Genomic DNA, 262,326 nt, shown 5'->3' on the forward strand with positions numbered 1-262,326 from the left:
GCTGGCCCCGCGCGCGCGCCTCGTGCACCCCCGCGCCTGCGCGCTGCCCAGGCCCTGCCCGTGTTTGGGGGCGCTGCCGACCCCGGGGGGGGTGGGGGAGATTGGGGGGGAAAAAACAGCGCGCGGAACCGGGCCAGGTGAGAGGCGCGTGCACTCAGGGTCGTGGGGCTGGGGGGGCGTGCCACGGAGCTCTGAACGTGGGGGGGGCGTGCACGAAGCGTGCAGGCGGCGGGGGGAGGACGTGAAAGGCGCGTGCAAACGTGCAAAGGGGGGGCGGAGGAATGAAGCAGCGGGAAAGGGGGCGGGGTGAGAAGAGGCTGCAGCCCGGGCCACCCCGGAGCCCAGAACCCCAGGCCTCTGCTCCCGGTTTCTCCTACCTTCCCCGTGGGCGCGCGGGCTCGCCCGGTCCTCGCGGGCGGTCGGGCTGGGGGGTGTGGACGCCGCTGCCCCGCCCCCGGGAACCACGCCTCCGTCCTCTCGGAGGGACAGCGCTTCCCCAGGGACTGGGGAAACTGAGGAAGAGGCCTGAAGACTGGGAGATCCGAAGCTGGGAGGCTGGGCAGAAATGGGGGCGAGGGGCCTGGAGCGATGGCTTAGCAGAGCCAGAGACCTTTGTCTCTGACCAGGTTTCCTTCCCGACCAGGGTTGCCCACCCCCGCCACAATGGCCTCTGGGGTGGAAGTCCTGCGCTTCCAGCTGCCCGGCCACGAGGCCGCTACCCTGCGGAATATGAACCAGCTCCGCGCAGAGGAGCGGTTTTGCGACGTGACCATTGTGGCCGACAGCCTCAAGTTCCGTGGCCACAAGGTCATCCTGGCCGCCTGCTCGCCTTTCCTGAGGGACCAGTTCCTGCTGAACCCCAGTTCTGAGCTGCAGGTTTCCCTGATGCACAGTGCACGCATCGTGGCCGACCTGCTCCTCTCCTGTTACACGGGCGCTCTGGAATTCGCTGTCAGGGACATCGTCAACTACCTGACGGCTGCCTCCTACCTGCAGATGGAGCACGTGGTGGAGAAATGCAGGAACGCCCTCAGCCAGTTCATTGAGCCCAAAATAGGCCTCAAAGAGGATGGGGTCAGCGATGCCAGCCTTGTGAGCAGTGTCAGTGCCACCAAATCCCTCCTCCCTCCCGCCAGGACCCCAAAGCCAGCCCCCAAGCCCCCACCCCCACCCCCTCTACCCCCTCCACTCCTACGGCCGGTGAAACTGGAGTTTCCTCTGGATGAGGACCTGGAGCTGAAGGCCGAGGAAGAAGATGAAGACGAGGACGAGGACGTGTCTGACATCTGCATCGTCAAGGTGGAGTCGGCCCTGGAGGTGGCACACCGGCTCAAACCTCCCGGAAGTTTGGGAGGAGGTCTGAGCATCGGAGGCTCCGTGGGCGGCCACCTGGGAGAGCTGGCCCAGAGCAGCGTGCCCCCCAGCACTGTGGCCCCACCGCAGGGGGTCGTGAAAGCCTGCTATAGCCTGTCTGAGGACGCAGAAGGGGAGGGCTTGCTGTTGATCCCCGGAGGCCGGGCCAGCGTGGGGGCCACCTCGGGCCTGGTGGAGGCAGCAGCGGTGGCCATGGCTGCCCGGGGGGCGGGGGGCAGCCTGGGGGCAGGGGGCAGCCGGGGACCCCTGCCGGGGGGCTTTTCCAGTGGAAACCCCCTAAAGAACATCAAGTGCACCAAGTGCCCGGAAGTGTTCCAGGGCGTGGAGAAGCTGGTCTTCCACATGCGGGCGCAGCACTTCATCTTCATGTGCCCACGCTGCGGCAAGCAGTTCAACCACAGCAGCAACCTCAACCGCCACATGAACGTGCACCGCGGCGTCAAGTCGCACTCATGCGGCATCTGCGGCAAGTGCTTCACGCAGAAGTCCACGCTGCATGACCACCTCAATCTCCACTCCGGAGCGAGGCCCTATCGCTGCTCCTACTGCGACGTGCGCTTCGCTCACAAGCCCGCCATTAGGCGGCACCTCAAGGAGCAACATGGCAAGACCACGGCGGAGAACGTGCTGGAGGCCAGCGTGGCCGAGATCAACGTCCTCATCCGCTAGCGGGGCAGTCTCGGAGGCCAGGAGGCGGGCGTCCCTGGGCTGAGTGGGAAGGGAGCTAGTAGCCCAGGAGAATAGGGCGGGTGGGAGGGTCGGGAACACGCAGGTACCGTGGGAACATGAGCAGATACATCCTGAGGGAGGGGCTGAAGATTCCTTGGAGAGAAGACCCCTGCCTTTTCAGGGAAAAAAAAAAGTAATGGAGAGGGAGAGGATTCTTGAGAAGGCCAAGAGAATATGGGCTCCCAGAGAAAAATTTTCTTCTCTTAGAGGTGCATGGAAATGTGGAGGGAGGGAACGGGTCTTATAGAATGAGAAGAAAAAAAGGAAAATGATTTATTCCTGGTTAAGGCTGCCCAGGGTGAAGTTCTGATATTTCTTAAGGTGGGGGGTGGGTGGGTGGGAGTTGGGAGGGAATTTGGCAGGAGGCAGCTTACTTGCTCCTGCATAGAATAGATCCTTGGGAGAGGGAGTGGTGGGGGAAAGGATTATTGAATCCCAGAAAAGGAAGTGGGGAGACAGTTCTTGCATGCTGGGGGAATGGGACTGTGGGTAAAGGCTCACCGGAACTCTAGGGAGAACCATGTCAGGTGCCAGGTAAGAGAACTTGGGGGTGAGCATCCTGGGTAGATATGGAAAAGTGGGGGACGATAGCAAGAAGGATGAATAGTGGTGGGGGTGGGGGGTAGGGCACTTAGATGAGAGGATACAAGGAGGGCTGTTGGGTGGGAGGGAGAGGAGTAGAGACTTATACAGTATTTTTTAAGAAAAAACGTATTTTTTAGGATTTTTTCTGGAGTTTGGGGTTTTAGTTTTTCTGCTTTTGTTTTCCACAAAATAAATAATTAAAAAAAGAAACCCACACACTTTCTTTCCTTTATACTCTGTCTGGCAACTGCATGTGTATGACTATCCCACTCTAGACAACCTCTCTTTATGCCATTTGTTCAATACTCAGCACAGCTCATGCAGGACCCATGCCTGAAGGAGACTTGACAAGAGCAGGAGATTGTGACAAGTGGGCTTCTCTGGCTGGGAACCCTCCCAGTTCTGCAACCTCAGCATCTGGCAGGTATCTCATACTTATGTTCCATGATTGGCGGTGGTGGTAACACACAACTTCCCCCTCTTATTACAAGAGTTTGGTATCAGCCCTGGGGACGAGCTATAAAGGTGATCACTATGCCAAAATTGTAAGCAGGAGGCTATTTTGGGGCATTTATATTATGAGGAAAGGTTTCATGTCCTCCGGAAAGTTTAAAAAAAAAAAAAAAAGGCAAAAACACTATGTTTGGGTTAGGGTATGGAGAAGACTACAAGTCCCACAAAGCTCTGGAATACTGCTTAACCAAAGAGAACTACAGTTCCCAGAAGGCCTTGAAGTGGCCTCAGGTGCCCCATACCCCAACTAAGGGCTTCTATCAAATACTGCGTATGAAATCATACAGGGTTTCTCCAAACTTTGACCAGAATGTAATCCGTAAAGGGATGGTATCCTAAGTAATGCTATCAAGGTTGTATATCTTTGTGTAATATTATTCATACTTACACTGTTAACTGGGCTTATACCCCACTTAGTTCCTGACTATGCTTGTGAGGTGTTTGGCACAAAAAAAGAAAAAAGAAAGAAAGAAAAAAAGGTTAGTAGTGTCACTAGGCAGTAATAACTCTAGGGCCTCTGGGGGCTTACTTGGATCCCTAGTGCCTGTGGTTACGTAACAGGTTCTGCATAAACAGAAAATACTTTAGCCCCAGGTTTTCAAAAGAGGACGCCGATCCAGAAGACATGAAGCACCAAGGTAGAAACAGTCGGGAGTAAAGGTGTTCTCCGCGCGTTCCCACTGGCCCCTTCCTACTCGTTAGTGAAGCCAGGCCAAAACTGAGCCTGAAACATCTGGCGACCCAGAAACCAGAAAGCTCCCAGAGGCGGGAGAAACATAACGTGGGCCAGATTGGAAAGACAGCCGCTGCCGAGAGCAGTGAGGGTCAGACGACACTCCCTTCGTTACCTACAAACTGGCGGGGGACGGAGAAGCCACACCTGAACCCAGGCGTGCCTCACCTTCGACTCCCCGCTGAGCTGACGCCGGGATTAGCAGGAATTCTCCCCTGCAGCCCCCAGTTTAGAACAGCCACTGCCATTCCCGAAGCGGCTCTCGAGGGGAAAATGGCCAGAAAGCGCGTAGTGGCTCCTTTAAGGCTCCTCCTAGCCCTCCCTCCCCCGCCCACGTGACCCGGGGCGGCCGCGCGCCGGCTCGGCCCCCCGCGCAAGCGGCGATGGCGGCGGCGGCGGGAGCTGCAGCGGCGGCGGCCGCCGAGGTGCGGAAGGGGAGGGGGAGAGGCGGGTGCATGCCCGCGCGCGCGCCCGGGGGAAGCGCGCGCCCGTGCAATGCTCCGGGGGTGCAACGGGGCCGGGGGGCCCGGACGGGACCTGCAGCAATCCGGAGGGCCAGCACCGGGGGCGGATGAGGGGACCAGGGGGTGGGAGGTGGGGGGAGTGGGCACGGAGGCACGCGTGCAGCCGCCGGCTGCCCCCGAGTGGGCGGCTGGCGCCGGGGCCCCAGGAGCACGCGCCAGGGGCACGAGGGGCCGTCCACCGGGCTGGGGGGCAGCGGGCGCTGGAGGGGTTGGTGCCCGGGGTCCCCGCGGCCTGGGGGACAAAGGGGGAGCGGCGCGTGCAGCCGGGAGGAGGGGGCGGGGCCGGGGCGCGGAGGCCCCGCCCCCTCCCCCTCCTCTTTTCTCGGCCCCTGAGATGCGGGGTCTACCGAGAGGGAGGGGGCTAATGCGGGCCCGGGGGAGGGGTCGTGCGGCCCCCCCGGGCAGCCGAGGCCGCGGAAGGGGGGGCCCTCATAGAGGAAGAGGTAGGCCCCGGAGCCTACTCTCTCTTCCCAGAGCCCAGGCGTCCTGGGCTCCCCAACTTCCTGCTGGACTGACCAGCCCCCCTATACCTTGTGTCCCCTGCCAGGGGGAGGCCCCTGCTGAGATGGGGGCGCTGGTGCTGGAGAAGGAGCCTAGAGGAGCCACTGAGAGAGGTGAGTGCAGCAGAAATGGGCCCAGTTGGACCTTCACCTCCCCCATCACCGGATTCCCTGAGATCTTAACCCTGAACTTTTTATTTTCCCTTACAGTCCATGGCTCTTTGGGGGACACCCCTCGTAGTGAGGAGACCCTGCCCAAGGCCAGCCCCGACTCCCTGGAGCCTGCTGGGCCCTCATCCCCAGCCTCTGTCACTGTCACCGTTGGCGATGAGGGGGCTGACACCCCTGTAGGAGCCGCACCACTCATTGGGGATGAACCTGAGAATCTGGAGGGAGATGGGGACCTCCATGGGGGTCGCATCCTGCTGGGTGAGAGGCTGGGGAGCCTGGAGGGCTGAGGTGGGGTATTCTCTGAACACTTTCACTCTTATCTTGCCTCTGCCTGCCTGCCTCTCTGTCTTCCAGGCCATGCCACAAAGTCATTCCCCTCTTCCCCCAGCAAGGGGGGTGCCTGTCCCAGCCGGGCCAAGATGTCAATGACAGGGACTGGAAAATCACCCCCATCAGTCCAGAGTTTGGCTATGCGGCTGCTGAGTATGCCGGGGGCCCAGGGGGCAGCCACAGCAGGGACCGAGCCCCCTGTGGCCACACCCAGCCCAGAGGGACAGCCCAAGGTCCACCGAGCCAGAAAAACCATGTCCAAACCAGGAAATGGGCAGGTGAGATTTGTCCGGGAGAGGCGCGGGGGTGGGGAGACTAAAATAATCCGCTATGAACCCCTGTGGTCTTTTTTTTTTTTTTTTTTTTTTTTTTTAGAACGGTTTAGCTAGAGACCTTTCTTCATCCATTCTTGGTTCCACATACTTACTTGGGGGCCACTGTGTGTCAAATTCTGGGCTGGGCTTAATCTGAACAGACAAGTTCCTGTCTTCCTGGAGTTTACAGTTCTTGGGGAGAGGAGAATAGAAAAAAACAAAGGTTAGAGAGTTAATGATATAGTTAACCTCGTAATTATTCTTATGATAATGACTGTCTAAGGAACTTCAAACTCTCTTTTTACCTCAAAGTGGGCCCCAAGGGAGCTTTCTCCTCCCTTTGAAACTGCCCCTGCTTCCTTTTTCAGAGGGTTTCTAAGGGTTTTGATTTTTTTTTTTTTTTTTTTTTTTTACTGTGAATCCCTAAAGGGAAGGAGGTGAGGGAAAGGACAAAAGCCCCAGAATTTCAGAAGCTTTATGACAATGTTTCTGGGGCTCCGGTATCATTTTGTTCTGGGTATGGTTTAGGCAGTTTTGGGCAAAGGTGAACCTTTGTTTTCTCTTCTGTAAAATGGGCAAATAGGGCCTTTTTCTGCGTGCTTGAAGAGGTAAGTGTTAGGTGAGGATATGCTTGACACACTGCCTCTGGGGAGACCAGAGTTGTGATTGCCACATTCTGGTTTATTGGAGCTTCAGACGGCAATTTTGAGGATGTGTCTCGCCCACCCCAGCCTCATCCAGGGCTCCAAGCTAATCCAGAACTACTAAGTGTGTAGAATTACTAAGGTAGTTAATACCTTAGTAGTTAAGTAGAACTACTAAGTATGTTTTCTCTTGGTCCCCAGCCCCCGGTCCCTGAGAAGCGGCCCCCTGAAGTGCAGCATTTCCGCATGAGTGATGATGTACACTCACTGGGGAAGATGACCTCAGGTCAGTCCCACCCCACCCCCACCCACTGGCCCCTGGATAAGACCTGTCCGGAGGGTTTAAGGCCAGGTCTTAACTCCTTTCTCCCCCTCTCTCTTTTCTTCCAGAAGTGGCGAAAAGAAGGAAGCTGAACGCAGGAGGTGGCCTGGTGAGCCTGGAAAGGCAGAAAACAAGGCCTCTCCACCGGGGCAGGGGCTGTATCTTGTACCCAGGGGAAATGGGGGTCGGGTACCAGGTACCAGCAGCTTCCGTTTTTCTGATCTTTCCTAGTCAGAGGAGTTGGGTTCTACGCGGGGTTCGGGAGAAGTGACCATGGAGAAAGGGGGCCCAGGGTCCCTGGAGGAGTGGGAGACAGTGGTGGGGGACGACTTCAGCCTCTACTATGACTCCTACTCTGTGGATGAGCGTGTGGACTCCGACAGCAAGGTGAGAAGGAGCTGGCCTTCCTCTAACTTGCTCCCGGTGTGTGCTCCATCCCAGCCCATCCCCTGCCGCTCCCCAGGGTGGTAACCTCCATCCTGGACTTCGGGTTTACCATCCCATTTTGTTGTTTGTTTGCTTATTCGTTATTTTGCTCTTGGTTTTGTCTCACACGTGTTTGCTTATGCAGTATAATGCTGTTCTGCCTGATGTGCTTTCTATTTAATGTGACATCAGGAAATTTCAGATATGCATAAAAGAATAAGGGCTGAGCTCTCACAAAGCCTCAGCCCACCCCAGAAGTTGTCAGCACACAGCGGCTCTTGACTCAGCTCTTCCTCCCACAGCCCGCCCACCTCCCAGACTGTTGTAAAGTAGCCATCACATCATTTTATCTGGAAATGTTTCCATGTGTATCTCTAAACGTGAGGCCTCTTTCTGAGTTTTAAGATCACAGCTTCACTGTATTCACAACCTCGAAAATGTCCCAGTGACTCCTTAAAACCATCATCCTGCTACCAGGGTTCACATCGCTTCCGTAGTTTCATAAACAGGGTTTTGTCTGTCCAGATTCAAATGCGCTTCATCCACTAGTTTGATCGACATTTGCCTTAGGTCTGTCTTGATGCGTGGGTGCCCCTGGCTTTGAAAAAGAAGCTTTTCTTGTCGTTTACTTGTTGATAGGACCAGGTCACTTGTAATACAGAATTTCTCGCATTTAGGCATTCACTGATTGGGCAGGGACTGACATGTTCCTCTCTGCCCAGTATTTCTTTCTTTTTTTTTTTTTTTTTTTAAGATTTTATTTATTTTATTTATATGCCAGAGAGAGAGAGAGAGCGCACAGGCAGGCAGAGTGGCAGCAGAGGCAGAGGAAGAAGCAGGCTCCCAGCTGAGCAAGGAACCTGATATGGGACTCAATCCCAGGACGCTGGGATCATGACCTGGACCGAAGGCAGCTGCCTAACCAGCTGAGCCACCCAGGTGTCCCATCTGCCCAGTATTTCTTATAAAGCAGATCTAGAAGCACGATCGGCTTTGGGTGGTTTGTTTGTTTTGTTTTTTTTTGTTTTAAGTGGCAAGAAGATCTGATATCTGGTGTGCATGTTTTCCTGTTGCATCACATCAGGAGTTACAGGACATCTCGTCTTTTATTAGTCATATTTAAGATTGGCTGGTGGATTTATGGAATATCATCCTCATCCTCATTGTAAAGTTCCTCCTGAGCCTCTCATCTAGTGTTTTGAGCAGCCACGGGTAGTAGTCTTGCCTACGTGTGAAGACTTCATAGAGTCTTAAACTATGTGCTTGTTTTCTGGTAATTTTTTCCCTTAATTTGTTGCCAAGATTCACACACATTGTGAGTTTTTCTCAGCTGACATTCAGCACTCTTGCCTTCCCTGTCCATGCTCACCTCCGCCAGGGAGCCATCTGGGCTAATAGTAGTAGCCTCTTTGTTTTCTGCTTCATTGTCTGAGTCTTGGGGTTTGGCTCTCTCCTGCCCTGCCTCTCTCCCAAGTTTCCCCCAAAAGGGGTCTGTGGCCTAGAGGTTGCTGTTTCCTCAGACCTGCCTTGCCTTCCTCCCAGTCTGAGGTTGAAGCTCTGGCTGAACAACTGAGTGAGGAAGAAGAAGAAGAGGAGGAGGAGGAGGAAGAGGAAGAAGAAGAGGAGGAGGAGGAAGAGGAAGAAGAAGAGGAAGACGAGGAGTCAGGCAATCAGTCCGACAGGGTAAGGGTGGGAGGCTAGCATCCCAAGGAGTGGGGGGCTGTGGGGCCCGAGATCTGAGTCCTCATGGGGGAGAGGTCATGGGCTGGGGGCCAGGCTCTCTAATTCTTATGCCATCCCAGAGTGGCTCCAGCGGCCGCCGCAAAGCCAAGAAGAAGTGGCGAAAGGACAGCCCATGGGTGAAGCCGTCCAGGAAACGGCGAAAGCGCGAGCCTCCCCGGGCCAAGGAGCCACGAGGTGAGGAGGCTCCTCTGCTTTTGGGTCCCCTCCTCCAGCCCCCTCCCGGCCCCCAGAGAGTGTGCACGAACACACGCTCACGCATGTGCTCACGCACGCATGCCCGCATGTACCCACGCGTCCAGGCACCTGTGAGCTCGCACTCTCACTCTCTCTGTCTCTATGTCAGGAGTGAATGGTGTGGGCTCCTCAGGCCCCAGTGAGTACATGGAGGTCCCTCTGGGGTCCCTGGAGCTGCCCAGCGAGGGGACCCTCTCCCCCAACCACGCGGGTAATTGCCAATTGCCGGGATGGCGAGCCACTAGGGGGCAGGCACCCTCTGGGCTGGAGGGAATGGGGAGGAGGGAGACCCACTGGAGCCCAGGTGTCTGTCCATGGCCAGGCTTTGGGAGTTCTAGAGCATGGAGGGAAAAGCAGGGCGGGGGTGAGAGGCCCCAGCAGGGGTCCCTGTGGGTGATGGGATTGGCCTCCCTCAGCTCCCTTTTCCCTCTGTCCAAGGGGTATCCAATGACACGTCCTCACTGGAGACCGAGCGGGGCTTTGAGGAATTACCGCTGTGCAGCTGCCGCATGGAGGCTCCCAAGATTGACCGTATCAGTGAGCGAGCTGGGCACAAGTGCATGGCCACAGAGAGTGTGGATGGAGAGGTGGGCCTGGGAGCTGCCAGGGGATGTGGCGGTGGTGGTGACCCAGCCCCAGGCCCCAGCCTCATCCTCTCCCTGCCTGTTCACACCGCCACAGCTGTCAGGCTGCAATGCCGCCATCCTCAAGCGGGAGACCATGAGGCCATCCAGCCGCGTGGCACTGATGGTGCTCTGTGAGACCCACCGTGCCCGCATGGTCAAGCACCACTGCTGCCCAGGCTGTGGCTACTTCTGTACAGCGGTGAGTGGCCACTGGCTGTGTGCGGCGGTGTGTGCGGCGGTGTACAGCGGTAAGGGGCAGGCTGGCTCTGTGCCCCACAGGGGAGGGCTGTCCCAGAGTCTGAGCACCTTGTTTCCTCAGGGCACCTTCCTAGAGTGCCACCCCGACTTCCGTGTGGCCCACCGCTTCCACAAGGCCTGTGTGTCCCAGCTGAATGGCATGGTCTTCTGTCCCCACTGTGGGGAGGATGCCTCTGAGGCCCAGGAGGTGACCATCCCCCGGGGGGATGGGGTGACCCCACCAGCTGGCACTGCAGCCCCTGCCCCCCCACCCCTCGCTCAGGATGCCCCTGGGAGAGCAGACACTTCCCAGCCCAGGTACTGGCCTCCCCTTTCCCAACTGTCTGTTCCCTGCCCAGTGCCATGGCCTGTAGACATCAGCTCCTTCTCCTGCAGTGCCCGGATGCGAGGGCATGGGGAGCCCCGGCGCCCACCCTGCGACCCTCTGGCTGACACCATCGACAGCTCGGGGCCCTCCCTGACCCTTCCCAATGGGGGCTGCCTGTCAGCTGTGGGGCTGCCCCCAGGGCCCGGCCGCGAGGCCCTGGAGAAGGCCCTGGTCATCCAGGAGTCTGAGAGGTGAATACAGGGCTGTTCTCGGGCCGGGCGGCTAGGGCTGGGGCTGGAAGGTGGGTCACAGGTACTGAGGGTGATGCTCCTTCTGAGGACCCTACCCCTGTCCCTCACCGTGGCAGGCGGAAGAAACTCCGCTTCCACCCCCGCCAGTTGTACCTGTCCGTGAAGCAGGGGGAGCTACAGAAGGTGATCCTGATGCTGCGTGAGTATTCGGCTCTCGTGTTTGTTCTGCGCACCTCGCCGGAGCAACAGTTACGTACCAGATGCTGAGGGTCCCTGTCCGTCCCTGAATCACTTAGCGTGCAGTGGAGACAGACACACACATAACCTGTGATGGTGGGGACAGTGGTGACAGCGAGCACATGGGTGCTGGGGACAGTGCTGAGTGCGTACATGCGTTCACTCACACCAGCCTTCCCAGTGGAAGCCAGAAGAGGTTGACTAGAGACAAGGCCCCACCCGCTGGCTCTCTCCTTACCGCTTGTCCCTCCCTCCTCCGGTGTGGCGGGCTCTCCCCGCAGTGGACAACCTGGACCCCAACTTCCAGAGCGATCAGCAGAGCAAGCGCACGCCCCTGCACGCGGCTGCCCAGAAGGGCTCCGTGGAGATCTGCCACGTGCTGCTGCAGGTCAGCTCCCATCTGGCCCTCTGCCTCCGGGACCCAGTCCTTGCACCCCTTCCCTTGCGCAGCCCTCCGGGAGCACCAGCCCACGTGCCCCCTCCTTGCAGGCCGGAGCCAACATCAATGCAGTGGACAAGCAGCAGCGGACGCCGCTGATGGAGGCTGTGGTGAACAACCACCTGGAGGCGGCCCGCTACATGGTGCAGCGTGGCGGCTGTGTCTACAGCAAGGTGTGCAGAGCTAGTCCCACCCCTCCAGCCCCCCCCCACCCCCCACCTCCTGGGGCCTTGGGTCAGAGGGTGGGCCGCGGAGCCGGCAAGGCACTCACTGGCCGGCCTCTCCCTCAGGAGGAGGACGGCTCCACCTGCCTGCACCATGCAGCCAAAATTGGGAACTTGGAGATGGTCAGCCTGCTCCTCAGCACGGGACAGGTGGATGTCAACGCCCAGGTCAGTGGCCTGGCTGCCCCACCAGCCAGCCCCCTTCCTCGGGGTCCTGGGCTCAGCTTCAGGCTTCAGGCCCCCAGCCTCCTTTCAGCCTCCACTGACTCCGGCCCTTTCCCTGAATCTCAGCCATGTTCCAGTCTGTCTCTATCTCTTTCTCCCTCCTTGTTTGTATTTTTTCTTTACTTTTCTCTTTCTTGCTTCTTTTTATCAGTTTTCAGAACGAAGAGTTGATGCCTTAATCTCTAGAAACATGCAGATATTCTTTATTACCTCTTAGTTTGTCATATCTTGGGTGTGTTTTGGCCTCATTCTTCAGTCTTTGATTTGTTCGTCGTTTGTCCAGGAGGAGCCCCTTGAATGAGGCTCCTGTGGCTTTTGCTACGATCCAGCAACTTCTGAGAGCATCTTTACCTTTTAGCACGTTTCCTGCCCCAGGCTGAATCTGCCATTTCTCCTATTTTTTTTTTTAATTTTATTTATTTATTTGACAGAGATCACAAGTAGTCAGAGAGGCAGGCGTGGTGGGGGGGGACAGGCTCCCCCCTGAGCAGAGAGCCCAATGTGGGGCTCGATTCCAGGACCCTAGGATCATGACCTGAGCTGAAGCAGAGTTTTTAACCCACTGAGCCATCCAGGCGCCCCTTAGAGACTCTTCTTCCTTTAAATGGAAAATATTTTTTAGAGACTGCAGCCTGTGTGCTGTTGGGTCATCACATTCTAGGACTTTGAGTGGAAAGACCTAGGAAATGTCTGTGTTTAAGAAAGAAAAATTACAACTTTGGACAATAGACACTATCAGTCCCATTTTATAGACCGGGAAACTGAGACCCAGAGAGATGAAGAGACTTACTCAGGGTCCCGCAGCATGTGAGTGGTGGGGCTGAGAGTCCTGCTCTCAGCCTAGCCTTGGAGCCTGTTCTCTAGACCTCACGCTGCTTTGGTAAGCAGGGCTGAGTGCTGGGTGGACCCTGGGCAGGGGACAGTGGCCTCTCAACTTCCTTCCTCTCTCCCCGCCCACAGGACAGTGGGGGGTGGACACCCATCATCTGGGCCGCGGAGCACAAGCACATTGAAGTGATCCGCATGCTGCTGACCCGGGGCGCTGATGTCACGCTCACGGACAACGTGAGAGTTTGGCAGGGGTTAAGGGAGGTGGGGGCTGCCCTGGCCCCCCGGAGGCTGGGTTGTGGGGCTCACGGCTTGGGCCCACCCCCCACCCCTCCCACCTGCATAGGAAGAAAACATCTGCCTGCACTGGGCTTCCTTCACGGGCAGTGCGGCCATCGCCGAGGTCCTCCTCAATGCCCGCTGCGACCTCCACGCAGTCAACTACCACGGGGACACGCCCCTGCACATCGCGGCACGGGAGAGCTACCACGACTGTGTGCTGTGAGCCCCCACCCGCCCCGCACCCTAGCACCCCAGCACAGGCTCCCAGCCCCGGACCCCACAGGCTCCCCATCCCCTCCCAGGTTGTTCCTGTCACGCGGGGCGAACCCGGAGCTGCGGAACAAGGAGGGGGACACGGCGTGGGACCTGACTCCGGAGCGCTCCGATGTGTGGTTTGCCCTGCAGCTCAACCGCAAGCTTCGGCTGGGAGTGGGGAATCGGGCCATCCGCACTGAGAAGATTATATGCCGGTGAGCCTCTGCCCCCTCACCACGCTCTGCCGAACCCTCAGAACATCCCTTGGGCACCACCCCCCCGAACAGGCTCCACTGAATCCTCAGAGCCAGCCCCCAACAGGATGCCAGAGACCGTAAATGAGAATAGAGCTAAATGAGGGTTTCAGAAGAGCTGTGCGCATTTAGTGTTAAGAGGGTGCAGTGCATTAGTGGGGACATACCTGTAGTAGAAAACTATTCCTCAGTTATCTGAAGTCCGGTTTTCATTGGTTGTCCCACAGTTATTTGGCAGTCTTCCTCCCCCTGCCCCGACGAACTCCCAGAACCACCCCCTTCCCTCCCATGGCCCCAGGAACCTCTCAGGCCTGTCCTTGCACCTGGTGGACCCCGCACCCACTCCTCTAGCGCCCCCAGCCCCATCTCCCTTCTGTCAGGGATGTGGCTCGGGGCTATGAGAACGTGCCTATCCCCTGTGTCAATGGCGTGGACGGGGAGCCCTGCCCTGAAGATTACAAGTACATCTCAGAGAACTGCGAGACATCCACCATGAACATCGACCGGAACATCACCCATTTGCAAGTGAGTGGGGGGCCCTGCACCCCCCCCCCCCCCAGAGGGACATCCAGAGCAGCCAGGGCCAGTCGGGAAAGTCGTGGATGAACAAAGGAGCCAGGCTAAAAGGGAACTCGGTATGGGCCTGCATCCATCTGGGAAAAGGGTGCTTTCTTTAGGACATGTGAAGGTATATGGGTTTACAGTAGCCCTGGGACACCCCTGTCAGCAACACCTTGATTCCCCCTCACCCTGGGACCATCAGCACCCACTGTCTGAAGTAACAACCTCAGAGGAAGCATAGTGGTGGGGGGTCAGGGAGCACTGGCTGCTGAGGGGACAAGGCTGCTTCTGAGGGTCGAGCTCATCCCCTGCCTCCTGCCCCAGCACTGCACCTGTGTGGATGACTGCTCCAGCTCCAACTGCCTGTGCGGGCAGCTCAGCATCCGCTGCTGGTATGATAAGGTGCGTGCGCTCCACCTGCTCCCTGCCACCAGTCCCTCCCTCGTGAATAAAGGGGCAGGGCAGGGGTTTGGGGGGGCGCTGCCAGGATGGAGCTGGGGCTATGCCCAGCTATGTGCCAACCAAGGGTGTGGTGCAGGTCCTAGTCTCTGAGCTTGGCACGTGTGGCCTCCCCGAGCCCGTCCTCCCTGTCTGTGGGGTCGGGAGCCGTAGTGGGCACCACATGGAAACTACTTGTCCTTCCCTCCCTCGACCCCAGGACGGGCGGCTGCTCCAGGAATTTAATAAGATCGAGCCCCCACTGATTTTCGAGTGTAACCAAGCGTGCTCCTGCTGGAGAAACTGCAAGAACCGGGTGGTACAGAGTGGCATCAAGTGAGGCCCGCCCTTGCAGCCCACCCTCAGCCCCCCACACCCCACATCCCACCACCTGATGCCATCCTCTCTCCCACCCCCCAGAGTGCGACTGCAGCTCTACCGGACAGCCAAGATGGGCTGGGGGGTCCGCGCCCTGCAGACCATCCCCCAGGGGACCTTCATCTGCGAGTGAGTAGGGGTCAGGGTGGAGCTGCAGCTGCCTGCCAGGTCTCCCTCCGTTCTCCTCCTTGACAGGTCCTGCTCCTTTTCATTGCCCCTCCCTGGCCAGACTGCACCTGCCCCTAGCCTGCCCAGACTGCAGAGCCTCCTGCCACCACCATCATATCACCCCTCCCCTGCCTTTCCAAGTTGGGAGACGGACCTGATTTGAGCTGCACTCTGCCGCTGGGTGTCCATGGCCGAGTTCTTTTTTTTTTTTTTTTTTTTTTTTTTTTTAATTTAACAGACAGAGACCCCAAGTAGGCAGAGAGGCAGGCAGAGAGAGAGATGCAGGGCTCGATCTCAGGACCCTGGGATCATGACCTGAGCCAAAGGCAGAGGCTTTAACCCACTGATCCACCCAGGCACCCCCATGGCCGAGTTCTTAACCTCTTTGAGCCTCATTTCTCTTGTCTGCAAAATTGAGGGGGTAATGCGACCTTTTCGTCCATCTCCACTTTCTTTTCCAACCTCTGTCACCCCCTGTCCGGCTCCTCCCCCATGGCTGGCAGACTTCTAGACCTCCTTTGACCCCATTTCCCATTTAAGGGACCATCCATTTTCTCTTACTTTTTTTTTTTAAGATTTTATTTATTTGAGAAAGAGAACAAGTGGGGTGGGGACAGGGGGAGAAGCAGTCTCCCCGCTGAGCAGGGAGCCCGATGTAGGACTCAATCCCAGGACCCTGGGATCATGACCTGAGCCGAAGGCAGACACCTAACAAGCCACCCTGGCACCCCCATTTCCTCTTTATTGGGTCATCTCTCAACTTTGTGGAGATGGCTGCTTCCTCCTGGACCTCGAGTTCTCCACCATTGGCTTACTGCTCATCCCTGCCAGAATCGGCCTCGGCCCTCACTCTCCTGCTGATGCTGCCTCTCAACAGACCTCCCCTCACCCCGTGTCTTGGTCCTCTCTGGCGTCTGCCACCCCGCCTTGCTCTGGCTCCCGTGATGCTCTCCTCACCTCGGACCCGTCCATCCTTCCTCTTCACCAGCTTCTCTTCCTCTGCTTTCTAAATGTGACTGTCCTTGTCACTAGCTCCTTCCAAGAGTCCATCATGGCCCCTGTAGCTCCACCCCTTCCTGCAGCCCTGCCGTCAGTCCTGTCCTACAGCCTGGCTTCGCCCCCACGTGCTGGGCGCTTCACACCCCTGTGCTAGGTTACCCCTAGTGCACACACCTCCCAGATGCTAAACCCACATGGATTCCCCCCCCCCCAAAAAAAACCAGCTGCCTACATATTCTGGTCCCCTTAACCATAGGGGCTCTCCGTCTCCCTGCTCACTGTCTCTTCCTCCTGCACAGCTCAGGCCTTTCCCTTCACCCCCATGGCTGCTTCTCTAGCTCATCTCCAGCCCACTAGCCCCCAGCTTTCCCCACATGTCCTGGTCCTGCCTGTTGTTCTAGGTATTCAGCAGAGGGGGAGGGCCTGTGTGTCCTCTCCCACACTGGTATCCCCTGTTCTTCCTCCTGCTCTTCGCTTCAGGGGGGAGCTACCCACCTCCCCCATCCCATGATGTCTGATGTCTGATGTCCACTGTCCTCCATGCCCACTCTGCCCTGGCTGCCCACCCGCCCCAGCCATGTCGGTCTGTGGGAGCCATGGACACAGACCAGGGCAGTTGAGAGATCATGGAAGAGGATTCCGTGGGGTTGTGAGGAGGGACAGGGCCTGGAGCTGGCTCCCAGTAACCCCCACTCACCTTCAGAACCACCACCTCCTGCCCCGCAGGTATGTCGGGGAGCTGATCTCTGATGCCGAGGCTGATGTGAGAGAGGATGATTCTTATCTCTTCGACTTAGACAATAAGGTGGGCAGGAGACCCCTTTGTGCCTTAGAGTCAGTCAGCAAATGGGAATGTGGGGAGGAGAGACGGGGGGGGTTTGTTGGGGTGGGGGTTGGCCAGGCAAGCATCATAGTAGACAACTTGAAGGATGCCACCCTCCCCTCAGGATGGAGAGGTGTACTGCATCGATGCCCGTTACTATGGCAACATCAGCCGCTTCATCAACCACCTGTGTGACCCCAACATCATCCCTGTCCGGGTCTTCATGCTGCACCAAGACCTGCGCTTTCCACGCATTGCCTTCTTCAGTTCCCGAGACATCCGGACTGGGGAGGAGCTGGGGTGAGGTGTCTCCAGTGTGTGGCTGGGGTGTGGGACATGCAGTGAGCCCGGGATCAGACACCAAAGGCTGGAGAGTGCCTAGTGTCCAGGCAAGGATTAGAGCCAAGGCTCTCAAGATATCAGTGTAAATGGAGTCCTGAGCCTCCCAGATTTTGATTCAGTAGATTTGGGATGGAGCCCAAGATTCTGCACGTCTGACAAGTCCACAGGCAGGGCCAGTGTGGCGGCTCTGTGCACACAGAAGGGCTAGGAGCCTGTCAGGAGAAGATGGGGGTGGGTGCTTTAGGGCAGGCCAGGGCCACTGGCTCAGGATCCCGTAGCCTCTTGTGCTCCTCTGACAGGTTTGATTATGGTGACCGCTTCTGGGACATCAAAAGCAAATACTTCACTTGTCAGTGTGGCTCTGAGAAATGCAAGCACTCAGCCGAGGCCATCGCCCTGGAACAGAGCCGCCTGGCGCGCCTAGACCCCCACCCCGAGCTGCTGCCTGAGCTTGGCTCCCTGCCCTCCGTCAATCCCTGACAGTGGACCACACATGCACCCCACCCCTGGATGGCCACCAGCCCAGCAGCCCCCTCTGCCACTTGCTGCTCACAGCCCACATCTTGGGGTGCTGCCGTCTTCTCTCCCTGCCCCTTTCACACATTCCTTGGCCAGATTCCCCAGCCAGGCCCTGGAGGTCTGACAGCCCCTCTCTCCCAGAGCTGGTTCCTCCCTGGGAGGGTAACTTCAGGGCTGGCCACTCCCTGTTCCCCATCCTCAGCTGAAGTTTGATGAATTGAAATTGGGCCTCTATGCCAGCTGGTTTCCTTTGTTCTCAATAAATACTGGGTTTGGTAATAAACTGTCTTGATGGTTTTGGGGGGGCTGGGGGGTTTGGTCAAGGAGAAAGCCCACGTGGCTAGAGGGAATGTGGGTCCAAGGGAACGAGCAGGATGGGAAGCCAGCTGGGCAGGTGTGGCTGGTGTGGACACCTCCCTGAGGGGAGGGGAGGGGGGGTTGTGGGGATACCACTGTGGACAGAGTCTAGCAAAGGGCTAAAAGACAAATCTCAACACTTAATCCGGCAGGAGAGTATAGGTGTGAGTCAACTGCAACCGAAGTAATTTGCAAAAAACATGAAGGATTTTCTTAAAGCGTGTCCTGGTTCACGGCGCCCGTGGCAAGCAGCCCTGATCCGGTCCCAGGATCAGCCTTCAGGCCTCCAGCAGGGCACTGCCCAGGCGGAGTTGAGAAAGGAACAGAGAGTGTCAGGACTACAGGCGGAGGTGGGGCTGTGACGTGTGGGAGGGCGGGCCGGGAGGCAGGTGAGTCGCTAGGTCTCCCTGGCTCCAATCACTCTGGAGACTGAACCATGGGGGGAAAACAGGACGGGGATGAGGCCTGTGGTGAGTCTCAGGGCAAGGCTGGGGCAGAGGCCTAGGACCCTGGGAGGGAGGGGAGGCCAGCCTGGCTGCTCTGGGGGAGCGAGGGCTGGGGCTGGCCCCACAGAGAGGAGCTAAGGGGAGCCCTCAGTCCCTGAAGGGAGGGCGTGGAAAGAGCTGATGAAAGGAAGTAGACTCTGGGTCCTGGGAGGAGGATTGGGTTCAGGGCTGAGCCCTTTGCCAGAGAGACTTTGGGGAGTAAAGCTGGGGTCTCCTTGAGGAGTTGAGGCTGGAATCTGGGTCCCTCGGGGCAGGGCCCTGGGCAGCAAACCTGAATGGAAGAAGGCAGGGTCAGGGTCCCAAGCACGAGGATGGGGTTCAGGGGCCAGGAGGGTCTATGTGCTGCAGAGCCTGTAAGGGGAGAGGCTGTGGTCTGGCCTCTGTCAGGAGGAAAAGCTGGGGTTTCCGTGAGGAAGAGGAGTTTCAGTCTGGACCCTGGGTCTCTGAGGGAAAATGGTGCTAGAGGTCTGCTTCTCAGAGTCTCTGTGAGCAGTGACAGCAGGAGTGCCATTTGTTTGGGGGTCTCAATGAGGCGTTTGGACTGTGGGCCTCTGTGGAGAGGGGGCTGGGGCCTGCCTCTGGGGTCTCTGTTAGGAGGGGAGACTTCTCAGGAGACCATGAGAGATAAGGGTAGTGGCTTCACAAGGGCTTCCTATGAAAGGTAAGGCAAGAGGGAGCAGGGATCCTATCTGCAGAATCTCCATGAGGACCCAGGGCTGGGAGCCCATCCCAGAGACCCCCTAGGGTTAGGGGTGGGGTGGTCTGAGATGGGAGGAAATTGGGACACCCGCTTCTGGGATCCCTGTGAGCGGTAAGGCCCGGGCCTGCCTGCAGGGGTCCCTTGAGGCTTGGAAGTCTGAGCTCCTGGTCTGAAGGGGAGGGAGGGCCCTCCCAGAGGCAAAGCTTGGGTTCCTAAGCAGACTAGGGGAAGGAGCAGAAGGCCTCTCAGTAGACTTCCTGGAACTGCTTTGGGTCAATCATTGATCTCATGTCTGAGAGCCATGGAGGGACAGAGTCCAGAACACCTAAGGAGAATGAATCGCACCCCTTCCCACACTTGCCCAACCCTCTGCCCTGCCTCCTCTGTGCCAACACAGGACCCTAGTGGCCTGGCCCCACCTCCTCCCTGTGTGTACTCAGGGAGGACCAGGAACAGGACATGGCCACAATCTAAACCAACCACAGTCTCAACCACCAGGCTCAGGTGTCACCCTGACTGCTCATCCAGAGACTGGCAGTGGCCTGGGGTCCCTTTGGGTGGGGGGCTTTACAGGGGCCCCTCCTTGGCCCAGTCCTGTCCTGCAGGAGTTCAAGCCTTTGGCTCCAGTTTCTTTCCCTGTGGTCTTGGGCAAGAGTGTGGAGGTAGGGCCTGGGGCAGCTGTGGGGAGGGCTGTGACTTCCCTGAGATGCTTAGATTGGTACCCACCCTAGCCTGGGTACAAGGAAAGGAGAGGGAAAAGGACTGGGGCGGGAGAGCCACTGAGGTGACTTCACTCAGAGTCCCACATCCTAGCTGGAGGGAGACACAGGACAAATGGGCCAGAAAGGGGGCAGGAGGCAAAAGCTATTTCCATGGCTGCCAGCCTTGAGGTGTGGACTGGAAACAACCTGTTAAGGCTCCCTTTTCCCCTTTCTCCAAAGAGAGTGAGTGGGCAGCAGTGAGGCTGCTGCCCAGGTCTTGATCCTACCTCTCCTGCTCTCCAGCTTCTCCCACGAGCCCTGCCCTTTCCATCTCCCCTGCATTCCTGAGGGCCAGGGTAGAGCCTGGGATAGGGTAGGATCACCCTGCAGGGAAGGAAGTGGGAGGGACAGGAGATGCGGAGAGACATCCCCTCAGGCCCTCACTCTCTCTACTCCTCCCTGTGCCCCTCAGGAAAACCAGCCAAATATGACCCCTCCTTTCGAGGTCCCATCAAGAACAGGTGAGTTCTGGGCACTTCCCGAGCTAGGGGGTGGGGGTCTGGATTTTGCATTGTATTTGCTGAAATATTGGTAAGAAGTTTATAAAAAAGAAAACTCCTGCCCCAGGAGAATGGTGCCCTTGGATGAACTCTTGTGTCTGGAGCGGGCACAAGGGGCCTTCGGGGTGCTGCTGCTGTTCTTTTCTTGACCTGGGAGCTGGCTACACGGGTATGTGCTCTTTGGGAAAATTCAGCCAGCTGGGCACTTAGGAGTTGTTTACTTTTCTGTGTCATGCTTCAGAAGTTCCCTCACCCAGAAAATGATAATTTTGTGTTTTTTGTCATGCCCCCCACACACCTTCCTGAGGACAAATGGAAGCAACTCCTTCTTATTTATTCCCTGTGAGAATTTGTTTTTGTGAGAAAAGGTTTTCTTAGAAAAATAAAATAAAACCTACCAAACCCATTCCCCAGCATCCCCCAACTCCAACCCAGGACTCCCCCAGACCAGCACCCCCACCCCATCCAACAGCTTCCCCCCCTTCTCCCCCAGGAGCTGCACAGACATCATCTGCTGTATCCTCTTCCTTGCCTTCATTCTGGGTTACATCGTGGTGGGGATCGTGGGTGAGTTTCCAGCAGGCGCGGTGCTGGGGCCCTGGCAGGTGGGGAAGGGCAGGGACCATCCCAGAAGCTGCTCTCCCCCCACCCCCAAATCCCACCCTCTGGTGATTCATCTCTCTGTCTGCTTTCAGCTTGGGTGTACGGAGACCCCCGGCAAGTCCTCTACCCCAGGAACTCTACCGGGGCCTACTGCGGGGTAGGGGCTAACAAGTGAGTACAATGGCAGGAAAAGGGCCAGACGGGGGACCCCTGAGTGGCTTAGTCGGTTAAGCGTCTGCTTTTTGCTCGGGTCGTGATCCTGGGGGTCCTGGGATTGAGTCCTTGCTCAGCAGGGAGCCTGAGCCTTCTTCCTCCTCTGCCTCCCATGTCCCCTGCTGTGCCCCCTCTCTCTCTCACAAATAAATAAATAAAATCTTTTACAAACCTGGGGCCCCTGGGTGGCTCAGTCGGTTAAGGGTCTGCCTTTGGCTCAGGTCGTGATTCCAGGGTCCTAGAATCAAGCCCTTGCATTGGGCTCCCTGCTCAGTGGAGAGCCTGTTTCTCTCCCACTGCCTGCCGCTCTGCTTACTTGTGCTCTCTCTATCTCTCTGTTAAATAAATAAATAAAATCTTTAAATAGATAGATAAATAAAAGAAGGGGATGCCCAGGTGGCTCAGTCGGTTAAGTGTCTGCCTTTGGCTCAGGTCATTATCTCAGGGTCCTGAGATGGACTCCTGCATCAGGCTCCTTGCTCAGCAGGGATCCTGCTCCTCCTTCTGCCTGGTGCTCCCCCTGCTTATTCTCTCTCCAACAAATAAATAAATGAAATCTTAATAAATAAATAAATAAATAAATAAACAAACAAACAAAAATTAGAGGGGAGGCCCACAGGAGGTAAAGTGGGCAGCAGGCAGAGAACAAGATCCCAACACTCCGGCTCCAGATCCTTTCTTCATTGCCCACAAGCCACAGCCTCCCAACTCGAGGCCACGTTGAGCAGGCTCCATCTCTGGGCAGTTGGCTTCTGATTCCCTCCAAAAATAGGAGGCAGGGCCATGGTTAAGTGAATGGGTTTTAAAGTTCAGAGTTTGGCAATTGATTCTCCAACTGAGCTAAGTTCTGGTCGTATGGCCTTGGGCAAGGTAGTCAACTTCTCTGAGCTTTGATCTTTTCTTCTGAAGTTCACGGGGGTGTCCCCGAACTGCCATCAGTTCCACCGGCAGGAAACTTTCAGTAAATAATAAAACCTTAACAATGACACGGGCGTTTACTAAGTTCCAGGCAGATGGTGTACTTTGCACACACAAACTCATTTAAACCCAATGAAGGTTCTATTACCTTACACCTGATGGAATTGAGGCAGTGGGCGGTTAAGTGACTTGCTCGAGGTCATAAAACTCAGCCATTTGGTAACAGTTTCGAGGCTCAATTACTCTGGGAAATCTTCCAAGTGCCTCCTGTATCTCCCCAGGAGAACTGAGCTTCCTAAGGCCAGGAGCTGAGAGTTATGGGTCAGGGTGTGGGCTTCACACACACTTTCACTGGGCCCACTGTATCCTCGAGGTACGGCCCTGGCATTCCTCTCCCCACACCTGACCGACCAAACCCTGATGCCCACGTTTCCTTCCCCTCCACAGAGATAAACCGTATCTTCTCTACTTCAACATCTTCAGCTGCATTCTGCCCACCAACATCATCACGGTCGCTGAGAACGGCCTGCAGTGTCCCACATCCCAGGTCAGAGCCCGGGACACCCCTCTACCCGGATTGCCCCCCGGGTGCGGGTACCAGCACCTCTGCATGCTCTCTGGCCTCAGGTGTGTGTGTCCTCCTGCCCCGAGGTCACATGGACGGTGGAAATCAGCCAGTTCTCACAGAATGTTGGGGAGGTCTTCTACACAGCAAACAGGAACTTCTGTCTGCCAGGGGTGCCTTGGGATATGGTGAGAGTTGCTGCAGTGTCATCGCTGTGGTCAAGGAGGAGTCATGTGGGTGGAGAGAGGGGCAGTTGGGTAGGTGACTATGGTCGTGATGGGGGTGGTGCGAGGGCTCCCTCTTTCATCCTGCTCTGTGTCTGCACCTTTGTATGTCCTCCCCCAACCCCCAGCCAGTGATCCAAAGCCTGCAGCAGGAGCTCTGCCCCAGTTTCCTCCTCCCTTCCGCTCCAGGTGAGAAGCTGTACTCCTTCCTCGGGCAGCATCTAGTCCTGTATTCTGCCTGCTCAAATGGGGAAGCCAGGCCCAGAGAGAGGAGTCAGGGAGCTTGTCGGGCCAAACTGGAATTAGCACTGGGTCTTCATTTTGCTCTCTGCCCCTTGACCCTACCATCTTGTGCACCGGCTGAGTGCCAGGCACCCAGGCGAGACCCAGGGCAGATGAAACTGCTCTGGGTTCAAGCTACATTTTAGATGCAGGGATCTGAGATGTTGGCAAAGACGCTGCATGAGCATCCCGTGGAAATGCAGCTGGGCAAATGCACCCACACACGTTAATATCAGTGCACTGGGCACAGACTGGGTGTCCAGCCAGACTCACAAGCAAACATGGCTGGGTGCTGAGATTGCCGCTGGCTTTTTAATTTTTTCTATATGTTCTTCTTTCCAATAGTCATAGTATTTTTAATAAGAAAAAATTTTAATTATAACGTGAGAAAGGATAACCAATTCTCAAAATAACTACAATAAAAAGATCTCAGGTGAATGCTCCAAACTCAGATCCAGATTCCAACACTTTCCAGCTGTGTGGTCTTGGGCCAATTACTCAACCTCTCTGAGCCTCGTTTCCCCATCTTTAGAATAGAAATACCAAAGCCAGCCTGCCTGGCAAAGTCATTGGGAAGGTGGAGATAAAGGGTTCTGTAGGCACATAATAGGCACTGCAGGAAATGGGGAAGGGGTGAGAAGGCTTCCCGGAGGAAGTGACCTGGAGATGCAGTTGAGCAGGGAGTAATGGAGGGGATTTCTGAAGGGAGAACCCTCAGAGAGAGGCTCAGGGAGAGCAGAGGTACAGAGGTGAGGCCAAAGTGGGCTGAGCTCAGATGGTGGAGCCTTGAAGCCTGGCCAGGGAGCATGGGCTCTCCAGGGCAGAGTTGCTGGAAGTATCTGAGCAGCCGAATGCTCTAATGCCCTGGAATGATGAGGCCTGGTCTCCCTGGCTCTCATGCAGAGGGTGGGTTGAAGGGTGGGTGGAGGCTGGAGTGTAAGAGGCCAGAGGAAATGCGGTCTCCACCTGGCAGCGGCAAGGATGGGAGGAAGGGGTCCTGAGAGATGGTGAAGGAAGCTGGACAGGGCTGTGCTGGCAGAAATTCCCTCTTGGCTGTGGAGTCAAGAGCAGCTGTCTGGGTGGGGGAGGGCAAAGCCCATCTGTCCTGCCTTCCCTAAGACCACTGGCGTGCTGGGTGGAGCCAGAAGTTTTCAAGGCAAAGCTCTGGGCACTCCCACCCAGTAGCCCTCTTCTCTCCCTCCAGCTCTGGGGCGTTGTCTTCCACTGTTGAACAGTACTCTACCTGAACTCCCAGGGATCTCCAGCAACACCTCCATCTCCCAGGGGATCAGGTGGGCCTCCTCTGCCCCCACACCCCTGTCCCATACCCCTTCCCCCCACAACAGCCCCATGTGACTCTCTGCACCTCCTCCAGCAGCGGTGTACTTGACAGCCTCAATGCCCGTGACATCACTGTGAAGATCTTCGAAGACGTTGCCCAGTCCTGGTATTGGATTCTTGTGTGAGTCACAGATTCCCCTACTCTCTCCTTCCCTGCTGCCCTCCCCCCTCCTCTGGCCCCTAGCCCAATGTCTGAAACAGAAATTTTGGACAGAGGGGGAGGAGCCAGAGCTCAGAACTGACCCCAAACCCAACAAGATCCATAAGAGAAAGGGGGTCTAACCTGGGGACACTGGGAGCTTGAGGCACTTAGGAGCCTCGGGAAGGGAGAAGACTTAGGGGACCAGGGAACACCCTCACCGACCCCACCCTGCCTACAGCGCCCTAGCTGTGGCTCTGGTCCTAAGCCTGCTGTTCATCCTGCTTCTGCGCCTGGTGGCCGGGCCCCTGGTGCTGGTGCTGATCCTCGGGATGCTGGGCGTGCTGGCCTACGGCATCTACCACTGCTGGGAGGAGTACCGTGTGCTGCGGGACAAGGGTGCCTCCATCACCCAGCTGGGCGTCACCACCAACCTCAGTGCCTACCGCAACGTTCAAGAGACCTGGCTGGCGGCCGGTGAGTGCCCTGCCCACTGCCGGACCGGCAGGCCAGCCTGGGGCTGCCCAGGGCCTCACCAAGCCCTGCCCCTAACCCCCGGCCGGTCTGCTCCCTGTCCACCCCCAGTGATCGTCCTGGCTGTGCTTGAAGGCACCCTGCTGCTGCTGCTGATCTTCCTGAGGCAGCGGATTCGCATCGCCATCGCCCTCCTGAAGGAGGCCAGCAAGTCAGCATCTACCTTGTGGGGGAGATGAGACAGAGGATGGGGGTGCAGGCGTGGAATGGCAGTGCTGGGAAGGTGGCAGGGAGCCCCGGAGGAGAAGGGCAGAGTTACACAGTGGTTAACACCTCTATGTGACTCAGTGACTCCAGTTTTCTGAGACTCAGTTTACCCATTTGTGAAATGGGGACAATTTATTTTAAGATTTTATTTATTTATTTATTTGAGAGAGCATGAGCAGGAGGAGTGGTAGGTAGACAGAGAAGCAGACTCCCCACTGAGCAAGGAGCCCAATGCAGGACTCGATCTCAGGACTCCAGGATCATGACCTGAGCCGAAGGCAGACGCTTAACTGACCGAGCCATCCAGGGGCCCGTGGTGGGGGGTAGGGGTGGCAATAATAGTTCCTACTTTGTAGGGCTCTCATGAGGATTAAATGAGTTAGTGTCTTGTCAGCTTCCAGAACAGGAAGCAGGCTCTCCGTGAGGATCAGTCAGAATGGTAACTGCCGTTGTGGCAGTCGTGGTTGACATGAGAAATGGCAGAAGCCCAGGTTTTTCCCACCCAGGACCTACCTGCCAAATCCATCAGGAGACCATACTTTGAAGACTCTTTTCCTTATGCTCCCTAAAGCTGCCCCAGGTGGCTTTTCTGTGATTCCAATTTCTTCTAAGGGTCCCTTGAGCTTGATTTATTCAATTCAGTTCATTCAGTGAGCACCTACTGTGTGCCCAGCCTGGGGGACAGAGGAGGTCCTGGCAATGACGGCAGTGGGAACCTTGCCAAGGTCAGCCCCAGGATGATGGGTGGGCTCTGGGGCCTGGGGCCATACTGAAGGACGCTCTTACCTTCCTACAGGGCTGTGGGGCAGATGATGTCTACCCTGTTCTACCCTCTGGTCACCTTTGTCCTCCTGCTCATCTGCATTGTCTACTGGGCCATGACTGCCCTGTATCCTTTGCCCACATGGCCTGGCCCTCCTAGGGCGTGGAAGGGGAAGGGGTTGTATTTACCTGTACAGTGCAATTGGAAGAATGTGCCCCTTCATCTGGGCAGACACAGGCCTGCCCCTGGACAGAGTTGAAAGACTGAACCCAGGCTGATTTCCCACCCTTTGTGCAGTGAACAACCTGTGCAAGAACCTGGGAAGGTGTCCCTGATGAGGGCCTGTGGAGACCCCCATGTGACTATGCCTTCTTCCTTGACTCCCCTCTGGGTACCTGGCCACATCGGGGCAACCCCAATATGTCCTCTGGGCACCCAATGCCAGCTTGCCCGGCTGTGAGAAAGTGCAGATGAATACATCATGCAACCCCATGGTGAGGGGATTTGGGGTAGAGATGGAGGGGGCGACAGCAGGGCTGAGGTGACCTCAGGGGCCAGCTAGTCCAAATCCCTCATTGCACAGCAGAGACTGAGGACCGGAGAGCAAAAGGAGGTCCCTCAAGATCCCACAACAGGCCCCCAGTAGAGCCAGGAAGGGAGCCAGCAGTGGACTCTGGATCCAGTGCTCCCCCTCAGCCACCCCTTACTCAGAGAAGGAAACTGAGGCTGGAGGCGACATGAAGCCCTGGGAAAGCTGGGTACTGGCACTTCCCACCCAGCCCTGCCTGGACTGGACATGCCTTTGCCAGGAGAACTGTTAGCCACTTCCGCCTCCAGTCTCAGTCCATTCATCTGTAAAATGGAGACAGTCGTAATACCTGTTCCTCAGGGTGGCTGAGAAGATTGAATGACATCAGGCACATAAAGTGCTTTGTACATGTCTGGCACCTGATAAGAGCTGATAACTGTAGATGGGTTTTGTTTAATTTTTTAAAAGCCTTTTTCCTAGCAGCATGGTGCCTTGGGCAAGAGGCGGGTGGGGGCGGTGGACGGAGAGAAGCCGCTTCCCTGCATTCTGCCCTGTGAGGTTTCCAGAAAGTGCAAGGGACTGTAGGGGGTTTGTTGTCCTCAGAGCTTTGCGGGGGGAAGCACCCCTTGGAAGCTGGGACCAGGGGCTTGCTCACAGGCATTAGGGCACTCTAAAGCAGGAAAAGGAGGGAGGGAGGGAGGTTTACATTTAGGGAGGACCCACCCTGTGCCAGGCACTAGGTATGCAAATCTCCAAACGACTTGGTTCTGGCTTCCAGCTCACTCAGGATCTAGCAGCAGAGACTAACACAAACACACAATTACAAAGTGGTAAGTGGTTTATTTTCAAATATCAAAAACACTTTCAGCGATTTCAGCAATTCTGAAGATTTTTGTCACATTTCCTGTAAAGGGTTTTTGTTTTTGTTTTTGTTTTTACTTTTGTGGGTTTTTTACTTTTTATTATGCAAATTTTCAAACTCACAGAAACCCTCAACTTCCCACTGTCCTTGTTTCATCCATCTCTACACCCCCAACCCCACAATTCTTTTTTTCTGGAGTTTTGTTTTTTTAATTAATTTATTTATTTTCTTTTTTGGAGTTTTTTAAGGTAAATTCTGGAAATAAGTGCCAGTTTACCCATAAACACATCAGGATGGATCTTAACATAAGGACTTTTTACTTTATTTATTTTATTTTATTTTTTTTAAGGAATCTCAACCCCCAACATGAGGCTCAGACTCACAACTCTGACATCAAGAGTCGCACGCTCTACCGATCGAGCCAGCCCGGTGCCCAGACACAAAAGGACTTTTAAAAGCATAACCAAATGGGCGCCTGGGTGGCTCAGCTGGTCAAGCGTCTGACTCTTTTTTTTTCTTTTTTTTAAGATTTTATTTATTTATTTGACAGAGAGAAATCACAAGTAGTTGGAGAGGCAGGCAGAGAGAGAGAGGAGGAAGCAGGCTCCCTGCCAAGCAGAGAGCCCCATGCGGCACTCGATCCCAGGACCCTGAGATCATGACCTGAGCCGAAGGCAGGGGCTTAACCCACTGAGCCACCCAGGCGCCCCAAGTGTCTGACTCTTGATTTCAGCTCAGATCATGTTCTCAGTGTGGTGACCTTAGGGTGGTGGGATTGAGGCCTGGGGCAGGCTCGCTGCTCAGGGAAGGGTCTGCTGCAGATTCTCTCTCCCTCTCCATCTGCCCCTCTCCCTGCTCACACTCTCTCTCTTTCTAAAAGTAAATCTTTTTAAAAAAATTTTTATGTTAGTCACCATACGTTACATCATTAGGTTTTTTTTTTTTTTTAAGATTTTATTTATTTATTTGACAGAGAGAGATCACAAATTTTTTTTTTAAAGATTTTATTTATTTATTTGACAGACAGAGATCGCAAGTAGGTAGAGAGGCAGGCAGAGAGAGAGAGAGAGGAGGAAGCAGGCTCCCTGCAGAGCAGAGAGCCCGATGTGGGGCTCGATCCCAGGACCCTGAGATCATGACCTGAGCCGAAGGCAGCGGCTTTAACCCACTGAGCCACCCAGGCGCCCAAGAGATCACAAATTTTTAAAAAATTTTTTATGTTAGTCACCATATAGTACATCATTAGGTTTTTTGGTTTTTTTTTTTTTAAGATTTTATTTATTCATTCGACAGAGAGAGGGTAGGCAGAGGGAGGGGGAAGCAAGGTCCCTGCTGAGCAGAGAGCTAGATGCGGGGCTTGATCCCATGACCCTGAGATCATGACCTGAGCTGAAAGCGGAGGCTTAACCCACTGAACCACCCAGGCGCCCCTATATCATTAGTTTTTGACATAATGTTCCAAGATTCATTGTTTGCTTGTAACACCCAGTGCCCCATGCAATCTGTATCCTCCCTAATACCCATCCCCAGGCTCACCCATCCTCCCGCCCTCCAAAAATAAATCTTAAAAAAATAAAAAATACACACAACCAAAAATAAATAAAGTAAATATAAAAATAAATAAAAAGCATAACCACTATACCATTATCACACCGAAGATTAACAAAAATTCCTTAATACCATCTAATACCCAGTCTGTTCATTTTTGCTAAAAAGCATTTTGGCTGACATTGCAGAGACTGTCTTAGAGGCTGTCTTAGAGTGCCAGGGAGAGAGCTAGGGGCTGATCACGCTGCCTTCACACCGTTAAGGCTTGGCCCTCGCAGCCTGGGAACTCTCCTGCCCATATAGAGATGGAAGGAAAACGAATTACTCTCACACACTAGGCAGTCTGAACCCAACTAGAACCTGACGAAGGATTTCCTGGAAGGCAATGGCTTCCCCAGCTCAGGGAGGTGACTACTTCCCTCCCTCTCCTTCGGGAGTGGCAGGAGTTGGCTGGGAATGACCCTCCTCTGTCACCACCAGTCCCAGCCCATGAACTCCTCGTGCCCGGGGCTGAGGTGCGTCTTCCAGAGCTACTCGTCCACCGGCCTGGTTCAGCGTTCTCTCTTCAACTTGCAAATCTACGGGATCCTGGGGCTATTCTGGACCCTCAACTGGGTGCTGGCCCTGGGCCAGTGTGTCCTGGCTGGCGCCTTTGCCTCCTTCTACTGGGCCTTCCAAAAGCCCCAGGACATCCCCACCTTTCCCCTGAGCTCTGCCTTCATCCGCACACTCCGGTAAGCCCGGGGCAGGGGACTGGAAAGTGTGAACCTGGGAGTCTCGGGGTCCTGGGGCTGCCTCTGACTCCCTCCTCTGCAGGTACCACACTGGGTCGCTGGCCTTCGGAGCCCTCATCCTGAGCCTTGTGCAGATAGCCCGAGTCATTCTGGAGTACATTGACAACAAACTGAGAGGTGAACAGCTGGCTCACCTCCCCTTGGGGAGGGGCTGCCAGGGAATAATGACCAAACATGAGCTCCCCCTTTCTTCTAGGAGCACAGAACCCCGTGGCCCGCTGCATCATGTGTTGCTTTAAGTGCTGCCTCTGGTGTCTGGAGAAGTTTATCAAGTTCCTAAACCGCAACGCCTACATCATGGTGAGCCCCAGGGAATGAGCAGCCCCTTGTTCTGGGGTCCCTTGGCTCAGGCCCCGGCCCTGGCCCAGGTGAGCTCCACACAGGTGACTCTGACCTTTCCACCCCACTCAGATCGCCATCTATGGGAAGAATTTCTGTGTCTCCGCCAAAAATGCCTTCATGCTGCTCATGCGGAACATTGTCAGGTCAGGCTCTCCGCTCTCCCTGGCCCCCTGCCACGATCTCCCAGCCCAGGCTGGCTTCGTGAGCATGCTGGGTGGGCTCAGAAGGGTCTCGAGCTTGGTTAAATGTTCTGCTGCCTTCGTCCTGAAGCACAAATGATTTTCATTTGACATCTGTCACAGCAACTTATATAGCCAATCCGGTTCCTAGCGCTACCAGGGCACTCAAGCCTGACCCACCCCAACTTCCCATACAGGGTGGTCATTCTGGATAAAGTCACAGACTTGCTGCTGCTCTTTGGGAAGCTGCTGGTGGTTGGGGGTGTCGGTAAGAGCTGGGGCTGGGAGTTAACGGGGACAGAGGGCCAGGGCACAGGGCAGCCAAAGAGGTGACCCCAAAGGAGTGACGACACTGACCTCCAGACCTCTCCCACAGGGGTCCTGTCCTTCTTTTTCTTCACCGGTCGCATCCGGGGCCTGGGTAGAGACTTTGAGAACCCCTCCCTCAACTATTACTGGCTGCCCATCATGGTGAGTGACTCCCCGGCTCTGCCTTACAGTCCAACCCCCCAAACGAAATCTAACGCTCCCTGGATCTTCCAGATCTCCATCCTGGGGGCCTATGTCATTGCCAGTGGCTTCTTCAGCGTTTTTGGCATGTGTGTGGACACGCTCTTCCTCTGTTTCTGTGAGTAACACTCCCTCCCACCTCCCCCAGATGTCAAGGTACCAGATTGTTTAGGATTTTTTTGGAGACTTGGGACTTCTAGAAACAGCAACTTTGGGAGTTAAAGGAGCCAAAGTCAGAGGAAGCCTCTTCGGCCATCCTTAAGCCAGGGGCTTGCAGAAAAGCGAAAGTGAGCTGTGGGGCTGGCAGAGTCTCCCAAGAAAGAGCATTCCAGGGCAGAGGCCTCTGGTGTCTTTCCCCAGAAAATCAAAGGTAGACCTTCACCACAGGAAGACTTCCCAGCAGGTGGCTGTAGTGAGTGCGGATTTTCTCACCCTCCTAGGACCATTGAACAACCCCATTTCTTCAGATAAATAGAGTATTGTAAACCTATTCTCTCTTCCTTAGGATTTTCTTAACATTTTCTTTTCCTTGGCTTATTTTATTTAAGAACAGTATACTGTACATATACAAAATGTGCTGATCGACCTTTTATGTTATCAGTAAGGCTTTCGGTCAACAGTAGGCTATTAAATTGGGGGGAATCAAAAGTAATAGGCGGATTGTTGATTGCGTGGGGGTCAGCGCCGCTAATCCCTGTGTCGTTCAGGAGTCAATTCTACATCCATTCAGGGTTTAGTACGCACTACAGTCTGCAGTACGCGGCTGACCTGCATTTTTTCTGTTAAGCCCAAGCACGCTATGAAATAATAGTATTACTGACCTCACGTCACCCCGGGGAAACTGAGATTACATAACCTACCCAATAGGTTACCAAAACTGCCCCAAAAGAACAGCGCATGTTGGTGCAGCATGAACCCATGCGGCTAGTTTCCTCGTCCCCCATCTTCCCGGGGACTGGGGGGCCCTTGGGGTCCACTCTAACGGTCTATGTTGCGGCTCAGTGGAAGACCTGGAGAGGAACGACGGCTCCCCGGACCGGCCCTACTACATGCCCACATCCCTTCTGAAGATACTAGGCAAGAAGAACGAGGCATTCCCCGGGGACAAGAAGAAGAAAAATAAGTGAGAGACGCGGCCCCGATCAGGGCTGCTCCCCTCCTGTACAGCCTCCCAGCATCACCCCGCCTTCCAGATCTTGATTTTGTAGTTCAAAACAAATTATTAAATGTTGATGTTTTGTTTTCTCAAGAAGTCCGGGACTTTTAATTAATTCCCTCCACGACAACGTGCAGCTTTTTTTCCGCCGCCTGGCTCTTTAAAGTAGACCCCGCCCCTAAACCCGCCCCTGGGGCCATGGCCAATCAAAAGATTCCTGCCGAGTGATGCTGACCCTTCTTCATCCCAGCCAATAAGCTTCTAGTCCGGGTCACAAGCTCCGAGGCTTCAAAAGGAGCCAATTGGAAGGTCCAGCTCCAAGGCGCCGAAGGGTCATGTGAGGAGTCTGGAGTGTGTGAGGGCCAATTAGAGTCGCGGAAGTGCGGCAGGTGGCTGGACTCGGGGCGGGTTAGGGGAGTTGCGGGTGAGGGGGGCGGTAGTAGCTGGCGTTTAAAGGGCCGGGTCAGCTGACAGACTCCGGCCCGCGTCTAACCCTGAGGGCGGGGGTCCCGGCGGCCCGGGAAGAGATAGGATGGCGGGCGGACCCGGCGCAGTGCTCCCGGGCCGACCCGGGGGACCGCAGATGCCGGGGTTCTGGGGAGGCTGTAGAGTTTGGGTATTTGCCGCGATCTTTCTGCTGCTGTTATCTCTGGCAGAATTTGGGGCTGGGATAAGGAAAGACTTCAGTCTGGTGAGTCTCCCCTCGTATATCCCCATCCCTGACCCACGCAGGTCGTCTGTGCCCAGCGTCCCCCGGGCCGCGGGCTGCTGAGATCCCATCCTGCGAGGGACTTTCTCGCCGTTCTCAGACCCCGTTCCCTCCATGCGCTCCCAACCCCTCTCCCTCCCGGGGCCCTTGTCCTCCTGCCCTCCTGTACTCCGAGTCTCCTCTTCATTCACGCTCGTTCCCCTTTGGAGGTCCCCCACCCCCGCGTTGCCAGAAGGCGCCTTCTCCCCTCTTAGCCCTTCCCCGGCTCCGAGGCCCCAGCTTTGCTCCAAACTCTCCTCCGGTTCCCCTTCCTCATTCTGCCCCCCATCCACACTCTGATCCCCAACATCGCTTTCCCAGGGAAACTCAACTCGGAGCCTCTGTTCATCCGTCCTAAAACCCGAAGTCGAGTTTGTCCGTTGAAACTCCCTTCCTTCTCCGTTCACAGGTTCAGCCGCTGGTGACCATGGAGCAGCTGCTGTGGGTGAGCGGGAAGCAGATCGGTTCTGTGCACACCTTCCGAATCCCGCTCATCACAACCACTCCTCAAGGGACTCTCCTTGCCTTCGCCGAGGCCAGGAAAATGTCCACATCGGATGAGGGGGCCAAGTTCATTGCTCTTCGGAGATCCACTGACCAGGGTATAAAGATGCCTAGATGACAACGGCTGGTGTTAGGTTGCATGGGTGTGGAGCCTGACCTTCCCAAGGCCCCTGAGAATAGTATAGGACCATTGGGAGAGCTGGAGGCCTGGGTTCCCTGAAGGGTAGAGGGAACTTTATGAGGGAAGCTGTCCAGAGCAGTGTTCTAGAAATTGTGATCATCTAGGAGTTGAACATTCAAACATTTATTGGGCACTTGCTATATACTGGGCCCTGTTCTAGATTCTGTGATTATGGTTGTGAAACATAATAAATAAGTAAATTTATTTTTTTGTGTTGGAAAGTGATAAATATAATGGAGAAAAATAAAACGGGCTGCAATTTTTTTTTAAGATTTTATGTATTTATTTGAGAGATATCTAGAGTGAGAGAGCACAAAGCAGGGGGAGTGGCAGAGATAGCAGCAGAGGGAGAGACAGAGGGAGAGATCAGATCCTGCTGAGCGATCCTGATGCAGATCCCCAGAATCCTGGGATCATGACCTGAGTCAAAGGCAGACACTTAACTGACTAAGCTACCCAGGCACCCCTGGTTGCAGTTTTAAACAGGTGACTTTTGAGTAAAGGAGGTGAGAGTTACCTGAAGAAGAATGTACCAGGCAGATATCACAAGCCTGTTCAGAGGCCTCCAGGAGAGAAGTATTCGAGGAATGGGAAGGAGCTTGGGGGACATGATGGAGCGAGCAAGGGTAGAATAGATAAGGTCAGAGAGGGGAGGTGGGGCAGTCTTGTAGGGCCCTGGGACCACTCTGGGGCCTTGGGTCCTTATCAAGAGCTGGAAATTGACAGGGAGTGGTAGAAAGGGCACCTTCAGAGTGCTCACCCTGGATTACCTCTCCTTTCTCTTCAGGCAGCACCTGGTCTCCAACAGCCTTCATTGTAGATGATGGGGAAACCCCAGATGGGCTGAACCTGGGGGCAGTGGTGAGCGATATAGAGACAGGAGTGGTGTTCCTTTTCTATTCCCTCTGCGCTCACAAGGCTGGCTGCCAGGTGGCCTCTACCATGCTGGTGTGGAGCAAAGATGACGGTGTTTCCTGGAGCCCTCCCCGAAATCTTTCACTGGACATTGGCACCGAGATGTTTGCCCCTGGGCCAGGCTCCGGCATCCAGGTCTCTGTTCCGAGATGGGTGGAGGGGGCTGCCTTTTGAGGAGTCTGCCCGCAGTTGGGCTTCTTCCCTGGGGAGAAGGTCTTGTGAAGTCAGGTTTCCCCTTAGTTTGGGATTCCTTGGAAGAAAGGGACATCCTGGGAGAAACTCCCTCCCAAGGGAAGATGGGACTTTGCCATTGCTTTCCCATTTGGGGGTTGTCAACAGGGCTGTGCAGAATGGAAAAAGGCACCGCTTCCTTTGAGCAGATGTAAGCCTGTGCTATGGTGTACAGCTTGTGAATGAGCACCAAGCATAGCTTCAAGCTTCCATGCACCCCTGTGGCTAGAACCCCTTGTCTTGTGCACAACCTGTCCTCCAGTGTATACCCTAGATGTCTCAAAGGAGCTTATTCTTTGAAGGAGCTCAATTCAGGCCATGGGTGTTTATGGAATCTTCCCGGGACCCTCAGTAGCCAGGATGGAACTGAAGGGGACCAGATGTGTTCCCACACTTGGGGGGTGATGGGTTCCCCTTCCCTGCCTGTGAGCCCCTTCAGTGTCTCCCTCGGTGATACCCAGCTTCCTTTCCCACAGAAACAGCGGGAGCCGCGGAAGGGCCGCCTCATCGTGTGTGGCCATGGAACGCTGGAGCGGGATGGGGTCTTCTGCCTCCTCAGTGATGATCATGGTGCCTCCTGGCGCTATGGCAGTGGGGTCAGTGGCATCCCCTATGGCCAGCCCAAGCGGGAGAACGATTTCAACCCTGATGAGTGCCAGGTCAGAAGTCCATGGGCTGCTCCCCACCCACCCCCTGTTTTGCCCCCTCCAAAGCACCATTTCCCTCAGGATCTGGCGGCTCAGCTCTGTGCCACCCGGCCTGCTTCCTCAGGGACAAGGGTCCTTTGCCCTGCCCCCTCCCTGGGTCTTGCTGAAGCCCTATTCTCTCTTGTTAGCCCTATGAGCTCCCAGATGGCTCAGTCGTCATCAACGCCCGAAACCAGAACAACTACCACTGCCACTGTCGAATTGTCCTCCGCAGCTATGATGCCTGTGACACAATACGGCCCCGTGATGTAACCTTCGACCCTGAGCTCGTGGACCCTGTGGTGGCTGCAGGCGCTGTAGCCACCAGCTCTGGCATCATCTTCTTCTCCAATCCAGCCCATCCCGAGTTTCGTGAGTATCTCTTGGATGGGGCCAGTGGTGGGGGGGAGCCCCTGTTACCTAGAGAAGGGGCACCCAGAGCCCCTCCCTTCCCTGACCCTCGTGCCCTCCACAGGGGTGAACCTGACGCTGCGCTGGAGCTTCAGCAATGGTACCTCGTGGCGGAAAGAGACGGTCCAGCTGTGGCCAGGCCCCAGTGGCTACTCCTCACTGGCAGCCCTAGAAGGCAGCATGGGCGGGAAGGACGAGGCCCCCCAGCTCTATGTCCTGTATGAGAAAGGCCGGAACCAGTACACAGAGAGCATCTCCCTGGCCAAAGTCAGCGTCTATGGGACACTCTGACCTGTACGCCTGCCACAGGAGAAGAGGGCCTTGGACTTAGCCTTCGGGACTGTGGGTCCATAGGGGGTTTGCTAGAGTTGCCTAAAAAACAGTTCCACCTTCCTTTAGACTCTAGCCTTTTGCAAAACCAAGTTCTCTTTGACAAGGAGATTATTCTGTTAGGACTGCAAGCCTGGCTTCTTCCACACAGGAAGTCCTGCCCTCACTTGAGAGCACTTGTTTCCACATCATTGCTGGGTTTGGCCCACTACGGCTTCTGCCTTCCTGGGGCGATGATTGGTCCTTTTCTTAGGCAGGGCTAGGCAGGCCTGTAGAATTGAATAAATGCGAACTCAGGGAATTGGGGAAGGCTGAGCTTCCTCTTTGAGGTAAGATGCTGGCTATGGAGCAGGTTGGTAAAAGTTCGAGAAGGGCAAAATTTGGATTCAGGGTAAAGAACTATGTGTACCACGCACCTTGAATATTTATAAGTCAATATTTGTAACTTAACGTTTTTAATGAAGGAGAATGAGCATTTGTAGAGTCTTTGTGGTTCTGTCCGTGCGTATCTTCGTGTCCACTTGAAAGAGGCTGGGGATGAGCTTTGGGGAGGAAGCTGGTGTGCTTATTGCCCGTGGAAATCAGATTTTGGCAGATTAAATCCTTTCCCTTTCACATTCTTCTTTCTCACAGGAAAACAGATTCACCTCCACAGGTGTAATGAGGAGTAGCAGGGAGATATTTAAAAATCTGCCCTGTTTTATATTGCTAAGGTGGAATCCTCTGTGAGGCAGGTGTGTGACATGCAGATGGGAAGGCTCTCGCAGGCCAGCGTGGCAGAGGAATAAGCACGGTGAGGAATGATGTGAGAAAATAGCACCATCCTCAGGCAGATGCTGTGAAGAGAATGGGCAGCTACAGATGAGTGGGAGAGCCATAGCTTTCCTCCATATGGAAAGAAAATAATGATGCCTAGAGGAGGTGGTAAGAATGTTAATGACTAAGGAGTAAGGGTCACATTCAATTAGAGTTAAAGGTTCATTTTACTTTGAACTTGCTTCTCTAATTACCCTAACATCTAAGAAACATTAGAATAATTCATTCCTTCAGAAAAAAATGAAATTACTGTATGTGAGGATATGGTACAATTTTACTGTTTTTGATCCAGAATTTGTCATCTGATCCAGAATTTGTAATGTAATACTTTAATTTTTCTCACTTACAGACATTTTTAAAAGCACAAAGTTAGAGAAAATATCTTAACGAACCCCATGTACACTCCACATGTCCAACAGTTGCTTCCTGTAATTCTTTTTTCTTTTCCTTTTCTTGGTTGAAATACTTTGAGGCAAATCCCAGACTTTGTGACATTCAACCCTACATTCTTAAGTATGCATCTCATTTTTTAAAAATGGAACATTTTATTATATGACCATAACACTGTTGCACACCCAAAACATTAACAATAACTCTATATCATCTAATATCCATCTAGTCAATGTGTAAATTTCATCAAATGTGTCAGCAATGTCTTATTTATGGTTTTGTTCAAATGAGGATCCAAAGAAAACCTACACATTTCATTTTGATGTCTCTTTTTTTTTTTTAAGATTTTATTTATTTATTTGACAGAGAGAGAGAGAGATCACAAGTAGGCAGAGAGGCAGGCAGAGAGAGGAGGAAGCAGGCTCACCGCTGAGCAGAGAGCCCGATGTGGGGCTCGATCCCAGGACCTTGAGATCATGACCCAAGCCAAAGGCAGAGGCTTAACCCACTGAGCCACCCAGGTGCCCCTCATTTTGATGTCTCTTAAATCTAGATTAATCTGCCTGCCCCCACCCTTTCTTTTTCTTGATACCACCTATGCAGAAATAGAGGCATTTGTCCTATAGAACCTTCTACTCTGATTTGTCAGTTTGTTCCTCAGACTGTCATTTAACTTCTTCCTCTATCCTTCACATTTCCGGTTATCAAACCTGAAGGTTCTGCTGCCAATTCCATTTGGGGGCGGGGGAGGGCTGTGCGATAGGACTCTCCCAGATGGTGTGGGCTTCCTACTGCACCACCTGGGGCAAGTACTGAGTAAAGCCGAGCTTGAGCTTGGCTTGTGGCCATGGCCCGACCCCTCCTTTGTAAGTTCCCCCATCAACCTTCCAACTGATAATTTCATCCACAGATGGGTTTTGCCTGAATCATTTTTGAGGGGTTGTTGAGATGCTAATTTTTTCTTTTAAAGATTTTATTTATTTGACAGACAGTGAGAGAGAGAACACACAAGCAGGGGGAGGGGCAGAGGGAGAAGCAGGCTCCTCACAGATCAGGAAACCTAATGCTGGGCTTGATCCCGGGACCCTGGGACCATGACCTGAGCCGAAGGCAGACACCTAATGACTGAGCCACCCAGGCACCCTGAAATGTCGATTTTTTAAAATTCTATTATTTCTACGCCGTTTATTACCTGAAATTCTTCAGTAAAAAAAAAAAGAGCTTTCCCTCATCAAAGCTGTTGGGTTACCCTGAAGCATGGATTATAGGGAAAGTCAGGGTAAATGCTTAACTTTCCCCCTTTTACTTGCTAGTTCTCGGAGTAAACTGATTAATGTAATACTTTGTCTTGGCCGGTAAACCACACTGTTACCAACCACACAGGGGACATATAGAGGAAGAATCTGGCTGGCAGAGGAGGCAGGGGGACATCTGAGGGAAGAAAGGAGAGAGAAACCCAGGCCCTAAGCAGTGGGGTGGGGGGGTTCTGCTTTTCTAATGCAGATCATAAGATAAGTATGATGCTGGAAGAATGGAGAGAGTGGTGTCTGCAGGGACATCTGCTGTCTAATACCACTAAAAATTGCACATCTGACAAGGTCTTGCTAACAGTGTTATTAGAAATACTGGGGGAGGGGTGCCTGGGTGGCTCAGTTGGATAAGAGTCCAACTTCTTGATCTTAGCTCAGGTCTTGATCTCAGGGTCATCTGTTTAAGCCCAGTGTGGAGCCTACTTTAAAAAAAATAAAAATTAGGGACGCCTGGGTGGCTCAGTTGGTTGGAGTCCCGGGATCGAGTCCCGCATCAGGCTCCCAGCTCCATGGGGAGTCTGCTTCGCTCTCTGACCTTCTCCTCACTCATGCTCTCTCTCACTCTCTCTCTCTCAAATAAATAAATAAAATCTTTAAAAAATAAAAATTAAAATTAAATTTTAAAAAGTACTGAGGAAAAAAGGAAATGATACCATGAATGTCTGACCCAAGAGCTACTTTCTCTGAAGTAGATGTGGCAGAAGTCTTGTGAAGAGTGACCTTGTTTCTTCTTAGCCAAGAATGGTCAGCTGAGAGAGGATCCTCCCCCAGGAGGGCGTGAGGCAGAGCCCTAGGCCCCATCCCTGGGTGAGGAGCAGAGGGGGAAAGAGAGGGAGAGAGAATCTGGAGCAGACTCCCCTCTAAGTCATGATCTTGGAGTCCTGGGATTGAGCCCCATGTTAGGCTCCCTGCTCAGCGGGTGGCCTGCTTCTCTCTCCCCCTCTGTTGCTCCCCCTGCTTGTGCTCTCTTGCTGTGTGTCAAATAAATAAATAAAATCTTTTTTTTTTAAGATTTTTTTATTTATTTGATAGAGATCACAAGTAGGCAGAGAAGAAGACAGAGAGAGAGGAAGGGAAGCAGGCTCCCTGCCAAGCAGAAAGCCCAATGTGGGGCTCAATCTCAGGACCATGGGATCATGACCTGAGCCAAAGGCAGAGGCTTTAACCCACTGAGCCACCCAGGTGCCCCATAAATAAAATCTTTTAAATAAAAGTTTAAAAACGATTAGGAGAGAAGATCTAAGACAAAAGTTTGCACTTGTTTTTGACCAAACAATCCTCACTCAAATTATCACAATGAAAGAGTAGTTTTTCCTTTCCTTATATTCTGGATGGAATATTTTTAAGAACACACTTTTAGTGTAACGTTTAGCTGGCAGAAAGGTAAGGGAAATCTTCAAAACCCATAAATAATAGAAAGTAAGAATGCAGAAAATGAAGTGGGCCTGGAGGCTCTGTTTGCCATGGGGACATCAGCCAATGCTCAGTGCTGAAATCAGGATTTCGGTGGATCTCAGATTAGCAGTCGGGAGATAAAGCCAAGGGCCTGAGGACTGAAAATTAAACAAGAAATTTCTTCCTGTCCCAACCCATCCCCAACAAAGCAGGACTGCACTTTGGGTGCATATTTTATTGTTTGTTTTTTTTTAATAATTTATTTGAGGGAGAGACAGAAAGCATGAGCAGGGAGAGGGGCAGAGGGAGACGGCGGGGCTTAGGTCTCCATCCCAGGATCCTGGAATCATCACTTGAGCCAAAAGGAGACACGCCCCTGAACCACTCAGGCACTCCTGGATGCATAATTTAAGAGAACACCAAAAAACTCAACAAGATAAATAATGTTTGAATGCAATATTTCTAAAAAAATCAAATTGGCCAACTATAACTCACAAGCTGGCTGCCTCTTTTTGTAAACAAAGTATCAAAGACCACATCTTCAGGGGATGAAGCCTCTGGCTTTGTTCTGGATCCAGGTCAGAGAAGTCTCTCTGGAAGACTTCCAACAGAAGTTCACACTCCTGTGGGATTGGGACCAGAAATCACATCCATGCCAACCCCGTGGGTATTTCGTCGGCCACAATTTTAAAAACAGAGATCAGAGGAAGACCAGTGTCTCAGCGTGTCTGGGTGTTAGCAAGGCATTTGATAAGGTCAAAGGGACCACAGGGAAGTTTCCCGGACCATTGTCTACAAAGAAGAGAGGGATCTCATTTGCCACTGTTGGAGACTTTTATACCAGCTCCGTACACACACAATACTGTAAATAAAGAGGGAAAAAGTGCATCATATATCCTGCCTTTGCGGTGGAAACAAGTCATTCAGGTTAGACAAAATACCAGTTGATGAAATGACTTATTTATTACTTCTTTTACAGCAGGATATCATCTAATATGTGGAGGAAGAATAATCAACTAGAAAATCATCATTTTGCAAACCTGAATGAACTAACTCAGGTGAAGGAGTCCCAAACATGGGGTGTTGGCATACTGATTATTTTGAGTTAAAGGCACTGGACAAACAGCAGGTGCAGAGGGTGGTCTGTCCTTCCTTTTTCTTCCTGAAAGCAGGAAATAAAGCTCCCCCGTGAAAGTGCCCTCGCTGTAGCCAGAGGAAGGAAGACATTCTCATTACCAAGGATGAGAGGCTGACAGACCGTGTTAAAACAATTCTGATTTCCTGTCACCTCCCTGCGGTTGAGTTGCTTTGTCACACAACTGCCTCTCTTTGTTCAACCCACCAGAAAAGCAAATAGGTTTCACCGTGTCCTTGGTTCTTTGTTTCCATATAAAGGCTCCAGTGTCATGGGAAACTTATATTATTAAATTTGTATGCTGCTTTTCTGTGTTATTGCCTTAATGTTTAAACGCAGCCAGGGACCCTACGAAGGTCAGGGAACACTTTCCTCCTCTACACAGGACAAAGATCAGAAATGGATGCTGAAACCATCAGGTGAAAGGTTGATGGGGAACAGAATATGCATTCAAGGTGCCAAAACTTGTCAACCACAAGCAGGGAAAGTACCTTGACAATGAAGAGATCTAGGGGCCACCACTTTCAACTGGGTGATCAAGCTAAGATCAAGATCTCTCTCTCTCTCTCAGTCTCTGACAAATAAGTAAATAAAATCTAAAAAAAAAAAAAAAAAAAAAAAGACACCCCCCGTGGCTCAGTTGGTTAAGCATCTGCCTTCAGCTCCAGTCATGATCCTAGGGTCCCGGGATCAAGTCCCGCATTAAGGTCCTTGCTTGGCGGGGAACTTCCTTCTCCCTCTGTCTGCTGCTCCCCCTGCATGTGCTCGCTCTCGCTTGCTCTCTCCCTGACAAAATAAATAAAATCTTAAAAAAAAAAAGAATGGGACAAGTAGTGGGTGCCTGGCTGATTCGGTCCGTGGAGCATGCGACTCTTGATCTCAGGGTTGTGAGTTCAATCCCCACATTGGTTATGGAGCCTACTTTAACAAAAAAAGAAGAAGGAGGAGGAGGAGAAGGAGAAAAGAAGGAGGAGGAGGAGGAGGGGGAGGGGAGGGGGGGGAGGACAAGGAGATATGATGATCCCTCTGATGGAAGGCCCTGTGAAGCACACAGCATGTGGTAAACTGAAATGATCTCCTAAAAGATACCTACATCCTAGTCCCTGGAACCTGTGATTGCTACCTTTCACAAGGGAAAAGAGAATCTGTGGTGTGATTCAGTCAAGGATTTTTTTTTTAAGATTTTATTTATTTATTTGACAGATGGAGCTCACAAGTAGGCAGAGAAGCAGGCAGAGAGAGAGGAGGAAGCAGGCTCCCCGCTGAGCAGAGAGCCCAATATGGGGCTCGACCCCAGGACTCTGGGATCATGACCTGAGCAGAAGGCAGAGGCTTTAACCCACTGAGCCACCCCTTAGTCAAGGATTTTGAGATGGGAGATTATCCTGGCTTATCCTGCGGACCCCAAATGCAATCATTTATACAGTTGTTTTGGGAAGCAGAGGAGTCAGCACACACATAGTGAAGGGAAGGCCATGTGCCTCAAGGGCAGACTGGACTGATGTGACCACTAGTCACAACAACTGCCAACAACTACAAGAAGCTGGAGGAGACAAGGAATGGATTCTCCCCTAGGGTCTCTGGAGGGGACAAGGCCCTGTGGACCCCTTGATTTTGGCCTAGGGAAACTTTTAGACAGTTTCTGGGCTCCAGAACTGTGACAGAATAAATATCTCTTGCTGGGGCTCCTGGGTGGCTCAGTCAGTTAAATATCTGCCTTCGGGGCGCCTGGGTGGCTCATTGGGTTGGGCCGCTGCCTTCGGCTCGGGTCATGATCTCAGGGTCCTGGGATCGAGTCCCGCATCGGGCTCTCTGCTCGGCAGGGAGTCTGCTTCCTCCTCTCTCTCTGCCTGCCTCTCTGCCTACTTGTGATCTCTCTCTGTCAAATAAATAAATAAAATCTTTAAAAAAAAAGAAAATGCAGAGAAGATTGAGGAACAACTTCAAAACACCAAAATGGCACAAGTAGACAAAGCCAATACACGGAACATTCTACAAGATGACTAGCCTGGTCTCTTCAAAAGATCAATGTCCTAGAAAGGAGAAAAGAAGGGGGTCATTCTGAAATCAAAAGAGTAATAAGATGTAACATAAAATAAAGTGCTTGATCCTTGATTGCATACTGACTCTTTTAAGAAATGATACCGCCAGGGTGCTTGGGGGGGCTTAGTTGGTTAAGTGTCTGACGCCTGTTCTCCGCTTCCGTCTTGATCTCCAGAGTTCAAGCCCTGTGTTAGACTCCATACTTAGTGTGGAACCTACTTAAATTTAAAAAACAGCAAACTGGTGCAACCACTCTGGAAAACAGCATGGAGGTTCCTCAAAAAGTTGAAAATAGAGCTAACCTACGACCCAGCAATTGCACTATTGGGTATTTACCCTAAAGATACAAACATAGTGATCCAAAGGGGCACCTGCACCCAAATGTTTATAGCAGCAATGTCCACAATAGCCAAACTATGGAAAGAACCTAGATGTCCATCAATAGATGAATGGATAAAGAAGATGTGGTGTATGTGTATAATGGAATACTATGCAGCCATCAAAAGAATTGCAGCCATTTGCAATGACATGGATGGAACTAGAGGGTATTATGCTTAGCAAAATAAGTCAAGCGGAGAAAGACAACTATCATATGATCTCCCTGGTATGAGAAAGTGGAGATGCAATGTAGGGGGTTTGGGGGGTAGGAAAAGAATAAATGAAACAAGATGGGATCGGGAGAGAGACAAACCATAAGAGACTCTTAATCTCACAAAACAAACTGAGGGTTGCCCGGCGGAAGGGGGTAGGGAAAGAGTGGTGGGGTTATGGACATTGGGGAGTGCTGTGAACTGTGTAAACCTGGCGATTCACAGACCTGTACCCCTGGAGCTAATAATACATTATATGTTTATTAAAAATTTTTTAAATTATTTAAAAAATTAAAACAAAAAACAACAAAACCTTCCATAAGAAACATTTTGAGAATGCTGGGAAAAACAGAGTATCAATTAAGTATGAGTAAAATTGGGAATTATGGTCAGTTTTCTTGGGTATGATAATAGTATAGTGGATATGTAGGTAAATGCCCTTACACTGGACATACTTATGCACGCTGAAGTATTCAGATATAAAATGTCATGATGACTCACTTTGAAATGAGCCTGCCAAATGTGTGCACATGCATATACGTACATGTATAGAATTTTACATATTTTTAAAATTTTTTTATTATTTTTTTAAAGCAAGCTTTAGGCCCAATATGGGGCTTGAACTCAGTGACCCTGAGATCAAGAGACCCATGCTCTGCTGACAGAGGCAGCCAGGTGCCCCTAATTGAATATATATTTGATATATTTTTATTTTTAGACTTTTTTAAAAAAGATTTTATTTATTTGAGAGAGAGAGCGAGAGCAGGGGGAGTGGGGGAAGCAGGCTCCCTGCTGAGCCAGGAGCTCCACGTGGGTCTTGCCTCCCAGGAGCCTGGGACCAAGACCTGAGACCCCAAGGCCAAAAGCAGACACTTGACCAACTGAGCAACCCAGGTGCTCCACTGACATACTTTTAAACATGGAAAAATGCTGACAATTGTTGGATTCAGATGTGGGTATACAGGTGCTCTTTATACTATTCTTTCTACCGGTTTTTTTGGGGAGAGGGGCTAGAGAGAGGGAGAGAGAGAATCATAAGCAGGCTCCACACTGGGTGTGGAGGGCACAGTGTCACGACCCTGAGATCATGACCTGAGCCAAAACCTTGAGTCAGGCACTTAACGGACTGAGGCACTCAGGTGTCCCTTCCTACTGTTTTAAAAGCCTCATGGTTATCTGGCTAGCTCAGTCAGTAGAGCAGGCAACTCTTGATCTTGATCATGAGTTTGAGGCCCATGTCGGGTATAGACCTTATTTTTTAAAAAGTTTCAGAGGCACCTGGGTGACTCAGTCGGTTGAGCGGCTGCCTTCAGTTCAGGTCATGAACGCCCTGGGATCAAGCCTCGCATCTAGCTCCCTACGCAGCGGAGAGCCTGCTCCTCCTTCTTGCTCTGTCTGCCGCTCTGCCTACTTGTGCTCTCTGACAAATAAGTAAAATCTTTGGGGCACCTGGTGGCTCAGTGGGTTAAAGCCTCTACCTTCAGCTCAGGTCATGATCCCCGGGTGCTGGGATGGAGCCCCGCATCAGGGTCTCTGCTCAGCGGGGAGCCTGCTTTCACCTCTGTCTCTATCTGCCTACCTCTCTGCCTACTTGTGATCTCTGCCTGTCAAATAAATAAATAAAATCTTGAAAAAATAAATAAAATCTTTAATAAAATTAAATTTAATTTAAGGGGCGCCTGGGTGGCTCAGTGGGTTAAGCCACTGCCTTCGGCTCAGGTCATGATCTCAGGGTCCTGGGATCGAGCCCCGCATCGGGCTCTCTGCTCAGCAGGGAGCCTGCTTCCTCCTCTCTGCCTGCCTCTCTGCCTGCTTGTGATCTCTCTCTGTCAAATAAATAAATAAAATCTTTAAAAAAATTTTAATTTAAAACATTTCATAACAAAAAGTTCAAAAACTAGTTTTTTATAACAGTTGCTTGGCTTCCTTTAGAAGAAAACAACCCATGTGGAGGACAGCAACTCTCCGTATGCCACCAGGAAATGGGAAGTGTCCTGATCCGGGTGACACCTGCTCTTGCAAGGCTCTTTAGAGACAGCTCGCACCCCTCCCCATCCCCCACGTCCACCCTAGTTTATTACCTGATGTCAGCAAATAACTGGGGATTATTAGTGACATCTCTATCTTTGCTACATTCTTTAGAATTCAGTGGTTTACTGTCAGGCAATAGTCAGCCTAGAACTGACCCACTGCCACCTGAGTTTCACCTGACTGCCAGCAATAACAGTTAACATTTTAAGAGTCAGCAGATACTTGGGGAGCCTGGATAGCTTAGTCCTTATGCGTCTGCTTTCTGCTTGGGTCATGATCCCAGGATCCTGAGATCAAGCCCCAAGTCAAGCCCCAAGTCAAGCCCCACATCAAGCCCCCCATCGGGCTCCCCGCTCCGTGGGAAGCCTGCTTCTCCGTCTCCCACTCCCCCTGCTCATGTTCCCTTTCTGGATATGTCTCTCTCTGACAAATAAATAAATAAAATCTTTTTTTTTTTTAAGTCAGCAAATACTTTAATCCTTAGGGATAACCTGTTTCCTTACTCGTTGAGAAATAACACAACCGGGACATCTGAGTGGCTCAGTTGGTTAAGCCACTGCCTTCAGTTCAGGTCATGATCTCAGGGTCCTGGAATCCAGTCCTGCACAGGCTCCTTGCTCAGCAGGGAGCCTGCTTCTCCCTCTGCATACTGCTCCCCCTTATTGTGTGTGCACTCGCTCTCTCTCATTCTTCCACAAATAAATAAAATCTTAAAGGAGAGAGAGAAAGAAAGAACAACATCAAAAGAGAATGATGGAAAAGTAGGATGGGAATGGATGGGAAAGTATACAATAGCTCACAGATGGTCCTGAGCTGCTCCAAGCCCGCCCCCCCACCCACCCCCACTCCCCCCAACCCCCTGCAGAGCTGTTCTGGCAGCAGCACTGTAACAGAGGAGCCAGGTGAGGCAGCTCTAACCACACAAGCCCAAGGCTGCAGCATCTCATACTATTCTTCATTTTACTTCCTTTCCAAATTATTCACTTGTTAAAAAAAAAAAAGTTATTCACTTGTTTTCTCTGCTCCACATTACGGATTTCATCTTCCACTCACTGCTTTTCTATTCATTTTCTATTCATTTGTTCTATTCATTCATAAGTTATTGCTTATGTACTCACTTATTTCAATTTGAGATGTTCTGCTTGCTCCTTTTTTAATTAAAAAAAATGTTTTTTGGGGCGCCTGGGTGGCTCAGTGGGTTAAGCCGCTGCCTTCGGCTCAGGTCATGATCTCAGGGTCCTGGGATCGAGTCCCGCATCGGGCTCTCTGCTCGGCGGGGAGCCTGCTTCCTTCTCTCTCTCTCTGCCTGCCTCTCAGTGTACTTGTAATTTCTCTCTGTCAAATAAATAAATAAAATCTTTAATAAATAAATAAATAAATAAAATTAAAAAATAAAAAAAATGTTTTTTGAAGATTTAATTTGGGAGGGGGTGCCTGAGTGTCTCAGTTGGTTAAGCATTTGATTCTTGGTTTCTGTTCGGGTCATGATCTCATGGGTCATCAGTGGAAGAGTGGGGAGTCTGCTTGAGGATTCCCTCCCTCTGCCCCTCCCCCAAGCTGGCTCTTTCTCTCTCTAAAATAAATAAATAAATAAATAATCTTTTAAAAACTATATTTAACTAAAAAGAGTTTTTAGATAGAGCAAGAAAGCAAATGAGCAGGGTCAGGGAGGGGAGCAGAAGGCAAGGAAAATAGAAAACCTCAAGCAGCCTCCACAGCGCCCGAGGTAGGTCTCGATCTCAAGACCCTGAGAACGTGAATCAAGCCAAAGTAAAGATTTTGTTTTTAAGTAATCTTTACAGCCAACTTGGGGCTTGAACTTACAACTCCATACCAAGAGTTGCATGCTCTACCAACTGAGCTGCCAGGCACCCCCTCATTTGTTTCCTTTTCAAATCCACCTGCTTTTTCTTAGTAATACTTTCTTTCTTTGTAATCTATTGTTTGTGCACAATAGATTAAATTCCTTCCTTTATCTCTTTGAACATCTTCAGCCTTCATATATGCTGTTATCTGAGTTTCTTAGCTACAGAGTCACCTGCTGTTGGATCTGCTGACTTGCTCCTGCTGGGGCAGGTGCGCAGGGTTTTGGAATCTGGCTCATTTTGGATGTCTTCCAAGGGAGCTCGATGTGTGAGCTTCAGAGTCTGTAGATGTCCCTGTGGGAGTGACTTAGCTTTGCCTGTGTTCAGCCCTTCAGAATTCACAGGTCCCAAACCGTGCTTTTAAGTTATTAAGAAATAGTTTAGACATACAAAAATATGAAAAATCATACAGTGAGCACCCATGGAGCCCCTACATACACCCCCTTGACTGCATCACTCTCTACTCATCCTCTGGTCACAGCCCAGGTATCTTGTGGCTTGAATTTAGCATTTTTAGCAATCTCATGCATTTCTTTTACTATATTATATTTAACTTTAAATAATAGTTAAGCTGTGGGCCACCTGGGTGGCTCAGTCCTTAAGCATCTGCCTTCAACTCAGGTCATGATACTGGGGTCCTGGAGTCGAGCGGGCTCCCTGATCAGCAGGGAGCCTGTTTCTCCCTCTCCCACTCCCCCTGCTTGTATTCTCTCTTGGTGTCTCTCTGTCAAATAAATAAATAAAATCTTTTTAAAAAACAATTAAGCTGTAAATTTCATTAAACATTTCATACTACATTTGGGCACTTGGGTGGCTCAGTTGGTTGAGCAACTACCTTCAGCTCAGGTAACGATCCCGGAGTCCCAGGATCAAGTCCTGTGTTGGGCTCCCTACTCAGTGGGGAGTCTGCTTCTCCCTCTGATCTTCCCTCTCTCATTCTCTTCTCTCTCAAATAAATATCTTTTTGCTTCTTAAGATTTTATTTATTTATTTATTTGTTTGTTTGTTTGTTTATTTATTTATTTATTTGACGGTGGGGGGCAGAAGGAACACAAGTAGGGGGAGTGGGAGAGGGAGAAGCAGGCTTCCCACTGATCAGGGATCCTGACATGAGGCTCGATCCCAGGACCCTGGGATCATGACCCGAGCTGAAGGCAGACACTTAACAAATGAGCCACCCAGGTGCCCTCAAATAAATATCTTTTAAAAAAATACATTATACACTACATGGGTATTCTTTCGTGACTTGCTTTTTCCCCGCTTCACATTATGCTTGTGAGATTAATCCACGCTGCCATGTTAGTCCCACCACTGCATGTAACACATCACTGCTCTGTGGTATCATATTTTATGAAAATGCCACAATTTGCCCATTTTCCTGTTGCAGAATATTTGTTTCCTCCCCCTCTCCCACTTACAAACAATTACCCATTACCAAAAACTCATTAGCACCGTGGACTTTTGTCTACATAATCTTACATATGCATGCAAGTTTGTTTAGGGTGTATTTAGGGTGTATTCCAGAAGTGGAAACAGTGTTGAAGAGAATGTGCATCATACTTCATAGGTAATTGCCAAATTGTTTTCCAAATGGATTGTATAAAGTTATAGTTCCACAAATGATGTCCAGAACAGTTTCTCTTTCTCCACTCTAGCGTTTCCTCACCACCCAAATTATATCCACAAGCTCTGTTGACACAACTGTTGGGCTACCCTATAGACCAAGGCACATATTTGTGACCCCAGCAGGCAAGCAAAACCTTTATTCCCTGAGCATTGACAAGAGAGTGCCCACCAGCTCCTGGCTTCATGCTGTGTGGCTGAGGCAGAGTGGAGAGTAGGAGAGGGGTTCAGAGGCAACAGAGCTAGACTCAGGAGGACCCTGTTGGGTGGTCCTTGTGAAGACTTTGGCTTTCACTGTCCATGAAATGGGAGCCATTGCAGAATACTGAGCAGGGGAGAGACAAGTCCCAAGTCATGGTGTGAAGGGAAATTTCTGACTGCTGTGTGGATATAGGACTGTAACAGGGTAAGGGTGGAAGCCAGAAGACCAGTTAGAAGGCTCTGTTGCAGTCACGTAGGTCAGCCGTGAAAGTGCCTACCAGAGTGGAATGGTAGTGGAGGTGTAGGATGCAGTCAGATCCTGGTGTTATTTCTGAAGTAACACCAGCATGATTTGCTGACAAATAGGATATGTGAGGACAGCAGACTATTCAAGCTCACATGCATGTAGAAGGATTAAAGTACACAAAAGTCGTTGGTGGTGGGGCGCTTGGCTGGCTCAATCAGTACAGTGTGTGACTTTTTTTTTTTTAAGATTTATTTATTTATTTGACAGAGAGAGACACACACACAGTGAGAGAGGGAGCACAAGCAGGGGGAGTGGGAGAGGGAGAAGCAGGCTTCCCACTGAGCAGGAAGCCCAAAGCGTGACTCAATCCCAGGACACCAGGATCTTGACCTGAGCTGAAGGTAGACGCTTAATGACTGAGCCACGCAGGTGCCCCAAGCATGTGACTCTTGATCTCAGGGTCATGAGTTGAAGACCCATGCTGGGCATAGAGTTTAGTTATAAAAATTTTTTAAAAGTCCTTGGTGGTATTGTTTGTAATGGGGAGAAAAAGAAGTAACACACATATTCTCCAACAGGAAAATGGATAAATTGTGGTGTATTCATAAAATATAATACCGTAGAGCAGTGGTGTGTTCCATGCAGTGGTGGTATGACTAATGTGCCAGGATGGATTACTCTCACAAAGACAACGTGAAGAAAAAAGGCAAGTCACAGACTACATATCCAGTATGTAATGTTTAAGAACATTTACAGCTAAAATAATACATTTAGCATTACAGAGAACATAAAGAAGTCAAGCAAACTCCAAGGGTTCTGTGCAGCCAGCAAGGTAGAGGTGCCCCTGGAGGAGCTACCAGACTGGCCAGTGGCTGAGGATCCCACGGGTGAGAGGCGTGGACAGACAGGCAGAGGCCAGGCCCTGGGAGGCTCACTGTCTGTGGCAGCTCCAAGAGGCCAGCCTCTGCCCAGAGTCACTACAGAGAGCTGTGAGATCTGGCCGGTGAGTTAGGAGGGAGGGCTGTTTACTTCTGAAGTCACTTGTAGAGCATGGGGAGTGAGGAGGAATGTTTTAGGATAGAGGTTGTAACAAACCACCCTCACTTCTGAGGGGACACTGTGGGGCTCAAGGATGCAGAAGGCTGGAATGTGATTTCCATGCCTGAAATAAAGTTCCTGCGACCCTCACCATGGCTGTAGCTCAATCTCACCCCCCAACCCCGGGGCTGGTTCAGAAAGGAGGGTCCCAGCCCCCAGGGGAGGACTTGGACCATACAAATAAGGGCAAGAGAATGCAGAAGAGACCTCAGGGACAAGAAAGGAAGTTGACCCTCTATTAGTGACATCAGGGACGGAGGATGAGTGAGTGAGGTACTAAGTAGGCTATGTGAGTTAATGATTAAGCTCTTTGAAATAATATAACTGTAGCTAATATCTAAATAGGGTTTAATATGTGTGAGGCACTGTTTAAGCTCATGTGCACATATTTAAACCTAACAACAGGGGTGCCCGGGTGGCTCAGTGGCTCAGCGTCTGCCTTCAGCTCAGGTCATGATCCCAGGGTCCTGGGATGGAGCCCTACATCACTCTCCCTGCTCATCAGGAGACCTGCTTCCCCCTCTCCCATTCCCCCTGCTTGTGTTCCCTCTCTCACTGTGTCTCTGTCAAATTTAAAAAAAAAATTTTTTTAAACCTAACAACTCTTTGTAAGGATAGGTACTCTCACCCACTGACAAATAAGGAAACTGTGGTAGAGTGGATATGTAACCCAGCCAAAGGGAATCAGTCTTGCTCCAGGATCTCGACCAGTCCCGTATACTTCCTGTGTGATACTGTTAACCTAGAAAAATGCACTCACAAATGGAAGTCCTCATATATAGCACCTAGAGACACCCATCAACACAAAAGAAGTTTTTTAAGGTTTTTCCAAAATAAAAATGGACAGAAATGTATGTGGAAGGGTGCAATCTAAATTACAGGGAAAAACATGAACAAAAAAAATTAAGTTGCAGGGGCACCTGGGTGGCTCAGTTGATTAAGCAGAGACTTAAGTCAGGTCATGATCTTAGGATCCCGGGATCAAGCTCCGCAACAGGCTCCCCGCTCAGCAAGGAGACTGCTTCTCCCTCTTCCTCCGCTCCTGCCCCCTGCTGGTGCTTTTTCTCTCTCTCAAATAAATAGAATCTTAAAAATAACAAAATCTTTAGGGGCACCTAAGTGGCTGTCATTAAGCATCTGCCTTGGGCTCAGGTCGTGATCCCAGGATCTTGGGATCGAGCCCCGCATCAGGCTCTCTGCTCATCAGGAAACTGCTTTCCCTCTCCCACTTACCCTGCTTGTATTCCCTCTCTTGCTGTGTCTCTCTCTCTGTCAAATAAATAAATAAAATCTTTAAAATATAATAATAATGAAATCTTTTAAAAAATCAAGTTGCGGGGTGCCTGGGTGACTCAGTGGGCTAATGCATCTGCTTTCAGCTCAGGTCATGTTCTTGGGGTCCTGGGATCAAGCCCTGCATCGGGCTCTCTCTGCTCAGCAGGGAGCCTGCTTCCCTTCCTCTCTCTTTTTGCCTGCCTCTCTGCCTACTTGTGATCTCTGTCTGTCAAATAAATAAATAAAATCTTTAAAAAAAAATCAAGTTGCAATAGAACTACATGAACAATTATTCCATATTAAGTTCAAAAAGATATCAAACATGCTATGTTGTTTAGGGATATATTCAGAGTAAAATTGTAAGAAAAGTCAGGGAATGGTAACAGCCACAGTTCAGCTGGGTAGTTTCCTCTGAGTGGGAGGGATTAAAATGGAAAATGAATCAAGTGCAGGTTTGCGGGATGCCTGGGTGGCTCAGGGTTAAGCCTCTGTTTAAGGTCAGGTCTGCTCAGGTCATGATCTCAAGGTCTTGGGATCCAGCCGTGTCAGGCTCTCTGCTCCACAGGGAGCCTGCTTCCCCCCTCTCTCTGCCTGCTTGTGATCTCTCTGTCAAATAAAAAATAAGATCTTAAAAAAAAAAAAAGGCAGGTTTGCTTCAGTTACTGGTAATGTTCTAAAGCTGGACGACTGTAAAGCAAACAAAAAGGAATTTGAATCCAGACTGATACTTTCTGACCTTAAGCTAATTCTCTCACATCCTGAGCCTTCCTTTCCTTGCCTATGAAGTGAGGGAGATACTATCAAAAGTTGCAAGATTGAGCTTTAAGGATCCGATGAAGTGAAGCACATGAGAAGCTTCGCACAGATCTAAGCACCACTGGCTGTGAAGGTGAAACAGGAAGATAAAATAGGATGATGCCTAAGAGCCAAACACAATTAAGTGCTTGGGACCTTGCATCATAAACTGGTACATTCTTCATGGTACTGATTCAGAAATCCCTGGAGGAAAAAGTCCAATTCTCCTCCTACCCTCACCCCATCCCAGTCTCAATCCCCTCCACAAAGTAACCTTGACTGGTAACAGACTAATTCGGTTCTTGTCTTCAGAGCAAGAACCCAGGTGAGGGATTTTAAGAATCCTAATTAAGTATTACCTACTTTAATACACGAAGTTTTAGAGAACAAGTCCCTTTTAAGCAGGGCTAATCCTAAGGTTTTGGGCCAAGGACTAAAGCCCAGGGCATCCTTTATTAGGGAACAGCAATGCAAGCAGCAAACTAGCCACTGTCTTTCAGAAAGTACCAACCAGAGTAATGTATGGAAGAAAAAAACAAAACTAGCAAAGGTGATTAAGAAAAATAAAGGCTGGGGGAAAATAATTTCTAATTTATTATTTTAAGATTTATTTTAGAGAGCAAGAGAGCTAGCATGTACACAAGGGGCGGGGCAGAGGAAGAGAACCTGATTCCTTGCTCCATCCCACAACCCTAACCTGAACTGAAAGCAAATGAGACCTTCCAGGGACACCACCTAGGCATCCCTATCTATGCTAATTTAAAGTGGTGGTGGGTGGGGTAGAGCCTGCACGATCCAGTCAGGTAGGTGTCTGACTTTGGCTCAGATCATGATCATGGGGTCCTAGGATGGAGCCCAGCGTAGGACTCCCAGCTGAGCTCCAAGTCTGCTTATCTCTCACTCTGCCGTCCCCCAGCTTGTGCTTTCTCTCAATAAAATCTTAATTTTTTTTTCTTTTAAATAAAATGGTGACTAGGGTGCCTGGGTGGTTCAGTGGGTTAAGCCTCTGCCTTCGGCTCAGGTTGTGATCTTAGGGTCCTGGGATCAAGACCTGCATCGGCCTCTCTGCTCAGCAGGAAGTCTGCTTCCCCGTCTCTGCCTGCTGCTCTGCCTACTTGTGCTCTGTCAAGTAAATAAAATCTTTTAATAAAATAAAATAAATGGTGGGGACCAAGCTGGAAACAGTAGGCAGGGGCACCTGGTTGTTCAGTTGGTTGGAAATCTGCCTTTGGCTTAGGTCACAATCTCAGGGTCCTGAGATCAAGTCAGCAGGGAGTCCGCTTCTCCCTTTCCCTCCTCCCTCTGCTCATGTAGTCACTCTCACAAAATCTCAAAAAAAAAAAATTTTTTTTTTTCAGTAGGCAAATACAGAAGAAATGTAGTTTTAAAGAGATTTACTCATCTGACTCAGCTGATAGAGCACAGGACTCCTGATCTTGAAGTTTAAGTTCAAGCCCCACATTGCGGGATAGAGATTATACTTAATAAAGTGGCAAAGGTTAAAAATGACTAAAAAGTGGGTGCCTGGGTGGCTCAGTTGGTTAAGTAACTGCCTTCAGCTCAGGTCTCAAGGTCCCGAAGTCCCGGAATCAAGTCCTGCATCAGGCTCCCAGCTCCATGGGGAGTCTGCTTCTCCCTCTGACCTTCTCCCCTCTCATGCTCTCACTCACTCTCTCTAATAAATAATCTTAAAAAAAGAGACTAGAATGTACTATGAGTTAACAGCACTAAACTGGTGTCAAGTGTTCCCACTGGGAGTAGCAATGACAGGTATAGGGAAAACAGTCAATCTCATGAGGACCCTGATGTCACCGAGCATAAACTGTACAACCTTATGAATATACTATGCATTGTTTTATGAGTAAATCCTTTGAAATTCTATTTTTGGAAGTATATTATACAACTTCAGATGGGTGCAAATAGGGAATCAGCACTGGTTTACAGCGACTATAAACCTAAATGCCCCCCATCCCAAGAACTGGATAATTAAGTCCTAACAGCAATGGCAATTTGTACATGCTGGTGAAAAACCATCCTTGAAATAGTGGAAATATGAATATGCTTCCCCCCATTCTTACTATTATGAAATACACATAAAACCTACCAACTTCTTTTTTTAAGACTTTACTTGACAGAACTAGATAGAGTGAGCACAAGCAGGGGCAACCACAAGAGGAGAGGGAGAAGCAGGCTCACCACTGAGCAGGGAGCCTGACCACAGGACCATAACCTGAGCCAAAGCTTAACTGAGCCACCCAGGTGTCCCTATCTGAACCTTTTTTTTTTTTTAAAGATCTATTTGACAGAGATCACAAGTAGGGAGAGATGGAAGCAGGCTCCCTCTGAACAGATGCGGAGCTAGACCCTGAGATCACAACTCAAGCAGGAGGCAGTGGCTTAACCCACTGAGCCACCCAGGTGGCCCTATCTGAACCAATTTTAAGCACACACTTCAATAGTACTAAATACACTCTGTAATACTGAACAACCATCACCATGATTTATCTTCTTTTTTTCTAAGATTTTATTTATTCATTTGGCAGGCAGAGAGGAGGAAGCAGGCTCCCTGATGCACAGAAAGCCTGTGGGGCTCGATCCCAGGACCTTGGGATCATGACCCCGAGCTGAAGGCAGACTTTAACCCAGAGCCACCTAGGTGCCCCCCATCTCCTTTATTCTTAAGTTTCTTTTTGAAGATTTGACAGAGAGAGGGGGAAGCAGGCTCCCCAATTGAGCGGAGAGCCCAACGAGGGGCTTGATCCCAGGACCCTGAGATCATGACCAGAGCCAAAGGCAGAGGCTCAACCCACTGAACCACCCAGGCACCCCTTCTTTACATCTTCTAAAACTGAAATTCTCTATCCACATTTCCCATTTACCCCTTTCCCCAACCCCTGGTAACCACCATGGGTATATGCTTTTAAATAAAAACCATTTGTTTCCACTGACTCTTCAAAAGGCAAATTACCTGTGTATTTCAACACCCTAAAAACCTTGTTAAAACCTAGTCCATTAAAATCCCGTGGCACCCCACCTAAATAAAACTCTTAATTTTAGTGTCAACCTAGTTTTAGCTTTCTGTATACAGCGGTACAGATGTATAGCTGTTAGCTGTGATACTCATTCACAGATGGTTACCTTTCACCTCCCTACATCTTTTCATACCTTGTTTTTACAGAAACCAAACTTTTATTCTGCTTTAAAATGTTTTTATTTAAAAAAGAAAAAAAAATTTAAAAAGGGGCGCCTGGGTGGCTCAGTGGGTTGAGCCTCTGCCTTCCCTTCAGGTCATGATCTCAGGGTCCTGGGATCGAGCACCACATTGGGCTCTCTGCTCAACGGGGGACTTGCTTCCCCCTCCCCTCTGCCTGCCTCTCTGCCTACTTGGGGTCTCTCTCTGTCAAATAAATAAATACAATATTAAAAAAAAAATAAATGTTCTATTAGAATCTTTTTAATAAAAACAAATGTTTTTATTAAAGAAATCTTATTGATCTAAAATATTTAAGCATCTCAAAATTCCTGGGCAGTTTCATTTTTCCAGTAAGTTGACAGCTGCTGCTCATACAGGTCAATGCAAGGAGGTTAGATGGAAGTTCCTAGGATCTGCCCAACACCAGATAGGAGATAATCCTCTGCGTTAACACCTGAAATTTCATAGAAGAACATGTATTAGAACCATGCAGGAAACTGGAATTAAGAAATGAACCTGAGTGGATAGGGGAAACATGAGTAAATCAAGGGTTTCAAAGATCCTCAGAGAAATGCTAATGGTTCACTCTGGGGCTGCAAGAGAAAAGGGCACTCACCATAGTAGCCAGAAAGAAACAATGTGGCTCTTCTCATCACAGCCTGCAGGTTCAAGTGGCAGGAGCCATTACCTAGGCATTACAGACCTCTCTCCACAGCATCTCTCCAAGAGGGCGAATTCGAAAGACTTCAGCCCTTCAGCCGCCACCAGACCGGTGCCTAATCTGAAAGGGAGCGACCCCGGCTAGGCTTCCAGAATAATCACGCTAGAAAGATGAAAACAGGGCAGACAACCCAATGAGAAGGACAAGCAAAGTTAAGGTCCCCCTGTAGGCCCATTCTCTGAGACTCAAGTATCCAGTTCTCCAAATGAGTCAGAATTTAGTTTTTGACATCAAGACCAGCATCAGAGACTCTAGTCTGAGAAATCATCATTCCCAATTTAAGGAGACTTGGATCCCTGGAGGCCATTCTGGGAAGGGATGTAATACGCTGAACGACAACTGCCAGTGTAGGGATGTGACAAATGAAGAGTAGAGATTTAAGTGGGAAAGAGTAAAGTTGGGGAGAGGGGGGCAGCCTCAGAACTGCAAAAAATACTGCCACCAGGGAAGCCCAGTATGTACAGCAGTAAAGTAGACTGAACCATGCTTGAACAAAACATGGGGAATTACAGAGTTTTTAAATAGTCACAAAAGAAAAGTAAACCGAAAAGCAGTCCTTGGAAAATCACTAGGTAAAATACTTGCACTGCTTCGCGTGTTCGTTAGAAAATAGATTCCACACTGACCCCATGAAAGAGGCAGGTTTGGGGATAAAGCGGTGAAAAGCACGGGAGGAGGATCTCACACCTAACACTCACCTTTATTCAACGATTAACACTCCGGCGGACATCTTAAGAAACCTTGTGGAGAAAACAGGCATTTGTTACTAGCACATGTTCTCGGCCCTGAGTTTCTCCCCAGCCCAACCCTTGGGAAAACCCTGCCCGGGGATGGTCAGCGCGCTGCGGTGATGGCGTCAGCGAGACACTCAGCGTCACCTGGGTTCATCATTACCCCCGTCTTCCCCCAGGACCACCACCAGCCACTCCATCGTGCGCAATCCACTCACCCTCGCGGCGCTGCGGACACGCCTGCGGGGACCAGGGACCTGGGAAGAAACAGGGAGTCAGCAGAGGCCGGGGCGACGCTAGCCGCGTCCCCCCGGCCCTGGGCTGGGTCAGTTCCGAAGAGCGGCGTCACGGGCGCGTCAGAAACTCTAGTCTGTAACGGTAGGTCATCCTGCTCAGCCCGAGACTGCGGCCCCCTCACCCGCAGGGCCCCGAGACACCTACTCGCAGGAAGCCGGGGCCATCGCCTCCCTGGGTGTCAGGGAGGGAGCCCGGCAGCCCCGAGGGGGGCGAAGCAGCACTCCAGAACCCGGCGCAACCAGACAATCGCACAAAGAGAACGACAACTCTACGTCCCCGGCTATTTATAGCGGCGTGAGGCTGGGGGCCTGACAGGCATGGCTGTCTTCGTCCATGCCAGGCTCGACCCACGGCGTCGTCCCAGTCGTTCGGCCAAATAAGAATAAATCAAAGGAAAGAGAAGCAGGGGAGAATGTGTCACACGCTTCCGGGCAAATATGGGCATATCTTGTTAATTTCGAAAAACAAAAGACGGAGGACTTTTTCTCTCGACCGGCCGGGCCAGACGCATGCGCAGAGGTGCTCTCTTCCGAAGCCGTTTCTCCAGGGACAGCCAGTGCCCCCTGCAGTAATGACCGAGGGACCTCTCCCTCTTCCTCACCCGGGCCCGCTTGGGATCCGGGTCGTTCCGGGACGCTGTCACCTGCTTCGTCAAGCTAGCAAAATCTGAATTCGCAACCCACTGCAGCCCGCAGACCTTAATGTCTTTTTTTTTTTTTTAACAGCTTTAAGATATAAATGACATACAATAAACAATTAAAAAAAAAAGCAAACACCATTTGAGGGGCGCCTGGGCGGCTCAGATGGTTAATCTTCTGCCTTCCGCTCTGGTCATGATCTCCAGGTCCCGGAAGGGAGCCACACGTCAGGCTCCCTACTCAGCGGGGAGTCAGCGACTCCCTCTCCCTCTCTCTGCCTGCTGCTCCCCTTGCTTGCGTTCTCTCTCTCTCTCTCTCTCTCAAATAAATAAAATCTTAAAAAAACAAAAACAAAAACAAAAAACAGCACACCATTTGAGGGTTTCTGGGTAGCTCAGTCGGTTAGGGGTCTGCTTTCAGCTCAGGTTGTGGTCCCACAATTGAGGGATCCGCATTGGGCTCCTTGCTCAGCGGGGGGCTCCTTGCTCAGCGGGGGGCTCCTTGCTCAGCGGGCAGCCTGCTTCTCCCCCTGCCTTCCTCTCTCTTGCTCTCAGTCCGTGTCTCATGCATAAATAAATAAAATCTTTAAAAAAAATACACCATTTGAAAAAATACACCATTTGATAACTTATTTTTTCCAAGTATTTTTTTTAAAGATTTTATTTATTTATCAGAGAAGGGGGGAGGAGAGAGCGAGCACAGGCAGACAGAATGGCGGGCAGAGGCAGAGGGAGAAGCGGCTCCCCGCTGAGCAAGGAGCCCGATGTAGGACTCCATCCCAGGACGCTGGGATCATGACCCGAGCCGAAGGCAGCTGCTTAACCAACTGAGCCACCGAGAGAGAGAGAGAGAGAGAGAGAGAGAGAGAGAGAGAGAGAAAACGAGCAGGGGGTAGGGGCAAAGAGAGAAGCAGTCTCCCCAATGAGCGGGGAGACCGATGTCATGCGGGGACTCTATCCCAGGACCCTGGGATCATGACCTGAGCCAAAAGCGAACGCTTAAGGGTCTGAGCCACCCAGGCGCTCCCCATTTGATAAATTAAAAAAGCATTCTAACCTCTTTTAAGTGTAAAGTCAGTAGTGTTGAACATATTCACATTGCTGTGCAATGAATCTACAGAACTTTTCTTCTCTTACACTACTAAAACACAAAACCATTAAAGTACTCCCTTAAGCTGAACTACTCCCATTAAACGACACCCCATCTCCTATTTCATGTCCTCTGAGTCATGCATGGCCTGAGAGTTGGCCAGAAACAGTGGACCCACTCTGTTCAGTATACTCTAAATAGCACTATATATTTCAGGGAGGTTGGAAGCAAAACAAATGATGGTGGTGTAGCAACATCCAGGCCCTGTTCTCCCTTTGCTAGTTTTGCTCTCCCAGAAATCTGGTCATTTGCTCTTGGACACTTAATCCATCAACTCATAAATTATCCCAAATCCCACCTTCCTGGACCCTTCTATTGCTCCTCATTGCAGTTAATGTTTGGTGATGTGGTTGGCATCCTCATCTTTTGTGAGAAAGACACTTGGATGAGGGGATGAGTTAGAGGTTCCAGTTCATAGGATATCAGTCCTTTTTTTTTCCCTTAGTAATCTCTACATGCAACATAGGGCTCAAACACACCACCTGAGATCAAGAGTTGCAGGCTCTACTAATTGAACCAGTCAGGTGCCCCCCAAATCAGCCTTAAGGCACATAATTTAGGCACAGTGAATACAGATTAAAATTTGGAAGAAGGCCAGTGTGGGTGTAGGAAATATATCATTTTACCTCTGCAATCACTTTTCATCTGACCTCCCTTCCCCCACGATTTCAAACTTCTATCAAAAAATATCTCTCCCAGAGGGGCACCTGGATGGCTTAGTCATTAAGCGTCTGCCTTTGGCTCAGGTCATAATCCCGGGGTACTGGGATCAAGCCCTTCATTGGGCTCCCTGCTCAGTGGGGAGCCTGCTTCTCCCTCTCCCACTCCTCCTGCTTGCATTCCTCTCTTGCTGTGTCTCTCTCTGTCAAATAAATAAATAAAATCTTTAAAAAAAAAAAATCTCTCCCAGGGGTGCTTGGCTGGCTCAGTGGAGCAACTCTTGATCTTGGGGTAGTGAGTCTGAGCCCCAAGTTGGATGTAGAGTTTAGGAATAAAAATAAATAATAAAGGGGCGCCTGGGTGGCTCAGTGGGTTAAAGCCTCTGCCTTCGGCTCAGGTAATGATCCCAGCATCCTGGGATCGAGCCCCGCATCAGGCTCTCTGCTCTTCGGAGAGCCTGCTTTCTCCTCTCTCTGTCTGCCTCCTTGCCTGCTTGTGATCTCTCTCTCTGTCAAGTAAATAAATAAAATCTTTAAAATAAATAAATAAATAAATAAATAAATAGGGACACCTGGGTGGCTCAGTTGGTTAATCCACTGCCTTCAGCTCAGGTCATGATCCCAGCATCCTGGGATCTAGTCCCACATCAAGGGCTCCTTGCTCAGCAGGGAGCCTGCGTCTCTCACTGTCTCTTCCTGCCACTCTGTATGTGCTGGCTCGCTCTCTCTCTGACAAATAAATAAATAAAATGTTTAAAAAATAATAATAAAATAAATAAATAAATAATAAAAATAAAAAAATCTCTTCCAAGCATCCTATAGTATTCACTCATTCATTTAGTACATTTCTCGGCTCTCAAGGACTGAATTCCACCCAGAGTTGATGTTGCAAAGTAAGTTTGCCTTAAGTTCCAAGATATGTGTATGTGCAGGGAGCCAATGAATTCTCATAAATTTAAAAAAAAAATTTTTTTTTTGGACATTTGGAAGATTTTGATTTTTTCAAGAAAAAAAAATTTTTTTAAGGTTTGGTTTTGTTCTTAACTCTCTATACCCAATATGGGGCTCAAACTCAGGACCCTGAGATCAAGAGTTGCATGCTCTTCAGGTGCCCCTGAATTCTCATATTCTGATGTTGCTTTCTAAAGAACCATGTCCATCCGGCCTTAGGGATTCTCTTTTTTGATCTGTTTGTCCTGGGAGATTTCCCTCACCTATATCACTGCTGCTGAGTTAATCGACACTCTTTTCAACAACTCCTTTCAAGCCTTTGTGCTCCCATTCACAGCAGAAACCCCCTTCCCACTACCTGCTGCTCCTCGGAGCACTGACAGCTCCCTCCCTCTCCCATACCCCAGCCCTCTAAAAACGTAATCAGGAGCAGCTTCTGATGCACAGCAGAAACACTTGGGCACCTTTGCCCGCCCCCCAAAGACTAGACTCCTAGTGGAGACCAGGCAATGGGTATTTTTTTTAGCCTCCCCTGATGATTTGAATACACCACCACGTTGGAGAAACAGGTCTCCAGAGCTTGCATATATCTATTCCCTCTACTACCTGGCAGGCAGGGGGGGTGGGAGGGGTAGGGGGGTGAGGTGGTGGGGAGGTGGGGAAGATAAGAAAGCCCGCAATTCCTGCTGCTGCAGCAATGTAACTGTACTAAGGCCTATGGTAGGAGGCTATAGTAGTATATAGTTCACTTATTTTGTGAGTCAAGCAGGCCTTTGAGACTTGGTCCAGGAACCAAAAGAGCTTACTATATTCCCTTTACAAGCTTTCAAGGAGTGCTTTCTCTACTTCGTCATTCCTAAGAACATTGGATTTTTTCCCCCACAGGGTGAAGTTTCAACAAAACACAGAAATTGAACTTTGTTTTTATTTTGGAGTTGTTCTTTCCAGCCCCAGTTTTGGGAAGGCAGGAGGTTGGGATTCTACCAGGCTAAGGATTATGCTAAGGACCTTTAATCTAACTGCTAGAGCCGGAAGAAAGCCCATTTCCTTGATCTTCCCAGCTCTACACTCTACTCCTTTCAGCTCCTCCTTCATAATTAAATTAGATGTTACTTTAAGTTCTTATGGTTTTGAGAGTCTCCCTAAAAGGAAAAGGAGGTGACTGATCATTAGAACTGGGGTAAAACCGTCACTTAGAACCGATAGGACCCAATATCAACAGTGTTGAGGCAGTGTGAAAAAAACATTTGTTGCTAATTTTACCCTGGATGTAGTTGAAGTGACCACTTCCACATGCTAATCTATGAAAAAAACTTTAAAATATCTAATTAGGAGGGGAGATGAGAATTACTTAAGATTATTGGGGTGAAGCAAAGAACCTGCTTCATTGTCATGCTCCCAAAACCCTCAGACTCTCCCCCTCTGTGCCCTTGCTGGGATAACTGCAGCAGAGTGACCATGGCTGAAAATACTGCTTTGTCTATTCTACATTTCTGCTCAAAATGTTGTAGAACTTTAGAACTGAGGTCATTCAGAAAAATTTCTTTATTTTAAAGTGAGACAACCAAAACTAAGGCTAATAATGTGCACTCAGTCACCGAACTGGAATTTACAAAGTAAATCACTGTATCTGCATCTCCTTTTTGCTGCTTTACACACCCCCCATTATCACTCATAACCTAAGTTAACAGACCAGAAGACTCATAGCTCAGAAGGGACAAATTAAGGGTTCTGCAAACATTAAGAGCAAGCAAATAAGGAGCCATGAACCCCTCTCAATACTGCCTGTAAACCCACAATAACTTATCCCTCAAACCATTTTTTTGCAGCCCCCATCCCTACTTTTCCCCTAAAAAAGGTGCATCCAGGGAAATGGGCACCTAGAATTTTCTAGCACAGACGTCATTTGCAACCTAAAATTAAGTCCCAACATAAGTAGCCAAATCATGGCTCCTCACACTGCACATCTCTCCAGAAGTACTGTCCCTTTCACCGATCTATGCAATTCGGATATTCCAAGAGCCCGTTATCCCCTCTCAAATAAAAATAGACTCACATTTTTTAACATTTTATTTTCCATCATGAAGTATACAAATTATAAAAAACAACCATACGAACCTAAAATGACATTCCAAGACTTCTGGTGTTTACATAGCAAAATTGGACAGACGGTGGCAGTATTTACTCATTTTACAGACAAAAAAAGAAAGAAAGAAAGAAAAAAAAAAGACTTACAGTACCAGTTACTTTAAATGCAAAAAATTCTACCAAACACACTATTACACTAGAAAGAAATAATAAAGACAAATACTATCAGGTAACAACCTAACTTTAGATTGAACTAAAATAGTAGAAAATGGAAGGTAGAAAAAAACCCAGTGCAACAGCAAGGTCCGCAGGTCACTACCAACTTGTAAAGAAACAGGGAGCAATGAAGGTTAAGGACCCTAATCCACCTCCTCAATGGTAGGGCCAGACCCAGAGCCCCCTTTGGGGACCTGAGCCCCAAAACCGCCAGCCCCAGGGCCACCCGCCCCCTGGTACAGTCCAGTGATGATGGGGTTACACACCTGCTCCAGCTCCTTCCTCTTGTGCTCAAACTCATCCTTCTCGGCCAGGGTGTTGGCGTCCAGCCAGGAAATCACCTCCTGGCACTTGTCCAGCACCTTCTTCTTGTCCGCCTCGCTGATCTTCCCCTTGAGACCCTCATCCTCCACGGCACTCTTCATGTTGAAGGCGTAGGACTCCAGGGCGTTCTTGGCAGACACCCTCTCGCGCTGCACCTCATCCTCGGCCTTGTACTTCTCCGCCTCCTGCACCATGCGCTCGATCTCCTCCTTGCTCAGGCGGCCCTTGTCGTTGGTGATGGTGATCTTGTTGGCCTTGCCGGTGCTCTTGTCCGTGGCCGTGACGTTCAGGATGCCGTTGGCGTCGATGTCGAAGGTCACCTCGATCTGGGGCACCCCCCGGGGCGCCGGAGGAATGCCACTCAGCTCGAAGCGCCCCAGCAGGTTGTTGTCCCGCGTCATGGCTCTCTCGCCCTCGTACACCTGGATCAGCACGCCGGGCTGGTTGTCCGAGTAGGTGGTGAAGATCTGCGTCTGCTTGGTGGGGATGGTGGAGTTGCGCTTGATCAGGGCGGTCATCACGCCCCCGGCCGTCTCCAGCCCCAACGACAGCGGGGCCACGTCCAGCAGCAGCAGGTCCTGCACGTTCTCAGACTTGTCCCCCATCAGGATGGCCGCCTGCACCGCCGCCCCGTAGGCCACGGCTTCGTCGGGGTTGATGCTCTTGTTGAGGTCGCGCCCGTTGAAGAAGTCTTGCAGCAGCTTCTGCACCTTAGGGATGCGGGTGGAGCCCCCCACCAGGACCAGGTCGTGGATCTGGGCCTTGTCCAGCTTGGCGTCGCGCAGCGCCTTCTCCACGGGCTCCAGCGTGCTGCGGAACAGGTCCGAGCACAGCTCCTCGAACCGCGCCCTGGTGATGGACGTGTAGAAGTCGATGCCCTCGAACAGGGAGTCGATCTCCAGGCTGGCCTGGGTGCTGGACGACAGGGTCCTCTTGGCCCTCTCGCAGGCCGTGCGCAACCGCCTCACGGCTCGCTTGTTCTGGCTGATGTCCTTCTTGTGCTTCCTCTTGAACTCCTCCACGAAGTGGTTCACCAGCCGGTTGTCAAAGTCCTCCCCTCCCAGGTGGGTGTCCCCCGCCGTGGCCTTCACCTCGAAGATGCCGTCGTCGATCGTCAGGATGGATACATCGAAGGTGCCGCCGCCCAGGTCAAAGATGAGCACGTTGCGCTCCCCCTTGCCCGTCCTGTCCAGGCCGTAGGCGATGGCGGCGGCCGTGGGCTCGTTGATGATCCTCAGCACGTTCAGCCCCGCGATCACCCCCGCGTCCTTGGTGGCCTGGCGCTGCGAGTCATTGAAGTAGGCCGGCACGGTGATCACCGCGTTGGTCACCGGGTAGCCCAGGTACGCCTCGGCGATCTCTTTCATCTTGGTCAGCACCATGGACGAGATCTCCTCGGGATAGAACGCCTTGGTCTCGCCCTTGTAGCTCACCTGCACCTTGGGCTTATCGCCGTCGCTGATCACCTGGAAGGGCCAGTGCTTCATGTCCGACTGCACCACCGGGTCGCCGAACTTGCGGCCGATCAGCCGCTTTGCGTCGAACACGGTGTTCTGCGGGTTCAGCGCCACCTGGTTCTTGGCCGCATCCCCGATGAGCCGCTCCGTGTCGGTGAAGGCCACGTAGCTGGGAGTGGTGCGGTTGCCCTGGTCGTTGGCGATGATCTCCACCTTGCCGTGCTGGAACACCCCCACGCAGGAGTAGGTGGTGCCCAGGTCGATGCCGATGGCCGCGGTTTTCGCCATGCCGCTGCCCTGCTCTCTTCTTTGCCCCGCGCTCAGGTTCAGGCTTTGGAAAGGCGGTCGGAATCCGCAACGAGGAACTCGGTCTTCTCGAAAGCTGCAAACTCGCGAAGGCGCGGGAGCGGGCCTCAATAACGCCGCGAAAGTTGCGCGAGCGGATGCCTCAGGACAACCTGGAGTCTCTTTGCCGCTTTGCTGTTTGCCGGCGGCGCCGCGGCTCTGCGCTTATAACGCTTCATCCAGCCCCGCCTTTTCCGTCCTCGACCAATCGCGGAGCTCTGCGGGGCTGCCCGGTCGGGAATATTCCAGGGGTTTCGCCTCGCGTCCCGCCTCCAGGCTTCCTGGGACCAATCGGTGTCCCGGGCGCCGCCCCTCCTAGAACTCTCCAGACTCTTCTGGGATTCTTGGGAAGGGACCCGAGTCGTGAGTCATAAGGGGAGGGAGGAGAGGCGCTGGGGTTGGGTTGTTGTTGATTCCGCCCACTCAGTCTCCGTTACCCGCTGGCGATGGTGTCCCCTGGTATTATAATTGACCGAAAGGACTAGCACTGGGGTGATAATTGTAGGGCGGTGAGAGGCTCGTGGCGTTTAAACTAGTTTGATGGTTTGATGGTTTAAGATAGGATCATGGGATACAGGGGTCAAGGTATACCCCGAATACAGAAAGTTCCCGAGTTTCTCGAAGTGGGTGGGGTATCTGGGGGTCAAAGAGACTCCGATTGGACTGTAGTGATGACGGACGGGTTCGCGTTTAGGACCGCTAATGGATGGGTACAAAGGCTTGTGGGCTGTCTGAGGATTGCCTTGGTTCTCCGCGGAGTTTTTCCCACCTTCGATTTAAAGCGGAAGAGAAGGAAAAATAATACAATATAGTTTTGACATCTTTAACCTACATGGATGGAATATCTGGGGATGGGGAATTTGAATTTTTTGAAAGAAAATCAATGAAACGGGTGGTTCTTAAACGGAAGAACGTCCCCATCGCCCTAGAAGGGACAGGCTGGGTCAAGGGCGGGGCGAGGGAAAGGCAGGGCTGGATCGGTGAACCCATTTGCCTAGGTCGGGCTCAAGCCGGAGGAAGAAAAAAACTTTCCATAGGACTATAGCTGTCTTTAAGGCCTTTGGGGCTTTCCCGTTTCCCTGTTCTTCCAAGCCTGTGGATTTGGGCTACCCCTTTCCCACTTTTCCCCCTGTTAATCCCTGGTTCGGAACCCTGAATTCAGTCTTACGCACTCTCCCTGTCGCCCTTAGGCTGTCCGTCCTTTTAAAATGTAGTACAGAGGCTGGGGAGCCGGCGGGGGAAGGATGGGGATGTTCTGTCCTTCTTAGCAGCGTCATAAGCCACAGCTGGGTGCAGGTGGTCCCTTTTAAACAGAATGTTCCGGAATCCTTATGCTGGAAGGTGGGAGGGGTTGGTCCGACCCAGGTTCTACTTCCAACTCCTTTAAAATTTATTTGTCATGCATTTAATGCAACCACTTAGTTTTTTATCCTAGATTCCAACTTCCTGCACATTATCCTCCCTCCTGCTTTGAATACAAACACATTTTATCATTCGCCCCCCAACACACACACTTTTTAAATCCTTTGCAGGCATGGAAAACCACTTGTTGGGTACCTGATATAAAAATCTAAGAGACATTAAAGTAATAGCGCCGGGTTCACAACCCATCAAAAATAGGCTCATTGCTGTATACACATGGTTGAACACAGTAAATACAGTGGGAGAAGGCAGTTTTTTGTATGTTCGCTTTTATATGAGAAGGCAGTTTTTGATAAAGGGAAGGAATCTTGCTTCTGAACATTTTGCTCGGCTAGAATTGCTTTCACAATCCCGTGTATGTTTGGGCAGGCAAGTGATAACTTTTTTTTTTTTTTTTAACCATTCAGATGTAGCTCCCTAATGAGTCACCTCCTAATCTAGTCAAACTGGTCAAACTTAAGGAATTTTCCATTTCTTTATGCAATCTCTGGCGACTCCCCAAGCTTTCGTTTTAGCTGCCCAATGTGTCAACACTTCTAGGGACCCTTAACCTCACCTCCTTCTCCCTCTGGAAGCTTCCTTGGCATTAGCTGCTACTAGAGGCAGTTCTGGAATTACTCCTTCCTTCTCTTCAGATCTGCAGTTTAGAATACTTTTTTGGCTGGAAGCAAAGGGCATCACTGTACCCACTGCCTGGCAGGTAGACATGGTAGACAAGACCTCAAATCTTGTTACTGTGTGTGTAGCAGTAAAAGATCCACTAGAAATACTGTTTCCCGTGAATCATCAGCTACCCCTTATAGCTGACTTACGTTTTGAGTCAAATCTCTCTGTGTGGACCCAAACATCTATATTCTTTTCCCATTTCCTGACAAGGAGAGGGTCTCCTGAATTTTGTCTTTTATGCTGGATGCCTCCCAAGGCAAAAAGAAACCCTGTCGCAGGTTTAACTGCTGTGTAAGATGACTGTAAGAACCCCAAGAGCTTTCCAGAATTTTATTTTGGCTAATTTTGCAATTAGCCAATTCCCCAAACTGGTGGGGCTGTCAGGTACTTATTTAAGAGTGGGGAACAAAAGAGAGAGCCAAGAACTTTGCAGAGCAGTTAGAGTGGAGGAAGTGAGCCTTCATGACCCTGAAGCTGCCACATTCTTTTTCTTCTCTCCTTTTTCCTGCAGTTTCTCCAACAGTACTATTCTCCTCGGTTCTTTTAGTTTTAAAGATAGTACAATTCTAACGTTAGTTAGGAAAAAGCAAAAGAGATAACTGATATGAAACCCAGAGCCAGGCATTTTTAACAAGTCAATGGCAAAGGCCTCTGTGACTGGGGAGTACTACGGATTTCCAGAAGCTTTTGGGAAAACCTGGGAAAGGGAAAATCTGCGTTTGCATCTGACTCTACCTCCTGTCCTCCTCCTTCTTCACCATGCAGTACTTGTAAGTTAACTAACACAAGTCTCTGTATCTCTAACATAGAATTAACAGTATCCATCTAGTAGGATGGTAGCATCAGGAATTAATAGGATAATGCTTCTCAGGCCTTAGTTTTGTGCCTGGGACAGAGCAGTGCTCAAAAGTTTGCTCCCTTTCTCCTGTCTTTGTTGGGATCCCACACTCTAGGGTCTGACCTCTCAATATTCTCGAGGTGCTTACAAGATTGGGGACTACTGCCTGGACAATGGTATTACTTTCAGTTTACTGGAGAAACTATCTTAAGATTTTTAGGCAGAGGCTATTTAGTCAAATCTTTTCCTTTTTAAAGATGAACACAAAAGATCAGAGTTCAATGGCTTAGTCTGGTCACCCTGAAAGCTAATTTTAGAACTGATGATTGAGCCTACATGTCCTCATACTCCCTATTTTGGACTCCTCTCAATGCTGGCATATGCATCCTATCCTTCATTCTCTACAGAGAGGAAAACAAATGGCCACAGAAGGGAGTGAAGTGAATGTCACGCCTCTGTGCGCATTAGGGGCACCACGGGATATATGACCAGCTGGGACTCCCTTCCAGGCTGCCACTTCTGATTCATAATCACCCCCTCCCCCACCTTTCCCACACTCCCGGATCTCCCAGCCCCGCCTCCCCCTCCTTTCATAAGAGAATGTTCGGTCCGAAAGGGGAAAGCGGGGTGCGGGGAAGGGGGGGAGCCCTGTTACTATGGCTAAGCTGGAACATAGTTCACAGAATCTTCTGGAAATTAAATATAGAGCCATGACTAAGCTTGATGTTTTAGGGCGGGGTTGGGGTGTTGGGGGAGGTGTTGGGGACCTTGGACGGGGCAGTTTGTTGAAGCACGTTCTTACAAGTCAGTCCCCACCCCCGAACCCAGAAAACTCCAAAATGCTCCTGACGGCGCCGGGCCGCGGGATACGGACAGGATAAAGGCGGGTGCAGAGCGCGGAGGCCGCCGCTGGAACCTAGCGGCGGGGTGGCCGCGGGATTGCCTGGCCGCTACCAGGCATTTGTGACTTTTTCAAGACGGGATGAAAACAAAAAAAGGCGAGGTCTTCACAGTTTCTCTCACACTAGGTAATTTATGCGACGAAAGCACTGGAAAGTCTTGTAACTCCTACAACTATGCGGGGGATGGGAGGGGTTGGGGGTGGGAATCGGATGGCCAGACGCCAGAGGAGGAGGTCCCCAGAGCCCGAAGCGAGCGCGCACCGAGCCAGGCGGGAACGCGCGGCGCCCCGGTCCCTGCTGGCCTCGCTCTGCCGCAGTCTTGCCGCCGCCTGTCGCTCCTCGCCCCGTGGGGACGTTGGGAGCGGTAAAAAAAAGGTCAAAGGCCCTGGGAACTGATTCTCGTCTTCTGGACTCCGTTGCACGCCCCCCATACCCCATCCTTCGATCCTTAGTTGGGCGCTACAGGGACCGTCGGGACGCGGCGGGCGGGGCGGGTTCACCCCGGCCTCCGGAATTTGCTCCGCGGCCGGAGCCCTTAGGCTTTGTGGGAGCGGTGCTAGGGAAGGGGGGCGGGGCTCGTGGCGTTGCCCTGTTCCAATGCAGCGGATTCTCAAGAGGTGACCCACGGGGACGGATTTAGGGTGTTCAGTTAGGGTGAAGGTTGAGGACAGTTGCCATTCCTTATCCCTACCGTGAGGATCGCCCCCTCACCTGAAATAATCCCATCTCCTCTTTTAACCGAAAGTCCATGTCCCTGCCCACTTTTATATTTATAAAATTGTTTTGATTACCTTTTTAGTTTTTGATGACAGTCCTCTTAAACAGCAGAAATAACAGTAAGTATATATGTTGCTAACAAAGCAATACCTTGGGTTCAAACAGTTGCATTACCATAGCCGCTTGCCTTCTGAGGGCTGGCATAGGGAAACAGGTGGGATTGGAAAGGAATTAAGGAAAATATTTGACTTAGAAAATCCTTTCCTCGGGGCGCCTGGGTGGCTCAGTGGATTAAAGCCTCTGCCTTTGTCCTAGGATCTAGCCCCGCATCATCCGGCTCTCTGCTCAGTGGGGAGTCTGCTTACTCCTGTCGCTCTCTCTGCCTGCTTGTGATCTCTGTCTGTCAAATAAATCTTTAAAAAAAAAAAAATCCTTTCCTTACCCGCGGTCATTTTTCTTCCATGTACCTCCCCCACCCCCAAAATTTCTTCTGTTACCCAAGACATCACTTTCTCCAGGGATGGCACTGCATTCTCTTTTAAATCTACAATTTTGGAAAAATTAAAAAAAAATAATAAATAAATCTACAATTTTGGGATGCCTGGCTGGCTCAGTCTCTTAAGTGCCTGCCTTCAGATTAGGTCATGATCCCAGGACCCTAGAATCGAGTCCCCTGTCAGGCTCCTTCCTCAGGAGGGAGCCTGCTTCTCCCTCTGCCTACTGACAAATGAATAAAATCTTAAAAAAAAAAAAAAAAGTCTACAGTTTCATCAGCCTGCTCTCCTTTGACCTTACAAAGTGATTATTTCAGTCGCCGGTGCAGGTTTATACAGGCTATAACTTCTTATATTGATTTCTTAATAAAGCAACCATTCAATAACTTGACTAATTGGGCCACAGGAACTTATTTTCGCCAGGGTTATTTCTAGAGATTTTTCTAAACACTCTGCTCAAAGGTGTTTCGTAGGACCTTCCCAATCTCCACCCTTTACCCTTTTCGATCCACCTTCCTCTGCCACCTCTCCCCTAAGTAGTCGTGGCTGCTGGCTTGAAGAGTCACTGGTATCTGCAAATGAGTCACAAATGTTCCTGCAGCTCTAAGGGGGAGAGGAGGTACCATAGCAAATGCAGGTCCTCACGAAGACTGGTTTACATTGTGGCTAGAGTCCACAGTCCTACAGTTCAACTGTCTTGAAGGTTATAAGCTGGCCTGGAAGCCTAAGCATCTCTTAGATTTCCATTTCCATACTTCCAGAACAAAGTCCACATATATGGGCCATTCCCAGATTGCTGATTTTCTTCAGAAGTGACTATTTATTGGGGCACCTGGATGGCTCAGAGGGTTAAGCCTCTGCCTTCAGCTCAGGTCATGATCTCAGGGTCCTGGGATCAAGCCCCATATCGGGCTCTTTGCTCAGCGAAGAGCCCGCTTCCCCCTTCTCTCTCTGCCTGCCTCTCTCCTTACTTGTAATCTCTCTGTGTCAAATAAAAAAAAAATTAAAAAAAAAAAAAAGAAGTGACTATTTATTTACTAAAAGGTTTGGTGGGCTCTGAAGAAAACAAACTCAGAAAATGCTTCTATGGAATATTGAGACTTTTTTTTTTAAAGATTTTATTTATTTATTTGACAGAGAGAAATTACAAGTAGATGGAGAGGCAGGCAGAGAGAGAGAGAGGGAAGCAGGCTCCCTGCTGAGCAGAGAGCCCAATGCGGGACCCGATCCCAGGACCCTGAGATCATGACCTGAGCCGAAGGCAGCGGCTTAAACCACTGAGCCACCCAGGTGCCCCGAGACTATTTTTTTTTTAAGATTTTATTTATTTGACAGAGATCAGAAGTAGGCAGAGAGGCAAGCGGGGGGTGGGGGGTGGGGGAAAGCAAGCTCCCTGCCCAACAGACAGCCCGATTCCGGGCTCGAGATCCTAGGACCCTGGGATCATGACCTGAGCCAAAGGCAGAGGCTTTAACCTACACTGAGCCAGCCAGGTGCCCCGAGTGAGACTGTTTTTTTTTTTTTTTTTTTAAAGATTTTATTTATTTGAGACTATTTTTTAAAAATTGTTTTTGTTGTGGGGCACCTGGGTGGTTCAGTGGGTTAAAGCTTCTGCCTTCGGCTCAGGTCATGATCCCAGGGTGCTGGGATCAAGCACGGCTAGGCCGTCTGCTCAGCAGGGAGCCTGCTTCCTCTTCTCTGCCTGCCTCTGTCTCCTTATGATCGCTGTCTGTCAAATAAATAAATAAAATCTTTAAAAAAGTTTTTGTTGATGAAGTGAAATTCACATAACATAAAAACCACCTTAAAGTGCACAACTCAGGGGCACCTGGCTGACTCAGCCTAAAGAGCATGCAACTTGATCTCAGAGACTAAAATTCGAGCCCCACATTGGGTGTAGAGTTTACAAAAATTAAAAAATAACAAAGTGGGTTTAACAGGGATACCAAGTATATCCACAATGATCTGCAACCACCATCGCTATCTTGTTCCCAAACAACTTTGTAACCTCCACATGCAACGGATTCTTAAAGGGGTTTCCTTCCCAACCCTTGAGGATTGCGGCAGCGTTTTTCAACAAGGAGGTTGTGAAGGGGATTATTTCTAGAATACTAGCAGCTAGGATATGCAGTATCTCAAAGGGAAGTTAATGCATGGGAAGAAAACTTGTAGTAGACCTCCCCCCTTCTCAGTTAACAAATACTAAGCCTTTGTTATCAGTCCCAGTGTTTATCTGATATAATTGTTTGGGATTCCATAAAGCAAAGGCAAAGGGGTAATGATTATGAAACCCAAGTTAGAACCAACCCAGAACCAGGCATGGTAAAAAAACAAACCAACCAACCAACAAACCAAAATTACTGTGAACTTGCGACAGTCTGGCAAAAACGGAGGAAACCAGAGTTGGAATCTAGGTTTAACACCTTTGCTGAACTGAAATTTTTTTAAACCACTACGGTAATTTTAATTAAGTCTTCCCATGTGTTCACCTGTGCAAGTTATGCACCACCCCCTCTCAGTAGAATGAGGATTCGTAACACATAAAAGGCCCCCAAACAGTGCCTGGTACATAAGAGCACTGACCTATTAGGTCCTTCTGCTGGGGCACCAACTCAGTGACAGTTCCTTCTGGATACTCACTGGGTACTTAAAACGTAAATAACCAGTCAGAAATGTGATACTTCTATCTCAGTAACCTCTCAGAAATGAGAACTATAGACAGAGGCATCAAACCAGACTCTTTCATTTTAACGTATGAAAACAAGAGGTCAGAGTGGCTAATCCTAACTGGGCAACCCAGTGCTTTATCTCACATTTCCTCACTACCAATTTAGGACTCACCTGTTCCTTCATTCTGAAACCAGATTATACACCATGGCTCTGACAGACCAGGGGCACTTACAGGAATGGGCAGTCAGGACCTTCCCACGTAGCTGCCTCTCCCTTCTGTCTCTTGCCAGCCTCTCTGGGAACACCCTACCCAATAACCCTTTCCCAGGCCACCCTTACATAGGGTCAACCCCTTCGCCAAACTCAAGGCACTATGTCAGTAACCCTTAACCTTTTCTACAACCAGACCCAACCTACCCAATACAAGTTGTTTTAAAACAAAAAAAAAAAACAAAAAAACTCCCCAACATACCATTTGCCTGAAAGCAAGAGCTCACAATGCAATATATAGACTTACTTCTCCAGATACCGGACTTACCTAAAATACAAATTACCAGTTTTAAAGCAAAACACCAACCTATACAGACTCTAACCTCAGAATAAAACACAGAAGCAGGGAACACAAATTATTGAGTTTATTTACTCAGCAGAAAATAAAACAACAAAACAAAAAAAAAGGCCTGTTTGGTGTGAATATTACAAAAAAGAAAGGCACAAAAGATGGCAGTATTAATTCTTGCTACATTTAGACTCTAGAAAAAAGGAACTATGTGAATTCACCGAAAGAGAACGTTGAAATTAGGCAAACTGGGAAAGTTGAGAGCTGATGATACGCAGACATGTAAGGCAATGCAAGAGTCCTGAATTCCAACGGTCTCCAACACAAACACGAACAATTTGAGAAAGAACTCCTAATCCACCTCCTCAATAGTGGGGCCAGACCCAGAGCCTTCTTTGGGGGCCTGAGCCCCAAAACCGCCGGCCCCAGGGCCACCCGCCCCCTGGTACAGTCCAGTGATGATGGGGTTACACACCTGCTCCAGCTCCTTCCTCTTGTGCTCAAACTCATCCTTCTCGGCCAGGGTGTTGGCGTCCAGCCAGGAAATCACCTCCTGGCACTTGTCCAGCACCTTCTTCTTGTCCGCCTCGCTGATCTTCCCCTTGAGACCCTCATCCTCCACGGCACTCTTCATGTTGAAGGCGTAGGACTCCAGGGCGTTCTTGGCAGACACCCTCTCGCGCTGCACCTCATCCTCGGCCTTGTACTTCTCCGCCTCCTGCACCATGCGCTCGATCTCCTCCTTGCTCAGGCGGCCCTTGTCGTTGGTGATGGTGATCTTGTTGGCCTTGCCGGTGCTCTTGTCCGTGGCCGTGACGTTCAGGATGCCGTTGGCGTCGATGTCGAAGGTCACCTCGATCTGGGGCACCCCCCGGGGCGCCGGAGGAATGCCACTCAGCTCGAAGCGCCCCAGCAGGTTGTTGTCCCGCGTCATGGCTCTCTCGCCCTCGTACACCTGGATCAGCACGCCGGGCTGGTTGTCCGAGTAGGTGGTGAAGATCTGCGTCTGCTTGGTGGGGATGGTGGAGTTGCGCTTGATCAGGGCGGTCATCACGCCCCCGGCCGTCTCCAGCCCCAACGACAGCGGGGCCACGTCCAGCAGCAGCAGGTCCTGCACGTTCTCAGACTTGTCCCCCATCAGGATGGCCGCCTGCACCGCCGCCCCGTAGGCCACGGCTTCGTCGGGGTTGATGCTCTTGTTGAGGTCGCGCCCGTTGAAGAAGTCTTGCAGCAGCTTCTGCACCTTAGGGATGCGGGTGGAGCCCCCCACCAGGACCAGGTCGTGGATCTGGGCCTTGTCCAGCTTGGCGTCGCGCAGCGCCTTCTCCACGGGCTCCAGCGTGCTGCGGAACAGGTCCGAGCACAGCTCCTCGAACCGCGCCCTGGTGATGGACGTGTAGAAGTCGATGCCCTCGAACAGGGAGTCGATCTCCAGGCTGGCCTGGGTGCTGGACGACAGGGTCCTCTTGGCCCTCTCGCAGGCCGTGCGCAACCGCCTCACGGCTCGCTTGTTCTGGCTGATGTCCTTCTTGTGCTTCCTCTTGAACTCCTCCACGAAGTGGTTCACCAGCCGGTTGTCAAAGTCCTCCCCTCCCAGGTGGGTGTCCCCCGCCGTGGCCTTCACCTCGAAGATGCCGTCGTCGATCGTCAGGATGGATACATCGAAGGTGCCGCCGCCCAGGTCAAAGATGAGCACGTTGCGCTCCCCCTTGCCCGTCCTGTCCAGGCCGTAGGCGATGGCGGCGGCCGTGGGCTCGTTGATGATCCTCAGCACGTTCAGCCCCGCGATCACCCCCGCGTCCTTGGTGGCCTGGCGCTGCGAGTCATTGAAGTAGGCCGGCACGGTGATCACCGCGTTGGTCACCGGGTAGCCCAGGTACGCCTCGGCGATCTCTTTCATCTTGGTCAGCACCATGGACGAGATCTCCTCGGGATAGAACGCCTTGGTCTCGCCCTTGTAGCTCACCTGCACCTTGGGCTTATCGCCGTCGCTGATCACCTGGAAGGGCCAGTGCTTCATGTCCGACTGCACCACCGGGTCGCCGAACTTGCGGCCGATCAGCCGCTTTGCGTCGAACACGGTGTTCTGCGGGTTCAGCGCCACCTGGTTCTTGGCCGCATCCCCGATGAGCCGCTCCGTGTCGGTGAAGGCCACGTAGCTGGGAGTGGTGCGGTTGCCCTGGTCGTTGGCGATGATCTCCACCTTGCCGTGCTGGAACACCCCCACGCAGGAGTAGGTGGTGCCCAGGTCGATGCCGATGGCCGCGGTTTTCGCCATGCCGCTGCCCTGCTCTCTTCTTTGCCCCGCGCTCAGGTTCAGGCTTTGGAAAGGCGGTCGGAATCCGCAACGAGGAACTCGGTCTTCTCGAAAGCTGCAAACTCGCGAAGGCGCGGGAGCGGGCCTCAATAACGCCGCGAAAGTTGCGCGAGCGGATGCCTCAGGACAACCTGGAGTCTCTTTGCCGCTTTGCTGTTTGCCGGCGGCGCCGCGGCTCTGCGCTTATAACGCTTCATCCAGCCCCGCCTTTTCCGTCCTCGACCAATCGCGGAGCTCTGCGGGGCTGCCCGGTCGGGAATATTCCAGGGGTTTCGCCTCGCGTCCCGCCTCCAGGCTTCCTGGGACCAATCGGTGTCCCGGGCGCCGCCCCTCCTAGAACTCTCCAGACTCTTCTGGGATTCTTGGGAAGGGACCCGAGTCGTGAGTCATAAGGGGAGGGAGGAGAGGCGCTGGGGTTGGGTTGTTGTTGATTCCGCCCACTCAGTCTCCGTTACCCGCTGGCGATGGTGTCCCCTGGTATTATAATTGACCGAAAGGACTAGCACTGGGGTGATAATTGTAGGGCGGTGAGAGGCTCGTGGCGTTTAAACTAGTTTGATGGTTTGATGGTTTAAGATAGGATCATGGGATACAGGGGTCAAGGTATACCCCGAATACAGAAAGTTCCCGAGTTTCTCGAAGTGGGTGGGGTATCTGGGGGTCAAAGAGACTCCGATTGGACTGTAGTGATGACGGACGGGTTCGCGTTTAGGACCGCTAATGGATGGGTACAAAGGCTTGTGGGCTGTCTGAGGATTGCCTTGGTTCTCCGCGGAGTTTTTCCCACCTTCGATTTAAAGCGGAAGAGAAGGAAAAATAATACAATATAGTTTTGACATCTTTAACCTACATGGATGGAATATCTGGGGATGGGGAATTTGAATTTTTTGAAAGAAAATCAATGAAACGGGTGGTTCTTAAACGGAAGAACGTCCCCATCGCCCTAGAAGGGACAGGCTGGGTCAAGGGCGGGGCGAGGGAAAGGCAGGGCTGGATCGGTGAACCCATTTGCCTAGGTCGGGCTCAAGCCGGAGGAAGAAAAAAACTTTCCATAGGACTATAGCTGTCTTTAAGGCCTTTGGGGCTTTCCCGTTTCCCTGTTCTTCCAAGCCTGTGGATTTGGGCTACCCCTTTCCCACTTTTCCCCCTGTTAATCCCTGGTTCGGAACCCTGAATTCAGTCTTACGCACTCTCCCTGTCGCCCTTAGGCTGTCCGTCCTTTTAAAATGTAGTACAGAGGCTGGGGAGCCGGCGGGGGAAGGATGGGGATGTTCTGTCCTTCTTAGCAGCGTCATAAGCCACAGCTGGGTGCAGGTGGTCCCTTTTAAACAGAATGTTCCGGAATCCTTATGCTGGAAGGTGGGAGGGGTTGGTCCGACCCAGGTTCTACTTCCAACTCCTTTAAAATTTATTTGTCATGCATTTAATGCAACCACTTAGTTTTTTATCCTAGATTCCAACTTCCTGCACATTATCCTCCCTCCTGCTTTGAATACAAACACATTTTATCATTCGCCCCCCAACACACACACTTTTTAAATCCTTTGCAGGCATGGAAAACCACTTGTTGGGTACCTGATATAAAAATCTAAGAGACATTAAAGTAATAGCGCCGGGTTCACAACCCATCAAAAATAGGCTCATTGCTGTATACACATGGTTGAACACAGTAAATACAGTGGGAGAAGGCAGTTTTTTGTATGTTCGCTTTTATATGAGAAGGCAGTTTTTGATAAAGGGAAGGAATCTTGCTTCTGAACATTTTGCTCGGCTAGAATTGCTTTCACAATCCCGTGTATGTTTGGGCAGGCAAGTGATAACTTTTTTTTTTTTTTTTAACCATTCAGATGTAGCTCCCTAATGAGTCACCTCCTAATCTAGTCAAACTGGTCAAACTTAAGGAATTTTCCATTTCTTTATGCAATCTCTGGCGACTCCCCAAGCTTTCGTTTTAGCTGCCCAATGTGTCAACACTTCTAGGGACCCTTAACCTCACCTCCTTCTCCCTCTGGAAGCTTCCTTGGCATTAGCTGCTACTAGAGGCAGTTCTGGAATTACTCCTTCCTTCTCTTCAGATCTGCAGTTTAGAATACTTTTTTGGCTGGAAGCAAAGGGCATCACTGTACCCACTGCCTGGCAGGTAGACATGGTAGACAAGACCTCAAATCTTGTTACTGTGTGTGTAGCAGTAAAAGATCCACTAGAAATACTGTTTCCCGTGAATCATCAGCTACCCCTTATAGCTGACTTACGTTTTGAGTCAAATCTCTCTGTGTGGACCCAAACATCTATATTCTTTTCCCATTTCCTGACAAGGAGAGGGTCTCCTGAATTTTGTCTTTTATGCTGGATGCCTCCCAAGGCAAAAAGAAACCCTGTCGCAGGTTTAACTGCTGTGTAAGATGACTGTAAGAACCCCAAGAGCTTTCCAGAATTTTATTTTGGCTAATTTTGCAATTAGCCAATTCCCCAAACTGGTGGGGCTGTCAGGTACTTATTTAAGAGTGGGGAACAAAAGAGAGAGCCAAGAACTTTGCAGAGCAGTTAGAGTGGAGGAAGTGAGCCTTCATGACCCTGAAGCTGCCACATTCTTTTTCTTCTCTCCTTTTTCCTGCAGTTTCTCCAACAGTACTATTCTCCTCGGTTCTTTTAGTTTTAAAGATAGTACAATTCTAACGTTAGTTAGGAAAAAGCAAAAGAGATAACTGATATGAAACCCAGAGCCAGGCATTTTTAACAAGTCAATGGCAAAGGCCTCTGTGACTGGGGAGTACTACGGATTTCCAGAAGCTTTTGGGAAAACCTGGGAAAGGGAAAATCTGCGTTTGCATCTGACTCTACCTCCTGTCCTCCTCCTTCTTCACCATGCAGTACTTGTAAGTTAACTAACACAAGTCTCTGTATCTCTAACATAGAATTAACAGTATCCATCTAGTAGGATGGTAGCATCAGGAATTAATAGGATAATGCTTCTCAGGCCTTAGTTTTGTGCCTGGGACAGAGCAGTGCTCAAAAGTTTGCTCCCTTTCTCCTGTCTTTGTTGGGATCCCACACTCTAGGGTCTGACCTCTCAATATTCTCGAGGTGCTTACAAGATTGGGGACTACTGCCTGGACAATGGTATTACTTTCAGTTTACTGGAGAAACTATCTTAAGATTTTTAGGCAGAGGCTATTTAGTCAAATCTTTTCCTTTTTAAAGATGAACACAAAAGATCAGAGTTCAATGGCTTAGTCTGGTCACCCTGAAAGCTAATTTTAGAACTGATGATTGAGCCTACATGTCCTCATACTCCCTATTTTGGACTCCTCTCAATGCTGGCATATGCATCCTATCCTTCATTCTCTACAGAGAGGAAAACAAATGGCCACAGAAGGGAGTGAAGTGAATGTCACGCCTCTGTGCGCATTAGGGGCACCACGGGATATATGACCAGCTGGGACTCCCTTCCAGGCTGCCACTTCTGATTCATAATCACCCCCTCCCCCACCTTTCCCACACTCCCGGATCTCCCAGCCCCGCCTCCCCCTCCTTTCATAAGAGAATGTTCGGTCCGAAAGGGGAAAGCGGGGTGCGGGGAAGGGGGGGAGCCCTGTTACTATGGCTAAGCTGGAACATAGTTCACAGAATCTTCTGGAAATTAAATATAGAGCCATGACTAAGCTTGATGTTTTAGGGCGGGGTTGGGGTGTTGGGGGAGGTGTTGGGGACCTTGGACGGGGCAGTTTGTTGAAGCACGTTCTTACAAGTCAGTCCCCACCCCCGAACCCAGAAAACTCCAAAATGCTCCTGACGGCGCCGGGCCGCGGGATACGGACAGGATAAAGGCGGGTGCAGAGCGCGGAGGCCGCCGCTGGAACCTAGCGGCGGGGTGGCCGCGGGATTGCCTGGCCGCTACCAGGCATTTGTGACTTTTTCAAGACGGGATGAAAACAAAAAAAGGCGAGGTCTTCACAGTTTCTCTCACACTAGGTAATTTATGCGACGAAAGCACTGGAAAGTCTTGTAACTCCTACAACTATGCGGGGGATGGGAGGGGTTGGGGGTGGGAATCGGATGGCCAGACGCCAGAGGAGGAGGTCCCCAGAGCCCGAAGCGAGCGCGCACCGAGCCAGGCGGGAACGCGCGGCGCCCCGGTCCCTGCTGGCCTCGCTCTGCCGCAGTCTTGCCGCCGCCTGTCGCTCCTCGCCCCGTGGGGACGTTGGGAGCGGTAAAAAAAAGGTCAAAGGCCCTGGGAACTGATTCTCGTCTTCTGGACTCCGTTGCACGCCCCCCATACCCCATCCTTCGATCCTTAGTTGGGCGCTACAGGGACCGTCGGGACGCGGCGGGCGGGGCGGGTTCACCCCGGCCTCCGGAATTTGCTCCGCGGCCGGAGCCCTTAGGCTTTGTGGGAGCGGTGCTAGGGAAGGGGGGCGGGGCTCGTGGCGTTGCCCTGTTCCAATGCAGCGGATTCTCAAGAGGTGACCCACGGGGACGGATTTAGGGTGTTCAGTTAGGGTGAAGGTTGAGGACAGTTGCCATTCCTTATCCCTACCGTGAGGATCGCCCCCTCACCTGAAATAATCCCATCTCCTCTTTTAACCGAAAGTCCATGTCCCTGCCCACTTTTATATTTATAAAATTGTTTTGATTACCTTTTTAGTTTTTGATGACAGTCCTCTTAAACAGCAGAAATAACAGTAAGTATATATGTTGCTAACAAAGCAATACCTTGGGTTCAAACAGTTGCATTACCATAGCCGCTTGCCTTCTGAGGGCTGGCATAGGGAAACAGGTGGGATTGGAAAGGAATTAAGGAAAATATTTGACTTAGAAAATCCTTTCCTCGGGGCGCCTGGGTGGCTCAGTGGATTAAAGCCTCTGCCTTTGTCCTAGGATCTAGCCCCGCATCATCCGGCTCTCTGCTCAGTGGGGAGTCTGCTTACTCCTGTCGCTCTCTCTGCCTGCTTGTGATCTCTGTCTGTCAAATAAATCTTTAAAAAAAAAAAAATCCTTTCCTTACCCGCGGTCATTTTTCTTCCATGTACCTCCCCCACCCCCAAAATTTCTTCTGTTACCCAAGACATCACTTTCTCCAGGGATGGCACTGCATTCTCTTTTAAATCTACAATTTTGGAAAAATTAAAAAAAAATAATAAATAAATCTACAATTTTGGGATGCCTGGCTGGCTCAGTCTCTTAAGTGCCTGCCTTCAGATTAGGTCATGATCCCAGGACCCTAGAATCGAGTCCCCTGTCAGGCTCCTTCCTCAGGAGGGAGCCTGCTTCTCCCTCTGCCTACTGACAAATGAATAAAATCTTAAAAAAAAAAAAAAAAAGTCTACAGTTTCATCAGCCTGCTCTCCTTTGACCTTACAAAGTGATTATTTCAGTCGCCGGTGCAGGTTTATACAGGCTATAACTTCTTATATTGATTTCTTAATAAAGCAACCATTCAATAACTTGACTAATTGGGCCACAGGAACTTATTTTCGCCAGGGTTATTTCTAGAGATTTTTCTAAACACTCTGCTCAAAGGTGTTTCGTAGGACCTTCCCAATCTCCACCCTTTACCCTTTTCGATCCACCTTCCTCTGCCACCTCTCCCCTAAGTAGTCGTGGCTGCTGGCTTGAAGAGTCACTGGTATCTGCAAATGAGTCACAAATGTTCCTGCAGCTCTAAGGGGGAGAGGAGGTACCATAGCAAATGCAGGTCCTCACGAAGACTGGTTTACATTGTGGCTAGAGTCCACAGTCCTACAGTTCAACTGTCTTGAAGGTTATAAGCTGGCCTGGAAGCCTAAGCATCTCTTAGATTTCCATTTCCATACTTCCAGAACAAAGTCCACATATATGGGCCATTCCCAGATTGCTGATTTTCTTCAGAAGTGACTATTTATTGGGGCACCTGGATGGCTCAGAGGGTTAAGCCTCTGCCTTCAGCTCAGGTCATGATCTCAGGGTCCTGGGATCAAGCCCCATATCGGGCTCTTTGCTCAGCGAAGAGCCCGCTTCCCCCTTCTCTCTCTGCCTGCCTCTCTCCTTACTTGTAATCTCTCTGTGTCAAATAAAAAAAAAATTAAAAAAAAAAAAAAGAAGTGACTATTTATTTACTAAAAGGTTTGGTGGGCTCTGAAGAAAACAAACTCAGAAAATGCTTCTATGGAATATTGAGACTTTTTTTTTTAAAGATTTTATTTATTTATTTGACAGAGAGAAATTACAAGTAGATGGAGAGGCAGGCAGAGAGAGAGAGAGGGAAGCAGGCTCCCTGCTGAGCAGAGAGCCCAATGCGGGACCCGATCCCAGGACCCTGAGATCATGACCTGAGCCGAAGGCAGCGGCTTAAACCACTGAGCCACCCAGGTGCCCCGAGACTATTTTTTTTTTAAGATTTTATTTATTTGACAGAGATCAGAAGTAGGCAGAGAGGCAAGCGGGGGGTGGGGGGTGGGGGAAAGCAAGCTCCCTGCCCAACAGACAGCCCGATTCCGGGCTCGAGATCCTAGGACCCTGGGATCATGACCTGAGCCAAAGGCAGAGGCTTTAACCTACACTGAGCCAGCCAGGTGCCCCGAGTGAGACTGTTTTTTTTTTTTTTTTTTTAAAGATTTTATTTATTTGAGACTATTTTTTAAAAATTGTTTTTGTTGTGGGGCACCTGGGTGGTTCAGTGGGTTAAAGCTTCTGCCTTCGGCTCAGGTCATGATCCCAGGGTGCTGGGATCAAGCACGGCTAGGCCGTCTGCTCAGCAGGGAGCCTGCTTCCTCTTCTCTGCCTGCCTCTGTCTCCTTATGATCGCTGTCTGTCAAATAAATAAATAAAATCTTTAAAAAAGTTTTTGTTGATGAAGTGAAATTCACATAACATAAAAACCACCTTAAAGTGCACAACTCAGGGGCACCTGGCTGACTCAGCCTAAAGAGCATGCAACTTGATCTCAGAGACTAAAATTCGAGCCCCACATTGGGTGTAGAGTTTACAAAAATTAAAAAATAACAAAGTGGGTTTAACAGGGATACCAAGTATATCCACAATGATCTGCAACCACCATCGCTATCTTGTTCCCAAACAACTTTGTAACCTCCACATGCAACGGATTCTTAAAGGGGTTTCCTTCCCAACCCTTGAGGATTGCGGCAGCGTTTTTCAACAAGGAGGTTGTGAAGGGGATTATTTCTAGAATACTAGCAGCTAGGATATGCAGTATCTCAAAGGGAAGTTAATGCATGGGAAGAAAACTTGTAGTAGACCTCCCCCCTTCTCAGTTAACAAATACTAAGCCTTTGTTATCAGTCCCAGTGTTTATCTGATATAATTGTTTGGGATTCCATAAAGCAAAGGCAAAGGGGTAATGATTATGAAACCCAAGTTAGAACCAACCCAGAACCAGGCATGGTAAAAAAACAAACCAACCAACCAACAAACCAAAATTACTGTGAACTTGCGACAGTCTGGCAAAAACGGAGGAAACCAGAGTTGGAATCTAGGTTTAACACCTTTGCTGAACTGAAATTTTTTTAAACCACTACGGTAATTTTAATTAAGTCTTCCCATGTGTTCACCTGTGCAAGTTATGCACCACCCCCTCTCAGTAGAATGAGGATTCGTAACACATAAAAGGCCCCCAAACAGTGCCTGGTACATAAGAGCACTGACCTATTAGGTCCTTCTGCTGGGGCACCAACTCAGTGACAGTTCCTTCTGGATACTCACTGGGTACTTAAAACGTAAATAACCAGTCAGAAATGTGATACTTCTATCTCAGTAACCTCTCAGAAATGAGAACTATAGACAGAGGCATCAAACCAGACTCTTTCATTTTAACGTATGAAAACAAGAGGTCAGAGTGGCTAATCCTAACTGGGCAACCCAGTGCTTTATCTCACATTTCCTCACTACCAATTTAGGACTCACCTGTTCCTTCATTCTGAAACCAGATTATACACCATGGCTCTGACAGACCAGGGGCACTTACAGGAATGGGCAGTCAGGACCTTCCCACGTAGCTGCCTCTCCCTTCTGTCTCTTGCCAGCCTCTCTGGGAACACCCTACCCAATAACCCTTTCCCAGGCCACCCTTACATAGGGTCAACCCCTTCGCCAAACTCAAGGCACTATGTCAGTAACCCTTAACCTTTTCTACAACCAGACCCAACCTACCCAATACAAGTTGTTTTAAAACAAAAAAAAAAAACAAAAAAACTCCCCAACATACCATTTGCCTGAAAGCAAGAGCTCACAATGCAATATATAGACTTACTTCTCCAGATACCGGACTTACCTAAAATACAAATTACCAGTTTTAAAGCAAAACACCAACCTATACAGACTCTAACCTCAGAATAAAACACAGAAGCAGGGAACACAAATTATTGAGTTTATTTACTCAGCAGAAAATAAAACAACAAAACAAAAAAAAAGGCCTGTTTGGTGTGAATATTACAAAAAAGAAAGGCACAAAAGATGGCAGTATTAATTCTTGCTACATTTAGACTCTAGAAAAAAGGAACTATGTGAATTCACCGAAAGAGAACGTTGAAATTAGGCAAACTGGGAAAGTTGAGAGCTGATGATACGCAGACATGTAAGGCAATGCAAGAGTCCTGAATTCCAACGGTCTCCAACACAAACACGAACAATTTGAGAAAGAACTCCTAATCCACCTCCTCAATAGTGGGGCCAGACCCAGAGCCTTCTTTGGGGGCCTGAGCCCCAAAACCGCCGGCCCCAGGGCCACCCGCCCCCTGGTACAGTCCAGTGATGATGGGGTTACACACCTGCTCCAGCTCCTTCCTCTTGTGCTCAAACTCATCCTTCTCGGCCAGGGTGTTGGCGTCCAGCCAGGAAATCACCTCCTGGCACTTGTCCAGCACCTTCTTCTTGTCCGCCTCGCTGATCTTCCCCTTGAGACCCTCATCCTCCACGGCACTCTTCATGTTGAAGGCGTAGGACTCCAGGGCGTTCTTGGCAGACACCCTCTCGCGCTGCACCTCATCCTCGGCCTTGTACTTCTCCGCCTCCTGCACCATGCGCTCGATCTCCTCCTTGCTCAGGCGGCCCTTGTCGTTGGTGATGGTGATCTTGTTGGCCTTGCCGGTGCTCTTGTCCGTGGCCGTGACGTTCAGGATGCCGTTGGCGTCGATGTCGAAGGTCACCTCGATCTGGGGCACCCCCCGGGGCGCCGGAGGAATGCCACTCAGCTCGAAGCGCCCCAGCAGGTTGTTGTCCCGCGTCATGGCTCTCTCGCCCTCGTACACCTGGATCAGCACGCCGGGCTGGTTGTCCGAGTAGGTGGTGAAGATCTGCGTCTGCTTGGTGGGGATGGTGGAGTTGCGCTTGATCAGGGCGGTCATCACGCCCCCGGCCGTCTCCAGCCCCAACGACAGCGGGGCCACGTCCAGCAGCAGCAGGTCCTGCACGTTCTCAGACTTGTCCCCCATCAGGATGGCCGCCTGCACCGCCGCCCCGTAGGCCACGGCTTCGTCGGGGTTGATGCTCTTGTTGAGGTCGCGCCCGTTGAAGAAGTCTTGCAGCAGCTTCTGCACCTTAGGGATGCGGGTGGAGCCCCCCACCAGGACCAGGTCGTGGATCTGGGCCTTGTCCAGCTTGGCGTCGCGCAGCGCCTTCTCCACGGGCTCCAGCGTGCTGCGGAACAGGTCCGAGCACAGCTCCTCGAACCGCGCCCTGGTGATGGACGTGTAGAAGTCGATGCCCTCGAACAGGGAGTCGATCTCCAGGCTGGCCTGGGTGCTGGACGACAGGGTCCTCTTGGCCCTCTCGCAGGCCGTGCGCAACCGCCTCACGGCTCGCTTGTTCTGGCTGATGTCCTTCTTGTGCTTCCTCTTGAACTCCTCCACGAAGTGGTTCACCAGCCGGTTGTCAAAGTCCTCCCCTCCCAGGTGGGTGTCCCCCGCCGTGGCCTTCACCTCGAAGATGCCGTCGTCGATCGTCAGGATGGATACATCGAAGGTGCCGCCGCCCAGGTCAAAGATGAGCACGTTGCGCTCCCCCTTGCCCGTCCTGTCCAGGCCGTAGGCGATGGCGGCGGCCGTGGGCTCGTTGATGATCCTCAGCACGTTCAGCCCCGCGATCACCCCCGCGTCCTTGGTGGCCTGGCGCTGCGAGTCATTGAAGTAGGCCGGCACGGTGATCACCGCGTTGGTCACCGGGTAGCCCAGGTACGCCTCGGCGATCTCTTTCATCTTGGTCAGCACCATGGACGAGATCTCCTCGGGATAGAACGCCTTGGTCTCGCCCTTGTAGCTCACCTGCACCTTGGGCTTATCGCCGTCGCTGATCACCTGGAAGGGCCAGTGCTTCATGTCCGACTGCACCACCGGGTCGCCGAACTTGCGGCCGATCAGCCGCTTTGCGTCGAACACGGTGTTCTGCGGGTTCAGCGCCACCTGGTTCTTGGCCGCATCCCCGATGAGCCGCTCCGTGTCGGTGAAGGCCACGTAGCTGGGGGTGGTGCGGTTGCCCTGGTCGTTGGCGATGATCTCCACCTTGCCGTGCTGGAACACCCCCACGCAGGAGTAGGTGGTGCCCAGGTCGATGCCGATGGCCGCGGTTTTCGCCATGCCGCTGCCCTGCTCTCTTCTTTGCCCCGCGCTCAGGTTCAGGCTTTGGAAAGGCGGTCGGAATCCGCAACGAGGAACTCGGTCTTCTCGAAAGCTGCAAACTCGCGAAGGCGCGGGAGCGGGCCTCAATAACGCCGCGAAAGTTGCGCTAGCGGACACCTCAGGACAACCTGGAGTCTCTTTGCCGCTTTGCTGTTTGCCGGCGGCGCCGCGGCTCTGCGCTTATAACGCTTCATCCAGCCCCGCCTTTTCCGTCCTCGACCAATCGCGGAGCTCTGCGGGGCTGCCCGGTCGGGAATATTCCAGGGGTTTCGCCTCGCGTCCCGCCTCCAGGCTTCCTGGGACCAATCGGTGTCCCGGGCGCCGCCCCTCCTAGAACTCTCCAGACTCTTCTCGGGCTTGCTAGGGCTGGCAAGTGTTTGTGGAGGGCGGGGTCAGTGCGAGGAGGTGGGAGGAGGTGGGAGGAGGTGGGAGGGGCTTGGAGGGCGGGGGCGGCAGTGTTGACGCTGCCCGCCCCCCCAGACGCGTTACAATGGGGTTGCTGCCTCTGACCTCATGGGTTAGTAAGCAATCGGGATGGTAGCACCGGAGTCCGCTCAAAGCTGTAGGGCGGGGCGGGTGGGGGGTGGGGGAACACCGGCTGCGCATTTTGGATGTTGAAGGAGCCCCCACCCTCAGGGGCTCCGCAATCAGAACATTATCAAACTGGATCGCAGGCGACGGGACAATAGGTGAGCCTGGTGGGCTCTCACTGAAATGGAACGGCAGTAGGCAAGATTAATAGATCCGTGTTTGAGAAAATGCTTGAACGTCCTATAGTTTTAGTCTAAGGTATGGGGCATTGACCAATCAGGGAAGGGGAATTCTTTGGCAGGAGCCAAGGTGGGTGGGATTTGTCAAAGCTGCTGGAAAGAGGTGGAGGAGCTGATTGATTAGTCTTCAGATAAGAGCCTTACTCCAGCAGAGGTTGGAGAAAGAGTGCTTGTTGGTGCTGTCTTGTCTGAGATAGTTTTTGAGGGTTTGATTGGGTTCCTAGCAGCCATTTTCACCCCACTGGCCCAATGTTACTCCCAAGAAATCCCTAATTGAGCGTAAAGGAGCTGTGGAAGGTAACTAAACCAAAGGATGGAGATTCATGTCCCCTGAGGAGACCAAAACATAAAATAATCTTAGTTCAGCAGGAAGACAGGTACGATTGCAGAATAAAACATCACAGATAAAGGAGCAAGGCAGTTGAGTAGGCCCTGTGAAAGTTGAACATAATATATGCTAAGTGCCTTCCACTTGCTTCCAGTTCGTTAAGAATACTCTAGTCCAAAAAGCACTCTCTGTAAAAGAAGGGACTAGGAAAAGATACTTGTACACCAAATTTATGGCAGCATTATTCACAATAGCCATGAGGTAGAAGCAACCTGGGTGTCCAAGGAGGGAATGACTAAATAAGATGTGTTATATACATATAATAAATATTATTCAGCTTTAAGAAGTAAGGAAACTCTGATACATGCTGTAACATGGATGAACTTTGAGGACATCTTTCTTTCTTTCTTTCTTTCTTTTTAAGATTTTATTTATTTATTTGACAGATCACAAGTAGGCAGAGAGGCAGGCAGAGAGAGAGGGTGAAGCAAGCTCCCCGCTGGGCAGAGAGCCCGATGTAGGGCTCGATCCCAGGACCCTGAGATCATGACCTGAGCTGGAGGCAGAGGCTCAACACACTGAGCCACCCAGGCGCCCTTGAGGACATCTTTCTAAGTGAAATAAGCCAGTCACATAAAAAAAATTATTGTGTAATTCTATTAATACGAAGACCTAGAGTAGTTGAATTGATAGAGATAGAAAGTAGAATAGTAGTTGCCAGGGGCTGGAGGGAGGAGGGGAATGGGGAGTGGCTTAATTGGTATAGAATTTCAGTTTTGCAAGTTAGAAAGATTTCTGGAGGGTGGTCAACAATATGAATGAACTTACTGCTGAACAGTATACTTAAAAAAAACAGTTAAGTTGGTAAATTTCAGATTGTGTATTTTTCTACAATTGTAAGTAATGAAATAAAAAAGCCCCGTGCCAAAACTTTATTTCATTTTTTCTTCTCAGGCCTCGGAAGACCATGGCTACTGCTAAGGGAATGGCCATCGGCATCGACCTGGGCACCACCTACTCCTGCGTGGGGGTGTTCCAGCACGGCAAGGTGGAGATCATCGCCAACGACCAGGGCAACCGCACCACCCCCAGCTACGTGGCCTTCACCGACACGGAGCGGCTCATTGGGGATGCAGCCAAGAACCAGGTAGCCATGAATCCCCAGAACACTGTCTTTGATGCCAAACGTCTGATTGGCAGGAAGTTTAATGATCCTGTCGTGCAATCAGATATGAAACTTTGGCCTTTTCAAGTAATCAATGAAGGAGGGAAGCCCAAGGTATTGGTGTCATACAAAGGAGAGAAGAAAGCTTTTTATCCTGAGGAAATCTCTTCTATGGTGCTGACAAAGATGAAGGAGACTGCTGAGGCTTTTTTGGGCCACCCCGTTACCAATGCTGTGATCACTGTACCGGCGTATTTCAATGATTCTCAACGCCAGGCTACCAAGGATGCAGGCGTGATTGCGGGTCTCAATGTGCTAAGAATTATCAATGAACCCACAGCTGCTGCCATTGCATATGGCTTAGATAAAGCAGGTCAGGGAGAGCGACATGTCTTGATCTTTGATCTAGGTGGAGGCACTTTTGATGTGTCCATCCTGACCATAGACGATGGAATTTTTGAGGTGAAGGCCACTGCCGGGGACACCCACCTGGGAGGGGAGGACTTTGACAACCGTCTGGTGAGCCACTTCGTGGAGGAGTTCAAAAGGAAGCACAAGAAGGACATCAGCCAGAACAAGCGAGCCGTGAGGCGGCTGCGCACAGCCTGCGAGAGGGCCAAGAGGACCCTGTCGTCCAGCACCCAGGCCAACTTGGAAATTGATTCACTTTATGAAGGCATTGACTTCTACACATCCATCACCAGAGCCCGGTTTGAAGAGCTGTGTGCAGACTTGTTTAGAGGCACTCTGGAACCTGTGGAGAAGGCCCTTCGGGATGCCAAGATGGATAAGGTGAAGATCCATGACATTGTGTTAGTGGGGGGCTCCACTCGTATCCCTAAGGTTCAGAGGCTGCTGCAGGACTACTTTAATGGTCGTGATCTCAACAAGAGCATCAACCCCGACGAGGCTGTGGCCTATGGGGCGGCAGTGCAGGCGGCCATCCTGATGGGGGACAAGTCTGAAAAGGTACAGGATCTGCTTTTGTTGGATGTCGCTCCCTTGTCTCTAGGGCTGGAAACGGCCGGGGGCGTCATGACGGTCCTGATCAAGCGCAACTCCACCATCCCCACCAAGCAGACGCAGATCTTCACCACCTACTCGGACAACCAGCCCGGCGTGCTGATCCAGGTGTACGAGGGCGAGAGGGCCATGACGCGGGACAACAACCTGCTGGGGCGCTTTGACTTGACTGGAATCCCTCCTGCACCCAGGGGAGTGCCTCAGATTGAGGTGACCTTTGACATCGATGCCAATGGTATTCTCAATGTAACAGCCATGGATAAGAGCACAGGCAAGGCCAACAAGATCACCATCACCAACGACAAGGGCCGTCTGAGCAAGGAGGAGATCGAGCGCATGGTTCTGGATGCTGAGAAGTATAAAGCTGAGGATGAGGTCCAGAGAGAGAAAATCTCTGCAAAAAATGCTTTAGAATCTTATGCTTTTAATATGAAGAGTGCTGTGAGTGATGAAGGCTTGAAGGGCAAGATTAGTGAGTCTGATAAAAAGAAAATACTGGAAAAATGCACTGAGGTGCTTTCATGGCTGGAGGCCAATCAACTGGCTGAGAAAGAGGAGTTTGATCATAAGAGAAAGGAATTAGAGCAGGTGTGTAACCCAATCATCACAAAACTCTACCAGGGAGGATGTACTGGGCCTTCCTGTGGGACGGGGTATACTCCTGGAAGGGCCGCCACAGGCCCCACCATTGAAGAAGTAGATTAATCTTATCTGGAGCTGGAGGGTTCTAGGGTGCCTCTAAGGTGAATTTTCTTCCCCTCATCTTCAAACGTTGTTATGATTATTGAATTGACTGTCCTGAACCTAAGTTACCATCCTTTCGGATTCTGACAAATCTTTTGTATACCATCTTTTCACAGTCCATGTTTCTGACCTTTAGGAAAACTAGGCCCCTCTGAACCATTTGATGAATTCGAATATCTGCTATTTATTTCTGACCTCCCAACTTTCTTCTTCCTATGTGGATGGTTAAATGTCAGTCAGTAAACTTGTTCCTAAAACAAATTTTTTCTGGTATCTTTATTGATTTATTATTTTTAAGTTTATTTTTATTTATTTTTAAAGATTTATTTTAGAGAGAGAGCACATACACGCATGTGAGCACACATGAGAACACTGAGGGGAGGAATAGAGAGAGAGGGAGAGAGAAACCCTAACGGACTCCACACTGAGCTCAGACCCCGATGTGGAACTCGAGCCCACCACGCTGAGATCATGACCTGAGCCAAAACCAAGAGTCAGACCCCAGTTGACTGAGCCACCCAGGATCCCCTGTTTTTTAAAAATTTATATAAGGCATATCTACACCCAATGTGGGGCTCAAACTTATGACCCTGAGATGAAGAGTCATATGCTCTTCTGACTGAGCAAGCCAGGAACCCCTTTTCTGGTATCTTTAGACTGTGAGTGTACCTTAAAAAGTAAGGTAACGATTTCATGAAGAGTGTGAGTGTGGTCTGATTGTGAACCCATTGTGAATGATTAATTAAACTGGCTAGGGGAAAGTGTTTGAATTTTCATGAGCTAATTGTTTCCAGCAGGAAAATGACTCTTAATCATCAGGCACCTTTAGCTCTAGCTGGAGCAGTTGCTCACTGTAGTTTCTGCTTATACTCAGTGAAAGACCGGTTTAGGTACTTAGGGTTCAGCTGGGGGAACAAACTTCTGATTGATGTTCTCCTTATGACATTTAAAGGTGAGGTCTAGGGCATCCAGCATCTGTGTACTCATAGAGTCTATTATTACATCCTTTACATACAGAAAACATTTTTAAAACAAACTGCTGACAAATGGGTACTTTTCTGGGAGATGAGAAATGGAGATTTTGTAGCCTTATTCCTTGAAGAAAATATTTTCACCTATTGTGTCATAATATCATATATTTATAAAACCCTTAGGGGCATGAGTGTATAAGTCTGTGTAACTGTACTCTTGTGTCCTTTAGTGTTTGAGGGAACATATTTGGAAGTCAAATATTAGAATAGGAATTTCTACCCCTGAACAAGTTTTTGTTTGGTTTTACTCAGTCCTTTACAGGGTGTAAGGAGGGTGTGAGAAACATGGACTTTTTTTTTTTTAAAGATTTTATTTATTTATTTGACAGAGAGAAATTACAAGTACACTGAGAGGCAGGCAGAGAGAGAGAGAGAGGGAAGCAGGCTCCCTGCTGAGCAGAGAGCCCGATGTGGGACTTGATCCCAGGACCCTGAGATCATGACCTGAGCCGAAGGCAGCGGCTTAACCCACTGAGCCACCCAGGCGCCCCTGGACTTTTAAAGGGTGTAAGAAACATGGACTGAGATTGGGTCCTTGGGAGAAATATGTTTATTGGGAACCTTTTTAAATTTTATATTATGCTAGTCACCATACAGTACATCATTAGTTTTTGATGTAGTGTTCCATGCTTGTTTGCGTAAAACACCCAGTGCTTGGTGCAATCCGTACCCACCTTAATACTCATTACCAGGCTCACCCATAACCCCAATCCCCTCCCTCCTAAAACCCTGTTTCTATTGGGAACCCTTGATAAAATCAATATCAGTGCTCAGGCTCCTGATCTCAGGGACTTTGCAACATTTCATTTTTTTAAAGATTTTTATTTATTTATTTGACAGAGATCACAAGTAGGCAGAGGCAGGCAGAGAAAGAGGGGGAAGCAGGCTCCCTGCAGACAGGGAGCCCGATGCAGGGCTTGATCCCAGGACCCTGAGATGGATCGTGACTTGAGCTGAAGGCAGAGGGTTAACCCACAGCCACCCAGGCGCCCCAACATTTTATTTTTTAAACTTTTTATCGAAGTGTAACGGATATAGAAAAGTGCATAAATCAGGAGTTTTCCCAAGTTCCTCGACAGTTTTCAATAGAGTGTCTGGAGGGTGTTAGAACCGTGGGCAGCACCATCAAGAAAACAACCCCAGAGAGGCCATGAACCTCTTGAAAATTTGGCTAACAGCTGGGGCTCGCGCCTGCGTGGTAGAAGCCCGCCACTCCGGGGGGAAGTGGGAAGGCAGGAAGGCCCGCCCCTTTCCCCGGCTTCAGCGCCCCTGCGGCTCTCCACAGCCCGCTCTCCCAGGTCCGCGAGTCGGCAGTGCGCTCCTGTCATTACTCAGAGCTCCCCCGGCTCTTCTCGCTGCGTCTGCGCGATTCTGTGCCGGCCCACGCGCGGGCTTGCATCCCGGTTGCCGCCCGGCCCCAGCCCCGCGGTTCCCGGCCCTCGCTTTCCCCGTCCGGCCGGCAGCCCGCGGCTTGAGCACCATGGTAGGTACCGTGACGTCACAAGGGGGCGCCCTGGGGGAGCGCAGGCGGGCCGAAGGTTGGGGAGCGGGGAGGGGGTCGAGGCTTTGACCCTTGGAGCCAGAGTTGGGCCCTTGGGTTTGCTCTTTATTCTTAGTTCCTGCGCCTTGCATTCTGTGTGGGGGGGGGGGGGACACACCTGGGAGCTCATGGGATTTTTTTTTTACCCTTATGCGGGAACAAAACAAAAGAAACGCGTGGAAGAGTTGGGGACAGGAGGGGAGGGGAAAGCTTGACCTCGAGGAGTATTTCTATGACGGAGGCCAGGCTTTGGGAGGGTGAGAATGGGACGCTTTCTACAGTTGTGCCCACTGGGGGTTGGGGGGTAGAGAGGAACCCAGGAGAGGTGGTTGAAAGCCCGACCCGGAGAGCGAGAGGGGTGCAGGGCAGAGCATCTCTCTGGAGCTTTAAGTCAGGGGCTCCGTGAAGTGTGTTTGGGCTCCAGCCGGAGTATTGTGTTCCGGGGGCCCACAGAGTATTTTTTCCTGTGAAGTTTTGAGAACTGCCAGAGATGTGGCCGGGTTCCCAATATCAGTACTGGAAATACTACCAGAGGGAGGGGCACTCCTTCCTACCCTGTGTATTAACTTCCCAGGTGATAGTTTTCCCTCTCTCGCCCAATAGCTCTTCTATTCCTTTTTCAAGTCCCTGGTGGGCAAGGATGTGGTCGTGGAACTCAAGAATGACCTGAGGTAGGCACCTGTTCCTGCAAGTCGTAGCGGGTGGGTATATGCGGGGCTCTGGAACCCCTTTGACAAGTATGATTTGAGGGCTGGACAAAATGGGAGAGATACAAAAGAAATAAATGACCTGTGCCATTTGGTTAAAGTACTAGAGAGCCATGAGAGGGCAGAGGCATCGCTAAATTTGTTTTTACAAAACGAACATAGTTTTGTTTTTTTCTGATTAAACTGTTTACTCAATTATGGAAATGTAGGAATCAGTTCCACAAGTAAAGGTGTATTACAGGGGCGTTTGTAATTTTATTTGCAGTAGCCCAAAATTGGAAACAAATAACCATCTACAGGGAAGGCGTTAAGTTGTGACACTTCATAATATACAGCTGTCACAGAGGAATAGATGTATTGATATGAAGAGCTGTTGCAGAATGGTAGATGTGGCACAACTTCCATTTTGTTAAAGAGAACGTAAAGGATAAACTGAAGACCAGTGCAGTCCCTTATGTCTGCTTTTACAGCCTCTACCCCCTTGTGTCATTAGCCTCTAATTAGCAACCAGGACATGAAGTAAATGCTGTATCATTGGAGAGACTTTTTTCCTGGTCCTTCTAGCCAAAGTAGTATCTGTTATATAGTCTATTTTCTTCCTAGTAGGTGCTTCTGAAATTGTGATTTCATAAAAGTATGTTTAGTATTTACAGCCTGTCCTTCCTACAGGACCAGGACCATGTTTAAGCTCACCTTTGTGTACCTGAGTTCTGCAATAGGCCTAGTATATCATAGGTGCTTAATAAGTGTGTGCTGAAAGAAGGAAAAATGGCTAACATTTGAGAACATCTTATCAACTAAGCACTATTCTGAATACTTTACATTTATTAACATTAATTCTTTTAACAACTCTGTAGCACGCATACTATTGTTGTTGTCTTATACACATGAGGAAACTGAAGCATAGACAGGTTAATTGCTTAAGTCTACACAACTAGTAAATGACAGCCAGAACTGAAGTCCAGTTCTGTCTGGCTTGCACACGTTTGCACTCTTATTTATTTATTTTAAAATATTTTCTTTATCTATTTGACAGATCACAAGTAGGCAGAGAGAGGGGGAGGCAGGCTCCTTGCTGAGCAGAGAGCTGGATGTGGGGCTCCATCCAAGGACCCTGGGATCAGGCCCCTGGAACCGTGACCCGAGCCGAAGGCAGAGGGTTTAACCCCCTGAGCCATGTAGGCGCCCCACATTTGCACTCTCTTAAATTAAAGACGATTGGTTAGGGATGCCTGGGTGGCTCAGTTGGTTAAGCAGCTGCCTTCGGCTCAGGTCATGGTCCCAGCGTCCTGGGATCGAGTCCCACATCGGGCTCCTTGCTCCACGGGGAGTCTGCTTCTCCCTCTGACTCTGCCTTCCACTCTGTCTGCCTGTGCTCGCTCTCGCTCGCCCTCTGAAAAATAAATAAATAAAATCTTTAAAAAAAAAAAAAAAGCTAGTTAAAAAAAAAAAAAGATTGGTTAGCGAAGGACAAATACCATATGATTTCACTAATATGTGGAATTTAAGAAAACAGATGAACATGGAAAAGAGAGAGGCAAACCAGAAAACTTTTTTTTCCTTAAGATTTTATTTATTTAATTGACACACAGAGAGAGGGAGAGAGCACAAGCAGGGGGATTGGCAGACAGAGGGAGAAGCAGGCTTCCCTGATGAGTGGGGCTCGATCCCAGGACTCAGGGATTATGACCTCAGCCAAAGGCAGACACTTAACCAACTGAGCCACCCAAGTGCCCCCAGAAAACAGACTCTTAACTATAGAGAACAAACAGGATTGTTGGAGGGGAGGTGAGTGGGGGCACGGATTTGGTGGGTATTGAGGCCAGCATTGCTGTGATGAACCTTGGGTGCTCTATGTAAGTGATGAGTCACTAAATTCTACACCTGAAGCTAACATTACACTGTATGTTAACTAATGAATTTAAATAGAAATTTGAAAAAAACAAATAAATAAAAATGGGGTCATATTCTTTATGCAACTGTGAAACTTGCTTTTTGTTCAGCAATATGTTGTGGATATCTTCCATGTCAATAAAGTTGATCTTTAACATTCTTAATGTCTGGGCATTTTTTTAAAAAGATTTTTTATTTTATTATTTATTTGACAGACAGAGATCACAAGTGGGCAGAGAGGCAGGCAGAGAGAGAGGAAGGGAAGCAGGCTTGCTACCGAGCAGAGCGCCTGATGCAGGGCTCAATCCCAGAACCCTGGGATCATGACCTGAGCCAAAGGCAGAGGCTTTAACCCACTGAGCCCCCCAGGCGCCCCTATATGGCATTTTTATTAGCTGGCGGGAACTAATTTAATCGAGACTTTGCTTTTGGACATTTAGGCTGTTTCTTGCTTTTACAAATGATGCTGCCCCGAACATCATTATGTGTGCAACTTTGTACACATCTTTTTCTTTAGAAAAAAATCCTTTAAAAAACTTTCCTTTAGGGACGCCTGGGTGGCTCAGTTGGTTAAGCAGCTGCCTTCGGCTCAGGTCATGATCCCAGCGTCCTGGGATCGAGTCCCACATTGGGCTCCTTGCTTGGCAGGGAGCCTGCTTCTCCCTCTGCCTCTGCCTTCCACTCTGTCTGCCTGTGCTTGCTCTCACTTCTCTCTCTATGACAAATAAATAAAATAAAAAATCTTAAAAAAAAAAAACAAAAAAAACAAAAAAAAAACTTTCCTTTAGGGGCGCCTGGGTGGCTCAGTGGGTTAAGCCGCTGCCTTCGGCTCGGGTCATGATCTCAGGGTCCTGGGATCGAGTCCCACATCGGGCTCTCTGCTCAGCAGGGAGCCTGCTTCCTCCTCTCTCTCTCTGCCTGCCTCTCTGCCTACTTGTGATCTCTCTCTGTCGAATAAATAAATAAAATCTTTAAAAAAAAAAAAAAACTTTCCTTTAAATTAAATAATATTTAAAGTATTATTACCTGATGCTCTTTTAGAAAATTCTGTTTATTTAATTTTCTCAATTTTTAATTTAAATTCCAGTTAACATAAAGGGTAATATTTTCAGGTGTAGAATTTAGTGTTATCACTTATATTCAACACCCAGTGCTCATCACAAGTGCCCTCGTTAATACCTAACTTTTTTTTAAAGATTTTATTGTATTTTTTTTTAAGATTTTATTTATTTATTTGACAGGCAGATCACAAGTAGGCAGAGAGGCAGGCGGGGGGGGGGGCGGGAAGCAGGCTCCCGCTGAGCAGAGAGCCCGATGTGGGGCTCGATCCCAGGACCCTGGGATCATGACCTGAGCCAAAGGCAGAGGCTTTAACCCACTGAACCACCAAGGCACCCCTAAAGATTTTATTTTTAAATAATCTCTGCACTCAAGGTGGGGCTTAAACTCACAACCCCAAGGTCAAGAGTCACATGCTTAAACAGACTGAGCCAGCCAGGGTTCCCACCTTTAGAAACTTTGAATCAGTGTATTCCCACCTGCCCCCAACAATATCTTCCATGATTCTTTTTGAGATAATTTCTCAGTGTGGGAAACATTGACACACTGATGTCAATGTCATTGTCAAACATTGATGGCGTATAGATTGGGGCCATATAGAGAGACAAGTATGGAAATCAACCAGCTAGGCAATTCTATGAGAGGATTTGTTTTTGGTTTCCTCTTTTCTTCTTTCTGGGTCTTCCATATGGCAAGAATGACTTACATTATAGCCCCATGTCCTAAAACAAGGACTTAGAAGATTTGAAGATAGTCCATTGGTATGGGAGAAGGGTTCTTTGCTCTCATGCTTGTTTTCAGACCATTGTGCCAGATATTAAGAGACTGAATGAAATGACACCACCTATGCAGTTTTTCGGAAGTGACTTCACCACTGCAGAAGGTAATACGGTGTTGTCAAAGTCTTTCCAGCAGTCAGGGATGTGGGGAAACCATCATGAAGAAGTATGTTTCTCAGGCAGCGGATTTTAAAGACTTAAAATTTATCAAAAATTGGGGCCCAACAGAGAACTGCCAGCTTTATTTTTAGCAAGATAAAGACTTTTTTAAAAAAGATTTATTTATTTTAGAGAGGGAGAGAGTCAGTCTTTTTTAAGAGGGGAGAGAGGCAGAAGGAGGAGGAGGGAGAAAAGCAGGTTCCATGCTCTGTGTGAGCCCCATGTGGGGCTCCATCTCAACCCTGAGATCATGACCTGAGCCAATATCAAGAAATTAAGAGTCCTGGGGTGCCTGGGTGGCTGTGGGGTAGGCCTCTGCCTTTGGCGCGGGTCATGATCTTAAGGTTCTGGGATTGAGCCCCACATCAGGCTCTCTGCTCAGTGGGGAGCCTGCTGCCCCCCCCCCCCCCGTCTGCCTCTCTACCTACTTACGATGTCTCTCTCTCTGTGTCAAATAAATAAATAAAAACTTAAAAAAAAAAAAAAAGGAAAGAAATTAAGAGTCCAGTACTTAATCAGCTGAGCAACCCAGGCAAGAGAGAGCCTTAAGCAGACTGAGCATGGAGTCTGATGCGGGATTCAATCTTATGACCCTAAGATCATGACCTGAAGACCTGAAGGTGGCCAAAATCAAGAGTCCTAATGCTTTTTTTCCCCCTTTTCTTTACAATTCTTTTTTTAAGATTTTATTTATTTATGTGAGAGAGAGAGACAGAGCGTGAACAGGGCAGGGAGGGAGAGGAGGCAGAGGGAGAGGAAGAAGCCGACTCCCCACTGAACAGGGAGCCTGATGCAGGGCTCGATCCCAGGACCCCCAGATCACAAGCCAAGCTGAAGACAGACTCTTAACCAACTGAAACACCCAGATGCCCCCAAGAGTCCGACACTTAAGCAACTGCACATTACAGTCATTTCGTTAAAGTTTTTAAAATTTTTTTTAAAGATTTTATTTATTTGACAGAGATCACAGGCAGGCAGAGAGAGAGAGAGATAGGAGTAAGCAGACTCCCCACTGAGCAGAGAACCCGATTCGGGGCTTGATCCCAGAACACCGGGATCATGACCTGAGTCAAAGGCAGAGGCTTTAACCCACTGAGCCACCCAGGCACCCCAGGTTTTTTAATTTTTTATGATTTCATTTGTGAGAGAGAGCACAAGAAGGGGGAGCAGCAGGCAGAGGGAGAATTAGGCTCCCCGCCGAGCAAGGAGACCAATATAGGGACTTGACCCCAGGACTTTGGGATCATGACCTGAGCCGAAGATAGACACTTAACCTACTGAGCCACCCAGGCAGCCTGAAAGATTTTTAATAACAAAAAAATAGCAAGGGCAATTAAAGAATTATTCTTAGGGAGGAAAATATTGACAACCTTTAGCATACTACATATACACCCAACAAACGCTATCCTAACCTGTGTTTCTTTGTCTCAGACTTAAGAAACCTTTGAGCACACATCAGTGTTTGAGAACCACTGTTCTAAGGAACATAGAATCTGGTGATGACATGCAGGGTAGTTAGGATGAAGGTGGCCAGGATGGAGGCTGGCCTAGACTGAGGTGTAATAAGACCTTGGCTTGTAGAAGTCAAACTAGAAAGAGAATTTTAGAGATGTTAGGAAAATGTCACCAAATGATGGGGACATGGGTCATGGAGGATGGTGAAGTACAACTCAGAATTTGAGGTTGTGAGACTGTTGAGGCCACTCACAGAAAGTAAAGAAGTTGAGAGAGAGGTAGCATGACTTGGAGCCTTGGTGACCTGATAGCATTCCTCATTCACATTTCAGAGGGCCCAGGGATTGAGAAAAGGAGGGGACATCTTGTGCCTGCATCACCAAGAACAATGTTAAGCTACTTTGTCTACTTTACATATGGGGTTCCAACAGATGTTTGAGAATAGCTGCTGGTTTGGGGTATCAGACAAATGTGGCCTGAAGTCCCTGTTTCTTTTACACTTGTGCACATTACACAATCTCTGAGTACCTGTTTGGTAAGAGCTACCTTGTGAGGTATCCGTAAAGATTGCAAGTACTATATGGAACACGGGCCTAGTTTGTAACAATTGTTTAATACTAGCTTCTAAGAGGGTGTCTGGGTGGCTCAGTGGGTTAAGCCGCTGCCTTCGTCTCAGGTAATGATCTCAGGGTCCTGGGATCGAGCCCCACATCGGGCTCTCTGCTCAGCAAGGAGCCTGCTTCTCTCTCTCTCTCTCCTGCCTCTGTCTACTTGTGATCTCTCTCTGTAAAATAAATAAATAAAATCTTTAAAAACAAAAAAAAAAAGAGTGCCTTGGCTTTAGGAGATGTGAGGTCTAAAATAAACACTGCAATAAAAGCATTGTCTTTCTTGATCCTGGGCTTAGGAATGCCCCCTTTTGGTTCTCTCTTCTGCCTTCCTCAACCCCCAGCTATGTTCTTATCCATGGTCTGAAGTTGTCTCTTGGTTGATTTTGGTGTAAACTGATTGGGTTCTTTCGTCTTCTCCCCCAACAGCATCTGTGGAACCCTCCATTCTGTGGACCAGGTGAGATATGTAGGAGCCTAGAATGAGGTCTTGGGGAAGGAGAAGGGAGAGTTTCAGGGCTGGGTGTTTGCATCTTGTCTCTAGAGCTAATGATGGTGTTTGTCTTCTTTTCTTAGTATCTCAACATCAAACTAACTGACATCAGTGTTACAGACCCTGAGAAGTACCCTCACATGGTGAGTTGGTGATGGTGAAGAGGAAACAAAAGCAGGAAGTTCCTGGGTAGATAGCTGACATTCTTTTTTTTTTTTGAAGATTTTATCTTATTTGTGTTTATTTGAGAGAGAGAGTACATGAGCTAGGGTGGGGGGCATGGGGGACAGGCAGATGGGACACCACCCAGTGCAGCACCCTGAGATCACTACATGAGCCAAAATCAAGAGTCAGATGCCGAACCGACTAAGCCACCCAGGTGCCCCAGATAACAGACACTTTTAAGGGTGTTTTCTTGTTTATCTGTCTGGGTCTAGTTATCAGTGAAGAACTGCTTCATCCGGGGCTCAGTGGTCCGCTATGTGCAGTTGCCAGCAGATGAGGTGGACACACAGTTGCTACAGGACGCAGCAAGGAAGGAGGCCCTGCAGCAGAAACAGTGACGGTTCCTCCCTGTCCCTCTTCTGTTGGTGACCTTGCACCTCAAGTTGCAGCCCAGGACCCCTCTTCCCATATTTGAAGGCTTTTCGTCTTTTTTTTTTTTTGTCTTTTTTGAATATTGGAGACTTTTTTTTTTGTCTCCTTCAAGGGATGAGTGGATGAGAATAATAGTGGGGAGCATCTCTCCTCTGTTGAGGAGGGGAGGATAAGTAGGCTGGGGAACTGCAGACCTGCCTTGTCCTCAGCACCTGCCTTTCTCACTCCTTCCCTGGATATAGTGGGAGAATCTCCTAGATCTCTCCAGGACAGCATGTGATTCATTTTGGGGATGGAAGGAATCTGTCCCGCATCGGGAATAAACTTATGATGCACATTCTAGTTCTGGTTCTTTGTGTGTTTTGGGAACGAGCCTGGAGGGTGGGAAAGGGATGTTGAAGTCATCCAAGCCCTGCTGCTCTATTATCCCAGCCAAGAATCCAGCCCAAATTCCCAGCATTATCTAACACTCTTCTCCCTGGTGTAAACTATGTAATACCTCACCTGGGCTACAGCATGTTTCTTGAACATGCCCCGACCTGTATGGCTTGCCCTCCAGTGGTCTTCTGCTTGTACTGTACCCACAAGGAGTACCTGTTGCCTTTCCATGTCTGTCCTGTGAACCTGACAGTTAATGTTATGAGACACCAAGATGCACCCGATGCTGCCAGACTGTCTCCTCAACCCAGCCAAACCACTTCACGCTTTCGGAATATAACGGATTAATACAAGTGACATAATTTTTCATCGTGAAGAGTTAGGGCTGGGAATGAGTCAAACCGGTTCATTCAGCAAATAGGAGTTTCCTCCACACCGGAGTTCTCAGTTCTAAGGGATCTTCCGGGCCACCCGGCCTGACGCCTGCTTCTGCGGGAGGAACAAGGCTCTTGGAGCAGGCGGGGCGCCCCCTGGGTCCTGGGGCGGCAGCGCCCGGCCCGCGGGTTCCCGGGCTGCCCGCTGGGCGCCGCCCTCCCGCCGGCCCGGCCGAGGACCCGCGCGGGGTGCCCGCGGTGGCGCCTGACGGGAGCGCGTTCCCGGGAGCATCCTCAGCTCCTGCGCCCGCGCCCCTTGCCGTCCATCGTGAGCGCGGCGGGCGGCGGGCGGCGAGCGGCGCGGCCCCGGCGGAGTGTTGGGCAGGGCAGCCCCCGCCCGCGCAGGCGGAGCACGGCCGCCCGCGCCAGGACCCGCGGGCCCGGAAACGCTCGTTGTCACAAAGGGGGGAACACGTGGGCGCCCGCGGCCCGGCTGCGGTCGCAGGGAGCTGGGGTCGCCCGGAGAACCGCCCACCGTCCCCGCCCGCCCGACTCCTCGACCCCGGCCGCCAGGCCAGTCCACCTTCGGCCGGCGCCCGGCCGCGAGGTGGCCGTCCGGCTTGGTGTGACCACCTCCCGCCAGTACGTACCTGCAGCCCGAGCCCGCGTCCTGCCGGGCACCGAGGGGCTGGCTACCCCGAGCCTCCCGCAGTCCCCGAGCTCGCGCGGTCATGGGGAGTCTCCCGCTGGCACTGCCACTCCGATAGCCGGGCCCTTGGCTCTTAAGGCCGGGTCAGACCTCCAGCCCTGGGGGTCCCGGACGCCTGCGGTACAGGAGCCCCCAAGGGGTCCCCTCTGTTCTTCCAATAGGACACCTCTGGGTCCCTCAGTCAACCCCTGTCTCTCTTGCTTCTTAGGTTTTCTTCCACCTCGTTCGGACCCCCAGCATAACCATGTCCATCCTGTATGTCTCCCCTCATCCTGACGCCTTCCCCAGCCTCCGTGCCCTTATAGCTGCGCGCTATGGGGAGGCTGGGGAAGGGCCGGGCTGGGGAGGAGCCCACCCCCGAATCTGCCTCCAGCCACCCCCCACTAGCAGGACTCCCTTTCCCCCACCCCGCCTGCCCGCCCTGGAGCAGGGGCCTGGTGGACTCTGGGTGTGGGGGGCCACCGCTGTGGCACAGCTGCTGTGGCCGGCAGGCTTGGGGGGCCCTGGCGGTAGCCGGGCTGCTGTCCTGGTCCAACAGTGGGTCAGTTACGCCGACACCGAGCTAATACCAGCTGCCTGTGGAGCAACGCTGCCTGCCTTGGGGCTCCGAACCTCTACTCAGGACCCTCAGGTGAGTGGGAAGAAGGGAAGAAGGAGACGGAGATAGAAGAAAGATTGGAATGGGTAATGAGACAGGAAGACAGTGTGTCAGACGTGGAGAAACACTGATCAAGTCCCAGGTTGATGCCTGGTATGATAACCTTGGGCAGGTTTCTTAAACTCTAAGCCTTGGCCTTCCCATGTTTGAGAATGGACGTTTTCATTTTGAACACATTGAGACGGTAAGAGGTGTGCAGAGCGGTCTAGTGCCAGGCGTTTTAAAGTCTGGGAGTAGAAGTTTGAGGAGTCTTAAGCTGATGAGAAACAGGAAAAGACTGGAGAGTGGCAAGTGGGGTTGGAGAGGTGGCTGTGCTTGGGGAGATGGAGGAGAAGGCAAATGAGGGGAAGGAAAGGAGAGGAGAGAGAACTAGACCAGATTGAGGCTGTGAATCCTTCCAAAGCAGACTACCTCCTTGCAGAGTTGTTTTTTTTTTTTTTTCCTAAGATTTTATTTATTTGTCAGAGAGAGAGAGAGAGAGCACACAAGCAGGCAGAGACTTAAGAGAGAAGCAGGCGGGCGCCTGGGTGGCTCAGTGGGTTAAGCCGGTGCCTTAGGCTCAGGTCATGATCTCAGGGTCCTGGGATCGAGTCCCGCATGGGGCTCTCTGCTCAGCAGGGAGCCTGCTTCCCTCTCTCTCTCTCTGCCTGCCTCTCCGTCTACTTGTGGTTTCTCTCTGTCAAATAAATAAATAAAATCTTAAAAAAAAAAAAATTGTTAAAAAAAAAAAGAGAGAGAGAAGCAGGCTCCCTACCAAGCAAGGAGCCTGATGTAGGACTCGATCCCAGGATTCTGGGATCATGACCTGATCCGAAGGCAGTGGCTTAACCAAATGAGCCACACAAGCATCCCCTCCTTGCATGAGTTTTGAGCACATGTTGGATCCTTAGTATTTCTTGAATGAATGAATGGGATGAATATGTGATTCAGAACCTGGCTTGCTCCCTCATATCCTGCTTACTCTGTATACCATAGAGGTCCCCTCTCTGGAATGCCTTGTCCCCCTCAGCCTGATTTATTTTTTTCATAACACTTATGGAGAAAAATAGGGTAATGCATTCTGTATTCACACCTTTACTGTCTCCCCCATTGGAGTGTAAATTGCACCAGTCAGGGTCTGTGCTTGTGTCTACATTCTTTAGAGAAGTGCCCGGCCTGTAGTAGGTGCTTGATAAATACTTCTTGAAGCGATTACTGTGTTGCCTCCTGCAGTCTTTAACGTCTGATGTTTAATATATTTCACCTGGCACATAGTAAGTGTCCAGAGGAATTTGTTGAACTAATGGGAATGTTTCTGTTATGACCATTTGACCTCGGAGGTGGGAGCAGAAGGGGGCCACATGGATTGGGTGGGGGTGGGAATTGAGGTGGGCCAAACCTTGTCTCATACCCCTTCCCTTTCCTGCTAGGCTGCCCTTGGGGCCCTGGGCAGGGCCCTGAGTCCCCTGGAAGAGTGGCTCCGGCTGCACACCTATCTGGCCGGGGAGGCCCCCACGCTGGCTGACCTGGCAGCTGTCACAGCCTTGTTGCTGCCTTTCCGTTACGTAAGTCACTGGATCTTGGAGAAGAACCACGGCAGCCCCCGTTTGACCTTGCTATAGGGTGACTAAGGGTATTTCGTTTCTGTTCACCCTCCCAGGTCCTGGACCCCTCTGCCCGCCGGATCTGGGGTAATGTGACTCGCTGGTTCATCACATGTGTCCAGCAGCCAGAATTCCGGGCAGTGCTGGGAGAGGTGGTTCTGTACTCGGGGGCCAGACCCCTTTCTCAACAGCCAGGTGAGGAAGGCTTCCTCTGGGCCTTCTCTGTAGCTTGCTTTCTTTTTTTTTCTTTTAGGAATGGCAGAGTCACTCAGGAAGGGGCCTGAGGGAGGACAGGGTGGGAGAGCGTGGGGAGCCCTGGGGCAGCTGTCATGGCGCATCTGAAGTATCGTGATGTGGTTGACAGAGAGGATTCCCAATGGGCTAAGTTGGCATTTCTGTGCCTCTCTCTAGGCCCTGAGGTCCTTGCACCCCCAAAGACAGCTACTCAGCTCAAGAAAGAGGCAAAGAAACGGGAGAAGCTGGAAAAATTCCAACAGAAGCAGAAAACCCAACAACAGCAGCCACCCCCGGCAGAGGTGAGAAGCTAAGGGTAGAACTGGAGGGTTGGCGCCGTGGTGGGTGGATGATCTCCGTGCCTATATCATTTCCCTCCTAAGCAGAAGAAGCCAAAACCAGAGAAGAGGGGGAAACGGGATCCTGGGGTCATTACCTATGACCTCCCAACCCCAGCTGGGGAAAAGAAAGGTACGAGAAGGGGGAAGGGACCCCCATCCTTCCTTTCCAGTCTCCTCAGCTGCTGCCTTTCTTTGGTGTTACCCTTTCCTGTTCTGCCCTCGCTGCCACCATTTGGCTTTGGAGGACCCCCAAATCTCCCCGTGTCTGTGCTATGATGTGAGCAGCAGAGGCCCGGTGCCTCTGCTGGCCCACTGTCCCAGCTGCTCCTGGCCTCAGGGAACAACCTGAGGGAACCGACCCTCCCCATCTCTCCCCCAGATGTCAGTGGCACCATGCCCGACTCCTACAGCCCTCAGTACGTGGAAGCTGCCTGGTACCCGTGGTGGGAGCAGCAGGGCTTCTTCAAGCCCGAGTATGGAGTGAGTGAGCTCTGCTGCCCAGGCCTGGAGGACATGTGGGAGGGCGACAGCAGGGCCCGGGACCCACTGCCTGGGAGGGGGCTGGGAAAGGTGGTGGGAGGCCTTAGCGTGTGCCCATCCTTCCTCCCCTATCAGCGTTCCAGCGTGTCTGCACCAAATCCCCGCGGAATCTTCATGATGTGCATCCCACCCCCCAATGTGACAGGCTCCCTGCATCTGGGCCACGCACTCACCAATGCCATCCAGGACTCCCTGACCCGATGGTAAGTTCCAGTGCTGTCCTTGGACCCTATCCTTCTGTCTTCTCTGCCTCGTCACTTTCCTCCTCCCTTCTCACCTGACAGGCCCTCTGTCCTCTCTTCTTCCATATGGGCCCTCAGCTATGCCCCCTGGTGGTGCTCTGCTTCTCTCCTCATCAGTCCCCTTATTTGATCATCAGCATAAACCCCTAGTTAGGCAACCAGTTCCCCTCTCTTGCAGACTCTGTCTCCCTTCTCTTGCTACTAATACTACTGTTATTTTGAGTTAAACAAGAAATACATAAATGTATTTTTGTAAGAAATGTAAAGCTTCAAGTCTCTTTGACTACATCCCTGTAGACCTACTCCCGTGCTATATTTAGCCATTATTAACACTTTGATGTGTATCATTCCAGGTCTTTCTTACCTATTTACTTACAAATACGTGTATCCATAGTAATTTGTAATTTTGTTTTTGGGTGGGTTTTTCTTATTTCTGTTCTTTAACATAGAGAGTCAACACTAACTTTTGCCTTGTACTTAGCCATTTATTTTGGAGCTCTTTCCTTGTTCTTATGCACAGACCTACTTCATTCTCATTCATTGTTCCATAGCATTCGATACTGTAGCTATCCCATAATGGAGTCTCTTTCTTTCTTTTTTTTTTTTTCTTAAGATTTTATTTATTTATTTGACAGACAGAGATCACAACTAGGCAGAGGGGCAGGCAGGGAGAGGAAGGGAAGCAGACCCCCATCTGAGCAGAGAGCCCAATGCGGGGCTCGATCCCAGGACCCTGGGATCATGACCTGAGCTGAAGGCAGAGGTGATGTGAGCCACCCACGCACCACCTTGGAGTCACTTTCTTATTTATGGTTGTTTCCTAATTTTTCTCTGTTGAACACCTGGTTGGAATGCACATTCCTGTATATGCTTTCTCCAGTGCGAATGGAAGGATTTCTCTGGTTCTATCAGGAACTGAAACTGCTCAGTTGGAGGGGCATGCTTCTATTCAGTTGCCTCCGAAATGGTCTTGGTGACTTACACCTCTGTGAATTGCCTGGGAGGGTGTTCATTTCCCCATGCCCTTTCCGATCCCGGACATTATCGGTGTTTGTTTGCCAGTCTGATGGGCAAAAACATGCTACCTCTGTCATTCCCGATTCCTGAGGCCGAGTGGAGTCTGTCTGTGTTGCTCGGCCAGTCAGGTTTCCTTGTATACGAATCATCTGTACCTATCTTTCATCTGTTTTTCTATTGATTGTGCTGTTTTTCTTTAATTGGTTTGTTGGAAGATTCTTTAATATTCTAGATATTGAGGATTTGGTTTGTTACGTTTATTATAAATGTTTTCTCCTATTCTAGCACTTGCTCCTCTCCCTGACACATTAACAGCGTTAGCAAGTATGTAATCTAATATCCCACATGACAGGTTCCTTTAAAAAGCACTTTTTATTTACTTTAGAGAGAGAGCATGAGCAGGGAAAAGGGCAGAGAGAGAGAGACAAGCAGGCTCTCCACTGAGGGCAGAGCCTGATGCGGGGCTCAGTGTCAGAACCCTGATGTCATGAGCTGAGCTGAAATCAAGAGTTGGATGCTTAACCACCTGAGCCACCCAGGCACCCCTAAAAATGTATTTTAAGACAACTTTTTATCTTTGGAAGCCAGAGTTTGTTTATTTTAAGTTTTGAGAAGTTTTTCTACAGTCCTACTTACTAAATTAACATGGTTGAAAATATTTACTGGACATCACTGTGCCAGCTCCATTCTGGGCACTGGGGATACAACCTCGGATTTAGAATTTTGCAAGGAATTGAAAGCTGGAAAAACAGAATTATGTTAAATATGTACATAACACACAAAGAGTTATGTTAAATACATACGTAACAAACAATGATCAAGTTTTCTGATCAAGATCAGAAAAGAACGAACACTTAGAAACCTCTTAAGGTAGCAGCCTTTTATTTATTTATTTACTTATGGACAAGGGGGAGGGAGGGGTAGAGAGAGGGGGAAAAGTGACCCCTGCTGAGTAGGGAGCCCAATGCAGGGCTTGATCCCAGGACCCTGAGATCATGATCTGAGCCGAAGGCAGACACTTAACCAGATGAGCTCCTATTTGCCAGGTTATTTGACTTTGTGTCTTACTAAAGATGGCCTCTCCTACCTCAAAGTTATAAACACTTTCTTCTGTGTTCTTCATTTTTTTTAATGTTTTTCTAATAGTGTTGAGTTCACGAATCAGACTAAAATTTATCTTGGTGACTATTGGCAAGTAGGGAACTAATCAGCTAGTTGTCCCAAACAGATTTATTCAGTTGACTGTCCTTTCCCTGCTGATAGGAAGTGCTGCTTTCAGCGAATACTAAATTTGCTCAGATCTGTTTCCAGACACTGTTTTGTTCCCTTAATCTGTAACTCCATTCCTACATAGTAACTTACTGTTTGAATAATCGTAACCCTATCCTGTGTTTGGTTTCTGGTTGGGCACGAGCCTCCTCTTTGTTCTTTTGTCAGATTGCCTTAGCTGTCCTTGCACGGCTCTCCCTGACTAATTTTACAATTGGGAGGATCCCTCCCACCTCCCCTTTCTTTCCTGAGTCCATCAGCTCCCTGCCCAGGAGCCTCTTTTTCCTTCGGTGCCAGGTCCACCGGCCCATTCACCTCAGGTCCTCTTGGCTCTTCCCACAGGCACCGCATGCGCGGGGAGACCACGCTATGGAACCCTGGCTGTGACCACGCAGGCATTGCCACCCAGGTGGTGGTGGAGAAGAAACTCTGGCGTGAGCAGGGGCTGAGCCGGCACCAGCTAGGCCGAGAGGCCTTCCTACAGGAGGTCTGGAAATGGAAAGAGGAGTGAGTGCAGCACCCCGTCCCCTGTCCAGATAAGACCTCTGTAGCCTCCGGCCCTGGCTGCAGGCCCAGGCCCTCACAGAGGCTGAGTGTTAGTTGGCTCTGAGGCCCAGGTCACTTTCAGAGGGATGAGTGATCCCCATTCCCTCCTGTCCACCACCTCATTTCTCCCTCCAGCCCAGGCCTGAGTGCCTCCGGGCCTGTCTGTCCACTTCCAGGAAAGGTGACCGGATTTACCACCAGCTGAAGAAGCTTGGCAGCTCCTTGGACTGGAATCGAGCCTGTTTCACCATGGACCCTGTGAGCAGGAAGGGTCTCAGGCCTGGGGCTCCCCAGAGCAAGTAACCCACAGAAGAGACCACACATGCTGTGGTCCTCCCCTAGGAGGGGAGCCCACCACCCCTAGGAAACCACTAAGGGCTCAGCTGCAAATAGCACTTCTCGACCCTTCTCCTGGCCCTTTGTTACCTGGGAGCTCAGGTTCTCCCAGGTGATACATGATAGGGCCTCACTCTCCTGTGGAGCCTGAACTCCCAGGAGTCTCTTCAGCAGCACATGTCCCTAGCTGAGTGGTTTCCTTGCCGTCTCCAGAGTCCTCAGGCTCGTTGCCTGCCTTCATGTCCCCATAGCCCTCTCCTCTTCAAAAAAAGTACTTCTCCCCTTCAGCCCTCAAAGGGGTCTGCATGCTGGACAGTGGGACTCCAAACAGCACAGGTATCACCAGATCCTGCCGCCTTGGCAAGTCTGCCTGGGCCCATCTCTGCCTCTCTCTGCTCCCTAGAAACTCTCCACAGCTGTGACGGAGGCCTTTGTCCGGCTCCATGAGGAAGGAGTCATCTACCGCAGTACCCGCCTCGTCAACTGGTCCTGCACCCTCAACTCTGCCATCTCCGACATCGAGGTGCCCCCCCACCCCAGCCCAGGATCTCTCCCATCTCCGCCCCCAGCCCCTGCTCCTAGGCACTTCTCTTAATACCCATATCACAGGTGGATAAGAAGGAGCTGACAGGTCGTACTCTGCTCTCCGTGCCTGGCTACAAGGAGAAGGTGGAATTTGGGGTCCTTGTCTCCTTTGCCTATAAGATCCAAGGCTCAGGTAGGAGCTGGGGGCACCAGGGTCCTGGGTTGTATGGAGAAGGGGCCAGAGCTGAGACCGCAAGGCTGCATGTCATCCCAGACAGTGACGAGGAGGTGGTGGTGGCGACAACACGGATCGAAACAATGCTGGGAGATGTGGCTATAGCTGTGCACCCCAAAGATCCTAGATACCAGGTGCGGTGGGGTACTGCCCACAGCTGGGGAGGAGTGCTGGCTGGAGGGGCTCCCACCCTGTGAGCGGGTGTGGGATGGGCCCTTAGCCCCTTGGCTGAGGAGAAAATAGGCTTAGAAACTCATCTGCAGCTCCTTTCTGGCCCTGAAGATGGAATTTGGGTGTGGGGCAGTCAGGACCCTGGGTGGGAGGGAGTCAGGTCTGGGCCCTCTTGAATTTTTGATGTCACCCCCTGTCCCCAGCACCTGAAGGGGAGGAGTGTGATCCACCCATTCTTGTCTCGGAGCCTCCCCATTGTCTTTGACGATTTTGTGGACATGGAGTTTGGCACAGGTGAGCAAGAGGCTATCCTCGGAGAGAAGGAGGCCATGAGGCTCCCTACGGTCATTCATCTTCCCTCTCAAAGCAAAACAAACAAGCTTTTCCTGAACCAGCAGGACTTGGGCTGGGTTTCAGGGCACGGTACTAGATACATGGGGAACAAGGGAGGTCTGGGAGCGACATCTTCCAGCAGAGGGGTGTTGTGTGTGGAAAGAGACTTCACTGAGTCCCTCGTGCCTGGGCACCCCCGTGTGCACCCCAGGTGCGGTGAAGATCACCCCTGCACATGACCAGAACGACTATGAGGTCGGGCAGCGACATGGGTTGGAGGCTGTGAGCATCATGGACTCCCGAGGGGCCCTCGTCAACGTGCCCCCGCCTTTCCTGGTGAGACTATAGGGGGTGCAGTGACCAGTAGAGAGATGTGTGGGGTACCTAGGCATGGTCTTGACAGGGCCTGTCTTCCACCCAGGGCCTGCCCAGGTTTGAGGCCAGGAAGGCGGTGCTGGCAGCACTGAAGGAGCGGGGACTGTTCCGGGGTGTTGAGGACAACCCCATGGTGGTGCCGCTCTGCAAGTGAGGAGGGGGCTGGTGCGGGGTGGGAGGAGGGGCAGGGCTCCTCGGGGCACTCACATCTGTTCCCCCACCCGTGCATCCCCGCAGCCGCTCCAAGGATGTGGTGGAGCCTCTGCTGCGGCCACAGTGGTACGTGCGGTGTGGGGAGATGGCCCAGGCCGCCAGTGCTGCCGTGACGCGGGGTGACCTCCGCATCCTGCCTGAGGCCCATCAGCGGACGTGGCACACCTGGATGGACAACATCCGGTGCGTCAGCCCCTCCGTGTGGGGAGGGGTGCTGGGTGAGGGGCCGGGTAGGTAGGGGGCACAGGCAGGGGCACCTTCCTCCCCTGCCTGATGTACCCCTTTCCCCCCACCCTCCCTGCAGGGACTGGTGCATCTCCCGGCAGCTGTGGTGGGGCCACCGCATCCCGGCCTACTTCGTCACAGTCAGTGACCCAGCCGTACCCCCAGGGGAGGTGAGCGCAGGCCGGGGCTGGACACTGGCCCATCTCCGGGGACTGAGGTGGCTGTGAGTCCTTGCTGACGGGACGGGGCGGGCGAGCCAGAGGTGGTCCCTCAGTGCTCACTCCACCTGTGGCAGGACCCAGATGAGCGGTACTGGGTGAGCGGGCGCAGCGAGGCTGAGGCCCGGGAGAAGGCAGCCAAGGAGTTTGGAGTGTCCCCTGACAAGATCAGTCTCCAGCAAGGCAAGGCTGGGCCTGGGGGGTGGATGGCTGAGCTGGGGCTCTGATCCCCGTCTCTGACTGCTCTGACCTCTGACGTTTGACCTCCCTCAGATGAGGATGTACTGGACACCTGGTTTTCGTCTGGTCTCTTCCCATTCTCCATCTTTGGTTGGCCCAACCAGGTGTGTTCCTGAGGGACCAGCTCGGGGTGGGGTGAGGTCTGGGAGGTGGGTGCTGGGCCCCCCATCATGGCCTGCTCTGCCCCCAGTCAGAAGATCTGAGCGTGTTCTACCCGGGGACGCTGCTGGAGACGGGCCATGACATCCTCTTCTTCTGGGTGGCCAGGATGGTCATGCTTGGCCTGAAGCTCACTGGCAAGCTGCCCTTCAGGGAGGTGCGGAGACTGCCAAGACCTGTCCCGTGGTCGTTCCCTCACCACCCCCCCCCCATGCCACAGCTCGGGCTCAGCATGCACAGGGACATGGGGACACAGACCTCCCAACCAGGGAGGTCTTGTGGGCACTGAAAGCTGGCTGGGCTTCCCCGCAGTGATTCTGTGACCCGGCTTCCCGGAGGAGGGAGTACCTCTGATTCCCGTGAAGGTGCTGAATGGACTGGCAGGGTCACTGAAGGGTCTGAGGTTCAGAATGGGGCCTGCATGGGGCAGGGCCCGGGGCAGGCACTGGGGTCTGGGTGAGGAGACACGTGGTCATGGGTCTTCCCTGCCAGGTCTACCTCCACGCCATCGTGAGAGATGCCCACGGCCGAAAGATGAGCAAGTCTTTAGGCAATGTCATCGACCCCCTGGACGTCATCCACGGAGTCTCCTTGCAGGTGGGGCTGCGCTCGGGGCCAGGCGGGGAAGGACTGTGGAGCTGTGGCGTCAGCCCCCTGACCACTCCCGCCTCACACTCAGGGCCTCCACGACCAGTTACTGAGCAGCAACCTGGATCCTAGTGAGGTGGAGAAGGCTAAAGAAGGGCAGGTACCAAGGGCGGGCTTGGGGGCTGGAGTGTGGGCCTGGGGAGGTGCGGCCGCCTCAAGGTGCCCCCCGTTGCCGCCTCCCACAGAAGGCAGACTTCCCGGCAGGGATTCCCGAGTGTGGCACCGACGCCCTGCGGTTTGGACTCTGTGCCTACACATCTCAGGGTATGGCCTCCAAAACCTCTTGGCCGGGCCCCTTCTCCTTCCCCGAGGCCCACCCTTCCCTTCCCCATGACGGGCACAAGTCAGGAGGGAGAATGGTGAGGACGCAGCCTCTGCTCCCACGCAGGTCGTGACATCAACCTGGACGTGAACCGGATATTGGGGTACCGCCACTTCTGCAACAAGCTCTGGAATGCCACCAAGTTTGCGCTCCGGGGCCTTGGGAAGGGTTTCGTGCCCTCGCCAACCTCCAAGGTGAGGACCCACTAGACGGCAAGGTGGGTAGCATCTGCACGGGCTGTACTGATGCCACTCAGGCATCAGGCGTGGCCCGTGCTGGTCAGGATCACAGCCGCGGGTTGGGTGGCCCAACCCCTACCCTGGAGCAGCCTTTGTGTAACTGAGGAGATGGATGGACACAGGGACGGACAGTTACAGTGAAAGCCTGGGGCATTGGGGTCCTCCCCCAAGGAGGCAGGAGGCCTGTCCGTTTTCCTCCAAATAACAGGCACATGATGGTTGCCTCGGACCTGTCAGTCTCCCGGAATGCAAACCTGCCCATGGTTCCTGCTCCCCATGGGCTTTTGCCTCCTTCCCTGGGGCATATGGTTCCTACTAGCTGATACGCTCCTTTTTCCCAAGCCTGGAGGCCACGAGAGCCTGGTGGACCGCTGGATCCGCAGCCGGCTGACTGAGGCCGTGAGGCTTAGCAACCAAGGTTTCCAGGCCTACGATTTCCCAGCTGTCACCACTGCCCAGTACAGCTTCTGGCTCTATGAGCTCTGTGATGTCTACCTGGTGAGGAGGAGTGGGATGGGGCTGAGGGCGGCAGAGCCCTGGGCCTTTACTTTGCCAGTGGCTGGCCATGAGACCTGGGCCTTCCTCTCACCTTCCCAGTCCTCACAGGAACAGGGAGGGCTGGAGGCTAGACCTTTTCCATCCCTGAGCCCCATGCTTCCTGGTCCCCTAGGAGTGCCTGAAGCCTGTGCTGAATGGGGTGGACCAAGTAGTGGCCGAGTGTGCTCGCCAGACCCTCTATACCTGCCTGGATGTTGGCCTGCGGCTCCTGTCACCCTTCATGCCCTTTGTGACTGAGGAGCTGTTCCAGAGGCTGCCTCGGCGGACACCACAGGCTCCCCCTAGCCTGTGTATTACCCCCTACCCGGAGCCCTCAGAGGTATGGGATGCAGCCTGGAGGGGGCTCTGGTCTGCCCGCCAGCCTCCCTCACCGCCTCCTGCACCCCGCAGTGCTCCTGGAAGGACCCTGATGCAGAAGCTGCCATGGAACTGGCCCTAAGCATCACACGGGCTGTGCGCTCCCTGCGTGCGGACTACAACCTCACCCGGATCCGGCCTGACTGTGAGCCTCCGGCCTCCAGACCCACCTTGTTCCCTGGTCCCCTCCGCCCACTCAGACCAGCATCCGGCGCGGTGGCCTCATGGCACGTCTCCTCAGAGCCACATCTCTCCTTCCTCCCTCCCCACAGGTTTCCTGGAAGTGGCCGATGAGGCCACAGGCGCTCTGGCATCGGCAGTGTCAGGCTACGTGCAGGCGCTGGCCAGTGCGGGTGTGGTGGCCGTTCTGGCCCTAGGGGCTCCCGTGCCACAGGGCTGTGCTGTGGCCCTGGCCTCTGACCGCTGCTCCGTCCACCTGCAGCTGCAGGGGCTGGTGGACCCGACCCGGGAGCTGGGCAAGCTGCAGGCCAAGCGCAGTGAGGCACAGCGCCAGGCACAACGTCTGCGGGAGCGCCGTGCTGCCTCAGGCTACCCGAGCAAGGTGCCTCTTGACGTCCAGGAGGCAGACAGAACCAAGGTGTGTGGGGCAGCCGGGCGCTCCTCCTCTGTTTCCCTCACCATCTGCTCCCTCCCTCATCAGACCCCAGATCTGGGCAGTCCCGGGGGAACAGGTAGCCTGGGCCCCTTGAACACGTGGGGTTTGTGTAGTCTGTTCTCTTTCATGAACAACAGGCAAGGGGCGGGGGGCACCACCCAGGGTCACACAAACCAGGTGAGGATGGAGGCAGACCTAGAACCAGGTATCCTGCCTCCCAGCCAGAGCCCTCGTGCCTCACCCAGTGCCCGGAACATGGCATCCCACATGCCTGGGGCTGCTCTGTGGACCGCTTGCAGTCAGGAAGCCCAGTGGGCTCAGCTGGGGTCTCTCCAGGGAGGAGCAGTGGGGTGAACCACATGGACACAGAAATGAGCAGAGACTGAGTTACTGAGCGTTGGCAGCTGAGTGGGCTCTCTGTTCTCCTGGAAGCTCTACCATTGCCATTTTACAAACGAGCACCCAGTGCCTGCCTGTCCTGTGTTCCTAACCCCGGTGCCCCACTATTCATCTGGGGGCGGGGCTGCTGGTTCTGAGGCCCCTTTGTTTTTGGGGACTGGCCACTCTGGCAGAAGGCAAGCCCTGGGAGGTCAGTGATGCTGGAAGAAAAAGCAGGTGGTGCTGGGGAGACTGGGGAGGATGAGGGGGGCGCAGGCCTGCCAAGCTCACGCAGTCCCCAGAGTACTCCGCCCATCTTTCCACCTCGGACCCCTCTGCCATTGTGGGCATTGCATCGTTTCTCACCTACTCTGGGCTGTGCCCTGCTGCTGGCATTTGTGTCCTCTCTCGGGCCTGGGTCCTCACCACCCACACCCCCTCTCCTTTGTTCCACCCCCAGCTCCAGCAGACAGAAGCAGAGCTCAGGAAGGTGGATGAGGCCATTGCGCTATTCCAGAAGATGCTGTGATACACCCAACTCCACTCTTCATAACCTCCAATGTACACCTCGGGGGTGGCAGCAATAAAATATTTTGCCACAAAACCCTCTGTTGTCTGTGTGTGCTAGGACTGGGGAGGGCACGGAGGGCCTGGGTGCCTACACCCGCGGACACAGCGGGCATGAGCAGTGCGAGGGCTGCAGGCCAGAGGCACTGGGTGGGCAAAGAGGTGTGTCCATCTGGGTCTATCCCTGGCGCTGAGCCAGGCCTGAGTCATGTTGCTCACTCCCTCCTCCCAGCTCTTCTCTGCTCACCTCTGCGCTGCTGGCTGCTGAGGAAGGCCCGCCCTGGTGCCGGCTGCTGCTTGGGCCCTTGGGTGGGCATGGGTAGAGGGGCCGGGGCTGCCGATCCTGCCCCGTCCCCTGCCCAGGCTTCCCTCCCGCTCCACTGATTCTCCACTTAGGTTAATTATAACTCTGACCTAAGTGCCCTGTGACGCCAGGCCCCAGCGGCCCTGCCGGAGAACCAGCAACCAGGTAGGGGAGAGGCCTAGAGAGGGGATTCAGACGTTCTGTATGTAGGGAGCTAGGGAGATGTAGGTCTGGGGGTGGGGAGGGGGCGTCCTAGGGGAGGAGCCTCAGCCCCTCTCCTGCAAGTGTATGTCCCTAAGAGCCTGATAAGGCCCTCAGGTTATCTAGGCAACCCAGGAGAGAGGGTGGGGAAGCCAGGTTGGGACCTGTCAGGTGCTTGAGGCAAAGCAGATGCCCAGGCGGACAGACAGCTGGGCATGCCCTGGACTCGCAGCTGCTTCCTACTTTTGAGAGACTTCTGTCTTCCAGGTCCATGTCCCAGCCATGCTCCCCGCAGACGTGCCCCTTTCCCACCTGAGCCCTCCGGTGCTGCCGCTGCTGCTGCTGCTGCTACAGCAGCTGCCCCCCACAGCTTCCTTCTTCCCCAACATCTGGAGCCTCCTGGCTGCCCCTGGCTCCATCACCCACCAGGACCTGACTGAGGAGGCAGCCCTCAATGTCACCCTGCAGCTCTTCCTGGAGCAGCCGCCCCCAGGTCGGCCCCCACTTCAGCTTGAGGACTTCCTGGTGAGTGTCCCCAGGTCCTGTCACATCCCAACTGGATTCCCCAATTCCTTGGGACTTCTACTCACTGAGGGCTCTGCTTGCCAAAAGAAGGGACATCCTCTCCTTCTTGCCTCCCCACCTCTCCCCCCTGTAATGAGTTCGCAAGGGTTCTGGTCCTGAAAATCAAGAGTCCACACTCCTTAGAAAGATCCAGAATTGCCCCTCCCTCATAGGGCCCAGCACTCAATTTTTTGCACACCTCACCTGAGGAAACGTGGGCAATGGTCCACTCCCAGGGACAACCTATCCCCTAACCCACTCTCTGTAGGGCCGCACCCTCCTCGCCGATGACCTCTTTGCTGCCTACTTTGGACCTGGATTTCCTTCCCGGCGGTTCCGAGCAGCCTTAGGTGAGGTGTCTCGTGCCAACGCAGCCCAGGACTTCCTGCCAACATCCAGGAACGACCCTGACCTGCACTTCGATGCGGAGCGGCTAGGCCAGGGGCGCATGCGCCTTGTGGGGGCTCTCCGGGAGGCCCTGGTGGCAGCCAGGGCCCTGGAGCACACCCTGGCCCGCCAGCGCCTCGGGGCCGCGCTTCATGCTTTGCAGGTGAGAATAGCCTGAATGGGGGGGGGGGGTCTTTCCTCTGGGTCTTCCCATCACCCAGAGAGAGGTTTCCTCAGGGTACCTCCTCGTCACACCTCCCCCTGCTCAAGAAGGGATGGGGTGCTGCTTGCCAAAGCCCTGAGGTTGGTCCCTAGTGTCCCAGCTGTGTCCCACTTCCAGTGGGAGCAGCAGGAGGCCATTGTGGCCGGAGAGAACACAGAGGCCCGAGGTCTGGTCTCTGGGTTCTGAGGGAGATGGGAGCAAACACTGGGAGACTCTCACTTGAGAAAAACTCCCTCCTGGGCAACAGGCAGAGGGTGTGGAGGGCACTTGGGGCATCTGACAGCAGCCGTGGCATTGCAGAGGTTAAGAGGACACTTTCTAGATGGGGAGACTCAAAGGAGTGGGGGTAAGGGCTGGAGATCGTGATGACAGTCCCCTTCTGCCCCCCTGCACCCAGGATTTCTATAGTCACAGCAACTGGGTGGAATTGGGGCAGCAGCAACCACAGCCTCACCTCCTCTGGCCGAGGCAGGAACTCCGGAGCCTGGCACGAGGTATAGCCATGACCCTGGTGCTGCGGGAAACCCACAGAGCTGAGTCCTGTCAGCCTACCCAACCCCTGTGTCATATCCTCAGGTCACATAGGATGTGACATTGCTTCTTTGGAACAACCTGTGAGGTCCCCCCAGCCCAGCCAAAGGCCAGGTCACTTAGATAGCATCTCCAAGATCATACAGGGGAGGACAGAGCCAGAGCCAAGGTCTGCAGACCTCAGCTGAGTTCTCTTTCATGTGGCTTTCTCACCCAATATGGCATGGAGCATACAGGGCTCTCCCCTCAGAGTCCCCTCTTCCTTCCACCTGAACTATGGCCGCCTCTTGTCTACTACAAGTTGGCTTCATGTCCACAGCCCACATAGGGCTCAGTCCCTGCAGTACTGCTCACCACGCTTTCTGGGTTTCCTAGCGCAGTCCCTGTCTCATATATTCAGTCTCATCACCAGACGATCTCTGAGGTTTTTTTTCCTCTAAGCCTAGAAGGGTACATACGGGCTTGGCAAGCTGGGAGGAAAGCCAAAGTTTGGATGGACGGGGATAAAGGTCAGTGGTGGTAGAATCTTGGGGTCTAGACCCCTGTTCTCTCTTCCCAGTGGATGATCCTACCTGCTCTGATTGTGAGGAGTTGAGCTGCCCCGGGAATTTGTTGGGCTTTACACTCCTCACGTCTGGCTACTTTGGAACTCATCCCTCCAAACCTCCAGGTACCAGACAGAAGTAAGGGGAGAAAGTCCCTTCCTTTCTTCTGGCCGTCTCCCTAGGGATCTCAGAACTGTAGACCCTTGTTCCATTTCCTATGGCTTCACTTCCCGGAAGAAAGCGAGAGCCTTGGGAATGGGGTGGGTGGATGGAGGCCCACTGAGGAGGCCATGATTGTTGGGAGGGAAGATCTTCTTACTCAGCTGCTAAGACTTCTCCATTACCCAACGGCAGCTTCTGGGGACTGACTAGAGGGATCAGGGGATCTCCTGTGTACTGTGATGACTGACCCTTCCAGATTTACTCTAGATTTGCCCTCCACAAAATGTCATCTTTCTTGCTGATCCTTTGCTGAAGGCTGAGAGGTCAGGACAGGTCAAAAAGGGCCTCACTTCCTTAGGAGGCAGTGGCTTGTTTACCTCCACAGCCCCCAGATCTCTTTCCCAACCCAGGGAAATGTAGCCATGGGGGCCGTTTTGACCGGAGCAGCTCCCAGCCCCCACGGGGAGGCATCAACAAGGATAGCACATCCCCGGGCTTCTCCCCCCACCACATGCTGCACCTCCAGGCGGCAAAACTGGCCCTTCAGGCCTCCATCCAGGCCTTCAGTCTCCTGAGAAACCGCCTGGGAGACAGAGGTTTCTCCAGGTGAGTGGTGTCTGCGAGACGCGCTCCTCAGTGGGCGTGCACTCCTGGGGGACCTGAGTAGTCAGTGGCTGGGGACGAATGTGCAGGCTCTTCCCTGTGTCTCCGGCCTGCTCCCCAGACTGCTGGACATCAGCCCAGCCTCCAGCCTGAGCTTCGTCCTGGACACCACGGGCAGTATGGGTGAGGAGATCAATGCTGCCAAAATCCAGGCTCGCCACATTGTGGAACAGCGGCAGGGCAGCCCCATGGAGCCCGTCCACTACGTCCTGGTGCCTTTCCACGATCCAGGTAACTGTGGTCAGCGAGGATAGTGGAAGGAAAGTCCAGGGCAAGGGGTAAATGTCACTGGTGGGGAAGTGGGGTCTCATGGCTCCACTTCCTTAACAAAATGGTGACACTTCCCGTGGTTGAGTCTTTACCGGTACCTGTGTGCATATAGCAAACAACTGGGCACGTCTGGTGTTTCCAAAATGGTAGCACTTTCCATATGAGGTTAATCATGATTTGTGCTTAGGCAGGGGACTCTGCTTCCATGCTAATCAGCCATTCTCAATTCCCTCCATTTCCTGTGGATGGATGTTGAAATGAGGGCGGGGGTTGGTGGGTGCAGGCCCCCCGTGAAGCCTCTGAGACAGCTAGTTATAGTGTATTTCCTTTCCCCACTGAAATGGAAGTCAGACCCTCTGCCCAGTCACTGTGCATCCTTAAGCTGATCATTTAGCCTTTTTTGCCTCAGTTTCATCGTCCATAAAATGGGTCAGTACTTGTCTTAACCCACCCATCTCCTAGGGTTAAAATGACCACCAAAGGGGCGCCTGGGTGGCTCAGTGGGTTAAAGCCTCTGCCTTCGGCTCAGGTCATGGTCCCAGGGTCCTGGGATCGAGCCCCATATCGGGCTCTCTGCTCGGCGGGGAGCCTGCTTCCTCCTCTCTCTCTGCCTGCTTGTGATCTCTCTCTGTCAAATAAATAAAATAAAATCTTAAAAAAAAAAAAAAAGAAATGACCACCAAATACCCATAGGACTGAGAATTCCCTATGGGTAGGAGTTGAGTCCAATCTACCTGCATAAATCTCACAGTAGCTGGCATTTAATAGGGGCTTAACACATATTTGATGGAGGTTTTTTTTTTTTTTTTAAAGATTTTATTTATTTATTTGACAGAGAGGGACACAGTGAGAGAGGGAACACAAGCAGGGGGAGCTGGAAAGGGAGAAACAGGCTCCCCACAGAGCAGGGAGCCCGATGTGGGGCTCCATCCTAGGACCCTGGGACCATGACCTGAGCCAAAGGCCCACGCTTAAAAACTGAGCCATCCAGGTACCCTGGAGTTTTGAATAATTAAGAATTTAGCACTTATTATGGGTCAAAGCACAATTCTAAGGTTTACAAAATCAACTCATTTAGTCCCAATGACTCTGTGAGGTAAGTACTGTTACTTTTCTGGTGAGGAAATCGAGGCCTCAGGTCTTTTCATACTTAACACGCATACCTGATAAAGGCCTGCTCAGGACCACAGGAGATGCTGCCATTTTTTGAAGGAAATGAGGTCCATTTTCCCCCAAGTGTAACTAGCCCTTGCCCTGCCCATATAAATATAAGGGAATATTGTTATTTCAGTACTTGTTCACCCTAGGAGCCTGGCCTTGACAGCAGGCCTCTTGACTGGGGAGGTGGTCCTGGGTAGGGATGGGGACCCCGCTCCTCACTCACTTCAACCTCCTTTCTCCCTCCCCAGGGTTTGGTCCTGTCTTTACAACCAGTGACCCTGACAGCTTCTGGCAACAGCTCAATGAGATCCATGCTTTGGGTGGTGGAGATGAGCCTGAGATGTGCCTGTCGGCCCTGGAGGTCTGCCCTACCCCCCCCACTCCATCTTCTTCCTTTCCAGGTCCTACCACCCAGGGGAACTCGAGCCTTTCTGGGACCTCCATCTCCCTCCCCACCTTCAGAGCTCAGTCCCCCTAGCTTCCGTCCTGGGTTCCAGGGTCCTTTGACCTTCAATTCTGTCCTCCCTGGTTCTACCCATTCACCTGCTGCCACCATGTTTAATGCCCGCGCTCTCCCTCCCTGCCAGCTGGCTCTGCTGCACACCCCTCCGCTCTCAGACATCTTTGTCTTCACTGACGCCTCCCCCAAGGATGCCATGCTCACCAGCCGGGTGGAATCCCTAACTCAGGAGCGGCGCTGCAGAGTGAGCACAGCTGATGGGGACCTGATGTCAGCCACCCAGGGATGTGGGGGACCTGAGGATGACACCTTCACAACAAGCATCACCCCTCACTCTGGCGGCTGACCCAGCCTTGGGAAAAGCAGACAATGAATATAATGTTTCCGGATCCCCTATTTGATGCCGAATTCATATTTGAACCTGTCGCCAATAAACCTCTTAAAAAACTGGGGATCTAGTTGCCAACAATCCACCCTGTGGGTGACATATGGTGACAAGTACAAAGGAGTGGCGACTGCTAAGTGAAGGCCTTGGGGTCGTGTCACTGAGAGACCCAGCAGTGGCAGTCAGAGAGCAGACAGGGACCTTGCCACTGGTCATCAGCTCTGTAGAGCCCTTGGGCACAGGAGACCCCTGTTTACAGTGGGGGAGTTCTCAAGTACTGGCTTCTCTTCTGGGCACAGGTGACATTCCTAGTGACTGAAGACCCATCGAGGGTTCAGGGCCGAGCTCGGCGTGAGGTCTTGTCCCCTCTGCGTTTTGAACCATATGAAGCAGTGGCCCTGGCCTCAGGAGGAGAGGTCATCTTCACCAAGGACCAGCACATTCAGGATGTAGCCACCATTGTTGGGGACAGCATGGCTGACCTGGTGAGTAAGTGTGGGCACCGGAGGGACTAATGCTTTCCACTGAGAACTAAGGGTGTGGGTGACACGGCCTCTCTTTCTCACAGGTTAATGGTTTAACCCAGTGTGTTGCCACTACAGTCAGAAGGGTGGGAAAGGAGGTTTCTTTCCCTCTGAGATCCATGACTATCCACCTTCCACATTGCTCCTTCCCTATGAGTACTGTCCCCTGTCCCCCACCCTTGGCCTCCAGTAGTCTGTCCTCAGGGCCACCACAGGAAATCCTGCCATCTTTTAAGGAGGGACAAGAAGTGATGGCTTCACCCTCAATCCCTTGTGTCCACTTTGTCACTAACCGTAACTCCATCCCTGCCCCTGGCTCCCTCCCTGTCACTGGCCTCCCTTCTCCCCGTGTGACTTAGTTTCCTTCTGTCTCCACCCTTCTCCTGTCTTAGTTCCCACCTCATTCAAGGCCTTATCTTCTCCTGTGTTTTGTGGTTCTTCCCATCCTTCAAGGTTACCCTTCCCCTGGAGCCTCCTGTTGTGGTGTCTGGGAGGTCACTTGTGTTCCGTGTGGATGCGCTGCTCCAGAAGGTCACAGTTCGGATCCACAGGGAGGTCAGCAGCTTCTGGATCAGAAACCCTGCAGGTACTTCCCCGTGTGTTTCTTGAGGCAGAGGGAAGAATGGAGGAGAAGGGTGACATACTAAGGGATGGGGATGGTTCCCTGTGCCAATCACTTGCTCCCCCACTCCCATCAGGGGTCTCCCAGGGCCAGGAGGAAGGTGAGGGGCCTCTAGGTCACACACGTCGCTTCGGGCAGTTCTGGATAGTTACCTTGAATGACCCGCCACAGACAGGGACCTGGGAGATCCAGGTCACAGCTGAGGGCACGCCCCGGGTGAGAGTGCAAGGTAAGGAGGGAGCTACTTCTGGGAAGGGAAGGGAGGGGAAGGGAAGGCTGCAGAGCTCAGAGAGCACTATCAGTCACATTCCTCTCGGGAAGGTCTCTGATTGCCTTGACCCTCCTCAGCTCGGACAGCTCTGGACTTCCTCTTCTACTTTGGGATTCACATGGAGGATGGCCCCCACCCTGGCCTCTACCCGCTGACTCAGCCAGTTGCAGGTATATCTGTCCCCCTGCCCCAACTTGTCCATTATTATTTTTTAAGATTTTATTTATTTATGAGAGAGAGAGAGAGTGCGCACTTGCTCTCACAAGCTGGGGGGAGGGGCAGAGGGAGAGGGAGCAGCAGGAGCCTGCTGAGCAAGCAGCCGGAGGCAGGGCTCAATCCTAGGAGCCCCGGATCATGACCTGAGCTGCAGGCAGATAGATGCTTAACTGAGGCATTCACGTGCCCCCATTATTTATATATATATATATTTAACTTTGTATTGAGTTATAACCTCTATAACGAAGTGCACTAAACTAAAGTACACGCAGGGCAGACTTCATATAACGAACCACGTAACCAGTCCTTGGTTCCAAATTTAGAACATTTCCAGCATCCCAGAATCTTTCCTGACCCTGCCCAACAGTAATCCTCAGAGGTAACCCCTTTTCTCCATCTGTACTCCCCAGGAATAACCCCTATTCTAAAAGCCATTCATTATTTTCTCCCTGTCTCTATCTCCTGCGGACCCTCGTTTTCCCCACCTGTCCCCGACCCTGTCCCAGGCCTCCAGACCCAGCTGCTGGTAGAGGTGACAGGGCCAGGCTCCAGAGGCAAGCTCGGAGACCCTCGACCACACTTCTCCCACATTGTCCTTCGAGGGGTCCCTGATGGTGCCGAGCGGGGCCGGGTGCCTCTGGAGCCCACAGGACCGCGGGAGCGCAATCTCCTCACCGCCTCGCTTCCACCTACGCTTCTGTCCACCACGGGACCCTTCTCTGTGGAGCTGATCGGCCAGGACGGAGAGGGGCGAGGCCTGCACCGAGCGGCCCCCCAGCCATGCACCGTGGTTCCTGTCCTTCTGGAGGTGAGACGCCGGGGGAAGGTGCGGGTGGCGAGGGCTGCAGCAGCTGCTCCTGCCCTGACCCACCCTCCTCCTCCACAGCTCGGCGGTTCCCCAGGGTTCCTGGCTCCAGGCAGCAAGGCCCTGCTCAGCCTCCGCATCACTAGTTTCTCAGGTCCTCAAGATCTCGACCTTAGGACATCTGTCAGCCCCAGCTTCCCTCTCACCTCCAATCTCTCCAGGTACAGCCCCTGAACCCGCCTGCTCAGTTCTGGCGAACCTTTTGGTTCCTGGCATTGGGGTCTGATGCCTGAAGCCCCGCCTAAGAGCAGCCCACTCCGATTGGCGCTGGGTCTCTGCCTGCCTGCTGGCGCTTAGCTCAGACCCTCCGACCACTGACTCAGTTCTTCAGAGTTTGGCGCTCAGCCTGGTGTCTGTGTCCACTTGGTAGGGTTCGCCTGGAACTGAATGAGTCCGCCTGGGGAAGCCTATGGTTGGAGGTTCCAGACTCAGCCGCGCCAGACTCAGTGGTGACAGTGACTGTGACCGTGACAGGTCGAGAGGCTAGCCGAGGGCCTCCCACACACGCTTTCCTCCGGCTCCTGGTGCTGGGCCCTGCGCTGCAGGTGAGTCACGCCTATTCCCATCTCAGGCCACACAGCCTAAGAGGAGGGCCCTGTAGGCTTAATTTGGGTACAGACATCCTCACAGCCTCTCCCCCTTCTCCCCAGGACCCTCTGGCCGCCCCTGCCCACTCATCTGGCCCCATCCTCACCTCGACCAGCCCGGCCTCCACTTTGGTGACTCAGGGAAGGGCCGGGGGAGGGCGGGTGGACAAGCCCTGGTGGGGCACAGTTGGCGGGGTGCTGCTCCTGCTAGGCCTGGCCTCCTGGTGACACGGAGGGATGGCTCTCCAGAGCTATTTGCAATCTTGCCCCATTGGTGAGAAGGTAACGTGGGCCTTGGGACCCCACCTCTCCCAGCTGGGATGGAGGTTTTCCTTCTCTTGCACTTGTCCCTCTCTTTCTTAGTGAGATCGGGATAGAGGGCAATAGATTTTCCCACAGTGCACTTTTTTTTTTTAACCCTGGTGGGAACTAAACCAAATACCTCTTTTTGGAGAAAGTTGCTTCCTATCTCTCCACAGCATCTCCTTATTCCACTATTTATTCATGCTTTCCCAAGCTCAGGTAGAAGGAAAGATATATGGAGACTAAATTTGGAGACTAATATGGAGAGGAGACTAAATTTGGCAGTGGGGTTTATTTATAGAATTTATAAATAAATTCTATAATTTATTATAGAATTTTTTATAAATTTGTTCTTATTTAAAATTCTGAAGAAGTCCCTATTTTTATTATAGTCCCTATAATTTATTATAGAATTTATTTATAAATTTGTTCTTATTTAAAATTCTGAAGAAGTCCCTATTTTATTTTTGTATTTAAAGTTGAAGGACAGTTTCAATAAACGTGTTCTCTAGAGCGGGATTTCAAAGAAAGATCATTTAAGCATATCATATAAGGGAGAATGAGGGCATAAGAAGATGAAATGGAAGTTGTCAGTTGCAGAGAAGAAACTTTACACCAAGATGTTGGGACTTCAGTCGACCCACCACCTGGAGCCATTTATCTGTTAAGTCAAGAAGCAGAATGAGGAGACTGGGGGTTCTGACTCAGCCTTCCCCCTCACCAAATGAGGAAACCCAGAGGAGGCTTTACACACGGGTTGGGCCCTTCTGCATCTTGGGACAGCCCAGCTGAGGGGTCTCTCCTTTTGGCCAAATGCCTCCCTTCTGCCTCAGCAACTCCTGGAGAAGAGGAGAGAAAGAGTGTGGGCATCTGCCCACCGCCAGAGCTTCCGCCCTATACCCGCCCCCCCCAATTCCTACAGTTTACCTGTTGCTGCTCTAAGTTCTGCTTCCTTGGCCTTCCCTTCCAGTCTTGGGCAGCACAGGAACTAGCCTTATTTAGGGGATATGGGGAGAGTGGGGTTGGGGGAGGGGCAGGGTTTGCTTTTTTTTCTGTTAAACATTGATCCCAAGTCCCCTCTCTACCAGCACCTTCCCAAAAATCTAAACGAAAAACAATAAACTCACCTTCTCCTGAATCAGATTCTGCAAACACATGTTCACCTTTTGAATCTGGGCTAACTGGAGGCCACGAGGCTTTGAGTGTAAATCTGTTAGAAAATTCTAAAGGAGGAGTTGGTGGTGAAAACTTGGGGTCCATCTGCCACTCTTTCTGTCACCACAGGCCATACATTTTCTCCATCTGGATCCCCTCATCTCAGTAGCCCTCAAGGCGGGTAGAAAAACCCGATACTCTCCACTCCCATCTCTTTAACAATCCAGTTCCTCCATCCCCCCCCCCCACCAAATAGCACAGTACCCCTTTCCTTATTCCTTATGGAACCTCCCTGTCTAGTCCTGCCCCACTGAAATAATCCAGGCCACTCCCCCATCTCAGTGGAGTGATCCAGACCATGTCCCTCTGAATGGAATGCAGGCCAGCCTCCTCTAATCCGAACAATGAACACCAACCTAACACTTGGTGGCATCCAGTCATCAGCTGCTTCCAGTTCATGATCCCTACCTGTTAACTCTTGCCTTTCCAGGGTGGTGTCAGGCTCTGCTCCCATGTCCCTGCTCCCCCACACAGCACAGCAGCTCCTTACCTCACCGAGGGCCCCTAGATGCAGCTGTTCGTGTTGGGCCTCCCTCAGATGGCCCTCAAACCAGGCCTGGCCATGCTCCAGCAGCTCCAGCCCCTGCCACAGGGCATCCTGCTCCCTCTCCAGAGCCTGCATCCTCTGCAGCTGGGAAGGCAAGAAGCAGAGGCTGACTTGCTCCACAGCAGGGCTCTGGGCCATGGCTCTTCCTCTCAGCCCTTGGTCGGGTTCACTGTCTGGTCACAGAGTGTGACTCCAGACTGACCACTGAGCACCTGGAGGGCAGGGGAGAAGACTTACGGGTCCTCAAAGTTGAGTGGAAATGGAGGGGCAGATCCAGGGAGCGGGTGTCCCTGGGACCACTTGCTGGACTAATACTCACCCAGAGGAAAAAGCTACGGGCCCCTGAGTCTCGGCAGCTTGTTCCCAGTGGCAGCAGCAGAACCGTGTAGGGAGCCTGGACCCGGGGCGGTCCACGGGGACCCTGGCTCCCCATGGCTCGGAGGTGGGAAGGGCAGAGCCACGCCCATGGGTTCCTGGGCTGGTCCCTCCCCTTCCCTCCTGCCTTGTGACTGTCCTACCTTGTTTTTCAGCCTCCCAGAGCCCTTTTTGCTGTGTCTATCTGAGGCTAGGGTGCCCCTACTTAGGAGAAAGACCATCTCTGTTGGGCTTCTTTGGCTTCCTTTTCATCTGCTTTTGTAGTGTCTGTTGAAATGTCTGGTTCTCCCCCTGGGTGGAACCCAGGGTCCCCCTACAGCAGTGTCACTGTGGGTTTGTGTGTGTTTATTTTTAGTAATCTCTACACCCAACGTGAGATTCGAACCCACGACCCTGAGATCAAGAGTCTCACACTCCCAACTGCACCAGCCAGGCACCCCGTTGTCCCTGTGTTTCTAATGAGGCAGGGTAGGCCCCTTTGTGGACTTCCGCTTGGTGTTTCATCTTGTTCTTATTCTTTTGTTTTGTACTAGCTGGTCTAAAGAAACAATAACTTTCTCTGAAGTAAACTTTATTCCTAATACGAAACAAAATTTGCAGAAAAGCTGAGAATTCTGGGTCTGAGGAAGGTGAGGAAACAGGGCGTGGCAGCCCGCTGGGGTCTTGGAAGGTGGAGGAGGGCCAAGGAAGGGCTCTCAAAGGATGGCAGAGGCAGCAGGCAGCACTTCCTGACTCATGAAAAGGTCCAGGTCCAAGTCGGGATCTTCCAAATCCAGTTTCAGAAATTTATCAACTAATGTCTGGCAACTGAGGGGAGAAAGGACAGCAGGGTTTATGGCAGAATAGAAAGCTGTGTCCCCAGGCAGAAGGGAGAGGCTGTAGCACAGTGAACCAGGAAACTTTAGGGATTTCAGAAACATATCATGGGTCTTTGAAGGGCAAAGAGGCTGTCTGGGTCCCTAAAAGGGGAAGAAGAACTGTAGAACATACTGGAAAGAACCAGGACACTGGCCACACACTCACTTTTCCATCTGCTTCTCCTTCAGCAACTCTTTGACAGGCTTGATGGGTTTCCCACTGCGGATCAAGTCTGAGACCTAGCAACAGGAAGTGGGGTGAAGTGGGGGAGTTGGGTAAGAGAACCAGAAATAAGGATCAGAAATCCCATAGACCCAGAAACCCAGGCCCCTGAGAGGAGTAGGGACAATGGTAGGGAAGCCTGATGGAGGTGTTTGACCTTTGGATCTCACCTCCTTGCCACGAGTAAGGAGTTGGTCAGGAAGCCCAGCCTGGACAGCTGTGTGGGAGGCATGGCTGGCCTTGGCAATGCCTTCACACACCTGATAGAAGAAGACAAGGTCGTCCCCATCCTCACAGGTCTCCATGGTCTTAAAAGAGATAGAAGGGGAAGTGAATCATAAATCAGTCTGTGCCCCACCCTGAAACCCCTGGCTGATCCCTATGGGGAGTGAGAAATGGGAAGGATGCCTCTGTTCTGAGGAGCCTGTTCTGGGTTCTGGTAAATGTTCATCCTAGGGATCCCCAGAGGGCTAGACTGGTGTCCTTACCAAATACTGCAGAAGGGGCCCCTGGGGCAGCAGCTGGAGCTGAACAAGGCTCAGAAAGTTGGTGGCCACAAAGATGTGAGGGCACACGGGTCCAAGTGCCAGCCAGTGTCGGAGGACAGCAGCTAACAGCGCAAGCCCGTCTACCTGCGCACAGGGCAGGCGTGAGGGTACAGAACCACAGGTGCACCCCCTTATACACTCCACCTGCCCTAGCTATCCCCATCCTGTACTTTCCTGCCCACATACCCCCATTCCTCTCCTGGGCACCCCAGCCCTCCATTTTCCCCTCCTCGGTTTCTCTTCATTTTGTCTCCTCACCGTGTTGGTTCCCTTTCCAAATTCGTCAATGAGGACCAGAGACTGCTTGGTGGCATTGTTTACTGCTTTCGCCACCTGCTGGGGACCAAGTGGACAAGGGAGAGATTCAGTAGCATTCAAGCCTGCAGTGAACTGACCAGTCTGCCTGTGGGTAATGGCAAGACTCGGGTTTTGTTCACCCTTTCATTGCCAACAGTGCTTCATGCAAAGCAAAGGTTCATTAATGGCAAGACTCGGGTTTTGTTCACCCTTTCATTGCCAACAGTGCTTCATGCAAAGCAAAGGTTCAAAGTATTGATTCTCCCAGTCTCTGAACTCGGTGCTCCCTGCCCATAATATAGAAGGCACGCAGCAGAGGGAATGGTTTTCTTGTTCTGATCATTTTTCAAGAATAGAGTTCCTTCCTCATTAACACCCTCCACTGGTCCCACCCCCCCAACTTTGCTCCCTTTGACCTGGTTGAGGTCGATCATAAAGGTCGAGAGGCCCAGGGAGATGGATTCACAGCTGTGGATTCGGGTGAAGATGGCATCTACAGCCCCAATTTCAGCTTCCTCTGCTGGCACGAAGCTGCCCACGAGGGCCATGAATGTGATCAAGCCAACCTAAATAGGGAGGAGACAGGGTCTTGAGCCTGGTGGTGTGGGCCAGGGTGGGGGTGAGGCAAGGCTGAGAGGTGAATTATAGATCAAGGAGGGGTGGACACAGTTTAAGGAGAGCCCCTCAGCTCTCTTTAGAATCAGGAAAGAGGGTGGGAGAGTGGGCAGTGTTCCCGAGTGTGAACAGCACGGACCTGTTCAGAGTAGGGGAGGATTTCAGGCCACAGAGGGATCTGTTAGAGCACGGCTCTCTCTCAAGTAGAGAGAACATGTGTGCACAATGGCCTTTCCATGACAGGTCAGGTCAGAACACCTGGGAGGAGCTGCAGGGACCTGTGTTTGGGGGCAGGAGGGAGATGGAGACAATGAAGAAGATGCCAGAGGCCCAGTGTGCAGGAACTCTCCTCACCTGTTTGAGGTATATGCTCTTCCCTGAGGAGTTGGGTCCAGTGATGACTTTGACCCTCCCTCTGTCCCCACCACATTCTGCAGAGTTGGGCACGAAGGTTCGGGCACAGAGTTCCATCAGAGGATGTCTGCCGTGGGTAGAAAGTCACCTCACATGTGGCCTCTCAATGCAGACGAATGAAGCCATCAGAAGATGGGGCCTTTGGGCCCCCTGTGTCTATGCCTCCACCCGCTTCTGTTCTCACCTGCCATTCTGGATTCGGACCCCAAGGAGCTGGGGAGAGTAACGGGGCCTTGAGTAGCCATAGTCACGGGCAGCACTGGCTAGAGCCAGCAGGACGTCCAGGCGGGAGGCAAGGTCCAAAACCCGGGTCAAGACAGAGGCCCGTGCCAGCACCTGACATTGCAGCTGGTACATCAGCAGGGTCTCCTGGTCTGGGGACAGGGGAGGGAGGAGCTGGGCGTCAGCTCCAGGAGAAAATGAAGAAGAGACAAGCCCCCAGACACCAGATATAGTCTGAGATCTTCCAAGACATTGAGAGGAAAAGGTGCGGAGTCAGAGTGGGAGAGAGAGCAAAAGGAAAGGAGCCTGTAGACTGTCTTCCAAACTGCCCGCTCCCCTCCAGCCTTTTGCTTCTCCTCACCCCGGATGTCACAGTGCAGGTCCCCCAGCAATACGTCCAGCTCCTTGGTTCGAGCGCTACGATAGTGCAGCTTCTCCTCTGACAGGAACTGGGAACAAGGGCTCAAAGCTATGGGCTTTGTCTCCTTGGTCGCCGTCTTCTCTAACACCTTCACCCCACCCTGACTTTTTTATTCTTTTAAAAAAACTTTTATTTAAAAATATAACAGATATGGGGTGCCTGGTGGGTATCTCAGTGGTTAAGCATCTGCCTTTGGCTCGGGTATTGGTCCCAGGGTTCCGGGATTGAGCCCCACATCGGGCTTCTCCGTCTCCCACTCCCCCTGCTTGTGTTCCCTCTCTCACTGTGTCTCTGTCAAATAAATAAATAAAATAAATAAAAACATACACAGAAAATTGTATAAAACAAATACATGGCTTAAGGAATTATTATGAGGCAAATACCCTGGTAACCAACCATGTAAGTTACAAAGTAGTTAAAAAACTAAAATTTGGGGCCCCTGAGTGGCTCAGTGGGTTAAGCCTCTCCCTTCAGCTCAGGGCATGATCCTAGGGTCCTCATTTCATAAAAAGGCCCTTAATCCATTTTGAGTTTATTTTTGTACGTGGTGGAAGAAAATGGCCCAGTTTCATTCTGTTGCATGTAGCTGTCCAATTTTCCCAACACCATTCATTGAAGAGGCTGTCTTTTCCCCATTGTGTATTCTTTCCTGCTTTGTCAAAGATTGACAACGGTGTCTTACTTTATTTATCTCAGAGACAGAAGGAGAGAGAGCATGAGCTGGGAAGGGGGGATAGGGAGAGGAGGGGCAGAGATAGAGGGAGAAGCAGACTCCCCACTGAGCAGGGAACCCAACATGGGGCTCAATCCTAGGACCCAGAGATCATGACCTGAGCCAAAGGCAGATGCTTAACCGACTGAGTCACCCAGGTGCCCCAGTAAATAAAATCTTGAAAAAAAAAAAAAAAAAAGATTAACTGACCATATAATCACGGGTTTATTTCTGGGCTTTCTGTTCTGTTACATTGATCTACATGCCTATTTTTGTGCTAATATCATACAGTTTTGATTATTATAACTTTGTAATGTAACTTTAACTCTGGAATTGGGTTACCTCTGATTTTGGTTTGGTTTTTTTTTTTTTTTTCAAGATTGCTTTGGCTATTTAGGGTCTTTTATGTTCCATTCCAATTTTAGGATTATTTGTTTTAGTTTTGTGAAAAATGCTGTTGGGACGCCTGGGTGGCTCAGTTGGTTAAGCAGCTGCCTTCGGCTCAGGTCATGATCCCAGCGTTCTGGGATCGAGTCCCACATCGGGCTCCTTGCTCGGCGGGGAGCCTGCTTCTCCCTCTGCCTCTAGCCTGCCACTCTGTCTGCCTGTGCTTGCGCTCTGTATCTCTCTCTCTAACAAATAAATAAAATCTTAAAAAAAAAAAAAAAAAAGAAAAAGAAAAATGCTGTTGGTATTCTGATGGGGACTGCATGAAATCTGTAGATCACTTTGGGTAGTACAGGCATTTGAACAATATTTGTTCTTCCAATTCCAGAGCATGGAATGCCTTTCCATTTCTTTGTGTCACCTTCAATTTCTTTCATCAAGGTTTTATAGTTCTTGGAGGACAGGTCTTTCATCTCTTTTCCACCCTGGCTTTTTTCCTTTTTAATCTCAGAGCTGGGAAGGATCAAAGTAGAACTATAGAAGAGACATTCCATATTGGGCAGTGCTGATAGGGTAAGGCCCTCCCTCAGCTGCTGACTTATTTCTTTTACCTCCCCCTACAGAAGTCAAGGGTCTTACCATGAAGTCCAGTCCTTCAATCTCAAAGTCACTAGCCTCTGCCATGGAAGGCAGGCGGGGAATAGAGAGAAGGAAGCCAATCTGAGGAGAGTAAAGAGATAAAACAGGGAATAAAGTACCAAGCACTCGGATGCCTGGGTGGCTCAGCCAGTTAAGCATCTGCCTTTGGCTCAGGTAGTGATCCCAGGGTCCTGGGATCGAGTCCCATGTCAGGTTCCCTGCTCTGCAAGGAGCCTGCTTCTCTTTGCCTGCCGTTCCCCCTGCTTGGGTTCTCGTGCACTCCCCAACAAATAAAATCTTAAAAAAAATAATAATAAATAATACAGTACCAGGCACCTCCCTGGAGGACAGAAAGATTCCTGTATTCTGCAGTGCTTCGAACCTCAGGGGCCTAACACTACCACCGGGTGTTCATCATCTTCCAGCTTCTCCAGGAGCTTTCTTACCTAGCAGTCTGTCCTTCATAAGCCTACTATCTCCCATGAAAGATCCCTGGGGGTTACACCCACCCTCTTGCCCTCACCAGAGGGATGTAGATGACACTGCATGATGGAATACGGGAGTCCAGATTCTCTAGCTCCTTCCTGGCGACCTCAGTGAGGAAACTGGGAAGTCCCATCAGCCTTCGTTTTTCTAGGAGGGTGGAAGACATGTGGGTATCAAAAGGAAGGCTCCTGCCCTGTTAGCAACCCATCCCCAGTTGTAGTGGCCGCCTATTGATGATGGCACCCTGTCACTGGGTGGGGCTCGTGTTTCAGGGCTCACAGGCTGCACACCGAACACTCACTCTCATCAATGTCAGGATCTATGTTGGGGAGGACTGTGAAGCGGTTTTCAGCAAGACTGCCCTCAAAGTCCACCTGAGGAGATAAAAAGTCCAATTGTTCATAACCTAGAACTGTCCCCAGTCCTGTTCCTCACCTCTCCTTGGGCCCCTATTCTCCCTGCATTTCCTGCTTTGATATTAACCCTCCAAGCATGCCTCTGATGTTCTGCCCACTCCTCTCACCATCCCATTCTTTGGTCATCCAACTGCACTTGATGTCTCCCATTTCCAACACCATCCTCTAATCCCTCCTCTAATCCCTTCAACCCCATCTAATCCCTCCTCTCTCCCCTAGGTCCCCAGGGGCTCTGCCTCATTCTTCCACTCACCACCTTCCCAATGAGGCTAGCAATATGGTGCAGGTCATCAGAGAACTCTTGGGCAATGTCCTGAAAGAGCTGGATGGACTGGGGCAGGGAGCGGCAGGCATCCCTCAGACCGAGGGCACTGTACACAGTCTGCAGCAGAAAGGGACAGAAGGTGGGTTGAGGCGAGGGGACAGGGAAGGACAGAGGAGAAAACACAATAGGACAGACAGAAGATCTCAAAGGCAAAGAAGAAACAATAAATGAGGAAATGGCATCTGTCAAACTCTGCCAGGCACTCCACTCAACACTGAGGCCACAAAGAACTAAAATATGGCCCCTGTCCCAGAGGAGCTCATGGTCTAGTGAGGAAAACAGAAATACACCCAGAAGATTTAAAAATAAAGTGGTAGGTGCTTTAATAGAGGAGAGGATTTCATATTGAGGAAGGAGAAAGAGAAGAGGGGATATGAAAGGCAGAGAATTACATGTACAGAAGGGGCAAGACACACTAAGGTAAGGGAGCAGGAAGAGAAAAAGGGTGAGGGTCAGTAACAATTAATTCCGCAGGGTGAAGGCCAGTGTCCTGAGGTGGCTGCCAAGGTTAGACAGTGTGGACACACTGACATCTACTGAGCCTTACTCGATGGCAGAGGACCCAAGTATATGAATCAAAGGTTTATAATCTAGCCACGATGGAAACAAACAAGCACCAAAAACAATGGCTACCCACAAAAAAGATTGATCAAGTTATGAAACGGACTAAAATTATTAAGGAAGTTCAGAGAATAAGACTAATTCGGGCTAACATTATTGGAGATATCTTTACAGAGAAAAGGAAACGAGGGGTCCCCAGGCACCTGACTCTTGACTGGGCGCCTGACTCTTGATTTCGGCTCAGGTCACTATCTCAGGGTCTTGGGATTGAGTCTGGAGTCAAGTTCCACACAGGCATGGAGCCTGTTGAGATTCTCTCCCTACCTCTCCCTCTGCCCACTCCCACCTTCCCTGGCCAAGTGTGTGCATATACTCTCTCTCTCTCTCTCTCAAAAAAACAAAAACAAAAACAAAACGAACAACCAAACTAGGTCATGAATAAGGCTATTCAAAGGAACGAGGGTGTTCTGGTTGAGAGCATGAGCAGGGCAAACAGCAGTGGGAATAAAAGCTAACACTTTCTGAATGTTTACTAAGTGAAAGGCAATATTCTAAACTCTTCACATATGTTAACTTCATTCATTCCTCAAAATAATCTTAGGAGATAGGGACTAGCATTATCTCCATTTTACAAACAACAAACCTGAAGCACAAAGAAGTAACAAAATTTGCTTAAGGTCTCACAGAGAGTAAACAAAAGAGCTGGGATTTGAACCCACATGGCTGGCGTTGAAACACCACTCTATACCAAGAAGAACGTGGGTGGCTTAGTCGGTTGGGTGTCTGCCTTTGGCTCAGGTCATGGTCCCGGGGTCATGGGACTGAGCCCGGCTTTGGGCTCCCTGCTTGGCAGGAGGCCTGCTTCTCCCTCTCCCACTCCCCCTGCTCGTGTTCCCTCTCTGGTTGTGTCTCTGTCAAATAAATAAATAAAATCTTAAAAAAAAAAAAAAAAAAGAAGAAGTACCAAATGCATAGCCTGAGCAGGCTGAAGTAGAGGATGAATGTGGAGTAGTGGAAATGCAATATCCAAACAATCACCTATAACTGTCCATGTTCAAAGAAAATTGCTATAGATAATGAGAAGCAGGTTTCACACTGTCAGAGAAGGAAGTTACAAATGAGGAAAGGAGGAATACCCTCTGTGGTATTTACCTGGAATCAGAGGAATAAGTATGAACTTGTGGGTTCTTTAATATATAGATAGATTTAGGAATATAGGTATGAGTTCATAGGTTACCATACATGGATCTATTTCTTTCTTTCTTTCTTTCTTTCTTTTTTTTAAATATTCATGTTATATGTTTTATTTTCTTCTTTAGAGACAGAGATCACAAGTAGGTGGAGAGGCAGGCAGAGAGAGAGAGGGGAAGCAGGCTCCCCGCCAAGCAGAGAGCCCGATGCGGGGCTTGATCCCATGACCCTGGGATCATGACCCGAGCCGAAGGCAGAGGCTTTAACCCACTGAGCCACCCAGGTGCCCCCATGGATCTATTTCTTAGCTCTGTCTCTGGTGAGACGTGAGATACCCCAGTAGCAATAACCACATCTAGTGTCCAGATCCTGCTTTCTAATACTATTCTCCAAAGAAAGTAAACAGGACTCCTTGGAGAAATGGTTGATTCCAGAGCTGGGGCAAGGAAAATATGAACCTGCATCTTGTAGTTGCAGAAAGTTAGGATATGTTCAGAAATGCACGGGGGGCCGTGTCAGAAGGGCATTATCAGAAGGGCAGTATCTGAATCTGAAAAGTCAATCTGAAGGCCAAATGGGCAGATTAAAAGTCAATCTGAAAAGAACTCTCAAGGCTCTAAACTAGAAAAAATTAAGCAAAAATAAACAATAGCATTGAATTATAAATAATAAAATAAAATATGAGATAACTGGACTATGGTTATGTAACATGTTAACATTTTTTATATAATATATTAACATTAAGGGAAGCTGAGTGAAAGAAAGGTATATGAGAACACCCTGTGCAATTTTTGCAGCTTTTCTTTACATCTTAAATTTTTTTTAAAGATTTTATTTATTTGACAGACAGAGATCACAAGTAGGCAGAGAGGCAGGCAGGGGGGTGGGGGGGGTGGGGGAAGCAGGCTCCTTGCTGAGCAGAGAGCCCAATGTGGGGCTCGATCCCAGGACTCTGAGATCATGACCTGAGCCAAAGGCAGAGGCTTAACCCACTGAGCTACCCAGGTGCCCCTTAAATTATTTCTTAAAAAAGAAATTAAAACAAAACAACAGAAGTATAAATCTTAAAAATTTTATAATAATCTTTTTTTAAAAGATTTTATTTATTTATTTGCCAGAGAGCAAGCGTGGGGGAGAGAGAGTACAAGCAGGGAGAGCAGGCAGAGGGTGAAGCAGGTTCCCCGATGAGTAAGGGGCCCAATGCGGGACTCGATCCCAGGACTCTGGGATCATGACCTGAGCTGAAGGCACTTAACTGACTGAGCCAAATCTTAAAAAATTTTTAAAGAAAATATTAGGTGGAAACGAAGAGAAAGAAACTAAAATTCGTTGCCTATACCTTGTTTGGATTACATTTTGGAGCTGTGTTAATGTTTTACATAATTATAAAGGTAAATTAAATATTAAAAACTAATTCCTAAAAATCAAAAATAGAATGAAACATATGAACATGAATATATATTCAGGTAGTGATATAACCACACAGACAGGAACTATTCCAAGTTACTAAAACACAGTAATATGACTGTATCCTTAGTAGGGACAGAAAGAACTTCCCTTCTTCCCCCACCAAAAAAATCTTAAATTATTTTCAGCAATAATATCGCTGGTAGTAGTGCTGGTATTGCTATACTAAGACTGTTGTGGGTGTAATGTCAGAAAAAGCAAATGAGTGATATTCTGATCTTATCATTCTTACTGTTACTGAGAACCACAATTTCCACTATGGAAGAAGGATTGTTGAAGAGGATTAGTACAGGAATATACAAGGTAAGAACCCTGTGCTTCTGAATTTAAATTGCTGGCATCAGTACCAATTTATTATGTATTTTACTTTTTAAAAATTCCTAGATACGTCTGCAGAAAAGCCTTTAAAGCAATAAGCAAACCATGCTGTGCACCCTCTAGGATTCAGACTGTGATACAGAAATGCCATTTTTCATTAAAAGGAACTGGTGCTCTTTGGAGAAATGTCTGATTTGGATCAGAACCAAGAGATGTAGGGGAGCCTGGCTGGCTCAGTCAGCACAGCATGCAACTCTTGATATCAGGATTTTGAGTTCAAGCTCGCTTAGGGTACAGAGATTACTTAAAGTAAATTTAAAAAAAAAAAAAAGAAGAACCAGGAGATGTAAATGATATATCTGGTACATCTTGTCAAACCAGAGAGCAGGAGGGAAGCTATCAAGTGGGGACACCTACTGGGGTCATGTTTAAAGGACTCAGAAGACAACATGAAGAGGCTCCCATTGGCCACAGATGGAACAATCTGAACATGCAGAAAGATTAAAAATGCAATGGACTGAAACACGTGTGTAAATCTGAGCTCATGATGATACTAAAACAACAAAAACCACACTGGCTACAGTGGGGGATGGAGGGTGTTAGGGAACTAGTACTTTCCTATATGCTGAGAGCTGGTAAATAAAGGCAGGGGAGAAAATCAAGCAGTTTCTATTATATTAAATGTACCACTGAGTAACCAAAAAGCAGATGAGAGGAAATTTCTTTTTACAAGAACATTCAGACTAATAAATGGAGAAAGACGACAGAGTAACATTATTTTGTAATCCCTAAGGAATTAATGGACTTCATTATGAAACATCAAAGCCACTAATGTCACAAAAGGAGAGACAGACATATCGGGCATTATATTCCTCTGCTTATAAAACAATATTAAAGGGGCGCCTGGGTGGCTCAGAGGGTTAAGCCTCTGCCTTTGGCTCAGGTCATGATCTCGGGGTCCTGGGATCGCCCCGCATCTGGCTCTCTGCTCAGCGGGGAGCCTGCTTCTCCCTCTCTCTCTGCCTGCCTCTCTGCCTACTTGTGATCTCTGTCAAATAAGTAAATAAAATCTTTAAAAAAAAAATTATAGGGGCACCTGGGTGGCTCAGTGGGTTAAAGCCTCTGCCTTCGGCTCAGGTCATGATCCCAGGGTCTTGGGATCAAGCCCCACATCAGGCTCTCTGCTCTCTGCTCTCTCCTCTCTCTCTGCCTACTTGTGATCTCTGTCTGTCAAATAAATAAATAAAATCTTTAAAAAAATTCTAGAACAGAGTAAAACATGCCAAAAACACGTACAGAATGTAATCTGCGAAATCCGGGTTAAGGAAAACTACTGGGCAAACAATCCAACTTCTTCACCAAATAACTTGCAAGGGGAAAAAGAGAGCTAAATATTGAGACAGAGATCGAGGGAGAACAGTGAAATGAAAAAGGAACCTAAAAGGTGACAAGAGACATCATCCCATTATATATGTTGAATGTATTTGCATCCTAATTAAACAAAATGTATTTTTTTTAAATCATGGCATTTAAGAGAGGATTAGAAATGTGTACATCAAGGGTGCCTGGATAGCTCAGTGGGTTAAAGCCTCTGCCTTCGGCTCAGGTCATAATCCCAAGGTCCTGGGATCGAGCCCCACATCCGGCTCTCTGCTCAGTGGGGAGCCTGCTTCCTCCTCTCTCTCTCTGTCTGCTTGTGATCTCTGTCTGTCAAATAAATAAGTAAAATCTTTAAAAAAATGTGTACATCAGATAATTGATGATATTCAAGAATTAGGCTAATTGTTAGCAAGATCATGGTATTGCTTGTTTTTTTTTTAACATTCATTTATTTATTTATTTGACAGACAGAGATCACAAGTAGACAGAGAGAGAAAGAGGAGGAAGCAGGCTCCCCACTGAGCAGAGACCCTGATGTGGGGCTCGATCATAGGACCTTAGAATCACGACCTGAGCCAAAGGCAGATGCTTTAACCCACTGATCCACCCAGGTGCCCCTTGTTATTCTTTTTTTTTTTTTTAATATTTTATTTATTTACTTGTCAGAGACAGAGAATGGCAGGCAGAGAGAGAAGCAGACTCCCCACTGAGCAGGGAGCCTGATGTGAGACTCGATCCCAGGACCCTGGGATTATGACCTGAGCCGAAGGCAGAGGCTTTAACCCACTGAGCCACCCAGGCGCCCCTTGTTATTCTTTCTCAAAGTAATTTTCTTTTAGCAATCATACTGAAATAGTTATGGGTGAAATGATATAATGGCTGGGAATTGCTTCAAACTAATCCAGGAAGGAGAAAGGGGGAGAAGATATACATCAAACAAGATTGGTTATGAGTCTAGGTGTTAAAACTGCATGGTAGGTACATGGGGGTCATTATATTATTCTAATTTTTTTTGTTAGTTTCCACAGTACAAAGTTGTTGTTGTTAAAGTGTTGGGATAAAGTTAGATGGGTGAGCAGAGTGCAGAGGATCTGGATTGCTTGCTGAGAGGCTTAACCTAGACCTCTAAGCTTCTAGAAGGGAAGTCTTACCTTGTACAGAACCTGCCAGTCGCTGGCCTTGGTGTGGGACAGCTTCATGCGTTTCAGAATCAGCTACAGTCAGACAATGGGACGACTGTTTTACTTCTCCCACTTTAGTGCCCCCCAAGAAGCCCAATGTCCACTACTGACCTTCAAGCTCCTTCCCCACCTCTCTGCCCCCACCCTGGGCTCACAGGTACATTCTTGATATGACTCAGCAACCGATGCAGCATTTGAGCTATGTCCAGATTCTGAGGTAGGAGGAAAAACTGAATGACATCCAGCCGAGAATTTAGTTCTCCCAGGTCCTGAGTTGGACGTGTGAACCACAGCCTAGAAGTGAGGGATAAAGTAGGGGAGACCAGAAATTACATCTGTTGTCATCACTGTCTTTTTTTTTTTTTTTTAAAGATTTTATTTATTTATTTGACAGAGAGAAATCACAAGTAGACGGAGAGGCAGGCAGAGAGAGAGAGAGGGAAGCAGGCTCCCTGCTGAGCAGAGAGCCCGATGCGGGACTCGATCCCAGGACCCTGAGATCATGACCTGAGCCGAAGGTAGCGGCCTAACCCACTGAGCCACCCAGGCGCCCGTCTTTTTTTTTTTTTTAAGATTTTATTTATTTGTGGGACGCCTGGGTGGCTTGGGTCATGATCTCAGGGCCCTGGGATCAAGCCCCACATTGGGCAGGGAGCCTGCTTCCCTTCTCCCCACCACCCCCCACCTCTGCCTGCCTCTCTGCCTACTTATGATCTCTCTCAAATAGATAAATAAAAATCGTAAAAAAAAAAAAAAAGAAAGAAATCTATAAAATTAGCTTTAGAAAAAAGATTTTAGGGGTGCCTGGGTGGCTCAGTGGGTTAAGCTGCTGCCTTCGGCTCAGGTCATGATCTCAGGGTCCTGGGATCGAGCCCAGCATTGGGCTCTCTGCTCAGCAGGGAGCCTGCTTCCTCCTCTCTCTGCCTGCTTGTGATCTCTCTTTGTCAAATAAATAGATAAAATCTTAAAAAAAAAAAAAGATTTTATTTATTTGAGAGAGAGTGAGCTTAGAAGGAGGGAGGGTCAGTGGGGGAATCAGACTCCTCGCTGAGCGGGAAGTCCAATGTGGGGCTCGATCCTGGACTCCAGGATATGACCTCAGCTGAAGCCAGACACCTAACCAACCGACTGAGCCACGTAGCCCCCAATCACTTGTCTTGGTCTCAATTTGTGAGAGTGTGTGTTTGGAGGGCCCTGGGGATCGTGGTGATATGTATCTGTACTGGCAAGCCCAGTGTCCTATCTATGCGGGTATGTTTACACGTATCTACTAAAAATCTCTGCATGTGAGCACGACTCTGTTTTTCCTGGTTTTGATGGATGTGACCATGTGTCATTCCATGTGGATAGCGATGGCGCTTGTCAATATTTAGAGGGAGAGCAGCGTATTGAGGTATTTGTGTGCCAACGCTCCAGCTTTCTCTGCGGCTGAGTAGGAGATGAGTCAGCATGAGTTTATCTGCAATTGGCTGAGAAAAGTGCCTCTGGGTGTAATGGCACAGACGTTAGTCTTTTCCTGTTCTTCTGTAAAAGTATATAGCCATTCCATGCAGAATGATAAGTCCTCAATTCATGATAATGGTCATCTCTGCAGAGAAAAAAGGACTGGGGAAGGACACTTTACAAGGCTTCAGTAAATTGTCTTTTTTAAAGACTTGTAAAAATTAGTATTTCTTTCTTTATTTATTTGAGAGAGAAAGCATGAACATGGGGAGGGCCAGAAGGACATGCAGACTCCCTGCCGAGCGGGGAGTCTGACGCAGGGCCTCCATCCCAGGACCCTGAGATGATGACCTGAGCTGAAATCAGACGCTGAACTTACTGAGCCACCCAGCTCCCCCCCCTTTTTTAGTAAGCTCTATGCCCAACGTGGGGCTTGAACTCATGACCCCAAGATCAAGTCACATGCTCTACCGACTGAGCCAGCCAGGCACCCCTTTAATAACTCTGCCTTATTCTTAACTTTGCTGGTGTAAACACAGAGGTGTATAACATCATCATCGTTATCATTACTTCTACCCTTTGTGTGCCTGAGGTATCTTCTAAGAAATTAAATTAGTATATAGTATTAAATGTCTCATCTGGTTTGTCTAATTCTGGGTGTCCTTGTCTTTTGATGGCTATGAAGAGTGTGAGATTCTTCAAGGACACATGAGCCATGAATTCTTTTCTGCATTACAGTAGACCATTAGGCATGCTATTTTATATAAGAAACCTGTGGAGACACTGGGGCCTGGGGATATGCATCTCATACCATAGTCGAGGGCCAGTTACCCTGGGTTAGGATATCCCACGTTAGAGTGAAGCGGAAGGCTGAGTGGGATTCAAGGGTGGGTTTTAGGCACCTCTGCTCCTTAGCCACAGACAGCTCTACTTGCAGCAGTGTAGGCCAGACTGAACACCTGTCCCCAGCCTGGAGAGCTTTGCCAAGCCTCCTGTCTTATAAAATCCTGAGGTTTTTCTAACTTATGTACTGCCTAGTGCCAGCAGAAATCTTAGACAAGCTAAACCTTCTAAATTTTACAGCTGAGAAAATGAAGCCTTTAGAGAATAAGCCTTTAAACCGAGGCATCTGGGTCAGAGGTTCGGGTGTTGGGCCGGCTGGCCTGGGGGCGTTCCCCAGATACTTATCCAAAGTTACTGTCCTTTTAAGAAGTATAGTTGGGTCTTGAACTCAGGTGTGCAGACGGCTAGAACCGTGCTCTTCAGAGCATATTGTGACATTCTGTCACCTTCCTGGTGCCCCATCCAGCTAGGCCAATTGGATCCTTAGTTCATAATTCAGGTTATGATTCCATGTCCTACTGGAACCTTCCTGGGGGATGTGCACTCCTTCCCAACTTAAACTCTGTTCTCTTCTCCCCTAAGAACGCCTTCCTACTCATCCCTGGCTGAGGACAGAGATCTGCACCTGCAGAATGTGGGGATAATTAAATCATCCCAATTACCTGGAGATGACCTCAGGGATTATCCTAAATTAACCTCCAAAAGACACACAATGCAGGGCAGGTGAGGTGGGGAAAGAATTGTGCACCTGTGGGCTAGCAAAGTTTTCAGCTCTGAGTCTGCAGAGATGTGACCAGCAGGCTTGCATCTGGGTACCATGCTCACTCACTGGGTCTACCACATCCAAGGCCATGTGCCAGGGACTGAGGCCACAGGCAGGACCCCTGTATGGAGCTTGCAGTTATGAGAGTGAGCAGGTTCACTGACCACTAACTCCAAGCTGATGTGACAGTGCAACCAGGAAACATAAACAGGCACTAAGTAACGGGAAGATGGGTGCCAGTCTCCCTACAGGTGCCTGTGAAAGTTTCACGGAAAAGGTGATAGTGGGCTGGCACCTTGAGGAGGATGTAAGATTCTGACAGGGGAAGAACACGGGAGAGACTTTCTGGAAGGAACTGCATAAACACAGGCTTGGTTATTTCCATGATGGAAAGTGGCCCAAAGGATTGGAATATAGGGTGGATCCAGGGAGAAAGGATTTAGGCAGGGCTCAGAAGATAATTATGGAGGGCGCCTGGGGGGCTCAGTGGGTTAAAGCCTCTGCGTTCATCTCAGGTCATGATCCCAGAGTCCTGGGATGGAGCCCCACATCTCTGCTCAACGGGGAGCCTGCTTCCTTCTCTCTCTGCCTGCCTCTCCGCCTACTGTGATCTCTATCAAATAAACCAATAAAATCTTTAAAAAAAAAAAAAAAAGAAGAAGATAATCATGGAAATTCAAGTTGACGTAAGTGGGAGGGGCTTTGAACACCACACTGCTGAGGATGCTGATCTTCACCCTGGCCAGGAATGGGGAAGTCTCCTGAGGTTTCTGTTATTTTGTTTCTACTTAAGGTTTAAAAAAGTGGAGTGACAAGCTCAGATATCTATTTTGGAATGACAAGTATTTTGGAATGAAGGACAGATTAGAGAAAGAAGAGATTAGAGGCAGAGAGACCCCAATTTGAAGGTGACTGCGATGCTCCAGGTTAGAAAACATTATAGCTGGAATTAAAGCAGTGGGAAGAGGAAGGGAGATGGCTGAGAAAGACATCTCAGGGTAGAATCAATAGGCCTTAGTGAATAATTGAATATGAAGGGTGAAGGCGAAGCATCAATCCAAGGTTCAGCACTTGAGCAGTATTGCCAGCAATGCCATTAGCTAGAAAAAAAAAAGGATGCAGGAAGAGGAACAGGTCCAATGGGCATCAGTTTAGATGTTCTGAGTTTGAACTGCCTGTGGAAATTGCAAACGGGGATGATGTGAGGTGCACATTCCACATATGGAAGTTGGAACCACAGACACAATTTTGAAAGTCATCAGAAAATAGTTTAAATTTGAAGTATGGTTTTTATAATTAAAGATAGTACCATGTTGGGGCACCTGGGTGGCTCAGTGGGTTAAGCCGCTGCCTTCGGCTCAGGTCATGATCTCAGGGTCCTGGGATCGAGTCCCGCATCGGGCTCTCTGCTCAGCAGGGAGCCTGCTTCCCTCTCTCTCTCTCTGCCTGCCTCTCCATCTACTTGTGATTTCTCTCTGTCAAATAAATAAATAAAATCTTTAAAAAAAAAAAAAATAAATAAAGATAGTACCATGTTGGATGCGTGGCTGTCTCGGTCAGAAAAGCACGTGAATTTTGATCTTGGGATAGTGAGCAGGAGCCCCACGTTGGGGGGTATCTTGTACTCTTGTACTTAAAATTTAAAAAAATCTTTTGGGGGCAACTGGGTGGCTCATTTGGTTGAGAATCTGACTTTGGCTCAGGTCATCTCAGGGTCTTCGGATAGAGGCCTGCCTCAAGTTCCCTGTTCAGCAGAGAGTCTGCTTGTCCCTCTCCCTCTGCTCCTTCTCTCTCTCAAATGAATAAAATCTTTTTTTAAAAATCTTTTAAAAATAAATAAATAAATAAAGCCCCGGGTGCCTGGGTAGCTCAGTGGGTTAAGCGTCTGCCTTCAGCTCAGGTCATGATCCCAGGGTCCTGGGATCGAGTCCCACATCAGGTTCCCTGCTTGGTGAGGAGTGGGCTTCTCCCTCTCCCTCTGCCTGCCACTCCCCCTGCTTGTGTTCCCATTCTCTGTCTAATGAATAAATAAAATCTTTTTTTTTTTTTTAATTTTACTTATTTGACAGAGAGAGGTCACAAGTAGGCAGAGCAGCAAACAGAGATAGAGTGGGAAGCAGGCTCCCCGCTGAGCAGAGAGGCCGATGCAGGGCTCGAATCCAGGACCTTGAGATCAGGACCTGAGCCAAAGGCAGAGGCTCAACCCACTGAGCCACCCAGGTGCCCCAAAAAATAAAATACTTTAAAAAAAAAAATAAATAAAGCCCTACCATATGAGGTAGAAACTTCTAGTTATTAAGAAAAAAGAAAATGTGCAGCCTAAGAAATGTAGTTAATAATATTGTAACAACTTCACATGGTGACAGATGGTTGCTAGATTTATCGTGGTGATCACTTCATAATGTATATAAACGTTGAATCACTATGTTGTATACCTGAAACTAACATAATATGGTATGTCAACTACACTTCAATAAAAAAAAAGATATTACCATGTGTGGATTAGTGTTTTGTGACTGTGTTTCTGCTGCTTGTGTGTACGCAAGTCTGTATCATCAATAGGCATATATGTATTTGTGCTGACAACATCAAATGAAGATAACACGAGCTACCCCATGGGGTTGGTATAAGGATTAAATGCATTTAGACAGCATTTGGAGAAGGGCAGTTGCTTTTATTACCACCAGATGGAGGGGTGTGTGTGAGTGGAGGACTGCAGGCCTAAGCCTGTGGCATGTCTGTGAGACTCACCTGAGCAGCTTCTCTCCCCACTTACAACGGCATCTGTTGAGGATTCCTGTGAGGAGGAGCAGGAGCCGGAAGTAAGCTTGTTATAAGGCAGAGGCAGGGAAAGGAATGTTGCAGATGTGTCTAAACCAAGGCATCCCGGCCAGAGGTTCGGGCAGGCTGGCCTGGGGGCGTTCCCCAGATACAGGACACAAAGGCAGCTAAAGCCAGTGCGCCTGGCCTGGCCGCAAGTCTGAGCCAGGATTACTTTACATGGGCTTAGGGGAGGGAGGGGCACTCCCAGGACCAGTCAGTCAGAAAAATACAGAGTTGTTGTAGTTGGAATCACCAAGGGCCCAACGCATATGTAAACATTAAACACAATCCACCGAGATATGCACAGTGAAACCATGTAGATATTTGGGGCGATGTCCCCACTACACCCTAAAGCCAGAGATATCTGATAAAGACTCAATGCCAATAAAACACAGGTAGTTATGCAGTTATGTAACTCTCTCTCTACACTGGGCCTCCCCAAGTCCCTGGACAGGTGCTCAACTAGCAGAAACAGTCATACAAGCCCAAGGAATGAACATGGAATTGGTAAAGACAGAGATGACAGGCTAATGACACTGGGCAACTGTGGGCGAGGGGAGATGCCCAAGCTCAGGGAAGGTACAAAGATGCTAAGAGAGCTGGATGGGAGTGGAAGAGACATCTGGCAGTGGGAGTGGAGTGGTGAGAGAGGGGCTAGGACACGTGTTTGGAGGCAGCGGCTTTTCTGGCAGGCTTTTGCAAGTGAGGGATAAGGGAAGGGGCATACTTACCAAAGAGGCTGAGCCCCTCTTTCAGTCCACTGGCCACTTTGTACACTGAGGGATGGGACTCACTCTTAAATATCTGCAGAACACTGTCGGGGAGAAATGGAGGAGTTTGAGGTAACTTGGGTTTTTAAAAGGAACTAGGAAAATGGAATGGAGGTTGGGAACATGTTCCTGAGGACAAGGGTTGCTGTGAGGTTTGTCCTGCCCTCCTCTGTGCCTCAGTTTGTCTCTTTAGGATAAGTGACTCAGGAAGGCAGGATATCTATTTGACACCTTTGTGCCTTTGTTCCTTTCTCCTCGCCCTCTCTTCCCTTTCCCTCAAAGAGACAGACCTTAATAACCCCAGGACTAAAGAAACTGGAGCCTCATTAGGATTATTATGGCATTAAACTTAATCCTTTTCCCTCCCTGGAGAGGACAACCTGCCTCCATCTCCTTACCTGTACGTGTCTTGATCTATGCTTACCAGATGGGTCCTGAGGACAGAAAACAAGCAAAAGTGAAGGTGGCTGGGGTAGGGGCAGTGTGAGTTCCTTGCTAGGTTCCACCCTTCTCAGTCTTCTCCCCAGAGCTCTACATCCCCTTCAGGGGCCCCTGTATGTCCTAGAGCACTTTACCAGATAGGGCACTGCCCACTTCCTGCATCCCCCACCCATCTTACTATTCAGGCCTCCCAATCCCACCTAACTTTGCTTGAGGTTAGGGTGAATCACGTACAACACAAATTTCTTAAAGCCCAGGATGGGGACGCTGACATTATAGTCTTCCAGTTCAATCCCAATCCTTCTTCGACCCAGAAACTTGAGCAAGCCTCCAAGGGCCCGAACCTGGAAGGGGATCAGGAATGGAGCTGAGGTCAATCCCAATGTCCTTGAGATTGAACACCACCAGGGAAAACTATTATTTTCCAGCGCTGGACTAGTATCTCCCAGGACTCAAAACCAGAAATGGGGTGCTTGTCCCTTTCTCCAGCCTGCTACATCCCAGCCCCTGCATCCCAGGACCCTTCTCACCGTGAGGACGCAATCAAAGGGAATAATAGAGGAGAGGAAGAGGATTTTCTCAGTGGCAGTCATGGAGTCTGGAATGAAGGCGTAGTTTCCAGAAAGGAGGCGCTGTTTGCTTATCTCCAGACCTATTTTGGGGGAGGTATGAGAGAGAAAGTTCACATAGCCCAATTTTTCACCCCATTTTAAAAATGAGACAATACTCTCTGACAAATAAACAAATAAAATCTTCTAAAAAAAAATTAATAAAAGAATGAGACGACAGAAGCAAGAGAGATGATGTGACTTGCCAAGCTGCCACAGGCACTTAATGGAGAGCTGAAACAAGAACCAAATCTTCCCTATTTCTCTCTTTATTTTACATTTAACATAAAGATCTTTGGCTAAGGGCACAACCTGACAAAGATAAGTGACTCAGGAAGATATCTATTTGGAATCTGGAGTCAAAAAGATCATCTTAATAGAGGAATGAATAACACTAATGTTAACACTTAACATCTAATTAGGATAGAACATTCACTATCCTTTTTGCAATCCTGGGAAGGTTATTGTTATGGAAGTGTCTTATGGATCATCAGCCTTTCTTTTTCTTTTTTCCTAGGGACAAATGCCTTTGGCGAAATTTTCAACAATCAAATCTATCCACAAAGTGTCACCACTCCTTCTCAGGGAAGGCCCTCAACCCTAGACATGTCTATGTGGAAGTTTCACAAGGTTTCAGGTTATTAAAGGGTAGGGAGCAGGAGAGATCTTGAGGACACTGGTTATAGGACTTAGAGAACACAAAGGGTTAGGATGAGATAAAGCTGAGGGGAGACTTGGGATAATGGGGCTGGAGTAAGAAGAAAGGGTAGGGAAACTGCAATTGCAGGCTGGACTGAGCAAAGGAAGTACCAAAATCCACACTTGGCAAAAATACGATTTCAGGTCTCTTCGGCTCTCTGTGCTCCTGGGAGGCTGTGGGGGAAGCAAAGAAAGGGCCATTAGTCTGGACATCTCAGTCCCCTGCTTCTGTCCAACCTTCTCTCTCTCCCGATTCTGGCCTCCTGGCTGTAGCTCCCTCCAAGACCCTTTAGTCTCCTGGAATATTTCATAGTTTAGTCCTTCCCCATTTTCACTTTTCCCTTACCCAGTCCTTACCAAGCTTCCCTAGAAACCGAGTCATATTCTCATCCTGTTTGGCACTCGTAACAATAGACCGGGGATTGATTTCATCCAATACTTAGAAGAAGAATGGAGACCAAATAAGTTAAAGGATCTTTACCCTCTATCTCCCTTTACCCCTCCAGGAAACCCTCCAAAAAACAAACAAAAAAACCCTCATTTCCTCCCTCAAAAAGTAAGGAGTGCTCTGTGCTCTGCACATTGGAAGCATAGGTACGAGTCAAGCATGAAGTTTTGGAAAAGAGTAGTTAGACTGTCAAGGTGGTACCAGGGAAGAGGAGGGCATTGGAGGTTGACACGAGACTATAAACCTCTGAAGGACAAACATGACTGATTTGCCCAGGACTATATGTCCAGCACCTGATACACTGTAAACACCTAATAAATGTCCCTTGAATAATGAAATGAATTCCTATAAACAACAGAGAGAGCCTCTAGGAGTCAATAAAATAGATTGAGTCAGGTGAGGATATATGAGTGAAACACACATCCTGTTCCAGAATAGAGGAACCCATGGTTCTGCCCCCACCTCTCTGGAGAAGCCTGAGACTCTCCTGATCCGGAGCATCTGGCATGAAGTGGATGGTGGAGTCACTAGTGTCATAATAGGCAATGCCCAAGTATCCTGAAGCCCACAGGACACACAGATGGGTCTGTCCCGGGAGGAAGAAAGGAAACATATTTGAACTGCTGGGTTATGCAGGGTTATGCCATGTCTTGCTTAACTATAATCATTTTATCAAACCCCTGAGAGAGTCATCATCATCGTGGTTCATTAAGGTGAAGCAGCAGAGGCATGCGACTAGCTAGCTCTTCCCAGCCCATTTATTCTAACATCCCGAGGGGCCAACCAAAGCCCGGCTCTCTGGACCCAAAAGCCTGCTCCCAAGGCCACACCAAAGACCTCGGCCAGCTCCTGCTCGTTCTCTTCCTCCGCCTCCGTCTCCCCACGGCCTGGCACCGGGGCCGGGCTGGGAAAGCCGGCCGAGGCTGCCCCGGGCCCCGGGCTCTGCGGCGTCCTGCCTGGGATGACTCCGACGGAGGCCATGGCCTTGGAGGTTCTGCGGGTGCAGAAAATGAAGGCAGTTCAGGAGCGAGGTTTCACCTCGAGGAGCCTGGGGTAGGGGGTGCGCAGAAACGCAAACCCACCCAGGACTTCTGGGAGGCGGCTGAGGTGCAGGGCGGCGAGGGCCGAGGAGAGCTGCGGTAACATTTTGTTTTTGTCTTTAACATCTGTGGGACATTTTTTTTAAAAAATGTTTTATTTATCAATTTGACAGAGCGATCACAAGTAGGCAGAGAGGCAGGCAAGAAGCAGGCTCCCCGCCCAACAGAGAGCCCGATGCGGGGCTCGATCCCAGGACCCAAGCCGAAGGCAGAGGCCTAACCCACTGAGCCACCCAGGCGCCCCGTCTGTGGGACACTTTGACAGGCGACTTCTCAGGTACTAAAGTCCAGACTATGCAAAACTTCACTCGCCCCACCCCCATTTCGGTCACGCGGAGGTTGTACTTTGGCTGGAGGGCCCTGTGGGAGGGGGTATGTATCTCTCCTCTCTCCGCCATTACCAGTTATACTCCCACGATCGCAGCCTTAACCTCTTGAGTTTCCCACCCCAGCCGTGTGCAACTCGCGGCGTTTTCCCGCGTTTTCCGTCACCTGGGTTGCTACGTGCCCGAAGCCGCTTCCCTAGCAGCCCTGCGCCGGCTGGAGAGTCTTACTGGCTTGAGGACTAGGTGCGCGCGCACACGCCCCGCCCTTCCTAGCGGCTATTGGTCGGAGAGATCCGGATCCTGCCTGGAGATCCAACGGAGCGCGAGAGAGGAGAGAATGGCGGTGGTTGGGACGGCTGGACACTGATTGGCCTATTATGCGAATAGGGGCGGTGCCGGAACGTTCAAACTTCCCGCCCGTGGGGTTGCTTGGCCTTCGAGCCTCTGGCCTTCCCAGTTTCTAGGCTTTGATTGACGCGAAGTAGAGCCTGTGAGAAAGTCGGAAGGGGAGCTCGAGTCAGAACCTGGGGAACTGGTCTAGGGGTGTTGAGGGGGGAGCTGGCTAAAGGGGCAGACGCGAGTTGCATTTTTTTCTGGAGAGTGGAGATAAGCAACATTAATTAAGCCTATGCCAACAACTCTAAATTAATATTTGTATCCACGAGGGATACCTGGGCGGCTCAGTTGGTTAAGCGTCTGCCCGCGGCTCAAGTCAGGATCCCAGGGTGGGATTGAGTCCCCACCCATCGCTCAGCAAGAAGCCTGCTTCTCCCTCTTCTCCCTCTTCTGCTACCCCTGGCTTGTGCTCTCTCTCTCTGACAAATAAATAAAATCTTTAAAAAATAAATTTGTACCAAGTTCATATTTGTGAAAGCTTAGGACAGTTCCTGGAAAACTAGTAAGAGCTACTAAGATTTCAAATAAGTAGAAATAAGTGAGACTCCTATTTTAGTCCTCCTTTGCCTATTTCCTTGATGCAGGGTATGACCACCCCCAGGAGGGCAATACTGTGCCAGACTTAAATTCTGGTCTCCCCAGAGGAGCGTAGAAGTGTTCAAATTACACCAAACTCCAAACTCCGGCGGAGAGTAGACCTGAGAACACCTACACCCCCAATTGAGACATGTCTATAGCCCTCTGCAGGTGCACACACCCACACCCCTAAAGACAGAGGGGTGTCATTCACTCACCCAGCAACTATTTAGTGCCTACTCTGGACCAGGTGGCAGACTCAAAGTACTGAACATTAATTATGGGCTTCATGAAGCTTACCTTCTAATGTGTGTGAGAAGAGAAGCAAGGAGATTATGAGGGGGACAGAAATAAATATATACTTTTAAAAATAGATCCCTTGGGATGCCTGGGTGCCTCAGTCCGTTAAGAGTCTGCTTTCAGCTCAGATCATGATTTCAGGATCCTGGGACCAAGCCCCACATCAGGTTCCTTGCTCAGCGGGGAGCCTGCTTCCCCCTCAGCCTGCTGCTCCCCCCCCTTGCGCCCTCTCTCTCTGACAAATAAATAAATATGATCTTTTTGTAAAAAAAAAAAAAAAAGTTAAATGAAAAATAAAATAAAATAATATCCCTTAAAATGCATCTTCCTCTCCAGCTTTGTCCTAGGTACCCTGAGATGGGGAGATCCCATCCAGGAGGTGAAAGAAAATGGCGGGTTAACCCACTTCTACCACGCAAAGACTGGAAAATCCCCTCCAGCAAGGAAGGTAGGGGAGGGAGTTAAGGACTAGGTTAATGGTTACCCCTGGCAAATTGTTGAGCAATGGAGCTATGGAAACCTGGAAGAGACGTCACAACTCTAAGGCGTGTCAGGGAGCGACACACCTTCCAATCTGGGGTGAAAAGAGATTAGAGACTGGTTTACCAAGCCAAGGAAGGCAAGGGAGTGAAATAAAAAACCACCCTTTGAAGGAAAGGTTAGATACTGAGATAGGAGAAAAGCAGGGGTAAGGAGGTGAGACGAGGGAAACGTCTCTGATAGAGGATTTGGGGGCGCAGCCCAGGGGGCACTGCTGGATAGTACCAGGAGAGGGCAGCATTACCTGTCATCTGGGAAATTAAGGAGAAATACCTTGTGGGTAGCCATGCCAGCCACCCAAAGTCAATATTGATGATCAAACCAGCTCTAGCCATAAAGCCATGGGACAGAAAAAGGCAGGAAAGAAGCTGCCAAAACCTGTTTGAGCTCAGGCCTGGCCCTATTTGCCTGAGGCATCTCCCACAAGGGAGATCTTTGTGGGGCAGATTCTCTGATAGACATTGATCGGCTGGAACAGAAGAGGGTCCTGAGTAGGGGTGTTTTGACCTCCTTTCCTCATGTGGAAGGGATTTGTGTGCAGAATCTGAGTATCACCCATGGAGGAGACCCTCCCCCCCAACACACACACTCATGAAATCATCCTACAACCTTACAGGATCTTAGAATTCAAGGGAGCAAACACTGAATATATCTTCTCACTGGGGAGGAGAGAGATAGGCCTTCCCCCGGGGAGGCGAAAACCCACAGAAGAGGAAGCGGGAGAGGAAACCACTAACTGCTGGTTTCCAGCAGCACGACTCTCACTCCACCCCAGTCCTCCTCAAAGTCTCCTTTTCTTTCAGTGTCAAGTCCTGTTTTGCTCCTCTACGTCCTTACACTTCCACTGTGTTTTTCTGTAACTGTAGGTCTGTTAGACCACAGGTGGTGAGAAAGAAAGAGAAGATATGGTAGGGTAGGAGAGAGATTCAAGATACGGAGGCCGGAATGTGTCCAGTTTGGAGGACATATTTTTAAGCCGTTTTTCAGCAGTTCATAAAGAATTTGACAGAACCTCCAAAAATCAAGTTACTCTTTCTCTACCTCCCTACTTATTTGTGTCCCCAAGGACTCCACTTACATTATGCCCTTCTGATCTTTGCTTAAGACCAGCTACCATCCTCTCCAGGATCAGTGCAACTCTATTCTAGGGCCACAATAACCCCACTCTCCACTCGCCCCCATTCTCTCATCTTCAACATATCAGTGAGAAAAGGGCAAGGGGCACAGGAAGGGGCCCCACAATGGGGGCAGAAGTGGAGCATTTAAGCTGACTAGGCTACTGAGGAGGAGCTGACCTCCCCCAGAGATGAGTCCCTTTGGCTCAGCTTCTTGTTTCCCTAGCAGGAGGCTTGGATGTCTCCCCTCCCATCACCTCCCCTACCTTTCACTAGTCTCTTCCCCCAATCTCAGTGTCTACTTCCAAGTCGGTCCTGCTGGAGTCTGGAAAGAATGTGGGGAAAGGAATAAACGACCACCTTCACATTTTAAAGTCCCCCCCCCTCCCCGGGACCTCATGGGCTTGACCAAGCTGTTGGGGTCGTTTCTTGTGTGAGGGTGGAGTGGGAGTGTCCTCTGATTAATACAGCAGGGAAACTGAGGCAGGAAAAAAAATCCCGTGTTCAAGGAGACGGGTGGAGAAACAAGTAGGTTCCCAGGATTCCCTCTCCCTAACACCCCATCCCTTATCCTCTAGGAGACCTGAGGCTCCCTCTCCGGACCCACTGCCTAGATCCCCGAGTCCCGCCCCCCTCGTGTCCCCTCCCCAGGTTCAGGGCGGGGCGGGTCGGTGAGTCAGCGGCTCCCTGATCTAGCCCGGGAGGGGATAGAGCTGGAGGGGCGGGGTGTGGGGTGCGCTGGTCTGGTGGGGAAGCCGGGTCTTGAGTGAGCGGGTCTTTTCGGGCTTGTTTGGCGCTGAAGGGACAGCCCTAAGTCTGGGGGAGAGAATCCCTGCCTGTGAGACCCGCCTTCCCCGGCCCGAGCCCCTCCCAGTTCCCCCAGCGCCGGCCGCTTCCTGGTCCCCGTCGCAACCATGGCTGAAGAACAACCCCAGGTTGAATTGTTCGTGAAGGTAGGAACACCTTCTCGCTCCTAGGCCGGCCTCCCCCTTCTTGGAAGGCAACTCTCACCTTGACCCAGCTCCAGTCTTGACTCCCCAATCCCTTCCCTCCTTGACCCCCACCCAACCCCACGTGCAGTCTTTAGTGTGCGCGCGTTGTTGGGGGTGGCCTCGGAAGGGGAAGACGGTTGTTGTGAGTGCGGGTAATAAGAATTCTGTGCTCGACCCTGAAAAGTTTGTGGAAATGCAAGTTTCAGCAGCCTAAAGGGCCGGAAGGTAGAGAAGAGGTCCCAGGAGTTGAGACTATTCACGGGGTTTGGTGGGGGGGGGGGGCGCGGGGGGGGGGTACTGATGGAAAGACTGGGAGAGAAGGGAGCAGTGGGACTCAACAGGGTTTGGGAGTGTCAGAGGGAAACATCAGGACATGTGGTCATAAGAGAAGAGTGAGGGGTGTCTTGGGAGAGACTTGGAGAAGTGAGTGAGAGAGAGAGAGAGAGAGAGTGTGTGTGGCAGGGCAGGTTTCAAGGAAGAGGGTGTGGCGGGGAGGGCTGAAAGGAGATCCCCAGCGGAGGACTGGTGGGGTGGAAGGAGATGGAGAATGGGAGTGGGGTTCTAGCAGTGCAACCCGAGAGAGGGTGGGCTCGAAAGGGTCCCCGGGACTTGGAGAAGCGAGGGAAAGGGAGGTGACCATATGGGAGTTTAGCTGGGGCTACCAGGAGAATAGGTGGGGAGAGGGATCAGAAGGAGGAAGAGAACTGGGTTAGGGTGTTTATGGTTTGGGGGTTTTAGAAACAGGAGAAAGAGTCGCCCAGCTCTGTCCTCTCTCAGTGGGTGTGGATGAGGAACGGTGGTCCTTTGGCCTTTGGAGATGAAAGCGCAGACCGCGGACTAGCGGACTTCACTCTCTCTGTTCTGCTCCCCTCCCCACTGCAGGGGCATTCTTACCCAATCCCGGACCTCATGTCTGCACCTCCCTCTCCGTCTGTGCCTCCTTGTTTGCACATTCTCCCCACCCTTCACTTTCCAGCCGCCTTTCTCTCCACTTCCCCCCTTTGTTCATCCTTCTTTGTGTGTTCCTGCTGCTTTTTCCCTCCTTGCTGCTTGGGGCTTCTGGGGAAGCCATTCCCTCTCCCTGTGCCCAGCCGTGCCTGAGTCCGCCCCACTTAGGTGTGGTCCCCACCTCACTCACACTCGCCTCAAGGGCTATTTTTATTCGTGGGTGAGGCTGCCCTACAGAGTCTGGCCTTGGGTCCAGTGTGAGGAGAGTCATCTGGAGCCAGGGCCATGTGTTGGGAGACCCCGCAAGTAGTGTGTGGGGAAAGAGGAAGGTGGCCCTCCGTTGCCCAGGCCTCAGCCTCACAGGTCCCTGCCCCCACTCCTTGCCAGGAAGGAAGCCGCTGAGGCAGAGACAGTGTGACATGAATCACTCAGCCCAGGGGGAGGTCCCTTGGGGAATGAGGTCACCACTTGCCAATTAGAGGGCAGCCCCCCTCTGCAAAGCCCTCTACATCTTTAGAGGCCCTGGGCCCCTTGACTCCCCACCCAGCTACCAGAAGGAGGGTGGAGGTATAGAGAACCAGAACTCTGGCTTCCAAACCCCATGGTACCTTGCCCATTCTCGGGCTCTACTCCATTCAGGAATCCAGGAATCCAGGCCTCTAGCCTACAACCCTGGCCTCACCAAAGTCCCTCTCTAGGGATATGGGAGAGTTAAATACGCTTTTGTATGTAAAGTGCTTAGGATACCAGGTAACACTGCATTACTGTTTGTCTTCCCTCTCTAGGGTCCAGATCCTCCCGAGTTCTCCCAAACCCAATCCCTCTGCCTACCTCCCAGCTGTCCTGAACTCTATGGGGAACCAGAAGCTGACCTTTGCAGAAAACTTTCCTGCTAACCTGCCCTTAGGTTTACTCTGCCTCCAGAGTGGAGAGCCCATGTCTGGGGAGAGCTGTTAGCCCTGAGACTGTGTGTCATGATTAGGCAGAAAATGGTGTGATCTGGGACGGGGGTTGGGCAGAGAATGGCCTGTGGTAGGTGGGGTATACCAGGCCTAACCTTGGGGTGGGGGTTACTTTTCAGGCTGGCAGTGATGGGGCCAAGATTGGGAACTGCCCCTTCTCCCAGAGACTGTTCATGGTGCTCTGGCTCAAGGGAGTCACCTTCAACGTCACCACTGTTGACACCAAGAGGTGGGCCAATTTCTGTTCCTCTTAACACCCCATTTGCTTGCGAGCTCACCCATCCTAGTCCTTTCATCCTGCGGCCCTTTCATCCCCCAGCCCCCGCCCTTTACCCAGAGCTCCTTTTTCTTTCCATATGCTTCATCTCCCCTTTCTGATTCTCCGAAACCTCATTTTCCTGTCCTGATGCCTCACCTGTTCTCAGGAGGACGGAGACAGTGCAGAAGCTGTGTCCAGGAGGGCAGCTCCCATTCCTGCTGTACGGCACGGAAGTGCACACAGACACCAACAAGATAGAAGAGTTCCTAGAGGCGGTGCTTTGCCCTCCCAGGTACAAGGACACTTGGAAAGGAAGGGTTGGGTAGCTGGGAGATTCTAGGGGAGGGAGGTGGAAGAAATGGAAAACCGAAATGGTGGTGGGCTGGAGCACGGGAGCTGAGGCTCCTCCCCGGAAGATAGCTTCTCCTGTTTCTCCTACTGGCTTTCAGGTACCCCAAGCTGGCAGCTCTGAACCCTGAGTCCAACACGGCGGGGCTGGACATATTTGCCAAATTCTCTGCTTACATCAAGAATTCAAACCCAGCACTCAATGATAGTGAGTCTCAAGGGTTGGAGGCCAGGGTGCTAGAAGGAATGGAGAAGATCCAGGGATTGGGAGGCATTAGGGGCACCTGGAAATTCTGATATTGGGGAGATGGAGCAGATGTCGGCAAACCCTCACTGCCTCCCACCGCAGCCCCCTTATTTTTGTTTAAACTCAATATTTCCTTGCATTTTCATTGCCTTTGACTTAAGGTTTCTCTTCATTTGCCACCTAGCCTCTCGTGTACCACCGTGTTAGTTGGGTTGGCTGCTGGCCTGTTTCGTGGCAGAAGAGGGTTGTGCTTAAAAACAGTGACTCTCTGGATGCTTGGTTGGGTGTCTGCCTTTAGCTTAGGTCGCTGTCTTGGGGTCCTGGGATCCCTGCTCGGCGGAGAGCCTGCTTCTCCTTTTCCCTCCGGCTCGTGCTCTCTTTCTCAAATAAATAAATCTTTAAAAAGGGCTGGGGTGGGGGGCGCCTGGGTGGCTCAGTGGGTTAAAGCCTCTGCCTTCAGCTCAGGTCATGATCCCAAGGTCCTGGGATGGAGCCCTGAATTGGGGTGCTCTGCTCAGCAGAGAGGCTGCTTCCTCCTCTCTCTCTGCCTGCCTCTCTGCCTACTTGTGATCTCTGTCTGTCAAATAAATACATAAAATCTTAAAAAGGGAGGGGGCACCTGGATGGCTAAGTCCGTTAAGGGTCTGCCTTTGGCTCAGGTCATAATCCCAGAGTCCTGGAATCTGCCCCACATCCCATCTGGCTCCCTGCTCAGCAGGGAGTCTGCTCCTCCCTTTCCCTCTCCCCGGGCTTGTGCTCTCTCTGTCAAATAAATAAAATCTTAAAACAGCAGCAACAACAATGACTCTAGATCCAGACAACCTGCACCTTCCCTAGCTAGATTAAACCCTACTAGCTGGGTGAATTTGGGCAGTTCATTTAATTTCTCTGTAAATCCATTTCCAGATCCATAAAATGAGGCTAACAGTGCCTGTTTCATGGGTTGATGTGAAAATTAAGAGTTTTTGTGTGTAAAGTGCTTAAAATAACACATGGAAAATGAACTACATTTGTGTCAGATACTATTATTTGGACTGGCCCCACTCCCAAGGCCCTCCTGGACTATGTTGCTCTCCTGATGTTCTTACCAATTCTCCTTTCTTGCACAGATCTGGAGAAGGGGCTCCTGAAAGCCCTGAAAGTTTTAGACAATTACTTGACATCTCCCCTCCCAGAAGAAGTGGATGAGACCAGTGCTGAGGATGAGGGCATCTCTCAGAGGAAGTTTCTGGATGGCAATGAGCTCACTCTCGCTGACTGCAACCTGTTGCCAAAGCTCCACATAGTACAGGTGGGTGGTCATTGTATGAGCAGAGGGTGGCCTCTGGGATGGCTCTTGAAGAAGCTCCCACACAGGTTCCCTATGACGACGACTCCAAAGGGGATTTCTTTCTTAGGATGGTTTCCCTGGATTGCCACCAATAGCAGACACACCCCATTTCTTCTCACCAGTCATTGCTTCAAGGCTGTTGCTTTAGAGAATTAAAATTCGGTGATACAGGCTGTGGGTGCAGACTGGCCGGGAGTAACATATCCCAATGTTGTTGTCAAGAGTGCTCTTCCTGTCTCTATCACTGCCAAATCCCCACATCACACAAAGCAGGCTTTTCTTAAAATCAGAGCTTTAACTCTTTCTATAGCATTGGTCTCCTCTTTGTCTTGTGATGAAAGATGAAAACTGCTGGTTCCCATATTTTTTACTCAGCCTCAAAGCTATGGTTTAGTTTGTGAAACATGGGCCTAATGTCAGTCTGCACAGATCTCTGTATTGAACATCTGTGTACTAAGCACTGAAAGACACAAAGATGGATGACTGACGATTGGTCCTTGCCCTCAAAGGATTTGAAATCTAGCCAGGAAGTTAGAATAGTCACATGAAAGTTAAGTAACAAAACATGATTAAAAGCCAAATGAAAAATAGGGACAAAAGTCACTGTGGAAATTCAAGTGGAAAATTCTCTGATGTGTGAATTACATCTCAGTAAAATCAAGAAGAGAGCAATGGCACCATGGAACAGGGTGGTCTGAAAAATGGTTAAAAATGGCCAGGATTTCAGTGAGTGAAGAGGAAGAGTGAAGACAGAAGCTCGTGAGGAGTTAGGAAAGCCAGTTGGATGATTCATATAGGAGAGAAGAATCACAGAAAGAGAAGCCAGATAGCGGGGATTCTTGAATGCCTGGTCAGGAAGGCTAGATTTCATCCTGGAAGTCTTGGGAGAAGGGAAAGACCCAAGAGCCAGGGCTGCTCCCCTGAGGCTGACATGTTGATCCCATTGATCCCTCTCCTCTCCCCACCCCCAGGTGGTATGTAAGAAGTACAGGGGATTCTCCATCCCAGAGGTGTTCCGCGGAGTCCATCGGTACCTGCGCAACGCCTATGCTCGGGAAGAGTTTGCCTCCACCTGTCCAGATGATGAGGAGATCGAGCTGGCTTATGAGCAAGTGGCCAAGGCCCTCAAATAAGTACTTTCTGAGGCTCCGTCTCCCACTGCACAAAGGCAGCAGCTGGTTTCCACGTGGCTATCCAAGGGACACACTCCAAAACGGCCAGCGGGCAGAGAATCCTGGAGCACTTGTGCAGGGCTGGCTGGGGGCTGAGGGGAAAAATGGGGAATCTAGGTAAGATTTTTATTGTGGGGTGGTGCGGGTAAGACAATGTATTTCAGTAATAAAATACAGAATGAAAATACAGTGTCCTTTTACACAAAGGGGTCTTGAGTGTGGCTAACACGGGAATGAGAGGTGGGTCAGTGACCTTGAGCTCAAGGCAGAAGCGAGGAATTTAGAAGAGGGGTATTGGTGGTCAGGCTTCCATTCCTCGTGCCGGTCCACCGTAACGCTGTCTTGTGGTCCATGTCGCGTTTGCAGCCCAGCCGCCTGGGCCAGCCAGACCTGGGTGGGCCTGGGCAGCACTCACGGGGCGGGGCCAAGTTCTGAGGAGGAGAGCGAAGTCCCCCCGGAGTGGGCGCGGCGTAGCAGGGCGGAATGGGCGTGGTCTCTAGGAGCCCCGCCCCGTCCCGCTTAGACAATGCCCCGGAGCCGCCAGACCGTCGCGCCCCCGCCCCACCGTAGTTCTTGAGCTCGCCTACCCGGGGACCCCCTCAAAAGCAGAGAGCTCCAGTCCCCGAGGCTTGAAGACTAGGACTCCCTTCTCCAACTCTGTCCTCAGGGGGGTGGGGCCCCAGCCAACATCACAGAACGCAGGAGTCGGGGTGGCCACTGGAGGTAAGTCTAAGGGTTGGAGATGTCCTCTGGACCGTGCGCGGGCCGGAGCTCGAGGATGCCGGGCCCGTGCCTGCAACGGATAGAGTGCAGGAGGCCGAAATTCGGGTGCGGAGCTGAGCGGGGTAGACTTTGGGGAAGATGGACCGGGAGACGGGGTCCTGGAGCCGGGAGTGGCAGCCGCTCCCTGGGACCACGCCCCCGTTTCCCCGCCCCTTGGATTTCGTTTTCGACCTCTCCCAGTCCTCGGGGACTCGGTCTGGTTTATACTGGGTCGTGCTAGGGGCAGCGGGACCGGCCCGGGTGGAGGGAGATTTAACTCCTTGGATTCTAATATCTCCCTCGTTACTCGTCTTCTCTTTTTTCGTTTGGGCGTTCAGGACTTCCATCTTCCAGGCCGTGACTCTCTCCCCAGCTACCTCCTCCTGTCCCATAACCCCTTTGGGTCCCTTGCCGCACTTCGGGTCCCTATGGCAGCGAGCAGCTGAGGGTTAAGGGGGCGGGACCGTTGCATTTTTGGGGAGTGAGCGCATCCTAGCGGCTGCCAAGAGGGGCGCCTAGCAGGGACCTCGCAAAGCCCCCTAACTGGGGCAACAGGTGTTGTGAAAATTAGGGGTCCGGGTCTTGTTCCTCGGACTCCTTCCAAAGAAGCAGACCAGACCCAGAAGGGTGCGGGGTGGAATCGGGTCGGCAGGAGAGGAAGGTCTGGAGGGGGTGGGGCGAAGTGGGAGGGGCGCCCGGAGATGGCAGGAGGAAGACCCGGGCGCTCTTAACCACCCCCCCTTAGGCCCTTGTGTGCATGTCTCTTATTCTGCCAACCCCACTCCCCTTTTCTGTCTCTTATCCCAGACAGGTGAAGTAAAAAGAGAAAACTAAGAAATCAGCGCGGCCGGAGGGGCGCTGTGTGGATGGGATGGGGACGCCAGGGGAGGGGCTGGGCCGCTGCTCCCATGCCCTGATCCGGGGGGTCCCTGAGAGCCTGGCTTCGGGGGAGGGTTCGGGGGCTGGCCTCCCGGCTCTGGACCTGGCTAAAGCTCAGAGGGAGCACGGGGTACTTGGGGGTAAACTGAGGCAGCGGTTGGGGCTGCAGCTGCTAGAACTGCCTCCTGAAGAGTCGCTGCCGCTGGGACCGCTCCTCGGTGACACCGCCGTGATCCAAGGGGACACGGCCCTAATTACGCGTCCCTGGAGCCCCTCCCGCAGGCCGGAGGTGAGCGCCGCGGCGCGGTTTGGGGGGTTAGGGGAAAAGAGGAGCTGGACGTGCGGGGCTTTAAGAGTTATGGTTGGGAATGTCTCTGCTCCGCGCCCTCTTTCCTGCCCTAAGGTCGATGGAGTCCGCAAAGCCCTTCAGGATCTTGGGCTCCGGATTGTGGAGATGGGGGATGAGAACGCGACGTTGGATGGCACTGATGTTCTCTTTACGGGTGAGGCTGAGGTGCCTGCATCCCTGGGCTTTGCATTGGGAAGCAGAGCTGGGGAGACTAGGCCATGTTGGGCCTTGTTTCCAACTCACTCTGGCTCTCAAACCTCCGCGGCCTCCCTGGGCTCAGGCCGGGAGTTTTTCGTAGGCCTCTCCAAGTGGACCAATCATCGAGGAGCTGAGATCGTGGCAGACACGTTCCGAGTGAGAAACGGGACCAGCTTCTTGCTGGGGAAGCGGGGAGCGGATGGGGTGGGAGGGGCGCACGGAGGGGGCGCGGAGTAGAAAGGAGCCCAGAGCAACCTGTGTTTGAGGGAATCCCCCATCCCTCTCGCGTCCCTGAATTATTTCTTTTGTTGCCCCTAGGACTTCGCTGTCTCCACAGTGCCAGTCTCGAGCTCCTCCCACCTGCGCGGCCTTTGCGGCATGGGGGGACCCCGCACTGTTGTGGCTGGTAGCAGCGAGGCTGCCCAAAAGGCTGTCAGGGTGAGGAGGGTGGGGCCAACAAAAGTGGGCGTGGCTCTTGGCTTGTAAGGCTGAAAGCGGGGAGGTTCAGAGACTTAATTCCAACCCCTGCCCTCATGGAGCTGTCCATCTGGTATGAAAACACGTCAGAAAGCAAGAAGTTACTATGGCAGGACAGGAAACACAGTCGATTAACATCGTCTTCCCGAGTTTCAAGAAACTTCTCAAAGGTGGCATCTAAGCTACGAGGAAGGATGGATGACATGGACTGGTGGGGGCTGGAGAAGGGGAGAAGAGGGCTGCAGGTAGTAAGAACTGCATGTGGGTCTGAGGTGGAACTAAACAAAAGTCACTAAAATGCTTAGAACAGTGCCTGACACATACTAAGGACAAGTACTTGCTATCATAATCATGCAACAGATGTAACTGTGTTCCCAGCCCTTAGTGGTGGTAGGGCCACCAGACTCAGTGGGGAGGCTCTGAGACTTGACCACTTCCCTCTTTTTCCCTTCCTCAGGCGATGGCAGTGTTGACAGACCATCCCTATGCGTCCCTGACTCTCCCAGATGATGCAGCTGCTGACTGTCTCTTTTTGCGACCTGGGCTGCCTGGTGTGCCCCCTTTTCTCCTGCACCGCGGAGGCGGGGACCTGCCCAATAGCCAGGAGGTGAGAGGAGGCAAGAGCTCCACTACTAACAACAACCAGAGGAAGGAGTCTCAAGCCTTCCTAGTGGGACAAAGAAGGGGTACCTTCTCTAGAAGCATAGCCGGCTCCAAGAAGGGCCTGGCTGTGGCCTCAGAGTCTTACTCCCCTCTCCCATTTCATGTCTTTCCTGCAGGCATTGCAGAAGCTCTCTGATGTCACCCTGGTACCTGTGTCCTGCTCAGAACTGGAGAAGGCAGGCGCTGGGCTCAGCTCCCTCTGCCTGGTGCTCAGCACGCGTCCCCACAGCTGAGCTCCTGGCCTTAGGGTTATGGCTGGCCAATGTTTGGGCAGCATAGGGAGTAGAAGCGGAAGGAGGCTTAGATAGAGGACGGTGAATAGGTATAGTAGTGGGGAGAGGGCCCCAAGATGGGGGGGAGGGCTTAGTGTGGGAAAACTGATAGAGTCCCCTGGGTGAGTCCTCTTCCTCAGAACTAATAAAACAGAACTGACCTTTTAGACTGGGCTGTGGCTGGTGTCTTAACTGGGATAGGGGCAGGGCTGAAATCTGATGTTGAGGTTAGTCTTTCATTCATCAAACCATCATTAGGCACTTACTGAGTCATTGCCCAGCCCTATTATAGGTGTTTGGGTGCAAGATGGACAGGATAGTATTTCTATTGTGGGGAGCATATGTGACGTAGAGAAGAAAGAGTAGGGTGGATCCCTCATTATCTAAATGTCAGATGATTCAGAGACTGGTAGATTACCAACCCACCCTTAGTTGATAGAAAAAAAGAAGTAACGCTTCCAGGGGCATTCATTTTCATTCACTCATTTACTGAGGCTTAGCAGTAATATAAAAAGGGTCAGTCTCCTGAGAGCAGGGAACTCACAGTACATTGAAACTGAAATACAGGTTGTGATGGAACAATTTACAGGGTGTGGTTGCTTAGAGATAAATAAGGAGACTGCCTTCAGCATCAAAATCAAAATGTATGCAGGGGTAGGCAAAGAGGGTCAGGAATGGCTTCCCAGAAATGGCTACGTTTCAGCTGAGTCTTAGGGATGAAGAATTATTAGGCAGGAAGGTAGTGGGGAGAAGGAAAAAAGGGTGATCTGGAAAGAAGGACTTGCCTGGCACAAAAACGTATTTGGAGGCTGCTAGGGAGAATCTCTCCCAGGCTGGCATGCTGTGCACATGTGGGGTGCCAGAGACAAGTCTGGAAGGTAGGCAGAGTGCTGCCAGCACCTTGTACCCAAAGCCAAGGCCCATGGGTCCAAGAAAAGGTCCTGGAAAGACATCCTGCAACTCTGGAATACAGGTTGTGAGGAGGAGGTTTGCATTTGGGGAGGACCCCTCTGGCTTCAGGGAGGAGGGCAGGGGCAAAAGGATGAGGTGGGGCTATGAGTCACCCAGGGAGGAAATGAGGAGAGTATATTCAGGTGGCAGCCCTGGGCATGAAGAAGGGTATGGATTTCACAGTGACATTAAAATAGAAAGACGGGACTTGGTTCGTTGTGTGGGAGTGAGCAGAACAAGGTCTGCATGACTCCCAGTTTCTGGCTTAGGCAACTGGTTGATCAAGAGAGACTACAGAGGAGGATTAAGTGAGTGACAGTGAGTTGGGTTTGGGATATGCTGTGTGCAGAATGTCTATGGCTGACCAAGCAGGGCTGTCCCAGTAATAGATGGGAAATCTCATTACTCGAGATCTGAGCTGGAGAGAGTTCTGAGTGTTGTTTGCAGAGGTGAGGCTTGAGGACTGGCTGTGGATGCCAAATTCCCAGAAGAGAGGGAAGTCAGATAAAGGGACGAACCTAGAATAGTGGGGAATACCGTGGGAATAGGGAGGAGGGCGGAGGAGTCCAAAGGGAAGATGCCAGCATTAAAGAAGGAAGTAACCAAAGACCAACTAAAAACTCTGCTGGGTGTGGCCATTAGGACATCACTGGCAACCTCATGGAGAGATGAGGAGCAGTGTGAGTGGAGTCAAGGAGAAGACAAAGTGTAGGCCCCTGGTTCAAAGAGCTGGACTGTGCACGGGAGGGAAGAGACAGGACAACTATCTAGGACTTGTTGATGTCTTAAGATAGGGAGACAGGGCTTGGTCAGGTTTAGAAAGGCACCAGTGGTGAAGAAGATGTGAAAGTTACAGGAGAGATGGGGTAACTGAAGGAGCAAGATCAGTGGCAGAGCAGAGAACCCAGGGCTCCTGACTCCCATACTAGTGCTCATTTCTGTCCTGTGGTGCATCCATTGCCAGGTGAGGGGCCAAGAAGGAGAGGGGAGCTGTGGAGAGCTGGGAGCCTTCAGCTTGTGAGGTTTGGAATAAGGGCTTCCCTTCAAACTACAACCGCATAGATGGTCGAGGCATCAGCTGGGACCATGGGGGACAACCGGAGGGGCCTTCTGAGGGCCAGATGATCCAGGTCTGCGTAGAGCAGGCTCTGAAGGGTGGGGAGGAAGGCAGGAGAGTTTGAGAAGTCTCACTCGCTGGGGGATTTAGGCCTCTCTCTTTCTCAGTCCACTCTTCTCAGGGGTTTGGTCCAACCCCCTTCCAATAGCCAGGCCCTTACCGCCTCCTGGTCCAGGTCCCCTGCAGTCTTAGGCTCCTCCTCCTTTACTGGCCTCTGGGGCTCGACTTTCGCGAGTGGATCTATATGAGGGGGAGTGGTGAACAGAGCTGAAAAATGGAAAGGGACCAACATTCTGCTTCCAGCAAGGGCTCAGACTGAGGAATTGAGAGGCGGGAAGTGTGGGAGCAGTAGAAAAATGGGGTGGTTAGTCTCACCAAATCTGGGGAGTGGTCGAGGCGGGTGCGGGGGTGATCGTCTGTAACGGATGTATAAGTCTTTGAGAGCCACCAGTTTTATCTCGTCTTCCTCGGGGCCAACAGCAACCCAGCAACTCAAAGGCTCAGACCCGCAAAACAATTTAGGCTCCACCCCCACAGATAGTTCCGCCCACGCTCTGATCCTGCTCCGGCTCTAGCGTCGCCTCCCTAGCCAGGGCTCCGCCTACCAGCCTATGGCCTCGGCCCAAGGGGTGACCTCCCCCCCGCCCCCTTCCTCTATAAACCGCACGCCGGAGCTCTAGGTCTAGGTTCTGTCTGCGAAGGTTCTGGTCCTACCCCTCCCGCCTCGGGTCCCGACCCATTTAACCAGGCCCCGCCCATTGTGCTCACCTGCGCCACCACCAGACCACGCCCAACGCCCCGACTCCCAGCACCAGCCCAGCGCCCAGCAGGGGGATCAGGAGCTGGGGATTCACGGACCCTGGGTGAACGGAGGACAGGGTGGTGACGGATACTGAAGTCAGGGGTGCGAGGACAGAGAACTACATCTCCCGTCCAGGAAACCTCCCGCTAAGGCCTCTCTCCCTCCTGAGGGTATGTCAGTGAAGTCCCTGAGCAAAGGCCTGGACCTACCGTGGGTAGACCCCGGTGCCCTGCAATCAGCCCCGTCCCCTAGCACGTGAAGCACTGTACGGCTTTCTTCTTCGTGGCGGCCCCTGCAGAAAAAGGTGCCTGAGTCCCCTGCGCTCAGGAGCAGCTCCAGCCGCCGGATACTGGGGTCCAGGGCACGTAGGCGACCAGCAAAGGGCTGGACTGGAGACACAGTAGGGGTCCCGCTCGAGGAGGCCCACAGTATTGGGCGGCGTCCTTTTGACAGGCCCTTGCAGGCAGGGAAGCTAGGCGCCCAGGCCCAGCGGATGGGATGCGAGACCCCTACGCAGGAGAAATTCACCCGGTCTCCGGGACGGCCGTCCAGTGAAGCTGGGGTTGGAGGGGACAGGGGTTAGGGCAAGTCCACAGGGCTAGACTAACCCCACTCCCGAACCCCATTCCCGTCTCCTCTCTTTCCCCTCTCTTCTGCGCTTCCGCCAGCCTGGATCATCCCCCACACATCCACCCTCCCCTCCCCAGCACCCGCCGCCCTTCAGTCTTTCCTCACGCCCACTCCCAACTCTCCTGGGGGAAGATGGCTTACCCCCGGGGTCTCCCTGGGCCCTTGACAGTAGCAGCGGCAGTAGCTGCAGAACCAGAGCCATGGCTGGGATGTATGTGGTGGGGATAGGCGGCAAGTGTATCAGCGGAGGAGACCGGAAAGAAACTCGGGAAGAGGGGTTGGGGGGGGCACGGGTTGGGGGCTCTGATAAGAGCGGGGCGGGGCTACCAGCCTCCGGGATCCCTCTGGGAGTCCTCGCTGGCTCTCTTTCAGCCCTCAGACAATACTCAGTTGAAAGTGGTGCTCTGCTGGTTATGGAAGCACTTTCCTGTACTTTAACTCCCGCGGGGTAGCAGTGGCCCGGAGCATCCTGGCAGAGTTCAAATCCTGCCTTAGCCATCTACTAGCTGAGTGATGTGGGAGAGTCGTTCAACTTTTCTGGGCCTGTTCATTCATCTGTAAAACAGGGATAAAAAGCACCTACCTGGGGCGTCTGGGTAGCTCAGTCGTTAGGCGTCTGCCTTTGGCGCTGACCGTGATCCCGGGGTCCTGGGATCTAGCCCCACTTTGGGCTCTCCACTCCGCGGGAAGCCTGCTTCTCCCTCTCCCACTCCCCCTGCTTGTGTTCCCTCTCACGCTGTGTCTCTGTCAAATAAATAAAATCTTAAAAAAAAAAAAAAAAAAAAAAAGCACCTGCCTTCTAGAGTACTGAGAAATTTTAAAAAGTAATACACCTACAATGCCTAGGACAATGGTTGACACATAGGAGCACTGGGTGCTCATCATTATTGTTATTACTGCAACTTCTTATTCTAGCTTCTCCTTCACCTCTCTGTGCCCACGCTGTCCCTCCTGGCCAATGGTGCCCCACCCAAACTGGCAGGTTTTGGTCTGGGAGACACTTAGGAACAGGCCACATGCCCCACACCCTGGACTTCATCGGCTCTCGCCCAGGCTAGGCCAAGCCCTGGTTTAGCCAGGGCAGGTTCCCAGAACCTTCTGAGGGCCTAAGGCAGCACCTCCACAGGTAGCCCCAGCCTGGGTCCTTGCTGTTGTGACATCACAGAGGCCCTTGGTGACATCACAAATCTTTCATCTTTCATCCTGCGGCTGAGCAGGGGTTGGGAAGACCATGTCAAGGCTGAATCCAGATGAAGTTAGCCCCTTCTGTCCTCAGTTTCTGCTCACGCGCCCCTACCAATGACCCCCAAGGACCCAAATTGGGCAATGAGTGTAGGCTACACCCCATTATCCGTTTCCTGTAACCAGTAGATGCTCCCACCTTAGCCACTGTAATGTCACAGGGGCTTCGGTGATGCCTTTTCAGAGGACTGTGCAGGCAGGGCTGTCAGCTGGGAACCAGGAAGGGTGTCTTGGCCTGAAACCAAGAACCAAAATGGAGTTGACCATAGTGTGCCTACCTTCCAGTACCTCTCTCTCCCATCCCTACTCCCTAACCCAGTTCTGCTTAGTCCCTCCCCACCCCTGGTCATCAGGGTATAAATGGGGAAGGAGGGGCCACCAGAGGCAGGGAAGGGAGGGACCTTTGGGATTATAAATTCCAAAAAGGCCACTCGACTCCCAGAGCTGGATCCCTGAAACTCTACTCTGTCAGCTGCTACCATCCCCGGGGACCTTCATCATGAAAGGTTTTCTGCTGCTCATCCTGTCTGCTCTGCTCTGCTGGGTCTCAGGTGAGCACTGGGGGACCCCCAGGGACTTCTACACCTTCCCCTACCCACTGTGCTCCATTGCCCACTGCTTGGGATCTCAAGTACCCCTAGCTCCAACCAGCACAGCTCTCCTGTGACGGGGTCCTTGCTCCATTTCTCAAGGACCCATGTCTCCTTCACGCTTCTCCCCACCTCCAAGACCTACCCTTCTAACTTGCCAGAGCTCTACGTCCCCTGTCCCCCACTCCACGACCAAACCCAGCTTACTGCTTTGTCCTCTCATCACCTGCACTCAGTGGAGTCCTCCCAGAAACATAGGCGTCCAGCCTGGGGCTTCTTGTGCACCCCACCCTCCCCACCTCCTCCTCTAGATTCTGTTCTGTCATTCAAGCAATAGCCTTTCCTAGTTCACCCCTGCTCTTCCCCAGAGAGCATACTCACAGGGACACCAGCTTTCTGGAGTGTCCCAGTGATCTCCTAGAACCTCCTGGGGAACCGGGGAGATAGCCCGGTTTTAGGGAGGGGATGCCAGGGCTGCTCACCCTCAGGGTGAAGTGGATTTATTTCACAGAGGTGCAGTCACCAGTGAGGTGGGGAGAGGAGCTCCTCTGCCCTTGGACTGAACCCCTCCTACACCAAACTTTGCTCACGCAAGCCTAGAATTAGCTGAGGTGGGAGCCTGGAGGGTGACACTTTTTGCATCCACCCCCTCTCCATCATGGAATGGTGCTCAGACAGCACCTGACCATCTGTTTCTCAGATATTATTCTTTTCTGTCGGAGAGCTGCTGGAGAGGATCCCTCAGGTCTGGTTTCTCTTCCCACCCTCATGGTGGTCCCAGGTGGGAAGAGTAAATCGATAAAACTGGCCATAGGTGGTTTTGTTGCCAGCCTCAAGTCCCAAGCCACTGATGCAAGTGTTGCAACCATGACTTTTATTTATTTATTTTTTAAGATTTTATTTATTTATTTAAGAGAGATCAAGCCGAGCACAAGCAGGGGAAGCTGCAGAGAGAAAGGGGGAAGCAGGCTCCCTGCTGAGCAGAGAGCCTGTGGGGCTAGATCCCTGAACCCTGAGATCGTGACCTGAGCTGAAGGCAGACGCTTAACCAACTGAGCCATGCAGGCACCCCAAGAGCCATGGTTTTTTATTTGTAGTATTTCTTCTCATTTCAAGTCTCCGTCTGTGACATCTTCTGAATTCCTTCATCTTTTCCCCCACCTCCTCCATTCCTGGCCCACGGTAGTCTCACATTCCATCTATCCCTGGCCCTATGTTTTTGTTGGTAGCTCTGCCCCTCTTGACTCATCCCCGAATGGGGTGGGGTGCAGGACGATATTTAGGGTGTAGGCATTCACAGAGCAACAACTCCGCCCTCACCCACTTCCACTATTTCTGTTTCACTCACCTGCTCGGTCACTGTCAAACCAAACAGGTCAGAACACCTACTTGACTGGCTCTTCTCCACCCTACCCCACAGCTCGGCTGGTCCCCAGGTGAGTCAGACACCCCATCCCCTCAGCCTGACTTGTGTCTTCCTAGCTGATATTCGCTGTCACTCCTGCTACAAGGTCCCCGTGCTGGGCTGTGTCGACCGGCAGTCCTGCCGCCTGGAACCAGGACAGCAGTGCCTGACAACGAATGTGTACCTCGGTAACACGCCCCTCTTTAGTAGGGACAGGGGGCTGGTGGGAGACTCTATGGCAAGGCCCAAGGCCCAAATGTGGCTCAGACTGCAATGGGACACACAGTCCCAGCAAGGACAATATTTGGCCAAGTATTCTTAAGAGCCAGTCACCATTCTATGACTTTATACGGATTGTGGGCAGCAACAAGTCCAAGGACCAGGACGAGGGGGTGGGGGACGGAAGTGCAGAAGGACAGTCAGACTTACTGAGAAGAGATAAGGAGGGGAGGGGCACGGGCAGAGTGGGGAAGGAAGCCTGGGCAGGTGCATGGGCAGGGGGACACAGGCACAACAGGTACCCGCGCTGGCTGACCCCACGGTCCACTCCTACCCTCAGGTAAGATGTGGGTTTTCTCCAACCTTCGATGTGGCACACCGGAAGAGCCTTGTCGGGAGACATTCAACCAAACCAACCACAAGCTGGGCCTGACCTATAACACCACCTGTTGCAACAAGGACAACTGCAACAGCCCAGCTCCTCGGCCCACCCCAGCCCTGGCCCTCGTCCTCCTCACCTCTGTGGCCGGCCTTGGCCTCTGGCTGCTGCACTGAGACTCACTCCATAGCTGTCTTTCCTCCCACCTACCTTAGCCTGAGTTTAGCCTTAGGTCTCCTTGTCCCCTGGCTCCCTACACTGGTCTCTCCTTAAGTCCCTTCACTCAGAATAGCATTTCTCCAGGCTCTTCACATTTCTGTAATTAGACAGCGGCCTCCCCACCTACCCTTCCACCTTACATCCTCCACTGACCTTCTCCCGAGTCCCTTCCTATATCCCTCTAGACCATCCCAGATCCTCCGGTGGTCCCAGAAGAGCTCCGCACTTTGGGTCCTGCCCTCTACCGTGCCCTGCTCAGAGAGGGACGGAGATCTGGGCCTGAAATGGGACTTCTGTCCTGTCCCCTGCAAAGGCTCCCAGGAAGGACTGATGACCTCACTGTATGGGGTTGATTCCCCAAACCCTCGCTCCATACGTACCTCATCCCCATGCTCGCCTCTTTGCATTTTGAGTAATAAATGTCTATGTCTGATAAACTGTGTGTTTTTTTGTCAAAAGACCTGTCGTCAGAGGCCCCCCTCTTGGGAGATAGCACTCTCAGCTCCTGCCCTTCCCCAAGAATCCTCCAGGGACTTTCCCTGGGAGGCTGGTCTGGGGCAAATGGAGAAACGGGTTTTTCAGGCCTCCATCCTTCTTCCTTCCTGTGTCTGGGGTTGACATACACGTCCAGTGTTTGGAGCAACAATCCTTATCCCAAATTTAGGCCACACCTCTGATGTACTGCCAAGAAGGAGGTGCGGCTTGACTTGAGGGCTCCCCCAAAAGGGTAGGAGAGCTGCGTGGGGATGGAACACAGGACCCTCTTAGCAGGTTAGAGTCAAGGGCCTCACTTGGCCCCATTACTAAGCAGGGCAGCAAGCAACCTTCCCATCACGGTGTTTCCATTTCCTTTCTCAATCCTATAAAGTCACATTGAGAACCAAGTTGCAAATGGGAGAAAGGGGAAGAAACCCAACCATGTTCTTTGGTTCCCGGTGACCCCCATTTAGCCCAGAGCCCACTCCCCCCGCTCAGTGGTCCTCACTGCTAAGGAAGATTCTCCCTAGCAATAGGCCCCAGGGGTCACTTAGGGCAGATTCTCCATTGTCCTTTGGGGGTTCATTGGTAAAGGAGTGCACTATTGTAACTAAGTCTGCTGACACTTGGTAACTAGAGCATGGATGGCCACATAATACTCCTGCAATTCTCCCATCAGCGAAAGATAGATGGCATTTTCCAGTCAGCTCTAGAGTGGTGAAGAGATTTTAATGGCTCACAGAGGGTTGTTTGTCTTCTCACCTCAGCTCTCCTTTGTTCCCTTGCTCCCTTGCTCCTCCCGCCCCAGCCTACTAGTCTCTTCACAGTGCTGGCAAGAGCCAGGCCAGGGCGGCAGTTGCTGCAGCCAAGACACATGGTGGGGCCACGGTGCTTGCCACAGCGCTGTTACACAGGTCTCCGACGCAGCATTCCCTGTGGGTTGTGTAAGTCACGTCTCCCACCAACTCCGTTTCCACTTGATTGCAATGATGGGCCGCCACACAGGCTCGATAGTGATGAATCAAGGTCACTGAGGCTGAGAGAGAAAACAAGACTGCGGTGTTGGACTCTTGGCTTGAGGACTTGCCTTCTAGGGCAGAGCGGATGTGACTTCCAGGAGCCCGGAGGGATTCTCTGTCCCCTCCAGAAAACACCTCCATGAAACCAAGTAACCAAAATGAACACTGACATTGCTAGCCGTCTGATTCAAAGGTGCTGAAAAGGCCCGACCTCCCTTCGCTGTGCTGTTCTGGCCAAAAATCCATGACTGCAATCTAATTATGAGAAAATAGTAAATAAATGTAAATTGGGGGATGGTCTCTAAAATAACTTATGGGGACTCTTGAAAAGTGTCAAGGTCATGGAAGACAAAGATGCAGAACTGTCCCAGATCAGAGGAGACTAAGACGTGGTGAGCACTAAATGCCAGGCGGGATCCTGATTTGGACTGAAGCCAACATCCCTCTTGTCAGTTCAGGTGGAAAATGAACACTCCATGTCCTGTCACCCTCAGGCGCAGCTGGACCGGCCAACGAACACACAAGCCTAGGCTCAAGGGACAGGAATGATGGCTTATCACTCAAAGAAACCTGTAGACAAGTAGTTAATCAGCACTATTCTAAAGGCATAATCATTGGCTGGGCCTAATGAAATGTCTAACATGGAGAATAAAGAAATTTTTTAGATTCCAAGGCTGTTGAGATGGAAAAAAACTTCTGGGGGACCAGACAAAGTGGCACCACAGCACCTGCTAGCACGATGTCATGGGGCTCCAGTCAGCAGAGCCCACCTTCTCAGGAGACCCCTAGCCCCAAATTTGCCCTCAAAATCTCTCACTTGCCAGCTGTCGGGGGAAGGGGTGGGGCTTTTGAGCATCAGCTCCCTGTTCTCCTGGGTGACACCACACTAATAAATAGCCTACTTTTCTTCATTGCAGAAGCTCTGTGTCAGATTTTATTGGCTTGCTGTTGCAAGTGGTTGATGAACTCTCATTTGGTTTGGCTATAGGACCGGAAAAAAGACGACTAGATCTTCTGGCTACACTGAATAAGGTTTGTAGATTAGTTGGTATTTTTTGAAAGACTTATTTATTTGAGAGTGAGCGAGCAGGGGGAGGGGCAGAAGGAGAGGGAGAGAGCATCCTGAAGCAGACTCCCTGCTGAGCCAGGAGCTTAACTCAGGGCTTGATCTCAGGACCCTGAGATCCTGACCTGAGCCAAAATCAAGAGTCAGAAGCTTAACCCACTCAGCCACCCAAGTGCCCCTAGTTAACAGTATCGTACCAGTGTCATTTTCTGATTGTGATCATTGTACTATGGTTATATTAGATGTTAGCATTAGAGGAAGAGAGGTGAAGGACATACAGGAACTCTACTATTTTTGCAAATTTTCTGTCAATCAAAAATTATTTCAAAATCATATACATGTGCGTGCGCACACAAACACACACATACACACACACACACACACACACACACCCCAGTCCTTAGCTAATACCTGCAAGTTTGGTTTAATATTTTGGTCCCTGCGTTCAAGGGACAGAACTTTTTCAACGACTTAGGAGTGAATGGGCCTCTGAGACTCTGGAGAGTTAAGAGGAGGAGGTGACAGGGCCAGTGGGCTGCTGAGGGGCTCAGTGCCAGAAGGGGCTCCAGACCTCTCTACTCTGCCATGGCACCATCTGCCTGGAGCCAGACTGAGCCTGGGGGCAGGGGAGGGCTGGGGGAAGGGGGAGAAGCTGAGGACTCACGGTTTCCAGACAGCTGGTTCTGCCCGGGGCCAGGCTGGGGCTTGCGCTCCAGGAAGCCACAGTGCTCCCCCTCCCCGCAGGTGGCCACCGTCTCTTTGCAGGAGTTGCTGGAATCTCCTTTGCACTCGAAGCACCGCATGCGAGTTCCTGGCAGAAGAGAAGAGGCGCTTGACCTGGGCTGACCAGGAGCCAGCTGGCAGAGGCAGACAGGGCTTGGCTGCCTCCTTACCCAGGGCAGACCCCAGTAGGGTGCTGAGCAGGACCCCGACCAGTAGAGAGTTCATTGTGTCTGCCAGCAATGTCAGTATCACCTCTCTCCCACCCCCCTCCCTGGCCCTGATCCGCCAGCCTTATATCCCCCTTGCCTTGGGCTTTATAGGGCAATAAAAAGGGAGTAAAGAATCTCCCCCAGCAGGCACTGGGGCCCCACTAACGACAGGGAGGCCCCCCCCCCGCCCCCCGCCGCCGCCCGCCGCGGCAGAAAGAGCTCCTGGCGTCCTTCGGAGTCCCCAGACGGCTCCATCCTTAGCAGCGGTTCTCAGGCTGTGGCCCCAGAACTCCTGGCCAGAGGGTCCTCAATGGTCTTCCTTTCCCACTTGCAAACCTACAGGAGGTTGGCTTTTCTCAGCGTACTGTCTCCAAAACAACAGGTCTCAATGGCCTAAGGGCAGAAGCCATGTGACAACTGGGCCATCTTCTATTCAGCCTTTTATGTAATTCCCCAAAGTGGAGAGCAACACCCCTTTTCTGTGTTGTTGGGAAAGAAATTACTTTTCACAAAACTGTGTTTCGTTAACATGTGATAGATTTATTATTTTTATTTTTAAATAAACCTACTTAAAACGCTCTGTGTTGATTTTGAATATAGTAAATACTATAGTAAATACCAATATTAACCCACACAGAGGAAAAACTCTTTCGGGCCTTCAGTAATTTTTATGAGTATAAAGAGGTCCTGAGATTAAAAGAAAAAAAAAAAAAAAAGGATATCTGTCTCCTCTGCCCTCCTCCCTCCCCTTTCTTACTCCTGATACATCCCTGCTCTGATTCCCCAGATCAGGCTCTCCTCCCTCAAGGTCATAAACCTCAGTTTTCCAGAATCTACCATCACCTCCTGAATCTTTTCCCTGCATTCCTTCCCAGTCTTTCTGCAACAACCCCCCCCCTCAGTGGAAACACATCTGTCCCTCTGGCCCCACCCATGATTAATTCCTTCCTCCACAGTAGTAAAACTGGGAGAGATAATTATAGGGTACAAATGTTGAGGCTTGGGGGGATCAAAGGGATGTGAAGCTGGGTGGGGTCCCACTTATGCAGCTGAGCTTTGTGTGGAGGGAAGGGTGGGAGAGGGCATTGTTGGTTTCACATACAGACACCACGCTGGAACAATTCTGGGCCAGGCCTTCTAGGAGGGTGACCTTGAGAGACTCCAGTGCACGGAGAGGGGAAGGATGGAGCAAACAAATACAGGGAACTGAGCTGACAGAGCCGAGAACAGCTTGAGACAAGGGGAGGTGGGGAGGAATGAGGGGGAAGGTGACAGACAGAACTCTGGAGCGGCAGACACAGCTGAAAGCACAAAGCACAGCACAGAGAAGACCCCGAAGGCTCTAGCGAACTCAAGTAGGGGGCAGGGAGGATGTGAGAGGTGTGGGACATAGGAGCTGCGGGACCAGGGCCTCTACTGCGTCAGGCTGGTGAATCTGGTTCCGGTTCCACCCCCCAGATTCACTCCCTAGGTGTGTTTGTTTACTGGTCCCTCCCTGTCTTGCTCAGATGCTCCAGCTCTCGGGATCTCTGGGTGCAGATCACATTCTCCCAGACTCCTGAGCCCTGGGTCCAGCCATGGGCCCCTCCAGCATCTTCCTGTGCATCCTGTTCCTCTGTGGGGCACTGGGTAAGGGGGGGCAGGTGGGAGAAGCGGGGATGCTGAGCAGAGATTTTCATGGGCTTCAGAAAGAAGAGCTCCTGGGAATGGCCTCAGGCCAGGAGAAGGTGGAACCAGAAGTTTCTTTTCCAAGGCATTTGAGAATGAATAACTCTCTCTTCGTTGCAGCATCTTGACATGCCTCTGTCCTCTGTCTCCCCTGTTCCTTATCTCACCTCTTGCTTCTTTGCAGGGACCTTGCGGTCAGTGTCAATTCTTATTTGCTCTCTGTCTGGGGCACCATATGCTTAACTTTTTCACTGCCACCCCGCCTTCCTGGGTCTGGCTTTTGGTGTCACGCTCTGCCTTCGTCTCTGACTCTCTTGTTTTCTGTCTTATCTGTGTGTTTCTCACAACCTCTGGATCCCTCTTGCCTCTGCGATTTTTCTTTTCCTGAGTTGTCTCTCCTCCCTTCCCTGTGTCTCTTCCGCGACTTCTGTCTGCCCTTCTCCTTCCCTTTCCCCACTTCCCTCTCCCCACTTTGTGAGTCACCGCTCTGCATGAATCTCTCTCCCTTATCTGGGCTCCAGCCTCTCATAGGCCTCTTTGTCTCTCCTGTTCCTCTGCCAACCGCCCCCCTACCACAGGTCTCACCACGCCCCCGCCCCCTGCCCGAGGTCGGCTCCGCTGTTACACCTGCAGCTTTGCCAAACCCTGCTACCCGGTTCCCACCGAGTGTCAGGAGGACGAAGCTTGTGGCATCAGTATTGGCACCTCAGGTAGGACTCTGGCCCAATGGCCCTTCTCTAGGCCAGTCTCCATCCATCCATCTTGCTTTTCCTGCTGCCCCACTGCCCTTACCTCCTTCCTGCCTCAGCATTCTCTCATTCTGTCCCACAGAGCAGAATGAGATCATCGAGCGGAAGGGCTGCCTCCCACGGGCCCAGTGCCCTCTGCAGGGCCATGCTACCTACTGGTCGCGCTCCTACGCTCTGCGGCACCACTGCTGTGAGCAGGACCTGTGCAACACAGCCACCACGCTGCGGCAGCTCCCCAGCCCCCTACTCGCCACCCTGCTCCTCCTTGCAGCCAGCTTCACCTGGGGAGGCCCCCTCCTCCGCTGGCTTCAAGCCAATCTGCAGCCTTCAACCCAGGACTCTGCCCCCCTCCTCACCGCCCTCAAGACCCCTGCATCTGAGATATGCCCAAGAACCTGATTCTGTAGAGAACTCCGATTCCCAGCCTCACACCTTCCCAGACCCCTCCCAAGGTCTGGTTCCTGTGGGCACCACTCTAGCCTGGATAGGCACCTGCCCAGAGCCCCGCCTCATAAACAATATCTGTTCTAGGTCTTTTGTCTTTTCTAGATGCCCACGGCTGATGCCCTATCTCAGCTCCAGGTCTTGGTCAAGGCAGGCAGTTTGATGAAGCTGGGGGTCCCAGGCAAGGGGACTGAAGGGGCACCAGGTATGGTGAGGAGGACAGTCTTGCTAGGAAAGATTAATTTGGCAGTTCAGGAACTCAGGAAGGAGGTTCTTGGGGGAACTGTGAAGAGTAAATTTAATAAAAGTGCTATCTGAGAGTCTAGGACACTGCCGTGTGTGTGTGTGTGTGTGTGTGTGTGTGTGTGTGTGTGTGTGTGTGCTCTTTCTCTCCCTCTCCCTCCCTCCCTCTCTCTCTCTCTTTAAAAGCAAACTAGAGCTGCCTGGTGGGTTGGGCTGGGCTGCTGGGACCTGAACTGTAACTTTCACCTCATTCTCCCTTTGTGTCATTTGCGTCCTCCTTCTTGCTAATAGCTTAGCTTGAGCCCCTGTAGCATGGCGGCTTTCGATGACACTTCTGAGAAAGATTTCCTCCAGTGAGGCCCAAATTTGAGCAGACACACAAAAGGGTGTCTGGTGGAGTTGCTTGCGATGGTGTGTGGGGGAGACTGGCTCCTTTCTGCCTGAGACCAGGAACAGACCAGTTAGGAGCATCGGTGCCCTTCCCTGTTCTACCAGCTCAGGCTTGTCCATGGCTCAAAGACAGCCCAGCACACACCCCACCAGGGAATCCACCCACCGCCCCTGTGGACACTCCCTCTACCCCCAGAGATAGCATGTGACTCTAGGGCCTCCCAGGGTGTCAGGATGTTGATAAGCCTCTCACTGCTCTGCTCCGGATGCCACAGGAAGTGCTAGGATAAGGAGGGCGGCTGGGAGTGCACCCCACCCCCCACCCCCCCACCCCGTCCTGACTCAGTGCCCTCCCTGTCCGTGTGAGGAAGTCTGAGGTCTGATTAAAGGTGCGTGTTCTCCTTCCACTTCTCTGTGCAAACGAGATGGAGCAGGGACGAGGGGGATGGGGGTGGGGGATGGTCGGGCTTAATTTCAGGGCAACCTGAGTCTTCTTCCAATTCTCTGTCATTCAGTCCTCCCACCTGGTGCTTCTGTTGTCTTCTCTCCCTGCCTGTCTCTTTCCTCTAACTCGAGTCCCTTCCCTTCTCTCTTCTTTAGTTGCCTCCATTTGTCCAGTGGTTTCCTGAGACTGACTTTCCAAAATTGCTCAAATCTCTGGATTCTCCTGTCTCATCTCTGCCCATCCCCACCCCTCCGCACCCCCTAGCAGCCACCCTGGGCTCCCCTTCAGTCCCATGGTACTGAGGGCTCAGGACCACCCCTTTCTGGCTGCTATGAAACAGGAGATCACACCTGTGATCTCACAGGTGACATTGCAGAATAATACTTTGCTTTCCTTCAGCGCCCCTGAACACACACACACACACACACACACACACACACACACACACACACAGCGTGACTGCTGGAGATCAGCTGGACTGTAGGGCAGCACTCAAAGCCCTTCCCCTCCTTGCCAGGTTTTCAGGCGAAGCCTCAGGTGCCAGATGGCCAGAGGGACAGCAGATCACACTTCCAGCAGATGTCATGGAGATCATTTGATCTTGGGGGCAGGTGGGCTGTGGGTTTTGTGAAGCAGAAAGACAGATTAAAGATACTTTCATTCTCTACCTCCTCAGGAACAGAGGCCCCCATACCCACCCCAACCCCAGTCTCCTGGGGATTTAAGCCTGCACCCCGGAGTGTTCCTCACCTGAGACGGGCCAAATGGATGTTCTCATAGACCTGGATTTCAGGTTTGAACTGAGGAATTGAGGCACCTGGGAAGAAGGAGTCACACGGGGTGCAGCAGAGAAATCACCAGATAACTCAGAACTATATTCCTTACTACCTCCTCCCCTAGAGAAGGTAGGGATAGAGGCAAGACGTGAGCCCAACCCTCTGTCACCCACCCACTCACACATGCTCTCTTCTTTCCCCCTGGGAGGAAACTAGGACTCACCTCTGCACTGAGTCCCCTGGGCCCTCTGTCTGCAGAGCACGATGCTGACGGCCAGGATGGTGAACCCCTGACCCACTGTGAGCAAGAGCATCACGATCCAGGACACGTCCCAGCCCGTGGAAGGGGCACAGAGGGCAGGGGAGGCATCCGTGGAGGCTACAGTAAGGGCAAGACAACAGGGATAAGGAGGGAGGCAGTGAGGGGTTTGTTCCCATGCCCCAGAGAGAAGCTTTCCCCCTGTAGTCCCGCAGGCTCTTACCACCAAAAGACTTCATAAGCTTCTTTGTCCCTAGTTTCCACCATCCCACTTTGCCCATATTCAAGCCTCTCATGTTGACCCCATCAACTTCTGTTGGTAGCAAATATCAACACACCTGTACCCACCTATGGACAGCTAACTCCAGAACAGACCATCAGCCGTAACTGCAATTCTTCCTCATATCCTTAATAGTAATCCAAACTTCCAGGACAAAGTAGTGCCTTCCAATTCATTCTTTCTTTCACTCATTTAGTCCATAAGAATTCCCTGAGTGCCCACCAAATGCCAGGCACCGTATTAGGTGCTGAGGGTGTAGAGGGAAGTAAAACCCATTAATTGGCCTTTGCTTACCAAAATAATGTCCATTTGCTCCTCCCTCCTGCCTCATAAATGGGCCATTCTACATTCAATAGCATTCTTTCTGTGGGTAATGGACTTCTAATTGTTAAAACAATTATATATTTTTTCCCCTTCTATTTTCACTCACAGTAGTCCATTATAACATTAGCACATGTATCTTTACTTCAAAAGACAATTCCCCCATCAATAATTCTTTTCTTCATGTCTGCTATGAGATATTCCATAAAAGTCATAGATCACCCTATTTGTAATTAATGGTATATTCCACCAGAATCCTTCTCATCCCTTTTGGCCAATGGTCTCTTCCACCAGAAAGCTGGCTTAAACAACCCCCTTCTCTATTAGGGAGTTATCAATGAGAGAAAAGGCCCTCTTCCTACAGGTGATGGTCTGCTCCACCAGAAATCACCCCCACCCACCCAAATCTGGCCAATTACAAAGTCATGTCCACCTCCTCTAGCCAGCAAGTGCAGAATGTGCCAGAGGCAATATCCTCTCCCAAATCCTCCCACAGTTTACCTGTCAGGTTAAAGCTGACCCCTTTGTTGTGAGGCATGAGGCAGCGGATGATTCTTGCTCTATGTTCCTCTGACTCAGAGAGTCCCTCCCCAGGACACACCAAGAGCAGGGCAGCCCCATCGCCCCAAAATGACTGTACACGGCCCCTCACAGGACCCTTTCCCTCTAGCCAGGTCACAGAGTCTAGGCGTCTGGCGGGGGCCACAGAGCACATGAGGACCGAGCAGTGGGATCCATCGGCAGCCCTCGAAGATAGCTGGGATCCTGTGGGGAGAGAGGGACCTTAGTTCTCTGCTGGGCTTCCTGACCTCCAGTGGCCCCCAATTTACATGCCTTCACTAACCTCTGAGCACGGAGACATCATACATCCTCCAGTTCTGGTACCTGTGGTGCTGACCCAGCACAGCACACCAGTACCGACCAGCGTCTCCCTCCTTGGACCCTTCCAGCCAGAGTGAGAAGTTCCCCAGTAGTTTGAGTCTGGATGCCCTGGTGGGCTTCCCGAGGTCTGGGGCTGGCCTGACCACTTGGACTTGGGCCACCAGGGCAGTGGAGGAACCTGCTGCTGGGCTGTGGAACCAGGATAGGAGTTCGTCTCCACTCAGGGTGGGCGGTAAGGGACATGGCAGCTCCAGCACCTCCCCCGAGGCTACAAAGATGGTCTGGATATTGTCTGTGGGGAGGAGATTGTATGAGACTAGAAATCGCCATCAGATCAACAGCTCCCACTTGACCTCCAACCCCCAGCTTCTGCCCCTCCTGGGAACTCCCCCAGCATGGGTCTGGCTATGAGCACTTTCTCAAGTGACAGCTATGAAGAAGTGAGGAGGGGAGGATAAAGTAGGGCCTTCCTCCCCTCTCCTCCAGTGGGTAAAGGAATCTGAAGGCAAGAGAAAAAAGGCTAGAATAGTTGGCAAAGACCCTTTCTCTTCCTCTCCTTTCTCCTTTTCTGGATGCATTTTCTCATCTATTCTTATTTTCTAAAGGAAACTGTACATAACAACAACAACAAAAATAGACAACAAAACAAAAGCCCCCAAATTAAAAAATTAAACATTAGGGACACCTCAGTGCCTCAGTCAGTTAAGCATCTGCCTTGGGCTCAGGTCATGATCTCAGGGTCCTGGGATCCAGCCCGCATCAGGCTCCCTGCTCAGTGGGGAGCCTCCTTCTCCCTCTGCCTGCTGTTTCCCCTGCTTGTGCTCACTCGCACTCTCTCTCTCTCTGATAAATTAATAAATAATTTTCAAAAGATTAAACATTAAAAACATTTAAAAAAGAAAGAAACTGTACATAACCTGGACCCTCATTGTCTCTGGGTCTTCCCAAGAATTAGTGGAAGGGGGGAATCAGCTGGGGTAAATCTATCTCCTTGAGTCAAATGCCTTCCCCAGGCTCTGAGGAGAAACAGCAGTAGTTCCTTACAATCTTCCGAATAACCAAAGAATCCCCCACTTCCTCCTCCTTACCTGCAGCAGACCAGGGGGCTCCACATAGGAACAGAAGGAGGAGGAATAAGACCGCCATGGGGAGAGGCTGCCAAGTTCTCTCGCCCAGGACCTGGTGTCCTGTAGAGGAAACAAAACCCAGATACAGTCCCACGCTCCCTGGTTTGGAGTGACATGGGCCTCTGAGGGGATGGGAATGCTGGGGAGATAAAGCCCAGCTTCATGTTTACTGGGGAAAAAGTGACCACCACCTTTCAGTTCTGAGGGGGAAAAGACCCAGCCCAGGGTGTTCTGAAGAGGATCTCCTTACACTTCGGACTCCACATCAGCTGAAGGAGACAGATCAAAGACTTTGTGCTAAAAAGCCTCTGCAGAAGGGGGCACAGCTGTCTACCTTGATTCAGTCTGGAAGTACATTCTGTGCTCTTTCCTCCACCCTAGGAGAGATGTCAACCATGAGCGAAGAACCCGAGTCTTCATGTTGGTCTCCACAGAACCTGGCATAAGACTGCATACCTAGTCAATACTCCATAAATAATTTAGAATGACTTTCCCTGAGGCTCCCTGGCATACCACTGACCTCTTCTGAGCCCCTGATGAGTGTATTAAGTTACTACTGAAGGAACTGGATAACAGGGGCCTGGAGAATTCACCAAATCCCTCTACCCTGGGCAGGATTCTCAAAGCAGAGTTTCATATAGCTCTAATAGTTTTTAATGTGTTATTTGTTTATTTATTTATTTAAAGATTTTATTCATTTGACAGAGAGAGATCACAAGTAGGCAAAAGCAGGCAGAGAGAGAGAGAGGAAGGGAAGCAGGCTCCCTGCTGAGCAGAGAGCCCCCGATGCAGGGCTGGATCCCAGGACCTGGGGATCATGACCTGAGCTGAAAGCGGAGGCTTTAACCCACTGAGGCACTCAGGCGCCCCAAATGTGTTATTTATTTTTAAAGGTTAGCTTAAAAAAAATTTTATGGGTGATCTATTTTTAAGTTTCTATTTATTTATTTATTTTTTTAAGATTATTTATTTATTTATTTGACAGAGAGAGATCACAAGTAGGTAGAGAGGCAGGCCGAGAGAGAGGAAGGGAAGCAGGCTCCCTGCTGAGCAGAGAGCCCGATGCAGGACTCGATCCCAGGACCCTGAGATCATGACCCGAGCCGAAGGCAGCGGCTTAACCCACTGAGCCACCCAGGCGCCCCAGTTTCTATTTATTTTTTAAAAAATTTATTTATTGGAGAGAGAGTGCGGGAACGTGAGGGGGGTGTGCCACAGAAGGAGAGGGAGCAGCGCCACAGAAGGAGAGGGAGCAGCAGACTCCCCACACGAGCTCGGCCCAATGAGCTCTGCCCAATGCAGAGCTCAATCCCAGGACCCCTGGGGGATCCTGACTAGGATCATGACCTGAGCCAAAAGGCAGACACTTAACTGAGCCACCCAGGAGACCCTTTAAGTTTTTGTTTTAATTCCAGTTAGTTAACATACAGTGTTTTATTAGTTTCAGGTGTACAATATAATGCTTCAACACTTCTAAACATCACCTGGTGCTCATGACAAGTGCTCTCCTTCATTCCCATCACCTTTTCCACCCATCACCCACTCCCCCAACCATCAGTTTGTTCTCTATAATTAAGAGTCTGTTTCTTTCTCTCTTTTTTTCCCTTTGCTTGTTTGTTTTGCTTCTTAAATTCCACATATGGGGATGCCTGGGTGGCTCAGTCAGTTAAGCATCTGCCTTTAGCTCAGGTCATGATTTCGGGGTCCTGGGATGGAGCCCCACATTGGGCTCCCTGGTCAGCAGGGAGCCTGCTTCTCCTTCTCCCTCTGCCGCTCCCCCAGCGTGTGCTCTCTTGTGCATGCTCTCTCTGTGTTAAATAAATAAATAAAATCTTTTTTAAAAATTCCACATATGACTGAAATCCTATGGTATTTGTCTTTCTCTGGCTGACTTATTTTGCTTAACATTATACTCTCTAGCTCCATCCATATCATTGCAAATGACAAGACTTCATTCTTTTTTATGGCTGCATAATATTTTATAGAGATATATGTGCGTGTGTGTGTGTATGTGTATACACACACGTATCTCACATCTTCTTTCTCCATTCATCAATCAAAGGACACATGGGCTGTTTCCATATATATTGACTATTGTAAATAATGCTGCTATAAACATAAGGATGCCTGTTTCTCTTTGAATTGGGTGTTGTTGTTGTTGTTGTTTTTAAATATTTTATTTATTTATTTGACAGATCATAAGTAGGCAGAGAGAGAAGAAGGGAAGCAGGCTCCCTGCTGATGACAGCCTGACGCGGGGCTCGATCCCAGGACCCTGGGACCATGAACCAAGCTGAAGGGAGAGGCTTTAACCCACTGAGCCATTCAGGTGTCCCTGAATTGGGTGTTTTTTAACTCTAAAATTCTTTTCCTTTTTTAAAAAAGATTTTATTTATTTGAGAGGAAGAGAGCACAAGCAGGTGGGGATGGATGGATAGGGACAGTGGGAGAGGGAGAAGCAGGCTCCCCACTGAAAGCCCAACTTGACCTGAGCTGAAAGCAGATGCTTAATCAACTGAGCCACCTAGGTGCCCCCTTAAAATTGTTTCTGATTAAATATTCTATGCATACCAAAGACTATATCAAACGTAACATAATAAGTAAAAGAAGCAGGAAACAAAGGGCATGATTTGTATGATTTCATTTCGGTAAAGTATGAAATTAGGCAAAACTAATCTATGAGTTTAGAAATAAAGATAGTGGTTACCCTTGGTGGGGCAGGTAGTGATCTGAGGAAGATCTTGTAGATGTGGTATAATGTATTCTTGATCTGGAGGCTGAGTACATGGATATATTGAAATGGCACACTTTTCTGTATAGGTGTTTACTGCAATAAAAAGCTAAAGAATGTATATTTTATGTGGGTGTAAGGTACAAGGAAAAAGAAAACAAACCTGAATCTCTAATAAGAAACAGTATTACCATTTCAAAGGTTCTCTATGCTGTGTTACACTATTCTAAATTTGCTCTTTGTCTTTCACTCTCTTGATCATTAAATTTTATTTTTGGACGTTATATGTCCAAATGGTGTCAGGTTATATGTAACCTATGGCTTTCTTTTTTCCCCTCAACATTACAGTTTTGAGATTCGTCCACGCTTGAGAGCGATAATTCATCTTTTCTCTTTTTTTTGACCGTATTTCACACCCCTTAACAATACTGAATCCTCCTATCCATGACTGCGATGCAGCTCTCCGTTTATTCAAGGCTTTGCTTAGCTCTTTCAAAAACGTTCATAATTTTCTTCATGAAATCTTGCATTTCTTTGATTAGATCTATTCCTAAACACTTTTTCTTTTTTGTTGCTCTTGCCAAGTGCTTCTAAGCATTACCCTTCATTCCCACTGTCGCTCGAGAGTCTGCCAATATTAAGGAATTTTTTTAAAAAAGGCCGGGGGGGGGGGGACTTAACTTCGCCTGATACGTTCTAACTCTCAGCGTTCCAAACGCCTCCAACTAGTTTCTGACCATTGCTCTATCCGTAGGTCCATCTGCACGAAAACCGTCTCAAGGAGCGCGGAAAATGTCTCCCCAGGGCTCGAGGCGGAGCCTGTACGTGCTGACGTCAAGGGCACGCAATACCTTAGAGGCCGGGGAAGGGCGGGGCCGGTAAGGGGACCTGCTGCTGGGAGAGCAGCGGCCGGAGCGGGGGCCATGGCGAAGCTGCTGAGCTGCGTCCTAGGCCCCCGGCTCTACAAAATCTACCGGGAAAGGGACTCAGAAAGGGCCCCGTCCAGCGTCCCCGAGACTCCAACTTCAGTCACTACCCCCCCTTCCAGCTCCTGGGTGAGTCGAGCTCTCCCCTGATCAAAAACATGGTACGGCCCAAACCCCTTTGCGGCCTTTGCTCCCCAGCAGCGCCCAATATTGGAAATCGGGGGAGCCTGCTTGTCAAGCCAGTTGTCTGCAAAGTGCTCTTTGTGTTTCCTGGGTTAAAGTCACGCCTGCGGACCGGCTTCCTCCTTTATCGCCGTTTGCCACCGCTTTCTCATTCTGACTACCACTCCTTGCTTTTTCCTTTTGTGGCCCCCCACCCTGTCTTTCGTGGTTCGTGCTGGTCCCAGTTGACTCTAAGTACTGGAAGAGACCCTGCGCGGATTCGAGAGCTGGATGATTCTGCCGTCAGACTCTCGATTTCTTCTGCCTCAGTGCCCTCCCCAGTTCTGTTTTATCTTCCTTCCACCCTGGCCTTGAATTTCAAGATGATTTCTACATACGTATCCGCTGACCCCCACCCAACCGCCCACCCTATCTTGGAGGCCCTAGGGTCATCACATCCGTGAAAGCTGGGGGTGGTGGTAGACTGTGCCCCTACATGTTTTCTACCTTTTCATTGGTAGTCTCAGACTGTGTTTATTGCCCTCCAGAGCTGCCCGCCCTCAGCCACATTCTCTTCCTTAATCACCCCACTGTTACTTCTGATCTTCTTTCCCTCTTCAAGTTGTCACAGTGTCTCTCCTTTCTTCTCTAACTCCTGTCCCCATATGCACATGCCCACAACCCATTTGAAACTGGGTCATGAAAAAAGATCACGAAATGTCCAGTGAGGCTGTCACTTTTGCTCGCAAGTCCAGGTCCCTATGTTCTCATGGTCTGAGGGAGGAAACCGAGTTTAGAGTGGGGGTTGGGAAGAGCGGCTTCTTAGGGAGCCAGGGATGTCCCAGGAGGGATAACTTTGGAGGCTAGAACCCAGGGACACACGTCTGGGCTCTCAAAGGGAAGGAAGGACTTGTCAATGGACATGGTCCTTGACTCGGTTGTCTGTTTTGGCAGGATACGTACTACCAACCTCGTGCCCTGGAGAAGCATGCTGACAGCATTCTGGCACTGGTATGTCTGCCCTGATGTCTGGGACTACTGCATCTTTTCCCATCCAGTTGCCTTCCCGAACTTTCTCCTCCCCAGCGTGGGGGAAGGCAGCGCTCCTGGGGGTTGGGGGGATGCTCTGGGCTCTGCAGCCAACCTCTCCAACATAAGTGTGGACACGCTCTCAAGCACACATACTTGGCATTCCCCTTTGGTGTGTGCACTGCTTTCTGTGGGGCAGCCTGAGCCCTGAGGAAAATGTGTTTACTCTTGGGACTGTCTGCAGGTGCTGAGTCCTGTGGTCCCCAGTGACTTGTCCTCCCTGGCAACTAACCTCTTGGCTGCAAAGACAGCTGTTTTCTCTGGCAGAGTTCCTGTGGTGACGTTTGTGCATCTCTTGGGGACCAGGCCAGGCACTGTCCTGAGCAGGGCTGATTGAAAAGGCTTGGTTCATTTGAGCAGAAAAAGAAACTGGCCTTTAAATGTGGTGAAATTATGTCTGGAGACAAGAGGAAGAAACGGGAACATATACCTAATCTCCCCAGCCTCTGTTATGCTCTGATATGTTGCCTTTCAACAAATATTAAGCACCTACTGTGTTATGCACAGAATAGGTCCTTGATATGATCTCCCTCAGGTTATCCACTTTGCTCAGAGCCTAGGCCTGGAAACGGCAAACCTGTGTGTGTGTATTGATTGCTTGTCCCTGTCTCTCTGCTGCAGGCTTCAGTCTTCTGGTCCATCTCTTACTACTCCTCTCCCTTCGCCTTCTTCTACTTATACAGGAAAGGTCAGTGTGGTTTCAAAGGTGGTGGGCAGGTTGTTGGCAAATGAGCCAACCCCCGCTAAAGAGGAAAGGGGACCTGTGAGGATGGCTTGGCTTCCCTCTTCCATCAGGCATCTTCTTCCTCCAAGGGCATGGCTGTCCCAAAGAGAGGGTATGGGGTGGAGGTGGGGGCTGTCCTGGGAAGAGATGCCAAGGGGCAGTGGGGAAAACTTCTCACATAATGCCTCTCTCCTCCTAGGTTACTTGAGCTTGTCCAAAGTGGTGCCGTTTTCTCACTATGCTGGGACGTTACTACTACTCTTGGCAGGCGTGGCCTGTCTCCGAGGTAGGTCCAGAGGGAGCCTGGTTTGAATCTAGCCTTCACTAGATTATATAGTATATTATATAGCTTTTGAAAATATAATTTTTTTTTTATTAAAGATTTTTATTTATTTGACAGACAGATCACAAGTAGGCAGAGAGGCAGGCAGAGAGAGGAGGAGGCAGGCTCCCTGCTGAGCAGAGAGCCCGATGTGAGGCTCGATCCCAGGACCCTGGGATCATGACCTGAGCCGAAGGCAGAGGCTTTAACCACTGAGCCACTCAGGCGCCCCTGAAAATATAATTTTTTGCTGGGTGCTGAGGGGGAGTAATTGGGAATGGTGAAGACGTGATCTTTTCCTTAAAGGATTTGGTTGTAAGTATGAAAAACTAATTGGTAGAAAACTTTGGTATTTTCTGGAAAAGATGCATGTAGCCTACAATAATTCTGCACATATCCACATATATGTTTGTAATAATCCGAAATTGGAAACAAGTCCATGGTCACAAATAGTAGGATGGATAAATACTTTCGAGGGTTCTAGTTCTACAACAGAACACAACAGAGCAATGCAAGTGAACAGATTTAAGCTACACTTCGTAACACAGTTGAGTCTCAAAATTGTTGCATTCAACATTACAGATAATATATGCAGTGTATTTCCACTTACGTGAATTTCAAAAAGGCAATATAGGTGGCAGAGGCATATATAAAGGCATATATAAGTGGCAGACACAGGCATGGTTATCTTGAGAATCAGGAGAGATTACCTGGGAGAGGGAGGGAACAAGAGAGGGAGGACTCTTGGAGGGATGTGACTTTGTTCTCTTCCTTGACTCACTCAGGTGATAGTCACATAAATGTTTGCTTTGTTTTTTGTTTTTTGTTTTTTTTTTTTTTAACTGAATGTGTGTTGTATAAGCGTAGTTATATCTCACAGTTTAATAGTGAAGAGATGATCCAAATCATTGCCCCTTGGCAGGTGCACATGACAAATACTGGGCGAAGGGATGCTTGGAGAGGGAATGGCAGGTCAGGAGCTGGATGGCTACAATTGGGCCCAGACAGGGGTGAGGACCTTCTGCCTGCGGTGTTCTGCCTCCCGATCTCCATCGGGTTGGGCTCCCTCCTCAGAGAGTCCTGCCCTGACCTCCTGATCTAAAAGTAGTTCCCGGGGCGCCTGGGTGACTCAGTGGGTTAAGCCGCTGCCTTCGTCTCAGGTCATGATCTCAGGGTCCTGGGATCGAATCCCGCATCGGGCTCTCCGCTCAGCAGGGAGCCTGCTTCCCTCCTCTCCCTCTGCCTGCCTCTCTGCTTACTTGTGATCTCTCTATGTAAAATAAATAAATAAAATCCTTTTAAAAATAAATAAATAAATAAATAAAAGTAGCTCCCACTCCTCAGTTTTGTACTACACTTAAATTTTATTTATTTTTAATTTGGGGACAAAAATTAAATACAGAAGAGCTCAGAGAACACAATACTATAATAATAATAATAATTTTTTTTTTTAAAGATTTATTTATTTGACAGATCACAAGTAGGCAGAGAGGCAGGCAGAGAGAGAGAGGAGGAAGCAGACTCTCCACTGAGCAGAGAGCCCGATGCGGGGCTCGATCCCAGGACCCCGGGATCATGACCCGAGCCGAAGGCAGATACTTAACTGGCTGAGCCACCCAGGCACCCCAATATCATAAAGAACTGAAATGCTTATGTTCTATGATACTGTTTCAGATACCTTTGGTCAATAAAATACTGAAGCTTTGCATTTCGAGCTGGCATTCCCATTGGAATCTTCCCCAGTTCTGTGTTCCTCTTTCCCCAGAAGTCACCATTGCCATTTGGCGGGGTTTCTTTCTTGGTCCCCATTTTTATATTTTTATGAAAGATACGCCTCACTTTATCAAATCTAAGCTGTTATGAATTGTAAAATGCATTTCGATTCAGTTTTCAAATGTGAAGGGAAACAGATGTTTTAGAATCTATGAAATACGGTAACTAAAAACAATATATAGCCCTTCTTTTTTTTTTTTATTAAAGGTTTTATTTATTTATTTGACAGAGATCACAAGTAGGCAGAGAGAGAGGAAGGGAAGCAGGCTCCCTGCTGAGCAGAGAGCCGGATGTGGGGCTCAATCCCAGGACCCTGGGATCATGACCTGAGCCAAAGACAGAGGCTTTAACCCACTGAGCCACCCAGGTGCCCCTACAGCCCTTCTTTTGTTCATTTTACATTTTTGAATTTTTTTTTTTTTTAGATTTTATTTATTTATTTGACAGCGATCACAAGTAGGCAGAGAGGCAGGCAGAGAGAGAGGAGGAAGCAGGCTCCCCGCTGAGCAGAGAGCCCGATGCGGGGCTCGATCCCAGAACCCCGGGATCACGACCCGAGCCGAAGGCAGAGGCTCAACCCACTGAGCCACCCAGGTGCCCCTGTTAATTTTACATTTTTGGCACAACTGGCATCACACTGGACAAACCATTCTGCACCTTGCTTTGTTCTGCATATCGTCTGGGGCCTCTACCCCTGATGATAATAGCATTCTGGTTCATTTCTGGTTTTATTTTCTTGGTAGCACTTACCCCTCTCTGAAATGTTCTTGTTTACTTGCTTACCATCTTTCTCCAGTCCCACCCCACCCCCAACCAAAGCCCCAGCTCTCAGTGCTGGAACCTGTGTGTCTCATTTCCGGTGCCTCCCATGTCATTGGTGCCTGGCCCATGACATCTGTCAGGTCAGTGAAAGCAGAGAAGTCAGGGCTTCAGATTCCTTGGCAGTGAAGGGAGAGCAGATGTGACCGCCAAAGGGCCAGATGAAGAGAGGAAAGAGCTGAGCATTGAGGATGGTTCTTGTTTCAGAGAAGGAAGTGGAAGGGAGGCTGGGAGGAGCAGTCTGGATATCAGAAGGTGGCAAAGATGGACCCAGGAAGCAGAGGAGGAAGGAGTCTCAAGGAACAGGAAGAGTGCTGAGAGCACAGTTGGAAGAGAGCGGGGACAGAGAAAGGGGACTCAGCATTCAGTGAGGAAGTGATTGTGGGGCAAGAGCAGGAGCCAGGAAGCCAGATGGCAGGGAGTTAGACTGTACAGAAAAGAGAGGGAAAGCAGGCAGCGGAGAACGCTGGCAGGGAGAAGAGAAACTCCGCGCTCACCGGGGTGAAAAGTAAGGTTGCATGTTACTGTGGTAAGACTGGGAAGGTGAACATTCTGGAGGGTGGAGCATCGGTAGCTTGTCAAGAAACAAACTGAAGAAGCTGAGTGGGAGGGGAACACTAAAGCTACATATGAAGGAAGGGGGTCAGCTCGACTCTCCTGTTTCCCCAGACTCTGGGCCATCTGTTCCTTTTCCTCCCACTTCTCTTTCCAGGGCCTTCTCCTTGCCCATCTCTAAGCTTCTTTCCGAAACTTACTCAGCTTGCTCTTCCACTTTTCTTAACGCTGTTTCCTGTCCTCTCTCTCCCAGGCATCGGCCGCTGGACCAACCCCCAGTACAGGCAGTTCATCACCATCTTGGAGGCAACACATAGGAACCAGTCTGCAGAAAACAAGGTGAGAGGTGCCAGACGTCTGGGTTCCCTGGCAGCTGCTTCCTCAGCTGCCTCCCTGGAGCACTGGGCACCAGCTTCTGCCTGGGGCGGAAGGTGGGTTTTGCCACAGACCACACTGGGTTTTCTCTTGCCCATCTCTGTATCCCCTCCCACCCTGTGCAAGTGAACTGTCCACCCAAGGAATCTTTCTCCCCACCACTCCTAATGGAGTGGTCCACAGTGTTTCTTAGAAGGGGGTCTTTTCTCTATCACAGCAGCTCAGTTCTGTAAATGGTGTTAATTTTTTTTTTTTTTAAGATTTTATTTATTTGGGACGCCTGGGTGGCTCAGTTGGTTAAGCAGCTGCCTCCGGCTCAGGCCATGATCCCAGCATCCTGGGATCGAGTCCCACATCGGGCTCCTTGCTCAGCAGGGAGCCTGCTTCTCCCTCTGCCTCTGCCTGCCATTCTGTCTGCCTGTGCTCGCTCTCTCCCCCTCTCTCTCTCTGATAAATAAAATCTTTAAAAAAAAAAAAAGATTTTATTTATTTATTTGACAGAGAGAGATCACAAGTAGACGGAGAGGCAGGCAGAGAGAGAGATAGAGGGAAGCAGGCTCCCTGCTGAGCAGAGAGCCCGATGCGGGACTCAATCCCAGGACCCTGAGATCATGACCTGAGCCGAAGGCAGTGGCTTAACCCACTGAGCCACCCAGGCGCCCCAAATGGTGTTAATTTTGTCCGTGTGCATCAAACACCATGCTAGTTTGGTTCAGAGATGGGACAAGATGGACAGGTATGTCCACTCTTGTGCCCGGAAGCACAGTGTGGTGCCAAGAGGGAGAAAGGCTAGGGCACAGTGTCCTTGGAGTTGGGCCAGCCCAGCTGGTGCTGGAGTGTGATTATCTTTCAGAAGGGGCTTTGGGGCCCTATAAAACTCTTCCCTGTTAGAAAGGGGTTCCTGGGATCAAACAGCTGTGACCACCGTCATCATGCTCCACACTGCCATTTATGGAGCTATGGAATGATGTCCTGGCACGCCGCTGTCTGAGGCATTTTGCATACACCCTTCCCAGGCCTCACAACAACCACATTAGGTGGTATTATTATACCTCTGAGGAAATAGACACAAAGAGGTTCAGTAACCAGCAGAGTCACGGAGCAAAGGAAGTGGCTGGGTCTGGATTTGCCTCCAGGTCTGAGCAGAGTCTGCCTGAAATTTGCTTTTCTTCATTTTGTTTTGTTTTGCCATTTACATTTTTGTACAGTGTTTCTATTGTTCTTTCTTAGTCAAGTTATTTTTGAAAATGTCAAAAAATTTCTGTGAGGGAAAATTAAAAAACAGCTCTTAAAATATAGCACTGGGCACTCTGGGGATGAGGGAGGGAGTACAGAATAGAAGACACAGTTTCCGCCACCCTCAAAAAGCATGTGGGCAGACTGAGTGGGATGACCAGAGGTGTAGATGGTCTGGGTGGCCTCACCAGCTCCTGACTGCAGAAGTTGAAGGAAGGGAGGTGGCCATGAGGATGGAACTGTCGGAGAGGGCCTCATTCAAGAGATGGTCCCAATGCAAAGGAAGCACCGTAGGCATGACTTTCCTCCTTCCCTTTCACCCAGCCTCCAGGACAGCATCAGGTAAAGACCCAGTGGGGGAGAGGGCATGTCCAGCCAACAGACCCCCCCCACACCCACACTTCCTCCTTCAGAAGCACCAACACCTCCAGCCACCTATTCTGGGTGTGGGTCAAGCACACACACACTTTGCTTTTTGGAAAAGCAAAGACTATTAAGTTTCTCTTCTAGAGGCAGCCAGGCCAGTCTTGAGAACAGATAGAGCCTCCTCTCTTGCCTGATTTTTCAGGCCATAACAGAGCTTACCCTCTGTGAACTGGGCGGGTGGGGGGGGGGTGAGGGGGATGTTGACTTGTTTCCCCCTCCCCTGATGTGCAGGGGTGAATCTTGTGGTTGATGAGGGTGAGATGAGGTTGGGTAGGTAAGCCTGCCCTCTTAGTCGCCCTTTTCCTCCCCCTCCTTTTTCTCTCCCTGCCCACCACAGAGGCAGCTCGCCAACTACAACTTTGACTTTAAGAGCTGGCCAGTCGACTTCCACTGGGAAGAGCCCAGCAGCCGGTGAGGTCCCAGTTCTTTCATTCCCTCCCTGCTCTGTCCTGTCCCGCACCTCTAGCCCCATTTGGGGCTCCAGGGCCTGCTCTCCAGCGCCATCTCCTCGTTCCTAGATCCCTGCCCTCTGGACCTCAGATGTCCAGCTTGCTGCTCCTGACTCCATCCTCCCCTGCATCTTTCCATCCTCAGGAAAGAGTCTCGAGGGGGCCCTTCCCGCCAGGGTGTGGCCCTGCTTCGCCCGGAGCCCCTGCACCGGGGGACAGCAGACACTCTCCTCAACCGGGTCAAGAAACTGCCTTGTCAGATCACCAGGTGGGAAGCAACAGGGAGAGAGGCCCGCTGGGGTGGAGGGGATGTGGAGTGAGGACTCCAGGACTGGGTGCTCCAGTTCAGTCCAGGACTGGTGCTCTAGATGTCATTTACTGGGCCTCGAGCTGTTTGTGGTAGTTTCTAATCTCGATTTGTATGTGAAGAAAAGAGGCTCAGAGAAGTTCAGAGTCTCACAGAAGGATTGGGATGAAGGTGAATGAAGGATTAGGATATTAACACGATTCTGTCTGATGACAAAAGCTCTTTCATTTTGTTATTTTTTCAATTTATTTAAGTAAGCTCTGCACCCAACATGGGCCTTGAACTCAGGACCCTGAGCGCAAGAGTGACATGTTCTACCAACTGAGCCAGCCAGGTGCCCTACAAAAGCTCTTTTAATGAGGCTGGGAGGGAAGAATGAGGTTGGGGGTGCGGTGGAGACACATAGCCCTAGCCGGAGCAGGGTCTGGTGGCAGCTGTGTCCTTGTCCTGGACACTCTGCACCTTGGCTATTCTACCTTAAGCGAGCTAGTTTCTGCATCCGTAAATAGCCCACCTCGCAGGATTGGTGAGATTAGGTAGGGTAACCTGTTCACAAAGGCTTCTACCTTGTGTGGGGCCCTGAGCGCACATGACAAAGCCCAAGTAAGTCATAGCTGTAGTGTCACAGTAGTAAGCATCGGTACCTTGCCGTGGTGCAGGTGCTGTGGGGATTTTCTGTTGCTGGGGCCTGGGAGGCAAGTTCTGGGATACCAAGGAAGTGGGAGGGTTTAGCGGTCAGTGTGGACAGTGTGCCCCCTTGTCAGAGGGGCAAACCAGATTTGCAGCTTTGAGGGGATGCTGGATGGAGTGGTACAGTGTTTTTCTGGGGACAAATCCTATTTCAGGATTAACTGGAAATGGTTAATTGCCTTTTTTAGGAACAGCACCTACCTATGTGTCGAAAGTAGCACGTTGGTTCAGTAAATATTTTCATCCCCTACTCTGTGTCAGGCTCTGGCCATCGGCCGCATGGCAGATAGAAGGCACATCTCAGTAAATGGAACAGTCAGGTCTCTGCCCCCATGGAGTTTGCAGTCTGGTTTGGTGTTTTTCAAACAGTGGATCTTGGGGGACCTGGGTGGCTCAGTCGGTTGGGCGTCCAACTCTTGATTTTGACTAAGTTCATGATCTCAGAGTCTTGGGATTGGCCCACCTCTAGTGCTGTGCCCCTTAGGGAGTTTACTTTCCTCTCCTCCACCCCCTGTCCCTCACCCTGCTCATGTACACACACTCTCTCTCTCTCTCTCTCTTATTTGACAGAGATTATAAGCATGCAGAGAGGCAGTTAGAGGGGTGGGGGGGAAGCAGGCTCCCTACTGAGCAGAGAGCCCAATTCAGGGCTCGATACCAGGACCCTGAGATCATGACCTGAGCTGAAGGCAGAGCCTTAACCCACTGAGCCACCCAGGCGCCCCTAAGTAAACACATCTTAAAACAAAATCCAGACTATGGATCTTGACCCATTCAGGAATCTTGAAATCAATTGAGTGAATTAGAGCTATCATTTTTTTTTAAAGTATTATTTAGCTGGGGACTTTTAATAAGTTTCATTTTTAAGATTTATTTATTTAAGAAAGAGAGAGCCAGAGTGCACACCCGCAGTAAGGGGTAGAGTGCGGGAGGAGCAGAAGGAGAGAGAATCTTAAGCAGACTCACACTGAGCCCCAGCCCAGAGATCATGACCTGAGCCGAAACCAAGAGTTGGACATTTAACCAACTGCACCACCGAGGCCCCCTCAGTAGTAATTACACATTAACAGAATCATAATTAGTAATAACTTTGCTTTTACTTACCATATATAGAAAATATCATCTCCTACATTTTTAGTATATGTACAGATGTGTGTACTGGGCCACAAATAAAATGTGCCCCTTATAAAAGGTTGTAGTAAAAAAGTTTGAAAAACATCAGCTTGGTACATACAATATTTCATTAAATCCTTAAGGAGGAACACAAATACATGAGGGTCAAGAAAACAAAACTGAAGTTCAAGGGTGAAGCGGGCCCCAGGGTCTCTGGGTACTAGGGCTGGGATGGGCCCTGGGCCCTCCTGAGCTCAAGGGTCGGCTAACCCCTGTGTTCCCCACAGCTACTTGGTGGCACACACCTTGGGGCGCCGAATGCTGTACCCCGGCTCTGTGTACCTGCTCCAGAAGGCCCTCATGCCTGTGCTGCTGCAGGGCCAGGCCCGGCTGGTGGAAGAGGTGAGGCACCCCTGCCCCACGGCCCGATCCTCCTCCCCCAACCAAGGATGTGACCTCCCGCCCCTCATGTCTCCCTCACTCAGTGTAATGGGCGCCGGGCGAAGCTGCTGGCCTGTGATGGCAACGAGATTGACACCATGTTTGTGGACCGGCGGGGGACAGCAGAGCCCCAGGGACAGAAGCTGGTGAGAGGGAGCAGGGAGCCCAGAGGCAGTTGCGGGGGGCAGCAGAGGCTCTGGGGATCTCAGGCCTCCAGCAGCTCCGAGGAAAGACAGCTGGAATAATCCCTGTCTCCCAGCCCCACCCTCAAGACCTCTTCTCTCGGAAAACCCTGCCATAGCAAAATGGAGCAAGGAGAGGTTGACATTCAAGGACCAAAAAGTAATCTTGTAACGGTCACCACTCAGGCAGCATTTCTACAACCCTGTGGCAGAGAAACTAATTTTTTATGTCAACCCATTTTATAGATGATGAAAGTAAGACCTGGGATAATTTTCCCAGATCACACAGTAAGTGAGAGAGCTGGGATTTGAACCCGGGCTGCCTGGCCTCCCAAGTGGCCTGTCTCCATGAAGCAGTCCCGGAAGGAGCCCTGAGCCAACAGTCTAGGGAGCTGGCTTCTGGTCCTAGCTCTCCCCAGCACTGTCCATGCGAGTCCATGCGAGCCCCATCATCTCTGGGCTTTGGCATGGGACACCGTGGAATGAGTTTATCCGACTCTGTGTCTGGAGCCCAGAGATGGAAAGCAATTGGCATACCACACAAGACAAAGTGTCATGGGAAAAAATAGACTCAAAAGCCAGAAAGGAAAAAAAGTATCCCTACCCATTTCTGAGGGCTGGCCCCGTGCTGGTCTTCCAAGGAGAAGTGGACACTGTGCTGGGTGATTAGTACTTCCTCTTCCTCTGAGGGCTCAGTTTGCTAAGCATTTGCATCCACTTTGCTTCTCTTCTTATACACCTTGTGGGTTGAGAAATTTCCATTCCCCTTGAAGAGAACAGGCCCTTTCCTCTTTCCACATCCTACCACATGGGGCATTTTCTGTCCCAACTTGGCTCCTTCCCAGCCCTCCTTCCTGCCTCCCTCCACAGGTGATCTGCTGTGAGGGGAACGCGGGCTTCTATGAGGTGGGCTGCATTTCTACGCCTCTGGAAGGTAGGCCTGTGGCTCAGCTCTCTTTGTCCCTGTCCTTTGGAATGGAACGGCCCCACCTTCCCACACCGATAGAACCTCCCTGCGCCAGATCGTGTGTTCCGAGTGAAGTTTAAAACTCACATCTGGGGGGAAGTGTACTCCCCCTTTGCTAAGCATACATCCCTCCCCTTGGGCTGTGTTCCTAACAGGATGGCCTTTGTTCTGTCCCCACCACACCATCCCTTCTCCCTTCTGCTGCCTCACAGCCTCTGGTGTCATCTTCCCATTCTGGAAAGGCTGGAGTTACTTGCCTCTGAGTTTGAGAGTGTTTAGGGTTCAGTTGCTCTTTCCCCCAGGGCTGGAGGGGTTTGGGGGAGGTGTGGACCATGAGCTCCTAGCCCGTCCCCCCTCCTTCTTTGCAGCTGGATATTCAGTCCTGGGCTGGAACCATCCAGGCTTTGCTGGAAGCACGGTGAGACCCTCTCTGAAATCCCTTTCTTTTCCTGAATTATGGTCTGTCTCCCCCTGGTCAGCCACTAGAGTTAGGGAAAGGAGTGGCTGTTTCTGGTGGGGGAGCTCCCACTCACCTGTCACCTGGGTGCTAAGGGCAGGGAGCCAGACCCTTCCTACAGTGGGAAGCGGCAGGCAGGCTGGTTTCTGGAGAGTGCAGCCCTTCCCACCAGCGTTTTCTTCTGCACCCTCCCTGTCTGTTGCAGGGGAACTGCCAGAAGAGTCCATTTTGGGAGCTTGCCAGTGACCCAGGTGGCCTTTGGTGCTGACTCACTCCAGTCTTTGCCCTTCCTCCTGCAGGGGGTGCCATTTCCTCAGAATGAGGCCAACGCCATGGATGTGGTGGTCCAGTTTGCCATCCACCGCCTGGGCTTCCAGCCCCAGGACATCATCATCTATGCCTGGTCCATCGGCGGCTTCACTGGTACCAGCCTACCTCCTGCCCCCCTCCTCCCAATTTGTGCCACCCCTGCCCCACCCCAAGGAGAGGTAGGGAAATGCATGGGCGGCCTGACAATGGGGTCGAGGCTTAAGGGAGAAGAGGATGGAGGTGGGATATCTGTGTGGGTCTGGAAGAAGGTATCCTGTTTGTATACATTCACGTTTCCTTCCACTCTTATGCCCATTATTTTATTTATTTATTTTTAAAGATTTTGTTTGAGATGGGGCGCCTGGGTGGCTCAGTGGGTTAAAGCCTCTGCCTTCAGCTCAGGTCATGATCCCAGGGTCCTGGGATTGAGCCCCACATCGGGCTCCCTGCTCCGCAGGGAGCCTGCTTCCTCCTCTCTCTCTCTTCCTGCCTCTCTGCCTACTTGTGATCTCTCTCTGTCAAATAAATAAATAAAATCTTTAAAAAAAAAAAAAAAAAGATTTTGTTTGAGAGAGAGAGAGTGAGGGGGAGGGGCAGAGGCAGAGGGATAGAGAGAATTCCAGGCAGACTCCCTGCCAAGCATGGAGCCTGACACAGGGCTCAGTCTCGCCACCCCAAGATCATGATCCAAGCCAAAACCAAGAGTCAGATGCCTAACCAACTGAGCCACCCAGGTGCCCTCTTTTGCCCATTATTAAAAGAAGTAGACCAGGGTCCTGGACAGGGAGCACATCAGGGAAGCGAATCTTTCCTCTGCACATCTTCGATGCACTTTGATGTTCTCTCTCAATCTTTTCCGGAGAGTGCCCTGGCCAAGTGACGTGAGGGGTTAAGGGAGACCTTGGGCTAACCTAACAGGGAGGATGGTGTCAGCCTGTAGGGTCAGTGGGACAGGGGTAGGGTGGTGGGCAGGAGCCTCTCAATCCTCACCCTTCTTTCCTATCCTGGTACCAGCCACGTGGGCAGCCATGTCCTACCCAGACATTAGTGCTGTGATCCTGGATGCCTCCTTTGATGACCTGGTCCCCTTGGCCTTGAAGGTCATGCCAGATAGCTGGAGTGAGTACAACTCCCAGGCCTGCCCTTCCAGGGAAGGGGTGGGCTGGTACTGGGAGCTTCATTCTAACTGGAGACGGATCCTTTTGCTGTGGGTAGGGAGTGGGTCACCCCACTATTGAGAAGCAGGAGGACTCCCCTGTCTGGGGCCTCAGTTTTCTCTGTGAGCATTGGGGACCTTTGTGTTGGGCAAGAGCTTTGTCTCTTCACTTATCCCTTCACTTTTATCTCACTCCAGGGGGCCTGGTGACCAGGACAGTGAGGCAGCACCTCAATCTGAACAATGCAGAACAGCTGTGCAGGTGAGTGAGGGCCGGCCAGCAACACCCTTCCCCGCCTCCCCCCTGTACAGGCTCTGCTTGGTATTCGAGCAGATCTCCCAGTAAGGCCAGACTTTAGGCAATGGGGCCCATTCTTTAATATTTTCTCATCCTTGGGTTATGGGCTAGCCCATGGGGCCCTGTATAGTGGGGGATAAGAAGGCAGCCCTTTGGGGGGTGGGCAGTGGCCAGGTGTTACCGTCTCCCTCTGAACACTCTCTCCCCACAACGCTCTCCTCTGAAGGTACCAGGGCCCTGTGCTGCTGATCCGCAGAACCAAGGATGAGATCATCACCACCACGTGAGTACCGGGGAGCCTCTGCCCTCCTGGATCCCAGATGGACCTAGGAAGTTGCCCTTCCAACCTCTGCCCCTGGAAGGTGTCCAAACCCTCCCTCCCCAAACTCCAGCCTCTTCAGTGTCCATTCTTCCCACCCCCAGGGTTCCTGAGGACATCATGTCCAACCGAGGCAACGACCTCCTGCTGAAGCTCCTGCAGTACCGGTGAGCCAGGGGTGTGTGTACTGACATGGCACAGCGGGGAGCGGGGGAGGAGGGCTTGGGGTGAAGAGTGAAGGGAACTGGGTCCTGACTTCCCATCCCCGTGCTCCCTCTGTAGGTATCCCCGCGTGATGGCAGAGGAGGGTCTTCGAGTGGTGAGGCAGTGGCTAGAGGCCTCCTCACAGCTGGAGGAAGGTGCATGCAGATGCTGTGAGGCCTTTGGGTGGGGACATGGCAAGGCCAGGCACTGACTGGCGTTCCTCTCTCTCCCTAAGCAGCCTCCATTTACAGCCGTTGGGAGGTGGAAGAGGACTGGTGCCTGTCCGTCCTCCGCTCCTACCAGGCAGAAAATGGGCCTGACTTCCCCTGGAGTGTGGGTAAGGATGTCCTGGGGCAGGAGAGGGTGTCGGGAAGAGTCCAGGAAGTGGATGAATACGCGGATGTATGGACCCCGTGTGAGTGCCTCTTCTCTGCAGGAGAGGACATGGATGCAGACGGAAGGCAGCAGCTGGCCTTGTTTCTGGTGAGCTAAGGGGTGGCGAAGGAAGGGGGTGCCCAAATGGCCAGGGGACACATGTAGGCCTCGGGACAGCACTGGAAGTGGCAGCTTGTAGAGAGTGGGTGGTGGTTTCATGGGCCGTGGAGGTGTTTGGTGGCTGCTGCTCACTGCAGTGTTCTGCACCCCACCTGTCCTGCCCTCTTTCTTCAGGCTCAGAAGCATCTGTACAACTTTGAGGCCACCCATTGCACCCCGCTCCCGGCCCAGAACTTCCAGATGCCCTGGCACCTCTAGCAGCCACAGTGGGACTCGTTCTGAAAGAGTGGAACGGGAGGAGACATGAGGAAGGAGCCTCTTATTTGTGATTCTGTGTTTATGTTGCTGTTTGTAGTTTGTGGAAAGTGGGGGACTGTCCCCCTTCTCACTGCCCTCTTGCACGTTTCCCCTCATCCATCCGGCAGTACCTAACCTTGCCCGACACGCACCCTGCATTCGATGAATGAATTATTCCTAGTAATTAATAAAAAGGTATTTTTTCTACAGTTGGGTTAAGTGTTTGACTTCCCGAATGTCCAGGAGCCTGGGGCTGAAGCCCCAAATGGCTGGGTTTTGGGCAACCCAACCCCAGCCAGCCTATTTAACCCTTCCCATCCCTGCTGTTCCCCCAGGCCTTCAGCCCCCAACCAGAACTGTCCTCATACAGTGGGTCCCCAAGCCTCCCTGTTTGCTGGTCTAGTAGTATCATCACGTACAGCCTCCCCTGCTGGCGCCCCAGTCCACCCTGCGTAACCCTGCAGCCTCCCCAGGAGCTCACAGCTTTGTTGCCTACAAAGGGTTCTAGTACCTGATTTCCCCTACTCAGGGATCTTCTATGGATTTCCAGATTCAACCCGCATGGCTTCACCATCAGTACCCCCAGTGTTTCTTGCGAAGATCTTGCTATTCCCATGAGGAGTGAGGAACAGCCCACTCCTCACGTCTTAAGCAGCAAACCCTGCACACCTCACTGTGTCATCAAGTCTCCTTCAACAACAGAGCCTGTCAGGGACGGAGGCCAGAGCTCCAAGGGCTCATGTTCTCCTAGAGCCACACTTCGCCGTTCTGGACAGCTATTAGAAGAAAATCCTTAGTTTAAACCTGAGGAAATTGGTTTCCTCTAACTTCTGTCCTATTTTCAATCCTTGGATTTCATGGAACAGAATAAGTCCTTCTCCCGCCCATCAGTATGTTCCCTGGCCACTTCCTTCTTTGGAAACCTCTTTTCTAGATGACACTCCCCCAGATTTACCACCTTGGCCACCGTTTTGAACAGGCTTAACATGGGCAAGCAATAAAGTTCTGTTGTCCTGGATGGCTGCTGACTAATTTCAGTGTCTCCTGGGCCCCGGGGCATGAAGGTCCTTCTGCAGTCTCTGGGACAGGAGCATACTGAGTCTCCACTGGAAGGGTGATCTCTGAGACTTGTCAGGTGATACGACACCTGGTATTTGGGGTTAAAAGAGAGGAAGTGGCCACAGCTTCACCACTTTGAGCAAACACTGGAGAATTGATGCTGGCGTTCTGCTCCACTGTCCTGTCCCAGGGGGCAAACACGGTGGGAAGTGTGGAGCAAGAAGCTGTAGGACCAGTTGCCAGGTTCTGAACCTCACCCTCCCTCATCTATGAATACAGTTAATCCCTTGGAAAACAAGTCTGTTTAGCTAAATTAACAACCTCTTTGAATGCACATAGGGGGTACCTAGGCCCACCTTCCCACCCTGGAGGCAAAGGACTCCCCCTTCTTGGCCATGGCAACTAGGGACTCCGTTTACCTGCCTCTATCACCACCTCCCCCTCCCCCTTGGATATCTGAAGTGGATAGCGAGGGTTAGGTTTAACATTTGAATTCTGGACACCCCCACACAGGCAAGGGCTTTAGTCTACCTCCTAGATTACTTCCCGGTTGGTAAAGCTCATATCAGCTGTTCGGACGGTCTCAGAACAGCTGAGATGCAGATCCCTCATCTGCTGGGGCTCTAGACCTTGCCCTACTAGGCACCAAGTAAGGCCCGGACGGCCAGGCATCCCCGAGGAGCTGGGCACATTTGGTGAGAGGATGGGAAACCTGGGAAGGAGAGGGGGTCCCTGGGCTAGACCATCCCTCATTTCCCCCTATCTTATAGATGCAGGCTCCCCCTGCACTGCTTTCAGCGAGAGCTGAAGGGGTCAGCTCTGGGCTCCGTGTTTGGGGTGAAGATTTGCTCCACTTCCCCAGGAGGGTCAGGTGTTTCCTTCCTGGCTGTCACAAGTGAATGAGGGCCAGGTACCTACCCATTCATTCATCATCCAGCCACTCAACAACCTATCCCAGAGGTGCCTGGGTGGCTTTGCGGGTTAAAGCCTCTGCCTTCGGCTCAGGTCATGATCCCAGAGTCCTAGGATCGAGCCCCCCATCCGGCTTTCTGCTTGGTGGGGAGCCTGCTTCCGTCTCTCTGCCTACTTGTGATCTCTGTCTGTCAAGTAAATAAATAAAATCTTAAAAAAACAAAAAAACAAGCTATCCCAACTCCCTGAGGGAGGAACCGAATCTTTTTTTTTTTTCATTTATTTATATTCGGGTTTAAGATAGCTTCCCCTGCTCCTCTCCAGACCGTCTGGTCTAGCCTTTCCGCTAAGAGAACTTGGCTCTCGCCCAGCCCAATCATACCCAGCCCCGTCCCTTGCTGGCCCCGTCCCATTCCCCCGACGGCCGCATTCTATCCTCAGGCGCCACCTCCTTTGTTTCGTCACCCTGCGGCTTACCCACCGGAATCCCTCCTCCCGAGGGAAGGGCACTCAGCGCAGATACCGCCCGCCGCTGCTGTCACTATGGCGACTACAGCAGCGCCCCGCCCCTTCACCCTGGAGAACCTCCTTGGAGCCCGTCACCGTGGCAACGAACTCACGAGGCTGTGCCAGCGCACTGGCCGCGCCCTGTCGCTTATACTGGAGAGTAATAATATGAAACAGGGCAGCTTTGCCGGCGCTGAGGCCACGCCCTTCCCGAAGAACACCTCTTCCAGCCCCACCCAGCCCAGCCTGGGTGTGTTGCCTCCTGCAGAGCGCACCGCCTGCGGTCTTCTAGTCCCCCGCGAGTCTTCCCGGACTCCTTCAGGGAGCCCAGCCTTAGCTACCCATAACTCCCTAGTGCTTGGACTTGTCGCTACGGTTATATTCGAAAGAGGGGTTTCGAGGACGCCCTTTTGTCCCCTTCGCTTCAAGAGTAGCCCCCGCTCTCTGATTCTCTTCTACCACTCTGTCGTTCCTTCAGCAGACATATCGGCTGGTACCTGGCGCCCCCCCGCAACTTCATTACTCTGACTTTTTCAATAACACGTTTTTCTTTTTTCATTCATCCCAAGGCTCTTGGGAGCGCAGCGGCGTGCGCTTTCCTTTCGTGATTCTTCTTTCCCGTGCGTCTTCTTGGCGCGAGTCTTCGTCCATTTCTTCCCATCTTCCCCGTCAGCACCCCGAGGACGGATGATTTTTGGAAGGTCCGGAACTTTAAGCATGGAGCCCTCCGGCAGGGCCGCGCCCCAAACCTCCAGACCCGAAGCTGGAGCAGGCGATCCGCTCTCTACGCCCAGCTCTTCCCATAGCCCACCCACACTTAAAGTAAAAACCCCAAGGGGCGCCTGGTGGCTCTTCTGGTTAAACGTCTGCCTCTGGCTCGGGTCGTGATCTCCGGATCCTTGCTCACAGCGGGGAGCCTACTTCTCCCTCTTTCTGCTGCTCCCCATGCCTGTACACTCTCTCTGACAAATGGATAAATAAAATATTTTTAAAATAATAATAATAATAAAGTGAAAACCCCAGGTCTCTTACGGAGACCGACCTCGAAAGCAGCAAGCTGAGTCCGCCAACACTTCAAGCCAAGCAGGCCACGCCTTCGCCCCATACCCCAGCAGAGGTGGTGGGCGGGGCGCCTGGGACGCCCACCGCCGCTGATTGGTTGCTGAGCAGCCTCCGGCCTGGTAGGGTTGGTGGCCCGGCAGCGCCGCCTTCCGGGGAAGCCGCGTAGTCCTCTCGTTGTCCTTTAGGGGTGAACGTCTGGGTCCCACGCGGGCACGGCTCTCCCAGGTTTTCTTCCCAGCGGTTCCCAGGCGAGAACGGAACTTGGACTGGGGGCGGCCCCCGCATCCTCCTGGGAGCTCTGAGGTGCAGTCAAGCTCGGAGAGCGAGGGTACTGTGTCGGAGCCCGTGGGCGCCGGAGATCAGAACCACTGACCTGCAGCTGAGCTTAGGCGGGCAGAGGAAGGGGGGCGTAAGGAAAGGTGCTGGCCACCCGGAACCCCCACAGAGGCCACTGGACTGAATAGGTCCCTGGGGACCCAGATGTCCTCGCTTTGGGATTTCTTACCGTTCCACATTTTCTCCATCTTGGAAAGTGGTAATCACCAATCACCTCCTTGTGCAAGCCTATCCCCCCACTTTTCCTCTTTCCGTATTCAGTAACTCCAGATCTGTCCAGTCTTTTTCCTAAACATTGGTCAGATTCATTCATACTGTCTCCTGCCTCTCTTCTGCTAGACCATGCCGCCATCTTGTGACTGGACTCAGGAATAGCTTCCTAACTGGTTTCCTCACCTTGGTAATCTTTACAAAGAGAAATCTGATCTTGTTGATCCTTTGGTCAGTCAGTGACTTTGACTGCCCAGGCGCTCCTGGGAAGCACTCATCTCCCTCCCCAGCCCCAGTTATTCCTTGTTGCCTCCCCCACTAGACTGTGAGGGCAGGGATTTTGTGCCATGTTGTATCTCCAACATCTGTTACTTTGAATAAACTTCTGTAGATTAAATATTTAATCTCATTTCCTCTTGCCAGTCCTGTCCCCAAGGTAGAATATTAGGCCTTAATGGGATCATGGGTGAGGACACTCTGTCTCTCTGGCTATCCTGGCACTGATTTCCACCCCAAATGGGTGTTCCCTTCCTCTTGGCCAATTTCTCTTCCACCAATATAAGCCCCAACTGGAGGCTGGTGGGCAGTCATGCATCTTATGACAGGCCCTGCATGTCGCTGAAGTATGGGGTCCCTGGGCCTCCACAGCATCCCCCACGTCCTACACACGGTCCTTTTAACAGCGCTGGTCATGATGAGCTTGGTATTTGGTAAGTGGCTCTAAGGGGTCAGAAGGGTCTCTTGGTCTGTGCTGAGTGGAGAAACCCACAGATAGCAGGTGTATGGGTACATTTGCCCAGGATGCTCAGGTAAACCTGGCAGGACGAAAGATGGGATGGATGGGCTTGATGGAATAATGCCTAGGGACTGGCAATATACTGATGTTCACTCTGAGGGAGATTTCTAGTTTTTACCTCAGGGCCGTCTAAACAGCAGTGACCTGAATGGAGACACTGAAGAGATGCCGTTTAAATCTGAGGCAGTGCAAAATAAGGAGGGTCCCTGGAATGTGCTAAATGATAGAACTAGGATCCCCAGAATAGAACAAGCCTCAGTCCAGCCTGATAATCTCCTCACTTGACTGCAAAACACCACCTATGTAGAAATAGGACTCAAAGTATTTGTTTAGTATCTGCCTCACACTAAGTGCTCCTCAGTGCACTCCTCATGGGTCTGGGGACTCATTAACATGTGGTCTGGGCCAGGGACCAGAGGAAGAGGGAGCTGTATATCCTCATGGTTGGGGAGGACTTTAGTGACAGCGTTTAATATGAGTGAAAAGACCACCAAACAGAGAATGTGGTGGTGGGCTGCTTGACGTCTGGTCTGTCTACACAAAACACAGACTCCTCCTCTCCTGTGATGATACAGTCTCGTTTTCACCTCTGAACATTACAGATTTAAGGAAGCATATTCAAAAGCGAGTCCATAGTGGTGGGGGACTGTAAAACCAAGTCCCAGAGGAAGAAATGTCCTCACTGAACTCCCCAAAGCTGGAATGAGGGGCCCCTGCCCAACCTTTGAACTTAGCTTGCAGAGTGCTGGGCACACGTTAGCCCCTCAAATACATGTTGAACGAGTGAATGAATTCCTTAATCAGTTCCTTATTTCAGGAGGTGTAAGAGCAGAGAATGGAGATTTTAACAAGGACTTTAAGGCCTCTGATAGAGAATTAATCCAGATGGTTTTCAAGAAATGGAGTTCTTATGGTTTTCTGAGATGGGGAGGTGGGGAAGGGGTTGACTGACCAGGAAATGTGGTAGGTTTGGAGTCAGTGTTTCTCTGTGTTCTAGGTGATTTCGATCCTGATTCGGTTCAGCTCCCCAAATACCTGCGCTGCTATCGATGCCTCTTGGAGACTAAGGAGTTGGGTTGCCTTCTGGGGTCTGACATCTGCCTCGCCCCGCCTGGCAGCAGCTGCATGACCCTCCTCATAAAGAACAGTGAGCTGCTTGTCTTTGGCTCAACCCATTCCCGAAATGCATCTCTCAGCTGCACCCCGTGTTGGGTTCCTGCAACCTCTAGACACTGCTCCCCATCCTGGTCTCTTTCCTTACCTGCCTTCAGAGCCATTCTCGGTCTCCACTTCCACGCTCCTGTTCCCTCAGCCTGCCATTGACTGGACTCTGCCTTCCTTACAGAACCCAGCCTTGTGGGGGACCCTTGTGATCACCAAATCCCCCAGTCTGTCCTCAGACTGCCTTCTCCCTGTGAGCCACAGACCTCTCTCCCTCGTCCACTGCTTCTTCCTGGTCTCTTTCCCTGGGTCTTGCCTTATTCTCCTTGACCCTTAAGGTTCATGTTCACCAAAGTTTGGGCCTTAGCTGTCTTCCCACTTCACTCTTCCCAGAGGATTTGCTTGGATTCCTCAGTTTGAATGTTAGGCCAAACTGTCATGTCAAATGGCCCTCTGGACAGCTCTACCTCATTTTCAATTTGCTGACAATTGTCTATATTCCCTGTTCCTCATGCCTGCTTTTCCACACAATCCCTCATATTTTCTTTCTGCTCTCCCTTTTTCTTTCCTTCCTTCCTTTTCTCTCCCCCCCCCCCCTTTTCAGCAGGGGCCCCCTCCCTTACCCTTTTTAAAACACGAAACACATATTATGTGCAAGCACAATCCTCTGAGATACGTACTGTTATTACTACAACCCCACCCCATTTTACAGATGAGAAAACAGAGGCACAGAAAGGTCAATTCTTTGCCCAAGTCTCCTAGAAGCTGAGGCAGTTTGTGGTGATTCCAGAAATGGTGCTCTTAACAACCACTATGTGAAATTACTTTCAAATTCAAGTTTTTTTATTACACTTCTTAAAAATAGATATGGTCCAATATCAGAGTACTCAAGCATATCAAAGAGATGCCTCTCTCAGTTTTTTCTTATATGGTCCCAGCCAAAGTGCTGGTTCCCCTGGAGCAAGACTCAGCTCAGCCCCCTCCAACCATTACTATATTTTGAGTGGCTCTTTCCCACCAACCTTCCACAGAATCCATAGCTGGTAACTTCCCCTGCCATCCCTGCCCCTGGCCAGTTTCAGGAATTACTGCCTTTTAGGGATCCAGGGAAGGGTGTGGGGACAGTGATGCTAAGTCCATATGGAGTGAGGGGATGGAGGGGTTTGGGGGTGTGCCTGGGACCTGGGATCTATGTATCATTGGTTGCTGCCATCCTTCCCCAGACAGTGGTTCTGACATCATGGTGAGTGACTGCCGCCGCAAGGAGCAGATGAGTGATTGTTCATATACCCGCTCTTCTCCAGTGTTTGGCTTCTGGATATTTTCTCGATGCTGCTTCCGGGAGTTCTGCAATAACCCCCAGAACAGAGTCTTCTATATTCCTTAGAATTTCTGCATAGAATTTTAGAATAAAATCCTGCCAGTCGCCTTTCATCTTCCCGATTTCCAGCTGGCTGGCACAGCCAGAACAACTTCCAGTTCCTTCTACCAGCCCTCCTGGCCTCCCTCGATAGGATCCCAGCCCTATCTTCCTCTTAGTTGACACCCCTCAACACTCCTATTCCCACTCTGTCCCGTCCTTGGGCTCCCTCTCCAGAAGTCCGAGTTTTGCCTTCAAGTCCTCACGGTCTGACAGCTTTTCTCCTTCCTCTCTTCTCCCACCTCTCAGCTGCTCCTTTGCCTGGCTTTGCCCCTTCTCCCACTATAGGCCTCTCTCACCTCAAGTACCCAGGTATTCCAAATAAATTGGTGTGCAAACTATATGGCCTGTCTCTTCTGGTCGTGGTGGAGGCTGAGAGAGGCTGAGATCCTGCCTGACTTCCTCCTGTGGGGGCGGGTAAGGGGCTCCCAGCTCTGCTGAGCTCTGCTCCTGCCCAGACTCCATGTCTTAGATTCACCTCTAGGCACAAAAAGGTGAAGAGGAACTGGAAGTGCTCCTGCAGGGATGGCTGAAAGGGCAGGGGGCAACCTGGGCAGTGGGGTCAAATCCAGAGCTGTGTGAGAACTGGAAGGGAGGTTCACAGGGGGAAGAGAGGGTGCTGGTGGGAGTGGAGCTGTGAGAGGCCCAGGCCTGGGGTGGGGTGGGGGAAGCCTTCTGGGGAAGAGTTGCTAGGTCTCGTGGAGTCCTGGCCTGATCCCAGGCTCAGCTTCCCTCTTCAAGGACTGTGAAGTTACTGCAGAATTTTGGGCCTTGCGTTCCTCAGCCTCTGAGACTGTCCTCCCTTTGCCTGGCTAGAGCTGTACAAACCTAGACTTTTACACCAAAATCAGAGGTGTGGAGAAAAGTGGTCCTAGACCACAGTGGGTGCACACAGAAGGTTTGAACCTATTTTTGGACCTCCAACTGCTCCCTGACAATACATATTAATACCGGTACTTCCTACCAGAGCACAGACCATTAGAGGGGCCATGGAGCTCTGTTAACATTTGGACAAAATGTGTAAGTGAAAATGTACGCTCTATGATGCCATGTGTATCAAGCAGACAGAATTCCTCTAAGCAACTACAACTCAGGACAGTGGCTACCGTTGAGTTGGGAGACATGCCTGGGAGGGTGCACAAAGGCAGCCTTGGGTGCTGATAAAGGCCTTTATACTGACTCGAGGACTGGTGACACAGGTGTGTGGTTTACAAAAACTCAAGTTATGGTGTATGCAAACTTCCGCCATGTTTTGCCAGAGGTTTAAAAATAGGCCAGAGGGGCACCTGGTTGGCTTAGTTGGTACACTGTGTCACTTTTAATCTCTGGGTTGTGAGTTCGAGCCCCACACTGGGGATAGAGATCCCTTTAAATAGTAGTAGTAACGGGCACACTTGGTGGCTCAGTTGGTTACGTGTCTGCCTTTTGGGCCCTGCATCAAGCTCCCTGCTTAGCTGGGGGTCTGCTTCTCCCTCCCCCTCCTCCCTGCTTGTGTTCTCAAGAAAGAGGGGGAAGCAGGCTCCTTGCTGAGCAGAGACCCTGATGTGGGGCTCAATCCCAGGACCCTGAGATCAGGACCTGAGCTGAAGGCAGAGGCTTAACCCACTGAGCCACCCAGGTGCCCCTGCTTGTGTTCTCTCAAGTAAAATCTTTAAATGTTTTAAAAAGCAGTAGTAATACATACACACATGAATGCCACAATCTGTATGTATGTCCCTAGGGCATGTGTCTATTTTGGAGGCTCTCATTTTCACCTGTACACACATTTACATGCATTCTTTCAAGCCTATGAGGTACTAGCCCCTCCTTGACTGGTGACCAAACTAAGGTAGGGACAAACTTATCCAAATGGCAGAGGAGCTGGGATTGGGTACCCCAAACATAAAGCTGTACTACTTTTCAGATAAAGGTTTCACAACCCCAGCACTGGTTTATGAGATTCAGAATGAGCTGTACTCATTAACACCAAGCCCAGAGCAGTGTGTTTACTACACATATGGAAAAAGTTGTGAATATTCATTATTGTTTTCTGTATGCTTGTAGTTTTTCAAATGGAATATTAAAATTAAAGATCTAGCAATGGCAGCTCCAACCACGTATCTCTGAACACCCCCATGCCCCAACGTAGCTCCCTACTGAGGGGTCCTGAGTGCCAGGGTCCTAAAAGGAACAGGCAACAACCCAGATCCCTCAGCACCAGGTAACTCTGAGATATAGACCTGGGCCCCTTGGTTTACTCCTGAGTTTTCCTGGTTCAAAGGTTTTTCTACCTCTCTTAGATGGAAAACCCTGATGTGATTGGAGTTTAACTTTCTATGTTTTGTTTCTAGGGAAACCTTTTTAAATTAAAGATTTTATTTTTAAATAACCTCTATACCCAATGTGGGGTTCAAACTTAACTCTAGCATCAAGAGGTGCATGCTCTATTGACTGAACTAGCCAAGCGCCCCTAAAAGGCAAATCAAAGGCTGAAAAATCATAACCCTCAGAGCTGAACAGATCTCTAGATATGCAGAAGGTGGGATGGATATTGGTTTTTAGGGGACAAGCCATGAGGAAGCCACAAAGGCCAAGTAGAGTAAACCAGGCTGTAGATGGTTTGATCCCCATGCCCAATCAACCTTCTTTTTGCTGAGCCTGACCCCATAAACAGTGTGACACAGACTCAGCCCAGTCCATTTATTGTGGAGATTGTGGAGAGCAAGCAGGAGATGTGGAGCAGAGCAGGCCAGACCCTCATCTCTCCTCTCCTCTGGCATCTACTGAAGTGGGTGTCAGTGGGGCTGAGGCGGCCAGGGACTGCAACAAGAGAGGAGAGAAACAGACCAGAACAAGGGTGGGGGTGGAGGCAATGAGGCAGGGACAATACAGTGCCTAGTCAGAAAGTGTGCAGGGAAGTCTACCCTTCATTCTTCTTGTTGCAAGTTCAGTCTGGGTCTTAAGATAGGCACAGGATGTGATCTACAACCAGATCTAAATGGGGGCAGGTGACCAGACTGACAAAGGATTTGAAAGATGAGGGGGGATGACAGGCTCCGGTGACAGGAAAGGGATGAGAAAGCCACTGTGCCTTCCCCAGGCCAGCCTGGGAGATTCTGAACTCATTATTTTCTAGGAGAGGCAGCACTGCCAGTTTCTGGGAAAGAAAAGATCCCAAAGCCACAGTCCTGCTGCGGAAGGGAGGTCAGAGAAATCAAAGAGCAGAGAGCATGGGTGCTCTAGGAGGGCAGCACAGGGGGCTGTGGTGTTAGAGAAAAGATGCTGGAATGGAGTGAAATCCAGGAAGCCTAAGCCATCAGGGCCTAGCGCAGGGAAGAACCAAAAGTCCTGAGTTGTTGAGGAACAAATATATGTGACGTAGGTCAGCAATGGACAAGTTCAGGTTCAGGGGCAGGATGGCCAGGGGGTCCAGGCCTTTGGGCTCCTTCCCAACATGGAAGCTGCGGAGGGGCAGTGAGAGATTCAGGGCCTGGTAGAACCACTGGATCTGGGACTCGGACAGGGGCAGGGGCAGGGCCCAGGCCCCAGCTGGGGGATCAGCCAGGGGATCAGGCAAGGAGCTGTGGACCTGGGGACTAGACCAGGAGTTGCAGTAATCATACTGGCAGCACTGGGCCTGGTACCAGTATTCTGAGAAGTAGGTATTACGTTTTTCTTGGCAGCGGTAAGAATTATACTGTCCACAGCCTCGGATGAGGAAACGAATCTTGGTATCTGGAGAAGAGGGAACAGCTGGCTAGTAACCTCCACTGCCTCCCAGTCCCCAAACCTGTTATCCTTACCCTAGACTCTCCCCATGCCTCACCCAGACCCGACTTCCATCCCAGACTCCTTCCCTCTGAAGGAAGGAAAAACGGGCTCAGCAGACCTCCCTGGAACCCTAGACCCCTCCTTCCAGGATCCTGCTGTCTTCCTCTTGCACCCCAGGCCCTAAGCAGCCTTCATCTGAGAGGAAAGGTGACCAGGCCATGGGCTATCCCAACAGCAGCCCCTTCCTGGGGCTTGACTCACCATAATAGATGGTGATCACCATACACGGTGACGGGGTGCTGATGGTGCACTTCTCTGAGCCTGAAATACACCCTGCAGAAGGGTCTTCTAAGAGGCAGAGGTGGCAGGTCCGGACTTCAGGAACAGGAGCTGGGGAAGCAGAAGACAGGTGGGATGGCAGTGTCGGCTCATTCCAAGTTCTGCTTGCGGGGAGCCCGTGAACCAGGGCAACAGCCCCACCCCATTCCAGGACTGTCACTTCTCCCTCCTCGCCCCTGGGCCCCACTTACCTTTTCCCACTGCGAAGCCCACTATGACCAGCACACCTACAAGCATGTGCACCTTCATGATGGAATTCTGGGGAGAAGGGCAGTCCCTGAGGGGTATCCTGAAACCCCACCTTCCTGTGACCATGCTCTTTGGATCCTGAGCTGCAGGGTGGTTTTAGTAGACAGTCTGAGCAGGAGCTGTAGACGCAGAGCTATATTCCTCAGCTGGGGGGAGGAAGTTATTAACTTGGCTGGAGAACGGCATGTCCTCACCCACAAGGTCGGCTTCCTGAATGTGGGAGCAGTGTCCCAGACAACACCTGGGCCTTTATCCAGCTGTCTATTATTCTCATGCCCTGAAAAGATCTATGCCCACACCTCAAGGGTCCATGGATCAGCTTCTGTCTCTGGTACCATATGCTGTCCTTCCCACAGCAGAACGGTCCCTACTGCGCTGGGAGAAACTTTGGCCAGGCACCCAGGGTCCCCATCCTTCTGAGAAGAGCATATCTCAGTTCTCCCAGCAGGGGGCGCACAGACACCACCCTGCAGCAATTGGGGACCTTGTCCCTCTCCACCCCTTACAGTTCTGTTTACTTCAGGACCACTTGCCCTGTAAAATCAAAACCAGAAGATTCTGTTGTTGGTTATACTACTTACGGTACAAATAAATAAACAGCCTTAGGTGGCTGAAAAAGAACGAATATGTCTCTAGACTTTGAAATCTCATTTTCCCCTCGGGCTGTGGCCTTGCACATCTCCGCATTCAGTACTAGAAATTCTGCTCTGCTGCTAAAAACCTCACCCAAATCCACTGGGCACCAATCTGTGCTGGTTTTCAACTTGAGGAGGGTGGGCTGGGCCATGAGGGCCCCTAGAATCAGGCACAGCAGTACCCTCCCGTCCCCCAACCCCAAGCACCAGCAGACCAGCTCATGGCCTTTTCTTCCACTTTATTTCATATTCCCACCACAATAATGACTCCTTTAATTTAAACTAAAAACCATAGAGGGATCCTGAAAGGGTGGCAGCAAAGGATCGGAGGTGTCAAAGACTGAGGGTCAGGTGGGATGGGGAGTCAGCGAATCGTCTTGACTGGGCTCTTGAAGTTGCTGGCGGCTTGGAGCTGCAGTTGGTAGGCCATTGGATGGATCTTGAAACCGTAGAGCCTGGGCCGGGGCAGAGGTCAGAGAGGCAGCAGTGTGAGCCCCACCCTGTCCCTGCCAGTGGCCTGAGTTTCCACCTCCCCACCCTAACTTTTTCATGGGTCTGCTCAGTGCTTAAGAATAGTGGCTCTCAAATGTCTTCCCTCCAGGATACTGGGAAACGTACTTTAAACAGCCATTAAAACTCAAATTCTGGGCTACATGTCAACACACACACACACACACACGTATGTATGTGAGTGTATGTTTGTGTGTGTGCAGATCGGCACTTGTTTCAATATAATACCAAACTGTTCTTCCCAATAAACATGATGTTCTGGGAAAATAAATCACACTTGTTCCTGGCAAAAAGTTGAACACCCAAGATGATGACAAAAACAGCTACCATTTTAAATGGTGCTTCAGGTGCCAAATGTTTTTCAAAAGCAACTATTTAAATATACCTTATCGGTCAAGTACTATCATCATCCCCATTTCACGGATAAGGGAACCGAGGCACAGAGAGGCAAATACCTTTCTCAAGGTTACATGCTCTGAGAAAGGCAAACCTCAAGAAAGGACCATGCCCTGTCTTCCCTTCTCTCTAGGGAATCCCGAACCTTTCCTTTGACCCTGGTTGATTCTATCCCTGCTCCCCACCTGGGCACAAACTGGTTGGCGGGCCGCTTAGGCCGGTACTCGGGGTGCACCATGAAGAGCATGTGAGGGAAACCGGTGCCGAAGTAGGCGCCGTCCGTGTGATGGTGCCTCGATGACTTGGGTGTGTACACGTCCATGCACTTGGGGCAGTAGAGCTTCACCATGGCCTCACCTGGGATGTCCGAAAGGCCTGGGAGACAGCCAGACTCAGCAGGCCGGGCACCCCCAAGCCTGCCCCACCTCCCTCCAAGACTCAGGCCCAGACTTGCTGAGCCCCAAATCCTTCCCAGGAGTACCAGCCACTTGATGTGGCCTCCTTTCCCTTCTCCAGCACTCACCGATGGGAAGCATTGGCTGGTTCTCACAGTACACACGGGGACAGTAGCCAAAGTCTCCCTGCTGGTACTTTTCCAACTGAGGCGAATAAAATGAAAGGGGTTGGTGGGTAGGTATGAACAGAAGAGGCAATCCCTTCATCAGCCCAACCCACATTGCTCTGTCCTCCACTCCTGCCTTTCTGTCCAGAGACCCCTTCAAGCTGGCCCAAATGGGCCCTCATACTCTCCTGCTTCCTCTGGAGGTTAGGCAGGTTACAGACCATCAGAGCCATTCGCTGTTTGTTCCCTGAGGAAGAGGCAGACTGCAACAACTTCCTGTCCAAGGTCACGTCTCCCTCCCTGTAAACACCTCAGTCAGCACAACTCCAATTAGGAGTTAATTCCCAGTCCCTGTATCTGGGGTTCTTCCCCTCGTCTCAGCTACATTCCTTGACAAGGTTGAAAACACGTTGACTCCTCGCTGCAGGAACCTCTGCTTCCCTTACTGCCTCAGAGGAGTCAAGTGGGAGCAGAGAGGCCTCACCATCTGGGCGATGCCACGGTTGGTGAGGATATAGCGGGCGTGGATCAATCCATAAAGCATCTCGGCTGCCTGCTCAATCAGGTCGCTCTGGTTGGGGTTGTCTTCCAGCTCTTCATCTGAAACATGGCCCCAGCTGATTGAAACCACTTGTCTTACAGCTTTCTTAGAGGTCCCACCCACCTCCAGGGGCTGCTGGCTACAGTTTGCCTGGCACTTCATCTCTGCACCACCCATCACCTGGGCATTTGACCCAGAAACTCCATGAACCCAAGGCAACTCTGCCTTCTCTCTACACTTCTTTAGCCTTTTCTCTCTTCTTTCCCTCCCGACTCTCAACAAATAAATGAAAAATAGCATTGCAAAAGATGGCACTCTAGACTAAAAGGTAAGGAAATGAGACCCATGGGGAAACTAGCATCAGGGGATAGAGCCAAATTACAGGATCAGGTGGTGTAAGTCACAAAACCAGGCAAAAATCAGATGGGGGACGAAAATGAAGGACAGGACTTTGGATAAAAGGAGTCGGAGACCAAAAGAAAATTTGTAAATTCAAGAAGCAAATAAATAAGAATATGAAAACAAAAACAAAAACAAAAACCCATGCACACACAAAACAACCCCGAAGGTGCCTCACCAGGCTCCAGGTCCAAGATCATGTCTAGAGCTTGTCGATAGTGAGGCACCTGCTCATTGAGTCCAGTGAGATTGAATTTGTCCTGGATGTAGTCCTCATCCACCTGTCAGGATGTGGAAGTCAAGAAACTCATAGCAGAATCCTCAGCTTTGACCTGGGCACATTGCTCTAACTGGTGACTTATTCTCAACACAACTGCTTCTGTTTCCCCTCATAACCCAATTCCAACTCAGCAGAACTACTTGAGTCTCTCTCCCCTGTTCACGTACACTGCCTTTCCATAAAAGCTTTTACTTTTTTTTTAAACAGCTATAACAATCTCCTCCTTAAAGAAACATTCCTTTCAAAATCCTGGTTCCTACTCCTGCCCCACATCTCTACAAATCTATTTTGTCCTCTCCTTAGGGGAAACAGCATTTCCAAGGAAAGTGGAGACTGAACAGCTTGCGTCCTGTGGGCAGGCAGTTACAATCCTTTGTATTATCGGCACACAACTTTGCACGTTACAAAATATTTTCACAAACAACATTTTAATTCTAACAGACTCCCAAAATATGGGCTAGCAGTAGCAGTCTAATAATAATAATAAAGTTGACTTGTCCAATGTTACATTGCTGGAAGATAACAGGCTTGGGACTTGGACAGTCTTGCCACTTCACAAGTTAGTGAAGGGGACTACTGAAGGGACTTTTCCTTGACAGGAAAAAGTTTCCATAACAGCCTGTAAGAGAAGTGGAAACTAAATATGTGGGAAAAATACATAGCCAAACTTGGTGTGGAGATGCCCGGGAGACCGAGGAGAACTCACTTCACAGAAAAATTCATTGCCACGGAGCCCACAGAACCAGGAAATCCAGGACACCTCCTCTGAGCTGCTCATCTTCACGTCAGCTGGGGGGAAAAAAGGGTCTAAGTAAAGCCCAAGCTCTCCCACCCAGCCTCTGGTATCCTCCCTCCTCCCACACTTTGCTCTCCAACAATGAAAGAATTTGGGGCCACCTTTCCTTAAAGGATCCTAGACTCTGGAGCACCCCTCTCCAGTTCCAGTTATTCACACCTCAGCCCCTTTTCTGAAAATACAGATTCTCTGGAGTCCCATCACTCTTCGAGTCCCACCACTTTGGACAGGTATTAACCATCAGTCCTACCCATATCCCTAACGCTGCCGAAGACCTGTTCCCTTTCCTCTTCATGTCAACTCGGGCAGGGCCGTCGGCTCAAGATCCCTACCCCACAGGTCTCTGCATGTCCCCTGCGCCTTTCCCAAAGGTTTCGAAGTTTATCCTTTCCAAGCAAAGGTGGGCCCCTTTTTCTCTCACGGCCTGGGGGTCGCCGTGAGGTCCCGTTCACAGGAGTCCCCACAACCCGCCTCCGCCCCTCCGGCCATCCCTCCCAGCCTCAGCGCCCGACCGGGTCACTTCCTCCCCCACCCCCACATCAACGCTCGGAGACCCCATGTGCCGCGCCTAAGGACAGGGAACTCGCCGCGGCGACGACCTCAGACTCACCGGCTGGACGGGGACCGGGAACAGGGCGGGGGAGGGGAGTTGCCGCTTCCAAGGAACCGCGAGGGCTACAACGCAGGCCACAGACCCGACCGCGGCAGCCGAAGTGGGGTGGGGGGGGTGGAAATTGGGGAGGGTGGGGAAAGGGCAACGCGCAAACGCCAAGGGTCGGGAGCCGCAGTGAACGCCGGGAAATGAAGTCCCTAGTAGAGAGAAACTGGCGAAACGAGAGAAAGGCGAACTACGAATCCCAGGATGACTCAAGAACGACCCTGGCGTCGCGAGGCCCAGGAATAGGACGCTCGGGTGGGCCGGGCGAAGCGAGGTGCCACCGGAAGCGGAAGCGCAGTACCCCGGTCTGGGTCAGGGAGTATAGGAAATACAGTTGTAGGATTCCGCGGCTGAGGGACCGAGAGGGGGCGGGGAAAGGAACTAGGCTGGCGGGCAGGTTTCCCGTACGTACCCTCACGCAGCGAGAGTCGGCTTTAGGCGCTCGCCTGAAGCCCAGGGTACTGACCTTATCCCCGGCCAACCCACCGTGTCCTCATTGCCTGTCGAGCCTCTCGCCCAAGTCAGGCCCGCCACTGAAGGCCCCGTCGGGGCCCCAGTTTCACCCCGGGGTCTGGTCTCCTCAGGCGGGAGGTGAGGCCGGGCTCCTTCCCGTGGGAAGGGTGGGCTGGGTTGAGGTGAGCGGTGTGAAAACCGGGACGGCCCCGTGCGCTCACCTGTGGTGGCGCCAGCCATTCTGCTGCTCGTCCCCTTGCACTTCTCCATTTCCTCTTAGGGCTTAAATTGGGGGGGTCCTCTGCTGCGGCCACTAAGTGTGATCTTCGAACCCTGGTCAGAATAATGGTGAGGGGCAGCGTGACGTTATTTCATTTCACGGCTTGGGGGCATTCCACAGGTTTCGTTCCGCCTCCTCAGAGCCTTCTTAACTCACAGAGTGGTTTCGCAGCTCCAAAAAATGAGCCCAGAGCGGGGGCCACGTTCGGGGAGGCGAAGGGCATTGTGGGGGCGTTATGTTAAAGTAGGACCCCAACCGACGGAGCCTCTGTCCTCGCGCTACCTGGGCACGTGGCATTTTGAGCGGATGCTATTGGAAGGGTCCCGGGTGGGGAAGCTGAACCTAGCTTTGCAAACCTAGCGCTTTGCACATGCCTAAGCCCTCAAGTTATGTTTTTTTTTGTGTGTGTGTGTGTGTGTTTTCCTAGTCACGCGTGCGTGTTCGGGTCATTTGATCGTCAGTTCCTTTGCTTAGAGTGGCGCCGTTTCGCCGTACGGAGACTACGAAGTCACAGAGACTGGAGCTTCTCCCCCTGCTCTCTCTCTTATTTCTGTGTTAAAGCCTGTTTTTATTTGGGAAGATGAGACCCGGACATAGGATCAAGGAAGATTTAAAAGGCTAGGCTGATTGTTTTCTTTTTTCCTTTTCTTTCTTTCTTTTTTGGCCGATTGTTTTCTTAATGGTACATCTTATGTGGTGGTCAAGTTTCAGAGGGAAGCTGTTTTTATTATTGGTGAGGACGGGGAGGGGGGCAGAACGCAACCTCTGGGCAACTTCATTGAATCTTCTTTGTTAAAATAACCTTTAGTAAACTGTATGGGCAGTTATTATAGGGTTCCCTGTTTCTCCACATGACCTATGGTCCTAGGTTGTGAGGTCACTTAGGGAACGAGAGGGTTTTTTTACTTTAAGGTTATTTCTCGTCCCAGCAGGTCTCTGGGGGGTGGTTCTGGTCAGTGCAGAGCCACCAAGGGATTGGCTTGCTTGTCTCATACTCCCTTAATCTAGTCTCATCTTCTCAGTTCTCCCAAAAGCAATGTCTAGGCCCTCCCTCATCAGCTTCACTCCAGCCACCAACCCCAGTGACCTCTGGAAAGATGGGCAGCAACAGTCACAGCCTGAAGAGCTGGAGCCCACCTTGGATGGGACTGCAGCCCGGGCTTTTTATGAGGCCGTGATTGCAGATGAGAGCAGGGTCCTTGAATCTCAGAGATCTCAGCCTGAACCTACCAATAAGAGAAAGAGGAAGAAGAGAAGAATGATGAGGGAAGCTGCTGCAGGAGCCTCAGGAGGACATGGACAAAGGAGATCCCTTGAGGCAGAGGACAAGATGACCCAGTGGATACTGAGGGCAGCTCAGGAGGGAGACCTGGCAGAACTAAGAAGGCTGTTGGATCCCCGTGAGGAAGGGGGAGCTGGGGGCAATATCAACGCTCGGGATGCCTTCTGGTGGACCCCCCTGATGTGTGCTGCTCGAGCAGGCCAGGGGGCTGCTGTGCGTTATCTCCTGGGCCGTGGAGCTGCCTGGGTAGGCGTCTGCGAGCTGGGTGGCAAGGATGCTGCTCAGCTGGCCGAAGAAGCAGGTTTCCCTGAGGTGGCGCGCATGGTCAGAGAGAGCCATGGAGAGACGAGGAGTACAGAGAACAGGTGAGGGGAAGCCTTAGCCCATGCCCATCTTTCAGTGTGTTCTGCCCTTCCTAGCCACTCCACACCAGAGGCTCTAGAACAGAGCTGAAGTTTATCTTCCTGATCCCCAGTATAGGTTGATAAGGCAGTGTAATAGAGTGAAAATAAATATGAGCTCCCTGGGTTTAAATCCTAATTCTACCTACTTGGGCAAGAACCTAATTTTAATGTGCCTCATTTTCGTTATCTGAGAAACGCAGGTAATAAGAGCACCTGTTAGGATTTAATGGGTCAGAATACGTAAAGTGCTAGAATGATGCTTACCACATAGTAAACACTGTATATATATTAATTGTAGCCATTATTATGCTCTGCCCAAGAGCTTGTGAGGCCTGGTTGCCATTTCTTCTCCCAGCTGTTCCCCTCTGGGTCCCTCACTGCTAAGTGGGTTGGAAGGCAACTTGTTTTTTAGCAGAAAGACTGGAAGGACTTCCCACCTTGCCACCCCACTCTGAGGCCTCAACTCTTTCCCTGCCCTGAACTCTTTCTCTTTTTTTCCTCTGCAGGTCCCAGTCCCCCTCCCTCCGGTACTGTGAGACCTGTGATGTCCACTTTCAAGACTCTAACCATTATACATCCACTGCTCACCTGCTATCACTGCCCCGTGATCTCAGGTCCCCCAACCTGCCCATTGGGGTTTCCGCCTCCAGCCCAGGCTTCAAGTTGCTGCTGAGGGGTGGCTGGGAGCCTGGAATGGGGCTGGGACCCCGGGGTGAGGGCCGCACCAACCCCATCCCAACTGTCCTCAAGAGGGACCAGGAAGGATTAGGCTACAGATCAGTGCCCCAACCCCGAGTCACACACTTCCTGGCTCGAGATACTCGGGCCGTGGCTGGGAGGGAGAGAGCCCCTCGGGTGACCACATTGAGCCGGAGGGAGAAGAGAAGGCAGGAGGAGAAGGACAGGGCCTGGGAGCGGGATCTGAGAACATACATGAACCTTGAGTTCTGACCTTGGTAAGTAAGGTCTGATCCTGGTCTGTTGCTAAAGTCTGAACCTGGACCTAGGAACTTTGGCTTTTACTTTCTGGGGTCTCCAGGTCCCAGATCGTCAGATTTTAGTCGGTGGGCTCTGCCTTTGGAAGAGAGGAGCTGAGAGCTGAAAATAAATCAAACTTCTTCCTCTTTTGTGTTTATTCACTTTTCTGGAAGCTGTTGTGGGAAAGCTAAAGTCTGGGAGCCACATGCACTTGAGCCAGAAGGGGTAGCCCTTCCTTGTGGCATGATCGGGTCACCTCTCTGCCAGTCTGGTTAATTTCCAGGGCCTAGCCCCTGCCTGGAATGCTCCACCTATTCTTTCAGTCTCCTGAACCAGGAATTGCCCGAGCTCTATGCCAGTCTCGCCTACCCCAGGAAGCATCTGCTGACTTAAGCAGCCAAGTCAATCACTTTTTATTTTATTTTATTTTTTCAATTACTGATTTTTAAATGTTTTATTTATTTATTTAACAGAGAGAGACAGATCACAAGTAGGCAGAAAGGCAGACAGAGAGAGGGGGAAGCAGGCTCCCTGCTGAGCAGAGAGCCTGATGTGGGGCTCGATCCCAGGATACTGAGTTCATGACCTGAGCCAAAGGCAGAGGCTTTAACCCACTGAGCCACCCAGGCACCCCTCAATTACTCAGTTTTAAACAAGATCAAATACTATATGCTAAGAAGAGGAGTAAGACATTCCCAACTTTCTAATGGCTCATAGCTAGAGGAGGAGGCAGCTATGTGACCAAATATACAATGCATGGTGATAGGGGAAGCCTGGGAAAGCTCATGGAGGTGATGAGAGTAGATAGGGTCTTATCGGAAGAAGCCAATGGGCTGGAAGGGCCTAAGAATATCTGGCTTCTAGGATGATGTTAGCGGAACTAGAGCCCAAACCTCCCAGTGTACATTTGGTCTCCCAAATGTAAACTTTAAGTCAAGGTTCTTCATTTTACAACGTGAAAACGCCTGAGGGCAGGAAGCATGTACTGTTTGTCAACACTTGTCTCCCCTTCCCTTCTGCTGCTCATACCAGGTGCTGGGCCTAAGGAGAGCTCACTGTTGTCAGACCCAGGAAGTAAAATCTGCATGGAGGGACAGGAAAGATCTACACAAGTCCTAGGGAAGCTGTGTCCTTTTCTGGAAAAGCCTTTCACGAAGTCTTGGACATGAAAAGGAGGAGTTGGAGTTGAAGGGTGCAGGGAAGAACCAAAGAGCAGGAGGCTAAAGGGAGCACTGGCGACCCAGGGATGTATGGGCGACGGAGAGAGATTGTTAGGTTTATACTGCTGCCCCGACCCTGCTAGACCTCAGCTGGCGCCCTGCGCAGTGGCGCTACTAACGGCGCGGGGGCGCGGAGGGCGGTGGATCCGTAGGGTCCGCCCAGCGAACTGCGGGCTCCGCCCCCGTCTGTCCCTCCCGCCCCGGTGCAGCTGCTTCCGGGCTCTGCGGCTCCGGGCGGCCTACTGAGGCCGCGGCCCCGATGCTGGGCCCGGGAGGAGTCGCAGCGCGCAGAGCCCGGACGCCTGGGTCCTCAGGCAGGCCCGCGCTTGGCCTCGCGACGAGAATCTCCCAGGACATCTCTGGCCTGACCTTGCGGAGATCGCGTCTCACCTGCGTGCTCGGGGACTTGTCGGGCCACTTTGTAGGATTCCTAGCTCTCTAAATCGAGAAAAGAACGCTGCTGGCAGGAGTTTGCTGAACACCTCTCTCCTAACCCCCAGTAAGAGACTGCCTACTTGAGCTCCCTTAGGTCAGCAGTTCAGGACTCTCCAGATTGGGAGCACCTGAGACCCAGGGCCACCTTCCTTCCTTCTTGGATGGAGCACCGCCTCCCCAGTTTCTGGGGCACCTTGGGGCGTGGCCTTGGTGAGTGAAACTTGGGGTGCTGCCTGTAGGAAAGGAAACCCAGAAACCCAGGGAGGACACCGTGGGGGTGACCCAGGCCTTGTCAGGTCCTGGGGATTCTTGGCCTGAATCTTGTGTTTTGGGGTGGTGGTGAATGAATTTGGATGTGCTTCCCCACTTTACCTCAAAACTGAAAAGGAACAAGCCACTTGCCACACTTGAGGCCGCAGGACATCCAGAGAAGGGGGGAGCCACTTGTGAATTCAGAGTAGGACTCACGAAACAGCAGTTGTTCTGAGCTTGAACAGACTTTGGCTTCCGAGGAGACACTCAGCCCCCAAACTTGAGGGCTGAGTTCCAAACAGAATAGAAACAGTTCCAGGAAGCAGCTCCAGAATTTGGGGGCTCACTACACATCCCAACCATGTTCCTGCGACGGTTTAGTGGCTGGCTACCTCGCCCTTGGGGCCGCCGGAAACCAACGAAGCCCGACTTGCCTGCCCCAGAACTCAGACGAGTGGACAGCTCCTCTGAGAATTCAGGGAGTGACTGGGATAGTGCCCCAGAAACCATGGGAGATGTGGGGCCTCTCAAGACCAAGGACCCAGGATCACGGAGGAGCTCTGAGGCTGCTCCAGAACCAAGTAGGGAGGTCCAAGATGAGCAACTGCGAAGCAACAGAATGGATTCCTTCAAGTGGGACAAGACTGTCTCTAACACTCAAGAGTCTGGGAGACCAGGGACTGGAGGGACTGTTCTCAAACAGGGCCAGGATCCTGTGGGCTCAAGTGGCACCAGACCTGGAGTGTCCCCTGAAGGGATACTAAGCCCCCCTGGGCCAGAAGCCCCAGTGGAGAAGCCAGGACGGCGTCAGAAGCTGCTGGGCTGGCTGCGGGGGGATCCAGGTAGGGGAGCAGGAGCTCCCTTGCAGTACCTGGGGGGCCCCGAGGAGTGTCTGCAGATCTCAACCAACCTGACTCTCCACCTGCTGGAGCTGCTGGCCTCAGCCCTGCTGGGGCTGTGCTCAAGGCCTCTGAGGGCAGCTTTGGATGCATTGGGCCTGCGTGGACCGCTGGGCCTCTGGCTGCATGGGCTGCTGTCCTTTCTGGCTGCCCTGCATGGGCTCCATGCTGTGTTGAGCCTACTTACTGCTCACCCCCTGCACTTTGCCTGCCTCTTTGGTCTCCTTCAGGCCCTGGTGCTGGCTGTCAGCCTCCGGGAGCCCAGTGGAGAGGAGGAGGCCACTGACTTGGATGGCGAGAAACTGGAGAGGGAGGGTGAGGAATAGAGGGAAGACCCAGGAAAGGGGCTGTGACTGCAAGATGAGGTGTGACCTAGTACCCCCATCCTGAGTGGGGTGGGAGCAAGAGTGAAGACAGTGTGGCCTGTAGGAGGAAAGTGGGGGCCATGACCCAGATTATAAGCACAGGGACCTCAGGGATGGGGAAGAAACCCCAGAGTGTGAGGGCGTGGCCCCCCTTCATACATAAGAGAGAGTAGAGCTGTTTAGGGTATTTGTTTATGGACAATGGGGATATTGCCCTTGAATTCACCAGCTGTCGTTACTTTTTGCTTTTACATTTCTCCCACTTCCAGTTTTTTCTTTCCACCTTTACTTTTTAAAAGAAAAAAATAAGTGTGGTGGTGAACAATAAAGACTAAAGAGTCCTCTTTACCTTTCAAAACTACCCAGGGGTGGAAGAGACCAGAGACAGGACAGACAGGCCTCTAACTAGGGTAAGAGGGTGGTTGGAGACCGAAGGGAGCCCTTGGATCCTAGGATCTGAGCCACCTAAGGAAGAATGGGACTGTGAGGTGGGTGGATTAAGGGGTGTGGATAGGAGCCAACAGTGACAGGGGCCTGCAGGAAGGATCTGGGTGGTCCCAGGAGCCAGGGGGAGTGGGGATGGTGCAGGTAGTATTGGCAGGAGGGCCAATTCAGAGGGGTTGGCAGCTCAGACAGGCAGTATGGGGAAGCCCTGGAGCTTAGAGTTCTCACTCAGGTTAGGGGTTTGCACACTCAGCAATAAACAACTGTAATCACACCAAATCCTAAATATACCACTACAAAGAGAGTTACCATCACTTAGTGTCCTTCCTGACGCCGTCCCGCTGGGGGTTTAGGTGGTAGAAGGTCCAGGGGGAGTACTGAAATGGAGATGGGGGGATTGCTTTCCGGAGACAAGCCCAAACTGAGATGAGGATTGAAAAATCATCTTTATTACTCTTGAAAGGGAGCTGGGAGTCTCCAGCTTCTCCTCCCCACAGCACAATTGCAGCTCCCATCATATCCATCTGGGGCACAGATGAAGCCACAGGTCAGTTACTGGACAGCTCGCAGGCCTCTGGTGGGAGGAGGGAGAAAAGAAGAGGATGGAAAGGAAGGAACTCCAGGGAGAAAAGCAAGGTTGGTGGTAATGGGGTGGAAGAGAATGCGTTCCTGCTTTTCCCCGTATCAAAGAAGGGGTCCCTTCATGAAGCCCTTTCCCCTATGTGTCTCAACCCCTGCCCCTTTTATCCACCGGAAACTCAAGAAACCTCTCTTTTGAGTAGCCCAGAGCACATCCTGGCTCCCTCAGGTGACACCAACACCACAGCTCTTGGCCACATCCTTCTGGTGCCATCACAGCCTATGACACAAATGGATGTGTCAGCACAGCCACTCTAATGATGTCAGCCTTTGACCATGTCCTCCAGTGACATCACTTGAGTCCCTTTCATCCGGCACCTGCAGAAGACTTGGTGAGTCCTAGTCCTCTTCTGTGGGACTTTACCCCCTCACCTTGATTCCTGGGAGTCTCTAAGAAGGCCTTGAAGTCCAGGCAGGAGGTCAGGGACTGGAATTCCTTCACACACTTCTCAGGAGGGTGTGGTGAGCGATCTGGAAGAGCAGGGCAGGGCCAGGCCCATCAAAGTCCCAGATTCTCAGTACCTCCCTGGTAAGGACGGCACCCAGCCCCTCCTGGGATGATATCATAGGGCCCAGAGTGAGAGGCTCTCCTGCCCTCCCGTTGTTTCTCTCTAACCCTTCCTGCCTGGCATCCCCACTCACTGTAGAGGAGGAAGCGCTGGTAACCCTGGCCCGACTCTTTCAGCATGATTCCACCAGGGCATGAGCTGGAGAAGAGCTTGGTCTTCATGTCAGGGCGGCCTGTTGTGGGGGTGGGGGTTGGTGGAGAGTGTGAGGACAGAGAGGCAAAAACAAGCAAGCCCAGGGGACTTGGGGAGGGTGAGGGCTGGAGAGAACCAACCTTCAGTTCTAAGATCTGTGCTCTCCTCAGTCAGGTGGTAGATCCATTTCCGGGGCACACAGAGTCCATTTTTCCTGCAGAAATGGTGGCAAGGACGAAAGACTGAGTGACACCCCAGCCACACAGTACCAGCCTCTCTTTATTCCATCTTATTTCTCTTTGAAGTCTGGGTCCCCTTGGGTTTCAGGCTACCAAGGGACAGTTGGTTAGGCCCATCTCTCTTCAGAGGGAAACTAAGAGAACTGTTGAACTCAGTGGGCCAAAAATAGTGGCTATCCCAAAGAACCTAGCTCTTTGTGGGTGGGTCCTCATTTTCTGGGCAGAGACTGCCACTCCTGGTGCCTCTGACTCCTCGCCACTCACATGCGGATGGTAGCGCGAAGCTGGAGCTTCATGGGGGCAGAGCCTGTAGCCATGTTGAAGACAATGTTGTCCACAGCGTCAAAAGTCACCAACTCCTCCTTGGTGGGAGCTGCCCCTGCGATAAAGTACCACCTGCCCAGGTGTGGTTCTGGGAACTGCAGAGAACGAGGGGATCAGTAGAGGGTGGGTCCCCACTACAGGGCCACTACAGGGCTTCAACCTCTTCATCATCACTCTTAAGACGGCAGGACTTAGCAGTGGAGTGGCAGCTGCTTTTTCCCAGCGAGGTGTTGGGTTATGACAGGAAGTCATTAAGTGACTTTTCCTTTGTGGCCCCTGAGTAACCACCCACCTCCCAATTCTACCATGTCTCCACATTGATGGCCACAGTACTAATATATATATATATTAACTTGTTCTCACATTCGTTATTGTGATACACCCTTTCTCCCTTCCTTTCTCAGCGTGGTTCTGGTCATCCAAGGCAACCCACCCAAGTCCCTCAGAGCCCCACCATCGGCTTCCCCCATTCTCAGTCCATACCTCTTTCCCATCCACTCCCTGAGTTGTCAGTCGACTGTACTCAGGGCACTGGTAGATGGAGTTAAGGAGAATACCACAGAGGTAGAGCAGAGCTGCCCATATTTGGTGGAACATCTTCAGGCAGGAGGGAGCTGGTGCTCTTCGTGAAGTGGCCCGTGCCTTAACTGCTCTCTCTCCCCCTGCTAGTTATTCAGTCCACTCTGCTTCCAGCCCCCTTGCCTTGACCCTTGACCCTTTCACCTGCTAATGAGTAACTTCAACCTTGTTTTCCAGCCCAAGTCTGGATTACCCACAGTGTTGGGCCTTCCTCCCCCTCTTCTAGATGCCATCACACTCCATAATATACCCTGGCATGTCCAGGGTGTCTCAGGAATTATGAGAGCTGAGTCCTCTAGGTAGAAGCCTGTGGTCTTTCAGCCAGTATCTGAGCTAGATATTTGTTCTGTTGTATAGCACTGAAGAGAGGTGAACTGATTCTTTCATTCATTCACCTAGCAAACTGTTGTGAGTCCCAGCTGTTTGCCCAGCTAAGCCCTAGAGACACAAAAATGAATGACATAGTTCCTGGCCTTGAGACCAGAAAAAAAATACTAGCTGTGTAAACGAAACAAATCATTGCAGTACACAGCGTGGTAAGTTTTTTTTAGAACAGGTATGAACCAGGTGTTGGGACCTGGTGGATGGGAGGCCTTCTCTCTGAAGTTTGTAATTAGGGGAACAGTATGTACACCCCTGAGAAAAGTTCACTAATGCAAGCTCCTTCACGCAACATTTATTACTAGAAGGAAGAGGCTACGTCACATAAGGATTAAGAGGATAGATATTGGTGTTAGACAGAATGGGTGCAAACCCTAACTCCACTATTTGTTAGATCTTGGACAATTTTATTAATCTCTATGCCTGTTTTTTTTCTTTTTTCACTTGTAAGATGACCAAATCATCAGTCTCATAGGATTAAAAGAGATAATGCATGTAAAGCCCTTAGCAAAGGCCTGCACATGGTTAATTCCAAAGTAAATATTCGCTATAATTAATGTTTGTAAAGGCACCTATTACAGTTTCTGGTGGGCTATAGGTTCTCAAATAATAGTATGGAAAGAATTGTCAAGAGGCACTCATTGGATAGTACCAAGTGGGTGGACCAATTAATGCCATAAAAGATGGGGCTTCCTCAATAGGTTATGTATAAACCACACAATGCCAAAAAATTTCTGAGGTGAGGCTTGCTGTGGGCTTGCGATTTAGTTGAAAATAATCAACTGGGCGATGGGTATATGAGAGCCCATTATAACATTTGGAGGTAGTGTTTGCCACTTTTTATAATAAGAAGCAAATATATATAAAATACAACAATTTATTGGGGCAGTAAAGTAGAAGTGCTTGACGTACGGTCTGGTAAGCCTGGACTTGTCAGTTCTGCCACTTACATTCACCTAAGTGTGCCCCCCTGTAAGTTGTAGTAACTATCTCAGGCGTTGAAAGGCTTTTAAGTGGGACAATACAAAAAATCCTGAGCAAATTGGCTGGCACACACCAAGTGCTCGCTGAACAGGTGTTTATTAGAACACTTAACTGAAACAGTACTGGGACCTGGGTAGAAACTACGAATTCCAGAAAGGCTGTGGACACCGGGGGCAGCCAGGCCGGCAGCAACGCGGCCTAAGTCGAAACGCCGCGGGGCCAGGGGCCATGCCCGAGGGCGGGGGTGGGGTGCCGACTGCCAAGTCTGCCCATCGATCGCAGTCTGCGCCAGCCCTTCGACGGCCCCTTCAATATCCCAGGATCGGAGTCTTGGCTTTCGGTCCTTGGCTTGCAGTCTGACTCCACTCGCTCCCAATTCCCAAACTTGGAGGCGCCCTTTCTGACGAAAGTCCTGAAAAGCAGTAAATCCTCAGTGCTCCAAAACATGGCGTGTCCTCCCGGCTGCATACCGCCGGCGAGGAATATGGCGCCCAACCCGCCGAACGCCCAGCGGGCAGCACCGAGGTCTGCCCCAACGACGCGATCGCACGCGAGCCACCTCCAACCGCCTAAAGAAACGATGACTTCCGGAGGCGCCGAAGGAGTAGCGCCGCGATGGCCGGAGTGAGATGACAGAATTTTAGGAGGCCAGCACAGTGCCGCCTCAAATTGTCTGCTAGCCAAGACTTTAACATAGATTCACGAGGCACAATCTCCAGTCCCCAAACTCCCAAGAGGCACACAACTGTCCAAAGCCTCTCGAAGAATAGCATCTCATCTGGTAATTACTTTCAGGCATTTATAGTAGCCACCCCAACCTCCCAAGGCACAAGCGCGTGCACAGAAAAAATGAACAGCGTTAGCGGGCGGGGGGGGGGAGTAGGGCGGTGCCTAAGAGTGTACGCATGCGTACTGCGACGGACGCAGGCGCAGTACGGTCCCCCGGGCGACGGTGGTGGCGGCTCCTTGGGGTGCTCGGCTCCCTCCCATCCAGGCCGGCCCCGGCCCGTCTTGCCCCAAGGAATTCACTATTTGGGGCCGTGAACTTCCTCATCGTGCCCCACAAAAGTTAAGCTTGGGGACCTGGGGGGAGCCGGAAGTACCGCCTAGCGATCCCCAAATACTATCGGGGAAACGGAAGTGGCCATCGGTGGCAAGTTGGGGGAGACCGGAAGTGACGGTACCGTGGGGAACTCGGGGGCGGAGCCCGGGGTGGTGGTGTTGGTAGTGGTGGGGTGTGTGTGTTTGTATGTGTATGTCTGTGTGTCTGGTGTGTGTTTGGTGTGTGTTGGTTGCGCCGCTCTGCTGGAACATCGGGGGAAGGCGGAAGAGGGGGGCAGCTAGCCAGTCTGGCCCCCCGTGAGTGTCCGTCATCTCGGGTCTGTCGTGACTTAGGGGGGTTCGATGGGCGTGGCGTGGCGCGCGTGCGCGAAACCACTGTCTCCGCAGACTCTGGCGCGATCCCCCGCTCTCGTGTGCTCCCCAGGGTTTGCCGACCTTTGAGGCCTTTGTGGTATCGCGACTGTTGATGACACTGGTCTCCTGTTTCCTACCTTCCCGGCTCTCTAGCCTGACTGGCCCTCCCTTATTGTGATTGGCATCGTGGAGCCCCTCCCATCTTCCCGTCCTCCAGCTCCCTGTGCCGTCGGTCTCCTGCCCTTTGTGTTTCTCTCCCCGTGCCCCGGAATCAGAAGGGGGATGGGGGCGGGTGTGAGTGTGTGTGCTTGTGTGGGAGAAACTCTTTAGGTATTAGGGCGGAGACTCAGACCGGGGAGGCTTCCGGGTGTATAAAATCTGCTTCGGGCGACAGCAGGCCTCCCTCCCTCTATTCTTCCTTAGGGAGCTGTCGGCCATGGAGCCCAGTGATAGTACCAGTACCACTACTACTAGTATGGAGGAACCTGACAGCCTGGAGGTGCTGGTGAAGACCTTGGACTCTCAGACTCGGACCTTTATTGTGGGGGCCCAGGTGAGACCCCAGCACTTCTGGAAGACACCCATTAACTCTTCCTCTTACAGGCCTCTTATCCTGAGAGAAGAGCATGATTTTTTGGTCCTTGAATCTTCTTTCATTGGTTTCTTTGTTCATACCTTAGACAGGACAATTTCTGGTGTTTTTTGTTGAGTGAGAAGGTATGGCTTCTGTTGAATGAGGCAGATTTTGTTCTGCCTTTTTCCACCTTGATAGAACTCAGCACAGAGGGAAATACGGAGGAAGGAGGAATCTATATGCCATCAGCATGAGTGAACCCCAGCCCAAAGGGACAGACATAGCTCCTGCCTTTGGGAAGGGAAACAGAACAGAGATCCAAAATTCAAGTCTTAAAAACAAAAATCGGTCAGGTCTGTATTGTGTTTTTAAAGGCTAGAAATCAGAGCCCATAGCTCAGGTAGATCCCTAACAGACTGTTGAGTGGAATTACTAGTATCTGTAGCATAATTTGAATCTTTTGATTCTAATGCCAGAGACATTAAAAGCTGTTTTTGCCATTAATTCCTATGATACTTGGAGACAAAATCTTGAGGGGTTGGTCCATAGCTTTTAAAATGTATACCAAAAAAAACCGTTTGGGCTTTTGTTATTAGTTGTATATAAACAGTCTGATACTTTCTGAAGACTCACTTGTCCAGTTAGGAAAGTGTTTATTCTCTTTTTGCTCGGTTGAGTCTTCCTTCCATAACTTGATTTTTTTGCTCTCCCCTTCCTTGTCATTGCATTTCTTTTTGAGATTGCAGAGTTGAATCATTTTGTGTTTGGGGAGGGTCACTGGTATCTGTAGACACACATTCCTTTGGGAGCCAGGGAGAGAAGGGAATGTCAGTTAGCTTTTCTGTTTCTCAGCCACATAATTTTCTTGTGGGCACATAACCTGAAGTTTTTAACGTTTATTGTCTGTTTTGACAGGTGTTAACATTTCTTAGTTTGGGGCTTTGCACAATAATTACCTCACAATCAAGATAAATGGGTAGTGATGTTATGATTGAGTGGTTTTTACCCCTCACTCCCAAAAGTCAGTTGTCCCCTCTGTCCTTTCCATTTTCCTACATTCACTGATGGTTTTTGGTGTCTTTCCCTTGTAGATGAATGTAAAGGAGTTTAAAGAGCACATCGCTGCCTCTGTCAGCATTCCGTCTGAGAAACAACGGCTCATTTATCAGGGACGAGTTCTGCAGGATGATAAGAAGCTCCAGGAATATAGTAAGAGTTTGGGGAAGGCAGTTCAGAGGTTGAGGGATCGGCTGAGGCTTTGGGCTTACCTGATCGTATAATGCCTTGGTGTGTATCTTTTTTTTCCTGCAGATGTTGGGGGAAAGGTTATTCACCTCGTGGAACGGGCTCCTCCCCAGACTCAGCTCCCTTCTGGGGCATCTTCTGGGATAGGTCCTGCCTCAGCCACCCATGGTGGAGGACCCCCACCTGGTACTCGGGGGCCTGGGGCCTCTGTTCATGACCGGAATGCCAACAGCTATGTCATGGTTGGAACCTTCAACCTTCCTGTAAGCTTGTGTTCCACTTAGACCAGTTTTTGTGGGGAAGGGCGGTTTGGTGTGGTAATAGCAGAGAGCTCATAAGATAGGAGTCTCGGTGTTTAGATTGGGTTTCCAGGTTCCTGAGGTCTGATATGGCCTCAGTCTTTGAGAAAAAGGGTGGGGCTCCAAAGAATAAGTTGGAGGTGTGGGGGCCTTAGTATTTGGCTTCTCCCAGAGCAACTTCCCTTACCCTTTTCCCAGAGTGACGGCTCTGCTGTGGATGTTCACATCAACATGGAACAGGCCCCGATTCAGGTATCACGGGCCTGGGAGGGTCAGGGAAGGGGATCTGGGAGAAGGAGGCCATAAGGTTGGGGGAGGACCTGGCTGAGGAGCTGGCTGGGTCCTGGTTCAGTGGGTGGTAGAGTTCATGCCTCTATCTCAGACGTTCCCTCATTTTATTTTTCTTACTGTATAGAGTGAGCCCCGAGTACGGCTGGTGATGGCTCAGCATATGATCAGGGATATACAGACCTTACTATCCCGGATGGAGGTCAGTGGGCAAGGCTGGCTAGGGTTGGTCTGTCTCTTCATTCTCTCTTACCGTTCTGTGTCTGCCTGGCAGCGAAGGCGTGACTGGCCAGATCAGCTGGATTCTTCCTGCCTAATCTGGTCTCTCCTCTGCAGTCTTCACTCTTTGGGGGCAGAAAAAGTATCTTTGTTGGGCTATCTTGTTCCTGCCAAACCTTTGGGTGCCTGGTATTTGGAAAGTGTGTTGCAGACTTAGTAGATAACTCTTGTGGCATCTTTTTCCAATTACAGAAAATAGTTCATGCTTTTTTAGTTTTTTAATTAATATATTTGATGCTGAGATGTCCCAGTTTCATTAGTTTGTGTTGTGAGTGACTGTAGCATGTGATTTTTTTTTTTTAAATTCTCCTCATGGAGGTTTAGGGAACCATCATTTCTCTTTTCTGTTAGTAATTCTCAAGTATTATAGTTTATTTATTATGCGTCTTGTTAAGTTTTGTGCTGGTTGCTGGAGGGTCAAAGAGACCGGTGCAAAGCCCTGCTTTCAGGGAGCCTAGTTAGAGCTCCTTCTGCAATTTGTTCTCTGTTGACTGAGTAACTGCAGCAGTCTCATTCTGCCTTTGATATCCTGAATCTCTCCCCTTCAGTGTCGAGGGGGACCCCAAGCACAGCATAGTCAGCCACCCTCACAGACGCCAACTGTGGCCCCGGAGCCTGGAGCCTTGAGCTCTCAAACATCAGAACCAGTTGAAAGTGAAGTGCCTCCTCGGGAGCCCATGGAGGCGGAAGAAGTGGAGGAGCGTGCCCCAGCCCAGAGCCCAGAACTCACCCCTTCTGGCCCAGCCCCTGTGGGCCCAACGCCTGCCCCAGAGACAAATGCACCCAAGTGAGAACCCTGAAGGCACCCTTTGGAGGGGGGTGGGGGGTCCTCAGTGAAGGATGAGAGCCGGGAAGGGTCTGGTCCGATCGGAGAAGGGGGGGGTACCGCCGGGCAGTGTTATCTGTAGGGTTAACATAGAGGGGCAGAGAGAGGCTCTGGATCACCTGAGTGGGGTTGGGGCTGGCATTTGAGCCAGAAGCACTGCTATCCTTGGGGCAAGGGAATCTAGGTGGTGGTTCCTGAGCCCAATCAAGACTCTCTTCTCTGAGTTCACACAGGCGGTGTTTCTTCCTTCAGAGTTTGTTCGTTGCCATCATAGGGATGGGGTCATGTGGTGGGGAAGGCAGAAGCAATTATTTTCTTCTCCTTGTCTCACCGTGGGTGCAGGTATAGGGTGGATGTTCTGCTGGTCCTGGAAGTGATTGAGCCAGGGGTGTGGGAGGCTGCGGAGAGAGAGGGCAGCGTAGTCTAGGTCAGTTGGGAGGCTGGGGATCCGAGGAAAGCCTTAGCTCGCTCTCTCGGGTTCGCCCACAGCCATCCTTCCCCAGCGGAGTATGTTGAAGTGCTCCAGGAGCTCCAGCGGCTGGAGAGCCGCCTTCAGCCCTTCCTGCAGCGCTACTACGAGGTTCTGGGCACTGCTGCCACCACGGACTACAACAACAACGTGAGCACCACCTGCCCCCTCACCCCCATTGTGTCCCATGTGGAACGGGCTGAAATGCAGATAACCCTTTCCCCCTAAAAATGACATTGTCTGCAACAAAACGGTTTTTTTTGTTGACAGGGAAGGAAGTGACCTTTTTTCCCTTTTAGGGAAGGTGATAATCTTGGGGATGTCTGATGTTTTTATTTCTCAGTTTTTTGAGTGAGTTACTCAGGAAGCGCATGTAGAGGGAGTTAGGAAGCTTATGTAGAGTGAGGAAGAGGAGTAGGTGATGATGTGCTGATCATCTAGGAAACTTTTTTTATGTATGTGAAATAGAAATTATTTGCTGAGACTGGGCCTACCCAGAATCTTCCCAGGCTGTGCACAAAGGTGTAGAGAGCATGGTGTTCTTCAAGGGTGTTACTGCTTTTGTTACTGAGGTTCATTTCAGCCTAATACATTTTCCTTTTGTGCTTTGGCCCCTGGGAACAGCAAGAGGGGCGTGAAGAGGATCAGCGCTTGATTAACTTGGTGGGGGAGAGCCTGCGGCTGCTGGGCAACACCTTCGTGGCGCTGTCGGACCTGCGCTGCAATCTGGCCTGTGCACCCCCGCGACACCTGCACGTGGTCCGGCCCATGTCGCACTACACCACTCCCATGGTGCTCCAGCAGGCAGCCATCCCCATTCAGGTGGGTTGGGTGAGACTGGAGGGATGGACAATGCACGGCTATTGGTGGAACGACCCAGAGTAGCTATCAGGCTTGAAGTGACAGGGGTAGGGACTTTGGAAATATAAAGGGATGGAAAATGGAGAGGTTGGAGAAGTCTGTCTCAGGTGCCCTTGGTTAGGCTCTTGTTTTCCTCACTCCTGCCTTATCCATCTCCTCTAGATCAACGTGGGAACCACTGTGACCATGACGGGGAATGGGACTCGGCCCCCCCCGGCTGCCAGTGCGGAGGCAGCTCCGACTGGTCCTGGGCAGGCCTCGTCCCTGGCTCCCACTTCTACCACTGTTGAGTCCTCAACCGAGGGGGTTCCCCCGCCAGGGCCAGCTCCCCCACCGACCACCAGCCACCCAAGGGTCATTCGGATTTCCCACCAGAGCGTGGAACCCGTGGTCATGATGCACATGAACATCCAAGGTGAGTTAGGGCCGGTCATTGGTAGAGCAGAGCTGTACGCAACACGGGACATGGGTTGGCACGGAGGTGTGAGGGAGCGAGGATGTGGACAGGAGAGGCCTCGGCCGGCTGCTGGAGCAGAGGAATGGGGCAGAAGCTTTAGTCCGCTCGTGTGGGGGGGAGGGACAAGTCCTTGCAGATTTGTGTGCGTGGTGAAGGGAGTGCCTCCTCCCTGTCCAGATGGAGGGAAAGGCAGGCTTTCTGGTGGAGGGGATGGGGCCTGAAAGATGCTGATCTCAGGAGGGTACAGTTAGGCCTCGGCCCCACCTGTCTCAGGGCCACTCTCTCTGTCTCCCTGCCCAGATTCTGGCACACAGCCCGGTGGAGTTCCGAGTGCTCCCACTGGCCCCCTAGGACCCCCTGGTCATGGCCAGACCCTGGGTAAGAGTAAGGGCATCAGAGCAGGCTGAGCTCTGGGTAGAGAAGGGGTAGGGCCTAGTGGGTGGGTTGAAGGGGGTCCAGGTTCAAGGTTACATCAGACCCGCCCCCCAGGCTCCACCCTCATCCAGCTGCCCTCCCTGCCCCCTGAGTTCATGCACGCCGTCGCCCACCAGATCACTCATCAGGCCATGGTGGCAGCTGTTGCCTCCGCGGCCGCAGGTAATGACCCGGAAGGGGAAGCTTGGGAGGTGGGGCACGGTCCACGGTGGTGGGTGCTGCTGGCTGGCGGGCCAGGGCCCAGCCCTCAGCCCTCTTTGGTCTCTCCCCTCTGCCACCCATAGGACAGCAGGTGCCAGGCTTTCCGACAGCTCCGACCCGGGTGGTGATCGCCCGGCCCACCCCTCCACAGGCTCGGCCTTCCCATCCTGGGGGGCCCCCTGTCTCGGGTACTCTAGTGAGTAAGGGTGCAGGAGTTCTGGTGAGGGAGAGTCTGGGGAGAGAATCCTCTGGTGGGGAATGGATAGGGCAGGACTGAAAGCCTCCTCTCTCTCTGTTCAGCAGGGCGCCGGGCTGGGTACAAATGCCTCTTTGGCCCAGATGGTGAGCGGACTTGTGGGGCAGCTTCTGATGCAGCCTGTTCTCGTGGGTGAGTCCTTGTTCTTCCCCGCCCCCCAGTGAAGGGATGGCCACAGCTCTGGAGGCTGGTGCTCCTCTCCTGGTCTCATGGGTGCTTCCCTGATCTCTGCATAGGTCCTGTCTTTGCTTTTGTGCTGGGGAGACTGGAATAGCAGTGCTGTGGTGTCTTTGTTTTTCCTTAGAGTTTAGCTTTTCTCTTTTGGTCTCTCTAGCTCAGGGGACTCCAGGAATGGCTCCGCCTCCGGCCCCTGCCACTGCTTCAGCTAGTGCCGGCACCACCAACACCGCTACCACAGCCGGCCCTGCTCCTGGGGGGCCCGCCCAGCCTCCACCCCCTCAGCCCTCTGCGGCCGACCTGCAGTTCTCTCAGCTCCTGGGGAACCTGCTGGGGCCGGCGGGGCCTGGGGCCGGAGGGCCTGGCATGGCTTCTCCCACCATCACTGTGGCGATGCCTGGCGTCCCCGCCTTTCTTCAGGGCATGACTGACTTTCTGCAGGTGAGTGGCTGGCTTGCTCTTTGGCTTACCCTCCCTTTCCCTGAGCCCAGCTAGGCACTGGCATCTTGTTGCTATGATATTGCTGCTGGGCTCCCGCCTCTGGGGGCCTGTCGGTGGGAGGGAGCCCTGGGACTTCCTTGACTCTGATCCCTGCCCCCCATTTGGAAGAGGAAGACAGGGCTGTGAAGGCTGCTTTCGTACCTAACCCGTTCAGCGGGAGAGGGGCTAGCACTCCGCCTGCGTCTGCCACCTGACCACACGTGCTTGTTCTGCTTCCGGGAGAAAAGACCAGAGCGGAGCTCTCCATCTTCCAGGCTCCTTTTGGTGTGTGCCTTACTGGTGCCTTGTTCCCATTTCTCACCTTGTCTTCTGTTGTGTGTTCCTCCTCTGTCTGCCAGGCAACACAGACGGCGCCTCCGCCCCCTCCACCACCCCCGCCCCCACCCCCGGCCCCCGAGCAGCAGAACATGCCCCCACCGGGGTCCCCTTCTGGTGGCGCAGGGAGTCCTGGAGGCCTGGGTCTTGAGAGCCTTTCACCGGAGTTTTTTACCTCCGTGGTGCAGGGTGTTCTGAACTCCCTGCTGGGCTCCCTGGGGGCCCGGGCTGGCAGCAGTGAGAGTATCGCCGCTTTCATACAGCGCCTTAGTGGATCCAGCAACATCTTCGAGCCTGGGGCTGATGGGGCCCTCGGTGAGCAAGCTGGGGGTGCCTTGGCCTTCTCCAGGGAGGGGCAGGTCGACGGCCTCTATCGAGGGGTGTGGCTGAGGTGGGATGAGGCTGACAGGCTGGCGGTGGGTGGGCAGGCCAGGTGGTAAAGGCCACTGCTGACTTTGGCTCCTGTTCCCAGGATTCTTTGGGGCCCTGCTCTCTCTTCTGTGCCAGAACTTTTCCATGGTGGATGTGGTGATGCTTCTTCATGGCCATTTCCAGCCACTGCAGCGGCTTCAGCCCCAGCTGCGATCCTTTTTCCACCAGCACTACTTGGGTGGCCAAGAGCCCACGCCTGGTAACATACGGGTAAATGAAGACCCTCCGCCCTGGAGCTCTAGCTCTTGCTCAGCTTCCATTCCTTTTTCTGACTGTTTATCCCCTAAAGCAGCGATTGCTCCAGCCCAAGCCCTGGACTTCCTAGAGGTGGAGGGGAGGGCAGTGTCTTGAGGTCTGGAGCTTGGCTCTAAACTTGCGCTGTTTCTCGCACAGACGGCAACCCACACGTTGATCACGGGGCTGGAAGAATATGTGCGGGAGAGTTTTGTGAGTAGCCCTTCTCCATCCCCTTGTCTCCAGGTGTTGTCAGGGTAGCTGCTGTTCCTCCTGCCTCCTTGATATCCCTAGTTTTGCAGGGTTCCTGAAATGGGCTGTCTTTGTGTGTCTCGTTTCTCAGTCTCTGGTGCAGGTTCAGCCTGGTGTGGACATCATCCGGACAAACCTGGAGTTTCTCCAAGAGCAGTTCAACAGCATTGCCGCTCATGTGCTGCACTGCACAGGTCAGGGGCAGGCATGCGGGGTCGTGGACATCAGGGGTGTCAGAGGCACAAGGGCTGCCAGGTGCCAGCGTCCCCTCCTCGCATCTTGCCCACAGACAGTGGATTTGGGGCCCGTTTGCTGGAGCTGTGTAACCAGGGCCTGTTTGAATGCCTGGCCCTCAACCTGCACTGCTTGGGGGGACAGCAGATGGAACTGGCTGCAGTCATCAATGGCCGAATTGTAAGCACTGCCCAGCCCCCCATTTCCAGCCTTTTACTTTTTTAGAGTTCTATTCTTTCTGCTATCCTGCAGTTCTTGTTTTGTTTTTTTCTCCGAACTGTCATCCTTTACTCTTTGATGCCTTTCAAAAGTGGGTTGAAGATGTTGTGTTCCAAGGCTGCTTTCTGCCCTCAGCGTCGCATGTCTCGTGGGGTGAACCCATCCTTGGTGAGCTGGCTGACCACTATGATGGGACTGAGGCTTCAGGTGGTTCTGGAGCACATGCCCGTGGGCCCTGATGCCATCCTCAGATACGTTCGCAGGGTCGGTGATCCCCCCCAGGTAAGGGCCCCGATGGGCTATGGGGTCAGGGGACTTGAGTGAACTAGAGAAGCCTGAGAGAGCCTTTCGTGTTCTCCTTCTCTGCCCAATTTCATAGCCCCTTCCTGAGGAGCCAATGGAAGTTCAGGGATCAGAAAGAACTTCCCCTGAGCCTCAGGTAACAGGGAGAGGTCAAGGGGCCAGATAATGGGGAGCGGAGGGCTTCAGATGGAAGGGCTGGAGGCTAGGGATGCTGAAGCCTGCATCTTCCTGCTGAACCGCAGCGGGAGAATGCTTCCCCGGCCCCGGGCACTACGGCAGAAGAGGCCATGTCCCGAGGGCCACCTCCTGCTCCTGAGGGTGGCGGCTCCCGTGACGAGCAGGATGGAGCTTCAGCTGAGACAGAGCCTTGGGCAGCTGCAGTCCCCCCAGTAAGTGTCAGGAGGTGAGCTGGGAGGCCAAGGGCAGGCAGAAGTTGTGCCAGTTCCTCATTATCTTCTCCCTCCCCAGGAGTGGGTTCCGATTATCCAGCAGGACATTCAGAGCCAGCGGAAGGTGAAGCCGCAACCCCCCCTGAGCGATGCCTACCTCAGTGGTATGCCTGCCAAGAGGCGTAAGGTTGGTCTACCTCTTCGCTGAGGATCTCTCTCTATCCCAGTTTCCCTGTCGTGTTCAGAATCAAACTAGTTAGAGCTGGAAGGAATTCTTCCTATTCTTGTCCTATTGCTAAGTGGACGAGGAAGCCTTCCTGGAACTTGACTTGCTCACAGTGGCGGCGGCACACCTCACACTAGCGCATGCCAGTAGTGCTGTCCTCCTCCGGCCACCTGACCCCCGTGTGGCTGGGGCCTGTTCCCTCAAGGTGGGCTTCCTTTCGTGAACTTACTAGCTCTGAGTGTTGGATGGCTCGACTCATCCTGCCCCTCGTGTTTTGAAGAGCAAGTCCAGCGCATGCAGTGCGCTCTCGGCCAGAGCCAGATAAAACTAGGAAGGCATTGCTTCGGTCAGAATCACCCACGGGCCAGTTCCCTTCTCTCCTCTAGCCTAGAAACTCAGTGGTTGGCTCCTGGAAAGGGTGAGCTGGGCGGTGGCACTGGATCTGACGTTGATCCTCTTTTCCCTCCCGATCCCCTGTCCCCCAGACGATGCAGGGTGAGGGCCCCCAGCTGCTTCTCTCAGAGGCCGTGAGCCGGGCAGCTAAGGCAGCCGGAGCTCGGCCCCTGACGAGCCCTGAGAGCCTGAGCCGGGACCTGGAGGCACCAGAGGTTCAGGAGAGCTACAGGCAGCAGGTGCCCCCACCTTGAAGCAGAATAGGGATGGTCTAGCGGGAGGGGTCGGGTTAGGGCCCCTCTTCTCTGATCCCTCCAGAGACTCACTGGTCAGTTTGGGGCTACAACGTGGTGTTTTCTAAAGAGATTCTCCCTAGTGGCATCCGGGAAGGCTCAGTGATGCCATTATCGGGCTCCCCACAGTGTGGCTGGTGGGAAATGCTAGCTCCTAAGGGATGGCCTTGCGTGCTTGCTGGGATCCTAGGGCGTTGGCTGGTGCCTCTCCAACCTGCTTGCTCTCTCTCTCTAGCTCCGGGCTGATATACAAAAGCGACTGCAGGAAGACCCCAACTACAGTCCCCAGCGCTTCCCTAATGCCCACCGGGCCTTTGCTGATGATCCCTAGCTCTTTGCCCTATGGCCCTCCCTCACCAGGGGACCATTTCCCCCATCTTCCTTCACAGTATTTAAGAAATAAAAGTCAGATTTTCCTGGCTCTTTTGTCTCTAAGTTGTCTTTCTTAACTACTTTGTTTTCCTTGAGCTTGTTTAAAATTCCTAGTCTCTAGGAATCCAGCAATAGAAGACAGCTTTTAACCTTCCTGGCAAGCAGCCGTGCACTGCATTTTACTATTCATGTGGCACAATGCTGAAATGAAGCCTGGTGACGGCAAGCACACACAAGCATCTTACATGTAAATGAAAGTTCAGAAATGGGCAAAACCTGTTTCTAGGTTAGCATTGGGCTCTCAAACTATCTGGTAAAAAAACATTCAATCTCCAGGCAACTGCAGACCTGAAATACAGTCTTAGCATGACTAGCGAAGTCTGACAGTGGAGGCACTCATCCCAGGTTTGATGGGCCTCCTGTTCATGTGCTTGAACTTGGGAGTCCACAAGACAGCTTCAAAGGCATGTCCTCTCAAGTCTGTAGCAGGGACCAAAATGACACAAGGCTGCAAATTCCTTGCTACTCAGATGCAGCTGCAGACCCCTCCCTGTTTGGTAACTTAGTGCTGGACCAAAAGAACGTGGCTGAAGACGTGCTAAGGCCAGGCCATATACTTCACAGCTTCCACCAGGACCTCTTGGGACACTTAACTCAGGGACATAAGAAGCCTCATGATTCTGCTGTCTTGCAGGACAAGCCAGAAACACTGGCTGACAATCCAGTGGGGTTGTAGTACCAGAAGCCCCTGACACATGGGAGCCAACAGACCTCACACACTGGCCCAGAAATGGATTTGCTCTTAACTCTAAATATGTAATTCAGTGGTCAAATTTTGAGGTAGCTTATTACAACAGATCACCGGGGTTAAATTTCCTAAAACCACTCCATAGATCCCTAGGCACTGTACTGCTACGTGAGACTGCAACCAACCAACCCATCCCCAAAATCATTTCAGAAAAATTTTTTAATCCTTTTATTATTCTTTTTTAACAAACGGCCCCAGGGATAGGGGACCAGGGGAGGGGGGTGGAGGGAAAGTGAGGCCCCAGCCCCACAACCCCTCCCCACCCACCCCTTTCCCCCTTATATATTTATAATCTATATACAAGCCCCGGGGGGTAGGGGGCAAGGGGAACTTCCTCAGCGGGGTGGGGGCAACCCAGGCTCCTTGTCTCCTCGGGACCCAGGCTCCTCTGCCCGCCGGGAAGGCCCCTCTCGAGAAGTTGGCCCCGCCCGCTCCCAGGGCTTCGGCATCCAGCGCAGGGCATCTGGTGGGGAGGCCTAGGGAACAGTACACAAGCAAGGGTAAGTCATACCGGGAAGCCAAGGATGGAAAGACAGGAACTTAAGTGGTAGGTAACTCTTGAATTTTGACTTGGGGGCACAGGGATCTCTCCCTTCACCTGCTGGTAGAGGTCGATGCGCTGGGTGCGGAAGACTCCGCTGTAGGTAGAAGGCGGGGCCTTGATACGGGAATTCAGGCCAGAGAAAGACCTACAGGAAGAAGGGTGTTTAAGGCAAACATGACACCTGCTCCCTGCTCCCCTAAGAAAGCAAGCCCTTAAGGATGGGCAATCTGCATCCCCACTCCCTCTTCTTGCCTTCCAGCTGGGGGAGTACGAGACGACCCAGGTCCCCCAAGGTTGCTGCTCAGTTTCCGATAATCCTGGAACGGCTTTAGTTCCACTGGGTGCAGCTGAAGGAAAAAAATTCATGAGCCTCCTGCCTCTCAACCCAGTTCCTCTTCAGATTCTGAACCCCTACCCCTAGCTCTTACGAGATCCCTAGCCCCTCACTTCCTGTACCTTACCTCTGCTCGCCCCAAGCTAGGGGGGAAAGGTCTGGCAGGTGAAGGCAGCACCCGAGTAGCAGGAGCAGGTGGGGGCCGCACAGCCAGGCTGGGGGGCTGCAGAGCAGGGCCCACAGGTAACAGAGAAAGGGGTGGTGGGGCAGGAGGTGGCGCTGGTGGCAGGGAGCCAAAGTTCACCACAGGCAACTGTGAGTCCACCATGGGTAGAAGCATCTACAGTAAGAAATACGGGCCAGGGGCAGGAGGGGGGATGGAAGGGAAAAATGTCAGAAAAGGAGAAATATAGTTAAATAAATAAGCCAGAGGCTGGTCACAGAAATAGAATGAAGGGCAAAAAGCACGACAAAAGGTACCTGCTGGGCAGGGGCCCCCGAGGGGAGGAAGCCACTTTGGCCACCAGGTTGCAGAGGAGAATAAAAATCTGAGGGGGATGGCAGATCCTGGCGCACCTGGTAGGGACCACAGGGATCGGTGTCAACTCTCCCAAAAGCATTCTCTCCCTTTCAACTCCTGAAGCCCATCACCTGCCCACCTCTTACCTGAAGCAAGGGTGGATCGGGCAACGGGCTGGGGCAGAAAGCTGGAGAGTAAAGGAAGGAAGGTGGAGGATACAGGATTCCTCCAGCTGGCAACTTCCCCAGCTCTGTTGCTTGCAGTGCGGAGAAATCCAAAAACTGGCCCTTGACAGCTACCCCAGAAAGCAGTGCTGAGGGGGGCGCTGGGCCCGGCGGGAGGTACAGGGGCTGTGATCTGAAGAGAGAAGACAAACAAACAAATTAACTAATAAGTTAAAAAATTTCAGGTGCAGGGGAGGAGTCAGGAAACCAGAATCATTTTATTCATTTGTTCTAAGCTAAGTCTACCAGCTTTTGGTATCTCTGAAACAGGTCTTCCCTTTCCCTCCCACGGAAACACTGTTCCCTCCTCCCTTCTGAGATCCAAAGGCATCTAGTCTTACCTGTAAGGGTGAAGGGAGGGTGTCCCAGGGCGGAAGCCTCCGTTGTTGGGATGTAACTGAGAATCTATGGCTCCCCCTGAGACCTGCGGGAGGGCAAGGCTGGAATAGCTCCAGTTTTTCTGGTCAAGAAAAGATTGCCCGCCCCACCTACTACGGTAAAAGCAAGGAGAAAAACGAAATCACAAATAATGATGGTTTATAACTACACAAATTAAAAAGGCTGGGCTGTGAGGGACAGCAGGCAGAAGGGGGTCATGGGACAGGAAACAGGACCTACTTGTGAACTGGGAGGCCCAGGGCTGCCGTAGAAGACCTCAGGGTACAAGCGCTGGCCTGAGGAGCTGGACTCTGGGCCACAGTGCCCAGAACTCACGTTCTTCGATTGTGGCTCAGCTGAGGCAGAACTGGGGAGCAGCTCCCAGTCTCGGGATATGGGGATGGCCTGTAAAGAAACCTGATTAGGAGCAGTATCAGCTTCCCAGACATCCAGGTCATACCCAGCTATTTTCTCCAGAAACTGAAGGTCTTTCCACCAAATCCTCCTACTCACCTCACTGACTGAGGCGGTTAGTTCTTTCTCTGCTTTTAAACTGTCTCCAACCACTAGACGCAGGTCCGAGTCCTATGGCAGTGACAAGGGGAGACCGTCCCGTGACTCAAGTTGTGTATTGTCCACATCCCACCTCCAGTCCTTCCCTTCTCTCCACCCATCCCGAGATACTCTGATCCTGCCCATGCTATACCTTGTCACTGGTGCCAAACTGGACTGGGGGGCCATGTCGCTGGGATGGCCGGAGGGAGCCAGGCTCTGGGCCTCGGTCTGTCCGCTGCAATCGTTCAGTGCCAATGGGGCCAGGGGGCAGAGGCTGCTCCCGGGGCAGCTCCTGGGTTGGGGAAGTAAAAGGAAGCCCAAATGAAGGAATGGCCACAACACACAAGCACAGGGAAAGAGACAAGTGTATGGCCAAGGTCAAAGTCTCAGAAACATTCCTCTTTTCTTGATCTTTTACCTTTCTGTCACCATCATGGGGAGCAGGTGGCCGTCTCCTAGGAGGTTCAGAGGGTTCAGAGCCAGGGGTACCCTCACCAGGAACAGCATTCAGGGGTGAGGGACCTCCAGGCCGCTTGGGAGGCCCCTCTGCTGTCCCCTTGAGTCCTCCATCAGGGGAACTTCGCTGGCTGCAGGGACCTGATGACACCTGAGAGTCCCCACTCAGGTCCACCCCACTGTCAGACTGACTCATCTGAAAGGAGTAGAGAAACAGTTAAGTCACAGCAGAAAACACCCCAATACCTCACTGATGTTTACAAACACACAAACTGAAACACAGAACTACAGGGTTAGCCCCAGACAACACAGAACAGATGGGTTAGAATCCCAGCCCAGACGAACCTCAGTTCCAGCCACATCCTCAAAAGGGCTCAGGGGTTCCATCCAGGGCTCCATAGAGCCAGGCCGGTAACTCTTCCGGCTAGCGGCTGGGAATATCACCAGGGGGAAAACCGCCAGAGGTGAGAGACTGTCCTGAGACCGCCCTGCCCTCTCAGCCCTCTGACACAGCCTTTCCCACCCCTCCTCAGGCTTACTCACCAGTATGTAAACGGTTCCAGATGTGAGGGGTCAGGGCCTCTGTACCTGCGTCTCTGCACTCTCCCTGAGGGCCTGGGCCCTCGGGCTTTGGGCCTAAGAATCCAGAGCTATGAGAAGGCGGCAAAGATTCCTAAAAGTGAGAAAGGCCAGAAACAAAACATTAATAAACTGGGAATAGGGAACTGGAAGAGGCTGGGCGAGTATGGGGCAAAAAAGATGACAACCAGTGATTAATACTGAGAATTTGGAATAAGGACATAATGAGAATAGGGAAATGAAAAAAGGTAACAAGAGCCTTCAGGAGTAAGAGCAATGAAGCACAACGTCAAGCTCCAAATCTCTCACCTCCTGCAGCAGCTCTGGTTTTCTGGAAGGCCGCTCCCGCCGTTTTGTGGGGAAGGAATTAACCCCAGCAGAGTCCCGGGGAGTCCCATTCACCCCTCTCACCATCAGCCCTGGCTCCTCGAAGTGGGGCTCTAGGGGAAAGGGAAAATCCATCAGCATCTGCTCTACCACTGACCTTTGCTTTTCCCATCAGCTACCTCCCAATCCTTCTGCCCTGGCTCAGTGCAGACACCCAGGATCAGAGCCCCCAGGCCAGACTTCCTCCCTGCCTCCTGACCTCGGGATGGAGATGTTCCCACCCACAGCCACTCCAGCTTACCTGAACTGACACTGTTGTTGGTGGTGGCTCTCTGAGGGTCGTATCGGGTTGGGGGCCGAGGGGAGGGGCCTTGAGGGGTTTGGGGAGGCCCAGGCTTGGGCCTTGGGTGCCCCCCTGGTGCAGCTGCACTCCCTTGGCGGCTGCTGAGTTGGGCCAGAGCCTGTTGGATGCCAGCAGGGTTGCTGTGGATAACTTGGTCCAGGCGGAAGACAGCAGAACTGCTGGGTGGAGGGGGAGGTAAAGGAAGCCCTGGGGGCCGCTCCTCAGGAGGTCGGCTGAAGAAAACAGAGCATCAGCTCCAATACTCCCAGAATTATTAACATTTTCCCTACCAGTCCAAACTTCCAACCTCTCCCTCTTCCCCATTAAAATTTAGGTGTCTCTGAGGACGTCTAACGAATTTCTATATGCATGCAAAATTAAGAAACAAATACATGCATGCTCAACTTGATCAGCAATCACTTTCCAGTTACCTTCCCTAGACAGGACTATTCAGGGCCTAGCAGCCTATGCCCTTAGACCTCAAACTCCGTGGCACCCAACTTCCCTTTCCTTCAGGTCTTCTTCCCTCCCCAACGGTTTAACCTTAGAAATAAACTCCAAAGCCCGTCCCTACCCACCTCCGGTTCTTGGGAGAGGGCCAGCTCCTCTTGTCCCCTCGCCCTGGGCCGGTCCTCCCTCCAGGTCCCCCACCACCTCCGCCACTGCTGCTGCCACCACTGCCAGCCTTGCTGCCTGGGCCCGGGCGCCGATTCTGCCTTTCCATGCCGGGCCGCTGACTCGAGAAGCTCCGCTTGCTCAAATCCTTGGCTCTCTGGCTCAGATCTCCACGGGACATGGCTGAGAGGCCTGGTCCAGTTCCACCTCCACCACCCCCAGGAGTTCCCACAGCTTTGGGGGCCAGCAGTGCGGGTGGGGGAGCCTCCTTGTCCCCCCGGCGCTCACTGGCAAAGTCGCTGCTCTCTGATGCAGTTTCCCATTCCTCATTGGCTTGATCGGAGTTCTGGTTTGACAGATCAGGAGACTTGGCAGCTGCCCGGCGAGGGGGTGGGGGCATGGATACTGTCGTGAGTGTCTCCTCTGCTCCAGAGGTGGGGGCTGGCAGGGCTAGGGAAGAGGGCTTGCCCTCAGCCCCTCTGGCAGCGTTCTCCCGTTCCTGTTTCAACCTCCGGAACCGAGGCGGTTTGTCCTGCTGCTGAGCCCTCCCATGCCGCCTCCGTCGGGGCCGCTCACCATCTTCCACACCCATGCCCATGTTGCTGCCTCCACTGCTGCCTCCCCGGGCCACGGGCGACAGAGGCCCTGGCATCAGCTTCTCTTTCAAGGGCTCCTTACTTGGTGGCAATGCAGCTGTTGGAGGCTTCTTGGGAGCCAGGGACTTTGTGGGAGGGCTCCAGCCTGGACAAATGGGTGGAGGGGGCCTCCCGCCCCCTCGACCCCGGCGGGATGGCACCCCTCTGGGAGTGAAGACACGCCCGCCTCGGGCAGTGGAAAAGCGGGCTGGGGCAGGTGAAGGAGGGGCTCCGGATGGTGGAGGAGCAAGAGGGACTTGGGTGAGCACTCCCTCCTTGGGCGGGGGAGCCTCCTTGTCTGAGGGAGCCAGATCGCTCTCGTGGGTCTCACTGCCCGTTTCTGAGCCCCGCTGCCGACGCCGCTTGGGGATTTCTTCGTACTCTGAACCCTCGCTTCTTGTTTCACTAGCAGTGCGGCCTCGGGGAGCAGGGGGATGGTTTGGTCCCCCTGCTCCACCTCCACGCCCATCGTCTCCCCGGAACTCTCGGTAACTACGGAACTCTCGGCTGCGGGCTCCCCGTCCCCGGCCCCCATAGGTCCCCCGAAAACCCCGCCCTCTGGCAAAATATTCGCCTCGGCCCCGGCCCCGGCAAGAGGCAGGACCCACTCTTTCATAGGAGTAATCCCTTCGAAGCCTTGGGGCAGGGGAAAGATTCCCACTGGGCGGGGTCTCCTTGGGGACCCCTATCTTCCCCTTTGCAGCCTTGAGGAGGTCTGGCTTTGGAACCTTGGGGCTTTCATCGCCTTGCTCCAGCGGCTTGGAAGGCAGCTCTTCAGCTTTTGTAGGTGGTAGGGGTTTCTTTATAGGCCCAGCCCGGCGGGGAGGGGCCCCTGGTTCCTCTGGAGGGATCCCACGACGACTGCTGCCTGGGCGAGGGCCCCAGCGGGTCTCAGTGCGGCTCTCTCTGCGAGGTGGAGGGGGGCCTTGGCGGGTAGGCTTTCGGCCGGCTTCTGGCCCCGTCAGCTGTGGAGCCTCCTCCTTGGGGGTTTCCTTCTTGGGTGGCAGAGCTTGTACCTTAGTGGCTTCATCATTGCCTGGGGGCCAGGGGAGTGGACGGGGCCCTGGGGGAGCTGGTTCATCCAGAGGGAAGCGAGGGATCGGGGGCCCAGTGGCTCCATTCTCAGGAAAGCCTGGGTAACTGGCCAAATAGGGTGGCGGGGGAGGTACTGGAGGAGTCTCACTCCTAAAAACGGACACAGAAAGTAAAAATTAAGTAACTTAGAATGAGGAAAAGCAAAACCTGGTGGAGAAAAAGAACATTCTATTACCCCACTGACACTCCTCTCACATTTATTCCTGTCACCTCACCACTAATCCAAAGAATCTTTTCTCCTAACCCAAGTCCTTTCACTGGCAAATGCACCCACTTCCACTACACAGACTCACCGCATCCCCTTGTCATCCTCATCGGCAGCCTGGCGCAGTGGGGAGGTAAGCGGGCGGGGATCATTGGGTGTGGTGGTGAAGACATCTCCTACCCAGGCCAACTTTGGATCCACTGGTGGGGTGCCCCGCTCCCGCAAGAGGGGAGGTGCATGGCGCTCAAACGGTTCTGAGCTTGAACCCCCACTGTCTGAGCGCTCCCGGGGAACTAAGCCTAAGAAAACAAGAGGGATGAGAATGCTAACCCTCTTCTATGTGACAGGACATCCAGCTCAAGCAACATCTCCCCAATCTACTTCTGTCAGTCACGTTGACATCAACTCCTCCATCTCTTATTACAGGCAGGCTTGACCCTGACACTCTCTTGAAGGAGTTATCTTTTTCACTCAGCTTCCCTATGAATGAATTGATGAATTCCCCCCAAATAAATCCAGGCCAATGGAAACCCACTGTTTCTCCCCCAAAGCCATTCCTGAAACAAAGAGCATTCTGAGCAACACTAAAGCACACACCCACCGTCCTTCACCCATGACCCTTCATCCGCACAGCAAAATGCGCACACCTGCTTCCCAGGACTGCAGTGCCCCTTACCCACCCCCTCAAGGGCTCTTACCAGAGGGATGCACACCAGGAGGATAGAAGTCCAGAGGGGGCCGGCCCTGGAGGAGCCGGGGGTCCACGTAAGGAGGTATCATCATCCAGCGGGGATCAAAGTTCATCGGGGGCATGGGTGGGGGACGGCCCAGAGCACCTGGGTATAGGGCCTTGGGGGGCGGTGGCGGAGCCTGTGGAGCTGGCACAGCCCCCATGGTCACAGGCTGTGGTGGTGATGGCGGGACCGGAGCAGGTGGGGTGGAACCCTGTTGATGCTGCTGCCACTGCTGCTGTTGCTGCTGCTTCAAAAGCTGCTCCTGGTGAAGGACAGCAGAGGGGACGAGAGAGGCATCAAAGCCCCTGCCTCGCCCCCAGCAGGAAAGGAAATAAGCCCATAAACAAAGTTAATACACAGACATGACACATACTAGGACTAGATGGACACCAGAGTGATGTACCAGAGACGGCAGTGGTAAGACCTGGAAGGCACCTTCTGAACTGGGTACAAGAGAAAGCCAGGAAAAGGAAACCGCTCTTATGAGAAAAAAAAAGAAGTCTCTCACCTGCTGCTGCCGCTGGAAACGAGGTGGCAACGACTTCTGGTATTTGGGGTAGCCCAAGCCCTGGCTGGGGGGCTGCCGGGTGGGACCAACCCCATCACCCTTGGATTCCACCTTTGGGGCTGGGGTCGTGGCAGGAGAGGGAACTTCTTCTGGTTGTTCAGAACCCTCTTTTGAGGGCAGTTGGGGTTCCACTGCATTTACAAAAAGATAATCATCAGGGTGATCTAGTCCCCCGAGACCTGTGACCAACAGCCCACTAACTCCGCTCTTACCTCCAACAAACACCCTCTCTAAAGAAGAGCCAACGATGGTGGCATGTACTACCCAGGAAACCACGAAAGAAAGAGGTCACTGCTCACCAGGAACTCAGATAGTAAAACCTCCCCCAACTCAGATATCCATACGAACAAAGGAACCCTTTTTTTCTTCCACCACTGATCGTCTGATAAACTGAAACCATGCCTTCTGCTTCATTTCCTCCCAACCTTACCACCTGTGCCCTCAGCCCCAACGGAGAAAAAAAAAAAGGACACCTAGAGTACCCTATCCCCATTTCCGTACCTGGGCTGGCTTCGAAGCTGCCACTGCTGGTGCTACTGGTACTGCCGCCACCACTCACCAGCGAGGGAGCTGGAGCCACACCTGGAGCGGGGGCCGACTGGGCAGGAGCGGATGGTGTTGGCTCTTCCAATTCTTTTTCTGGTGTTGGGGCTGGGGCTGGGGCTGGTGGAGGAGCTGGAGGTGCAGAGAGTTCTTTAGGGACTGCAGGTGGCGGAGCTGGGGCAGGAGGGGCAGCAGGTGGGACAGCAGGCTCTGCTTTGAGCCGCTTGTCAGGTGCCCCAAACTTCTCATCAAGTCGCTTGAGCTTTTCCGCGCAGGCTGCCCGGCGCTCCTCTTGCATGCGACGCTCTTCCTCCTCTCGTCGGCGCCGGGCCCGCTCCACAGCCAGGGAGATCTCAGATGAAGATTGTTTTCGCCGCTGCCGCCAGGCCTCATCCTCGTCTTCGGGTGCTGGGGGCTTGCAGGGAGGGCCCCCCCGATCCTGTCAATGGGCAGACCCGGCAGGGCCAGAGGTGTCAGTCGTCAGATTTATTATCTTCTCCAGACTGACCAACTGTCTCTAGCTGTGGGGGCAGGCACCGGCCTTGGGTTGGTGGCCTCTTTGGGTAGGGACAAACTCATCCTAATCTTATTTCCTCTCTCCTTTCAGAGACCCGAACACCCAGGGCTCCTTGTTCTTCCTCACCAGCATCCCATTTCTTTTAACCCAGGTTCCCATAACACCAAAGATGTCCCAGAGATGCTCTGGATGCTTTTCAGAGCTGCTCCACTGCTTTACACTTCCTGGAGCCCCTTCCTGACCCTCCCCCCAGCTTCCTCTATCACTAGTGCTTTAACTTCTCAGCTGACACTCCTCTCCCACAACTAACCCTTCTCAACCCCTCATTGTAGACACTCACTGGGTAGTCCCCAGGGGGGCCCCAGTTCCCGGCGGGGCCCCGGTGAGGTGGGGGTGGGGGAGGCTTTGGGGCAGGAGGCCCCGGCTCTGTCTCTGGAGGCCGAGAGGTCTCTGCCCAGGCCGTCTTAGGAGGGGGCGGTTCGCTGCCGGGGGAGTTGCCCTTTTTGCCATCTGCTTCAGGGGGCCGTTCCTCACCAGCAGCTGATTGGGACTCCTTGCTGTGAGCAGACCAACAGTGGAATTAAAATCAGCTGAAAACCAGCTCCTTTAAGAGGATATTACTGTGAGAGAAACTGAGCCCCCAACTCACTGGCCCTCAGCTCCCTCCTCATCAGAATCTCGCCCGTCTTCTTCATCGCTGAACTTGAGCTTTTCAGTGTAGTCGACCTCTTCGTGGGCCCCTATGGGAAGAAGGAAAAAGTGATATCCCAAGTATTCTGCTCTCCAACCTCAGCTAACTTCTGGAACACAGGACAGGGTCGGGTATTACGGAGTATAAATGCGCTCCCAACACCAATCCCTCTCTGCATGAAGCCACACTGAGAGTCCTGGCATTCCCACACCTCTCAGTTCTTTACCAGATCTTGGCTTTCTGCCATCTGTTTCCCCTACCCTTCAGCGTCTCCTTTTCCCCCACACAATTTCACCCACACAATCCCCTATTTATTCATCAGATTTTGATTTTTGAGATCAAAGACTTCATCCTTCATATGCACTGACCTGCCCAACCATCATCATTCTCCTGGTCCAACTGGTCAAACTCTTTGAGGTTATCCTCTTTAAGAATCGAAGGCCGACCTACAGGCTCTACAAGGCGCATCGGTGGCCCTGAACCTCGAGGGCCTGCCACACGGGGGAAACGGCTGCGTGTGAAAAGACAAATGGGAGACAGAGTGTCGAAGATGGCATGCTGTAGAACCACATACAAGACTCAGCCTCTGGGCCGGAAGACCATCTCCCTAAGAGGCTTCCCTTGCCCTAACCAGAAACCCACACCTGGATTACTCACCTGGGCCCATCAGGAGTAGGGTATCGGTAAGGCCCCTGGGGTCCATAGGGCGGAGGAAATGGGAGATACGGGGGATACATCTGCAAAATGGCCCAAGAGCAGATGCTTAGAGGAATAAATATGCAACCAGCTCCCTAAACCTATCACCCTTCCCTCTGTCATAGGTCCCGGCTTTCTTTCTGTCCCCTCCAAAGGCTCACTCCTAGTTGGTAACTCTCTAGTTTCAAGTGCAACCACTCCAAAACAAGATACGCAAACTCACGAAGGGCGGCATCATTCCGCGGTAGGGAGGGAACTGGGGTGGGCCCGAAGGCTGTAGCGCCCCCCGGGGATCATGGCTATGATGAAGTTTGGAGTCTGGGCCCTCCAGCTCATCAGGGCCACGCCCACCTCCGTCCCTCCAAGTTGCAGAATCTGTATTTTGGAAAAAGCAAAGAAGGAAGATAGTTAAAAATGATGGAGAAAAAGGTGAATACGCCAGAACTTAGCTCCGAGATGGAGTAAGGTACTGTTCTGTACAAAATATAACCAACCACTCACTCACTCACTCACCCAACTCACAAATGTTAACCACTCACTTTGGGGGCGGAGGCTTGGTCCGGGCCCAGACGACTGTTCGGCAGACTCCCTTTCCTTGGCAGCCTTGTCCTGGTCGCCAGCCGCCTGCAGGGTCGGAAATTCCTCTCGAGAGAATCGTGACAGTAGGCTTGATGCCCTTCCACCTGTTGGTTCAGAGTAGCAGACCAAAAAATACCCAAAAACCCCAAAAAACATATTTACTGAAAACGTACCACAAAACTCAAAGGCTTTGATAGTACCAGATCATCAAATTCCTGCTTTAAAACTCACCCCCTACACACTGTGTACCCATTCCCCAATAAACAAGGTTCTGGGACACCCCCTCGACCTCCCGTAAGACAGAAATGAACTTGCTCATGTGGCCCGTGAAACCTAATATGGGGCCCCAAATTTAGCAAGAGAACCAAAGAACACTTTGCTAAAGGTATAGTGCAGGGCTCCTACCTACCACAGGGCACAGAACAAGCTCCCCAAGCAGCCCTGCACTCACCATCTCCATGTGCTCCATGGGTGACGCTGGCTTGTGCCCAGGACTTTACCCCGCTTGGAACCGAAGGAGTGTTCTGGGGAAGCAGAGAAATAATAAACGGTGATGTGAGCGGTGGAACTACAAACCATTCTTACCCCCAGCTATTCAATACCACCTAGTTCTTCACACACCTCGGGAGCTGCTGGGGGTCGTTTCTGCTGGTTGGAGGCAGGCGTCTGTGAAGCCGGCAGTGGCTGCGATTCCGGCGGCTGAGCGGTTGAGGCATCGGAACTAAGGAAATGGTAGGATGGAAAGGTTATCCAGGACCTGAGATGCCTCCGCTACTTGTCCAACTGATGGAGGACAGGAAGTAAACCCAAGCCCATCTGTTACTATTTACAAGTACTTGCAACAAAATACTATAATTTAGTCACCCCATGTAGGCTGTCATCTCTTTGTTGATCCCTTCCTTCCACCTCACAGAAAGGTAAAAGTGTCATTCCTTAGTCCCCTAACTAAAGAACCCTGGAATAACCAAGAGGCTTCCCTCGGTCTCTGGATCTTATGTGGCTGGGCTAGACCAACGCACTCCTAAAGTTAAAGTTAAGACAGTCATTACTCTAGGTCCCCCAGACCTCTGTGTACCTCTTGGGGTCGGACTGCTCCTGTTTGCTTGCCCATCCTGTTCCGTCTTTCGGCACTAGTGAGACGTTGGGGTCATTGCCTTTGTTCTCGGCTTTCAGGCTTGGAAGGTTGGCTGGGGGTGGCATACGCCGGGCAATGGCAACTTTCCCAAGACTCTGCAGGCCATGGCGAGGGGCAACTGGAGAAAAGATAGGAGGGTGAAGAACGCCCCACATGGACAATCAGACAGTTTCCTACCCTAGGCCCCATTTGTACCACCTTAATGTCTTATTACCAAACTTTTTTAAAGAAACCATTCCTTCCTTTGCCCTCAGCAACCTCTAAAATTCCACTGTAAACAATAAGATGCATTACAGTTGATGCTTCTTTGTTGGATGGTTCATCTTGAGCCTGCAGGAAGCAAGCTGGCCCCAGAATTCTCCAAGTCCACATTTCTTTGCCTCCAGTTCTTACGTGTCCAAAGACAGGGAACTATAGACACGCCTTTGTAGGAGGGTCACTGGTGTTCATCCAAAGCCCAATGTTCCCTATGGGACCCAAGATAAAGCTGGGAAGCATCTATTGTTCCTCTAGTCTTTTAATACTTGGCTATAACCATTTCCCTTCAAAGAGCTTTAGAATGTATGCCCCATTCATGCCCAGCCTCTAGGAATTAGGAACATCTTGGCAGGACCCTCACCAGCGGGTTTCTGGATCTCTAAGGACTTGCCCTTATACGTATCAAACAGGTTGAGCGAGGAATACTTCTTTCCATCCTTCCCCTTGGCAGTCGGCCCCGAGCGATCGGACATTGCGCTGGAAGCTCATTGAGTACGTTGGGTCCTGCAGGCACCTCCCCCAAAACGTGCCGGAGCCTGTGGGCCAAACACCAAGTGTTTCAGTCTCTGCTCCCTTTACTGACTCCAAGAGAAACCTAGATGCTCGTTTGCATTTTCACTAGGGGCGCAGATACTTGGCCCTCTGATGTCTTTTTCTCTAGCCTGTTCATACTTCCCACCTCTTTAAGCAACTCCCACAGAGCCCAAATGCCATGGTCCCTCTTTCCCCCAGACACCTCTTGCCAAGGGAATCTAAATAAAAAATCTAGTATCCTTCTGGTAGTAGACCCACACTTCTTTTGTGCCAGTCTATTATACAGGTAGTCACTTCTTCATTATCCTAACAAACTCCCTCCACAAAAAGCATTCCAGAGACATATGATAAAACACAGCAAGTCCCAGTCCTAGAAACAACCAGAAAGAAGCATACAGCTCCATCCTGCAAGGAACAGAGCTTTAAATCCCTGACTTATTAGACACCAGCTCCCTAACTGTGCCCCAGGTTCCTTTTCCAGCAGCCTCACTCCCATCTGGGGAGGTTTACACGAAGGTATGCCGGGAGTTTAACGATTTTATGAGCTTGCTCAGCCAGACTGGGGGCTGGTGCCAGATAATTCCTCATGGAATTGGGGCTCTACATACTCCCAAGCTACAAAACCCCTAGTATTTGGAATATTCGCCCATTTTTTTCCCTAAATTTGCCCTCATCCCAGCTCCTGGAAAAAAAATCTGGTCTCCAGATGAAAACACTGGTGGGCTCTGCTTACCCTATGCAGATGTGAGAAATACAAAACATTACGGAGCCACCTCCAGCACACTCTGTAACCATGGGGCCAAAGCCAGATGAACTTCATTTTCCTCCCCTCAGTAAGAATGTTCATCCGCAGTCATTTCTTTTCCCAATATCCCTTCCTCCCCAAGCAGGCCAAACTCTGCATCGTCAGTGGGTTCCTGAGTGACCAGGCATTCATTTATAGGAAGGAATGGCGTACAGGAAAGAAACGGGAGGTGGTGGGAAATCCAGGCAGACCCGCGATAAAAAGCTGAGTAAAATCGGGATAAAACCAGGGAAAAGTTTTAGACAGGTAAGATAAAGGAGAGGGGTTTGCCCTATAGGTGTTTAAAGACTCCAATCTTTGAAAAATAAATACATGAAGGAAAAGGGGATAGACAAATAGCGGAGCAACACTAATAAAAAAGGGTCAACATGAAAGGACGTGGAAAATAATACACTTAACCAGAAATGGTAAAGAAAAGATACAGAGCAAAGTAAGAGGGCAATGTCAAGACACCCAAGGAAAAAAAGGAGGGGAGGTGAGACAGAAAGGAAACAGGAAAAACAAAAAAGCACAGAAAGACTGAGGAACATAGAAAGCAAAGATGTAGAATAAAGGCAGGGTTCCAGGATGGGAGTGACTCGACGCGAAGAGGGGCGTCAAGAAAGGGGAACCCAAGTACTGGGTGGATGGGAGGGTGGCCCAATATGGAGGAAAGGAGACTCTCCGAGGATCCGCGGGCGCGGCCCACCCCAAAGTGGCGGCGGGGAAGGGGACCCACAGATTGGGGTGAAGAGGCCAAGAGCGCAGCTGAGGGTGGGGAGCTCAGGGCCCAGAAGAGGGGGTCACCCCATGAAGCCAGGAAGGTGGGTGGTTAAGGGCAGGCCATAGACTCTGTGTGAGGGGTTGGAGGTCCGGGTACCAAGCTGGGGTATCAGAGGGGGAGGGGCAGGCAGGCCCCGGCAGCAGGAGGACAAAATGGCGGCGGCTAATGGCAGCTTCTCCTCCCCACCCCCCCGCCGCCGGCCCGCCACCGCCGCCGCCGCCGCCGCTACCACCGCTCCCGCGCCGGAAAAGGGCGTTAGCACTCGGCTTCCCAGACTCACCTGGCCGGGTGCGCGGGGGTCCGGGACCGGGGCCTAGGGGGTCCCCGAGGTGGGATGGCGGTGGGGCGGGGGCGGATGGCGGCGGATGGCGCCGGGTTCGGCTCCTCCCGTCTCCCTCGCTCACTCCGCGGCTAGGCTCCGACTAACGGCCCATCCGGGCAACCGCCGCCCCCGGGAGCACCCCCTCCCTCCTGCCTTCCTCAGCGTGTGGCACGCCCCCTTATTTGCATAAAGGGCGGGGCACCTTCTACCCTATCCCTCTTTACTTCGAGGGCTGTCCTTATTTGAAAAAAAAAAAGGCAGGGTGTGCAGATCAGGCATATGTTATTTGCATAAAGAGGAGGGACTTTCAGGCGCTAGGATGCCGGTTGGCTAAAGAGACGCGTCCCCGGCGTCGGCCGTTAAGACGCGTAGAGGGGCGGGAATGCAGTGACCGTCCGCCGGGCGGTTACGGCGCAGGATTTCCACGACGAATGCGGGTGGGGGAAGGGGCGGAGCGTGCGTCGTGCGTTCGTGGAAAGATCGGAGCCGAGAAACGTAGGGACGCCGAGAGTGGAACGAAACGATGGAAGACTGGCAGCGCTTTCAGCAAAGGAGATGGAGCCAGAGCACGGGGCGGAAGGGATTGGCTGCCGGGGGGCGGGGCTTACGTAACGAGGGAAGAGTCCCGACTCACGCTTCCATTCGCGAGAGGTGAAAGCATCAGAGAGGCGGGGCCTTCTAGTTATTAAATCACGTAATGCAAATGAAGTGGATAGGCAGGCCAATCCTGGGGTGCAGGGGAGGGTGTCGTAGGCCCCATGCAGTGTAGGCATTCTTTTGCTAGTTCTATTTATTTGCATAATACATGTAAATTATTTGAACAAAGGTAGGATAGGAATGATCTTTTCATCAACATATCGGCAACCAGTGACTAAGACATTTAATTTTATAACCTACAATTTTTATAAATATATTTGTATATCTGATATTATTGGCAGTTTGTATTCCCTTCACAATGGGTTTCATTCTACGAAATGTACTAGTTCCCTCCTTTGTCTCTCCTATTACTGTGCTCCAATCAGACCTACTACCCTTCAGCAAATCATTCGAAAACTGTATTTCGAAGGCGTGAGAGATATCCACAATATATTATGAAAGTAGAGGGATAAAATCAGATCCTGCATGGGGAGGTTCAGGAATGCCTCTAGAGAAACGTGGATCTTATTAAGAAATGGGAAGAACTAGTCAGGATTTAGCCAAGTTTGAGGAGAGGTTGCACAGCTCAGGCCCAGTGAACTGATGAGCAGAGGCATAGTTTTGGCGACCCGTGCCTCAGCTGGTGTGACTAAATTAAGTGCCTGTCCATTATGGAAAGTGAAAGCCGGAAAATTCGCAAGAATCTGATAAGAATTTTATCCTGAGGCACATTAAAATAGTTGAGAAGCAGTTGCTAAGCATTTGAAATGGTTCTCGTGTCCCCCTCCTCCCTGGTCTCCTACCACAGCAAAATTTCTTGGAAGAGTTATCCATCCTCACTGTCACCCATTTCCCTCCTGTCGGTCATTCTTTTTTCTTTCCTTTTTTAAAAAACATTTTATTTATTTATTTGACAGAGACAGTGAGAGAGGGAACACAAGCAAGGGGAATGAGAGAGAGAGAAACAGACACCCTGCTGAGCAGGGAGCCTGATGCAGGGCTCAATCCCAGGACTCTGGGATCAGGGCCTGAGCTGAGGGCAGCTGCTTAACAACTGAGCCACCCAGGTGTCCCCTGTCATTCGTTCTTAAACGAACTCCAGTCAAGCCTTCACCCCAATTTTTTAGCCAGTGTGCTAAAAGGACATCAGTCTTATGTCTTGAAATAGCATTTATGTGCTGATGACTCCCAAATTCATATCTTCACTGCAGACCTCTCTGACAAACTCCACACTCGTATACACAGCTATGTACTTGACATCTCCACTTGGTTTTCTAACAGATCATTTCAAATTCAATATGTCCAACACTGAACATTTGACCTCAAAATTTGCTCTCTCCACAGCCTTTGTCATATCAGCTGATGGCAACTTAAAAATTATTATTGAGGCAAAAACCCTGGAATCTTCATGGACTCCCTTCTTTTTTTCACTCCCCACTTTTAATCAGATGGGAACTGTTGTCTTGAGAAAATATCCAGAATCCAGCCAATTCACTTACACTGCTTCCACCTTGATCTCTTCTCACCTGGGTTACAGTAACTTGCCTTTAGTCTGCCCCTGCCCCTACTGCCTATTCTCTGCACTGCAGCCAAAGTGGGCCTTTTCTCAGAGGAGACCTCAAAGGACTCCCTTGCTCAAAGTCCTACAAAGCCTCTTAGTCTCTCTTAAAGTCCTTTAGAGTGGCCTACAAGACCCTAAATGATTTGGCCCCCTGATTTTATCACTTTCCCTACTTCTGCCAGGCATGTTTCACCTTGGAGCCCTTTTGCTTCTCTTTGCTCTGCCAAGGTGACCCTTCCCCGCAAAACCCACGACCCTTACTCCTTTACCTCCATGATGTCTTTGTACGGTGTTGGTCGTCTTCTCACATACCCTGATTACACATTCAAAATTTTAATCTTCCCTGACCATCATGTTACCCCTGAACCCCTTTAACCTGCTCTACTTTTTCTTCTAACATCATATAAATTTTAAATTATTGTTATCGTTTGTTGTGTGTCCTCTTCTCATACTATTTTCCACAACAGAGTATAAACGTTACAATGGCAAGGATCTTTGTTTTGTGACTCTTATAACCCAAGCACCTAGAATAAGGAATGGTACAACGTTGTTGCCCAATAAATGATTTTTTAAAGATTTTATGTATTTATTTGACAGAGAGAAAGAGACGAAGAGAGAGAGCACAGGAGCAGGAGGAGGGGCAGACCTAGGGAGAAGCAGGCTCCCCAGTGAGCAGAGAGTCCAACTCAGGGCTTGATCCAAGAACCCTGGGATCATGACCCAAGCCAAAGGCAGACACTTAACTGATTGAGCCACCCAGGCACTTCCCACGCCTAATAAATGATTTTAAAGTCTTTTTATCAAAGCATATTATATTTATTTATTTTTGATGAATTTTCACAAAATGAGCAGAACATGTAGCCAAAAATAAAACCTTGACTAGCACCATGGAAGCTGCTAGAGGGCCTCTTCCAGTCACTGCCCTCCCCCAAGGCTTAGTACTAACCTTAGAACAACATACATGTGTATATATATATATATATATTTTTTTTTTTTTAAAGATTTTATTTATTTATTTGACAGAGAGACACACAACGAAAGACAATACAAGCAGGGGGAGTGAGAGAAGGAGAAGCAGTCTTCCCTCTGAGCAGGGAGCCTGATGCGAGGCTCGATCCCAGGACCCTTAAATCATGACCTGAGCTAAAGACAGACGCCTAATGACTGAGCCACCCTGGTGCCCCTATAACAACATATGTTAGTTTTGCCCTCTCTTGTACTTTATACAGATGGCATTGTATAGGAAGGATTCTCCTGTGTCTGTCTTCTTTTGTTCAACATTATGTTGAGGAAGTCCATCCACACTGCTGCATGTAGTTGTGGCTTGTTCATTCTTGTTGCTGTGTAATAATAGTCTGATGTATGACTAGAACCCAATTTATTTATCCTGAATGAATGAATTATTTAAGTTCCAGCTCCTTTGTATCCTCCTTGGTGTCACCAGGGTTGTTGCAAAGATTAAGATAATTAGTACACAGAAAGCATTCAGGGTGGTATAGGGTGGGTGCTCAATAACTATTGATTTTGTTATATTCAGCTATTTTATCCAACTTGCAGTGATATCCTCCTCATCTGAAGTGCCACACAGTTACCGTAGCACATTTTAGGAGGCTAACCTGGCTTTGCCACTGGGAAGAGCCAACACTCCTGTCCTCAGTACAGGAAACAAGCCAGCGTAATAATTAGATTATTATCTGGGATAATAATTAGATTATCCCTCTCCAGAAAGTAAGGAAATCTGAAAAAGTGGCCAGAGACTGGGGAATGCTAGAGTTAACTCATCTGGACCTGTTGGAGGAAAGGTCTAGGAATAGCCTTACTGAAGGCTTGGGAACTCTGACTTTCCTTCCTTCTCTGGGATTGGCTTTTTAATCTTTTCTGCCATCCAAGTATTCTGTATCCCCAGTATCTATACTCAATATCCTCCAAATAGAAGTCCCCTTTCCCTTCATTAGACTCAGTTTGGCAGCATGTCCCCTAAAAGGACCTCACTGACTCATTTAGTGCTTAAATGATCAGATGTTATAGTTTTGTGAATCCTTTACTCAATTCAATAGCATCATCAGTTCTTTCATCCATCTATCTATCCATCCATCCATCCATCCAATCAAGTTTTAAACATTATAAAGGGCTTCTGATACATCAGGCACTGTGAAATAGATCATCCCCACTTTCAGATGAAAGACTGAGAAAGGTTTAGTGATTTTGTTAGGTAAACAAAGACTAATGATGGAGAATATTGGTTCAAGATAACCCTTGCTTGGGGCACCTGGCTGGCTCAGTCAATACAGCATGTAACTCTTGATCTAGGGGTTGTGAGTTGGAGCCTCACATTGGGTATAGAGATTACTTAAAAAAAAGCAAAATCTTAGGGACACCTGGGTGGCTCAGTGGGTTAAGCCTCTGCCTTCAGCTCAGGTCTTGACCTCAGGGTCCTGGGATCGGGCCCCGCATTGGGCTCTTTGCTTGGCAGGAAGCCTGCACCCCCCTCTCTGCCTGCCTCTCTGCCTACTTGTGATCTCTTGCTCTGTAAAAAAAAAAAAAAAAGCAAAAGCAAAATCTTAGGGGAAAAAAGAGAGAATCCTTGTTCTTCCCCATGGTCCTGGGTGATTTTTTTTTTGTCTGTACATGTCTTTTTGTCCCATCTAAATTCCTTTAGAACAAGGCTATCATATATCTGGACTCTCCCTTGAAGTACAAAACCATCTGCTATAGTTGACACATTACAAAATTGTGGATGGATTGTTCATATGGGCAAATCCTTTGTTGCCCTTCCCTCAATGATGCTTCACTTCTTCCCAGACCAAGGGAAAAAAATCCCCCCAAACGGAGACCAAACTGACTTGATCTGGAGAAGGATAGTTTATTTAATTTAGTGTACCTCTGGCCCACAATTCTGTGCCCTTTTCCCATGTTGGGGTCCTTAGAAGTCCCATCAATCTCACCACATCTCCCCTACCACAAATCAGGGCAACTCAGAGATATTTTTCTTGGCTGGGGGACCTGCTGGCTTCTCCTGTTCTCTTGCTTTCTCCTCGTACATCAGGATCCTAGTTGAGATGGGAAGAGACAGAGGGATCAGGGGACTGTCTTCTCAAGAGAATAAATCTTAGGCTACTATGAAAGTCTGGAAGAGGACAGGGGTTATTATGGTCGGAGGAGAAGGAAGAAGAGTAGGGATGGCCATGCTAGGGGCTGCAGGGACCAGAACAATGGATAGGGATAGGAACTTGGAAGGGTCTGAGTAATGTATGGGTGAGCCTGGGGATGGGGTAGGGTTGAGGAAAAAACAGGTAAGCATAGGAAAGTTTGGCACTGGACCCTCACATTTTTAAGATGGCAGATCTCTTGCCCAGCATCATCTTGAGGAAGTCAGAGTAGCTGAAAGTCTCCCCAGAGCTGCCAGACACCTCCCTGATTAATTTCTTGAGCTCCATGTGGGTCTTGGGAACCCCAAGTTTCTCCAGCATCCGCTTCAGGGACATGATATCTAGAGGCAGAGGAGAGGGGATGAGAAGAGGGAGCCTCTCTCTCTCTCTCTGTCTTCGCCTTCCCATTCCCATTCTCGTCCCTCCTACTCTGGTAGCTGGGCCCTCTCCCAAATCACCAGGAATAAGCACAGTAGGAGAGACCTCCCTCTTCCTGGGTCTGCACATGCCCCCATCACCCTTTTCTCACCAATATCTCCGTTTCCATTCAGGTCAAACTCCATGTATTTCTCTGGATGAGGGGAGAAAGCAGATAGGGTAAGCACTGGCTGCAGGGTCCCAGGGAAGGGCAGCACAGGGGATTGAGAAAAGGGCCACTGACTAAAGGCTAGGTGGGGAAGATGTGGAAAGAGGAGGTAGGGCAGGCAGAGGAAGTGCGGGTGGGGTTGAGGGGCCCTGTTAAGGTGTAGGGAACAAGAGAGGGTGCTAGAGGGGCAGCCCAAGGAAAGAGACTGCAACAAGGGGGAACAACGGAGGCAGCCTCCCTTTTTCCCACTACGTATGTAGACTCTGTGTCTCTCCGGTCCCTTCTCTGTTCTTGAGGAAATCCCACCCTCCTCATTCCCCCTCTGCCCCTTCAGTTTCCCCCTCACTCTTGAAGATTTCCAGTTTAGAGGGCAGATCCTCATCACTGCTATATTTGGGATCATCCAGGAATTGCTGTGGGAGAAAGCAAGGAGCCAGGATATGTCCCCTGGTTCAGGGGCCCCTTCCCCCCAGGTCCTGCCCCCTTAGATCTTCCTTTTACCTTGTTGATTTCATCCAGTCTCTCTTCCTGCTGGGCCTTCAGCAGCCCAAAGGCTTTTCCTCCTGAGGGGACACACAGAGATTAATGTTTCCTCACCCCCCCGTTCCTCTTTCTTCCACACAGGCCCAGGGTCATCACAGTTCTGCCCTCCTAAGCCTGTCTCCACCTCCTAGCCCTGCCCAAGTCTGTCCATCTCCTTGCTCTCATTTTAGGCTCTGCCTCTTCTACCTTCCTTACCCTGTAAATCCCTGGTTTGGCTCATAGCTCAGTAGATGCTGATGGAGAGACAGTAGATAGGTGGACAGAGACCCAGCTGGAGCTCCGTCTACTGGCTCTCCTCTCCCATCAGCCTTCTCTGAGGCCTCCCTCTTGAACT

At 51.5% G+C, this 262,326-nt stretch overlaps 30 protein-coding genes, 2 long non-coding RNA genes and 3 other non-coding genes across 92 annotated transcripts in view; 18 read left to right on the top strand and 17 right to left on the bottom strand.

The window, feature by feature from the left end:
* Positions 1 to 2,236, top strand: part of ZBTB12 (zinc finger and BTB domain containing 12) — a 2,517-nt gene extending 281 nt beyond the window's left edge. Inside the window, exons 1-2 of the mRNA XM_032340811.1 lie at positions 1 to 137; positions 644 to 2,236. The exon at positions 1 to 137 is cut by the window's left edge and continues 281 nt beyond it. Coding sequence (XP_032196702.1) covers positions 664 to 2,043 — 1,380 coding nt within the window. The 5' untranslated portion in view covers positions 1 to 137; positions 644 to 663 and the 3' untranslated portion in view covers positions 2,044 to 2,236. The remainder of the gene's footprint in view (positions 138 to 643) is intronic.
* Positions 2,237 to 4,269: 2,033 nt separating this feature from the next.
* EHMT2 (euchromatic histone lysine methyltransferase 2) lies at positions 4,270 to 17,839 on the top strand. Of its 7 annotated transcripts, XM_032340797.1 has the most exons (28): positions 4,270 to 4,359; positions 5,006 to 5,072; positions 5,169 to 5,387; positions 5,484 to 5,737; positions 6,619 to 6,703; positions 6,808 to 6,848; positions 6,971 to 7,126; positions 8,708 to 8,848; positions 8,968 to 9,082; positions 9,252 to 9,353; positions 9,581 to 9,729; positions 9,824 to 9,967; positions 10,088 to 10,323; positions 10,402 to 10,584; positions 10,701 to 10,783; positions 11,103 to 11,209; positions 11,311 to 11,433; positions 11,551 to 11,652; positions 12,670 to 12,774; positions 12,884 to 13,038; positions 13,122 to 13,289; positions 13,709 to 13,853; positions 14,214 to 14,291; positions 14,548 to 14,663; positions 14,748 to 14,834; positions 16,599 to 16,677; positions 16,820 to 16,995; positions 17,337 to 17,839. In XM_032340797.1, the coding sequence occupies exons 1-28, from the start codon at positions 4,318 to 4,320 to the stop codon at positions 17,515 to 17,517; spliced, it is 3,639 nt and encodes a 1,212-aa protein (XP_032196688.1). In that variant the 5' UTR covers positions 4,270 to 4,317; the 3' UTR covers positions 17,518 to 17,839. The 7 variants fall into 7 exon arrangements, 5 of the variants coding, with proteins under 5 accessions (XP_032196688.1, XP_032196689.1, XP_032196690.1 ...); XM_032340798.1 differs by lacking the exon at positions 9,252 to 9,353; XM_032340795.1 differs by lacking the exon at positions 4,270 to 4,359 and having other exon boundaries at positions 4,763 to 5,072.
* A 453-nt stretch (positions 17,840 to 18,292) lies between these two features.
* SLC44A4 (solute carrier family 44 member 4) lies at positions 18,293 to 32,312 on the top strand. 3 transcript variants are annotated; one of them, XM_032340821.1, is made up of 21 exons: positions 18,293 to 18,383; positions 20,293 to 20,341; positions 20,874 to 20,947; positions 21,076 to 21,154; positions 22,562 to 22,661; positions 22,742 to 22,867; positions 23,032 to 23,092; positions 24,390 to 24,477; positions 24,561 to 24,647; positions 24,907 to 25,142; positions 25,251 to 25,350; positions 26,203 to 26,295; positions 26,561 to 26,663; positions 29,589 to 29,842; positions 29,925 to 30,019; positions 30,099 to 30,202; positions 30,314 to 30,387; positions 30,621 to 30,691; positions 30,800 to 30,894; positions 30,967 to 31,051; positions 31,936 to 32,312. In XM_032340821.1, the coding sequence occupies exons 1-21, from the start codon at positions 18,350 to 18,352 to the stop codon at positions 32,058 to 32,060; spliced, it is 2,133 nt and encodes a 710-aa protein (XP_032196712.1). In that variant the 5' UTR covers positions 18,293 to 18,349; the 3' UTR covers positions 32,061 to 32,312. The 3 variants fall into 3 exon arrangements, with proteins under 3 accessions (XP_032196712.1, XP_032196713.1, XP_032196714.1); XM_032340822.1 differs by having other exon boundaries at positions 24,564 to 24,647; XM_032340823.1 differs by lacking the exons at positions 30,621 to 30,691; positions 31,936 to 32,312.
* A 215-nt stretch (positions 32,313 to 32,527) lies between these two features.
* NEU1 (neuraminidase 1) lies at positions 32,528 to 36,576 on the top strand. The gene is made up of 6 exons (XM_032340824.1): positions 32,528 to 32,780; positions 33,247 to 33,439; positions 34,310 to 34,572; positions 35,145 to 35,327; positions 35,504 to 35,726; positions 35,830 to 36,576. The coding sequence occupies exons 1-6, from the start codon at positions 32,622 to 32,624 to the stop codon at positions 36,054 to 36,056; spliced, it is 1,248 nt and encodes a 415-aa protein (XP_032196715.1). The 5' UTR covers positions 32,528 to 32,621; the 3' UTR covers positions 36,057 to 36,576.
* A 3,750-nt stretch (positions 36,577 to 40,326) lies between these two features.
* LOC116589007 lies at positions 40,327 to 41,429 on the top strand. Its single transcript, XR_004285140.1, has 2 exons — positions 40,327 to 40,669; positions 40,986 to 41,429. It is a non-coding gene; the product is annotated as an uncharacterized LOC116589007 (long non-coding RNA).
* Positions 41,430 to 56,410: 14,981 nt separating this feature from the next.
* On the bottom strand, positions 56,411 to 58,291 carry LOC116589009. Of its 2 annotated transcripts, none has more exons than XR_004285141.1 (5): positions 57,996 to 58,291; positions 57,773 to 57,811; positions 57,522 to 57,563; positions 56,719 to 56,925; positions 56,411 to 56,556 (listed from the first exon to the last, which is right to left on the bottom strand). It is a non-coding gene; the product is annotated as an uncharacterized LOC116589009 (long non-coding RNA). The 2 variants fall into 2 exon arrangements; XR_004285142.1 differs by having other exon boundaries at positions 56,719 to 56,883; positions 57,996 to 58,285.
* On the bottom strand, positions 57,031 to 57,098 carry LOC116589612. Its single transcript, XR_004285371.1, has one exon. It is a non-coding gene; the product is annotated as a small nucleolar RNA SNORD52 (small nucleolar RNA).
* On the bottom strand, positions 57,656 to 57,718 carry LOC116589615. Its single transcript, XR_004285374.1, has one exon. It is a non-coding gene; the product is annotated as a small nucleolar RNA SNORD48 (small nucleolar RNA).
* A 5,013-nt stretch (positions 58,292 to 63,304) lies between the features above and the next one.
* On the bottom strand, positions 63,305 to 65,797 carry LOC116589015 (heat shock 70 kDa protein 1). The gene has a single exon (XM_032340837.1). It carries the CDS (start codon positions 65,619 to 65,621, stop codon positions 63,696 to 63,698), a length of 1,926 nt encoding a protein of 641 aa, XP_032196728.1. The 5' UTR covers positions 65,622 to 65,797; the 3' UTR covers positions 63,305 to 63,695.
* On the bottom strand, positions 63,305 to 76,347 carry LOC116589012 (heat shock 70 kDa protein 1-like). The gene is made up of 2 exons (XM_032340831.1): positions 74,308 to 76,347; positions 63,305 to 63,704 (listed from the first exon to the last, which is right to left on the bottom strand). Exons 1-2 carry the CDS (start codon positions 76,222 to 76,224, stop codon positions 63,696 to 63,698), a joined length of 1,926 nt encoding a protein of 641 aa, XP_032196722.1. The 5' UTR covers positions 76,225 to 76,347; the 3' UTR covers positions 63,305 to 63,695.
* An 8,257-nt stretch (positions 76,348 to 84,604) lies between these two features.
* LOC116589014 (heat shock 70 kDa protein 1-like) lies at positions 84,605 to 87,040 on the bottom strand. The gene has a single exon (XM_032340835.1). It carries the CDS (start codon positions 86,826 to 86,828, stop codon positions 84,903 to 84,905), a length of 1,926 nt encoding a protein of 641 aa, XP_032196726.1. The 5' UTR covers positions 86,829 to 87,040; the 3' UTR covers positions 84,605 to 84,902.
* Positions 87,041 to 87,329: 289 nt separating this feature from the next.
* Positions 87,330 to 91,155, top strand: LOC116589013 (heat shock 70 kDa protein 1-like). 3 transcript variants are annotated; one of them, XM_032340834.1, is made up of 2 exons: positions 87,330 to 87,387; positions 88,923 to 91,155. In XM_032340834.1, exon 2 carries the CDS (start codon positions 88,936 to 88,938, stop codon positions 90,859 to 90,861), a length of 1,926 nt encoding a protein of 641 aa, XP_032196725.1. In that variant the 5' UTR covers positions 87,330 to 87,387; positions 88,923 to 88,935; the 3' UTR covers positions 90,862 to 91,155. The 3 variants fall into 3 exon arrangements, with proteins under 3 accessions (XP_032196725.1, XP_032196724.1, XP_032196723.1); XM_032340833.1 differs by lacking the exon at positions 87,330 to 87,387 and adding an exon at positions 87,402 to 87,659; XM_032340832.1 differs by lacking the exon at positions 87,330 to 87,387 and adding an exon at positions 87,403 to 87,559.
* A 1,926-nt stretch (positions 91,156 to 93,081) lies between these two features.
* LSM2 (LSM2 homolog, U6 small nuclear RNA and mRNA degradation associated) lies at positions 93,082 to 101,563 on the top strand. Its single transcript, XM_032340838.1, has 5 exons — positions 93,082 to 93,414; positions 94,075 to 94,142; positions 100,561 to 100,591; positions 100,708 to 100,767; positions 101,062 to 101,563. Exons 1-5 carry the CDS (start codon positions 93,082 to 93,084, stop codon positions 101,185 to 101,187), a joined length of 618 nt encoding a protein of 205 aa, XP_032196729.1. The 3' UTR covers positions 101,188 to 101,563.
* An 817-nt stretch (positions 101,564 to 102,380) lies between these two features.
* VARS1 (valyl-tRNA synthetase 1) lies at positions 102,381 to 115,864 on the top strand. 2 transcript variants are annotated; one of them, XM_032340825.1, is made up of 30 exons: positions 102,381 to 102,615; positions 102,891 to 103,313; positions 104,750 to 104,884; positions 104,980 to 105,118; positions 105,335 to 105,459; positions 105,541 to 105,628; positions 105,878 to 105,978; positions 106,114 to 106,241; positions 108,909 to 109,073; positions 109,289 to 109,370; positions 109,852 to 109,971; positions 110,058 to 110,166; positions 110,248 to 110,342; positions 110,583 to 110,673; positions 110,924 to 111,048; positions 111,134 to 111,237; positions 111,325 to 111,483; positions 111,605 to 111,695; positions 111,821 to 111,926; positions 112,017 to 112,087; positions 112,174 to 112,299; positions 112,635 to 112,739; positions 112,822 to 112,890; positions 112,976 to 113,054; positions 113,179 to 113,306; positions 113,694 to 113,849; positions 114,022 to 114,228; positions 114,300 to 114,411; positions 114,539 to 114,864; positions 115,721 to 115,864. In XM_032340825.1, exons 2-30 carry the CDS (start codon positions 102,927 to 102,929, stop codon positions 115,787 to 115,789), a joined length of 3,798 nt encoding a protein of 1,265 aa, XP_032196716.1. In that variant the 5' UTR covers positions 102,381 to 102,615; positions 102,891 to 102,926; the 3' UTR covers positions 115,790 to 115,864. The 2 variants fall into 2 exon arrangements, with proteins under 2 accessions (XP_032196716.1, XP_032196717.1); XM_032340826.1 differs by having other exon boundaries at positions 102,383 to 102,615; positions 105,544 to 105,628.
* Positions 115,865 to 115,925: 61 nt separating this feature from the next.
* On the top strand, positions 115,926 to 125,371 carry VWA7 (von Willebrand factor A domain containing 7). Of its 3 annotated transcripts, XM_032340828.1 has the most exons (18): positions 115,926 to 116,296; positions 116,600 to 116,857; positions 117,165 to 117,446; positions 117,904 to 118,000; positions 118,597 to 118,707; positions 119,155 to 119,350; positions 119,469 to 119,638; positions 121,087 to 121,199; positions 121,426 to 121,542; positions 121,983 to 122,168; positions 122,252 to 122,305; positions 122,661 to 122,793; positions 122,906 to 123,058; positions 123,178 to 123,270; positions 123,823 to 124,124; positions 124,203 to 124,342; positions 124,552 to 124,726; positions 124,832 to 125,371. In XM_032340828.1, exons 2-18 carry the CDS (start codon positions 116,615 to 116,617, stop codon positions 124,994 to 124,996), a joined length of 2,730 nt encoding a protein of 909 aa, XP_032196719.1. In that variant the 5' UTR covers positions 115,926 to 116,296; positions 116,600 to 116,614; the 3' UTR covers positions 124,997 to 125,371. The 3 variants fall into 3 exon arrangements, with proteins under 3 accessions (XP_032196719.1, XP_032196720.1, XP_032196721.1); XM_032340829.1 differs by lacking the exon at positions 122,252 to 122,305; XM_032340830.1 differs by lacking the exon at positions 121,426 to 121,542.
* Positions 125,372 to 125,501: 130 nt separating this feature from the next.
* Positions 125,502 to 127,678, bottom strand: SAPCD1 (suppressor APC domain containing 1). 2 transcript variants are annotated; one of them, XM_032340863.1, is made up of 5 exons: positions 127,153 to 127,678; positions 126,777 to 126,917; positions 126,200 to 126,294; positions 125,999 to 126,089; positions 125,502 to 125,910 (listed from the first exon to the last, which is right to left on the bottom strand). In XM_032340863.1, exons 1-5 carry the CDS (start codon positions 127,264 to 127,266, stop codon positions 125,818 to 125,820), a joined length of 534 nt encoding a protein of 177 aa, XP_032196754.1. In that variant the 5' UTR covers positions 127,267 to 127,678; the 3' UTR covers positions 125,502 to 125,817. The 2 variants fall into 2 exon arrangements, with proteins under 2 accessions (XP_032196754.1, XP_032196753.1); XM_032340862.1 differs by having other exon boundaries at positions 125,999 to 126,064; positions 126,199 to 126,294.
* An 84-nt stretch (positions 127,679 to 127,762) lies between these two features.
* MSH5 (mutS homolog 5) lies at positions 127,763 to 150,450 on the bottom strand. Of its 15 annotated transcripts, none has more exons than XM_032340840.1 (26): positions 150,299 to 150,446; positions 149,789 to 149,872; positions 149,537 to 149,700; positions 149,169 to 149,292; positions 148,616 to 148,696; positions 148,370 to 148,432; positions 147,482 to 147,603; positions 147,186 to 147,295; positions 146,909 to 146,944; positions 146,472 to 146,554; positions 145,669 to 145,714; positions 140,024 to 140,162; positions 139,839 to 139,901; positions 133,699 to 133,827; positions 133,331 to 133,403; positions 133,067 to 133,176; positions 132,544 to 132,624; positions 130,746 to 130,833; positions 130,347 to 130,536; positions 130,103 to 130,229; positions 129,550 to 129,699; positions 129,095 to 129,169; positions 128,777 to 128,920; positions 128,459 to 128,596; positions 128,232 to 128,305; positions 127,763 to 128,015 (listed from the first exon to the last, which is right to left on the bottom strand). In XM_032340840.1, the coding sequence occupies exons 2-26, from the start codon at positions 149,850 to 149,852 to the stop codon at positions 127,904 to 127,906; spliced, it is 2,586 nt and encodes an 861-aa protein (XP_032196731.1). In that variant the 5' UTR covers positions 149,853 to 149,872; positions 150,299 to 150,446; the 3' UTR covers positions 127,763 to 127,903. The 15 variants fall into 15 exon arrangements, with proteins under 15 accessions (XP_032196731.1, XP_032196730.1, XP_032196739.1 ...); XM_032340839.1 differs by having other exon boundaries at positions 129,095 to 129,172; XM_032340848.1 differs by lacking the exon at positions 149,789 to 149,872 and having other exon boundaries at positions 149,544 to 149,700.
* Positions 150,451 to 153,738: 3,288 nt separating this feature from the next.
* CLIC1 (chloride intracellular channel 1) lies at positions 153,739 to 159,506 on the top strand. The gene is made up of 6 exons (XM_032340861.1): positions 153,739 to 154,012; positions 156,081 to 156,190; positions 156,387 to 156,512; positions 156,670 to 156,776; positions 157,925 to 158,106; positions 159,117 to 159,506. The coding sequence occupies exons 1-6, from the start codon at positions 153,974 to 153,976 to the stop codon at positions 159,276 to 159,278; spliced, it is 726 nt and encodes a 241-aa protein (XP_032196752.1). The 5' UTR covers positions 153,739 to 153,973; the 3' UTR covers positions 159,279 to 159,506.
* A 296-nt stretch (positions 159,507 to 159,802) lies between these two features.
* On the top strand, positions 159,803 to 163,086 carry DDAH2 (dimethylarginine dimethylaminohydrolase 2). Of its 2 annotated transcripts, XM_032340860.1 has the most exons (8): positions 159,803 to 160,040; positions 160,418 to 160,634; positions 160,887 to 161,247; positions 161,362 to 161,461; positions 161,588 to 161,661; positions 161,824 to 161,943; positions 162,440 to 162,589; positions 162,762 to 163,086. In XM_032340860.1, the coding sequence occupies exons 3-8, from the start codon at positions 160,951 to 160,953 to the stop codon at positions 162,876 to 162,878; spliced, it is 858 nt and encodes a 285-aa protein (XP_032196751.1). In that variant the 5' UTR covers positions 159,803 to 160,040; positions 160,418 to 160,634; positions 160,887 to 160,950; the 3' UTR covers positions 162,879 to 163,086. The 2 variants fall into 2 exon arrangements, with proteins under 2 accessions (XP_032196751.1, XP_032196750.1); XM_032340859.1 differs by lacking the exon at positions 160,418 to 160,634.
* A 298-nt stretch (positions 163,087 to 163,384) lies between these two features.
* Positions 163,385 to 167,269, bottom strand: MPIG6B (megakaryocyte and platelet inhibitory receptor G6b). 3 transcript variants are annotated; one of them, XM_032340856.1, is made up of 7 exons: positions 167,255 to 167,269; positions 166,559 to 166,972; positions 165,997 to 166,344; positions 165,754 to 165,844; positions 165,361 to 165,365; positions 165,146 to 165,225; positions 163,385 to 165,016 (listed from the first exon to the last, which is right to left on the bottom strand). In XM_032340856.1, the coding sequence occupies exons 2-7, from the start codon at positions 166,914 to 166,916 to the stop codon at positions 164,912 to 164,914; spliced, it is 987 nt and encodes a 328-aa protein (XP_032196747.1). In that variant the 5' UTR covers positions 166,917 to 166,972; positions 167,255 to 167,269; the 3' UTR covers positions 163,385 to 164,911. The 3 variants fall into 3 exon arrangements, with proteins under 3 accessions (XP_032196747.1, XP_032196746.1, XP_032196749.1); XM_032340855.1 differs by lacking the exon at positions 167,255 to 167,269 and having other exon boundaries at positions 165,361 to 165,401; XM_032340858.1 differs by lacking the exons at positions 165,361 to 165,365; positions 167,255 to 167,269.
* A 744-nt stretch (positions 167,270 to 168,013) lies between these two features.
* Positions 168,014 to 170,902, top strand: LY6G6C (lymphocyte antigen 6 family member G6C). The gene is made up of 3 exons (XM_032340864.1): positions 168,014 to 168,210; positions 169,732 to 169,842; positions 170,214 to 170,902. The coding sequence occupies exons 1-3, from the start codon at positions 168,159 to 168,161 to the stop codon at positions 170,426 to 170,428; spliced, it is 378 nt and encodes a 125-aa protein (XP_032196755.1). The 5' UTR covers positions 168,014 to 168,158; the 3' UTR covers positions 170,429 to 170,902.
* Positions 170,903 to 171,669: 767 nt separating this feature from the next.
* Positions 171,670 to 174,379, bottom strand: LY6G6D (lymphocyte antigen 6 family member G6D). Of its 2 annotated transcripts, none has more exons than XM_032340878.1 (3): positions 174,306 to 174,379; positions 173,698 to 173,844; positions 171,670 to 171,984 (listed from the first exon to the last, which is right to left on the bottom strand). In XM_032340878.1, the coding sequence occupies exons 2-3, from the start codon at positions 173,834 to 173,836 to the stop codon at positions 171,770 to 171,772; spliced, it is 354 nt and encodes a 117-aa protein (XP_032196769.1). In that variant the 5' UTR covers positions 173,837 to 173,844; positions 174,306 to 174,379; the 3' UTR covers positions 171,670 to 171,769. The 2 variants fall into 2 exon arrangements, with proteins under 2 accessions (XP_032196769.1, XP_032196768.1); XM_032340877.1 differs by lacking the exon at positions 174,306 to 174,379 and adding an exon at positions 173,927 to 174,107.
* Positions 174,380 to 175,506: 1,127 nt separating this feature from the next.
* On the top strand, positions 175,507 to 176,808 carry LOC116589030 (lymphocyte antigen 6G6e-like). Its single transcript, XM_032340876.1, has 3 exons — positions 175,507 to 175,594; positions 176,212 to 176,343; positions 176,465 to 176,808. Exons 1-3 carry the CDS (start codon positions 175,543 to 175,545, stop codon positions 176,779 to 176,781), a joined length of 501 nt encoding a protein of 166 aa, XP_032196767.1. The 5' UTR covers positions 175,507 to 175,542; the 3' UTR covers positions 176,782 to 176,808.
* A 36-nt stretch (positions 176,809 to 176,844) lies between these two features.
* Positions 176,845 to 181,637, bottom strand: LY6G6F (lymphocyte antigen 6 family member G6F). The gene is made up of 6 exons (XM_032340872.1): positions 181,511 to 181,637; positions 180,385 to 180,714; positions 180,042 to 180,305; positions 178,904 to 179,059; positions 178,655 to 178,721; positions 176,845 to 178,520 (listed from the first exon to the last, which is right to left on the bottom strand). The coding sequence occupies exons 1-6, from the start codon at positions 181,566 to 181,568 to the stop codon at positions 178,496 to 178,498; spliced, it is 900 nt and encodes a 299-aa protein (XP_032196763.1). The 5' UTR covers positions 181,569 to 181,637; the 3' UTR covers positions 176,845 to 178,495.
* A 3,490-nt stretch (positions 181,638 to 185,127) lies between these two features.
* Positions 185,128 to 200,580, top strand: ABHD16A (abhydrolase domain containing 16A, phospholipase). The gene is made up of 20 exons (XM_032340866.1): positions 185,128 to 185,335; positions 186,323 to 186,379; positions 187,079 to 187,145; positions 187,381 to 187,467; positions 190,904 to 190,989; positions 193,025 to 193,098; positions 193,282 to 193,404; positions 195,534 to 195,648; positions 195,732 to 195,833; positions 196,740 to 196,803; positions 197,205 to 197,254; positions 197,593 to 197,716; positions 198,617 to 198,721; positions 198,957 to 199,020; positions 199,283 to 199,339; positions 199,480 to 199,542; positions 199,658 to 199,734; positions 199,818 to 199,916; positions 200,016 to 200,062; positions 200,249 to 200,580. Exons 1-20 carry the CDS (start codon positions 185,204 to 185,206, stop codon positions 200,330 to 200,332), a joined length of 1,677 nt encoding a protein of 558 aa, XP_032196757.1. The 5' UTR covers positions 185,128 to 185,203; the 3' UTR covers positions 200,333 to 200,580.
* Positions 200,581 to 202,797: 2,217 nt separating this feature from the next.
* Positions 202,798 to 207,801, top strand: LY6G5C (lymphocyte antigen 6 family member G5C; the record flags this gene model as incomplete). Its single annotated transcript, XM_032341370.1, has 4 exons — positions 202,798 to 203,009; positions 204,097 to 204,239; positions 206,251 to 206,400; positions 207,638 to 207,801. Coding segments are annotated over 4 exons (669 nt in total), but the record flags the coding sequence as incomplete, so codon positions are not given.
* A 2,698-nt stretch (positions 207,802 to 210,499) lies between these two features.
* On the bottom strand, positions 210,500 to 212,931 carry LY6G5B (lymphocyte antigen 6 family member G5B). Its single transcript, XM_032340875.1, has 3 exons — positions 212,115 to 212,931; positions 211,846 to 211,974; positions 210,500 to 211,548 (listed from the first exon to the last, which is right to left on the bottom strand). The coding sequence occupies exons 1-3, from the start codon at positions 212,236 to 212,238 to the stop codon at positions 211,130 to 211,132; spliced, it is 672 nt and encodes a 223-aa protein (XP_032196766.1). The 5' UTR covers positions 212,239 to 212,931; the 3' UTR covers positions 210,500 to 211,129.
* A 102-nt stretch (positions 212,932 to 213,033) lies between these two features.
* Positions 213,034 to 217,884, bottom strand: CSNK2B (casein kinase 2 beta). Of its 2 annotated transcripts, none has more exons than XM_032340873.1 (7): positions 217,624 to 217,884; positions 216,202 to 216,284; positions 215,394 to 215,496; positions 214,760 to 214,875; positions 214,237 to 214,312; positions 213,899 to 214,088; positions 213,034 to 213,262 (listed from the first exon to the last, which is right to left on the bottom strand). In XM_032340873.1, the coding sequence occupies exons 1-7, from the start codon at positions 217,670 to 217,672 to the stop codon at positions 213,172 to 213,174; spliced, it is 708 nt and encodes a 235-aa protein (XP_032196764.1). In that variant the 5' UTR covers positions 217,673 to 217,884; the 3' UTR covers positions 213,034 to 213,171. The 2 variants fall into 2 exon arrangements, with proteins under 2 accessions (XP_032196764.1, XP_032196765.1); XM_032340874.1 differs by lacking the exon at positions 217,624 to 217,884 and adding an exon at positions 216,902 to 217,051.
* On the top strand, positions 217,226 to 220,493 carry GPANK1 (G-patch domain and ankyrin repeats 1). 5 transcript variants are annotated; one of them, XM_032340870.1, is made up of 4 exons: positions 217,432 to 217,540; positions 218,110 to 218,415; positions 218,705 to 219,329; positions 219,875 to 220,493. In XM_032340870.1, the coding sequence occupies exons 3-4, from the start codon at positions 218,719 to 218,721 to the stop codon at positions 220,317 to 220,319; spliced, it is 1,056 nt and encodes a 351-aa protein (XP_032196761.1). In that variant the 5' UTR covers positions 217,432 to 217,540; positions 218,110 to 218,415; positions 218,705 to 218,718; the 3' UTR covers positions 220,320 to 220,493. The 5 variants fall into 5 exon arrangements, with proteins under 5 accessions (XP_032196758.1, XP_032196760.1, XP_032196762.1 ...); XM_032340867.1 differs by lacking the exon at positions 218,110 to 218,415 and having other exon boundaries at positions 217,226 to 217,540; XM_032340869.1 differs by lacking the exon at positions 217,432 to 217,540 and adding an exon at positions 217,257 to 217,353 and having other exon boundaries at positions 218,110 to 219,329.
* Positions 220,494 to 221,735: 1,242 nt separating this feature from the next.
* C4H6orf47 (chromosome 4 C6orf47 homolog) lies at positions 221,736 to 224,270 on the top strand. The gene has a single exon (XM_032340900.1). The coding sequence runs from the start codon at positions 222,615 to 222,617 to the stop codon at positions 223,476 to 223,478; it is 864 nt and encodes a 287-aa protein (XP_032196791.1). The 5' UTR covers positions 221,736 to 222,614; the 3' UTR covers positions 223,479 to 224,270.
* A 118-nt stretch (positions 224,271 to 224,388) lies between these two features.
* APOM (apolipoprotein M) lies at positions 224,389 to 226,911 on the bottom strand. The gene is made up of 6 exons (XM_032340901.1): positions 226,348 to 226,911; positions 225,805 to 225,959; positions 225,442 to 225,515; positions 225,243 to 225,341; positions 224,973 to 225,071; positions 224,389 to 224,535 (listed from the first exon to the last, which is right to left on the bottom strand). Exons 1-6 carry the CDS (start codon positions 226,459 to 226,461, stop codon positions 224,510 to 224,512), a joined length of 567 nt encoding a protein of 188 aa, XP_032196792.1. The 5' UTR covers positions 226,462 to 226,911; the 3' UTR covers positions 224,389 to 224,509.
* Positions 226,912 to 228,717: 1,806 nt separating this feature from the next.
* BAG6 (BAG cochaperone 6) lies at positions 228,718 to 239,804 on the top strand. 18 transcript variants are annotated; one of them, XM_032340888.1, is made up of 26 exons: positions 228,718 to 228,988; positions 229,648 to 229,777; positions 230,890 to 231,007; positions 231,110 to 231,306; positions 231,541 to 231,594; positions 231,758 to 231,832; positions 232,458 to 232,696; positions 233,225 to 233,354; positions 233,829 to 234,026; positions 234,228 to 234,480; positions 234,796 to 234,900; positions 235,012 to 235,119; positions 235,242 to 235,354; positions 235,459 to 235,546; positions 235,749 to 236,032; positions 236,431 to 236,722; positions 236,880 to 237,049; positions 237,233 to 237,286; positions 237,417 to 237,519; positions 237,615 to 237,739; positions 237,914 to 238,060; positions 238,158 to 238,217; positions 238,324 to 238,470; positions 238,550 to 238,657; positions 239,182 to 239,328; positions 239,618 to 239,804. In XM_032340888.1, the coding sequence occupies exons 2-26, from the start codon at positions 229,661 to 229,663 to the stop codon at positions 239,711 to 239,713; spliced, it is 3,528 nt and encodes a 1,175-aa protein (XP_032196779.1). In that variant the 5' UTR covers positions 228,718 to 228,988; positions 229,648 to 229,660; the 3' UTR covers positions 239,714 to 239,804. The 18 variants fall into 18 exon arrangements, with proteins under 18 accessions (XP_032196779.1, XP_032196780.1, XP_032196772.1 ...); XM_032340889.1 differs by lacking the exon at positions 228,718 to 228,988 and adding an exon at positions 228,996 to 229,187; XM_032340881.1 differs by lacking the exon at positions 228,718 to 228,988 and adding an exon at positions 228,996 to 229,167.
* Positions 239,805 to 240,891: 1,087 nt separating this feature from the next.
* Positions 240,892 to 255,736, bottom strand: PRRC2A (proline rich coiled-coil 2A). Of its 2 annotated transcripts, XM_032340879.1 has the most exons (31): positions 255,476 to 255,729; positions 253,455 to 253,629; positions 252,776 to 252,953; positions 252,322 to 252,421; positions 252,152 to 252,224; positions 251,661 to 251,804; positions 251,345 to 251,496; positions 251,083 to 251,162; positions 250,794 to 250,936; positions 250,384 to 250,474; positions 250,075 to 250,291; positions 249,176 to 249,656; positions 248,615 to 248,805; positions 248,071 to 248,368; positions 247,461 to 247,671; positions 245,401 to 247,257; positions 244,781 to 245,055; positions 244,462 to 244,592; positions 244,117 to 244,246; positions 243,919 to 244,004; positions 243,536 to 243,769; positions 243,269 to 243,409; positions 243,076 to 243,147; positions 242,803 to 242,967; positions 242,526 to 242,608; positions 242,107 to 242,317; positions 241,921 to 242,016; positions 241,568 to 241,780; positions 241,359 to 241,453; positions 241,161 to 241,251; positions 240,892 to 241,038 (listed from the first exon to the last, which is right to left on the bottom strand). In XM_032340879.1, the coding sequence occupies exons 2-31, from the start codon at positions 253,564 to 253,566 to the stop codon at positions 240,898 to 240,900; spliced, it is 6,492 nt and encodes a 2,163-aa protein (XP_032196770.1). In that variant the 5' UTR covers positions 253,567 to 253,629; positions 255,476 to 255,729; the 3' UTR covers positions 240,892 to 240,897. The 2 variants fall into 2 exon arrangements, with proteins under 2 accessions (XP_032196770.1, XP_032196771.1); XM_032340880.1 differs by lacking the exons at positions 240,892 to 241,038; positions 241,161 to 241,251; positions 241,359 to 241,453; ... (2 more) ...; positions 242,107 to 242,317; positions 242,526 to 242,608 and adding an exon at positions 242,609 to 242,675 and having other exon boundaries at positions 255,476 to 255,736.
* Positions 253,141 to 253,271, bottom strand: LOC116589620. The gene has a single exon (XR_004285379.1). It is a non-coding gene; the product is annotated as a small nucleolar RNA SNORA38 (small nucleolar RNA).
* A 4,821-nt stretch (positions 255,737 to 260,557) lies between the features above and the next one.
* The window catches only part of AIF1 (allograft inflammatory factor 1), a 1,774-nt gene continuing 5 nt past the window's right edge, over positions 260,558 to 262,326 (bottom strand). The window contains exons 1-6 of one of the 2 annotated variants that reach the window (XM_032340905.1): positions 262,188 to 262,326; positions 261,951 to 262,012; positions 261,796 to 261,862; positions 261,393 to 261,434; positions 261,042 to 261,204; positions 260,558 to 260,764 (exon numbers count right to left, since the gene is read on the bottom strand). The exon at positions 262,188 to 262,326 is cut by the window's right edge and continues 5 nt beyond it. In XM_032340905.1, the coding sequence (XP_032196796.1) occupies positions 260,680 to 260,764; positions 261,042 to 261,204; positions 261,393 to 261,434; positions 261,796 to 261,862; positions 261,951 to 262,012; positions 262,188 to 262,212 (444 nt within the window). In that variant the 5' untranslated portion in view covers positions 262,213 to 262,326 and the 3' untranslated portion in view covers positions 260,558 to 260,679. The remainder of the gene's footprint in view (positions 260,765 to 261,041; positions 261,205 to 261,392; positions 261,435 to 261,795; positions 261,863 to 261,950; positions 262,013 to 262,187) is intronic. The other variant, XM_032340906.1, reaches the window with a different exon arrangement.

This window comes from Mustela erminea, chromosome 4 (genome assembly GCF_009829155.1).
Source record: "Mustela erminea isolate mMusErm1 chromosome 4, mMusErm1.Pri, whole genome shotgun sequence".
Lineage (NCBI taxonomy): Eukaryota > Metazoa > Chordata > Mammalia > Carnivora > Mustelidae > Mustela > Mustela erminea.

Coding starts and splice junctions, on each gene's coding strand:
- ABHD16A (XM_032340866.1), top strand. CDS start 185,204: ATGGCGAAGCTGCTGAGCTGCGTCCTAGGCCCCCGGCTCTACAAAATC. Junction 185,336..186,322: donor CCCCCCCTTCCAGCTCCTGG/GTGAGTCGAGCT, acceptor CTGTTTTGGCAG/GATACGTACTACCAACCTCG. Junction 199,021..199,282: donor AATGCAGAACAGCTGTGCAG/GTGAGTGAGGGC, acceptor TCTCCTCTGAAG/GTACCAGGGCCCTGTGCTGC.
- LY6G6C (XM_032340864.1), top strand. CDS start 168,159: ATGAAAGGTTTTCTGCTGCTCATCCTGTCTGCTCTGCTCTGCTGGGTC. Junction 168,211..169,731: donor TCTGCTCTGCTGGGTCTCAG/GTGAGCACTGGG, acceptor GTGTCTTCCTAG/CTGATATTCGCTGTCACTCC. Junction 169,843..170,213: donor GACAACGAATGTGTACCTCG/GTAACACGCCCC, acceptor TCCTACCCTCAG/GTAAGATGTGGGTTTTCTCC.
- NEU1 (XM_032340824.1), top strand. CDS start 32,622: ATGGCGGGCGGACCCGGCGCAGTGCTCCCGGGCCGACCCGGGGGACCG. Junction 33,440..34,309: donor TCGGAGATCCACTGACCAGG/GTATAAAGATGC, acceptor CTTTCTCTTCAG/GCAGCACCTGGTCTCCAACA. Junction 35,328..35,503: donor TCAACCCTGATGAGTGCCAG/GTCAGAAGTCCA, acceptor CTCTCTTGTTAG/CCCTATGAGCTCCCAGATGG.
- CSNK2B (XM_032340873.1), bottom strand. CDS start 217,672: ATGGAGAAGTGCAAGGGGACGAGCAGCAGAATGGCTGGCGCCACCACA. Junction 216,285..217,623: donor AATGGCTGGCGCCACCACAG/GTGAGCGCACGG, acceptor TTTTCCCCCCAG/CTGACGTGAAGATGAGCAGC. Junction 214,876..215,393: donor GATCTTGGACCTGGAGCCTG/GTGAGGCACCTT, acceptor GCCATGTTTCAG/ATGAAGAGCTGGAAGACAAC.
- BAG6 (XM_032340881.1), top strand. CDS start 229,058: ATGTGTATGTCTGTGTGTCTGGTGTGTGTTTGGTGTGTGTTGGTTGCG. Junction 229,168..229,647: donor GCTAGCCAGTCTGGCCCCCC/GTGAGTGTCCGT, acceptor ATTCTTCCTTAG/GGAGCTGTCGGCCATGGAGC. Junction 229,778..230,889: donor CCTTTATTGTGGGGGCCCAG/GTGAGACCCCAG, acceptor TTTCCCTTGTAG/ATGAATGTAAAGGAGTTTAA.
- LOC116589013 (XM_032340834.1), top strand. CDS start 88,936: ATGGCTACTGCTAAGGGAATGGCCATCGGCATCGACCTGGGCACCACC.
- PRRC2A (XM_032340879.1), bottom strand. CDS start 253,566: ATGTCCGATCGCTCGGGGCCGACTGCCAAGGGGAAGGATGGAAAGAAG. Junction 252,422..252,775: donor GAGCAGTCCGACCCCAAGAG/GTACACAGAGGT, acceptor CCATTTCCTTAG/TTCCGATGCCTCAACCGCTC. Junction 244,593..244,780: donor CAACAACAGTGTCAGTTCAG/GTAAGCTGGAGT, acceptor CCTTTCCCCTAG/AGCCCCACTTCGAGGAGCCA.
- LY6G6F (XM_032340872.1), bottom strand. CDS start 181,568: ATGGCGGTCTTATTCCTCCTCCTTCTGTTCCTATGTGGAGCCCCCTGG. Junction 179,060..180,041: donor GGTCAGCTTTAACCTGACAG/GTAAACTGTGGG, acceptor CCCTTACTGTAG/CCTCCACGGATGCCTCCCCT. Junction 178,722..178,903: donor CCAGGGGACTCAGTGCAGAG/GTGAGTCCTAGT, acceptor CCTTCTTCCCAG/GTGCCTCAATTCCTCAGTTC.
- EHMT2 (XM_032340795.1), top strand. CDS start 4,793: ATGCGGGGTCTACCGAGAGGGAGGGGGCTAATGCGGGCCCGGGGGAGG. Junction 5,073..5,168: donor TAGAGGAGCCACTGAGAGAG/GTGAGTGCAGCA, acceptor TTTCCCTTACAG/TCCATGGCTCTTTGGGGGAC. Junction 11,434..11,550: donor GCGGCTGTGTCTACAGCAAG/GTGTGCAGAGCT, acceptor CCTCTCCCTCAG/GAGGAGGACGGCTCCACCTG.
- VARS1 (XM_032340825.1), top strand. CDS start 102,927: ATGTCCATCCTGTATGTCTCCCCTCATCCTGACGCCTTCCCCAGCCTC. Junction 105,119..105,334: donor ACCCCTTTCTCAACAGCCAG/GTGAGGAAGGCT, acceptor GCCTCTCTCTAG/GCCCTGAGGTCCTTGCACCC. Junction 111,049..111,133: donor ACGTGCCCCCGCCTTTCCTG/GTGAGACTATAG, acceptor TCTTCCACCCAG/GGCCTGCCCAGGTTTGAGGC.
- LOC116589015 (XM_032340837.1), bottom strand. CDS start 65,621: ATGGCGAAAACCGCGGCCATCGGCATCGACCTGGGCACCACCTACTCC.
- MPIG6B (XM_032340855.1), bottom strand. CDS start 166,916: ATGGCTAAGGCAGGATTTGAACTCTGCCAGGATGCTCCGGGCCACTGC. Junction 165,845..165,996: donor GGCACCGGGGTCTACCCACG/GTAGGTCCAGGC, acceptor CCGTTCACCCAG/GGTCCGTGAATCCCCAGCTC. Junction 165,017..165,145: donor GGGACCTGGACCAGGAGGCG/GTAAGGGCCTGG, acceptor CCCACCCTTCAG/AGCCTGCTCTACGCAGACCT.
- VWA7 (XM_032340828.1), top strand. CDS start 116,615: ATGCTCCCCGCAGACGTGCCCCTTTCCCACCTGAGCCCTCCGGTGCTG. Junction 118,001..118,596: donor ACTCCGGAGCCTGGCACGAG/GTATAGCCATGA, acceptor CTCTCTTCCCAG/TGGATGATCCTACCTGCTCT. Junction 124,125..124,202: donor TGGTTCCTGTCCTTCTGGAG/GTGAGACGCCGG, acceptor CCTCCTCCACAG/CTCGGCGGTTCCCCAGGGTT.
- LOC116589012 (XM_032340831.1), bottom strand. CDS start 76,224: ATGGCGAAAACCGCGGCCATCGGCATCGACCTGGGCACCACCTACTCC.
- LSM2 (XM_032340838.1), top strand. CDS start 93,082: ATGAACCTCTTGAAAATTTGGCTAACAGCTGGGGCTCGCGCCTGCGTG. Junction 93,415..94,074: donor CCCGCGGCTTGAGCACCATG/GTAGGTACCGTG, acceptor CTCGCCCAATAG/CTCTTCTATTCCTTTTTCAA. Junction 100,768..101,061: donor CTGAGAAGTACCCTCACATG/GTGAGTTGGTGA, acceptor GTCTGGGTCTAG/TTATCAGTGAAGAACTGCTT.
- MSH5 (XM_032340839.1), bottom strand. CDS start 149,852: ATGTTACCGCAGCTCTCCTCGGCCCTCGCCGCCCTGCACCTCAGCCGC. Junction 149,701..149,788: donor CCGCCTCCCAGAAGTCCTGG/GTGGGTTTGCGT, acceptor CTGCACCCGCAG/AACCTCCAAGGCCATGGCCT. Junction 147,604..148,369: donor TTTGCCAAGTGTGGATTTTG/GTACTTCCTTTG, acceptor CCCCCAAAATAG/GTCTGGAGATAAGCAAACAG.
- C4H6orf47 (XM_032340900.1), top strand. CDS start 222,615: ATGTTCCTGCGACGGTTTAGTGGCTGGCTACCTCGCCCTTGGGGCCGC.
- LY6G5B (XM_032340875.1), bottom strand. CDS start 212,238: ATGGTCACAGGAAGGTGGGGTTTCAGGATACCCCTCAGGGACTGCCCT. Junction 211,975..212,114: donor GGGCTTCGCAGTGGGAAAAG/GTAAGTGGGGCC, acceptor CTGCTTCCCCAG/CTCCTGTTCCTGAAGTCCGG. Junction 211,549..211,845: donor GGTGATCACCATCTATTATG/GTGAGTCAAGCC, acceptor CCTCTTCTCCAG/ATACCAAGATTCGTTTCCTC.
- CLIC1 (XM_032340861.1), top strand. CDS start 153,974: ATGGCTGAAGAACAACCCCAGGTTGAATTGTTCGTGAAG. Junction 156,513..156,669: donor GCGGTGCTTTGCCCTCCCAG/GTACAAGGACAC, acceptor ACTGGCTTTCAG/GTACCCCAAGCTGGCAGCTC. Junction 156,777..157,924: donor AAACCCAGCACTCAATGATA/GTGAGTCTCAAG, acceptor TTTCTTGCACAG/ATCTGGAGAAGGGGCTCCTG.
- SLC44A4 (XM_032340821.1), top strand. CDS start 18,350: ATGGGGGGAAAACAGGACGGGGATGAGGCCTGTG. Junction 26,664..29,588: donor ATACATCATGCAACCCCATG/GTGAGGGGATTT, acceptor TGTCACCACCAG/TCCCAGCCCATGAACTCCTC. Junction 30,895..30,966: donor ATTACTGGCTGCCCATCATG/GTGAGTGACTCC, acceptor TGGATCTTCCAG/ATCTCCATCCTGGGGGCCTA.
- APOM (XM_032340901.1), bottom strand. CDS start 226,461: ATGTTCCACCAAATATGGGCAGCTCTGCTCTACCTCTGTGGTATTCTC. Junction 225,960..226,347: donor AGGGAGTGGATGGGAAAGAG/GTATGGACTGAG, acceptor CGTTCTCTGCAG/TTCCCAGAACCACACCTGGG. Junction 225,342..225,441: donor CACAGATCTTAGAACTGAAG/GTTGGTTCTCTC, acceptor CCCCCACAACAG/GCCGCCCTGACATGAAGACC.
- LY6G6D (XM_032340877.1), bottom strand. CDS start 173,981: ATGAACTCTCTACTGGTCGGGGTCCTGCTCAGCACCCTACTGGGGTCT. Junction 173,845..173,926: donor CCTACTGGGGTCTGCCCTGG/GTAAGGAGGCAG, acceptor CTCTTCTGCCAG/GAACTCGCATGCGGTGCTTC. Junction 171,985..173,697: donor GAACCAGCTGTCTGGAAACC/GTGAGTCCTCAG, acceptor TTTCTCTCTCAG/CCTCAGTGACCTTGATTCAT.
- LOC116589030 (XM_032340876.1), top strand. CDS start 175,543: ATGGGCCCCTCCAGCATCTTCCTGTGCATCCTGTTCCTCTGTGGGGCA. Junction 175,595..176,211: donor GTTCCTCTGTGGGGCACTGG/GTAAGGGGGGGC, acceptor CCCCTACCACAG/GTCTCACCACGCCCCCGCCC. Junction 176,344..176,464: donor CATCAGTATTGGCACCTCAG/GTAGGACTCTGG, acceptor TCTGTCCCACAG/AGCAGAATGAGATCATCGAG.
- LOC116589014 (XM_032340835.1), bottom strand. CDS start 86,828: ATGGCGAAAACCGCGGCCATCGGCATCGACCTGGGCACCACCTACTCC.
- SAPCD1 (XM_032340863.1), bottom strand. CDS start 127,266: ATGGGGAGCCAGGGTCCCCGTGGACCGCCCCGGGTCCAGGCTCCCTAC. Junction 126,918..127,152: donor CCCGTAGCTTTTTCCTCTGG/GTGAGTATTAGT, acceptor TTGCCTTCCCAG/CTGCAGAGGATGCAGGCTCT. Junction 125,911..125,998: donor AGAACTTAGAGCAGCAACAG/GTAAACTGTAGG, acceptor CCTCTTCTCCAG/GAGTTGCTGAGGCAGAAGGG.
- DDAH2 (XM_032340860.1), top strand. CDS start 160,951: ATGGGGACGCCAGGGGAGGGGCTGGGCCGCTGCTCCCATGCCCTGATC. Junction 161,944..162,439: donor CTGCCCAAAAGGCTGTCAGG/GTGAGGAGGGTG, acceptor TCCCTTCCTCAG/GCGATGGCAGTGTTGACAGA. Junction 162,590..162,761: donor ACCTGCCCAATAGCCAGGAG/GTGAGAGGAGGC, acceptor TCTTTCCTGCAG/GCATTGCAGAAGCTCTCTGA.
- GPANK1 (XM_032340867.1), top strand. CDS start 218,719: ATGTCTAGGCCCTCCCTCATCAGCTTCACTCCAGCCACCAACCCCAGT. Junction 219,330..219,874: donor ACGAGGAGTACAGAGAACAG/GTGAGGGGAAGC, acceptor TTTCCTCTGCAG/GTCCCAGTCCCCCTCCCTCC.